Raw genomic sequence first — 288,358 nt, 5'->3', positions numbered from 1 at the left:
TATTGTCATCAGGTCTTTCATTTTTGCCCGGTGTGCTTTTTGCTTATCTTCTCTCGGGAACAGGCCTAACAGGTAAGAAGCTGGCGACCACGCCTGCATTTGGATTCCCCCTTTCAGCGCTCTTTCCTTGATAGTGTCCCAAAAATGTGTTATTCTTGGGCATGACCAGAACATATGCACCATGTCCGCCAGCTCCGCCGTGCAACACGGGCAGCTCCGGGTCTGTCTACTCCCCATGCTCAACATTCTTTTTGTGTGTTAGGTATGCTCTGTGTATAAGGTAGAGCAGCATCTGTCTGAACCTTGCGTTCCTGGACACCTTCTTTGCATACCGGAGGGCCCTATACCATTCCTCCTCTGCGAAGGGTTTCTGAATTTCTTCCTCCCATTTCAAACATGCTTGTAGTTCTCTCTTGTTTTTGGTTCCTAATAGATGTTCATAAAGCCTTGACACTGTGTGCCCCCCTTCAGAAACATCGTACCATGTGTCTAATGCCCCCCCTGTGTCCTCCTCCTCTGGTAGGGTCTCCCATCTCTTCCTTATCGTTCGGACCATATTATTATACAGTATGAATTGGCCCTTGTGTGTGCCCTGTTCTTCTACCAGGGTCAGGAAGTCCACCCGCTGCCCAATTTGCCACAGATCTCCAATTTGGGCTACTCACTTGTCCTCCCACTGCGTTCTAAACATTGCCAGGCCTGCGATGCGGATGTCAACCAATCCCGCAAGAGGGATTTGCCTGGAGCAGTGGTCCTTTAAGTCTTGGATTTTCCATGCTCTTTTCCTTAGGGCTCAGTCCAGCCTGACCATACCAGGGAGTGTTTTGGCTGAGGCCGCGTCTATCCACAGGAGCTCTCTCAGGTAATTTTGCTGCAGCGACGGTTGGAATAGTGTTGAATCTATGGATGTCTCCTCGCACAGCCATTACACCACAAATTGGAGTTGAGCTGCCAAATAATACCGCTCAAAGTCAGGGAGCCTAATGCCCCCCCCACTCATAATCCCTTTGTAGTGTGGTCAGTGCTACCATGTTTTTCCCTCCACCCCACAGGAACTCCCTTGCCATGGCGTGCAGCAGTTTTAAGAACGTCCCCGGAATGTTGTATGGAATGTTAGTGAAATAATACAGAAGGCGGGGAAGAGCCTTCATCTTCAACAGGGCCGCCCTTCCTATCATACCCAAAGGTAGTGTCTTCCAGAAATGCATGGCCTTCCCTATTTTATCCAGGGCCACCTGTGTATTGGCCTTATGTGTCTCTTTGGTGTCGTGATATATGTCCACTCCTAGATATCTGAAAGTGCGTGGGATCCATGTGAGGCCTAAATCCGGTAACCGGTCTGGTCCGCTTCTCAGGCCCGCAAGGGGAACAACAAGGATTTTTCCTTGTTGATAGTAATTCCCTACAGCCTGCCGAATGCTCCCAGGGCTTCAAGCAGGGCTGGCAGGTGAGTCCCTGGGTTCTGGAACTAAAGCTGCATATAGTCTGCTTAAATTGATATTTGATGTACTTCCCCACCTATCACTATTCCTTTATCTTTGTACCAAGCCCTCAGAAAGGCTTTGAATGGTTCCACGGACAGTACATACAACATCAGGGACAGCTGGCATCCCTGCTTCATACCCCGTGCTATGCTCCACTCCTCCGAGACATGCCTGCCTGTCTTCACTCTCGCCTTTGGATCCTTGTATTAAAGCTTGATCCAACATAGGAACCCTTCACCTATCCCAAAGTGGGCGAGCACTCCTGTAACGCTCACCTGGCTCCCACGGAGGCGCTGGTCTGGTCTGGGTTGCTGTGGCCTCTTCAAGCGTGATGCGCAGAATTCGGACCACCGATTGAACAGGACCCTCAAATCTTGCTTGTCTGGCCCGTAGGAATATCCTTCTGCAGATGAGAAAGGGGATTAACTGTCTGCTGAATAGTGTGCTTGCTCCCCCTTTTCCCCCTTCGTTCTCCTCTGACTTCCTCCAAAACCCCCCGGTTTAAGCTCACCTTATGGTTTGGAAGGATGAACTGTCCATCCTGCTTCTGGTGCAGGGGCGCGCGTTCGTCCAGTTACTTCACTGGTTTTCAGAATGGCGCTGGCAAATCCACTTGAGCGATACACCATAAGTATGAAGATGCTAAAGTTCAAGTGTGAGCCTCCTTTTATGTTGTTTCTCCTAACCTGTTATCTGTCCTTTATTTCAGGTGCAGAACCAAGGCGATGCGTTGAGGGGTTAAATTGCCGGTGGTAAAATCAGGTGAATTAGTGATGAGGGCGACCCCTCTAAATGTCTTTATAATTCCCCAGTAATGTCTTTTGTCCTTTCCCCATAGGGGCCGGGGTGCGGTACCTGCCAAAGATGCGGCGCCGACCCGAGATGTGGAATGGTTCACCAAGAAAAGCCGGTAAGTAATATGGCTGAAAATTCGGCCTTCCTCTTGTGTTCCCTTGCTCACCTTTTGTCTCTTCTTCTCTCCCCTAGGTGCGGAGATGTGGCGACTGGTGCTGAGAGCCACGATGGAGCCGGCCGGCATCTTGGGAACAGGTGAGTGAAGCGCGGCGCTGCAGCGAGCAACGCGGTGCTTTTAAATGGAAGTCCTCCTTCAGGAATGCTGGCGTGAAGATTCCGGATGCAGGTATGAAGGTTGAATAAGTTCTTGGTTTTCACCTTTCTCTTCTCTTCTTTCCTTACAGGTGTTCCAGGTTCGAGGCGGGCGTGGCTGGAGTCCAGGTGCAGGAGCTGACACGGTGAGCTTTCAGCTGCTGGGATGCAGAACAACGCGAAGCATGTGTGGCTGTCCAGGCGTGGCTTAAATAGCCTTGGAAGAAGTTCCAGGTGAGTATTCTTCCACAGCCCCACCCAAGTAACAAAATAGTTCCCTCAGAAAAATAGTCAACGGCGCCAGGACAGAGTCCAAAGAGCCCCTATAAAGGGCCGCTGGGCTTTTACCCGGGGGCATGATGCCTGCTCCCGGGGGTGCTGGGCCTGGCCTGGTACTCCGGGGGTAGGCATCATGACAACTCCTTGAAGCCAGCCCCAGTTCACCGAGTGGAATGCTTTTATGGCATCCAACAACGCCATTGTGCTTTTCCCCCTCTTCCTGATTTATGTTGTCTATGACATAATGGAGTCTGCAAAGATTCCACGTTGTATTCCTTGCCGGTACGTACCTCGTTTGGTATGGGTGCACCAGCGTAGGTACAACCCGTTTGAGCCGGTTGGCCAGAGCCGCTGTAAGGCTCTTGGAGTCTTGGTTAAGCAAGGAGATTGGTCTATACCCGCACTCCAGAGGCGACTTCCCTGATTTTAGTGTTGGTACTAACACAGATTCTGACATGCTACTCGGAAGCCTCCCCCTCTCGTATGCCTCCTCCAGTGTCTCTAGCAGTCTCTGGGCCAGGGTATCCTTGTATTTCTTGTAGAATTTGCCTGGTAGCCGGTCAGGCCCCAGGGATTTACCAGTCGGGAGCTGGGCTATGACCACAGATAGTTCTTCCACTGAGAGGGGCGTGTCTAACATTTGAGCCTGTTCCTCTGTTAGTTGGGGAAGTGCGATTTCCGCCAGTGCATCAGCTATATTTCCTCCCTCTGCATCCTAGATCCGTTAATATAGTCTCTCGTAGAATAGTGAGAAGACCTTATTAATGCCTTCCTGGGTCCTAATCATCTCTTCCTGTTAGTCTTTAATTGCATTTATCGGCTCCCGCTTACGCTCCTGTTTGGTTAGCCAAGCCAGGAGCCTGCTGGGCTTGTCTGCCTCTGCATGTAGCCTCTGTATATACTTCCTGTAATCCAGCTTGCCCAGCCTCTCCCAGATTGCCATACACTGTTGCCTCAAGGTAGTGAGATCTCCCAGTTCTTGTACCATCTCGCCCGCTCGTGCTTCCGCCCTTTCAATCTCCTTTTCTACTCCCACTAGTTCAGCCAAAATCTCTCCCCTGAGGCCTCCTGTCTTCCCTATTGCCGCTTCTCTAACCACCACCTTGAATGCCTCACAGACCGTTCCAGTGCTATTCACACTCCCCACGTTGTGCTCAAAATAGTCATCTATCGTGCTCTGTATGTGCTCCTGGAACTCCCCATCCAACAATGCTTCCGACATCAGTCTCCATGTGGGTATGGGGGGCTCTTCTGCATGTGTGTGCCCATGCCACCCCCAGTGGAGCGTGGTCTTATAATGTTTGTGCACATATGTGTGGCCCAGTGAACTCCCCCAGTGTCTCCTTTCCCGTGAAGAGGTAACCTATTTGAGTGAATGTCCCATGCGGGGCACTGTAGTGAGTGAGTTGTAGTACCAAGCATCTAGAGAAAGGTTGCATACTCAAATGTAAAAAGTCTTGAAAGCTATCTCCAGGCTGCCTGAGTGAACTTTGCACTGAAGTACCTGTGTTCTTTCTTTGTAATATTGAAAAAGCAGATCGGATATTTGTAAAAAAATAAATGTGATACAAAGGAGCCACAGCCTGTAAGCGTCCAAGAACTCTGCTCTGACCCAGCAATAGGACATTATTTACAGAAAAAGACATCTTGTTTCCAATTTATTCACATTAGAGTGTCCTAGTCTGGTTTTGCAGATTAATTTTCGCAGGTTGTGTGTGGACAGTACCCTCCTCGTTGCAGTTTATGAATATGTCGCTCAGGGGCACTGCATTTTAGGGTAGGCTCTATAGTTATGATGAAATGAATTTCAATTTTTTCGAAATCAGAAGAAACACCTGCCCTTTGGTCTCGGGCATATGCTGGGTAAAGCACAGGCACTTGAGTTTTAATGGCTAAGAATTTCCCTGCACGCTTGGAAATCCAGGTTCCCTTTGCCTAGTATACACGGCCGACCAGGTGATCAGTAACACTAGAAACAAACTCACCTCACGCGAACGGGCGATAACGTAGAAAGAGGCTCAGCTGCGCTTTGCTGAATAAGAGGACGCCGGAGAGGTGGGGAATGATTGGATGTGGGTACATTCATGAGGGAAGCCAGAAGCTATGACTTATTTTTAAAATCTCACATTTTGCCATGTTAAGAGTGCCATACTGCCATGTTCATATAGTCCTGTTTTATTTTTGCTCATTTCATTGAGCATGCTGGTACATGTAGTATCTGTGAATTTACAACAAGCGAAGTAAAACTACTAGACTACAAAGGAAACAATTGGTCCACGAAATAAAATCATACAATCTGTTTCTTTATGTTATTGCAGTTTATGCGCCCTGCGGGCACGTGCAGACTCTTCATATCCAGGGCACAGGGGCGGGCATTTGGAGGAGTAGCACTCCCTCACTGGGCTGCCTGTGTGGATGTTTGGAGACAGTGCTGAGAATTTCAGAGCGGTTCGGTTGGGGACGTGAATAATCATCCTGCATTCTTCCAAGTTCATATTTGTAAACACTACTTTTTTTCTTGCACACAACAAGAGACCTGCTTTTAAGCCTCACTGGAACATTGTTGGGTTTCCCCCCCAAAAAACCAAGAAAAGGAGGCTGTAGTGACTCACACTTTCACTTACCACTTAAGGGCAAGGATGGTCAGAGGCCCCACCCACAGGTCCGCTCTGCTTGACTGCTTCATCTGGCTCGGCTAAGACTCAGCTAGGCAAACGCAAACCACATCATGCCATGGCTCACAGGGCCTCAGCTGGTCAGAGAATCTGCACGGCCTATCTGCAATGCATCAAGTGAAGGTGGCGCTGGCTCAGCTATGGCTCTCATGCGCCACTGCGCCCACCCGATCCACACTCTGTCAGCCATTACTGCAAACAGCCAATGAAATAAATCTAAGCATTTCTCTGTTGGGACCCAGCATGACTGCTGTTGACACACCACGCTGTTTGCATATATACACTATTTCATCAGCATATCTGGTGTAGTGGTGAATTGCCCAGCCTGCCAACCTGGAGACTGCGAGCCCAGAGGATGGCATGATAAGTCAAATAAGACAGCCAAACATTTCTAATCATACACACAGTCACAGCCCTCTGAAAAAGTGGGTGGACGCCGCCCACCCGCGTGTACCCTCGACTTGAGCCCTGAATGCATGGATACAAGAGCATCTGAGCACAAAGAGATGCAGAACTGATGTTGGCAGCAATCTCTAGTAAAAACAGAGCTGAGATTTGCCTCTTTATAAACCACTCATATCATTCTCAGCAGAAGGTCATACAAATAAACCTAATATCCGAGGATAAATAGTTGACCCATTTTAGAGACCTTTTTAAAATAAAAGGGATGTTATCAGCAGGCCAGACAAAGGGTGTCAAACGTAGAGTGGGTACTTCCTTTTGACCAGGAGGATATTCGAGGAATAATAGCCAAGGCAAGTAACCCTCGAGCACCAGTGCCAGCTGGCTTATCAAATGTAATGTTTAAGACCTACCCATAGGAATGGGCGAGAATACTGCAAACCCTGTTTGAGAGAGTTCTAGAGATTAAATAAGTTCCTGGCTTCATGGAAGAATTCTGTGATTATCCTGATATTCAAAAATGTAGACTGAATAGACCCGCAGAGCTATCGCCCAATAGCACTTTTAGGTGCCCCTGATTTTTCTCTAAACTACTATTGAAACAATTTATGGTGTGGATTAGGGAATCAAGCAGTTTTGACATGTATCAATCTGGGTTTATGGCAGGACAGGGGACCGCTGTTAATCTTTTTTCGTTGCCAATCATAAAAAGTAAAGCCTATCTTATGGGACAACTGTTTCACTTCGCTTTTAAAGATTTTAAACAGGCTTTCAATTGCAATGAACAATCAATACTGTGGAATACATTGAAAAAATGGGGATGTCTTCAGGGATTATTAGACATAATAAAAGACCTATACTCAGGAACCTCGATAAAAGTGAGGCTAAATTCCCAGGGACAACTGACAACTCCTACACCCACCTTTAGAGACTTAAAGCAGGGGTGTATTCTCGCTGATGATTTGTTTAATCTTTTTATAGATAACCAAGGTCTAATCTTAGATGGAGCTTGCTTGTTTCCTCCTAAACTGGGCACATCCCCAACTTCGAGGATCCTATATGCGGATGATCTGGTCTTGATAGACCAGACCCCAGTGGGTCTTCAGAGGAAATTAGCAAAACTAGAACAATATGCAAATGAAAATGGTTTCAAAATAAATATGAAAAAATCAAATGTTTTTTGCCTGGATCCTAAAGCCAGGGGTAAAAAAACATCTTTAGATGATCCATCTATATTCATCCATTACTGAGAGTAAATAATGATAGATACTTGGGGGGTTGGGGAGTGCTTTAATGATAACCCATCAGAGGCACCATATTTATTAGATCTGAAGCACAAAGTGAAAAACACTATCTCTCAGGCTATTGTAATCCATCGAAGAATTGGTACATTCTTCAGTGAGCCACTCATTATATTTCACAAACAAAAGGTGGTTCCAACCCTGCTTTATGGATCTGACACAAAATTGTTGAATGGTGACCTGAATTGGAACTGAATCGAGGGGATGTTTTGGAAGAAAGATCTGAGCATCTCCAGGGTGATTTCATTCCAATTCAGGTCATTTAGTACGAGCTGGGCCTATTGTCGCTCAAGACAGTGATGAAGTGGAAGGCCTTGCGTTTATTTAGGAAAGTTCTCTTAGATTAACCAAATTCTGTTCGACCATTTATTAAAGACTTAAGAATCCGAACCACTGGAAGGGTTGTTTAAATGGAAGGTGGATTGCTTGGAATAGCTATCAGCAGCTGATATATTGCTCGAGACATTGCTATAAATGCCAGAAAAAGCAACGTTGAAATAAGTTACAAATGACTGGTGTCGAATTTTGGCAGAGTGTGATAAATATAAGATTTGTATACATTTTAAATATGAATTAAAGGCACTTGGCACTTTACCAAAGTATCTATGAAAAGTTCCTTGTTACAAAACACACCAACAGTTCTTAAGATTACGCCTGAATTTATGGCCGACCATGGAAGTTGTAGGGTCAAGATTGATCTGGCCAATAAAAGATTGGTGCTGTTGTTTCTGTAATAATCAGCAGGGAGTTGAAACTATGAAACACCTAATAGTCTCTTGCCCACACTTGAAGGATAAAAGAAAGGTGTATTTAGATTTTTTTTTTTAGCCAGTACAGACTTCTAACTGAAGACAGGGTATGGACAATGATTTTTACTGGCCAATCCATTTGGTTGATTTTAGCTAACATTGGTTTTCTTAACACATTTAATATTTTAAGCAATTTAGAGTAAAGCTTGTTTTTTTTGGATAACTGGATGATAGGCTAAACTGGTGTAATAATGAATTGTAATTGATAGCATTGTTGCTTATTTATTCATGATGTTCTTTAGTGAATTATTTTAATATTGTTTATGTTTTGATTGTTTTTGAAAGGTTGATTCAACCATATTAAATAAAAACAATATATCTTCATAAAATACATCAACAAATCAACATACGTAGAAACATACAATGCTTTCTTATATCACACAATATAATTGATATTACTAATAATATACACTGTAAATTAAATGACCTCAACATAAACTCACGCTTAATGAAATTACTAGCGTGTGACATTATATACTCTTGTTTTACTTCAACCATATCTCACACTAAACTACAATTCACATTCAAAGTACAAACAAGCACACACACAAAAGCAATATACAAACAGAACACTAATCAGCAGTGGTGGAAATGTACTTTTCTTTACCAGGTGGTCCCACCTGGAGCAGGGCAACTAGGGGGAGGTTTGAGTGTGTGGCAGGTGCTATTTTAGTCACCCCCATAAACATTTGTTCTCTGCCCCTCAGAAGATGTCTTGAGCCGGATCTTCTAAAGTTGGGGCCTTCTACCTTTCCTCACCTTCCCCCAGAAGCTCTCTCTTAGCTTGACTACTACAACAGCGTCTTCCTCAATCTGCCTCTTTTCTCCCTTCTTCTCCTCCAACTAATCCAGAATAGGACAGCAAGCCCAGGCACTGCATCTCTCCTGTCCTAAAATCTCTACACTTTCTCCTGGTGACCACAAGGTTCAAATTCGAAACCCTCTGCATCATCCACAAGGCCACGTAGGGCCTGGGACCTCTTTACATCTAGCTTTTCCTCCCTAAATCTCTCTCTCTTCCAGAGTCCATGGGTCCTCTAGTTCCAACTCTCAAACATTTCTCCAAGCTGAGAGTGGGAGCTAGATCCCTTTCTGGGACTGGCTCCTCCCTCTGAAATGGCCTTCCTACGCCCCCTCCATCTTAAGGTGGATCTTCTAAAGTTCCGGAAACCGCCCAAGGCTATCCTTTTCTCCTCTTCCTTCCCTCTCCCCCTCCCATGCTAACTCTCCTTCTGCAGCTATGACTGTGGACTGGTCCCCTCAGAGTCATACAGGGAACAGACATCTGCCTCTACCCCCTCGGCCCCCTGCACCTACCACCTTCTCAAGCACTTGCACGGTAGGATTGTCACAAGACCAATATAACCACTTTTTGTTTTGTTGTTATTCCCCTGTTCCCCACCCCATCTTGTCTTGTGGCACCTGGAAATAATTGTGTACAGGTGCCAGACAAATGTCCAATAAATAAATAAAATGTAGTGAGCAAAGTACATGTGCACACCTATTAAACCCCCACAAAAATATGTACATCAATATTGCCTGTATAGTGCAACATTAACATGAGATATCAGAGCACTCCTGCTCGTACTTCAATTGGTCTTGTGGAGAAGGCACTCACCTCGCAACCTAGCAACCCCAGTTCAAATCCCAGCCTGACATGAACACACAGAATATTAGCAGCATTTGAAAATAAATACAAATTACGCAGGGGAGTGCACATGGACTCCCCACTTGGATCACAAGGTTGAGTTAAAGTTTCAGCAATGTTGGTCTTATTTTATGTTACGGTCAGTGTCTAATAATACATTACATTTTAATGTGGGAATTGACAAATTTTTATATGTAGAAACCTTAACTGTTTTCCCCCACTGACATATAGTCACTGCACAGTCAGCAGCAGTGCAGAGCAGGCACACATAGGCAAATTAGATGCTTACATGCTTAAAGAATGTCTGTGTAAAATGAAGCAAATAAAAATGAATCTCACATCATTGTGACATGATTTTATTTTCCAAAGCTGCAATGTAACTTACGTTTTGCTGCATTAACAGCTTAGTTATAGTTCTTACAATCCTGTAAACATAGAATAAAGACTTCATTTTATTGAAATGGGTTAGAATTCCACCCTCTATAAAATAAAATATTTTTGGTTTTTCAACATTTTGTGATTTTTAAATTTTATAATGTGTTTTCAAAACACACAGCAATTTACTAAAATACGTCAGATTACAAAAGATATAAAGAGACCTGTGAAACGTTTGTATAAATGTGCAAATACACACTAAAAATGCTTTGCTAATTGAATTTACTATAGAATTCAGATTATGTCTAGAGTAACAAACCATATCTAATCAGGTAAAATGCATTTGAATGCAGACAATGATATGAATTTGCAACAAATATGTACTCAATGGCCTGGTAATAATAACTTTGCCTTAAATCTTACACATTAGTTTAGCAGATAAAATGGAATATGGACATGTCCAGGGAGAAGACTACCTTCTGTTTCCTAAATTAATCAGTTGTTTGTATTATGTATGGTTCAGTACATATGGCTTGTTAAGAAATTACTTACGTGTGTGCATGAACATTTGTAAAGTGCAACAGCTTGTGCAATAAATATTGTAATTTGTAATAAAACATGATCAATCTTTGTCAATATAGCAACATTGTTTAAATTGAACTTCCCATCTGTTGTTTTTTAGATCACAGTATATGCTGTAGTGCCTTCAGATTACAACCGTAAAATGGACATTTCATAAAGTATTTAAGGATTTTAAACTAACTGCAAATAATTTCATCTGACAATTATATCTAGGAAAACTGTAAATAAAAAGAAAATGCTTTCTGTTAATGCAGGAAAAGATATTTTCCCTTAGTATAGGTGAACATGTCTTTTTGTATTCATTTTTATGTTTGGCTTAGGTCATGGTGTTTAGAAAATCGAATATGAGGCCTCTGATCCACAACAGCTAGAATACAAAGCAGGCATTATTGTTTCTGAACGTGTGTTTCTAAGAGTTTAACTTGCACATAGAACCAAACAAACTCAAAGAAAAGCAGAATAACCTTCAGTGATATTACATTCTTGTGCAACTTTACTGTTAAAAGCGTATTATCAGTCTTGTGTCTAATTTTCTGAGGGTTGATTCTCTATTGCCACCCCTTGTGTGAATTGTAACAGTTCTTAATCTTACCCATTTAAGAATGTCACTATTGTGATTGTAGACTTCCAAAAAGTGTGTGGGGACTGGGTAATTTTTACCTGCTTTCTATATTGCTCTTATATGTTCCAAGATCTGTACCTTTACTTTTCTGATAGTGCTCCCAATATATAATTTCGAGTAGGTACAAATAAGACCCTATACTACATGGTCCAAATTACAGTTAATATGATCTCTAATATAATGAGCCCAATGTGTGTTGCTCATTTCAAATTTCACTGTAGAAATGTTTTTTCTGCATAGTAGGCATGAACTACATGGAAAAGAACATGGGGGTATTTTTAACTAATTGTTGTCAACTGGAGAAGAGTAGTAACTCTTACGTAAAATGTCTCTTATGTTTTTGCCCTGTCGGATGCTAAACAGTAGTGTATCACTTATGATACCTTATATCTCATTGGTTTGTACACCATATCTCATGTTAAACCGTGTGAATTATTTACTGGACTTATTTTGGGACCAAGAAGGTCAGATCTGGATGTATTCATTGTTCTCTGAAAAGCTTTATTTAAAGTCTGCTTGATGTATCCTCTATTCAGAAAATAGGAACTCAGATCCATGCATGTCAAAATAAAATCACTCTTTGGTGCAATTCCTTTCTGCTCTAGAAAACTCATATTATGGGATATGTTGTGAATGTTGTGAGGAGGGTGGCAGGAAGAGGCTTCTACAATTGAATTCCCAGCTGTTACCTTGCAATGCATCGTGGTATGATTGCAATTGTCTTCAACCTTAATTGTAACATATAGGAATTCCACAGATGTGTTGCTATAATTAGGGCAACATTTCAAATTAAGATTGTTGTTGGTAAGAACATTTGAAAATGTCTTCCAAGTAGGTACATCACCTTACCAGAGTATAACCAGGCCGTCGATTGTACCTAAGCCACATGGTTATGTTATTATTCCATACATTCTCCTCTTGTGTAAAATTAAAGTCTCTTCCCAGTAACCCATAATCAGATTAGCACGTGGATGGGCAAATTTGGTCCCCATTGCTGTTCCTGGCATTTTTACCTAAAAGGTCTGATTAAATAAAAAAAATAAGTTGTGGGACAGTACAAAATGCATCATTTCCTACAACATTTCTGTATGCTGCGTGAATGAGGCCGATCGATTTCTTAGAAAGAATTGTGAAGACCTAATACCATCTTCATGACTAATGGAGGTATACAGGAAGGTGACATTAATGTGACTAATATATAGTCAGATTCCCACAGAATAGACATTAAGCTATTTAAGGCAGCTCCTGTGTCTTTAAAATATGACAGCAAACCAGAAACAAAGGGTAAAAGGAAGTGGTCAACAAAGCTAGAAATACATTTGGTTAAAGAACCTATTGAGCTATCAGTCTCTCAGGTGGACACTCTTTGTTTTTATGGACCTTGGGTAACAGGTAGTGAACTGGGACAGTTGCATATTTCACTTAAAGATAATTGAATTAATTCTTACTACTGAGTCCCATATTATACCAGTGAAACAAATTATCTTTAAGATACTTATTAAATGCCTTAGTCGGATCAAACTGAAGTTTAGAACAACAAGGCCCATTCTCAATTGTTTAATTGCCTCTATTACATATTTCTGATGACTCCACAAGACAACATTTCACACTTTGTCAGAGGGTTTAATCAACCATCTTCTACTATTTCCTAATGTTTTAATTATAGATCTTAGACATAATAGCTTGATCATTGTTGTACCAATCTTGCCTGGATAAGTAATTTTTGACTGCTGTTTCAAACAGGGAAATGTAGTGGTCATCCATGGTAGTTAGAACAAACATAGAGTTTGGTCTAAAATGACTGTTGTCTTGTGTGGGCAAACAAATTGAGGATTATTGTGTCTTGGAACAATTGCCTAGCTTCTAGTTCCCTGATACTCATGGCATTGACGTACTCTGGGACATTTTCTCCAGTTATGGTAAACTAAGCAACCATATCTCACTCCACAACGACAACAAAATAAGGAAGTCACACTGAAATAAAGAAGACTATAGGCAAGGCAGAATGTACACTTTCTCCAATAAATATGATACAATATACCAACAAGCACCAGAACAATTGGCTTCTTTGTTTCCTAGATCAGACTATCAAATACTCCAACCAAAGTTTGAATGAAGAAGAAACAACTATGAGTGTACCCAGATGGATTTACCTAAATTAGGCCTCAAGCACACAATTCATTTGTGTACATGTTGATCAATTCTAATGTTATTGTCATTTCCTGGTGATGTTGTTTCTTTCCTCCTAGACAGAGTTTCCCTGTATGCACCTCAGATGTCTATGCATTGAGGTTCTGCATATGTATTGACTGTACTAACAAAAGTATGTAGTAAGTCTTCTATTGCTAGCTATTATTTCCAAGTTTAACATTAGTCAATATTCAAATAGGTTTGTATTTATAACTTTACTGGCCAATATTAGGACATTAAAAATACTGTACTTCTATGGTGCATGCTGCACCCATTGCCTATGTCTATGTATTGTTAGGTTCCTGTATTAACAACATCACTCCAACAAAATGTTTAGTTTAGATGAGTACTTTTTAAATATATTAAGTAGTTCACGAGAGGTCTCCCGAACACCCCTGACATCTTGCTACCAACATTGTAAACATAACCCCTTGTAGTGACTTTTCATCAAAATTAATTGCATATGTGATGTCATCAGTGATGTCATTAATGATATTTGTGATGTCATTTTTGATATCCTGGATGTTCATTTTAGCAGTGCACTGTGGTGGTACGAGATATGGTTGCTTAGCACACCATAATTGACGGATTTCTGGGGTTTTTCCGTTTTACTCGTAACCCTAACATCCCTTTAACCAAACATTTTTTTACTGAATTTCATAGGTTTTCACCAGTGCACCCTAATTTGCTACAACTTCCTAATATCATACTTATCCCCAATCAATTAGCATTTTCATCCAATCTAGAAAGTTTCAAACAAAAGCGGTGCCATTCCCTTCCCCTAGCAACATTGTAAACACTTCTAACAACTTTTTACAGTTTTTTTGTTCGCCGACGTTCGCAAATGTCTGATGTCACTGTGGACTTCCCAAACAGCGTCACATGACCTTGCATGCAGCATGATGACTTGTTCACGAACAGGTCTGCGCTTTGCGAACGGGCCCGTGCTTCGCGAACAGTTGGAAAATGCATTTTCAGGCAATCTAGGAAGTTTTAAATAGAAAATCAACCCTTGCACAGCTCATAGAGCTATTTTTACTGGTTTTCCATCTGCAATCCAGGATAGAGCACATGCTTGGAAGAATATTAGCACAACTGCTAGTTAACTTAAAAAATGGCATCAGCCATAACCATCCCTTTTGCCTCGGGAGCCACCAACACCACCGCCAGCTGTAGGGTCTGGATAACGGAAAATGCGCAATCATGCAGAAAACAATCAAAAGGACCCGGAAGATGAGACAGAAGAAATGCCTACCTTCAGAAAGAATCATGGGTGTGGTGGTTCTTTACCACCGTTGAGGGTGTATGGAAGGCTAAGGCTACCAAGGTAAAATGTGTACTCTGTCGCGGACAACCTGGACAGCACTCCTATGGGACAACCTCCATGCGCCATGACACCAAATCCAATCACTGGGATGCTCTGGGAAAGGCTGTCTTTCTCTACCTCATTATCCTCAACCAATACTGCCACCAGGCAGGCTACAACTGTGGGGCATGAGATACCGCCAGCTACCTTGCAAGCCTCAAAAGAGGCTCTTGATCCATATATTTCCAAGACAACAGTACTCTGTATATACCACAACACACCTCTGTACAGGAGCCAACAGTTGTGAAGTGCTTTTGAGGCTGGATTCAAGGAGCATGAGAAACACCACCCCCTACCTTAGATTTAACGCACATCCAACATCTTCCCCTGTCCACTCTCGCCTCCACATCTGTGGTTGGTGCTGCTTCCCTCATTTCCCTCCCCCACCTTACTTCCTGGCCGCTCCTACAAAGAAGAAGAAAAAAAAGAAAAAAATACAAAATCAAACAATATCAAAAAGAAGTTCCTTTTGGAACCACCTTTCACAGTTAAAAAATAGAATGAAAAAAATAAATATCTTATAGACTCCATCTCCTTTATATTTTTCAGTATAGTAGTTAGAATCAATAAGATTCTCCGACATTTCTATTAGCATTTTGTACTATGCAAATGGAAATAATGGATAATTGTACACTAGAGAAATAATAAAAGGACAGAAACAATTTTCTGTCCGAAATTCTTTTTTCTAGCATACAATAAGACTATCCATGGTTTCTGCAGTCCTCTTTCCAGGACATGCTTCCTTAAAAGACCCGGGTGGCAATTGCACACCACATTAAACTTCTACACACCAACTGCCACTTCACAATGTTCTACAAATCTTTTGCATATGCATTTCCCTTACTTGTATAATGAATTGTACACAGTGCCGCTATAAATTCAGATATGCATTCCGCAGTAATAGAAGTGCATGAATGGAGGGGGGAGTAAGGATGGACAAGTGTTGATGGGAGCCCTGGATGGAAGTGCCAAGGGATGCTAAGGTGGAAGGCCACTGGCTAACTGCTAGGGCGGATGAGTCCCAAGGGTGGTGTGCACAGCTGCCAGGCAATAGACACAAAGAGGCAGTGCACGAGGGGGAGGTACTGGTGTCGACTACATATAGTCTCAGTGGCAGTGCTAGGAGTTAGCAGGGAAGGTTTAGAGGTAAAGAGGAAGAGAAAATCAGACTTTTCAGAGGTTTTTGAAACTTAAGGAATTCTGGCTCAACTCTAAGAGGGGCAGGGAAGCTGTTCCAAAAAGAGGCACCAGCTGAAGAGAGACCCCTACCTCCTGCTCTCTGTTTGGAGATGCGTTTGCCAAGCAAAGAATTGGAGTTAGAGGAGCAGAGGGCTATATCAGAGGAGTATTTAGGGAGAGAAAGTTGGAGATAGCATAGTCCCAGGCCCCAGAAAGCTTTGTCAATGATAGAGACAATCTTGATTTTCATCCTTGCAGCCACTAGGAGCCAATGTAGAGATTTTATGGCTGCAGAGATACGATCCGTGGGCTTGAAGCCAAGGAGAAGTCTTCCAGCCCTATTCTGAATTAGGTGAAGGGGGCGTAGAGAACAAATGGGGAGGTTGATAAAAAAGACTGTTGCAGTATTCCAGCTTACACCAGGGCTCTAGAGATGTTGAGCTTCTGGGGGAAGGTGACGAAAAGTAGAATGCATGGATAAGATGAAAGTGGGCCTTGTTGATAAGGTCCAAAATTTAAGGAGAGAGAGGAGTCAAAGATGACCCCAAGGTTTTTGGCCTCACAGGATGGAGGGGGTAGAGGGCCCAAGGAGGGTAGGAGGGAAACCGGGAACAGGTGTCCCAATAAGAAGGATATCCATTTTACTGTAATTGAGACAGAGATTGTTAGCTACATACAATGCTTGGGTGGTAATTAGACAATTGTGGATGACAGATGGGGAGGCGAAATAGTAGAGGGAAGTTTCAAGGAAAGCTTTGTGTCTAATGAGCATAACCCTGAAAATTAGAAGAAAGATCAGGTGAGCCAGAGTGGCAAGATCTAATTTACGAGCCACAGTGATAGGATACAACCTTGGAGGACTTTGCAGTTAGAGAGTGAGGTGGTGAGGAGAAACGGCCCAGTTGCAGCTGGGAAGGGCGGTTAGTGAGGGAAACAAGTCAGCCAGTTCAGTGCCCGGTCCGTCATGACAAAGGCATCATGTAGCCATTTAATGAGGATAGAATGGTTGACCATATCAAAGGAGGAGCAAAGATCGAGATGCACTATCCTCAATTGTACTATGATCATAAATACCACCCATACTTCAATTATATCATTCCACCATATTACAAATATGGTATACCCCCCCTACATTACCTATAATTACTATACACATATTTCTATAGTGCCTGTTGCCAGTGGCCAGATTCTCACCAGAATCTGGCCACTGGCCACAACCACCAGTATATAATTAAACCATATAACAAGTACATACAATACACCTTCAAATAACAAGACTTACCTAGAACCCCCTGCCATCCAAATGATGTCCGCAGACACTAAAAATGACTGCCGACTCAGCGGCAGCTGCAAAAACCCTTTTTCACCTTTTTGCATGAACACCTTTGGAAGGAGCGGGTGTTTGGGCTAACTTAGGTACTTTGCTTGGTTTGGTGTAAAACTGTCCAGGAGTTTAAAAAACAAATATGAGGAATTTTTGTATATTTGGCAGATAAATCTGCAGATCCACAGTTGTGATCTGAAACACTTCACTTGGATTTGCTAAAGAGAAAATAAATAAATGTTGCCTACTCTGACCAAATCCTCAGGGGTGTCATGACATCACCGTGTATCCCATTACTGCGCATATCAAAATGTCAAATTCCGACAGCCCAATTTCGGCACATATATATGTGGGGGTGGGTAAAGTTGATAATAAATGTGGGAGTCTGCGGGGGGGTTTTCAAGGGGTCTCCCCCGAATATTTATGCAGCAAAATGCGATCAAAAAAGAAATCACCCATTTTCGTATGCACAGTATAAAACTGCGCAGTGATCACAAAGATCCATCCTCAGGTATACACTGGGTTGGTACTAAAATGAAACTGGATTCTGATTGGTTGAGCTCTGCCTGGAAAATATTAAGGATTGGCAAGCTTGGATCCATGGGCTCAGTCAAGTACCAAAAAGCACTGTGAACATTTTCTGAAAAGTGCTATGCAGGGCGCCCCTGATGTTTGTGCTACCCACAGTGAACGTAAGGGGATGCTGCAGAGGGCTGGAATATGGCCTTTTTTTGTAATTAATTGGTAACTTGGCATGCAGAAACGATTAATGCTGAACTCATTCATACATTTTGTTTTGCTGAAACAATTTCTTGAGCTCACCTTTAAAGGGGTGTTTTAACTAAAGTTACGTTAGAGGCAGGATGTGAGAGGGAATGATGATTCACTGTGGAATAGGCTTCTCACAAGTAGAAAAAACGATCTCCACTTGGTATCTGCTGACTTTCTGCATACCCCGAGATCCTTGCCTATGGCTCTCATTGGCCCTGCACAAAGAATGCACATACACATACACATTTTTAAAAGGCCATGTAGAGACGTTCTGAGGCTTGCCCTGCCCCTAATGTGGATGCGAGCCTGGCCTCAGTGAGAGAGGATATGGTGTGGGGTATGTCCAAGATAGAGAGGACATGCCAGGCCATACGAGGAGAGCAAAGCTAGCTTGTGCAACACCCATTGAAATATGCAGATCAATCCAAAGCACTTCTTTTCCAACATGAGGCCTAGTGAATGAGCGAGAATGGGCCTTCCTCCATTTTGTTAGAATGTACAGGCACTCAGCTGAAGAAGAGTGTGACTCAGAACTGTAATATTACTAACATTGTCCAGTGGATTCCAAAAAGATATGTGACATTGCAGATGCTGGCTTTGTGCAAAAAGGGAAAATGCCCACTTTGACCGATTTCAAAACTGCAACAGTGTGCATGGAAAGAAAAGATACATTTTAAACACTGGGCATTTGGAACATAAAAAGGAAGAATGATGCCCGACATTGAAGAAATAAAGTCAAGTGATAGAATGTGGTTATCAGCAATAGAGACCTATTTGCCTCATACAAAATGACAGCTTGTAAAGAGAAGGGCCTATTTCATTTTTAAATAAACAAACACTGGTTCTCTATGTTAACTCTGGCCTATAGGTGTGTATGGAACCAGGAAGGATTCTACCTCTGTTCTGATATAGTAGAAAAGAAAGATTGTCTTTATGAACAACAGGTCTAAGTCCAAAATGCAATATGGTAAACACATCGTGCCAATGCAAAAGGTTATTCTCCTAGAATTATGCAAGTAACTGGCTGCTGTTGTTTTTCTCCCATGTAACTGAACTGGTTGTATCTGGAGCTGTGACCCCCAGACCTGTGGAATGGGTTTATCAGGGAAACAGATCAGAAATGTTGCAGGAGAGATCTAAACTGCACAGATTTACAGATAGCATGACCAACAGAAATGACCCTTAAGGTCCAAGATCCCCATACATTGTGTATTAGCTCTGAGGAAAGACCTTTGAAGCTTAGGAGGGGAGGGCAGAATCATAAAGGCTGTAAATCCAGATGTCTCAGTCATGTGGCTTGAAGGAAATGAAACTGCTTAAATTTGATATGAAGTAAAATTAGGAGTACCTATTATGCACTGCCATTGATTAACATTGGACTCCTTTGTCCCTAATAAAAAGAAAATTGTGTGTCCCAGTGAGCCCAGCCCAGATTCATATTAAAGGATACAAAGAGCCTGTTGGGACCCCGGAATTATGATAATGTCGGAGTGTCATCAGCCCTATAAGAGGTCCATTCTGTATCAGAACAGGGCTTTTTCACTTTATTCCTGGACGTAGTCTACTTCCGGACTCTTACCAGGAACAACTAGCAGAGAAGCCCCAATCCTTGCATTGGAGACAGTGACAGGGAAATCTAGAATATAGCTAGGACCCCCATCAGAAGAGCTAGAGGAAGTCTGGGTGCAGGAGAAAATCCTTGATGGAAGCCCTTGACCAGACCTGTGCTGTCCTCAGAGGAGCCCTGCCGTTTCCCTGAATGCCCCATAATCAAGGCCTCACATGTAAGTAGATATATCCCAAAGCTATCAAAAGTGTGGGGGGAAACTGCCAGCCTTAATCTCCATCTCGCACAGCAGGTTAAAGTGAATTGTGTTGGTGACTAACTGCCTTAATACTTTTCATTAAATTGTGTGTGGGGGGGGGGGCTGTGTAGATCCTAAGCGTATTGAAATAAAGTTAAATCAATTAATTCCCATATAGAAAATCACAGGATGAGTGTTGTTAGCGTTAAGTACTAACAAAGTTCATGCACACTATGTTAGAGTCGGTATAGACAATAAAAGCTTGGGTATCTGTTCTTCTGAAACCCCAGAAGAGGGGGGTCTTGAATCCCAAAAGAAGCAATCCGAAAATGCTGCCTTTCAAGTGAATGCAAAGTGTGCAATACACAATTTCCCATTTATTTATGTGCAGCCCCAAACCAGAATCCCCATAGCACTGCATGTCCTTTGAAGATGTGTTGAAAAACGATTTCCCCATTTGAGTTTCTTTTCTCAACCTTGCCTTTCAAATAAAAGCCTAAAAACGATTTCTCCATTTCAGTTCCTTTTCCAAACCTTCCTTTGCCATCAAAAGCCCTAAATGATTTTCCCATTGAGTTTCTTTCTCAAACATTGCCACACATTTGAGAATGAGCACTGTAGAAATCAATATAGACAGGAAGCTCCACTTATCCAAATTGTTTATTGAAGGTGAATGGGTAGAACAAGAACATGAAATGTGGCAAGCCAGAATGATACAGGAGGTTACCGCTGCAAATGCTGACATGTGGCAGGATAATGGGATGTTACATCAGGCCCTCACACACATTTACATGACACAAACCAGCAAGGATGAGCAAATTAAAATGGCTCAGTTCAAAACGTACATGTATTTCCATATGCTCATCATGGGACACCAGGATAGCGTGGACTCTGTTCAAAACCAGGCTGAGATTTTGAATCAAGCCCAGAAAGACCTGAAACAATTAGAAGCAAAAGCGCAACAGAGCCAAAACTTAGAAAATATTATTGAACAGCTAATAAAGGAGTTGCAAATACAGTAGCAAGAAAATGGAGAGCAAAAGGCTCAATTTTCTGCCCTGCAATGGGGAGTATAAAGAATGTGTTGAAAATATGAGCGCAAGTCAACACAAATTAAATGAGCAGGTTGTTCACAATAGAGCCTGCTTAGAGGACATTTTCATATTGCAAGCACAGGTTAAACAACTGCCAGTTAATTATTAAGGAGGTTAATTATCAGGATGAATTCGTTCAGATACACTGAGATCTGAACACCTTGAAACAGCAGAGAGCAGTTGAGGGAAGAAAATTACAAATGAAGTCAAGAGAATAGTTCACTGTTTCAGAAAGTGCTTCAATTAAGGATTGACATGGAGAAAAGTGAGTTATGTTCTCAGGAACTGATGACATGACGCTAGAAAATGCAAAATTAATGGAACATGTGAGGCAAGTAGGGGTTGACATACAGCAGGCAACACACGCCAGAATTGCACAACGGTGGAGATTAGACTCCTGAAAAATAAACAATCTGAATATCCGCAGAAAAAATAAGCCTCACAGAAGGAAGATAAGTCCCCTTGTGAAGAGAACAAGGGACTAAAAGACTGATTATTGGCACAAAGTAAAGTGCTAGAAGCCACTCAAGAATTGGTGTCAGAATTTAGAACTCAGGTCTCTGCATACCACCAAGAGATAGGGACTGAGAAAAAACAAATGTAAGAGGTTGGAAAGTGAAATAGCCACATATAAACAGGCTTTCAGGCACCCTGACCAGTCATGGTATGGAAAAGTGCCCTCCAATTATGGAGTGATGACCTCCTTACCAGGGACCTCAAGCCAACTCGCCACCTCATATGTACAGAGTGCAGCTGACTTCTACCTGCCAGTTTTCAAGAACAGGGAAACATGAGGCAGCTAGAGTCAACCAGGCCTAGTCTAACTGATCCAGAAGGCCAGTCCTTATCCAACATTGATGAGGGTTCAGGGTTACCAAGTAGAAGGGAAGATGGCAGGACCAGTGGGCTCTGGGAATTTAAAAATACCCTGGCATGTACTTCTGACCAGGAGGGCTCCTATGATGAAAAGATCAGGGAGTTTGACTGGCAGAAAATGAAGTTACAAAGGGACCACCTGGTCTACTTTGTAGAAAGAGAACAACCTGAATTTAGGCCTCAAAAGAGCATCTTAAAAGCCTCCACACATTCAGGGAGGTGGGGGGATTCCCCACCATCCCCAGAAGGAGGGATGAGGAGGCGGAGTACTCCCCAGTGTGAAATGTGGAATACAAGGGAAATGACCCTGAGAGCTCACAGCACCACCGGAGAGAAGAGACCAAACCCTGTAATTCTGGGAGGTTTTCCCAGTCTCATAGAGGTTGGGTGCACCTAGAGGACAGTGAATGGACCACCAATAGCAGCAGCTCTGAGTCAGAAGGTGAGTGGACTCAGGTGCAGCGGAAAAGAAATCTGCCAAACAGAAGCGAGGTCTTGCGAAAGACCCAATTCAGCAGATAAAAGCCATAAAGAGATTTAGGGCTCCCTACCATAAGAACGCCAAATATTCAACATGGGAGCATCTAGAGCTTTATGGCCAAATGATGACTTAATTGGTATTAAAAATGATAGAAACTCCATTGAGTTTGTCAAATGGACAATTTCCCCTGAATACTCCAGCTTCTTTGTAGGGCTGGAGGACCAAGGTCACCAAAAATGGTCCACCTACAAGGCAGCCATTCTGAAACACTTCTCCATTTTCATAGGAACCTGCAGGAGGCCTGAAAGGCAGCATACAACCTGCAGTGTGGGGAAGACCAAGCAGAGAGTTTGCGCAGGAGCTGAAACGGGAAACATCACTAGCTGAGAGTACATCAACACCTATTTTCATGTGCTCCCAAAATACAAAATGACCTAATTAGTAAGGGATTTCTATGAGCGTAGGACCCTGGATTGGGTGCTAGAACAGGCCACCCAGATTTATGAGGGCCAAAAGTCCTACCCTAAAAACCCCAAATCATCAAACACACCTGGTGCTGCAAAGGTAGTGCAGGTGAAAAATACTCCCTGGGAGAAACCTGAAGATGTCTCACCCGCTAGTCCCCAGGGATCTGTCATCCAGGTGGCCAGGACATGGCCATCGCTCTTAGATCCAGTTCCTGGGGGTGGACCAGTGTGGGAGGATCACCTGGATGAGGGGTCTTCGGGGAGTGGACACCGGAGGGTGAGACGCGGTATCCCCTTCCCATAACACCTTTTCCCATCATACGAGGTAGGATACTGAGGAACTCAACCCCCCATTCCTCTTTCCCGACACAAGCCCTTTTTTGTCATGGACAGTTCACCGTGAGTGACAGTGGACTAACACCAGAGCCATATACCTGACATGTCCCAACACCATGGGCTGGCAAGGTCAGGCAATTAGGGATTATTACACACACCTGACTTCCATTACACTTACCAACACGGATAAAAGGCAGACCATGAAAGCACAGTCTGAGCGAGGCAAACCACACGAGGAAACAGCAGTTCCAAGATGGCAGTTTTACACAAGGAAACAAATGGCGAGACCAGAAAGAGTCGCAAGGAGGGAAGTACCTGTGACCTCTAAAGACTGTTACTGAGCCTTGGCAAGTAAGAAATCGAAGACCAGAAACTAAGGCTGATAAAACCTGCACAGTGTGTTGCAGGTACCCGGGACTCTCCCGCATCGATAACCAAGGTAGGGAGAAGCAATTTCCACCATGGTACTGCCCTCGGCTCCTACAAATAAGCGTCATAAGCAGCGTCAGAAAAGACAACACAGCCGGTGAGTCAGAGGGACCGATACCAGACTGGTGTGTGTTTTGAACCAAGGTTGCAAGCGGCAACATTCTACAAAGAGAACAGCGTGTGAGACATTGGCGATGAGTGACATGAATATAATTGGAACCAAAGAAGTAATTGAACTTTGTGATTGAACTTTGGGAGGCAACCCAAGATACCATACACACAGCAGTCCAGCACCACGGGGGCACTCATTTGAAGGTCTCTGTTACGTATCCAACTGATATGGAGTGGGCGAAAAGGGAATACTGAGATCGAAGTGGTCATGCCATGGGTCTTACTAAATCCTGTGCACATTCAAAAGTCTTCAACAGTTTAAAGTACACATCAATTGGTCCGAGCCCGGCTGAGGCCGGCTGAGGGAAACTAATTGACCAAGAGAAAGGGATTTGAGCCCGGCTGAGGGGGATCCGGGGAGAAACGAGAGTCACCCCTGAAAGAACTCTTGGACATTGGTGTGAAAGGGATCTGTGCCCAGCAGAGGGGATCCAACATGGACATTTTGAGTTAAAAGGGATCTGAGCCAAGCCGAGAGGGAACCAGGGTCTTATTATTTTTGTACAACAGGCCCTCTGATTCAACAGACTTACCAGGAGTAAAGATGCTTGGATACAGACGGTCCTGCACTGTGGAAATTAAACTGTATCCTCATACTGCAGTGCCAGAGTGTGTGCTTTGATTGAGTGACCTACCTTGCTCCATGTTGAAAACGTGGAGAAGAGAGGCCAACTGCCCAAACAGCCTGACTTATCATTTTGTGAACAGTTCTTTCGTTTTCAGGAACTTCACCCCACACTATTTGTAAATAAGTAGTAAGGATTGGTAATAGGTTTTTTAGTATAGGCCCTTTTATGTTGACACTCCTCCACTAGGACTGCCTTATTAATTATTTGATAGTCGTAGCTTACTCCCATTTTAGATTTAGGTTTAGATAGGCATTTATCATATCCCTGCAAATGTTCAATAAACACCCTTGAACTGTGGTCTCTTGTGTCTGTCTTACTTGATACCATGCCTTCCTTATGATCAACATTGGACTTGGATATGGAAGGCCTAAAAATACTCATCCCACCAACAAGCAGAATGAGAGGCAGAGGAGACCCTTGGATCCAACCCAATTGGGTGGTAGCCAGGCAGGGTACCAGACCAACACTCCATCTGACCCTGCAACCTATATCAGTCCACGATACAAGGGTAACAGACCCATCCTGGGGTATGCATAGACTCCCCCGGCACAAGGGGGTCCAATCAGGTGAGTACTGCAGCTGTCATAAATCTCCCCCGTCTCACCTGGGATTGCTTCTTGCTCTGTTCCGCGGGAGGATTCCTCTTGTGGACGGATCAGGTCTTGTATAGACTCGCTCGAGTTTCGTCCAGCTGCAGAGCGCGTTCAGAATTCCGGGAAGGCCGCTGTTCCAGGATGTCCAGGAAAGTAGGTAGCGGTCGCTAAGAATGGGGATTCCAGGAGTCGAAAAGAGGGAAAGGGAGAAGGAAGGAGGAAGGGAACCAGGATCTTGGATAGAAGATTCGCCGAACAGCACACACACGTCAAGTCACTACCTAATGATAGTGTTGAGACGTGCGGGGCCGCGGGGGCTTGGCCAATTTATAGGACGTGCTGTGTGCGACGTGAAAGCTGGTGTGAGGCAAGTCGCTTGTTGCGGCCATGTTGGGAGTAACAAGGAATACAAGCCCCGGCGCGATAAGGACCAAGAGGTCCAGAAGGGACAAGTTCTATGGTTCATGACAGCAGCAGGAAACCTCTATCAAAACTTAGCTCCAAAATTCCCCCAGGAGGGAATAAATACTCCACCCCCGACCTAAGTTTCTTTCCCAGATACCCTTCAGACCCCAATTTCCAGGACAATCCTCCTCTCCCTCCCTGCTTTCAGGACAATAGATTCCTGAATCTGGCAGAAGGAAGACTTGGTATGTAAGGTTATCAGGGAAATTCCCAATACCCAAGCTACTCTGGGAGAAGGGACAGCTACCCTTTCTGGGAGCAGCAAAGGTATGAATCAAGACCTCCCTACCAACCAGAGAAAATTTCACAAACAGAGCGACAAGTCGGCCAACTAAATCAAGACCCGGGTGAAATGTTGAAGGCGCAGCAGAACCCTCCACTGGAAACTGCTGCCCAGAATAACTCGACACCCAGGTCTGGTGGCCTGCAACAATGATGGAAAGAAGTCTCTGACAACAGGTTCCAGAGCAGGGGGACCTGATGGAAGTGAGATGTGAAGCCCTAGAGGAAGCTTCCTTTCCAACCGGAACAAAACCCCTGGAAACCTCTGAGCCTGAATATAAAACCTCTACCCCTGAAAAACTGGAACCTAAAGAACAGAGGGTAAGTAGGAGAACTTGAAAGCCAACGACAACTCACTTTGTGGAGGAAGTCTGAATCATCCCTTTTGAAGGAGAAGAATCCCTGGAGGATTCAGGGAAGAAAATCTTCTCTTTCAGGTTTGGAGGGATGCCTCCCAAGGAAAAATGGCTCCCAAAAAGCCCCTGATTTAAACTGAGTTAGTATGGGGACCAACCCAGGGCAACACATTCTTAAACCCCTACAATGTAACCCAGATGACCCTGAAAGCACTGGGGTATCCTCCCCCCAAACAGTTTTGTGAAAGTGGCTCCAGGAAAAGCGAGACATCAAAGAATCGGGGGAAAACAGGGACTTCCCAATCCCACTTGTTTCTGGAGGCAAAATCTTTTTTTTACAGATTCCCGACTCGGACACAGAAATCTGTCCAAGATCACACAGTGTTGGAGTTCAATATAAAAAAAGTTAACTGCCAAGCTGGCACAGAATACACATTTTCTTTGCGCCCTTAAGGTGAGAGAAAGAAGATTTTATGCTTCTTTCAGGGTCAGTGTGCAATTTCAGGCCTGGTGGATACTGAATCGCAAGCCACACTCCTGTCCAAAAAAGCCTTCAACCAACTAAATTCAGGTAGGGGGAGAATCACCAAATTCCCCGCACACCTCTTCCTGGACAACTCCAAAACTTCAATGGGAATGATATTTCTGTGGAAAGGACTGCGGATCTGGAGATAAATGTTTGGCGACATAGTGTGAAACACCCGGTGATAGTCGTCACTCAAAAGAGCACACCGTGACTACTGGAGAAGGACCTCCTTAAGAGGTTATCACCCTTGATTGACTGGGTAAACAAAGTCCTCTGTTCTGAGACTAACCAGCCAATCAAATTAAAACAAAGTACAAATTATGTGAGTTTTAATGACACATGCCATATGATTAAACAACGTTTCAACTAAATAGAATTCCATTTTAGGAACAATCAAGTCCCAGGCATCCCAGTCATCTCTATCACCATCATCTCTGTAGGAGAACAAACTGGTGATGGGAACCCTACTGTTTTTGAAAATCAACCTCCCTCCCAGTTATAAGTGGCATTCCACAGACCAATCCACAATCAGAGGAAAATCCAAATCTCATGACAAAAGATGATGAAAACCCAGCTCAAAGTTTGACCAACGTCCAGATAAAGAGTGAACAGCTGCTTTTCCCCATTCAAGTAAATGAAGGGGAAGAGCCTGTTATTGCTAGAGTATGCCTGAATAATGAAAGCAGCTTCATCAACGAAGCATTATTCAGGAAACTCCCAAAAGATCAGACAATTCCCACATTTAAATTGATTGAGAAGTGGGAAATGGGCCTGGAAATTCCAAATTCCAAACATCTTCTGCCTAGCAGACTACGTATGCTACAAATGTCCATTGGCAACAAATGCATAGGACATAATTGTTGGGGTGTGAGAGATTTCCCCTCTGCCTTGTACTTAGGCAGTGACATTCTCAATCGATTCGCAATTAACTTGGACTTAATTAATAACAAAGCTTCGTCCCGACTGCTGGTTAACCCCATGGGCTTTTACAACACTGAGAAAGCATTCTGATCACCTCAATTGCTGCCGTGTGCAGTTGAAGTTCAGTTGAGAGAAGAGGTTACCATCCCAGGACAGGTACGACAATTTACAATTCCCCTAAAAATTAAGCGAGGACAGAACCTCAAAAACAAGCACGCCTATAGAAATTTGAATGATCATCTCCAACAGCAAGGTTTGTATTTACATCTGACACACCCAGTTATCCCAGAGCATGACACCATTTGAATATTGGTTGATAACAGCAACCCTTGGAGTATCACTTTGGGCGCAGACAACTTTATTGCAATGGCGGTTGATGCCCAACATTATTCTATTGATTTAGGTAATGACAACTTTGGACCAATTCCAAATGACTGCTTCCATATCGACAATGGTATCCCTCTGGAAAAGATTTTCACCAGGCAAGGGTGAATCTCTTGGTTTACTCTTCCTGCCCTTATTGTGTGGAAGAGGTTACCTGTGACATCAGGAAGGTTATGGTGGTATTTCAAGTCAACAGTGACTACCTCCCATCCTTGGAACCTCTAACCAGGCGAACACCGTAACAAGAGATCTCTCCACCCAACTGGAGGATACTGCTGAAATTGCCAAGCCAAAGGTCTTTCCAGGCTTTAAGCAGATGGTCAAATAACACATCAATCTTGCTGATGCCTGTGAGACAGAGGAGCAAAAACAGAAGCTGAAACAAGTGTTTCTGGATTTTCAGGATATCTTTGCAGTGTATTCATATGAATGTGGACACACAGAGATACATTCAACCACCATACCTACAGACCCCAAGATGGCTCTAGTATTTGTGAAGCAGTAGCGGTTACCTCTTGCGTCCATGGAGCCACTCACAGAGATTATTAAAAATTTAGAATTCCATAAGATCATTCGTCCAATCCACAGCACTTTTAAGTATATTGGAGATACTCAAACCCAATGGCCAATGGAGACTTTGCGCAGACCTAATGGAGTTAAATAAATGGGTCCGCATGTCAAGATGGCCCCTTCCCTACATCGATCAAGGACTGGCCCAGATCCAAGGGTCAAAGGTGTATACTGCCATTGACCTGACCAACGGTTACTGGACCGTACCCGTGAGTTAGGGAAGACCAGTACAAGCTTGACTTTACCTTCGGGGGCAGCAGTACATGTGGACCAGAAACCCCCTTTGGGTACATAAACTCTGGCAATTCATTTAATATCTTCCTACACAAGGCCATGCCTGATTTGGGCGAAAGGGGAAACCTGGCCTATGTGGATGATATCTTAATCAAGAGCTCAACTGTGGAGGAACATATTGCGGAAATACGCTATTTTCTGACCCAGTTGCAGAAAGCCGGAGCAAAACTGCCCTTTCAGAAAGCAGAGTGTTGTAAGACCTACGTGAACTTCTTAGGGCACGAAATACCCCCTGAGGGTCTCAGTCCCCAGGCAAAAGGTGGAAGCACTATTGAAATTGAAAGACCCTACTACTCTGCGAGAACTAAGAAGCCTTCTTGGACTAATTATTGCAGAAAGTTAATTGAAGACTAGGCAGAGGTCACTTGACCCTTAATCCATTTATTAAAGGCCGGGGTAAAGTGGGAGTGGGGTCTGGAACACTCTGAGGCAGTAAAACAACTAAAGAGAGCTTTTCACAAGCCCCTTGTTTGGCTTACCCCATAAAGAACGAGGAGTTCTTCTTGCAGACAGGGTTCTCAGATACTTACTTACCAGCGCTATTATACCAAAATCACCACAAGGTCAGCAAAGTAATCTTGTATGCGAGCAAGAATTTGTCCTCTGTGGAGGAAACATTCAACAATTGCAAAAGGCACTCATGGCAACGGTGTGGGTGTTGAAGAATTACCGCCCATTCATCCAGGGGTAGCACATCATAGTGGATACTCCTCACCAATCCTGGCAATATCTCCAAAGTGACGGGATCGAAACTGGGAATGTAAGCAATTCAAGAATTACTTCCTGGATTGTGTCCATGCAAGGCTTACCGGTAGAGGTAAGATATGGCCACAACAAGAGAAGTCCTCTAGTGCAAGGATTGGCTGACTTCCATGACTGTTCTAAGTCTAAGGACCAATGACAATATGGAGGCGTCCGTTACATCCCCTTACAAAGTCTATGAGGAAGACACGTGTCAGGGGATACCCACAGTTTATGTGGATGGGTGCTCCTACCATGTTGATAATCATAGGGAAAATAAACTTGGGAATGCCTGGATGAATGATGCCTCAGAGCTCTCGGCTGGGTACAAGATCAGTCCCCAAAGTAGTCAGTGGCAGAGTTGATGACGGTACATCAAGCCATCCTCACTGCCGTGCAACACCAACTCAAAGAACTGGTCATAATCACTGATTCAGATTATGTCAGGAATGGGTTCGTGGAGCACCTGATTAATTGGAAAAATAGAGGCATGTAGTGTGCAAATAACAAACCGCTCAAGCATGGGAAATTAATCCAAGCATCTAATGTGATGACCATCCATTGGAAAAAGATCAGAGGGCACCCAGAATAGAGGGACCAGACAAAACGGGAAATTACTTGGCTGACAAGTTGGCCAAAACCGGAGCCATCCACAAGGATCTCATAGAAACCGAATTCCTGTTGGGGAAATCCAGGTTGCTGCTTTCATCAGGTTCCAAACCCATGCCAATAATGAACTCTCAACTGCCCAGTGGAGTAAAGAAACCCCAGTGCAGATCTGAATTTTCCTCTGACAGAATCGATTATACCAGGAAAGAGGATCTGTGGGTGATGATGAAGTTTTCAAAAATGTTCTGAATACAAGACGGTTTGTTGGTATGCAGAACCATATCTGGATGTGACCAGTGGGTGGCATCTAACTCATTCCAAAGCATGATATTAAGTCACGCCCATAACGCATTCACAGCCGGTCATAGGGGGTTTCATACAACATTAGAAATCTTTTGTGAGGTTGCATATTGATCACACATAGGCCAAGACCTATGCATCTACTTTAAGACATATACGGAAGAGAAATGGGTCCATATCAATCAGTTGAAGAGCTGTCAGCCCAGACAGGCGCTAAGACTGATGGAAGGGCCCAGTGAGGGTAGAGGCCAGGAACCATCTAAAGATTGAAAGGAAACCCGGATGGAGAATATCACACATTTACAGGGAGTAAAACAATGCATACGTATAAGCAATGTACCAAAATTAGAGAAAGATAATGTTGTTGAATTGTGTGTATCAAGTGAAATCAGTGTTAATATTTGGTTGCAATGTATAAACTGTTGTATGTTGTCAATTTGTATGTCAATAATACCGGGGAAAGAGGTAATGTATACAATACTTAATATCTCTTTTACTCTCAGCAGATTCAATAACTCCTTACCTTCACAGCTTGGAGGTAGGAAAGTCCAGAAAGGGAGGTGTTCCCAGACCAAGACCCCAAATTCCCTCAGGACAGAAAGAAGAGCTGTTGTGCTCCAATGAGAAAGCCATGAGTCAAAGAAAATAAAAATACATTTAAAAAAAACCTCCCTCCCCTTGCTCTGATGGGGTGGATCTTGGGTAAAATCCAGCCCCCAGAATGTCCAAGATAGAGAGGCCATGCCAGGCCATACAAGGAGAGCAAAGCTGGATTCTGCAACACCCATTGGAATATGCAGGCCAGTCCAAAGCATTTTTTATCCAACATGAGGCCTAGTGAATGAGCCTCCATTTTGTTAGAATGTACAGGCACCCAGCAGAAGAAGAGTGCGACTCAGAACAGTAATATTACTAACATTGTCCAATGGAACCCAAAAAGACATGTGGCATTGCAGCTGCTGGCTTTGTGTAAAAAAGGGAAAATGCCCACTTTGAAAGATTCAAAAGTGCAACAGTGAAGATACATTTTAAACACTGGGCATTTGGAAGATAAAAAGGAGAAATGATGCCTGACATTTAAGAAATAAAGTCAAGTGACAGAATGCGGTTATCAGGAATAAAGAGACTTATTTTCCTCATATAAAATGACAGTATGTGAAGAGAAAAGCCTTTTTCGTTTTTGCATAAATGAACACTGTTTCTCTAGGTTAATTGTGGCCTATATGTGTGCATGGAACCAGGAAGGACTATACCCCTGTTCTAATATAGTAGAAAAGAAAGACTGTCTTTATAACAACCGTCCTAAGTGTAATCCAAAATGCAATATGGTAAACACATCGTGCCACCGTAAAAGGTTATTCTTGTAGATTTATGCGTGTAACTGGCTGCTGTTGGTTTTCTCCATGTAACTGAACTGGTTGTTTCTGAACTGTGACACCCAGATCTTTGGGCAGGGTTTATCAAGGAAACAGGCTTGGAGCTTCAGTTAAAAATATAAGAAATGTTGCAAGAGATATCTGAACAGCAGGGATTTACAGATAGCATGACCAACAGAAATGACGCTTAAGGTCAAATCTCCCCATACATTGTGCATTAGCTCTGAGCAAAGACAGTTGAAGCTCAAAAGGGGAGGGTAGAATCACATGGGCTGAAAAGCCAGATATCCCATTCAAGAGGTTTGGAGGAAATGAAACTGTTTGGGTTTGATCTAAAGGGAAATTAGGAGCACCTATTATGCAGTACCATTGAATAACATTGGACTCTATTTCCCTAATAAAAAGAAAATCATGCATCCCAGTGAGCACAGCCCGGATTCACATTAAAGGGCATACAGAGCCCATTGGATCCCTGTAAAAACATAATTTGTGTGACGGATGTAGTTTAAGTTATGATAAAAATTAATATTCTGCCATTTTCACATATCTGAGGAACTGTAAAAATTGATAGAGTGATACACCATGAAATTAATGTTGGAAGTATGTAGTGTCAGAGTTGTAACTATTACAGCACAGCCACAAAGCACAAAAAATGATAGCTCCACAGAGGAAGGGAGTGCTGAAATAAAAATAATATTGTCTGACTCGCCATAAAATGTAGAATTCAAAAATATATATATTCATGTAGTTATCTGAAAAATTTGCATACCTGCCATGTTGTTAGATTTTCAGAACCCAAAAAGGTAAAACCCACCTGTCATTTTGAGATGATGAATCTGTCTCCTCCCTCAGCCTACATCATACATACCTCACAACTCCTTGTCCTCTCATCAGCCAGTGGGCATCTTGGTGGGAGGTGAAGGGAGGGTGCTAGCCAATCCTTCCGTGGAAATTATGATAATGTAGGAGTGCCATTAGCCCTATAAGTGGTCAACTTTGCATCAGAACAGGACTTTTTCACTTCATTCCTGGAGGTAGTCTACTGCCGGATTTGTCTGAGGAACAACTAGCAGAGAGGCCTCAATCCTTGCATTGGAGACAGTGACAGGGAAATCTAGAAGCTAGCTGGGACCCCATCAGAGGAGTTAGAGGAAGTGTGGGTGCAGAAGAAAATCCTTGATGGAAGCCTTTGACCAGACCTGTAGTGTCCTCAGAGGAGCCCTGATGTTTCCCTAGATGGCCCATAATCAAGGCCTCCCATGTAAGTAGATATATCCCAAAGCTATCAAAAGTGTGGAGGGAACTGCCCGCCTTAATCTCCATCTCACATAGCAGGTAGGCGGGTGGTACTGGGAAGACCCATAGCACATTTTATTAAATCCAATTCAAATTCACCCTATCCAGTTAAAGTTAATTGTGTTGGGGACTACCTGTCTCAATCCTTTCCATTAAATTGTGGGGAGGGGGCACGCTGTGTAGTTCTTTAGTGCATTTAATTGAAGTTAAATCAATTATTTCCCATACAGAAAATCACGGGATGAGTATTGTTAGAGTTTGAAACTAACAACGTTCATGCCCAGTGTGTTAGAGCCGGTATAGACAATAAAGACTTGGGTGACTGTCATTCTGAAACCTCTGACTTCTGTCCAGAAGCGGGGGTTCCTGAATCCCAAAAGAAGTAATCCTAAAATGCTGCCATTCAAGTGGATGTAAAGTGTGCAAAACACAATTGCCCATTTATGTGCATCCCCAAACAAGAATCCCCAAAGCACTGTATGTCCTTTGAAGGTGTGTTGAAAAACGATTTCTCCATTTGAGTTCCCTTTCCAAACCTTGCTTTTCAAATAAAAGCCCTAAACGATTTTCCCATTGATTTTCTTTCTCAAACATTGCCTTTCTCAAAAGAAAGCCAAAATGATTGTATTGTGAATATTGTTTCTTGGTTAATTTGCAATTAAATCTGATGTAAGTTTTGACTGTATATTTCAAATTTCTACCTGTGTGTTGTAGTATTTGTAAGTTCATTAGAAATATAAGTCATCAATTGGTGCAAGAACTTTGAATTTGTGATCTTGTTTAGTGACACAGCATTATTGGTTGATCTTTTTGTTGCCATTCCATTTTGTCAAACCTTAAATACATGGAGATATATATATATATATATATATATATATATATATATATATATATATATATATATATATATATATATATTCTTACTATACACTGGCCCGGTTCCGAGCTCCTTGGGGGGATAGAGGGTATTTGTTAGGGTGGTTGGATGCCTCACTAAAGTTTAATCTGTATAGGCGCTTTGAGTGTGACCACCTAATTAATCGTGAAAATTGCTTTCTTTGCAGAAAGGCATGTTTTGGCAGCAGGATACGCAGATCTGGACCAGTTCAGCAGATTTTGTGGATTGTGGTGGATATACACAGATATCATGTTTATTAACATATGTAATACCTTTACGCTATAGGATGATTTCTAACAAAGAGGTTGTTGTACTGGTTAATGGACTTCTGCACTGCAGACTAAAAGTTAATAAGCTGTTCACCTTTCTGAAGAAAAAGTAAGGGGTTGTTTTCTCACAAAGAAAAGTGTTCCTACTGATGATGTTAAAACACTTTTGAAAGACAGCTAACACCCTTTCAAGTTAAATATGGTTTTACCTGTTTATAGAAATTGAATGCATTTTATTTCTTTGGTAGAGGAACTACATTGCTAAAGGTAGTAGGTTTTTCAGTAATTATTGTAACAGTTCAAACAGACCACAGTATACTTATATAGTATATTTACAAAGGTCCTTCATATTACTTTTTCAGTATGTTACAACTATTTAAATGGTTATGGATATGATATGATATGTTTAACACGTGGAAACAAATATTGTATTAAATAGCACCTTGCCTTCCTAGTATTTGTTATGTGTACTAAGTTGTTTTTAGTGTTTATATGGTTTACGTATGATCTTATACAGCAAATACAATGTCTGTTGGAAAATATAGGTAATATTTCATGTTATATATTGCATACTAGTATGGTAGGTTTAATTATGTATAAATATAGTAAAAGGGGTTTGATGTATCCCGTGGAGCAGTTTGATACAGAGTGTATATATCAGGTTAAAATATGAAAAGTTTAATAATTGATAGCAATATATTAATAGTGTGTCTTAATTGAATTTTAGAAGTTAGGTTTAAAACGGTTTAACATCATAAGCACATGGTTGTTTTGGTATGTACAATATCAGTTTTGAACAGGACGTTTGTGTGGTCAACTAGTTTACACTATGGATTTCCATGCCCTTTGCACTTAGACTACCAAAACATCTGTCTTTTAGCACTCAGAAGTACCTTGCTATACAGATGTGCTACCGTACAAAAAACAGTGACAATAAAGTTGAAATATTTTTATTATGAAAGCTTTACTTTTGGTAGTCCTGTAAACAGTAGATTAGTTTCTATGACAAAGAAATATTGTTTTTGTAAATGAAAGGAGAAAGTGAATGAGAATATGTTAACGGTGTAATGTATATTTGATTAAAGGTATGTGAAAAACATGTACCCCTGTGTTCTTTTCAGTTAGAATATTTTTTTTGATTTTGTCCTACTATGTTCAGTGGGATATTGTGTAGAAGCTTCAATGTAAAATATGATACAAAATAAACAAGTATGTATGTGCTTTCAGTTTTTTAACTGATATTTATGTCAGCTTGCATTTTGAAAAACCCAGTGCATTCTGAGGAGGCACCTATGAATAGGCTGTTTCACCCATTGTGTTGATTTTATTTGCCTATTGAGCAGTACACATATGTGCCCCTCAGCGGATTTTCTGCAATGGTCTGGACAGCTGCAGTTGGAGCATCAGCCCAAAGTGGCAAGTGCTGTTTCCTTTCATCTGTTTGTTGGTGCCCTCCATGTTGTCTTCAGTCTCTTTTACATGTGTGAACTGTGCTCTTGTATTGTGCTTGGAGGTGTTTCGACACTGACAATGTTCCAAATGTGCCTGTACTCATGTTTCCACGAGTTAACATAAAATCACACAACTGACAAATCATATGTCGGGCCTGTGTTTTAGGAATTCTATCTTTAGTTTTGAAAATGTTCCATACCCAAGATTCACATAAAGACTCAGCTGCTTGTCGTTGACGTGTTGATGATTTGCGAGCTTTAACTGGTGTCTAATTGCTGCAAACTACATCTTCCTGTACCTCCAGTGGTGTATGTGGTTTTTTCAAATCTGAAATGAACTGATTTTTCTTTGGGCCCATTATACAAGTATTAAACTTTAAAAGCTACATGATATGCAGTTGAAAATGAACACCACTACAGAGCACAAGTATTGTGCAAAATACGAGGGTAAACAAGAATTATTTTATACTTAGTTGAAATCAAATTCATTTTCCTTTTCAGATACATACCAGAGACCAGACTTGTAGTCGATCCTATAATAAACTTGGTGGCAAAAGTCAAGCTTGTGAATGGTAATTTCTCATTTTGAAAAATAAAGATTAAAACACATTTTTGAGCAATGTAAAGAAACAACAGAACAAGAGAGAAATAAAAGACATCAGCAGGCTATTTCACCATGTGGTGTCTGATAAGTGCACATTACTTTTCTTCTATACTTACCTTCTATTTGTCTGTTGCAGTTCTTGAAGTACTCTTACACAGTGGCTATGATTGTATGCAATGTTTTATTAGTAATGCTGCAAAACACACCTCAAACCCAAATACACTTACCTCTCACAGTAAATAGTTTATTACAATTAATGGATCAAGTCACTTTTCAGTTATGTGTTGGCCCTCCAAAAGGCCTCTATTCTTCTCTGTTCAAACTGTGATGCAGAGTAGAAGAGTAGAAGAAGAACCAGACGTGGACTCCCTGCTCACTGCGCTCAGAGAGACACAACTTCACCTCACTGAAGAGGCCCAACAAGGCTGAAACACGTGTATGGGGTTGCTGTTGGTACTCTTGTTCAGAGAGGAATTGCCATAGCATTTGGGTGCTGGACTGCCCATGAGGGCGGGACAAAGACTGATATGCAAATGGATATTTCCCATCTGTGAAAGGTACAGTGAGCAAAACGCGTGTGCTGCAAACTCTCATCCCAGAACAGGTTATCATGCCATGTTCCTTCTGGAGAGGAGCGCCTGCTACCTTTTTTGAAATAATTTAGGCTGTGAGCATTAACTATGGTTGATGATGTTACATTAGAGGTTGTGGTGATTCAGGACGTGGATGCTGTGGTTCTATGTTCATTCACCTTTTTTTGCTGAAAATATTTGGCCAAATTCTTTTTTATTCTCCACACCCCACCCCAACCCTTATATGCCCTTATCCCCCCCCACCCCTAACTCCCTCCATTTTATTTGATGATTTTCTTCAGCAAACATGTTTGGCAAAAAGGTTTGTAAAACAATGTGGTCTTAAAATGATCGGAGGGAAGCTGGCAAGACATTTAAATTGAAGAATCCCCCAATGAGTCAACACAAGCAGGTTTTAGCTCCTATCCAACATCCAATAAGTCAACAGTGTGAGGCGGTGGAGGAGAGGTTGAGGAAACAATGGAGACATTGCCTGAAGTTAATGTAGGCCACCACGCTTCTGCAGATGTGTGGGCGATGTACCAAAAAAGGGCTTGTGCCCTTCAAAATAAAGTAATCAGCTGTTGGAGTTACTTGTGCGGGATGTCTTGAGTTAAAGAATATGCAGTGGCCCAATGATTAAAAGTACAGCACTTATTTTACTAATTCTATGATTATCATAAATTTGTGCTGATAGTGTTCAGTAAACCTGTACAAAAATCAGTACTACAAATGTGTATTCAGCTCCTTAGTTACTGAGACTAAGAAATGGAAACATAAAGCAAGATACTAATAAATGCTGTGTTACTAATACATCTTAATCTTCATAGTTTACATTTATAATCATTGGGTCAACACAGACCCTTAAACTCACAACCTCCCAAACAAGCAATGTGCTCTTCTCGGCTGAGTGAAACTAAAATAGAAAGGAGAGCGCAAGGAGCATAATTGACTAAAGGTTCCATCACCAGGTTATGTCTGGTGGTAACAGGAGTGTTTCAACGTTTCTTACTAACAAGGAACACTATGGGCCTCATTACGACTTTGGAGGTACCAAAATCGGGTCCAGGTTCCCTGAATGGGGAATTACCGGACCATTCCGAGTTCGGAGGGCCCGGTAATTTCTCCTACTGGGAACCCGGGCCTGGACCTTCCCCATTCCCATTTGAGCCCCCATAGGGCTCAATGGGAATGGGAGCGGGAGCTAACAACGGGCCGATTCCGACCAGCCCGTTGTTAGCTCTCTGGTCCCCTCGTGGGACCCGGTAATGACGCCTGGTTTACCGGGTCCCGCCAGGGGACCTCGTAATTTTGCGGAATGGGTTTAACGGGTCTGCCTCCGGGTAGCCGGTCAAGTGGCACAGCGAGTAGAGCGCTCGCTTTGACATCCGTGCAGAGCTTGCCAACGCAGGTTCGAATCCCGGCAGGGCCAAACTCAGCCTTTCATCCTTCCGAGGTCGATAAATGAGCACCACACACCGTGGGTAATAATAAGCAGCGCTCAGACACCTGAGGGTTCGTAGCGCTATATAAATGCGAAATTATTATTATTAGTGGAGCCCGTTAACCCATTCCGCAAAAGTCGTAATGAGGCCCCATGATTCCGTTTGTTCAACTCCCTATTTAACTTCTTCATTTTTTTGTAAATAGTTCTGAAAGTATGATGGTGTAAGAGGCTAAAGAAGGTTTGTTCTGAAAAATAGTCCTGCCAGTTTACGGCAAACTAAATAAATGTATCCATCACCAAAACCAAAGAAATTGACTTTTAAGAACTGCAATTACTGACTAAGAGTGCTTGTTCATTCTTTGCGCAAGCTTATGTTTATGTTTGAGTACTTATAATGCGTCTTATACCCGAAGTGAAGTATAACGTTAATGGCAATGTACAAGTGTTTTAAGAGAACTCAGTACACTTTGTATGATGTAAATAACTTTGCAGGTACTACGTACATCTTGTATGGGAAACATTCCTATAATTTCGTTAGCATTGTCCTTTGTATATCCATAAAAGCAAAAGGTACATTAACTAGTAGTAGATTCAAATGTGTCTAAGCTGTGTGTAAACATTCAATGGGAAAACCTTTATCCGGATTCACATACTTTATTTTGATGGTGTGGAATGCTAAAATGATATAATTTCAAAACCATTGAAATTCAGTGAAAAAACATTGTTAAAGAGATGCTATGGTTAGGATACCTTTGTAAAAATAAAAAAGTTTTTAAAAAAGTTATATAAAAGTGTTATTTTTAATGAGTGATGTCAGTGCAGTAACCTTATGAAACACCTTTAAGTTTTAAACACCTTTGAGTCCTAGAAAATATTTAGTTGTAAGGACTTTATTGTTAAGCTTACACTTTAAAAACTAAGCAAAATCAGTGAAAAAACTTAAAAAGAAGGGACACTATGATTGTAGTGCAAAATCTAAAAGAGACTCATAAACGAGGATATTTAGTTAGCCATTGCCCACAACACAATCTGGTGATTGATCAGTGATCTTGATAGAGTTCCTAGTGCTAGTTGACACATTTTTCCCACCATAGTGTCAATATAGGCTAAAGCTAGCCATCTATGAATGGGAGATGAGAAATTGCAGTGGAGTCTTGAACATCAGGAAACCTCTTGGCCGAGAAGCCATTTCTACATAGTCGACTCTGTAAGTCCTTGCCTGCTTAAATGACATTAAAGGCCAGGCCACCTGCATTGTATATCATATGGATGATCTCATACTGAGAGTTGGAAGGTCTAACTACCAGGGAGGAGGGCCCTGATGCATAATGAGACTGGTACCAAGTGCCCAAGGATTAAGGAATTGGAACTCTAATGCCCACAGAGATGAAGCACCCAGGCTTTGAAGAAGAGCTTGACTCAAACCACCAATTAACCTTCCTGGAGCTTTATGTTGCTGAAGGAGAGAGGAGAGGTACACATTCAGCCCTTTTGCTCACCACTCTGGAAGCAATACAGCACTAAAATGTATGCAGAAAGCAGCCCCAATGAATTCCAACCAGACTCTGGGCAAACATGATATTAACAAATTCTGAAGAAATCAATGTCTTGGCAAGATAAAGAAGCCCATTTCATTGGCTTTAAATGTTCCGGCATGAAAGCCAAATGATTATGCCACTCATCCATGTAAGGATTGACTACAATAACCCGAATGCAATGGCCCCCTGCCAGAGAAGCTACATCTTTGTAATGTCTCAATGATCAGACGTCAGACCAAAGGGAAGAACCACACATTGGTAATGCTGTTTCTTCAGCACTGTGAAAGTCTGGACTTTTTCTTCTTTGCCACTTGTACCACTTAGACCCATTGTTTGACTTGACCCCACATCCCTCTCGTAATCCTTTGCTCTATCCTTTTTTCTGGTAGTCTGAAGTATATGGTAAACACGTTCATGTTTTGCAAAACACAGAAAATAAGATAAATAAAATAAATATTGCTTGTGAGCCGTACATCTCAGAAAGCTTTCAGTCTAATGTACTCGTACATGACAGTATGTATCTTGAAGGCGGAGTGAGTTCACAAATGCCCTTAAAGCCACAAATGTAATATATTCTTATGCAGCTATTTCATCTTGAAAAATATGTTTTTCGCAAATTGTGCTCCATTTTACTACCCAGAACAGGATGGAAGCCTCTGGACACTTTTGTTCAAAGGAAAGTCAATGGCAATATCCAACCCTGTTGTCCTGAGGCGATGCAACAATAACCTGTTTACATAGCAGACCCGAAAACCGTTCAGCAGAGCCTTTATGCTGAGGAATTGGCTTGGCCAAGAGATGGGCATGATTTCAAAACATATGACAAAGAACATGGTCTGAAACCACCAATTTGAAACACATCCTTCACATGTACCAGGAACATGCTTTTTATGTTAATCAGCATTTGTAAAGTGCACCTCTGCTACTAGTGTTGCCTTTTGGTACTTGCTATTGGACGGGATTAACTAAAAGTGTACTTTCAAGCATAATGAGGAAAGGCGGTCAGCTGCTGAGCAGAGTACTTGAGAAAGGCTTTCGAAATTAAGGAAAGGAGGTCACAGGGGGATGCAGGCAAGATGGTGGACAGTGTTTAACGTTCCGTCGCTGTCCTTATCTTCACCGTGTCGGAACGGGGAGAAAGTGAACCTGAAGAACGACAGAAATTATTGTTGTAAGGTTTATGGAGTGAGGTGCATCCAGTCCCACTTTCAATTTGTTTGGTGATCTTAAGTGCCGAAGGTTTAATCATTGATTTCTGAGGCCTGAGGAGTGCAGCGCCACAGTGTGAGTGGCTGCCAGACGCAGTGAGCCCTGAAAGCAACCCGGGCTGTGATCGGATGCAGCAGAGGAAACCGCTCCCCAACAAACATTGAGTGGATGATGGCCTCTGAACCTCCCTCCCTAAAGCGGGGAGATTGCTGGAGGAGGCTCTACCACCAAGTGGAGCCCCCCGTCACCCAAGGCCAACAGCTAATCTATGGCCATCTCGGGGGTGTGGTGTGCAGAGTGACGCAGCGAGGAGAAGGTACCCGATGGGGCGAGGTGGAGCCTCAGCAGATTGAGGCCTGTTCAGGGCTTGGTAGGGTAGAAACATCCACCTTCTCATGAATCAAGGCTGCAGTTAAACCGGGGTGGGCAGTATCAGTGGTACTGTGAAGTGGAGTGGTGACTGCAAAACAGCGGAGTGAGACCCTGGTTTCCCTTTGTCTTAGAATCAGGGGGGGTGCCAGTGGAGACAAGAGGTCTGTGGGCCATACCTGTCCCTGGACGGAGGAGGGTGGATGAGCTGGAAAGAAACAGAGCCTGTAAGTACCAGGAGCAGATGGAGAAGTCGAAAGGAGACCCAGGGGGGAGACCCTCCATGTTGAGGTGGGCACCATCAAAAGTGACATTCAAGCGATTTGAGGAAATCAGGGGTATGAGGTCCAACATTGGCACTAAGGGAGTTGTGCACCAAGATGGAAGGTACGGACGAAAGGCTGGTGGGGCTGGAAACAAAACAGTCCTCTGTAGAGATTCTGGAAACCCAGCTAGACATGAGGATTTTAGAGGTGGAACGGCAGGAAGAGGAGTTGCGTCTTAAGGTCAATGACATCGAGAATCGTGAGAGGCATAATAATTTGAGGTTTTTTGAAATACAAGAAAAGGACATTGAATCCTTGGTGGGTCTCATGAAGGTGATGCAGGACATAATTGTTGTGGTCCTTGTGGAGGGGAGTGGCCCAAGCATTCCCATTGATAGGGCTCAGAGCAGGATGGGGGTAGGGGCCCTTGCTCGATGCTGCTCAGATTCCACTATTATGCCAACAAGACCAGGATCCTGAAAAAAATCAAGGAGTATGGGGTCCCTTGAGTTTCAGGATTCCATGGCGGCAATATATTAGGACATTTCAGCCTATACCTTGATGCGCCGGGAGAGAAATGCGCTCCTCTCCCACAGTGGCGTCACCACAAGAGGGGCGTGGTACAGATGGGGGTTATCATTTTTGTTTGTGCTTTGAATGGGAAGGCATGCAATACCAGCTGGTTACGGAGGATGACATTCAGAGAGTTACTGAGGAATTGACTGGATGACGAGAACACTGAGGTTGTAGAACGAAGGAGTGGGGGGATTACTCTAGGGGAACGGGGAAGTACAAATATCACAGAATCCAGGGAGCATGGAAGTTTACAAGGCTCAACACTTCCTCGCCAAGAAAGGGGCCCACCTGAGAATGTTTAGGCTATTCAGTCCTCTGTTGGGACTCAGTTCTTGTGCATTGAGTGCGTTTTGTAGGGCATCAGGGGGTTAAGGGTTTACACCCTGTACTGAAAGGATTTGGGTAGCATGTGGGAGGAAGGGGGTGAAATGTTGAGGTTCTAGGGTGTGTAGAAGAATTTTCATTTGATGTTTCCAGGATACCCACTCTCGGGTGAGGTGGTGTTGGGAAGGAAGTTGGGGTTATGGGGGGGGGGCAGGTGAGGGGTTGCGAGGGTGCTTATGTTTCAGGGTGTTAAGATATTTTACTGACACGGCGGGGCAGGGTACTGGTGGTTGGTCCCCTTTCGTGTGTGGGTGGGATAGAGGCTGAGCACCTTGTGGGATGAAGAGATGGGCGGGGAGCGCTCATAATTGTATTGGGTGGGGATGTTGGGAAACGTTGAGCACATGGTTTTTATGTTTTGATTTTGTCTTCCAGCATCCTTGTTTTTCTGTGTTCTGCCCTGGGTTTCTGAGCAAGACGGGTATAGGAGACCGAGACCATTTGAGAGACATACGTTAAGCGAGGTGGTGTTTGGGAGAAGGTGACCTGGAGTAGGATGGTAGAGGAGGGAATGTTTTTTAGGATGGGACATTGGACGTAAGAGGCCTACATTTGCCTTTTAAGAGATCCCTGATAAAGAGGGAGTTCAAATACTGGAATCTCGACTCTTTGTGACCAGGAGATCAACTTCGTTAAGGGGGAAGAATTACTCTGCAGGGGAGGTAGGGTCTCTGAGGTTTACTTTTCCTCTGTTCCAGAGAAATGCAGTGTAGTTGCCATACGGGTGGGGTCAAACTGTGGTTTTAGGGTTGAGGCTACGGAGTGAGGTGGAGAAGGGCTCTTCCTCTTCCTCAGGGGCCTATTTCAGGGAGTCAAACTGATGTTGGAATCCGTATATTACCTGAATACAGGGAACAGGCTTTTTTGGGAGGAGGCGAACCTGCACCTACAATGGTTTGTTGAAGGAATGTTAGTGGTGGGTGGAGATTTTAACATGGTCCTGTATCTCCAGAGAGATAGATGGAGAACCAAGAGGGGAGGAGGGGGTGGAATAAGACTGTAGTGAGGACTCTATTAAATGTAGGTAGACCAATGAGAGGTTGGGATTAGTTTATGTATGGGAGGTACAGACACATGAGGGTTGAGGTGGGGCCCCTCCCTCTATCCCGTTCACATATTACTTAGAGGTACACACCTAGTTTTTGAGGATTGACCTATCTGGTGGATTTGGACATTCTCCCTTGGTTAAAGATAGGGATACCAGAGCAATCCTGTGGTCCGACCATGACTGGTCTGAGGTGGGCGTTAGGGAAGTTGTCCAGAGGGGGAGGTTGTTCTACAAGGATTAGCTGCTGAAGGAGGTGGGAGTGGGAGAATACCTCCTTGATAAAAAGGTGAAGGAATATTTCCTGATTAATGATAATGCAGGAGTGAGTGTTGATATTGTATGGGAAGGCTTCAAAGTGACTATTCAGGGTCTACTGATAGGGATAGTCTCCCGAGCTAAACAGGACATGGCCACACAGGAGTTAGCATGGAGGGTAGGATTAAAAAAACTGCAACCAATGAAGTGTAAGGCGGAACTTAATGGCCTTCATGCCCATAAAAAATAATGGCCAGTGAAATTTCTTTAAAAAGGGGGAGAAAGCTGATAAACTCTTTGACTGGAGACTGAGAGCACAGGCATGATCTAGGACCGAGAGCACAGGCGAGATCTAGGACCGCTAGAACGCTGGAAACCGATGAGGGGGTATTGCTGAAAAGCAATGGAGAGATTTCAAAAGAGTTCAGTCATTTCTATGCTATTCTGTATGAGTCAGAATGCTTCGGAGATAGTGCCGAGTGGCGAGAGTTCCTTTGACAAAATGATCTCCCGGGGATATCGACTGGTGATGGGCAGGTGTTGGAGGCACCCATTGCAGCAGAGGAAGTGATCTCTACCATTAAGGGAATGAAGGGAGGATCACAGTGAGATTCTACAAAATGTTCTGTTCCACTCTATCTCCCATTCTGACAGGATTTTTTAATGAGGTGTTAAGTGGGAATCCTTTGCTGAAAACAATCCTAACGGCTGTGATCACAGTGGGCCTCATTACGACGTTGGCAGTAGCCGTGCCGGTAATTATCAGCACGGCTGCCGCCAGAGTCATTATTTTACGAGCACCCGCCAATGGGGATGTACCAGGGCATTCCAGCTCCGGCAGACGCTGTACATCCCCATTGCCGGGTGCTGGTAATCATGACTCCCCATTCCCATTGAGCTCCATAGGGCTCAATGGGAATGGGGAGGTCGGATGCACCGGCACCATTCATGAATGATGCCAGTCCATACGTCATGCTCTGCTTGCGGGTGCCGGTATGGCAGCTAGGTCAGACCTGGTGGGTGGAAAGGCACCCACAAGCAGAACTTGAAGTTTGCCGGTCTGGTAGTAACGGTGCCAGTAGCTTACCAGCGCTGTTATTACCGGACCGGCAAACTTGTAATGAGGCCCAGTGATTCCTAAGAAGGGCAAAGATCCTCCGAAATGTATGTCCTATAGGCCAATCTCACTGTCTAATACTGCTGTGAAGATTCTAGCAAAAATATTGGTGAATAGGTTGGATACATTTCTTCCCTCTCTCATCGATGGAGAACAGGTGGACTTTGTCAGGGAGAGACCGGGCGTGGACAATATTAGGAAAGTATTGAACATAATATACCGGGTGCAAAAATGCTTGGAGGGCGCTAATTTGGTGTTGTTGGACTTCGAGAAGGCCTTTGACAAGTGGAGTGGAACTTCCTTAAGGAAGTGCTGCTGTGGTTCGGGTTGAGTTTCTGGGCGTGGGTGAAGGCTTTGTACAAGGACCCAATGGTGAGAGTGACAGTCGATAGGGTATAGTCAGAGGATTTCATTCTCTATCGAGGTACTATACAGGGCTGCCTCCTATCCCTGCTATCTATGCCCTAGTGATTGAGCCACCAGCAGCAAGTATCAGATCAACCAAATGATTCGAGGGATCTCCTGTGAAGGAGTGGAGGTTAAGGTATCCTTTATTTGTATGACATTCTGTGTTATATCACTGATCCAAGGGCTTTTCTTATGGAACGTATGAAGGTGCTGCAGGAATATGGTTCTCTGTCAGGGCTGAAATTACATTATGCCAAGTGCTCCATCCTCCCTATTGGTGACAGGCTCACTCAAGACTTCTACTGGTCTCACTAGTGGTGGGTTAGCATTGGCACAGGACAAGACAACCTAGCAGGGCGTGGACCTTCCAAATGACCTCTGAGACCTGTATAGGGTTAATTACCCACCTCTGGTTTATGTGTTGAAGCATCATCTGCAAAGGGGGTCGGAACTCAATTTGTCGATTGTGGGTAGGATGGCAGTGATTTAAATGAACGTGCTCCCCCACCTCCTATTTTTGTTTTAGATGCTTCCAACTGTTCTTCCGGAGGGATTCTTTAAGGAGATAGATCATATGTGCCTCAGGTCCATTTGCCAGAATAAGAGAGCACGCATAGCACGCGAGAACCTTGTTCAGTCAAAAGAAGAGGTAGGGTATGGGATTCCTAATTTTGCTTTGTATTCCAAAGCAGCTCAACACAGAGTAATGCTTGAACATGTGTCAGAGGAGCTGAGAATGCTCTGGATGTACTTGGAAGACTGTTACCTACCCGAAGAGAGTTAGGGACTATTTATGGAAGACCTACAGGCTTATCCCCCAAGAGGTCAGAGATCAGCCAACATTGGGAGTCCTGTGGAAAAACAACAAGGTGAACCGGGAGCTGTCCCCCTGGCCTTCTCCTTTGGGCTCTCTGTGGGGACCCCCAATCACACTGGGGAGTAGAGGTTTTAGGCAAGAGCAGAATTGGCCTGACAGGGGGTTGGAAAGGGTGGCACATCTTTACAGGAATGGAAACTTCAAAGAGTTTAAGGAAGGTTCGGATAAAGCTGGGAAGGGACAATGCAGGTATATTTGAACATCTCAGGCTGAAGGGGGTCCTTCTAGCCCCTAAGTGGAGAGAGGAAGTTGTGTTTGACCTCACCCCCTTTGAAAAGATTCTAGATACGTCTCCATCAAGGAAAGTTATCATCTTGAAAATGTATACAACTACGGTGAATTCCTGCAGAACAGGGAAGGGGAAATGTAAGTGTTATTGGGTTCAAGTCTTGGGGATCTAGTACTGGATGAGTTTTGGGCATGAATTTACCAGGTAATGTTTCATGGTTACCTCTTCACGCATGACATTGAGAACAATTGTAAGGTTCTCCATGGATGGCATAGGGACCCGGGGAGAGTATTGCAGATGTTCCCAGGGGTCTTGCTGCTATGTACTAGGGTGTGGATAATTGGGTACCTCAGTGCACAGGTAGTGGTAATTTCCCCTGTATTCGATTTTTATGGACTGTGCTTCTAAACTGGATTAGGGCCATAACGGGATACCCCCTACAGTTAGAACCACTTACACTTCTCCTTATTATCCCCCAAAGGGGTTTTATGCTTATAGACTTCCCAAGATGTGGGAGGCCTTCCTAAGAGCGGGTTGGTTAGTGATTGCCTAGAAGTGGAGATAAACAGCGGTCCCAGAGAGAGGGGATTGGCTGGGAGGTCTATCTGATGGAGAAGTTAACATACATGAGCCATGATGACCTACTTGTCCACATTGACGGAGGACTGGGGATTATTTATATTGAAATATGGTACGATACAGGGAGGGAATCCTACTTTGGAATTTCGGGGGGATGGACAGCTGGGCTTACAAGGGGTGGAGGAGCTTTAGTCAGGTGGGTAGGGACCCTTTAGGAGTCATTCGGGGATCCTGCATAAATGGAATGCTAAGGCTTGGGTTTCTCAGGGTTTCCAGAAACAGTCTTTGGGCAGCGGAAGGGATAGGTGTGCTGGGATCCTTTGGTGGGGCAGTAATCCTATTGTGTCTTGTCTAGTCGCCTCTAGAGCCTACTGTTCTGAGTAAGGAATTTGGGGGACACACTTGTGAGTCTAGTGAGAAACAAAGGCAAGGAGGGCAGGGGGAGTAATAGAGACAGAGTCAGGCCTGCTAGTGACCTAGGTGTATTGAAGGCATAATGATAGACCAGGACATTTAGTATGGTCTGTTAAAGGTATTGTTTCCCATGCCATTTTAATTTTTGTTGAGTGAAAATGTCAGATTTCCTTTCTTACAAAATACAATAAATATGGAGTAAAAAAAAAATGAGGAAAAGGCTAAGCTCGTGTCTCTTGAAGTACCACTTCCCTACAAATGAGGAAAATAAGTGAAGGATTGTTGCGAGGACAGAAAGGTTGCCATGCCAATACATGCTTGAGAGCACCTGGCAAATTCAGGCTGCTCCCTACATGCTAGTTATTCCCCGGTGCAAACCTTTAAGTTCAGAGGAGCCTAAACGTGGAGCGGTCTAACCACTGCTACCAAGGACCCCTGCTCCACCTCCATCAGACAGCATCATCACCAGTTACATCTCTCCCTTCAACCCTATGCTTGCCGCAAAGGAAAGAGAAAATTGGCTCATTTCCGTGGCTGCCATTGTTGTTTCGGTTATTTCCATGAATGGATGCTCGCCCATGAGCATCTTTTCATGAAAGGTCAATATCTTTTTTAATTGCTGGTTATTTGAACCTGTTGGCAGGCTGCCCCTGTCAGTAAGGTCCACCAGGCTAGAGTTCAGCACCCTTGCATCACTCGCGCCCTCAACCTGAGGCAGTGAACCATTCCTAACATGGTCAGTCTATACCTCAGGTTCATAGTGCTCTTAAACTAGCCATTGACCAAAAAAGGAATTACACTGAGGATGCTTGTTTCATGGAGCTTGCAGTCTTCCATTCCTCCAGCCAGTTATGCCTCCTGACTGTCACTGAAGTGCCCGCTGGCAGAGATGTTGCCATCAGCGCTGCCTTTTCGCTGGCTCATCCTGGTTAGCAAGATCCAGGACTGGAAGACAGCACAATTCTGAGCTATTTGCAGAAGGTGTCCTTGTGCAGCTTACCAATTTTCATTGCTCAGAAGGATTTTCAATGCCGTCTTTTACTATCATGTTCACGGCACCACCAGGCGATGCTTCCTCTGACCTAACACATTGAAAACTGAAGGCGTGTTCAGATAAAGCATCAACATGAAGAGTATCCAAAACATGTGCCATTTCAAAACGTACATTTATGACATGAAACTAGGAGTTCCTTTCAAGTTTCTTCCATTATCCTAAAGCAATCTTCAGAATGACCTAGCGTAGGGAGAGCTTTGAGGAAGCAGATGCCAAAACATTCTTTCTACCACACCTGCTGGTGCAGAATGAATCAACAACCTCCAATTCTTACACAGGTAGACTAAGAAATGCCTTTGCACTTATTCCACTGAACCGCATTGACCAGGGGACCAGAATATCCTTCAGGTTTGGAGAAAGGCACCACAACACTTCATGGCCCATATGTGTCACTTGGGGATAGCAATAATCATGGAAAAGTACATGGATGCAAAATTTCAAGGAGAGTCATGCCCTTGACCTCTTGCATTTGTCTAGTTCTGTAAGGAAGCCTGCTTCTTGAAGTAACTCAGAGTTGACAACTTAAACCAGGTTGGCCACCACGTAGTGTCTCATGGCACTGTTTTTACTTTTAAGGTACAGGTAATTCGATCATGCACAACCTCCTTGCTGGGCATAAACATCAATGAGAGCCTGAAGCTCACCTCTTATTCTAGAATGCATCAATCTTCAGCTGCAGTGGATCCACCTACAATGGGAATCAATGGTTAGCCTCCTGGCCACTATTGTTTACTCTTCCAATCCTGCCAGGAGTGTGAATGTCTGCTTATGTGCTGCACGGACATATGTGTTCCTGTCTTGCACTAGCCTGTCCAATTGAACCCGCTCCTTCCACTCAGCACATTGCAAGTTTGGGAAGGGGGAGGAGTAAGCTCATTACATTTACAGGCATTGCTTTAACCAGAGAGATGCCTTATAGCCTCAGTGGCAGCCAACACAGAAGAATATGCCACATGCTTGCCTACCTCGTGAGCAAAGCCTGTAAGAGTGGACAGAGTCATCTAAAATGTAACAATTGGTAAGGGGTATGCAGCATTGAACTACTCAAGACTCCTCCTGTCCATTCCAACCCGTGGGTAGAGAGGTGTGCTCTTACTGCTGGGACCTTGCCCAACCAGGTCCATCGCTAGTGGGAGAATGATCAAGCAGAAGGCCCCGGTTGAGTGGTGGTCCTATTTGTTGAATCCCCTGGAGGAGAATGTTTTTAAAATAAAATAAGGCACAAAGTATTCCCTTTTTGACAAAGAAAACTAAGATGCCTGTCTCCAGGTTGCAATCAAGCCCTCAGCAACGAATACAAGGAAAAACCTGGGACCATGCGTTATGTTCCAATACTAGGGTGCACATATTTCTAAAACTCATTCTGCAACATTATACAACTGACCATTAGACTGGCTGTCATCAACATTTGAAAAGTATGAGGCACTTAGAGAGTAACAGTGGCAAAAGAAACACCCAGAATGACATGCAGCATTTTAGTAGTAGTTTACATTTTAATATAAAAGCTTTAGTACAATAAATTATTTTCACTGCATTTGGAGGGTCGTTTTCTCAATGAGTCCAGTGGGTGCACAGCCTTGTTCTTGGGATATAAATTATAGTGGTGCTGAAAGGAATGACGTCCGATGCAAGAAGGGGTGTGCACAGTGTATTAGCAGTTTTTTTGATCATGGAGTTATTTACAGTGGTATCTGCCAAAATGCACCACATATACATTAGGCTGACCCTATTACAAAGGTCATTGTGAGAGCTGATAAAAGGGGTCTGGAAAGGGAGTAGGATTCTAGTCCTTGCGTGAATTTGTTTTACTTTATACAGCTGAAACGGGGAACTGGCCAAAATTGCTATTTCAAAATAATCTTTGCAAATATAAGACCAAAAGCATCACGGATGGCAAACCAGACATATGACAACCCATATTCCCCCCAACAAACAGACTAGAAATAGTGAATATGCCAGTTGTTCTAATCAATGTTCCATTAGTTGGATAGTGCAGCATTTGCAAGTTGGCTTGTGTTTGACCCTGTGGTGGTAACAGTGCTACACATAATGCCAGGCATTACCAATAAAATGCATGTAATTGGCAGATAAGGTCGATGTAATCAGATCACCAGTTTGAAGTGGTTTTCCTCTGAAAGCTATACAGTCTAATTCCATGGATGTGTATTTTGCATGGCTTCAAGGCACTGTTGTGACCTGTAACTCAAAAGGAATAGCTACTGAATGGTTCTATAGCCTCTGCAAAATGGCCGAAGCCAGGATTTGCCTTACTTTTATAAGGATGTATACATCTTACACATGTGAGACATGACCTATCTTAAACCACCATTGTTGTGACAACTGTAGGCCAAAATGACTCCACATTCCGTTAACTAAGAGAGACATTCTGTTATATGTACAACACAGAAATGCACATGTCCATATACATTAAATAGGGGGGGTGGGGGATTTCCAGTAATAGCAAATGGCTAGCCTTCTGGTGGTGTCCATTTACAGTTTGGGTGTAGTGTGGAATAAAGCAGAAGCGCCACAATGGGCCTCATTACACGGTATGTGGTAACCATGGCGCTATTACCATGTCCGCCTTGGTGGATGGCGGAATTACCACCCTACTCCAAGGTGAGCGGGGGAGGTAATTCCCCATTCACGAAGGCACTTCCCCCATTCCCATTTTTGACCCCATAGGGCTCAATGGGAATGGGGAAGGAGCTATTTACGGTACCACAAATTGCGGTACCGTAATTAGCACCAAGGTCCCTTTGCGGGCCCGTTCCTTAACGGCTGCTAAAACCAGCCGTTGAGGTCGGGTCCGGCAAAGGGACCTCGTAGTAAGGCGGTAAGGATTTACCGGTACCGGTGTAAACCCTTACCCCATACCGTGTAATGAGGCCCAATGCCTTTTATCGACTCAGTATGCAACTTGTGATGGGAATATGTTTATAACTTTGTTATGACATAAATCACTTACAATGTAATTTACAGTGGTAAACAACAAGGTTAATTAATCCGATGAGACATAAACATACAAGAGGAAGTATGTTTTAAGTCGATTACAGCTCATCCCACACCCTGTCGTAAATGTCTGCTTGACCGACACCAAACACTGAAACACTGCCAGCTTGGTCTCCAAATATGAACTATGACTACAAGCTGTTTTATAAATGGAAGAGAAATACCCACTGTATTGTGCTTTAACATGGAACACCCACACAATGCGTGAAGGTACAAAGAGCTTAATGTTGATTAAATAGATGAAGGGTCTTTTCTGTTGCATTATGGTCACTTTAAACATAAGTCACATACTCCCTTAGTCCTACTGTATCCCCTTTGTTATCACACAGAGGAAACACTAGGGGTAGGGGGATACCAATGCCTTCATTACCTGCTGAAAGTCATCTGCCAGATACACAAAAATGTATAGGAGCAAATAGGGAGATGTTAAGGAGCATCTCAGACTTGCACCTGGACCTCCTTCACAAACACCAAAGCTGGAGCAGATAGGGATCAGATGGGGGCCTGTTTTATATGCGCGTGTGCAAAGGGGACTCACACAGATGTGCTTAAGGGCATATCGGAGAGATGATCCAGATTCCCTCAGATTTGTGCCAATCTTATGCTCTGTTAATTGCGTATAAAGTGGGAGGTGCAAATCTTGGATGCTCACTGGCACCCCCCCCCCCCCGATTTCTGCCAGTGGAAATCTTTGTGACTCCGTCCCACCGTCTCCATTCAAGTATTTTTCCGTGTTGTGGCTGCATGGACCCAACGGTTCCTACCATAAGGGGTTACAACGAACAGCCGAAAAAGTCCTAACACAGCAATGCCACAAAAAAAGGAACATATTTAGTCTTTTTGCCGTTTGTTTGCTTCCGAGCAAAGACTTCTGCATTGGCATTGCCCAATCCCATCTTCAAACGGAGGCCCAGATGATTAAATTGCAATGGCCCTTGAAAGCTGCTGGTGCAATTCTGGGGGTGGAGGTGGCAGGGGAACATACCGCTTTCACCTTTGCCCAGCCCAGTGTCTCCAACAGCAAGGAATGAGCAGGTACAAGGCCAAAAACCAATGCCTACACCTGGCACAGGTTTCTTTGTCTCCTGATGCATTTATGTATAATATACCAAAATAAAACAATACCTACACTATCTTTTGTTTCCATAAAAAATATGTCAAGATTTACATGATATCTTTTGGTCAGTCTGGGGTGCTTGGCATCACTGAACGGGCAAGGTGGATAGTGGATTTTCATGTGTCAGTCAGCCATGTCCCATTTCAGTGCCCTGCAGTTCGTACCTCCAGGAGTCTCCATCTCTGTCCCCGAAGCAGCAGCAATAACGTCAAACAAGTGAGTTCCACCAATCACAGCTCTGTCGAACTGTCCCTCGCATCATTGTTCCTCAGAAATAAATAATAACACAGACAAGAAAAATACAACAATGACGTTTTTGGGACTTAAATATTTTCTTCTCTTTCCAAAGGTTTCTTTTCCTCTGTTCTTGGTCTTTTCTCTTGCAGTCTCTGGACCTAGATCCCGCGAGGAAGGAGCGGGGGGGCCAGCTGGAGGAAGGGACATGTTGTCCACGCGAGTCAGACACTCTTGGGGGATTGCCCATTCCTAATCACCGGCAGGTGTGCATTTCTACCACTTTGTGGCACTGTTTACATTTGACGTAGCAGCACCAATGGAATTTGCAACTGCACCTTTCCACTATTTCCACTTCTTCCGTGTGAAACCCTCTACCGCAGCACATCAACTCACAACCATCAATGGCCTTGGAAGTCTTGTTGCATTGCCGGCCTGCTGTTCCTAACACCCCATTCTTTAAGTCATGGTCACAGAAATCTGGGCTTGAGTCCAGGTAGACCAGATCCTCATCTGTGTGTGGCTTAAATTGTGAATTTTTGGGCACAAGAACTTTTGCAGAGCCAACCTTTTTCTGCTCCACCTCGGTGGCTCCGTCAAACTTCTCTTTGAGTACATTGCCAACTTTCCGGAAGGGAGGCATAGCTTTCCAGCAGGTCTTGACCTCGCAGGATCCCGACACACCATGGCACTTGCATTCGACTCGCATATGGCTCATAATTGCCTGAAAATGGTAACAAATATAAGTCAATTCTCAAGGGTTAAGTTTAGCAGCACATGTTAACCTATGCTTTTTAATTGTTTCATACAATGAAAGGTCTCATACAAACTCACTATAATACATTGTATTTGTTTCATTTTACGTTTTCCTGAATGCACTGATAGAGACACAATGAAAAAGCAAGAACAAACGAAAGAGGAAGATGGATTTCAAACAGCCACTGCAGAGAATTATATACTTTCATCTGAACTTGCTAGATGGACCGTGGTACCATTGGTTATAATGTTGTTTCACCTATAGAAATACAATTACCTCCAAAGAATTTTATTCCGTACAATCCAAATATCAAAAGACGTGATCAATATGAATTGGTGAGGGTAGGGCCGAACGAGCACGGAGACAAACGCACTCGCTCCCTGCACCACCTGGCGCTCCTCTACTGGTCTATCCATGCCAATAGATTCATGCGTTTATCAATTATTGGAACGCTTTGTTGGCTGAAGTCTTGCAGATCAGAACAAAATAAAATACATTAAATGTGTGAATTCTGAAGACAGTTCAATCATAAAAGAAAACACACTTTAATGTGTTGAATGTAAACAAAATAAAACATACAAACAAACCGCTCGAATCACAACTTGTCTGCAAAGCGAGGACCTGAAAACAACCCTTTTCTTGTCACACAACCACCATCGGGAACTTAGATCCCGGTATCTGCTCAGAGTGCCCCCAACAATTCTCCAATTTTGCAAATCTCTCAAAACATTGCTTTTCCAGCAACACCTGACCAAGGAGCAATCCCAATAGATCCATATACTGAGGCACAAACCACACCTCAAAGTACTGTGCTACTGTTAAAAGATGCCAACACAAATGGTGGCTACCCACACGCTGCATAGCACTCTCGAGATAGGTCTGTGTCTCAAGCAATTAAAATAATAATAATCATTCTAAGTCTACACAACCCACAACAAGAAATACACCCATCTCAAACCATTGATACACTCACACACTCCTCTACAATGATTCAATTCACGAAGGCATCTAGCCGCTATAAATGATTACGTAAATGGGCATGAAAGAAATAGTTCTCTAAAATCTCAGTCTGTGGACCTGAAAAACGAAGTCATCTCCATGTAACAGCGCCTCGATGCCCCCGGGCTGTGTGCGCGCTTTATAAATACGAATAAATAAAGTCCACCTGTTCATTCTTAGATAAACAAACCAAGATGAGCCATGTCAACGAATTAAAATCATACCACAACATAAAAAACTAATTTAATCCACCTGAAGAAAAGCTTAATCAGTATGTGTAATAACCAGTCGATCATAAGATTTCAAGAAATTCTGGGTAGGTCTAACCACTAATGCACGGTTTACAAATGCAGTTTGGTCATGTGATTGAGTGCTCTATACTCTATACAGGAACTTATTCATTCGTGCCTTTTTTGGCCACCTCTACAGTGTGAAAGATAACCTTTTCAAATGTTCAGTCTGGTAATCATGAAATTGTACATGAATGAAACGCCAATAACCATTTATAATGCATTGTAAGTGGGAGAGAGAAGAACAGTTTGGAATGGTTCACTTTTGAAGAGTGAGAGGGTGAACTCAGTTCAATACTTCTCTTGGTAGCGCTCAAAAGAGGTCTGTAAGAATTGGCGTACTCTGATCGCTTAAGTAGAAGATAATGTTATATTGAAAGAAAAACATCCTGGGTTTTGCCTGTATATGATTTCATAGATTTTACTCACATTTCCAAATGTTTGTGGAAGCAAGGAAAATGCATAGACTTTCCGCCTTACCTTATTATAATGTACGCGGAATTACTGTGAAATCTGGCAAACTAGCCTGCACTTCCAGTCTTCTATCCCCCTTTGATACATGTACCTGTATTGACCCTTTGCTAAGGTTTAAAAAACTAAATTAAAGGTTTTTCTTGGATCACCTTTCTTGCTGGACTCAAGTCTCTAAGCGCAGGACTGGGTAACACACTGTTACCAAGACTAGCGCGTTGCCCCTGAGCTATTTTTCTTTCATACTTGAATCTTCTCCATGCCAGTTATTCTGGTCTAGGAACATGGATGACAAATTATTTTGTTCATTATGAGAATGATAATTTTCATGCAACTCTATTTTGATTTCTTAAATATGATTTTTGAGGTACAAGGTGATCACTGTAACCAATAATCACTCGATTGATGTATCATCAGCCATGTTTCTTATGTGTATCTTCCAAATGTATTATGTGCACACTTGTAATAGGCTGGAATTATGGCAATTCCTTAGAGAGTACAGAGGCATAAATCTACCAAAGATCTGTGAGCTGACCTTGCAGTGCACCAATAGAAAAGTACTAGTAAGATGTTATGAATACCAATATCAGGGAAAAGAAACTCTTCCTCGAGTTTTTGGCATATATGGAAGTATTTCCCAATAACAAAACAGCGCATACAGTACTACATTTTGGCCTTCTAATATTGGGAGGGGGTTGGTTTGGTGAGTATAAACATACACGACGGAACACAAGCTAGTCGACTGTTGAGGAGGTGAATGAGTTCGTAATGTGACCAAACATTAAAAGGGTGTACATTTTGTGTATACTATGCTTATCAATGACATGTTAAAGTAAGGACTTAATGTGAGATGGCATGGTTCCTCCGTACGTGGCCCCGCACAACCGACTAGAGAATTGACGTTACTACGATTTGGGAAGCAAGAAACATTGACATGCTATTTTACTGAAAATCCACCGTTGCAAAAATGTTGCTGGAAAGTTTCCTCAGCAGAGACTATGAATGAAACAGTGTAAACACTGTTATAAATGAAATGCCAACGTAGCTCACATAGGTTTATAAATGGTTATTAGTGGTAATGCTGAATATTCGGAGAGCATACAACAATATACATTGAATACATTTAATATGTTGATATGGTATTCATAAACAGCAAATACCAAATACTACCTCCAAAGTCACTTTAGGAGGCTCAGATCTTTGTTTATTTATATGAGTTTTGAATTAATTACAGCAAAGGCTCAAACTAAATTCTGACCCAGTATATGATGATATACATAACCAAATTCGGGAATATATAAAGAGAATGGGCCTCATTATAAGTTTGACGGTCCAGTAACCACGGTACTGGTAAGCTTGCCGGTACCGTTACTGGACCGGCAAACTACGAGTTCTGCTTAGGAGTGCCTTTCGGCCCGCCTGGTCTTCACGAATAGTGCCGCTGCATCCGACCTCCCCATTCCCATTGAGCCCTATTTCATAACTATGGCATGGTGGATACTGTGTTCAAATAATTATAGCGCATTTGGATGTCATGTTAGTGTCAGCTTGGCAGTCAGACTCAGTCGTGACTGGGCTGGTTTGGTGTGTAGTAGGTGTGTGGCATGGGTATCATCCGAACGGCCATGTGTGACCACACCCAGGAAGCTGCTCCCTCTGATCCCCCTGTGGACAGCTCACATCTTCCTCAATGGCACAGGAACCCTCCCCCGTAGGTCCACTGGGAACTAGTGCTTCAAAGACAATCCTGAGATGTTATGTTCATTTATACTGTGCATCGCTGCCAACCGAGGGAAGTCTTCAGACACGCTCCAGGGTGCCGATTAATGAAATCCTTTTTAGGTAGGCAGACTTGGGAAGGGGTGGAGTAAGAATAGATGAGTGGAGGTTTCAGCCAAGAGAGGGGTTGTACCATCTTGGAGTGTGCTGGGTCCCTTAAAATTTCTGTCCATCACCCGTTCTTGAAGAGATAATAAGCACTCGGTTATGATATCAAAAGGCAATGAACACTTGTTACAACAGCCTGGATTGAACCTCTGACAACAGGCTTGCTTTGGACGAATCCCCTGGAGCATGTTGCCTTTATAAAGGGGAGTGGACTCAGCCTTTGTTGATTCATCTTTGGATTTCAAGACAAGAATGATTCGCCTGGAACTCTGTTGTGGATACAGTCTATTCTAAAGTCCTACGCGATAAAGGTGAAGACAGAAGCTTCCAGGAAAAAGGAATGCTCTTCTCCCTAAACACCTCGGGTCTCATTTGGTGTAACACTACTGTGGACAAGGCCTCTCTGCATCCATGAAATGGAAATCAGGATCTGGCTCAGGATCCTGCTCAGTGGGGGTGATAGACTGCTGCAGGAGCCAGACAATCTTCCCATGGTGGAAGACCTTGTTCCTGGAGACTCTTGATTGGGCTTTCAAGCAACTCAGACATCCAGAAAGAGCTCAGAACCTCTGTTTACCACCACAAGACATCTTTGAACCAGTTAAACCACGCTCAACTTACTTCAAGACGCCACTTACCTGTTCTTTGGACTGTCCAGGCGGTGACGCGATGCATTAAAGCAAACTACCTTGACTGGACCTAATAGCCTGTTCTAATCTGTTGAAGCAACCGACTCCAATGTTAACTCAACCTGTTGGAAGTCATTGACTCACCCATATAGAATGCTGACTCGAGACAGCAGAAGCATTGTCTCGCTTCCGTATCAACCGCCAACTCAAACAGCTGAAAGTCATTAACATTGCACCTAGCATGCTGACTCGACCAATCGGGGGCTCGTACCTCAAACTGACTCGACATCAACCCACCACTGTGCAAGAATGTCTTGACCGTCTCGAGAGTTTCTCAACTGAAGTAAAGTTCCTAGCAGCCTACCTTGATGCTTCGGAGCCCCAAAGACAATTTAATTGAAAAGGCCCTATCAATCTGGTCCAACTTAAAGGACTGTAGTGACTTTTAAGCCCCTCTTCTTTGCCTTTAAAAAACATATCCTTGAACATTGACATTGCAGCAGAAATTATTTGCCTGAGCACTCCTGCCCTTTATTCTCAAAGTCAGCATTATTTGTGTTTCTGAGCTTATGGCCCTTTAGTAACGTGCATGCAATGGATGGGATCGCAGAGTCCAAATAATTGAATCAACTCAGGAAGTACGGTTTTATCCACAATTATCTAAAACAGGGAGGTTACAATGGACATCAACTGGCATTCGCTCAGGTTCGACGATTGTTTCATAAAAACATCCTTCTATGCAGAAAATACATCAGGTGATGGCAAATAATAGAAAACCTATCAAGGGTTGGGATTGGCTAAGGGAAATATCTAAATATACTTTCTATAGGGACTAGGAGTGTGAATGGCTGCCTACTGTCAGGTGGACAACGTATGCCTACTTCTTAAAACATGTAGGGCCTCATTACGACCCAGGCGGTAAATTACCGCCTGGGTCTTACCCTTACCACCATGGTGTAAACTACGTTTACACCATGGTGGATGGCGGATTTACCGCCCCATTCCAAGGTGAGTGGGGCGGTAAATCCCCATTTCCCATTTTACCCTTCCCATTCCCATTTTTGCCCCATAGGGCATAATGGGAGTGGTGAAGGCGCTAATTACGCCACCGTAAATTACGGTGGCGTAATTAGCACCATGGTCCCTTAGCGCCATGGATTTTAACGCCTGCAAAAAGCAGGCGTTAAAATCACCATGGCGCTAACGGACCTGACTCGTAATGAGGCCCGTAATCTTTAACACTATTAATTACACAGTTTATTATTGGTCTTCCCACTATAAGGCCCTTCATTAGACTGCCATCTATAATTGGTTGGCATGCTCGTGCCATGTCTGGAGCATTCGGGTCACTTAGCAGCACATAAGATCAAACCCAGGTGCCAGGAGGTGGACTTGACTTGACTGAGTTCCCCATCCAATTAGCTCATCTCTCATCAACCATGCCTTCTGCCATGAGGATTGTCTTTGAACTTGGCCTTGAAAAGTATCATTGTGTGTGGGAATATATGGGAGTGCAGGCTCTTACTATTGTTGTTCTAGGACTACAAGCTCAACTCTATTTCCATCCGTGGCTCACGTGACAGGAGACCTCGATTTGGTCCATTTTGCAGCATTTACATGTCTTAAATGAATAAAACTTGGCACTCTTGGTGTTCTTTCTTTGCATCTTAACAAGGGTTGATTCATCCTTCGCACACTCACTGCTTTCAAGACTATATAACCGACCTTGGCTGCTTCAGTTTCGATACCATCCCAGACAGCCTCGCCAGGCGCTGCCACGATCTCAGCTTATTCTTGCTGCAATACAATTCTCTGCCTTTTTTTCTCCAAGGGTCCTGGCTTACTAAATTCATGACACTGATGTCCAGCTTCTATACAATGGCTGCTTCAGCTGCAGTCTAGTTACTAGATATAGCCAGCTTCTACGATGACTTAGTTTACTTGCGTTTCAGCATCTGTACAATATTTGAACAGTTGATTTTCTGCAGCACTTCACACACGTGCAATCATCTTTACGCATATGAAAGGTTACTCAATTCTTAACTTCGTCATCAGTTTCTGTAAGATCCATGCATTCTCTTCAGCCAGTATTCTCGGGGCGTCACACATTTTTCTTGTGTCATCACCAGCTTGTCTCTTCGCTCCTTTTCATATTCCTTCAGGGAGTTCCTTCCTTAGATTGTCGTCTCTTTGGGAATACATTCAATAGGGTTATCTCAGTGGCTACCTTCTTTCAAATATCCACTGCGGTATAGGCACAACTGCAGGTGTCAAACATGGCACAATCTCAAGCTTCCAACATATAGGGTGTAGGGGGTGCGTGATTTCCTGCAGAGGCATGTAACTTCTTCTCTACATTTCTTTTACAGGGGCGGGTCTTTTGTGTTTTTAATTAGTTGTGTGCATTGTTTGTTTTTCTTTAAGTTGCTATTTTTATAGATTTTTTTTTTTATATTCATTTATTTATTTTGGTACCACCATTCTATGAATGTTTGTATTGCAAATGTACCAGCTAACACTCCATCTGAAGTAAATAGACTCTCATAGGCCCACATTACCAAATGAGGCGATCGATGGAGCTAAATCTGTTGCGCTGTGCCCGTTTCACCTTCATGATTGTGATCACTGCTGGCTTCGTAGTAGTGTGGGAATGAGTCCGCATTTTTGACACTTCTCATCCCTGTACTCCTGCAGAGCAGCAATCATTTATTTGAAAATTCCTAAAAAGATGAATTTTGTGACGCTAAATGGTCTTGAAGGCGTCCTTATGTTACAGTTTCGTACGTCACTCATCTCAACTGTGCTCGTTTAGCGTGTTCCAATGACCTCACTTTTATTTTTAAAACGGGCTAACCTTTCCAGTTGTGAGTTATGATGCTATTTGCTGAGAGCAAGTTCCTTGCAATCAAAGTTAACTTGTAATGGACAAGCTTCTTGATGATCAAATTAGCATGTCAACAATTATAGAGCAAACAGAGACAAGCTGTTTTTTTTCCAGAATGTCTGTTCATCAGATGCTCACTGTTGGACATGCGATGGAGAGCTAAAGTGAGCCTGTGTGACCCTCAGCACACATCAAGCAGTTTGAGTTTCATATTATCCCTAGACAGAACCCCTTTTCTGCTATCCCAAAGAGGCCAGAAAGATGTTCAGCTCCACCACCAGTAGACCTTGATCAAGATTTATGCTTTTATAGGCTGCAAACATAAACTCAAAATGTCTTGGGGTGGGGGTGGCTATGTTCAAATCAGTTTCCCATGTGGACAACTTCCTTTCATTGCAGAATACCAACACCATGTACTCTAGATCGTGTGTAGATGCGAACATCTTTCAGGGTAGTCCCCCCTGTGCCTGGAGCTAATCACAATGACAGACTGAAGAGCCTTGTGTCAATTCAAGAAAGACTGAAATGTTCCAAAGTTCCAACGATGGAAGGCCACATATTCAAGATCAAATATCGATGGTGACCATCAGTGAACCCTCCCACGCTTGATCTAAAAGATGAATCCCCTTGGAAATCCACCATCGCCAGTGGAATGGCAGTGTGTCTACTCAATTATGTGGATTGTCCCAGATACACATTTTATTTGCAATTTCTCTGAATACCTTCCTAAGCATTTTAGCTGTTTCAAGCAGGGGCTTTCTCAAATAAGCAGCTGGTCTTAGCCTGTAGCTCCACTTCCCATCATCAACCAATCGAGGGATTCAAAGAAGGCCGGGGATGGCATGGCAGAATATTTGATTATACTTCACCAAGGCCCTATTTCATGCATATGTTAGATGCTTTCTCTTTTTCGCGATCAGCATCTGCCAGAACATGAGAAATGTGTTCCGGGAATCACGGCAATCCTATTTTCTCTTAGGTACTTTACATCCAGAGGCTCGCCACAGTCAGCCAATTGACAGAGCCAATAGGTTGCAAAATCACTCAGAAAAAGTCAAGGGCAAGTGTGTGTCTGCCAACTAATAGTCCACTTTATCAAAACACACCTAATGCCATACCAAGTGATAAGAAACTTTATTGACTCCTGCTTCAATTGGAAAAAGATGTTAGTTCTCTCAAACATTGCTATAGATCTGGCCTAGCATTTGTTACTGAGTGTCCTGAACCATTATTAGCAACATCACAGTGTTAACACACAAGAAATCTTGGTACCAAACATTTTAAACAATGTTAATTCCAGCAGCAACGAATTCTGCAAAACTGTTATAAAATGGAACCTGTAAGACTCTCACTGAAAACATGCAGGACCGGAGCCCAATGGCATGGCTAATTATGGCCCAAACTCTAACCTGTCCCCAGCAAGTGTCCAAGAGCAAAATGTAACTTGCCAGGCCCATTTGTTATTGAAACAGAGGGCAGGCTTGAATAATGCCAGACAGCCATCTGAATGATGTGGAGCACCACGTCTGAACCAGCCGATGTTCAGGACGAGATTGTGAAGATCTGAGATCTTTCGTGTACGGTCTTGAGTGCACGGTTGATCAAAAGGTTGTTTTTAGTGGTTTGAAGCATAAGAAGGATCAAACTTATCTAAATAGGATTGTGTGGCATGCTGTGTTGCATCACACCCCGGGAGGGTCTCCGTGTGGGGTAAAAGGAAGGTCAGACAGTTGGCCAGAGAGGAAGGAGAGAGAAGGCAGCCATGAGCACTGTTGGGGCCTTTGCGTAATGTGCTATCTTAATTAAACATTAGCGTGCACTTTTTGTGCCTCCGCTCTCATATGTGAAAGGTCACTGTAGAGATCTTCCTTCTCTCCTTCTAGTTAACAGGGAGGTGCCAAGTACTAAACGTGGCAGTAAAAGGATGTTGTAGTAGTGTTTAAATGTACTCACTTTCTTTTCAAGAACCATCAAGCACTAGATGATGGCACTAACAGCACTAGATATCGTGCCCCTTTGTTGCACACAGTATGCATGCACACGCATATACATCAGTGGTGTGCCATCCTGTGGCCTCCAACTGCCAGGATTCCTCACCCTTGACTATGCTGGCTAGTGCTGATGGGAACTGTAGGCCAAACATCTGGAGGGCCACAGGCTGTCCACCATTGATGTAGATAATGCCAACCCTGGTACAGGCAAGGTGCCAGCAGTACGCTAATGAGGGCATCAAGTTCCGTCAGTGGAGACTTGTAAATATTTCAAACTGGGACAAGTACCGTACAAGCACACTGATACTAAGTCGTGGTTTTGTAATACAATGAACCCTGTGCAGCACGGTATGGGGTCATTAGAGAACATATTTCTTTTTACAGCTTTGGTGATGATGGAAACAACCCCTTCTCAGACGTGCTGCACCAAAAAGATGATGGGAAATCCCAAGCCATCTGGAACTGACAGTACAAGCACTAGATGTTAAAGTCAAAAATCCCCAGCCCTGGTACAGTCTAGGTACAGCACGCACGACACATCTTGACATCTTAGAGATAACTAAGCTCTAGGGCTCAACAATGTATTGAGTGTTTAGTGAAGAAGCAGGGCACGGGATGCCACTGGATACTCAGCCGAGATGGCGGATGCAGCACTGTCAACTCTTCAATCCAGTTACATATCACAATATTTCTATAGTGTGATCTGCAAAGGCTCAGACAATGTTGTTGTAGGCAAGATCATCCTGACAAAAAATACAAATTGACTCTGCTACCAGCCTTTGGTAAGCCTGGTGGACAGCACTGCAGCATGTCCTTCCTGCCTATAGCTGCCCCAAAAGAAACTGGAAGCAAGCGAGATATATAGTCGATATATAGTCTATGGTCGATATATAGTTCATCACTGGCCACAGGTCCATTTGTTTGCTACTCGCCAGAAGGCAAGCTGGTTCCCTTACATCCTGCAAGGACCTATGGCTTGCAACTTGACCCAGTGATATCTGAAAGCCTGCACCCTTATGTGAGGCCCTATGACTGCCCCTTCCTATAAACTAGCACATATAGATGTCAATCCTGCTCATGTCCATTATGAAGGACCGCGAATTGCAGTAGAATTAACATCTCAATGTTACATTGAAGCATATCCTACCGAGTGCCCGAGTAAGGCCTCCCTCTTGTACACAGGGATTTCTTGAGGTATAAAAGGACTGATAGTTCAAGTGAAACTACTGCCATATTGGAGGCCTTAGACCGGTTTCCTCTCTCCATTCATTGTCCTGCTGGTTAAATCCCCTGGCTTGGCTCCCTCGTGCCCCATTGATCACATCCCTGACTCCACTCCCCCGACTGGGTTGCAAGAGAAAAATGTGAATAAAAAACGGCATGCACACAAATGCCAAATTCGGCAGTAGAAAAAATTACGAAAACCCATAATGTCGATGCAGGGGTTGTGGGGGTATACATTATGGGTATTCAGGGGTTCCGGGGGTGTCCCCGCTTCCATACAAAAGGAAAGCACGGGACAAAAAGATTTTTTTTAAAAGAAGAAGAAATGGACCCTGCGGTGGAAGTTCCGCCCTTTAATGTGGAGACAGAACTCACGTTGCAGGGAAAGCACAGGGGGGGCGGAGGAGGACAAAAGGTAAGTTTGGCGGCGGAGGTATGTTTTAGGGGGTGAAAGGAGGGGGGATAGCAGGCTGGGTGAAGTGCGCGATTATAGCGTGCCGGACGTTTGGAATTCAAAATTTTCGGATTCGAAATATCCGGCTACGAAATAATAACATACATCCCCCTGACTGCCCTGCTTGCAGGGTCCACTCCCCATCTTTTTTCACCATTGCTGGTTGACTTACCGGCACTGCTTTAACCGGTGATCTGTTGGAAGAAGCTCTTCGCCCACTACTGTTCCTGCCCTAATGCCACTCTTCCCCAACAACAGCCCCATTTACTACCATACTGACTCACCCCTAGACACGGTCTACTCCTAGTCAAGCTGATCGACCCTTGACACTCTGACCCCCTCACTACTCTATCAGCAGTCTGCACTGCCTCTATTCTTCCCAAGACCAGCAGCCAATGTCAACATTTGGGTTAGACGGTTTGCATTACAATTCGTCTTCATGAAGTAGGGTATCCCACCGTACCTTCAAACAGCGGGTTTACGTGGTGCTAACATGTCGATGCTGTCCCGGCACAACTCACACTCTAAATGCCAAACCTGTTCCTCTTTGCAAATGTAAGGAGCTCAGGATGTAGTGTACAAAGTTGCAACTAGTGGTCATACATGTAGCCGTGTTGCATGGTAAGTGTTTTTGGATGGGCATTTTAATTAGAAATGTTCAAAACACCTCCTTACTTTTGTGAATATATCGATTATGACGTTTTTACACAGACTGTCAGCTCTTATACCCCATGCTCTATTAAAGAATGATCCGATGGCATACATTATAGCTTCACGTGCGGACATACAGGACTCAAATGAAAACTCTACACACAATGATAAAAACAAGTTTATTTTCAATAATAATGGCAAATAAAAGTTTAAGAGATGTTCAAAACAACCATAACAACATATAGCCATTGGAGGGGGTAGGGTGATTAGTCTTGAGGTGCGGGGGATACATCCAGGGGTCCAGGGTGTGAGTGGTGATAAGGTCCGAGCCTATCCTGGTGATCTTCAACTGCACAGAAAAATACAAATGTGTGTCGGTGTTATAGCACATCTTCTTCGTATGAAAGTGCTTCAAACGCATTTAATTAGTTAATGTATAAAGCAAGTACTCTGGGAATTTACAAAGAGAAATTCCTAAGCAAGACATTTCGTGAAATGTGCTGTGCAGTTGAGGCCAAAACATTTCAAGGGTACCATTCTTTACAAAGCCAGGTCATTGAGGGCTGTTGTACACCATCTACTGCCTACCCTGTACAGCAATATGTGCTGGCCTGCTTTTTAATAAACTGTAGTATTAATTTTTTCCATGCATTGTTCTTGAAATTGTTTTAGGCTTCTGCATGAGTCTAACAAAAAATCAAATGTAAAATACATCCACTGGGGGCCCGATAAACTGAGAAATATTATCAGTGCTAGATACTCCTTTGCTGGGCCTTCTAGTGGTATTTCAATCATGCACTTACGCTGCAGCTTTTACCGCACCTCTGTAATTATCATCACACAAAATCATGACTGCATGTGACATTACTGCCTATGGTGAGCCTCCGTGCGGTGATATGGCATGTCAGCACAAAGTCCCCTTGGGCACCAAGATGGGCAGTAACTCATGCAGACCCTTCGCTTTACCGCAATCTTAGCACATGTGGTAACAGTAATTCCGTGTGGTGGAATTTATGGAGCAAATACCGCCAACATTCTAAACAGGCAGGCAGATTGTCCTGCATTTCCAGCAGTTAAAAAAGTACTGATGTGATTACAATCTACAACCAGCGGTAAACAAAATACTCCAGGCCATGAGGTATTTACACAAACCACACCTTCACTATTTTCTGAGTCACAGCACCTGGTCTACACTTAAGGTAGCATCAGCTGGTTGCCATAGTCCCCGTTTTAAAGACTACATTAGAGCTGACTTTATGTTTGGTGCAGCCATTTTTGTGTAATGGGATTCGCTGCTGAGAATGCAATTGACACAGATGGTAAGGCATTTACCGTGCTTTGTATGTATACCACCATGGGTGACCAGGTGGAATGGTTATGACTGCTAGGAATCATTACCACCTTCTGGAAAGGGCACACTTACATCTCTGGTGGTAGATGTCACTTATCTCCGGCGTTAATCATACCGCCATTTCCGTGATGAGGCCCCCTGATTATATTTGTAATTAGAGTCATAGAACTTCTCAGAAGGTCTTGAAACAACCAGTAGTGAGGAATTACCCATCTGAAATACAAATGATATACATCATATCACTATTTTAGAGTAAGGCAAGCAAAGCCAAAACCAATGCTATATGCTGTATTGAACCTAAGAGAGACAGGCACTACCTAGAGGTACTTTGCCCTCAAGGCAATGGTGTACATGAGTGTTGCAATGTACTAACAGTACCTGCGGTAGGAGACTCACCTCCAGAGAAACACTTGTTCATTGACCAGTGCCTCTGATCTCCACAACACATGTCATCTGATGCCCAGCGTAAGAACCTGGCAGGCAGCAACTGAGAGTCTGAAGGTTTAGTGGGCCAGTTCCCCGCTGTACCCGGGCATTTCAGCGAAGCAAGGCGGGGCCACTCTCCATCCATCTGAAACACAGAGAAGAACGATAAGGTGCTACTGTAGTCAGGCAAGGCCGCCCTGCGGTTCAGCAGTGCACTGCAGAGCGGCCGACTGGACGCAAGCAGCACATTTTAGTGGCGCGTTGGAGGGAGGTGGGCTTAAGTAGGGGGCGCAGTGGCGCACAACTTATAAGATAAATTGTTCAAAACATGTGCCAGGGAATACAAGGACATTTACCTCTTCCTGCCTGCTCCAGAAGAAGTGTCGCTCTTCATGTTTGCAGGTGCAACAGGCTGGCAGGAGCAGGTGGCGGGATGGACCTACAAATGTTCAGGGTATTGATGGAGAAATAGCGGAAACCATGGTAGCCAAGCCGCACTGTGCCTCTACAGCAGCGCTGTATGATACATGCAGGCACACGCAGAGATAAACAGAAGAGCAGTGTGGGGCCTTGCCCATTGCATTACTTGCTCAGAAGCAATGTCAACTTATGACAGATTGTGAATTCATGTGATACATTGAGACTGCATGTGAAATGTCTTTGTTTTAAGAATGGCTTTCAAAGATCTGTGTTTTTTAGGGATCAGTATGTAACATGTGATACACTGTTTCACATTGTTTATGTGTGTTTTATTGTTGGAATTGTATTTTATTATTCTGTTAAATTCATTGATGTATCTATGTGTGCATATGTGTGTAAAGCTTCTTTTGTAAACTATACACACTACATTAATTTAAGAAATGTGAACTTACTAGGTGTACAAGGACTTATGCATTATTGCTAAGGGTTGCCTTTTTCAGTGTTTATGTTTCATGAATGTCTTTCAAGCGTTTGCAAAAACATTTCAAATCTGTGTTCATCAAGGTGTATACATTTTTTCATGAGTGAAGAATGCAGACAACAGTGTTTCCCCAGTGTTTACAAAAAGGTGGCTTTCATTATTGCATCCAAAACAGGCACATTTATTTTAAAGAACAAATATCACAGGTTACATATAGGTCTTCAAAAAAAGAATGGCTTTATTAAAAGTTGCTCCGCCAGGTGACTCATTATAATCCCTAGAATCCTCTCCTATGAAGTAAGTAAATATTTGGCAAAAAAAATATATTTTTCTTCTTAAATGTCGCAGGTCACTGGAATAAGATGGTAATAAAGCCCTAGCCGTCAACCTATTGGGTAGCAATGAAAGATCATTCCAGGACTCAGTGCCATTGAGTTTGCATAGGCTTGGTTTTAATGATCAATCACAAGTAAGATGCCCTCTCCTTGATATCATGGTATGGTACCATGATTTCATGGAGAGGGCATCTTACTTGTGATTGATCATTAAAACCAAGCCTAGGCATACTCAATGGCGCTGAGTCCTGGCGTTATCTTTAATTACATATCGTTCATGTTGCATCTGAAAGCTCACATGATGTATTTGAGAGAGAGAAAAGATGAGACAGCAAAACATCAGGAGAGAGGGAAATCAGGTGAAAAAGGCAGCCCAGAAGATTAAGACAAAGAGAGGGAGTTTTGGTGAGAGTAGAGATAAATGATGAAGTAGAGATAGATAACTGAGTTACCACTGCATTACCACAGTTTATTCCGTGCACCGCTATACTCAGAATGATGCCATCATTAGAATGTCAGTGGTATAAATACCAGTGGCAGCATTCCAGTTTATTCCCATACAGGAGTCTAATAGGAATGTGTATAGATGGCTGGGAGGTGTGAGAAACCTGAAGGCACGAGCACTCCACAGGGATCTTCTGCTAAAATGGCCAGGAAAGGGCCATCATTTTTGGATCCAGACCCTGGGGGGCAGACCAGCATGGGAGGATCACCTGGGTGGAGGGTCCTTGGGGGTTGGGGAAAGGGTGCCAGACGGCCAGACGACCAGACATGGTATCCACCCTACCCTAACTTACTCTCCCTTCCCTCAGGCTTCATGAGCTACTTCCATCCATGCCCTATTTTACCCTGTGAGTACCCACCAAGTACAGAGAAGAGGAAGATGCAACTAGGATTAATGCACACTTCTTATTACAAACACCACTCTAGGACTGGGACGAATAAGAGGGGTTGAATGCATCCAATACTGAAGGTCAGACATGTCCCATTGATTGGGTTCCTTATGGTCAGGCAAGACAAGCCAATGACTCACACTTGAGGTTTCTTAATAGGGCTCAGGTGTATTAAGGGAGGAGATCCAAGCAAACAGGAGAGGGAATAACCGCCATGGTGGAACAATACCAGGAGGTTTGAACATCAGCAACAATCCCAGAGGACCTGTAGGACCCACAGCGAATTAGTTGCATGGTGGTTGCTGGACTGGCAGACCTCGAATCAGAAGGCGGGCAGCTGGAGCTGCCAAACATCTGAGAAGCAGAAGGGATGCGGTCCGCATCCATTACAGAACACCGGCATGTGCAGAGAAGTGCCAGGCGAGTAAGCTCAGAACAGGCGGTCTGCTTCCCGGGTACAGAGAAGGTGAGCGGGAGCAGTAGGAACTGCCGCTGTGGATACGCGAAGAGCCTGTGAGTGTCAGAAGACACAGGAAGACCGGAGCGCTGACCGGGGACCATAGGCAAGTAACGGTCCATGAACTTAAATTAATATGAACTATATTGAATACCAAACTGAATGCAAATTGCAGTTTACATGAAACCAGAAACCATGTTATATTGAATAACAAACTGAATGGAAAGTGCTATTTGAGAAGACCTTGGCATATGGAATACCGAACGAACATTTGATGTTAAACCAACATCTTGATTGTCGGACTGTATGTAAGCAGCACTGTGAGCAGAACAAAAGCATATTGAAAAGTGAACAATCACTTGAGTATGTTAACAACCAATGTGAGAAAGACCCATAGTTCTGCAGTAAAGCAAAGGCCTGATACAGAAGAGTGTTACACTAACCAAAGAGAATATAAGTGTGAGAAGTTAGATGCTTGAAGCAAAAGAGAGCCTGTGAATGAGCCAAACAAGGCCAAGGGCAACGTATGGTTGAGCAACCTGTAATGGGTGGACCATGTAGTCTGACAACTGCGCTTAGACCAGGGAACTCCCCACTGTGAATATCACAGACATCACATATCAAGTCAAGGAGAAGCATAAGGTTCCTGGTTGCACGACCTGTGATGGGAGGACTGTGTTGTCTGACAACTGCGCCTAGACCTGGGAGCCCTAAATGGTGACAAGCAAAAGACCTTTTAAATAAACCATGGAGAACTGTGAATTGAATGCTAAAGCAATCAAAAAGGTGGGTCAAGTGGACCTATTATTTTTCTACAGTAAACCTTGAGCAAGTGAAAGCAGTGCAAGTGCTACAGTGAAATCTTGGAAAAGGGAACCCTGAGAACCGAAAGAACTGAGAAACTCTGTCATGGAGAAGGGAACCTCCCGTTTGTGTGAACTGTGCTAAATTGAACTTGGGGAATGGGACCCCAAGACCTGGTGGAACATTGGTAAGAAAAGCAGATATTGGAACTGTATTGAACTTGGGATAGGAAACCCAAGAATAACTTAAGCTGAGAACAGCTGAGACTTTACTTTTGAACACTATTTGGTTGGCTAAAAAGAACCCCACACCATGTGTATTTCTACAAGCATAGGTTTTGACAGACTTTTGATTTCGACTTACAGACACAGACTTCCCTTAGTTTTCTTTAGGACGGAGAGATCCCTACCTCAGTTATAGGGCAAGTTAGGCCTTACACCATCCTGATATGAAATAAAACATTCTTTGAAACTTGAGTTCTGTTGTCTGTGTAATCTCCCTTGATACCATGTCTGTCTCACATAGTGAATATACAACAGGGGCACAAGGGAAAACAAAAAAAAAAGTACAGACTTCAAACTGCAAGATGGCTGGCTTAACTCAGATCACAAGACGTCTGTAGAGTATTGTATCTAATAAAATCATGTATGCATTTTCATCAGCACAAAGTGGGGGTGGTAACCATATCTGTAATAATAAGTCAAGTCCCATTGCAGGGAAAATAAGTGGCCTGTGAATTGTCCCAGGGTTCAGTTGCGGCTCTAGTGAATAGCAGGCACTGCACTAAAGTATCCCTTCACAAAGTAAAGAAACATCACTCACAGTACACAATACAAAGTGGACCCTAAAGAAAAGCACATGATCAAATACCAATACAAAATACGACTTCTGCAGCTCATTGTTAGGCAGAATGAAAAATTGATTGTGTATTTTGAAGAAAAGCATGTCCTTTACAGGCTCAGTAACATACAACAACCAACTTTAGTGTGTAGGCCATCCATAGCCGATTTGCTGCACCCACGATAGTGCCTGGGGGAAGGGCTCGGTGAAGCAGGCGTTTCGGTGGCAACATTGTGAGGATTTTGCTGAATGGAAGTTACTGCTATCAGTACTATACCGCTGTTATTCTGATTGCTGCTCTAACAGAGCACTAAACTGCTCCAGATTATGTGATAAAAGGGAATATCAGCATCATGTAGAACTGGGCCAGATGTTTTTGGGAGCAAGGTCACTGACTTCTTGTTGTGTATAGATTTAGGCCTCTCTTGACTTTATATAAGTACTATGAATTAACTGTTGGTTTTAGGAGAACCCCCTCTTACCTCATAGTTCTAGCTCCCTTGAACTGGTTCAAAAGCAGGGCTTCTAAGTCAAGCAAATCGAACTGGGATGCACATATTGTATCAAAAACTCAGCCTATTAAGGAAAGGAATTAGATTTTTCAGTTAAAGAATTGACTCATCCTTTCCAATTTGATTTTGTTCTGCAGGACACTTAGTTCAACAATCAAATTTTCTAAACAATCAGGCTTCTGGAGAGGCTCAGAAATCAAATGTGACTTGCAGGTGTTAGTGGACAAACGGTGCAGTCACATCAAGTGTTTACAAATACCTATGGCAAGAAGACAATGGCTATGGACTCAAAATATTGCTGACAATGTTTTAGCCATGCCCGATTGATGCCAGAAGGCCTTCTTCGGGATGAGGTTTGGTGAAAGAAACTTTGTTTGGACATCTTGCAAATGGAAATAAACATCCATTCCAAATTGATATCACGAGTTGGGACATATTTTTAATGGCCGAGTTAAATTCACATGAATTCCTTGTTCTTGTCCATAAATGATGTTGCTAGTCCATCTTCTCAACTTGCATTATGAGTACAGAAAATGTAATTTTTTGTTAATTAGAATGGATTTGACTGAAATTTCAATATTGCACAGGCAGTTTATTAGGATCTCTATGCCTTGTTATAAACTGAGCTCATTACATTATTTTATTAAGAGTATTTGTTTCAAGCACATGCATTAATGCTCTTGAAACACCTATTGGTGAGCCTATGCATTGTGAAAAGTATTATACTTAGAGACATCTTTAATAATGAACATTAAATGAAGGTTCTAAGAAAGAATGTGCAGTTGCTTACGTATTTAAGCAATAAACCCCAACAGGCAGGGGCATTACTGGGCCAGGTAATTCCCTGAGACTGAGTTTCAGGTTCGAGTGAAGCCAGGGCCTTAATGTTAGCCCGTGGGCATTACCAGGGCCGGTAATGCCCCTGCCAGAGGAATTTATTGCCATTGGCATCCTAGCATATTTCTTTCTGGGATGCCAATAGGTTTTTTGTACGTTGAGAAACAGCGGAAATAGCTGTTTTTTTTGTAATTAAGTTCTGAAATTGGCAGAGGGGGTGGGGAAAAAAGGGGGAGCCCTTAAATGCTGTCTTGGTGGCAGGAAAGATGGCATCCTCTTGCCTCTGACCAGGCTCAGAACGCAGACTTTACCATGAGGTAAAACCCAATTTCTGAGCTTCCTGATTGGTTGGGAGGCCATCTGACTCTCTTTACCGGGGTGCCAATTTGGGCAAATTCATGGATAAGGAGCTTAGCATCAGGGTAGTCTCGACGAATTTGCACACTGGAGGTACTTTCCAAACCCTAGGATATGTAGAAATTGGCAGTAAAAGTGGTGCCAATGATTACCACTACTTTTACCAGTCTGGGGGATTTATCACGTTGGGTTAGGGAGTGAGACGACTTTACATATCCACCCCTTTTCCCCACTACCCATGACAAATATGACTGGTTCATCACCAGCATAAGACTTTGTGCTGGTGGCAAAGTACTGGATTCTTATGGAATCTGCTTAAATTTACCATCTGATGAAAGTAGATTCAAAAGTAGCCCATTGTAAATGCTCCCGTAATTGTTAATTTCAGGAGGCATTCTCATTTTTCTAAACACACAGTGGAAGAATGAAGATTAAAGTTGATTTCAACTGTGTTTGACTCTACACGTTTCCAATATGTGGTAGAAAGGATTAAACTAGCATGGAAGAGACTATCTGCATCAAGGTGCAAACAGAGTCGGTCTAGTCCGTGCAATTTTCACATTTATTTAATTTATTTATTGCGCATTTGCAAGGCGCCTATACATCAAGTAAATTGTGTTTCAAAGTGCCCACAGGGCAAATGAGAGGGAACATGGGAATGAGAGGCAAATATGCCAATATGAGCAGTGGTTGAAGTGTACGAAAACAAGTAGTGGAACTATGTTCTCTGCTGGCTTGCCCCGCTCCTCTTTTCCCCATCTTTGCACCCCCTCCGACACATAATCCAAACCCCCAAACACACCTGCTCTTTAAGGGAATGTTCAGTGCAGTGCACTGAAGTGCAAGTTTCAACTTCTTCCTACAATTTTATTTTAAAACTAAACCATTCCTGAACGGGATGCCGTATAAGTCAAAGTATAGGTGAAACTTAAAAATAAAAAGTATAGGAGCACCGTTCCCGACCGATCCCGCCCACTTCAACCTCTGAATAGGAGTAAATGGAACAGTCGCCAGGGACAATAAATGGGTGGAAATACAAGATTAAGGACAAGCAACATTAGTCATTTTTAAGTGCAGATAGGCGGTACGGCCAGATGTGTTAGGGATGTGACCATGATGGATGAAGTGCTAGAGTGGAGGCAGTAGAAACTGAGGGACAAAAGAAGGGTACAGTTTTTAGCTAGAAGGCAGTTGAGAGGTAGGGAGAAGCTCCAAGGCGAGGAGGTATGCTTTTAGTTTGGTTTTGAACAAATCTATGTGGACTGCTTCTCGGATGTCCGGGGGAGAGAATTCCATGCAAGTGGAGCAAGAAGAAAGTAAGAGCAGAAGCGAGAGGAAGCACAGGGTGGGCGAGGTCCCACAAGGGTAATCAAGGAGGTAGAGTGGTGATGACGGGAAGGCCTGTAAAGTTGGGTAGATATGGTGGTGCCTTTCCGTGAATACATTTTTGAACTACGAGCAGACATTTTAATATGGCCCTGTTTTGCCTGGTGACGGTACAAGGAAGTAGGTGGGAAGTGGGGGAGTTCAAAGTGAGTCCTGGTAGCAAAGTTAACGATCTTGTCCAGAAAGCATAATCGGGGGGACCAAAGAGAATGCTGGCATAGTAGTCCAATTTAGAGAATACAAGAATGGTTGTTAAGAGATGCTTGCCAATGTTGAAAGGAAGGAGTTGATGGGTTTTCCAACTATTTAGGAGGTTGAGGCAAGCTGCCGTTGCAGTTCTGGAAATGAAAGTAGAGAGGGTGTGAGAAGGGTCATAGATGACACCAAGGTTTCTAGCTGAAGACAAGTAGAAGAGAGTGTCAGGTGGGAACTGGATAGGCAGGGAAAGAGATGAGAGAGTATTTGGCAGGGAAGAAGAACACCTCTGTTTTATTGAGTTAAACGTCAGAGTGTGAAGCCATCCAATATTTAATGGCAGAGAGAGAGAGATTGCAATTTTGATGGAGAGATCAGAGAAAAGTTCAGGAAAAGAGAAGAAGATTTGGGTTTCGTCTGTGAAGAGTGGGTCCGAAAATCCAAAGGAGGAGATTGGTGCCCCAAGAGCAGAGGTGTAGAGGTAAAGAGGAGAGGAACCAAAAAAGAACCCAGTGCAACATCAAAAGTTAGAGGAGTGAGTTGAGAGGTGTTGTTGCTCTTGGAGACAGAATTGGCGAGGTGCCAGGTAGGATTCAGTTCAGGCAAAGGCTCAATCGTGAATCCCAAGAAGAAAGTATTAAGGAAATCAGAGTGATTGACAGAGTCAAAGGCAGCAGACAGGTGGAGAAGAATTAGGATAGAGGATAGGTTGGAGTGCTTAGCAGAGGAGATGAAGTTGGAGACATTCATGAGAACAGTTTCTGTGGAGTGACAGGAGCAGAAACCTGCTTGTAGGGGGTCTCAATGGGGTTCTATGTCATTTCAATGACAGATTTGCTTTTGATTCGTTTTTTTATCGAATATATTTCAACAATTAAACTCATCAACATTGGTACCATTTTTATTTTGGGTGGTCCCCCCAAACCCTCCATCCCCTTGTGGTTTTTTCGTTATTCCCAATCCCCCACCCCTTATATGCACTTTCCCACCCATCTATATTTTTTGATTCGTTTTTTCATTGAAAAATGTTCATAAAAAATTAATTTAAAAAAATCTATTGATGAAAGGATATTGTACCCTCGAAGGTTGTGGATGTCTAAGAAATTGCTAAAATGGTTGAACACAACACTTCAAGCACTTTAGAACAGTGCAGAATGAGAGAGACAGGGCTAAAGTTAGCCAGTAGATTTGAGTCAGCCCCTTGCTTTTTGAGGAGAGGGATGACCATGGCCATTTTGAAAATAGAGGGAATGTAAGTGGAGTCTAAGGACAAGTTGAAGAGTTTAGCAGGTGAGAGGCCACTAAAGAGGCAACAGACTTGACTAGCTCAGGAGCAAGAGGGTCTAATGGGGCCCAAGGGGGATTAGTCTAGGACTTATTGAGTATTAGTGTGACTAAAGTGGGAGATAGAGCCAGAGGATGATGATAGAGCAGGTGGGTTGTAGAATGTAGGAGGAGGGAGTGTGAGGAAGGTCAGGAGAGAGTCTCTAATTTTGGAAAATCTTTGCAGCAAAGTATTCAGCTAAGCCATTAGTTGTGAGAGTGGAGTTGATAGTAAAATGTTTAGAAGGAGTGAGGAGTTTGTTTAGGGTGCCCTGTGGCTGGTGAAGTTGGTTGGAGCGAGTCAGTGAGTCAGTGAGTCAGTGAGTCAGTGAGTGTGCAGTAGAAATCTGTGTTTGCTCTATCCAGAGAGGACTTGAGAGAGTTCGGGGCAGAGAGGTAGATTTTCAGGTCCTCGTGCGGGTGGTATGACTCCATTTGCACAGCAGCTAATGCAGGTCTGTGTGGAGAATAGGGCGACTCATGGGTGAGGATGCCGAGACTTAAGGATGAAATTTATCAGTGGGAAGTGCAAGGAGAATGAGTCATATAGTAGTGATTGGAAGCTGGAGAAGGCAGTGTTAATGGAAGAGGATCAGGTGTGAAGGAGCCAAATGGTAGGGCAGAAAGAAAGGGAGAAATGGCAGTAGGTTTAAATTTCCTTTTAGTAATAGGTGATAATAATAGGTGAGGCAAGTGCTGAGGAGAGGTCAGAGGGTGGAAAGGAGATGGTGGTGGAAACAATGGAGTGATCAGATAGGGATAGTGTGACAGTAAGTATTCATGGATGAGCGAGAGGTGGATATGAATACGGGATCCAAATAGTTACACTCTCTGTGTACACCCCCAGACTGTGGAACCTCATTCCCATCCACATTACACTCACCTGAACCCTTCTGCAATTTAGAAAAGCAATCACAATCCTCCTCTTCAAGGAGCACTTCTCACCCCTTAAGATGCACCCCATGTTATTCAATCATCCAATATCCCTCCTGACAACCTCCCTTTAGAGCCCATCACCTGTTCCACACCAGTCCCATTTCAGTACTGTTCTATGTTCCCCACAAACAGTAATGGTTATCTATTCCCGGTTACTCTAAATAGCATGTCGGTATGAATGTTATCAGTCAGTCAATCACAATTTTTCGACAAAAGATTGTTATAAAAGCGGAACTATAGACATCATGATGTACACAGAGAAAGACATACAAAAACATAATACAAAACATAACTTAACACTCTTCTTAAAATATCATGCGCCATTGAGAGTCTTATAAGATAAAAAAATGCACTGTCCACCCTGAATTACCAAAAATCTACCTATTGAATTATCCCAAATATAAATTGGTATCCCATGATAAAATTCAAATCCGAGATCATGTTAAATATTTGCCCAGCAAACAAAAGGCTTGCCTCAGATATGTTAGTAGTCACCAGTCAACATGTGGGGTCAGCACCTTTAGTGAATAGTATATACAGTTACACAACATTTACAAATGCCAGACTCAATCATGATTGGGATTAGCGTTCTACGTCTAAGAAGAGCATATGCTGGGCAGAAGAGAAAATGCAACTAATCTTCTTCTAAAGCGCCACACAACTATTCATGGTGTTCGAGTCGGACCATGAAATTTGTCCCAGGATGATAGCTCAGTGGCAACTTGTTCGCCTTGGAAGCAAGACGACACGAAGCAACACAGGTTTGATCCCTGGGTCCGCGCTTTGAAACCTTTGGGTATTTAAGCGCATTATAAATATGCAACTACGACAAAAAAAAACAATTACGCGACAAACAAAAAAAGCGCCTTGATGCCCGTGCGCTGTGTGTTTTAGAAATGCAAAAAAATAAAATAAATAAAGCAATAAATGCCCCCAGAGGTAGTTTGTTAAATCTTGCCATCGTAGTAAGGCATCTCTCATTGGACCAATTGGTCCATGTGAGATAATCTTGGAGACCATACGAGGTTAAGATAATATGATTATGATTGGACATTTCTATATCTCTCTTTCTTCTCTTGCATCATCCAAAAAGATCAGAAGATGCTCTTTTTATAACGCTTGTTTTAACAATAAAGGTTGGGGTATTAAATTGGATGAGTACTTTAATCATTAGTAGTTGAATATGTTGGAACAGTGCTTGAAGGTGGGTCGTCTAAGGAAGCACTAATGGTAAAAGGAGATAAAACAGTACCTGGATTATTCCATAGTCTCAACCAATATGAAACAGGCTCTATCGAGAGTTCATCCTCTAAAGATGTAAAATCAAGTACGTTTTTTGTGTACTGCTAAGTTTGGGGCATAGTTAGGTAGGCCCAGAAGTTTCTTCTGAAACAATTTTCAATAACTTGCAGAATTGTTTGATCCATGAGACCCCACAGAAATGATCCGTATCTTGCAACTGCACCGGTTTGGCTTTGTAAACTCTTAGGGCCATCAGTGCTGATTGACTTTTGCATTGCTTCATGAATCTAAAAATGCCGCCCACAGCCTGCTGCATTTTCCCCTCCTGTCTGCAGGCATGGGCCTTGCCAATAAAACCTGAGGAGAATCTCACTCCAAGATAGTCAAATTCATTGACCCAAGGGATTTTCTTATTACTGGTGTATATATTGCTGGCAGTTTTAAAATTCATCTGCCCTTCTGACAAACCATTTTAGCAAATGTGTTGGCGTTAACCTGAGAATTGAGGGAATTAACAAAAGAAGTATATTCTGTAATCAAAAGTAGTAAGGCACTAGGAGTGCGCACCAAAATAACCGAATCGTCGACATATATTTGGGCTGGAAAGGATCTATTGCCCATCTTCGGAGCATCTGCACATACACGAATAAGAAAGTAACGTAAGTCATGTAAGCCATTAACATATAAGAAAAATAAAAGGGGTGACAGAACACAGCTCTGTCGGACATCAGTGTCTACTGGAAAACACTGGGTCCATTTCCCGTTATCTCGCATTTTAACGCATGCACTTTTTTTGCGGAGCTCAATTAGAACCTGCACCAGTGCCTCGGGGCAGTTCATGGTTCTGCGGAACTGCCAACGTTTCGATACATGCTATCTTATAAGGACTGTTACACCTGTAACCATTTCATGTATGCATGTAAACCCTACTGATTTCCAGCACTCTGATACTCCCAAATGTAGGTGTGTACTCAATATATATCCAAAATAAAATTAAATAATTGATTAAAAAAGTAAATAATTGCATGCCTGTAACACATACTTTTAGGCACAGTCATTGCAGCATGAGAAATATTACCTGGAAACACTAAACGTACACGGAATACGAATTGAATTTGTGATTTAGCCATATCAGGAATGGAAACTATACAGACAGTTTACATACTTCACTAGTACTGGTGACATCCACTTGCACACTATTGGGTGCATGGACGTGTGTAATACAAAACACAATCAATTGTCAGTATAACATAAGGTTTTCTCCAGCTAATGACTCAGAACTAGTTTGGGTTCCGTTCCCAAAAAGTGGGATGTGTGTGTTTTTGTGCTGTGAGAAAACATTTGCTCACAATAATTTATGAAATCGATTTTTATAATAGATCCCCCATTAGTAGTGATTTCATACAGTGTGTGTGTTTGCATATTGTCAATATCACAGCATTGACAAACAAAAATCACAGTTAGTGATGCATGTTAGATTTGCAGGCATTGGAAAGTCGAATAAATTACACTACAACTGTAGAGGGAGTTCCTTAGTGTATATACTCAACCTAAAACAAATGCACACGCCCCATGGTGGCAGGTGACAACATATTATTTATAAGTGCTTTCTATAAAATGGTGCGTGTCACCAAAAGCACACTTCATATTTGGTGCAATGCTGCCTCCCAAAGGCCAGCCATGCACAGTGAAACTTGTACTTACATTTACTGTAAAGAAGGATTGTTTACAGTAAATGTCCAATAAAAGTTTCAGACATCACCATTCTCACCAGCAAGAGAGCGTGCCATAAAAAGGATGCTCATCATTTATAAAATCTCCTCACCAATATGAGTGGGCTAGTAGATTTTGCGAGCTCTGTAGACTGTGCCAGAAAATTAGCCACTTGCGTAGTAAAGGGTATGTATTGATATCATTCTGTGCATGTTTACGGATCTAGGTGTATTTAGTTGGTGGGTGTATAGATCTGAGTGTACACCTTTAAGAATGTCTGATCTGTTTTTTCATACAGCTTTGGGAGTTTAGTTTCCTGGCTGCAGGTGACAATGTTTTTATTTTACAAGAGATTGTAAGGCTATCTCTAGGTTATATAATCTATGGGCCTCATTACACGGATGGCGGTAAGGATTTACCGGTACCGGTAAAATACTGGTACCGGTAAATCCTTACCGCCTTACTACGAGGTCCCTTTGCGGGTTGGGGGATTTAACGCCTGCTTTTTGCAGGCGTTAAAAACCAACCCGCAAAGGGGCCCAGGGAGCTAATTACGGTACGGCAATTTGCGGTACCGTAATTAGCGCCGTCCCCATTCCCATTGAGCCCTATGGGGCAAAAATGGGGAAGGGCAATGGTGGAAGGGGAAATTACCGCCCCGCCAACCTTGGAATGGGGCGGTAATTCCCCTTTCCGCCAAGGCGGTGCCGGTAATTTACCGGCATGAACCATGGCGTTAATAGCGCCATGGTTCTCTGCCATCCGTGTAATGAGGCCCTATGTGTACTTGTGGAGCTCTTTGTATGAGTCATATGTAAGTTTATAGTGTGTTATTGTTGTGCGAAATATGTCTTTTTAAGATAATCTGACTTTGAATGTATATCTTTGCGCGTTTGTTTTAACATGGAGTTAACACGTTTGTTTGCATGCTTACGTTTTTAAACTTCACTTACACTACCTGCCTGTTTCTGTTTTTATGGGGCGGGATCTATGTGTGGCAGCAAATTGTGAATGCATTTCTGTGTGTTTTAATCTACGAGCACCTTAATTTTTTTGTATGTGATAACTACATTGACTGTGGCTAGACTTGTGGATATGGGTTATGGTGCATGGAAGAGGGGTGTGAGCAAGCCTTTTTAGATAAGTTCATTATGCGTCTTGCGTTTCTGCATTTGAGAAGCCTATGTTAAAAATAATAAAGATGCACGTCTGTGGGTGTGTCCGTCGCCTACGTCATAGCACTGAGTGTGTTCTTCGTGTGGATTTGTGTGGGAGTGTCCGGTGTGTATGTTGCACGAGTGTGCTGACCGTTAGCTAGGTCGTCATGGCATCTCTAACGATGTGTTGATTTGGTGCTGGATGGTTTAGTCGAGTTCATCCATGCCGCAGGTGTCGGCATGTGCAGGGCAGGCAGGTGGGCATGCGGGTGGGCATGTGAGTGGGCACATCCGTATGTTCTTGTACCAGGGTATTTGGTCGTCTGGGAGATGGGCAAACTCCTCTCGTGGCGGGTGTCTGGGCCGTGATCCTCTAGGCCATGGTTGAGAGGGGATTGGTGGGAGCCTTTTGTTCACTTTTCCCACTTCAGTATGTGATAACTACATTGACTGTGGCTAGACTTGTGGATATGGGTTATGGTGCATGGAAGAGGGGTGTGGGTATCTACGTGCTTGGGCAATTATATTGATCTGTTTGTGCATGGTTCTTTTTTTTCATTTTAGTTTGCATTCTCTTTTTAACAATGTTTATTTGTGAGATATATGCATGTCCCTGAAGTATAGGTGATGATTCGGCACAGTATAAAAGCTCAATAACATAGCATAACATAGGAGTGCATGAAGAGCAATGTTTGTACTTTGAAAATGTTCTTGTCCCGTGCATGAAGGTGTGCACATCTGTCTTTTATGCACCTCTTTCATTGTTTGTTCTGTTAGTGTTGTATACCACGCTTTAAACCAGATTTACTATGCAATAATGTATGTTTGCATTGCCACTGTTGCATTTCAATTTTGTGTACAAATTTAAAATAACCTCTATCCAAGTTTTTGCTACTGAATTTGTATATACACATGTGCCCTTAATTTTACGTCATCTGATTAGTTGTGAAACGTATAGATTCCATTAAAATTCATCACTCCAGGACGATTTAGGGATTCCATTTCAAACAAGGATTGATAAAGCCAATGGTTTGTGCATTCGTATTCTGAATGAAAGATTTTGACTGTTGAGGCAAACATTGAAATTATATATTTGACAAAGTATCAGTGAGACAGAAGAGAAACGACACGACTGCACACTAAAACTAGGAGTCATCAGCTGAAATAAATGTCAAAAGAAAAAAGAAATCATTGAGCCAGCAGACGGTTCTCTAACTCCAGGCTTCGAGGGCCACAAACATGTCAGGTTGCATAGCCCTCATTAATATTCATGAGGTACATTTGCAAGCATTTAGAATCACTGTGACTCATTACTAGTTTGGTGGTGATTTCAGTGGAAACCATTTCTGCCAATCAGTCCCACAGATTTACGACATGATTATGAGTGGGGAAACAGCAGAATGTATCCTCATTTTTGAGGATTTTGTAAGATTTACTGCAAGAGGTTATTCCGCTGCAGTAACTGCAACTTTTTTTTTTTTAAAGAGAATTCTCCTCCAATCCATCACTTTACCTGAACAATCAGAATTCAGCAGTGCAGGACACTGGTGGCAATGAGGTGGCAATGCTGTTACTGCCGTTTTACTGCCATTGTAGTGAGCCCATAGCATGTACATGAATACTAATGAATACTAATGAGGGCTATCCTGAAATTCCTAACAGGTTTCTAAGTCAGACACCAAAAGAATTGTAGGTGTTCTTATCCGTAAAAGACACATCTTCTAACAACACTGAGGCACTTTCTGATGTGGTGGCAGCTGTCATGAGAGTGTATACGTACTTATCAGGAAACAGAATCACAAGACATCATTGTGTATATGTTCCTATCACCACAGAGAGGCACCCCCTTAAGCAGGAAGCCACACTGTTGTGGTGGGTGATGCCCCATGAGCGTTGTAGAGAAGGTCCATATGGTCTATTTGCCAGCCTTATGTAGCATCATACACACCACTTAGTCTTCAGCCGCATCTTTGCACTCACTTTATGCCATTACTTTCCTGCTGGCCCTAGGCACTTTTCACATCTGATGTCGTTTCTAACCTTATCACTCCTTTTGCACATAGGTTTATGAAATTCACACCTTTTAGATTAAAAATAACTTGTTATGTGAATTCTGAGCCTCACATTCCATCCTTAAAACTGAGAGGTGCCTTTTCTCAGCTTTTACTATGTTATTATCAACAAGAAGCATACTTTCAGATTTAAATGCGGTTATTGGCACAAACTGGAATCACACATCAGAGTGTTACATTCCCAGAATCACTGATGGACACCTCAATAATTAATGACATACCATATGACATCACCAATGACATTGACGCCATCAATGCTCCAATGGTCCACATTTCAAGTAGGCCCCTGTCATAATGCCCTAACCACAGTACCCCTGTCCTCAGTAGCAACAGGACATAGAGATGAGCCATGACTTATGGGCACTTCCTGTTCTTGCTTTGATTGGAAGAAGCCTGCCAGCCTTTCCCCCAGACCATTGCCTATGGTCATGTCCTGTGAACTCCACACATAAGGTAATGATTGCAACCATCTCACGCGCACACTATCCTACCCTCAGTACCCCAAAAACAAGACTACGGTGCAGCTATGAGTAGTGCATCTAGATCATGGCCTGTAAACAGAACCAGGAGAACTCTGCCTATTAACAGTACCCGAAGCCATGTGCAACGCCCATGCCATCTGAGACCTGTAGCCCTACCAGGCTGGTACTACACCATTAACTTGGCCTATATCCAAATTCCTTTCACACTACTCCTACACATCAATCAAGACACTGATGATGTCACTGCTGATGTCATCAGTGATGTCATCAATAATATCATTTATGATTGTCTCTGTCATGTGGAGAGAGGCCTTAATCTGTGAATGCGGGTGAGGAGTGCTGAGTTACAGTTGAGTGACTAACCATAACTGGGGAATTTCAGTGGCTTTGTGTTTTGGCTCCCAACCAGAACATCCCTTCAACTGAAGAGTTTCCTGGGAATTTGTCTGTGTTTGTTTTATCTGATCTTATTAGACAGCCATCACTTCCCTTAACAAAAGTTTTTTTCAGTGAATGTTGTGGGTTTTGTAATGATATACTTTTAGACCATCTAGGTCTGGCTGCATTGATTTTTCTGCACCACCCGGGCCCACTTCCTCTGACTCCAGTGCCCGGAGAAGCACAGAGACCAAAGGGCATGGCTTTAGGGATGGCCTGTATGAATTGTGTGTAATGCTCTTGGTCCGTTGCCCCTAGATATAATGGTTTTAGGACATACCCTATTAGCATTTTGCGTGTGGCATGACATTTGGCTATGTCCTCTCTATACTGACTGTGAGATGGCCCTCTAGCTGGTTTTATTGCCTATAGTGATGTCATACTATATACCTTTAATTTGAGGATTAACTCTTTTCTCTACCCAGTCTACAGTAGTACTGGTTCAACATCCTGTGTGTACTCCATCTGTCTCTCAGTTGATGTAAGTCCTATCCATAACTGTTAGTGACATAGTCGTTAGTGTTGCCCCATCATGCTTCTGCAATGTCCATTGAGATGGGCAGTTATATACCTGTTTTTTCAATTGTTTTCTGCATGATCATACAAATACGTTGGAACTGCCTCATAATTGTCCGAGCACACATCTGCACTGTATCACGTGACACAACATGTAGGTCCTGTGTTAAAAGAAATGTAAAAATTGCCTTGCATGTTGTGGTTGCACTTGTGTATTGATTTGCTCTTGATACCCATATATATCGTAGAGAGAGGGCTATTGTTCATGGGTTCTAGATGTTAAAGGGCCCACTCTCTGGAATCCACATGAAGTGATACATTGATCTCTACACCCGCCATTTTCTTGGAGCTGCCATTATGCTATGCAAGAAGTTCCAAAGGGGTCTTGTTAGTCCACCTGCAGGTTACATATAGCACAGGAAATGTATGCACATAGAGATATAAGGACATTGCACTACTCTATGTTAAATACTGCCATTGATGCAGAACACCTTTGGCCAATTACCCTACATGCACTCAATGCGCCAAGACATTCTATACAGAACTTCGTGTAATAATAATAATTGGTTATTTATAATGTGCTTAATACCAAAGAGGTTTCTAAGCGCAGACCTGGGATTTGAACCTGTGTTACTGTTCGTCGTCTTGCTTCCAAGACGGGCGCGCTGCCACTGAGCTATTCTATCTGCACAAACTGTGAGTTTGTCTCCCACAACGCACACCCACAGATGCTTTTTGTGAATCACTGATGTGCACAGGTTGTACATTAGTAATCAGTGGTGTGCGTTCAGAGTAACCCTTTAGCAGAACATGCCCCGCTCACTCTTCCTCCTGCTTCCTGAATCTAGCCACGTCCTTTCTTGAAGTTTCTGCCCAACTAAGCTCCCTCTCGATTGCCATTAGCCTAGCCACAATCTTCCCAGTTACCAAGGAAATAGAAAAAGGAATTCCTTCAGGAGCATGGGTCTTCTACTTCCTTGACAGCCATCCAACCTGTAGTTTTCTTAGGACGTGAAAGTGTTGCATGCACTTCCCCATCTGTCTGTGGTTCCATGTCATTTCATCGCCTGTCTGTTCATCCCCAGGCTTTTTAACATGCACATTCCATCGGATGTGCTCATCGTTCTTTTTTTCTTTTTTTGGGGGGGTACCCTCCCCTCCCCCAGTGCCCCTCGCCCACTTATTTTTTGCTATTGCCCACCCGCCTAAACCCTGATCTGCCCTTTGCCACCCCCCGTAAAATATTCGATGAGCACATTCGATGTAATGTGCACATTAAAAAGCCTGGGGATGAACAGGCAGACGATGGGATTAGCACCCCAGGATACCCTGTCTGTATCCTGGGGTGCTAATGGCAATAATGCCTTCCCAAGGGATGGGGGGTAATGGGTAGGCATGGCACAGCACCCTCATTACCAACCGGTATGACCTGCGTAGACAGGCATTATTGCCAAATTCTTGTGTAAGCACAAATTATATTTGTTAGGTCCCTACATGGTTAAATATATCTGTGGCTGAATTCTACGTTGTACATTACCCAATCCTGTCAAGAAGGTGACTTTTGTATTGCCCATCTAACTATTAGCTGTCGCTAAACCTATAAAGAGCATTATTGACTGATCCATTACCTTGCGTCCAGCTTCGTTGTTGTGAAGATTCATGAGGGCCCGGCTCGACGCTGCTCCTTTGCTTCTTTCCCTCACGTCCACGAAAGACTGGGAGAATGCCACACCATAGGCAATGTTATCGGAGCAACCAGACCACTGGAAACCTAGACCACATTTGAAACATACAAAACTAATTAATTATGTGATCTAATGAAGTATGCCAGTATTCCTTAAGACCACAGTGAATCATTGTGACATTCCATTATGCAAAGATGGTGGCCATAAGCATCCCAAACCTGGTTACGCTCCCTTCGGTAAATGCAGCATTAGAAATATTTTTCAGTAAAGCAACATATACCTACAGTTTCAAGCCTCTTCATAAGCTTCTCCGTGATACAGTGTCATTACCTGGTGTAAGATATGGCGGCTTTAGCTTCTGCCTCGCACTCTATTCATAGCTTTTCAGTTTCATTATCCATCAGTAGTGATGGTTCATCTCATATTTTGAATATTGTGTAAAATATTATTCATTAAAAAAATAAGAGAACAGGTCAATGCCTATCTAATTCATCAGCGACACACTGACTATTTAATCCGGAATCAATTTAGACTATGTGATGGAATGATAGCTACATTTAGATTGAGGGTGAATTACTTGATGCCTTGCATGTGGAGACAAATCCTGCTGACAAAAATATGTAAAAGGCAATTTCTTTGAAATGTATGGGGTTAACAAATCAAAGGGTTTTGGGTTTGTTCTGGCCTGGCCTCCTAACCGTCAAGGTTCAATATCGCAGTGCATTGGGTTTTCATCACTATTTGGGGCCCTGTGAATATAACTGGTGTATGTTCTGCACCCCTTTTGTATTTAAAATAACCTCTATCGCCTACACCTTCATTCTGACCGACAGATTTTGGTCACCATTTACCGCATGTGGGGGTAATCTCAGGGTAACTGCAGAATGATACCTTTACTTTCCTACCGGTGATAACACATGCAGATTCTCAGAAATATTGCATGCTGCATTTCTGAAAGTGTCGCTGTTGGTTCCTTCCCCCTCTATAAAATACATTTCATCACAGCTTGGTGGATGGAAATCCTACTGCTATGGTACTGTGCACATTAATGCGAAGTAGAGTCAGTAATCATCCTTCAGCGCATTACATTGAAAAGGGGTTGAGAAGATGGGCATCCGAGATGCCCACATTCTTAGGGGCACCACCTCATTTTGACTTTTATATGCAGCATGAACTGAATTAAACATGTTTTACATGTTAGGGGCTTTTCCAATTATTACCTCCACTTTTTAAGTAGCAGTAAAAATTGGGGGAATTTTCAAGAGGTATTTGAAATCACAATCATGCAGTGTTTAGTGCATGCAGTATTCCCTCAGAAATATCACAAGAAGGGATACCACATATAATTTTGCAGGCAGTATAAGTAGGCAGCATTTTAAATATTGCCTGTTTTTACCATTGCTGCCAATGGTATGAGGGGCATTGTGTTTTATTGCTTATGCAATGCTTGCCATTTGTGTTCTTCCTTCTAGCAGATGAACCACTTATAGTGGTGTTCGAAGAGCCAGGCCCAATTTTGGAGTATGTTTGCATGAAGTTATTAATTGCTTGAGTCAGATAAATGATATAAATGGCCTGCGGGATAGTGCCTTGGCCACAATCTCCTAAACTGTTAGAATGTTCGAAGCATACATGAGACAATTTCAAGCCTTACATTCATTACACTTCTAAGTAAATAGAACGTTGGTAGTATTATTTTCACCCAGGAACCCCATTTATTGAACAGGAGCATCATTCAGTCAATTTACCATAGTAAGATCACACACCTATACATCTAAAATGTGGGTGACTGAAGTCTACTCAGTAAGTTGTTAAACTCGGAAACATTGAATGGCAGAAGCGACAATGAGGGGTGCTTTGTTTCCAGCTACCCCTCTCCAATACGCAGTTTAGATAACATTGCTGACCAAAGTGCTTTAGGAGGCGGCATTCCTGCCTTTGAAAGAAGAACGATAAGCTTGTGAGCCACAAACAGCATGATATGAATTAACTTGCATTTCAGTAGATCCTCATACCAGTCGTCCTTGCCCTCCCCAAACATTATGGGACCCGGGGATAGTTCGATATCAGATTCGCTTACTCGTGTGATTTGACAGTGTACTTTATCCCAGAAAGGTCTAATTCAGGAGCAAGACCACGGTATATGTCCCATAGTACCCAAGACTCCACACCGTCTCTAGCATGTCAGCAATTGCACTAGTCCCATGGTATACAATTTGGTAGGGGTGTAATATGCCCGCTGAATTATTTTGAATTGAATGTTCCTATTTTTGAAGTTAAAAGACATCTGCCGGAATTCCGTGGAAATATTTATAAATGTCCCCAACATCCATCCAAGGTCACGAGACCACATAGCAGCCAATGTAGTGTTTCTACCAATGTTATTGGGGATGAACGTATCCAGGAATGCGAAATGTGTCACTTCACGTTCTAATTCCATCTCAGATGGAGAGGGTTCGGCATTCTGGGATTGGGTAGAAGTGTGTGTAATGATCACTGAGAGCAGGGTCCCATTTCAAAGCCAACCTGAGTGCCCATGCCAAGGATGCATTGTGCCGCTTGGAACGATTTAGGTTCCAAATCATTGTATAGGTCCATTGACCTAATATGTTGCCATTCCGTGTCTTGTCTGGGATGTAGTTTATGTTTCAGTCCGTATGACAGTATTGCTCTGATGCTAATACAAGCCGGGGCCACGCGTGTGTCTATTCCCACCATGGATCTCATTTTGTGCCATTGTCTAATTGTCGGGCCTAGAATGTGTCTTAATGTGTATGGGAAGTTTTGTCAGTTGCCAGGATCTCTAGCGGAGAATGCGGGTGTAGTAAAGCGAGTTCCATCTTCCACCAACTTGATAAGTCCTCAGGGTTGAGCCATCTCTTAGCCCAACACACCTGTGCTGTTAGATAGTACATTCTCCAAGATGGCAGTGCCAGACCACCATCAGCTTTATTATGCCACTTTGTTTTGAAGTAAGTCAAATGTCGTGATGGTTTCTTTGGTAGGCCAATATATGTGGACCTAGAGCAGCAAAAACAGGGGTGGAGGGGGGTGATGAACATGGTCAGTTGAAGTGGTGGTTAATCTGTAGTAACTGATTGATGTTCCTGGGTCTATAAACTTAAAAATAGGTTTGTCTCAACCATAGATTTGATTTGGTAGTAGAAGAAAATTATGTAGTCAAAAAGTATTACCAGTTTTTTCCCCTTTTGATCTAAGGTTGGGGAGACAGTCTTACCCAACAAGGCAGGCTATGAGATGGTTAAGTGGTCCTCAGGATGACTTCAAAAAGTAGTACTTACATTTAGACAAGACAAATGTTCCTTCATGCAGGGTTATGTAGTCTTGAGGCATGCACCAATGTTACAATGACTCCTCGTTCCGGCCTACAGTAAACCTTATTGCATAAATTTGAAAGAAAAGATGGTTCTGCTTGATTATCTGGCCCAAAGAGAATGAATACAAATTAAACAAGTAGTTGATTTAAAGTTCTTTTCAGTGACTTAAGGGGGTCTGAGAGTTTCAATATGATTGCTAATGCACCCCTCCCTAATCTTCGATTAAACATTCAAGTGTGGTTTGATGTAGTGTTTATTTTAATGTAATACAACTCTCTCTGACCTACATAAGTTAAGTATACTGTAAAGTAATTCTTAAAATAATGTTTCTATTGATAAATATTTTAATTTCCTTGCAGCTTGGCAACAATGGCATGAGACATAAACATGGAACATGTGAGCAAAGGGTGTCTAGTGAAGAACATTGTGTGGAAATTGTGTTTTGCTTACAGGCTGGACTTCAGTGTTAGGTTTGTGGTTCCATTGGATGGCTCCTGGAAAAAGGGACCTATTTCAAGCAATCCTATGAAACTCATCCCTTAAAGAACCATGCCTGGAAGTGAGCATGAGAATTGACAGTGTCAAATGAAATTCTGTGCTTTGGAGAACAGTGCCACTTGGGCAACACATGAGCCCCTTGTAACAGGATGGAGAAAGGTAGCCATATGTTTATGCCCGAGTTATCATCAGGCATAATATAGAGAATGAAGAAAATATACAGTAATTAAGTTACTGCTGCAGAGCCCTGGTTGAATAGGGAGTCACATATAGTATATTGCAGTATAACATATGCAAAGAAATATTAGTCCCCTTAAAATATTTAGGTCTTAGAAATCGGGGTCTTTGTTTATGGGTCAAACAGAGTCAATAGTAAACCAAGTACTGGTTTTATTTTAAGAAGACCACCCGCATCTCCACCATGTAAAAGAAGTAATTTATGAACAATGGCCCAGAACACCTGGGTGCCACTGCATGGATGGGTAGTCAGGGCATTGATTAAGTCTACACCTGGCCCCACCTTTCTTGGATTTATGAAAACAACCACTAATATCGATCACCATCCTCACTACCTCCCCTAACCTCCACATACACCAAAAAGGAAAATGGAACAGGGGATAAAAAGTCCAAGAGAGTGTTGACTTTCTTTTCATAATAATTCAATCGTGTTATTATGTATGGCTTCATGCCGGATTCTTCTTGCTTCAAACAGCTGTTACTAGAACACAATTCAATGATACTCAATTTATCCAACTCAAAAGGATAATGAGCGGGGTCATCCCTGCAGGGATGTGAACGTACCAAGTGCAGGCTTGCCCTAAGTCAAAGGTAACCGCTGAAGCTGTGAGCTATTCATCTGAATATATGTTAGCGAGTACATCATCTGTGAATATAGCACGGTCTGTTTTCATATCATTAATACTTTCTGCTAGTAATAGGTTATAATCAAGCAAAACAGAAGATTTGATCATAGAATAAGAAAGAGGTTTATTCAAAGATAATGGCTGTATGAATGATTGCGTTAGTGAATGAATATAAATCATCATCAAAGCACTTTATTTTGGCAAGAAGAGCCACAAACGTTCATTAAAATACATTAAAATACACAAATACACATTCACAATGCTAGTAGCAAATTATACAAACAGTAGAACAAGTTATAAAAATAAGAGAAAGTCCTAAAGTACCAGTTCCTTTTTAAAATATTATAAATTAAAGCTCATCAAAATTATAGGATACGGTGCAAATGCAATAGTTCTGCCTTAGTCACATAATGCAAAGTAAAACCAAAAGGGTGATCAATAAAATTAAATGCTATGAAAAGTGGTTAAAAACAGTTTTGAGTGTGTCAATTGCTGTGTTTATTTACTTATCTTGCAGCTATGAAGTTAATAATGTAGCCCTACACAGCCAAGCTCTGTGAATGTATTTGTTCACACAACACACTATGCTGAGGTCTGACGTTTGCTTAACAAAGAAAGAGGCTTGGTTTGCACAGCGTATATCAGCAACGTGGAGCAAGGTCTTTTAAATAGCGTTGTCCCAAACCCCTGTAACCATTTCATAAAAATAGAAAATGCAAAACTGTTTCTCTATCCCATCCGCATACTGGACATATGAAATCACCCTGTGCCATCCAACGACTTTTAAAACAAGCAACACTAATAATATTAAGTCACGTCTTATAGTAAAGGGAGCAGGCTATGGGGGAATACCCTATCCAGATATGTTTCATAACCAGGCTCCGTTTTGCATCATAAGTACACCCTGCCTGAGTTAAGCAGCTTACAAGCCTCTACTTCTCTGCTTGTTGAATGGTCAAGGGCCACCTTCTTAACCACAACTGCACAAGATTTACTAATTGTTAGTGGATCTGACCACAGGTTGTCCAGATTTAAATCATGAGGAACTTTTTTTTAACATGCGTCATCCATGGTAATGCTCTTCCACACTCCATGTTCAGGATATGAACTAATGATTTCCTGTAGGTTACCTAGTTGGGAGATGCCCAGATTCTAAGCCTGTATAACACTGGTCTTAACTCCAGTTTGTCCCAGATTGACCAGAGAACAAGCTCCAAATGGATTGGAGCATTTGGGCCACTTGAGCAATAAAAGAAGGTATTTTTTACCCACCTGGAGTTTTTCATTGCTTCTGTTCCCCCAAATGTTTTTCATTATTTGTGTACCCCCCAATGTCTGCCCCATACGGGGCGGGTGCTTTCGCCTGAGCTCTATACAGTTCGAGTGCTGGGGATATTGCATCTCTGCCACTGTTTACAAAAAACGTCTTATTTTCCTTACTATATTTTACAAAGTTATGCAGGATTTGGTCACTTGTTCCTTCCAGCAACCATTGACTGCGAAGCGAGTGCCCAAGTAATCATAGTAGCAAACTTGCTCAAGAGCATTTCCCGTTATAGATACATTCATCTTCTGAGTTTTTGGAAATGGATGCCTAAATTTAAAGAGTTTAGTCTTTTCGATATTTTTTACAAGCTGTAACCGCTCACATTCTTTTAAGAAAATATTGGAAGTTGTTCACAGACCCATAGGGGATATTGACGAAATCACTACGTTGTTCCCAAAAATAAAGGCTGGGATGGCTTCCACCCCCAGCTTTGGTTGATCAAAGCAATTCAGGTGTAATGCTCTTATTATTTCATCGATGTCTATGTAAAACAGGAGAGGGGCAAGTACACAGTCCTGCCTTACCCCTGTCCACAGGGGAAAGAGCTCAGTAGTTTTTCCCCCAAACACCATCGAACCACTACTGTGCTGTCTGAGTTCTCTTGTTGGATTATGTTCAAAAGATGATTGGGGACACCTCTAATGCCTAATACCTTCCACAACAATGGCCTAGAGACACAATCGAATGCAGTCTTGGGGTTGATGAAGATTGCATACAGTTTCGATCTCCTCAAGACAGTCAATTTTTTAACTGGGAGGAACAAGTAAAAACCCTGTTCCAATTTGCTTTTTCCTGCTGTAAATCTGCCTGGAGGGGGTCGATAACATCGTTCTCAGTAGATCAGTATTGGAGATGTGAATGAATTGATTTAGCAAAAACTTTGCCTACACTATCCAGGAGAGGGATGTGTCTAAAATTCCCCAGGTTTTTTTCTTCCCCCTTTTATATAAATATATATAAATGGGATGGATTGTTGCATGCTGCCAGGAGGGTGGAACTAAATTCAGAGGTATTACTGCATTAAACATTTGCTTAATGACTTTTTTTTTCGTATATCTCGTTTCCGAGCAAGTTTACCAGGCCAGTTAAACTATTGTATATTTCAAATTTATGGGAAGGAGTGCTTGGATTAGCCCATTTGATGGCTCAAGGTGCATGTCCAGTTACAACTATTTCTGAAAAATGTTATGAGGTTGATGAATGTGCTTAAAATCAGGGAAAGCTCTAAAGGAGATGGCTATTGGTTTCTGGTCACTTTCCCACTGCTACAGAAATTCCATACCAGGCACAGAAATTAGAATGAAATCTATGAGTGAGGAACTTTCATGCCGATAATAGGTATCTTCCACTGGCTGATTGCTGTCCAGTCAGCCATTACATGCTCTCAATCCTAGCCCAAATAGGATTTTACCGGTCTCCATTGCATTGCGAAGGGTCTCACAGGAGTAGATATCAAATCCGGGACATCCCATATCTCATCAAAATCAACCAAAAGGCCCTCCATCCCCCTCAGTGCCTCAAATTGGAGATTGAAATCGCCTGCCAGAATGATGTGAACTTTCTTTGGGTCAGTCCCTTTGCACCTACCTGTAAGATTTTGCAGAATCTTCAATGTGGTTGTTAGAGCACTGGGTCAATTATATATATATCAAACAACTGGAGATAATGCCCTTCGCTGAGATGTACGTTAAGGTCCTGTAGGTCAACGGAGCCTGATTCACATGCTTCAACCTGCCAGTTTAATGCCACATTTAGCAGTATTGCTAGCCCCTCTAAGGCCTTTGAAGGCTGGCACTGAAAAGATCTGATACCCTTGAAAATCCAATGGGCCCATGGCCCAGGTCTCTTGAATAAAAGTGTGTTCAAACCCCCGAAATTAAATTACACCAAGTTGGATCCATCAAGTGCTTACTGATTCCCACAGCGTTCCACGAGATCAGCCCAATGTCATGTAATATGGGGTGAGAACCCATCAGGCCACCTCACCAAGTAGATGACTTGCGTGGGGTCCCCAGTTCACCCGTGCCTCTCTATGTTTTCCTATAGGGCAGGGATAGATGTTGACGGGAGCTGATCAGGGGATGATATGTGAATTGGGCAGAGGTCCGGCGGAGTTGGCCTTATGGTTATTCTACAGTCTTGTGGGGGATAGGTTCGAGATTCAAGAACAAGTAGTTCATCAACTAGCTGTTTATCTTTTAGGTAGATCTCAATACGATATCCCCCCGAATCTGGCATTCTTCATCTAATGCATTGTGTGATATCATCCGTGATTAATGAAACACAACCCCTGGTGTGTGTCGGAACCAATCAATACATTTGTTAGTTAAGGATTCTGGGTTCTCACAGGCTCTGCATGATAGTCTTGGCACATTGGATAATATGACTGAATGACCCCCATTCATATGAGGGGCACTCTGAAGCCTGCCCCTGTCAGGACCTCTAACAAGGTGTGTGCCTGGCATTGCTTCATCACACATATTTCTGTTGGAGTTTTCGTCATAAAATGGGGTGATAACCGCTTCCCTTGGAACAGTATTTAGCCATCTGATATATATCGATGCTCCTTACTAGGAGAGTTTCTTTTGCGGGCCTCGAGGTGCTCTTCCTGCTTGTTAACCATCTCAGCCCCCACTTCCATCTTCCCACCAATGGGGTTTAAATTAGAGGTTGAATTGGAGCAATGGGATGTCAGGTGTGAGCCAACCTTTGCAACCAGTGTCTTGAAGTCTTCTATTAAGCTTTTAAATCCTTTACAAACGGCAATCAAGCCCTCTTGACAGTTGCCCGTTGGATCAAAGCCCCCATTCTGTGTATCTAACGTCGCCTTACTTGGGGAAGTTGTTTTTTTTTAAGAATTGTTAGATCCAAATACGCTACCTGTTCCATTTTTGAAAGATTTAGGTTTAGTCATTTGGATGGTATCAAGTACTTCAACTACCTCGTCAGGTAACACTTGAATCTATCCACATTGATTCATACAGACTCCAGAAATGGGCACTAACAGCACTGTTAACCCACTTGTGACCTGCCAGTAAATTTGTGGGACTGAGTGGCGGTAACAGTAAACAAGTTTGGTGATAAATGCGTAATGTGGCCATAGTCTTTTAGATCCTTACTAAAATTGAGTGATTGGCTGGTTTTTAAGCGGGGACTGCCAAAGTCCCATGTAAAAAGTAAGATACCATGCTAACGCAGATGACAAAGAAATTAAATGCTTAGGTTAATTTTCAGAAAATATTTGCTTGATTATTTACTAAGTCCTCGTGAAGCTGTTTTGGTGAGGATGTTGAACCCAGAATCAGGTCACCAGCACGAGCTGGGCACCTTTTTCCTTCATCCAACACCCAATCCTCAATGATGCGAACACAAGCAACAAATATATGTTGGTTATACTCTAATTTGAAATGCATGAACAACTCATACTTACACACACAGCTTTCAAATAATGTTGGTCTCAGGTTGTCTTAGCCATGAGCCAATTTGTATCAGGAGAGAAATCAAAACGTATTGACATTTACATTATAAACTATGTTTGCTTGTGAGACCATGCCAGAATGATGGCCTCAGTAAAATAAAAGTGCAGATAATGACAGCACCACTGGCCCTCTAAAAGAGACGGACGGCAATGCAAGCCTTTACGAAATGAAAACCTTTTAAAATACCAAAGTTGTCAGAAAGTACAAAGTGTATAAATCAAGGGAAACGAATGGCAATATCTCAATAATATCGTGCAGATCCTCTCACAAACTTAGGTAGTGCATTACAGTAAAACAGCTACAATAACGTTCAATAGCAAGTAGCACAGTGTTTTAAATGCATAGAAACAATTGTAAAATGTTAGGTTTCCATGGGCAGTGTACATGAAGGCTGATGGTATATTTATGGTATATTTGTGGTACATTGATGCTGCAATGCTGCATTACTGCTGTGAAATACCGATTTTTTGTACTGTTAGATCAAAAATGCCAGATTGCTTATCACCACAGCGCGGCTACTGCACGATCCCCCAGAAACCCTAGATTGACCAATGTTTAAGAAGGAACAAGTTACTTACCTGTAACTGTTGTTCTCCAGCATGGGTCTGGCATGGATTCACATGCTCATGAATATTCCCCGTCGTCAGGCTGGGAATCCTCGGTAAAGAAAAAACCAGTATCAGTTTCGTTTCTGATCTGTCTTTCGTAGTAATAACCAATCACTGGTCTCTGCGTCATACTGACCACAGCCAATGACTGCCCTCTACCTAAGCACCGCCTCTGGCAGCCATCTTCAGATTTGGAAGCACGTGAAGTGGCAGTATGACCAAGTGAAGAGCCGCAGAGGGGTAGGCGGGAGGGTTCGCATGTGAATCCATGCCAGACCCATGCTGGAGAACAACAGTTACAGGTAAGTAACTTGTTCCTTCTCCAGCATGGGGTCTGGCATGGATTCACATGCTCATGAATAAAGAATACATAGCAGTACACACATGCACAACCACGGGAGGTGGTAAAGGCTCAACATTAAGCATCACATAAACTCAACATTAAGCATCTTACCTCCTCACCAGGCTCACCTCAGGCGAACAGGTTGCGCAGCACTGCTTGGCCGACCCTGGACTCCTCCCTGGAATCCCGGTCGACGCAGTAGAATTTCGTGAAGGTGTGCGTCGACCTCCACGTAGCAGCCCTGCATATGTCCAGCAGGGGCACACCAGATAGGAACGCCGTGGTAGCTGCGATCGCTCTGGTGGAATGGGCTCTCGGACGGCCAGGCAGCGGTCGGTTTGCCAACCGATGACAGTACATGATACAGCCGGAGAGCCATCTGGAAATGGAAGCTTTCGAGAGAGCCTTCCCCTGATTGACAGGTCCAAAGTTCACAAAGAGTTGTGACGTCTTCCGAAAACACTTCGTGCGGTCTACGTAGAACTTCAGCGCTCTAGCCACATCCAGCGAGTGCAAAGTCCTCTCAGCCGGCGACGAAGGCGACGGGAAGAACACAGGCAACACCAAGGGTTCGTTGAGATGGAAGTCCGACGGCACCTTGGGCATGAAGGAGGGGTGCGTCCTGAGCACTACCCTCGTGTCGTGGAAAGTCAAGTACGGGGCCTTGCAGGAAAGGGCCTGGATCTCTCCCACTCGTCGTGCGGAGGTGATGGCCACAAGAAAAGCTGTTTTCCACGATAGAAACTTCAACGGGGCCGAGTGCAGAGGCTCGAACGGAGGTCCCATGAGCTTGGTCAGCACCACGTTGAGCTCCCACGCCGGGGCCGGAGCCTTCACCGGCGGGAACGATCTGAACAGTCCCTTCATGAACTCTTTCACCAGACGATGAGACCACAAGGACGTCCGCCCCGTGGTTCTGGTGTATCGGGAGATTGCAGCAAGATGAATCTTGATGGACGCGTGTGCCAGACCAGCTTTGGCCAGCGTCAGCAGGTACGGCAGTACTTGGGGAGCCGTAATCCGTAGAGGGTTAATCTTCTGTGCGTGGCACCAGACAGAGAACCTCTTCCATTTGTGTCCGTAGCATTTAAGAGTCGAGGACGCCCTGGCCTTTGCAAGAACCTCTCTGCAATCGGCCGGTATGTCGTATCCTCCAAACTCTAGCGCTGCAGGAGCCAGGCCTGCAAGTTCAGCGACTTCGGGTCGTGGTGGAGGATGGCGCCTCCTTCCCTGGAGAGTAGATCCGCGTCCGCCGGCAGCTTGATCGGCGGGGACGCTGACAAGTCCAGAAGGTCCGGGAACCATATCTGCCTCGGCCACGCAGGTGCGACGAGGATCATCCTGCACCGTGACCTCTTGAGCTGGTTGACGAGCCGGATTAGCAGAGGCAAGGGAGGGAACGCGTAGAGGAACAGGCCCTCCCAGGGGAACGAGAAAGCATCGCCCATGCTCCTCGTCTGGGGAAACCTGCTGGCGAACCTCCGGCACTTGGTGTTCGTCGCCGTCGCGAACAGGTCGATCTGGGGTGTGCCCCACCGTCGGAAGAGGCGATCCACCAGATCCTGCCGTAGTTCCCACTCGTGGCACGAGCGCAGCTCCCTGCTGAGTGAGTCGGCGATGGTGTTTTTTATCCCTGCCAGATGAAACGGCACCAGAAAAATCCCTTGGGCGACGGCCCAATGCCACAGGTCCTGCGCCTCCTTGGACAGCGCTGGGGACCTGGTTCCGCCCTGTTTCCTGATGTAAAACATGGTGGTGGTGTTGTCGGTGAAGATCCTCACCACCTTGCCCTTGAGGGACGGAAGGAAGGACCTGAGGGCCCAAAACACTGCACGGAGCTCCAGGACGTTGATATGCAGGGACTTCTCCGTCGGGAGCCAGAGTCCCCTTGCGTGCAGATTTTCGGTGTGCGCTCCCCACCCTTCCAGGGAGGCATCCGTGGTCACAGTCTCCTGGTGGGCTGGGGTCTGGAAGTCCATGCCCGCCGTCAGATGCGCGCGGGTGCCCCACCACCGTATCGCTCGTCGGAAACTCTCGTCGAGCTTGATCCTTTCCTCGAAGCTGCCTGTCGTCTGGATCCAGCGCGCATCCAGGAATTCTTGCAACGGGCGCATCCGGAGCCTGCACATGGGAATGAGGTAGATGCAGGAAGACATCATCCCGAGGAGGGACTTGATGGACCTCACCTTGGCCGCGTCGGCCACCAACATCCGTTGCACCTTGCCCAAGATGGTCCTGGTCCTCTCCTCCGACGGGGAGGCCAGAAGGGACACTGTGTCGAGCCTCGCTCCCAGAAACAGTGCGACTTGCGCGGGCACCAGGTGGGATTTGGCATAGTTCACGGAGAATCCCAGGTCCGTGAGGAGTTGGACGGTCCTTGCCGTGTGGACCACGGCGAGCTCCCTCGTCTTGGCGCGGATGAGCCAGTCGTCCAGGTAGGGGTAGACGTGAATCCCCTCGCGGCGCAGCTGCGCCGCCACCGGTGCGAGGCACTTGGTGAATACCCTGGGTGCCGACCGTAGTCCGAAGGGAAGGGCTTTGAACTGGTAATGACGCCCCTGGACCACGAATCTGAGGAATTTTCGGTGCCCCTTTAGGATGGGAATGTGGAAGTAGGCATCCTCCAAATCCAACGACGATAGGAAGTCTCCTTCCTCCAGCTGACCCAGGACGTGCTGGAGGGTGACCATCCGGAACTTCTGCGCCTTGATGAACTTGTTCAGACGTCGCAGGTCTAGGATGGGGCGCCATCCTCCCGTCTTCTTCTTCACGAGGAAGTATCGCGAGTAGACTCCGGAGCCCCGAAGTCTCTTTGGGACGAGTTCGATGGCGCCCTTTCTGAGCATCGCCTTTACCTCCAGGAGAAGTTGAGGGACGTGAAGTTCTTTCCTGGCCACGGGGGGGGCGCGCGGGCACCTTCTTTGAAACTCGAGCGCGTGGCCCCGGGCCAGGGCGTCCAGCACCCAACGGTCGGTGGAGATGGACTCCCACACGCTGACGAAGCCCGCCAGCCGGCCTCCCACCGGGGTGCTTCGGTGGGGGCCCGACCCCACGGCCGGTTCAATCCTGCTTGGACGCGGCCTTGCCGCCTTGACCTCCTTGGCGACGACGGCGGGGTCCGCTAGACTTGCCTCGTCCTCTGTAGGCCTCTTGCGACGACGAGCGGGCCGCTTGACGGTAGGAAGCGAAACCGCCGCCGGAACCTTTGGAGGCGCCCTTGCCTCCGCCGCTCCGAAAGGGCGTTCGTTGTTGCTGCAGGACTCCAAGGGCCCTGGCCGTCTCAGTATCCGCCTTGATGGCCTGAAGGGAATCGTCCACTGTCTTCCCAAACAGGTTGTTCCCGTCGAAGGGCATGTCCAGGACTCTGGTCTGGACGTCCTGCCGAAAGTCTGTAGCTTTGAGCCATCCACGACGTCGAAGGCAAACGCCGTTGCCCAGCTGGCGGAACCCAGTGTCGGCGATGTCCGTCGCCACGGTGATGGCGTGGTCCGACGCCACCTCACCTTCCTGCAGGATCTCAAGGGCCTCCGCCCTCTTGTCGTCCGGCAGAAAATCCAGCAGGGGAGCTATCTTGTACCAGAGCTCCCTGTCGTAGCGGGCCACGATAGCCAAGGCGTTGGCCGCCTTAATCGTCGTCGCTGCCGACGAGATGACTCTACGTCCCATAGCATCCAATTTCTTTCCCTCGCCGTCCGGCGGGGAAGTTGATGTGGAGGCCGCACCCCCCCCGCTTTCTTCCTGGCTGCCGCGGAGACGACGGAGTCCGGGGTAGGCTGCGCCCGGAGGCATAGGGGGGCCGTGTCCGGGACCCGGTACTTTTTCTCGTACCGGTCTCTTCTAGCTGGCGTCGTGGAAGGGTTCTTGAGGAGGGAAAGGCCCTCATCCCAAATGTCGTCCAACAGAGGCACTGCGAGGACCGTCTTCCTCTTGGCCTCGCGCCGCTGATAAAGGAAGCCTTCCTTTTTCTTCTCCTCAGGGCAGAGTTGGAAAAGCTCGGAAGCCCTGGAGATCATGGAGTGGAAAGAACCGATCTCGTCGGGCGGAGAAGCCCTGGTGGGAGGCGACGACGGAAAATCCTCGTCGTATGCCTCGTCGTCCGTACCCGTCGCTGCCGTGTCAGTCCCCGTATCATCCCCTCGGGTGGACGGGGAGGAGGGCTGGACGGGGCGCGACGGTTGAAAAGGAGGTGGTGGATGGATCCTTCTTTTCTTGGTGGGGGGAACACCAGAAGGTCCCGGTTCTGGATCCCCCGACGGGAGAGGTTCCTCCGTCGGTAACGGTAGCCTCGTCCTTATCTCGGAGCATAAGGACTGTATGGCCAACAAAATGGCCGCCGAGTTGTCTTGCGGCGCTGGCAGAGGGGAATCCGACGGGCGAGCAGGGGCCCCGTCGGTATCCTCGACGATGTCGTCGTCGTCACCTGCGTCGGGGTCCATTCCGACGGGCTGGCCTTCTTCCACGTGGCTTAAGACCTCGATCAGCTCCTCTTCTGAGGTTGAGGCCGAATCTACGACGACGCCCTGCCCCCCCTTCTTCTTCCCCACGGAGGGTTTCACGGGGGTCCTATCGATGGGCACAAAGGAAGACTCCCTCCGCGGAGGCAGGGAGATTCTGGGCCCTGAGGTCGCCACCACTGGTGTAGCCACCACAGGCTGAGCCAGGGCCGCCGCGACCGTTTCGATAGAGGGCTTGGTCGGATGGATCAAGGCCTTCACCACCTTAGGTGCGCTCACCGCCTTATCCTTGAGGGAGGGGGCACTGCCACGCTCCTCCTCTGCCTTAGAGCTCGACCGGGGCCTCTCCAGGAGCTTCGCCGGGTGCTCGGCCTTCCTCTTACCCGACCCAGAGCGTTGGCTCGTGGTTGATGGTGCCGGGGAGGGTGCGCCCTGCCTTGCGCCCGTAGAGCCCGACCGTTCGGCGCTCCCGGTGCCAGCGGACTCGCGGTGCTTGGCCTTATGTTGGGCCCCCGTCGCCGGGGCGCCCTCAAAGGTCTTAGAAGACCGCTCGGATTTCTTCTTCTTCTCGCCAGACGGGCTCTTACCCTCCAGCCAGTTGGCGAGACGTTGATGGCGGTCCTTCATGGTCCGTTCCGACATGTTGCCGCAAAACGCACAGTCCTTCTCCACGTGCGTCTTGTCCTCATGAAGGCAGTAAAGGCAGAAAGAGTGTTCGTCCTCCTTGAAGACGTTCTGCAGCTGGCATCCAGGGCAGACCCTGAACAGCTTTCCGGGCGTCGAGCTTCCCTTCTCCTGGGCCATCTCCGAGACCGGGCCTGAGAAGCTTCTGGAGTCCTCCGAAGTGTAGCTCGACGAAATCTTCACCCTTGAGGGGCACAGATGAATCCGACACGGGTCCCCGTTGATCGGATGTAGGATCGGTGGAGCTTGAGGCTCTTTTGACCGAAAGAATCGAAGTTTTTTGTGAAAAAGTGCGAAAAATAGCACTAACGCTCGAGAGCAATAGCACGAGGATCCCAACACATGAACGTGCGGTAAAAATCTGAAGATGGCTGCCAGAGGCGGTGCTTAGGTAGAGGGCAGTCATTGGCTGTGGTCAGTATGACGCAGAGACCAGTGATTGGTTATTACTACGAAAGACAGATCAGAAACGAAACTGATACTGGTTTTTTCTTTACCGAGGATTCCCAGCCTGACGACGGGGAATATTCATGAGCATGTGAATCCATGCCAGACCCCATGCTGGAGAATGGTGCATCATGGGGGCACCCCGAGGATTCTGTCGAACCGCGGTCGTGCCCCCATGCGCAGCCCACACAACTATTATCTTTACTGTACACTCTCACACAATACCTTTTGAGCTTGTATTGTCACGGGTATCTTGCAGCCCTGCCGGCGCTGATATAGACAAACGGCATACATACATCACAAGCGATATGCTTGTTTACACTGGATTGCCATTTTGGTCTCCAGGACAACAACGCTTCGGCGTAGTGCCCATACAAAGATGGCCACCGCCCAGCCCCCCTATGCGCATGCGTGGGGTTGCCGGGACAACATAGAATGCTTTCCTCAGTCGCGCCGCGCTCTCTGCAGCGGTCGGTGCGCCAGAAGAAGCTCTGTTACCAGGTCAGTGTCCCGTCTGTGACTAGCAGTTCGTTTCACAGCGGGTAATATGTAGTCACTGAATTTGCGTTCTAGATGATGGGGAAGCATACTTACTGTAACGGTCCTGTACCACTCCACTCACTGATGACCAAACGTATATCGGACAATTGTCCTTTGCCTCGCGGCCAGCGAATATCACACAACGTGGGAAAGGGTTAATTGACCGACTCAGGGTGACTTAAGTTTTCCCCCTGAGGGATTACTTTAAACAAAATATTGAGTGTACTTACTTTTTCAAGGGTTTTACCGACCGTGCTTTGCCGCTTCCCAGTCTCCAGAGATAACTATCAGAAGACTGGGTGAGTGTATTGGTGCTACTTGAATCACGCTACGCTGTACTGAGTTACTTGTACAGCGATTAGCAGGCACTTACCATGTCTACTTTTTCCCCATATCATTGTTAGGTCAAAACTTGGACCTCACCAGTGCCCTGGGAGAGATCAGTGGCTTTTGCCTTTTTTCCCCGCTATTCAGCTTCGCTTTACTAAAAGCCATGACCTGAAGATGGATCTATGATCCGAAACGCATTGGTCATTTGTAAAATAAACAAAGGGCTTCCCTGGAGGGAGTTGACCACTTCACGAGACAGATGTCTCTAATAAGTCTTGTAAACACTAAAATAATTTTGTATTCACTGATACGCTCATTTTGCATTGTTTATATTTTGTAAATAGACATGATATACTGTACCTGAAGAATATATCGACTTCTTTGGTAGTTTGATGTTGTTCAATGTTGGAAAATTAAAAACTAACTCTCTAAATAAGTTGAATACTGATGTGTATACTTTGTATACTTGGTCTATTGGAATACATAATGTTTATTGAATGTTTTGCTAAAAACTGTATGAAATACTCATTCTAATTTAGAAAAAGAATTTAGGAACTTGCCTGTGCAAGTACATGCCCTTATGGGCCAAAGTCTATATGTGTGGCAACCAATGAACATTGGAACTTAGGTTCCATTAGGAGTGAATTTGGGCTTACTGGGTAGCAATACACAGTTCAGGCTTTGTTCAGGTTTCCATATTTGCCATCAACGGGCAGCACTCTTGTTCACCTGTTGCGCTGTTAGCGCAGCTTTCTCAGTGGCAAACAGTGCAAGGCATGCTCTATTTCCGATTATAACATCAGCCTTGCGCTGCACAAAACCACCCTAAAAAGCCCATGCTGGTCTAAAGTCAGAAGCTCATGTGGCAACTCTGCGTTACATGCAATAGGGCACTTTTAGATTTTCATTAAAGTGCAATCAAGCCCCCTCCATGCAATTTTCATCATTTGCACTATGGAGCTCATACAAAGACAAACTCAGGTGAAATTGCCCTTGCATCTTCTTTTTGCACTTTGTAGTGTACATTCTGTAAACACTACTTACGTATAGCAGGCAGCATTTACAACGGATTCCACCCACTTTTCGCTGGTGTAAAAGGCAGTTGGATTCCAAAGTAGTCCAGTGCATTTGCGCCAGCATTAAAATGTCATATTGGTATAATTGCATGCGGATTTGCATGGCAGAGAGGATGGGGTGGGGGAAATGTCAATTCCGTTCCTTGGCCCCTCTCCGCCAAACCAATCAATGAACATTTTCTGTAGAGTAAAAAAGCATGCGCAAACGTTTTCCACATGCATTCGACACATGCTTTTTATGCTATACCAGGAACACCATGATTCCTTGTGCGTGCAGGGCTGATGCAGTGCAACTGACCTGGAGCGCGCCGGCGCAGCATGAGTTGCAACATTTACGTTTATTGTGGGGCCCTCAGTGAGTGATCCATTTTCACACAATAAACTGGCTACATAAGTATTTATTTGGATCTATGTAATTTGTACCAATCAGGAAATTGAGATTTCATTTTTTTATTTTGAAGCCGCATTTAAAAAAAAACATTTTTTTACACCTACTCCCACTTTTTCTAATGTGTTTCCTTATTCTCTCTTCCATTTTCCCCTTTCCACACCCTCTCCGATAATATCTTCTCTTTTGCTCTCGCTGTTTATTAAGGGTTTTTTTAATTCACGTGATTTAGGGCGATTTTGCCAAATATTAATCTAATTTTTTCATACTAATCTCATAACCAATAGCTTTATATTAGTTACTGATGATTTAAATCTCTGCCCGATCACCATGTGGTACACGATCACTCAACGTAAGGCGAGAGGAAGTCTAACCACCCTATTCACTTTATCAAAATAACAGTGGATAGCAGCCTTAGATTACTTACCCTGGGGGCTAACCCCATGCACCGTCCTGTCACAGCCACACTTGTCCAGCTCACCACTGCTGCAAGCACGGGTCACTGCAAATGCAACACCAGCCGAGGATATGGCGTACACAAACCCAGCCTCCCGGGTCCCTGCAATGACAGAAAACAGATTTTGGTGCCAGTCCCTTACTTCCATGTTCAGACACACCTTCCATTTGGAAATTAATATTTTGATTTCGTTTTTAAATTCCTTTTTTTTATTTGTGTTCTGGTTTCAAACAAAACCTTACAAGTTATACATATAATATTAAAACTTAAAACGTCGTCCATACATGTCAGTTTTGCTAAATTTAACGAAATCTGTTCTCCCTTTAAAATTTGAAATCCAAAATTAATCCACAGATATCAATCTCTGACCCGCCGAAAAATGATTAAAATGTTTACATCTATTTACAAACGTTTTAGGACAATGCAATAAAAGATGTTTCAGCATCTCAATAGAGTCAGTATATCCATAGAGCCTACACATTTTGACATTTCTGTTGATATCAGTTCTAGCTCCCACGACTTCAGTCGGCAGGAGATTCATACGGAACCTTAAGAACGTGGTTCCCCATAGGAGACAGAGGACCTTTTTAACATATGGCTCAGGGAGAGCAACAGCCTTTAATAAATAGGCTGTTTCCTGAAATTCAGCACATTTCATATTACTTTCTCTTGGTATTTTCCAATCTAGTTCCCATAATGCCCTTTTGACCTTGTAAAGGAATACATCCAAAGAAGCCACTGATCTTGACAAATCACACAACCAAGAGTTACACGATTGATCTATTCCAATAAGGTATTAACCTCTATGAATAGGATAATATGTTAGGTTTCAAAATTAAAAGGAAAGCTGTGTTATACTCTACAAAGGCATTCCATATTTAAGTGTAGTATTCGTACTTAACACACGTTAGAAAATAATTGCTGCTGGTGATACCGAGAACAATCTATAAACACACACGATACAGTATCCTAGTTACACAGTAGTAACAATCATCCACATGATTTAATAATAATATGGACCATACTTAAATTGTCATTTTTAATATTCATTATTGTGTTGGTTTCAAAGTTAATGACTGCTTGGAGAGTGATCATTATCTGCTGAGTTGCATTGTAAGTATGAGTAAAGTTAGGGCAGGCAAAAAGTAGAGTATTCTTTTTTTGGAGAACCAAGATGCTACATCTCACTGCTGTATAATTTACTGGATAGGAGTGTATGGCAATAGTGTTGCATCAATTCCAAGGAAAAGGGTTTAAAAAGAATATTGAACATTGTAACACGGCCACAATAGGTCTGGAACTGCTCATGAAATATAAAGAGCTTTCTGGACTATTGGCCGTGGAACCCACTAAACTATTAGAGAACCTAAACGTAGAAAACAGCAGAGATCATGAAGCCAGGTGCGAGGGGGAATGCCACAGAGAGAAATATGAACTTCACAGTAGCCTTTCTTGCAGAAATGTATTGAAGGAAAGGCGAACGTAAAAAAATCTGTAAAAGCTTTCAGAAAACGAAAAAAAAGGCTCCTGAACGCAGTCAACAGACAAGACCTGCAATTAATCTGGAGGATGGAAGCTAGAGGAGCATGGGATTACTCTAGGTATGTGAACAATTTCAGGAGTGGGTTGAACACTTTGTGGGACTTTTGTATGATGCTGAAGTTACAAAAAGTTGCTTGGCCCGAAGGATCCTTTATAGTAGCTCTGCCATTGTATGCAGGAATACTGGAAAGGCGCAGGGCACTTAAAAGAGGAAAAGCTTGTGATCCAGATCACAATGTCTGACATGATTGTATCATCTCAGGAATGGCGGGCTGTGATCGTGACACATGTCATCAAGGCCATTTTCCAGAAATGAACCCTGCCCACTCTAGGGATTATCATTCCAATATTAAAAAAGCAGGTGCCCTGTGATTGCTAATGATCTAGGCCAATTGCGCCGTTTGAATAATTTGGTTAGGATTTTTCACGAGCTGTCTAGCAAATTGATTAAGGGAGTGGGATAACAATGATACGATGTTGCCAAATAATCATGCAGGATTTTACTCTGGGTTTGCAACCATTGATCACTGCGCCACATTGCTGTAGGGTTGATAGGTACAGCAGAGGCTTTGGGGGGTTGTAATATGTGGCCTTTTATGTGGCAATTCTGGATCTGTGACTGTTTTTTTGATTCAGTGGACAGACATATCCTATGAACATGCAATACCAGAGTCTGAGGAGATTAACTTCTGCCCTGTGTCTGAATGTTTCATGGATTTGTAATACAAACAGGAATTGGACAAGGGTGTGAAGGGGACGCATTTTGTGTTTGAGAATTGTGACCAGTTGATGATTTGATGCACTTTGTCTTGTCTTGTACTAAACACACAGAACTAAGGAAAAGGTTTATGAGCTACCTTACATGTGAGATACCTCATAGGCTACTGGCTGGACATAATCTTCCCAGAGTTGTCAGTGTCCCACACAACTAGAATGCCACCAAGTGATTTTGGTGAAACAACAATAAACCGTGAGGTCAAAAGCAAAGTGGCTTTTTAATGTTGCCAGAAATCAAAAACTCAATGTTTGGACCATGATGGACATTGCCCATAATTATATATCAATTGGATTAATATGGTATAACCGGGCATGCAAAGGATGTGGTTCTTTCAAACAGAAAACAATGTTTAGTGAAAGAAGGAAGTTCCATACAATAGTATACTATTTGTTGGTCTATAGTAATATAGGGAACAGTAGTTTATGTTAGTCTCAGGTAATAGGTGAACATGTTTTATTCGTTTTAAAGTTATTTTAAAGCATGCTTTATCTTTAGAATGGAGCTGTTTTTCACAGCTCCCAGATAACAATGGAACAATGGACCTCCAAGTGCACCGAATGGTTTTGTTTCCAATCACTTCATGGGTATAGCTGATTGAAATAAGGGGATGGTTGCTCATTGTTTTGCTTACCAACAATGGTTACCCTTCAGTACTGATCAAATAATTAAGGGATTCAATAGTTGTTTTTGATAGTCCACAGCACACATGAAGCCTAATTTACAAACAAAATCAGTGCTAAGTAGTTAGCATGAGCAAGAACATTGCACCAACCAAATGTACTGTGCTGGAGCCAATGAATGGAATCAAAAGCGCCCAGAAACCTGCAGTGCAAAGAACAATGAGTAGCCCCGGCACGCCCACAACGCACCCCCATGGCAAACACAACATGGAGCTGTGGACTAACTTTTGTGCCAGATGCATGGGAAATAAGTAATCAAGAATTACTTACCAGCAATCACCATTACTTCCACTCCTGTTGTGCAACCAGATCCTCACCCCTGTACCCCCAGTATCCCCATTAAGGCAGCACACATAAGTCCACCCTTGTCGCAGTATCTTCACTAATCTGCACCCCAAATCTGCTTCACTCGACACTCACTCCTCTCTCACACAGTACTTACCACAACAGGGTGCTACATCACAATATTGCACCCAAATAAACAGATGACTGGGTTTCCCCCCATGCCCTTTGCACGTAGGGACACAACCATCAGACTCCCACAGATGTACAAATCCTGTTTGCTGCTGAACAGACAAAACTGTATGCTGGCACACACTCATGATCTGTTGTTAAAAGGGTACAGTCAAATACCCAACATTAATGGATATCCACACCCATTCACTCTGCCTCCAAGGTGACATACAGGCTTGTGGGCCTTGTTCAGTACGATGGTGGTGGTAGCCTTACAATCACTGTAAGAGCAACAACACTTGCCAACTATGCATCTTGAACACCCATGGCCCAGTTCACTGGGGAGCACTTCCCTTCCTCAACTCCTCTGGTCTGTGTCCCCCCATGAACTACACCTGGCAGACATTCTCTTCCAACATGAATACTTGGAAGCAGTGGTGGAGAATCCAGGATCGTCGTCTCTTCCATGGCTTTGGAGCACACTCAGCTGCACAACAGCCAGCTATATTGTCACTGCAGCTATACTTTGGTCCCTTGATGTTCAGGTGACATAGTCCACATGTGAGGTGTGCAGCCCCGTGAATCAGAGTGTGACCACATATCTTCTTGTTATCCTCAATGCCAATAAGCTATACCTATTTTGGATGTGTGAGCACATCCAGATGGACAAGCAACTGCCAAAGGGCCACCTAAACAGCTGTGGTAGCATAAAGTCACGCAACGTACAAGAATCTGAAATCTGGAGAAGTGAATGAACAGAGGTGAATGAGCTGTCACTAGATACTTCAAATATCTCTGCTCTGTGGAACATCTGGTCAGACACTGAAACCAATGAGTACCCATCCGTCTCCCCACCAGCATATACACAATGCAAAACATACGCAACCAACACTGATACACCGACAGCAAACATGCAATGCCCATGAACAAGGAATGGCATCAGGCAACATACCTTGCTACCCCCACCCTTGCGCTGATCCCTTCCCTACTTGTGAAACTCATGTCCACATGGCCATATAGACAAGTCAATGAAAGTAATGCCACCATGCCTACCTCAAACGACCCCCAACATGACTCAACACTCATGAAAACATTTACAAAGGAAGCCCCAAGCCAACCACAGCACACATGTTTGACACACCCATGCACACAATGTACATTAATTACCAACATGCCTGTACTGCAAAGCAAGGAGGTAGCCAAGCAACAGATGAGTATGACAAAGACGTAAAGCATGTGCAACTCCAAACATGTCATATCCTCATATCTACATATCTACCACTATCCACATAAGTACATTGTCCATGAAGGCATCATAGTAAACATCACCCTTACCTGAAGCATGCACACATGTCCCCAGAAACTATGACCCACAGAGTGTTCCCTAAACCAACATGACAGCCATAAGACATACTTAGTTGGAGATCATGTTCAAACAAAAGGTGCATATGGACAAAGAAGCACAAAAGCGCGCATACACCAGCTAGCCAAGATATTCTGCACATGGCACAAACAGACAGCAAACGGTGGTGCTGAAAAATAAAATATAAATGTATTAATGGCAAACTATGTACAATTATGGAAACAAAATAAAAGCCCTTGAAAAAATAAATAAACAAAAGGAAACCTGCAACTACTGAACTATACAAACGAGTCAGCAGGCTAGTCCATGCTAATCTCGGTCAATGCCTCAGCCAAGGCTGATTCCCCATCCACATCTGCCTCTTGCAGGTGGGCCTCTGTTGTTTCCTGGAGGGCTTGCAGGCCCTCGCTTATCATAGACTCAATCTCCTCCGCTGTCTTGCAAGAATCCTCAAGGATGACAACCTGCACAATTACTGCCTCATGTGCCCTTTGCCTCTCTTTGCCCTACTGCCTCACCTGTGAGGACACCAGTGCCTGCAGGCACAGTCAGACCTCCTGCCTCACTTGCAACATGTGCACATCTCCTTGCCTCCTCCTGCTCGCAATGTCATCCAGGATTTGCCTCCTCACCAACATCTCCTGCTGCCTGGCAAGGTGTCTGTGGCACAGGTACTCGTACTCCTTCCAACTGGATGACTGCATCAGGGGGGAGTACAGCAACTGCACTGCCATCAATTGCCTGGTCTTCCACCACAGCCTGTTCCCCTGTGGCCTCCTAGGAAGGCTGAGTGACCACCTAATCTGCCAAGGTACAGATGTCAACCTCCAGCAGGTACACAGGCATATGCAGACTGGCCAATGATGGGACAGAGGCACAGGAAGCCATGGTGGGGAGGAAGAAGAGGGGGCCATTGCAGTGGCCTGTCCATAGATGCCACCAAAAAGCAGTGCTGTTGCCAGTTGGCACGAGAGGTGGCCCATATGCCTGTGGTGCTGTACGAGCAGCTCATGAGTTCCACACATAGCATCACAGAGAGACGCCTGTCGCTGCAAGACACCCACCAGCAGTGGCAGCAGTCAATCCTGCAGGCTCTGTTTGGGTTGAGGCATCAGTGAAGGTGTGAACTGCTGTAGCAGATGGTCCCTGGACAGGGGGTTGTGCTTACCCCTCCATGATGGACTGTACAGCCTCCTGTCTCAGGGTCAGGTGTGCAGCCTGCACATTCCCTAGGTACTCCCACATGACCATGGGCAGGCCCACAATGGCCCCCTCTTCCTTCTCCTCCTCCATCAACCCAGACTCCAATGAGGTCTCTGTGCCTTCGGAACCCTGTGTGGTAAAATCACCTCCACCACCCTGTCCCTCTGCTGCTGAGGTGCCCACCATGACAATGACGATGGGATCCTAGGACAGCTCCTCAGCAGCATTACCATCTGAATGGGTCGCACCTGCAGACACATAGCCTCAGAGGAGGTGGATACAACTGGGTGTGCTTAGGGTCTCCACCTGCGCCTGGGGGCCTTGCCCCTGGAATGCAGCTCCACAGCACAGCTCATACCCTCTTTTGCAGCTGCTGCAACTGTGGAAAGGGGAACAAAGAACGTAGGAATCAATCATAAGTGCCAATGCATATCTTCTCGCTTCAATTGTATCATTAGAAAGCTGTCTGCATTAGTCAACAAGCAACTGCTTCACACGCACATGTCCATGCTCGGAAATCAGAAAGAATCCAGTCTCACAACTGAAAGCAAAATGACAAGTCATAATGAAGAGACATGTACATATCACATTGATGTCTGGCCACATACACATGACAACAACTAATTTCTCATCACAATAACAATGAAGCCGTGACACAAGTGTATCACGCAGGCAGGGCCATTGAAAGGGCACCTGGCTCCATGTGTCTGTAGCACCATAGGCACATCATTATCCAACCACATGCACCAGTTGCTGAGGATCCCGCAGAAATGCTCTTGCTCCCAACACAAACAAATGTCATGATGACATACCACACATGCCCACTCATTCAGTGGCTTCAGAGGTCCCAATATATATCTGGATAGTCAACTGCACTGAATTTCCATGACCACAAATCGATGCACATGTGTCACTCAGCTGCTGAGTAGAGATGATGCAATCATCATAACAATTAAGCAACCTATAAAGAAGCTGCATAAATGAACCTCACATGCCTTCAACATCTCAATCTGGCACCTGTTCCTGTCAGAGGCCTTGCGGTCAGCATCTCACATTGCATGCACACAAGCATAATTTATCACCAAAAGCTGAGTGAGCTCATTCCTACACCTGTCCACTTCACACTTCTGTGCCATTACATACTTGCAGCATCAGCATGAGGCTGCATGCCAGTTAAGGATTGTGCAACACACATTCTGTGAAAAGCAGTAACCTGCTCAATTCATGCTTAGGCAATACGGACATACTAAATCTGGATGAAATGTTCACCCTTTGAGTACTCACCAGCAGCTTGGATACATGCCAGCAGGTCAGAAAGCTGGGCACGGACCGCTGGGTTGATCCTCTCTAGGATCTGGAGGTGAAGGGGTGACACCTGAGGGCGGCCTGCAGAGTGCACATCCATGGATGCACCTGCTTTAAGGGCCACATTCCCCTTGCCCCAGATCCTAAGGTTGTCCCAGTGCTTCTTTGCATTTACCGATGTATGGACTGCTACCCCCTCCACATTGATGGCAGCCGTTATGTCCACCCAGATCTTCTGACGGCCACATGTCCCAAGCTGCTTATGCGGAATGAAGAGGCCATCATAATGGGCCAGGCCCTGTTCATCCGGGAAAGCCAACTTCTGCAGCAGAGAAGTTGGCAGCCCTCAGCCTCGCCCCGGGGATGCTGGCCAATGTTGCTGATATGGTGCACCTGAGGCTGGTGGGATGAAGCTGGGCCTTGTCCACGCATACTGCGGAGCTCTGGTGGTGGTATAGAGGTGTGGAAGTTCTTATATGGCAGATGAGGTGGTCACAGAACCTGACAGGAGAGCCACAGAAGAACAAGCTATGGGGCAATACCAGGCATTGCAAGGCCTTGCTATTTAGTGCTCAGCAGCCAGTGAGACACTACCAGGCAGCAGGAGATGTAGAGGTTTGGAGGCTGGAGGAGGCAAGATATGGCACAAGGCAGGAGTAACGGCAAGGCACAGGTATCTCCACTTCATGCACGAGATAGCAGTGACAAAATCAGAGGAAGAGCCCTATGCGCGTAAATTCCACACTGCACACAGCGTGCATACACGTGTAACTCTGTTTATGACGTGCTCACAAGAGACTCCAACATACATATATCTTCCGTGGCATGCACAGAGGGGACGATGTTTAGGGCGTACCTTGCTGTAAACTAGTCTTATATTTTTTCTTGGTGATAACTCAACCATCCCATTGCACCATGAGTGGAAGGGTTCTACAAAGAGGAAGGGGACAAGGGCAGAAGAAGGCTCCACCTGCAAACGTGGTGGTGAGCCTACTGGTGCACCAGTACCATCAGGTTCCACTAGGGCAAAGAGGTGCCAGCCTGCATAACAGGCACAGGAGCACACCGTAAAGAGGCACAGTTTAAGGAGAAGGGGCCCCCCCAGGAAGAGGAATTTTACAGGTGAGGACATAGCAATCCTCACTGATTCATCGACAAACACCATGTTGACCTGTACCCTTGGGATGGCAGTACCCTTCCTGTGACCCAACAGTGAAGGATGTGGCAGGAGGTCACAGATCTCATCAATGCCTGTGGGGTGGAGAGGTGTACAGAGGAAGAGGTACACAGGAGGATGGCTGACCTCATGAGGAGGAGAAGCTTGGCAGCAATGTCTGCCCAGCCTACTGGAGTTGGACCACCAGATATTGATGAACTGACTCCATTTGAAGAGATTGCCAATGGCCTCATCAGCAGTGAGCAGGAGGTTGGTGTGGGAGGCATGGACACCTATGCAGCCACATCAGGTGAGTGCCATCTGTGCATGATATGTATACTTTCCTGAACACATGATATGTTATCACATGTTGTAGTACAATTAGTCGTGGTCCTTCTCAAGCATCCATGAGTACTACAGAAATGCATCCATGGACAATTCCATTACTTGTTGTGCAACCTAGAAGGTGGATGCTTGAACTATGTTTGCGGTTGACATTGATCTTACAGCACACATTACTGTATATAAGATTCTTTAGAATCAACGGTATATATGTGGCAATGGCCTGAAAGACTCATGTCATTTAAAACACTCACAGTGTTGTGCTTGTGGATAGTGCATTGTGAACACAAATGCTGACTCACATGGAACAACAATAAGCAGTGGATGATCTCAGAGTTATCCATTCACTGGCGGCCAGTGGACATGGATGAGCGACAATGTAAGTAAGAGGTTGCATGAGTGTGTGTTCCAGACAGATGTTGCAATGGTTAGCGAAAATATGTTTGATGAGTGATGTTTATTCTACGTTTGAATTCACATATGCATGTTCCACTGGATAGGTAGGCCTCTGAATATTTCTGTCTGACTTTGTGTAGATGAGGGCACCGGGAAAGAGGATGTGGTGGATGAGGCACAACCATCCAGCAGTGCAGCCTGGTGTGTCGTTCCTGGTGAGAATCCCCTTGTGCTGCAGGCCATCATCAGCAGGCCTGCCGCCTCATCTTCCGATGATGCTGTCAAATCTGATATGGAAGGCATAATAAGGGACCTGGTGGAGGGTCCACCACTGAGTAGTTCGGATGCCATCGAGCTCCTTGAGTTCATTGAGGCCATTGAGTTTGAGGAGGGGGGCCAGGAGACCTGGGGCCTGGCAGTGGAGAGGCCAGCATCTATGGTGGCTTCTTTGTCTGTAACATTGCCTTCTACTATCATAGATGCAGCAGCAGTAGCAGTTAATGTCATTAGGAGGGTTGTAGACTGCCAGCCTATGACTCGGCACTCACTGCTACATACCCAGGCTTCAACTTCCGGCTTGGTAGGCCACGCACATGTGGTGGACGTGTGTCTGCCGGACAGTTGTAGTGGGAGGAGGAGGTGCTGCATGCATGTGCTCAACAGGAAAAAGGTCCTGCAAGAGATGGCCAGGAACATCCATCACCTGGTGAAAAAGCCATCTCCTCAAATGCTGCACAAACTGTGGATTTACGCCTAATGCGGCAGGAGAGGAAGGTGGATATGCTACATCAGAGGCAGGTGACTCACAAGGAAGGCTTTGCTTTGAGGCTATCCCTGTATGATGCGTTTTTCGCCTCAAGGGACGTCCAGTGGCAAGAAATGGCCTCCTTAAGACAACTTGAGTTAATGTCTGCATGAGGAGATATTGGCCACAAGGGACATCAACCACCAAGAGATGGCTACCTTATGGCAAACTCAAGGGTCAGCATGCATACTGACTCGTGATAGCCATCATCAGGACCTTGTTGCAATTGGGTCACACATGCATGTATCTCTCTCACTAGGGGCTGTAGACAATGAGGACCAGGCTTTGGCCATGTGTGGCCAGAGTGCACCATTCCTGGAACCACCATAGGATAGGATGGGGGTTCCAACTGAACCACTCAGGTTATGCCATTGCCATGTCCACACACACACCTCTATCCTCTTGCCGACCCCACCTCTTCTTCATGCACCCTGGTTCCATGAGCCCATAGAGCAAGCATGGACTATTTTCCTTTTATTTACTTTTCCTCTATCCGAGGTGGACTGTATTTTATTTATCCTCACGTCAGGGCCATAGTGCTCTAGAAGGCAATGACTCAACTGCTCATGCCAGGGGACTGGACATGTGGCCATGCTCAGTGGAGTCAACAGACGTGGTCTTGTGGACTGCTACAGCCTCCCACATGCAGGTGAACATTCCATTCAACATTGATGTGTGTATGTGCAGTATGTCAGACTCATGTAGCTGGCCCTAACAAATGTCCAATGTCATTTCAGGTATCTTGCCTTATCCAGTGCCCACACTCCCTGAGAGGACACCCTAAGCAGCCTATTTCCACCCAGGTCCCCATTCCCTCTTCTGGTCACGGACCATCCTAGCACCAATATGGAGGCCCAGTGTTAGCTGGTGGTGGTGAGGGATTCAAAGCACCACTGCACAATACCGCCAGGTAAGATTGTGCACTGTCATGCATTTTCGTGGCTGGTGACATATGCAGCCCAATAGTGGCATGATGTGGCACAAATAGGGTAGAGCATGTATAATTAAATAGGGTGATGATTGTGTGATGGTCACTGCCACTGAAGATATGAGTTGTCCTACATAGTTGTGTGTGTGCCTGTCTGTGTTACTGGTTGCACCTCCACAACTTGCTGCTTGGAGTCATTCTCTTCGGGATGTTCCTTTGCACATGTTTTTGTGAGTGCTGATGCATTAGCTTCTTTTTTGTGTGGGTTTACATTTACACTCCTGTCATGTCAGCCCTGCATGCCATCTCCTGACATTCGTCATGTCAAGTAGCCGCTCGAGTAGACCTCTTTTGTGTGGTATTTCCACATTTTCCACATTTTCTTCTGGGAAAAGGCTTGGCGTGGATCATGCTAAATATTTCCAGTGCGCCTTTTGATTCCGAGTCCACAGATGTCCATGATTTTATATTTTATTTTATTGGGCATTTGTAAGGCGCTTATACGTCAAGAAAATTGTGTTTCAAAGCTCCCACAGGGCAAATGAAATATGCAAAAATACAGGAAAGAAAGCGGTCCTACTAGGCCTTATGAACATTTGGATCATGCAAGTGCAGAGAGAGAGAAGTGACAGGGGGAAGGGGCAAGTGCTACAGGACCCACTGAGGTGAAGTGCCAAGGAGGTAGTTGCAAGGCAACAGGTAAGTGCCAGGCCATGACCACTGGATGGAGGACGGGTCATCAGCCCGTCCAATAAGTGCTATCCTGTGAGGCTGAGTAGTGCCCGAAGGCAAGTGCAGGGGGGAGTGGATGCTGTGGGCAATCAGATAGATGGCTAGAGCCCAGAAGGACACATAAGAGCCCAGGCCACCAATCAAAGCTATTGTGGGGTTTAGCACGGGAGGGAGAGAGGGAAGGAGGAAGAAAAGAGGAAAGTCTTGAGGTGTTTGCAAAACTTGAGGAGATCCGGCTCAAGATGGCGGGAAAGGGGAGGCTGTTCTAGAGAAGGGAGCCAGCTGAGGAGAGGGAACAGCTGCGCACTCTCTGCTTAGATAAGCGCTTGACAAGCAGAGAGTTGGAGCTGGAGGATCGGAGGGATCTGGAAGGAGAGTATTTGGTGAGAGCACTTTGCAGATAGCATGGTCCCTGGCCTCGGACAGCCTTATGGATGATGCATAGGGATTTAAATGTGATCCTTGCAGCAACCGGGAGCCAGTTGAGAGATTTTAGTGCTTGTGAGATACAGTACCTGGGCTTACGCAGGGATAAGTCTCACAGCTCTATTGTGGATTAGCTGGAGGAGGGCGGATAGAAGAAGGTAGATTAAGGAAGAGGTTGTTGCAGTAGTTCAGCCTGGAGAGTACCAGAGCTCTGGTGACATTGAGCTTCACTGGGAAAGTGAGCAAAGGGAGGATGCCCCTGAGGAGGTAGAGTTGGAAATGGGCCTCCAATGAACATGTAACACACCTGATTCTCACAATCCATGTAAGAGGATGATCCAGGTGACAAGTATGTATGTGGATGATGTGTGAAGTATGTATGCAGGGCCTTGCTCGTGAAGTGCGGGTGTCAGAGACCTAAATGTCTTCTCATGTGTCATGTGTCATGTGTTATATTGCTACTGTATTACCATTGATGTGATCAAGAAATGCTGATAGTGAGGGATCTGTAACCTTACTTCATTTTTTATGTTGTGCATTCTGTGAGTGGGTACATTGCTTTCTGGAAGATCTGGAGGGCCACTTCATGAGAGGACAAGGAACATGTTGAGGGTATCAAAGACATGCATGAGGAATGTGTGGGTGGGCAGCTGTTGATTCTCCACATTGCAGGAACACGTACATGGCAGATGGTGAGTGGAGGTGAGCAATACGAGCAGCAATGGTGCAGAGGGATCCATCATCAGGATGACAGTCAGGCGAGACATTTTTGTTGCACTTGATGCATGTGGCTCAGGGAAACACATGGGATGGAGACATTGTGCCAGGGGCTTGCTTTGCAATATTTGGAATGTTGGGCCTGTGACATGGACATTTTTTATTTCCATTTGAAATGACTGTGGCCGTGGGTTGTGCACTTTATGTCGATGGGGTAGCATTGTATTTTTAATGTAATTGGGCACACGCTGTTTGCCAATCCAAGGCACCTGTTCGCAGGGAGTTATGGTCAAGCTGGATTAGCCTGATTGCATCATTGAAGGCCATCAGGGATGTGGCTTTTCTGTGCGTTTTCCACAGGGGTTGCAATTCATGTGAAGTAGGCTTGTACTACCTGTGTGTGTGTGTGTGTCGTCCTGTTCCTGTGCCCTTTGGCCTGCTAAGGGAATGGTTGGTGCTTGTAGATGAGGGTGGAAGCCCTCCTGCAGCTCTACTGCTATGCCACAATGTGTGGCAATATTATGCAGGACACAACATGCCACAATGAGTTCGCATACTACATGGGGTGCATATAGCAATACGCCACCTGAGAGGTCAAGGGAGCGGAAGCTTGACTTGGGCACTCCGAATGTGTGCTCTACTGTGCCCCTGGTGGCTATGGGAGTTGCATTGCAGCTCGCCTCACCTGTGATGCTGCATTTCTGATCAGTGTCAACAGGAATGGTAACAGCGGGTAGACACTGTTGCTTGCAAAGGACAAAATGGATATTAGTAGCATGCATTGTCATTTCTTGTGTTTCTGTGTTTCATGTGGCTGCTTGTGAGTCTGTGATAGTTGATACTCACTCATTAGCCAGCTGTTTCCAAAGGTTCCCGATGCAAGGGACTGGTATATGGGGAATGCCGGAAGATGTAGCTATCATGTGTGCATCCTGGGTCATTGGCGTTCACATGTATGATGTGCCTCTTGGCATCACAGATCACCTGTACATTGATTAATGCCAATGTTCCTGTTTTGATAGATGTGCTCAGTGTCTTTGGGGGGTTGCAGCGGTGCATGGGTGTAGTCGATGGCTCCCAGGACCTGGGAAAAGTGTGCAACTGCATAGGATTCCTGGAACACTCGCTGCCTTGTCCCCAGTGCATGTGGCATGTGAATGTGCCTATGCACAAATGCTAGGATGCAGTGCAAGATCTGGTGGAGGCCCCTTGTTTGTGTGTGCTACGATATACCCCCCCAACAATGGCTATGTCTTTGGTTTGCTGGAATGATCTAGTAGCCATGACGTGTAAGGCTGATAGCAATTTGACCAGAGGTGTCACAGCCTGTGAGAAAATGGTGGGTGATACCAGGTATTTCTCCCACTACATGACCAGGTTTCTGATGACATGGGGAGGGAAGCAGTATCTTCCATGTACCTCCTCATCTGGCATCCCAAATATTGCTGTTCGTGGATGGAGGAATCTGGCCCTCCTCCTCCTCTTTCTATGTAGTAATATCAGTGATTGCAATGCAGGATCCTGCATTGTGGCAACCGAATGTTAATTGGGGTTGCATTATACTTTTGTTCTTTTTGTGTTTTGCAACGGGTGGCAGTGTGATAGATCTCCTTTGTAGTCAAACCCTGTGAATAGGGTTTACTTAGTGCTTGATGGGACGTGTTTGTTGTTTTCACAGTGTCTCCCTCCACATGCCCATGTTCTTCCTAATTTTCCTACTTTAATGAGGACTTTTCATGACACGCCCCTTTTTATTCTTTGAGCTGGCCCTTGCCGCGCGTTGTGTTCAGTGTCATGCAAGTGTCAAGTGCCTCATCACGAGTTGGGCGGTAGCCCTTAAATGCAGCGCTAATGCTATTACCGCTGCATTTAAAGGTCCGCCCAATCACAAGTCTGGCAGCATTTCCTCCCAGCTATAATCTGGGGGTAAATGCGCAACTTAATAACCATTTTCAGGCACAATTGGCACAGCGCTAATAGCGCACGCTAATTGTGCCAAAAAAGCCCTACTGGGTCCAATGGACCCAATGGGGAATGGAGAATACCATTACCCCCCAACCCTTGATCCAATAGCGCTGGACCGCGTGACGGTAATGCTATTAGCCTAGGTGATATCCCGGCGGTAATACCGCTGTGATACCGCCCAACTCATGATGAGGCTCTTAAAATTCATAATTTACAAAGGAAAATAATTCACATGTACGTCTTCATGCCTGTTAATTATGACATGTTTTTTAAACTGCTGTTTGCACAATAACAACAGCCAAACAGGAATTGTGCATTTGCGTGTATGTGTTCATGGGATTATTTTTAATGGACTCTATCTTGAGGCACACACTATGAGACATGAGAGTCAAATAGCGTTAAATAGTGTAGGAGGCAGAACAACAATACCCTATGATCGTGTATTTTTCATTATACATTATGCTAAACTTTACTTCAAAGGAAACTATTTCTTTGTTTATTTAATGAAGTTGTTCTTGCACAAAAAACACACAAATTAAATAATTACTTTTAATGAGAGGTTTATCGACTACAAAGCAGCCAAATGAATCCAGTGTTTTATCTCAGTAGTAACATTAATTAAGCAATATGCCCCGAGCGGCGGGGCATTACCGACTCAGGTAATGCCCCAGGGCCCAGAGTTATAGGCCGGAGCGAAGCAGGGGCCTTAAGGAAGGCCCCGGGGCATTACCTGACTCAGTAATGCCCCTGCCGCGAGGGGCATATTGCTTAATTAGAATTCCGGCCGTGAGTCCGGCATATCAAAAGTAATATCTTGACATTTATTTAAACGTACCTTTTGTTCCAGCCTTGCGCGTGGATTCGGCTCTGCGTGTGCTCGTTCGGATCGTTACAATGCCGTGCATAGTGAAGCGAGAGAATGGAATGCCTTCCTTGCTTTAGTGACGCGGGACAGCAGGTGGCCACGTTGGGAGGGGGAAAGGAGGCCTTTACACTTGCATTGGCCATATTCTCCATTCGTTTACACCGGAGCCAATGCTTTAAAAAATACAGCAAACACACATGATGCTGTGATGGTGATGATTCTTAAATGCACCCATTACTCATAGGAGTTTGATACCAGTTATTCATATACATAAGTGAAATGACATTACACAAATAGGGAGGTTGTCAAACTTGGGAGCAAATACAAAAGAAAGCTTTGTCTAGCCGTAACATCAAATTTGCTCAAAAACAAGAAGGAAATGCATCACTTAGCATTGAATTGGGACATTACCAAGGAAAGTAAATGAGCAGTTTGCAAATTGAGGGAAGGAATTAGAGGAACAAACAGGGTTTTCGAAGGTGACAGATGAGGTGGCAGACCAGTAGGGAATACAATTTGATAGTGGAGGAAAAATGTTTGTGGAGGAATTCATTGCTGATGATGAACAAGAGGATACATTGCTTGATCCATGATGGAGGAGAGCGGACCATTTCAATCTTTGTCCAGATTGGGGTTTCCAATAACTTTCAATTGATGAAGGGTTACGATGGCCAGTGACAGACATCTGCCGTGCTTCAAGTCCGGCATTGGAGAGGAGTTGCACTGCTGTGGCACAGATGGAATGATTGGTGTAGCGACCTTGTAAATTTGCACGTCGACCAATCTTAACCATAAAAGTGCCAAGTGTGTTCTTTCCTAATGATTTGTTAGAGTACCATGTTTGATCAGTGTATAGCTGTTCCTCTATGAGGTTGCAGGGAGCGACGAAGAAACATGGGGCATCTGCTGGAAGCCGGGTCTTTATTGGAGCAAGGAATGAACAGGACAGTCGGGGGCATCAGGAACAGATTACATGCGGCCACAAAATTTACTGCGATCTCGTTCTAGCAGGGGATGGTGGTTTTTGGTGACCTCATTGAACATCAGGCTGGCATATTTGTTTCCGTTTTTGTCTGCGATGACAGTAAAAGTGTTGTGTGGTAGCTGTCTCAGCACTTCGCGCCCGCGCGTGCAAAATGAATTTGGATGTCAAACCAAACTTTAAACTGCAGTGTATCCGGAGACTCAAGGCTAAAAACTACACAGGTACGTAATTGGTGTAGGTCAGCAGGCGAAATAGAAGTTTTGTGGGCAAAGGCGTCTTTTCCGGCACGGCAGAGACGCTTGATGATACTCACAGACATTTTTTGCACTTACGAAATCCTGGTTGTGCATTATGTTCAAGCTTCGTCTAAATGGGGGGTTGTTCACTTGCCGATTGATTCCAGCGTGTAGTGCCATCAAACTTTGTGGTTGGTACTCAGTTCCGGATGCGGTGCGCACTTCAGCATAAAATTGGCGAAGCAGTGCTGCCAAAGAATGCACAGGTTCATATTCAAAGGAAGGATTGAAACCTTTCTGAGAAAGCCAACTTTTCACAGTGTCAAGAGCCCATTTTGTTGCTAGCTGGGTATTTGCCTCAGATCTGCTGAGTTGTATTGTATTGAGGTCCACTGAGCCCACAGTTGAATGTCTTTTGGTAACAGATGCCACGCTAGTAGAAATAGGCAAGGGACCAACGCCAAGTTTACACTGGTGTCTGTCTTCAGTTTCGTTGTCAGTGCTTTCCAGCCACTCCTCTACAGTATGATTGCCAAGGACATTGAAGTTCAGTTGGTTTACCAATACTGGTGTAATGAACTTTTCAGAAGAGGTGCTTTCAAATTGGTCTGCCATGCGAGCAGAGCAGCGGATGACAGGCGCAGCGAGAAGGAAGTATGATGAATTAAAAGTGCTGCATCGGAGAAGGGCAGTATGATAGTTTCGTTCGGTAAGCAACGCAGAAGAAATGGAGGAAACGAAAGCGAGTGAAGTACGCGCGGAGTAGAACATGGGATGGTCTTTCAGGTGTGACCCGTCATTAAACCAATCACGTTCGTGTTAACAAAGGCTGCGCGACTCTCCAGGGTACTAAACATATATAACTGTATATTAATTACTGCATTGTTCTGCTTGTTTTTTCCACTCAAGGGAAGGTTTCCATTTGGTTTGCACCTCATGAAAAGAGAGCAGAGATGAAGGTGCTGGCGTACTCAAACATTATTGTCAAGGGTAACTATTGTCAAGGGTAACTATTGGTTAAAGTTCATAATTCACCTGGATCCTCCCATCATTGGCAAATTTCCAGGCTTTTTATTGCGAGTCATACGAGCCCATATGGCCTGGAAATTGGCCAATGGGGGAGTGTCACGTCTCCCCCTATGCCCGGGTTATAATTCACAGTAAAGCAGATTGCTTGTGGTATTCTTGACAAATACATTACAAAAGAAATGTGTAATTACAAATATTTATTTGTGGGGTCCCCACCACTACGCTGAAGACAGCCATCAACTTCACTGATGAACAGGTTAAATAATGTGGAAGCAAGGGCACAGCCTTTCAGCATGCCTCCATCACTCAAACTCTTCCCATACTTCATCCCCAGAGCCCAATCGGAATTACCTCTTGAGGCCACATGGAGTGGCCGACTTAAACCAATCAGTGCTGAATCCATACTTTCTGAGCGAAGGGCCCCCATCGGCAGTTCCTATCGACCAGATTGAATGGCGCCTTAAGAGCAACACACCCTATATATAAAATGAGCACGTCCAATGCTCCAGATAAGATTTTCAAGTGGAAATAATTGACTGCCTATTTTATAAAATTGGAAAAACATGATTCGTATAGTAATTACAAAATTAAATATTTTGCCCCACCATCAAAGCCCACTGCTTTATTGCATGCAGCACTATGGGCTAACAGCCTTACATACCTTAGGTAGGTAGGTAAGCATTAAGCATCTGAAGCAAGAGAAACAGTACAGTAGCCTGAAGGTATTCCCCTCACATCCCAGAAGGCAGAAGTGCAGAAGGCTAGATTGAGCCTATGCACGCCTTCTTTGGTGACATTTTAGACCAGACATGTGAAGTTATGGTTCTTTAGTATCGTGCATGCAATGGATGAGGTTCGCAGTATAACTCTTGAGTCAAAATAATTTAACCAACTCAGAAAGATGGCAAAGGTTGCTGTTTTATTAACAATTATCTAAAACAGGGAGGTTACAACGGACGTTCACTCAGTTCTTGACAAATTTTCCATAAAAAACATCCTTATATCCAAAATATACGTCAGCAGTGATATCATACTACGTGGCAAATAAGAAAAACCTATGAGGGATTTTGATAGGTTCATGGGGAATATCTAAGTATACTTTCTATAAGGACTAGGATTGTTATTGGCTGTCTACTATCAGGTGGACAACTTATGCCTACCTCTAAAACATTTAATCTTCAACACTGTTAAGTACACAGTATATCATTGGCTCTAAAACTATAAAGCTCTTCATTATACTGCCTTCTACAATTGGTTGGCATGCTCATGCCATGTCTGGAACATTTGGTTCACTTAGCAGCACGTAAGCTCATACCCAGGTGCCAGGAGGTGGACTTGACTTTACCACCCCACCCAATTAGCCCAACATCTCTCATCACCCATACTTTCTGCCATGCAGATTGTCTTTGAACTTGGCCTTGAAAAGTATCCTTGTGTGTGGGAATATATGGGTGTACAGGCTTTCACTATCGTTCTTCTAGGACTTCAAGCTCAACTCTATTTGCATCCTCATCTCATGTGACAGGAGACCATGATTCTGGTCTATTCTGCAGCATTTAAATGTCTCAAATGAATAGAACTTGGCACTCTTGGTGTTCTTTCTTTGCCCCTCGATAAGAGATGATTCATCCTTCTAACTTTTATTGCTTTCAAGAATAGATAACCGATGTTGGCTACTTCTGTTTTGATGCCAGGACAGACAGCCTCGTCAGGCTCTTCCACGATCTCAACGTATTGTTGCTGCAACACAGTTCTCAGCCTTTCCCCTCCATGGGTTTCTGCTTACTAAAATTCTTGACACCGATGTCCAGCTTCTATGCAATGCGGCTTCACCTGCAGTCTATTCACTACGTATAGCCGGCTTCTATGATCACTTAGTCTACATGCGTGTCAGCGTCTATACAGTCAATGAACGGTTTCATTTCTATAGCACTTCATAAGCGTGCAATCTTCTTTTCTGCATATGAAAGTTTACTCGATTCTTAACGTCGTCATCAGTTTCTGTAAAATCCATACATTCTCTTCAACCAGTATTCTCAGTGCGTGACGCTCATCTCTTCTGATGTCACTAGCTTCTCTTTCACACTTTTTCATATTCCTTCAGGGAGATCCTACCTCAGATTGTCGCCTCTTCGGGGATACATTTGATAATGTTTTCTCAGTGGATACCTTTTCTCAAACACTTGCTGCGGAATTGGTACACCTGCTGGTGTCAAACATGGCACAGTCTCTGAATTACAACATATAGGAGGCAGGAGGGCGTGATTTTCTGTAGAGGCATGCTGCTGCTCCTATACACAAGCGTGTGGAAACATCACTGTCCCACATTCCTAACAATGCACTTTTGGAAAAGAATGTAAGACTTGTATCTATTCTTGGCACGGATTTGTACATAATAGCATAAACATACTTTTCTCATAACTAAAGCGAAGCTTTTCTGTGTTTGTTTCTTCCTCCAGTTGTAAAGTATTTTACAGTCACATTAGTTTTGGTATATATTGGTCACTTAATTTGAGATGAGTATTGGTTGTTAAGGCACAGAGTGGAGTTTGGTTCACCCCAGGAAGTCTCCAAAAAATGCCCTTGAGCCAGGACGTTGCTGGGACTCTAGCAAATTACTTCCTGACTTGATTGAGCACAAAAGTAAATCTAAAGAAGGATTGGATCAATACTGACATTCATGCCAAAAGATGTCAGTATCAGAAATGTTTAGAATCCATTTTTTTGTTTTCTAACAAGGGAAGTGTGATATAAGGAATACATCGTTTGGTTTTTGCAACCCAACCTCTTATATTGAAATATTGTAATAAGGATGATCTAACAAAATATATAAGTAGGAATCATGGATTGCTTGAAAAATAAATGAGGGATTGCAAAATGCATTTGCCTGCTTTGTTTTAACTCGATTTTAAATTTAGATATCTCAATTTGAGTCGATTTGTTTGGCTGCACATTAATGTATCATTATAAACTGAGAGAACAGTTCATAAGATAACCAATATGTCACTATGTTGATTTACAATTGATTAAGTGTGTAAATAGTGCCGATTGAAATAGGGCCTCTAAATATTCCACAAGCAGCTAGAGGTCACAATTTCAGACATCACAAAAAGAAGTGCATGGCACCAACCTAACTTTTGCACCTAGTCTTTGAACTTAGTGTGTTTCGAATGGCATACCACCTTGTGGTTGGGATACAGCCTTTTGTTACTATATGAATTCTCTGTACGCTGACCTCTCCTATACCCATACTTGCTTCCGGTGATCAGTGCCAACATTGACCCAGTTCCCTTGCATATTGATCAATAAACTTTGCTTTATTGCTATTCGGCCAACCAAATAGTTTCTCTTTCCTGCTGTTAGATCCTGACTCCTTTGTTACAGTCCTTCCACACAGTCCTTTTTCATTAAAGTCCAAGTTCAAAGTCATCCTTCTTTGTCACAATCTTTCTTCACAGACCTTCTCCCTCATCACAGTTCTTTGTTATAATATATTTATAATATTTCTTCATCAGTCCTTCTCCTTCATCACAGGCCTTCACCTTCATTACAGTCCTTTTTGTTACAATTCTCTTACACCACAGTCCTTCTCCTTCAGCACAGACTTTCTCCTTCATACACCCTTGGGCACAGTTCGTATCCTTTATCGCAGCCCTTGTCCTTAGTCCTTCATGATAGCCTTTCTCCGTTATCAGTCCTTTGTCACAGTCCTTCTTCATCACAGTCCTTCCCTTTCATCATCCCCTTGAGTAGCCCTTCTACATTAGTCCTTGACCACGGACTATCTACATCACTCTCCTTATTCAAAATACTTCTTCAGCATAGTCCTTCTCCTTCATCACAATCCGCATTAGTCACAGCATTACTCATTAATTGCAGTCCTTTGTTACAGTGTCCCTTCGTTAGTAGTCCAATCTTCTTCGCCAAAGTTCATCACACCGCTTCTTCTTCTTCATCAAAGTCCTTCCTCAAAGTACTTCTGCATCATTATAGTCCTTCTCCTTCACCCTAGTCCTTCTCCATAAGAGCCCTTTCCCTTTGCCAAAGTCCTTCTTTTGTCCACAGTCCTCTCCTTCATCACAGTCATCCATCAAAGTTCTCCTTCATTAAAATTGCTCCTCTGTCACAGTATGTCACCTTCATCGCACCCTTCTCATTAGTCACTGAACATACCCTTAAACAGATCTCATTCATTGACAGTCCTCCTCCTTCATCACATTCTTTTTTCAGCACAGTCCTTTATCATAGTCATGCACCTTTGTCATAGTCCTTAGTCACAATTCTTGCCTTTCATCACAACATTTTATCAGAGGCCTTCTCTTTCATCACAATACTTCCTCAGCAATCTTATTTGTCATAGTCCTTATACTTTTTCAGCCCTCCTCCTTCAAAGTTCTTTTCTGTCTCAGTCTCTTTCATCACTCCATTATTATCCTTTTTCATAACTCCTTTACTGCATGTCTTTCTCCTTCATCAAAGTAATTCTCCTTCGGTAACTTTGTTACTGATACATTACCACCGAATTTAGCTGTACCACCCAACTTGTAATGAGACCGATAGTTCTATCTTTTCGGACCTTACACTTGGATTCTCAGTAGCTTTAAAGCAATATCATAGAGCACAAGTTTCCAGCTGTGCCTTCTCCTGCGTTGGCCTCAGCTGGTGCGTCCTCTGCCTCGACTGTGTCTCCCGCATTCAGTCCCGGTGCCACCTCTGCTACTCCATCTCGGTCTACTCCTCTCACCTAAAACTCATTCCTGCATTTAAATGTCCTGCTCCGGGGCTTCAGACTACAACCACTAGGCTGCTCATTAAGCTTCATGGTGCCTTTAATCTTCATCAACTCTGAGTCCATCTTCCTCATCCCAGTACCGCAGGCTTTATGGGTTCTGAAGTCTATAATGTTTTTGGTCTTTTTATATTTAGTTAACTTAAACTGATTTGTGAACTGAGAGTTGTCAAGTTTATGGGAGGTTGTGAAGAGAACTTGTGATTTACCCTTGGTTTAGGACCTTTATATAAGGCAGACTCATAACAATTTATGGTTGTAATATTTACTTCCTGAACCTCCAATGTACCAATGTTACGCTGTTTAGCAGACTTTTCATAATCTGCGTTTTGGGGAGTTCTAGGAGAGAATGGTACATTGAAAGCATGCCATTACGTTTTGGGGTATTATGGGAATCTCTTCCTCACAAGAGGATTCATTAGAATTGTTCTTTTATAACACACTTAATCCCAGAGACTTGCTTCCAAGACAAACACGTTGCCCCTAAGCTATCCTCCCGGCCTAATGAATACTGTGCCTCTCCTAGCGGAGTCACCACTTCACCTTTACAGCCATCTTTTCCCATGTGATATTCCCTCATGTTACCACCCGAGGGTTAGGATCAGGTAGCGCCCGTCTTCCCCTGGCCACATGGGAGGAGACTTTAGGCAGGGGTTTAGGGATGACTCTGCAGGATTCATCACAGTACCAAGATCTTTAATGGCAACCTGAGCACTGGCATCACGCATCAAAATGCTTTTACACCATGGCTTCTATGCATAAAACGCAATAATGGACAATTAGGTAAAGTACACAGGTGCCTCTGCTGCTTTCTTTTCAGGACATCAACGGAGTGTACACTGTGCCCCAAATTGTTTTTGTGATATACATGTGGCATTTTGCAGAATATTGTTTGCGGTTGGTTGAGGGAAGTGGTAGTGAAAAGAGTGCAACAATTCCTCATAATTTCTCAAGGACACTGGACATGAATAATATAGAGAATGATGGATACTGTAAGTAACCGCAAAGGACACAAACCAGAAAACAAAGCTGAATTGAAAAGCTTGCATATATACATATAACATTCACAAAAGATGTCTGCATGGGCTTCCCCTCTCAGCTCCTTACCTTCGAAAGTTATTTTTCATTTGGGCCCCCGGACCTCAATGAAGTGACAGAAGCCAGAGCTAATTGACCCTCACATTCATGTTCGGGATCTGCTCGAATACATAAGGCTCGTGTTTACAAACACTTTAAAAGTTAGAGTGAGTGTTGTGTAAAAGGAAATGAACAATAAGCTCATTGATCATTATGCAAATAGTGAGTTAAACATTTTGAATTTGTATTTTATTAAGCGCCTTAAACCAAAGCACTGAACTTAGGATACAGAACAGTCCAATATAAATGTATAAACAATAAAATGCAAACCTTTTATCACAGGCATAACGATAGAGATCTGTCGTGGTTGTTATGTTTCTAAAAGGCTCTTCGATTGAACAAAGCATTCAGGAACTTCCATTGGTGCAATATGTCCCCTTATGCTTTCATATAGGGATTTGTAGATCTATTATAAACACCTGGAATGATATTCGATTAGACATAATGTCAATGGCTAGTCTACGTAATTAGGATAGATGGTTAGTCAAGACTTTAGTAATGTCCTTTTCTAAGTAAGGTAAGTGTAGTGTTCTTGTCATGACTAATATGTAAGAAGCGGTAATTAGAAATTAACATTGTACGTTTTGGAATCGAGACACTTTGCAATGTTAGAACAAGTAAATAAATAATGTCCTCTTTTGAATAGCTTTTTTGCTACACAAAAAATAGCCCCTTTAATGTATTTGTGATTTTTCTCTGGTTGTGGAGCCGTCGGCAATGGTTGTGGTGGCTCGGGCAAATGTGACATGCCTGTGCGACTCTCGCCTATACAGCGAAAGACAGAGACACAGAGTGAGAAAGAAAGGCGAATGTGTGTGTGCAAAAGAGAGGAAGAGGGAGGGGGGGGGGAGAGAGAGAGAGAGAGAGAGAGAGAGAGAGAGAGAGAGAGAGAGAGAGAGAGAGAGAGAGAGAGAGAGAGAGAGAGAGAGAGAGAGAGAGAGCGCTTCAGAACATTTTCCCAAGTAAACACACAAAGTAAGCGTCCCACTACTAAAATCAAAGGTCGACTGGAAATAAACTACACATAAAAGCCACTAGCCTGGATCTTGTTTCTGAAAGTACAGTAGGGATGGGGGATGAGCCAGTCTTATGCAGCCACTTTTTCAGGGCGCATGGTACTGATAAATATACACATTCAGCGATAGACCTGTCTACCTATAATAGAAGGCACAACAGTCATAAATCTATCCTTGAAAATCCTTGTACATAGATCCAATTTATGTCATCCCTGTCTGATTGTCCTCCCCCGCGTCTTTTCTGCTCTACCTCGTTTACCCTCCTCTCCTCTTCTCAGTGTAGATCAGGAGAGACTGAGTGCTTCTCGGCCAAAATGCTTGTCTTATAGGGTGCTAGTTGGGCAGGCTCTATGTCATTGAGACCGATGGTTGCAGGGAACCTGTGGAACAAGGCAAAAACAACTGGGGCAAGTCTCTAGTAGGGCAGGTTTTTTTGTTGCAGTGCGCTGTGACCACAGGAAATATTTTATATTTTTCCAGGATTTGTTGGGGCTGAGGTTTCCCTTGTGGAGCATGGCTGACATCAATGGGGAAGCTTGCTTTTAGCACTCTGTCCCCATGCTGTATTCAGTTTGTGGAACAAGGGAAGCATCTTTAGGACATCAGCTGTTTCTTTCACTCCTACTAGGCAGGTTGGTTGCAGTAGCAAATTCTTGGAATAAGGGTGAATTAAATTGATGTTAATGCTCGACGGTATACCACAAAATATCAATGCCCCACCCAGAGAAGTCACACACATGTTCATGAGCACGGATATACAAAAATAGGCACACACATAGACAAATATTGGGCAGATGTTGTTCACCAACCTCTAGTGATTCTGCCCACCCACTCAATGCTCACCACACTATTGTCGCACATGTGGGTATATCACCTATGGAAAGCATGCGTCATCCGTATCCGTTCCGGGCTTACTGCATGTTTGTGAAGGGCTCATGTTCACAGAAAGAACACCCTCACATTTGTAGGAAGGCAACCCCTGATGTGCCAAAAAAACAAAACATAACCATGCAAAGTGGATATATACGAGGACACGATACCCATACAAGACGCGGGCCACTGCACCCATTGACAGTGCGCCCCCAAGCAGCCACCACACCCATTCATGTGTCCCTGCAAATACAAAGAACAAGCAAAGAATGCTAAAGCGTACGCACAGAAGAATTATTGCGAAAAAAAGCAGATTCTTAAAGCTGAGAAAATGTTGACAGGAAAGTACCAGAAAACACATTCAAGGAATACATGCTTTAAAACGTAGTGCACCTCTTAACAGATCACCCTGCATATATATATATATATACATATATATATATATTTTTATTTTATTTTTATAACGCGGTACTCGCCCATGGGCCTCAAAGCACACAACAAACGAGACTAGAACATACAGAAGAAAAATTGCAGAAATTCGGAGGAGGCAAGAACAACTGTTCTAGTCTACTCCAGGGGAGTTGCTAGTTCTGGAAAAGACCCGGGGCTAAGATGATGTCAGTACTGTTGGGACTGGGGGCTAGCTAGTCTTTTGGCTGTAGCTCCTGAGATTCTATCCAGGGCTACAACCAAAAGATCAGGGGCTGTAGCCCCCTTTGCCCCCCCCTAGCAACGCCCCTGGTCTACTCTAATCTATGAACTGTGCTGCCTAGTCTGGATGAAGGTTGAACAGATGAGCTTAACACTTTTCTCAAACTCATGGATAGAGTCGGCCTAACTGAGTACACGCATGATTTGGTTCCAGAGTGATGGAGCCTGAACGTCAAATGTTGGGCCACCAAAGGTTTTAAGAATGTACCTTGGATGAGTACATCTTGAAGGGTCATAGGGGCATAGGCAGAGAGGCGGTTCGCCAAATATAGCGGGCCTCACTATTACAGCACTTGTAAGTAAGAGACAGCAACTTGTGCGTAACTCGTTGAATCCAGTTCTCGTCTGGCATTTGTAACATGTTTCCGCCTGGAAAGACCATGGACGGCTCCGACTCCCCTTTTGTGGGAAACTTGCAAGGCCTGAAGGTTAGCATTGGATGTCCCTGCCAGCAGGCTGTTGCAATAATCAAGGCATGAATTAATCAGGGCCATAGCTAGCAGGGATCTATTTTCTAATTTAATGCATGGGTGAATGTGATTCAATCGTTTGGACACATGGCCACAGGAGGCCCGAACAGAGGCAACATGGGGTTTCATGGACAACTCTGCGTCCAGCACTATACCCATTGTTTTCACCTTTTTGGACATTCTGCTTTTATTACCTTCTATAATAAAACTGTCAGAGTCAGGAGGCATACCTTTAAGCGTTTGTCCTGATGCTAAAATCAAGATTTCCGTTTTTTGAGGTTAAGAGCCAGAGAATTAATAATCATCCAATCCTGAATGAATTCGTATACAAGATTAATGGCGTCAGAGTCTGACAGCCAGTTAATTCTATGATGACCTGAGTGCTATCTGCATAGTTGGTATACTGCACACCCAGGTCCTCAAGAAGAGCGAGAAGCGGCATGATAAACATTGAAACAACAATGGAGGGATACAGGATCCCCCTGGAACCCCACAGATGATGTGTGTGGGTGCTGAGCTAGCGTTTTGCACAGCAACTCTGGCACTCCTCTGTCCAAGAAAAGATGTGATCCGCTGAGAAGCCATGCTGGAGCAATGAGCCTGTTCGCTCAACCTGGTAACTAACAGAATGGTCCACCGGGTGAAATGCTGCAGATAGATCAAGCAGCAATTAGAGAGCAGGTTTGCCTTTATCCACAATGCTGCACGGTTAGGTTTGAGATCAAGCAGTGCAGTCTCTGTTGCATGACTATGTCTAAAGCCTGATTGTCTCTGGTTCAATACGTTATTATTCCCTATAAACTACTGTACCTCTATATACGTCACACGATCCAACATTTTCAACAGGAATGGAACATTTGTGATCGGTCGGTAAGGTTTAGCAAAATTGGGATCAAATTTACTTTTCTTTAGGAGCGGAGTGACCCCCGACTCCTTTAGAACTGGGGTTAGCATGGACTCAGCAAAAGACAAGTTAACCAGTTTGGTTACCCGAGGGGCCAGAGTGTCGATGCAAGCCTTAAAGATAGTGGATGGACAGCTGTCTCCTAAGCACAAGGTGGGCTTCATACCAGCTACGATTTTGCAAACCTGGGCCTCTGTGTATGGCTGAAACTGAAATAAGGAATTATAGCAATTTTGAGATTGCTATTAAATAGCGCAAAATTTAACATTTTTAAGTTTTCCGCAAAATGTTTGAATGTCATTAAAAAGGCACAATATAGTATTGTAGCCAACTGCCACTTATTATAAATAATCTGATCGACAAATCCATGTCAATATTTGATATCCAGTACCAGTGACCCAAAGACCCACACATTGCTTAAATGAAGGATCTCTCTTTGTAAGACATTGGGCCTCATTAGGAGTGTGCCAGTCTGGTAACAATGGTGCCGGTAAGCCTACCGGATCGGCACAGTCCAAGTCTGCGGGCGGCTGCCATCCCGCCTGCGAGGTCTGACCTGGAGGATGGGATGGCAGCAGGCTGCATTCTTTCACGGAGGCACCGGCACCATTATTAACGTGCTGGTGCTTTTGCCATCCCCATTCCCATTGAGTCCTATGGGACTTGTCTTTGATAGCCAGGTTTGAACACTCTTCTTACTGTGGGGCATGGGATGATCAAGGCCTGGTTTTGGGAGATATGTGTTTATTAGGAATGTGATATACCGTCTTGGGGTGCGGTGCGTAGGAGGCCCTAGTTCGTCTCTTCATGGGTTTTCCATGAAGTACATTTTGGAATATAATTACTATTCTCTTTTCTGTCTTAAATGCGGTTGAAGGTTAAATTGTATAAAGTTGGAATTATCTTTCTGTACCAGTTTTGCTAAAACAGTTGGTGATTTGCAGGGATGAAGGTTATAGCCATCTGTCACAACTATGACTAGATGTAAAGCATCTTGGTTTCGGACCCTGGTACCGTGCATGCAAGACAAGAAACCTATCCATGAACGGTCCTCTTAGGTTATGTTTTTCCATTTTCGAGCTTCGACTGTTTGGAAGTATTTATAAATCCTGCTGGCTCAGGTCAACCCTCTTTGTTGACATTTTGTTTTGCCCCAGCCTTTATCTTTGCCTTCCTGGACATTGCAAATTTCTAGGGGCTTGTGCAGATGTTTTGCGGTCTGACAATTTTGATACTTGGGTTGTAGGTGAAGGAGTCAACTCTCATCCAAAAGGCCAAGCTGGCAGGCATGGTGGTGGTGGTGGTCCCTCGGATAGCCCTTCGGGTGGAAATTTAGCCCAGGCTTGGGATGGTCCGGTTGGACTTTTGAAGATTTTGCTACTCGGGTTGAGGTGTCCACTCGCGTTCAATATGACAAGCCGGCGGGGACGGTGGCCCCTTGGGTTGCCCATTGGGTGGAAACTTAGCCAAGGCTAGACATTGCCATTTTTATTTTGCAGTTAACCCTTAAATGGCTCAGAAAGCTAGTAGACCAAATGGGCAGCTAGCGGATCAGCTAGGCTGTAAGAAGGGGGGGCTCAGCCCCGCAGCTATGAACATGTCAGTTAAGGAGCTGAACACGAAGTGGCAGAGTTCATTCACGCCTGACGCTACGCAGCTTTGGACATGGATTATTAATACTCTGCACTCCAGATTTTTCCAAAGGGATAGTATGCAGTTCTCAGAAGAAGGCATAGTCTTTTTCATTCCTGAATTTTAGGGGGTATCAAAGGCCTGTAGCCTAGCACGGGGAGGGCTGTCGGACAGTAGCCCAATCAGCCCTGTGATGCTGTGGACTGAGGCCTACACAATGGATTATGTAAATGTTTCGGACCATGACCAAAATGTTGAACTAAGATGAATTATGATTTTGATACCCAGGTTGTGGGTTGAAGGGTCCACTCGCGTCCAATAAACTAAACTAGCGAGGACAGTCGGGGTGGCCCATCGGGTTGCCCATTGGGTTCAAATGTAGCCCAGGCCTGTGTGTTGGATTGTCCGGCTGGACATTGAATTTTTCAAATAATCCTGGGACAGCTCTGAAAGCTAGCTGTCCAAACTCGCAGCTGGCGGCTCAGCAGGGATACTAGGGTCAAGGACATGGTAACCATGTGTGGTTGATGTAAAGACACGTGGGGTCCCTGTCAGGATTTTGTAAAGAAAATTCTGAGTCCTTAAGTTGTGACAAAAACAGCATACATAACAGTATATCATTCCTTCTGATGAACCGCATAAATTAATGCGGGGAAACACGTGTTGAGGACAATAAGGATACCATGAATGTACTTTGAAGATGTCATTTTGAATATGAATGTTAATATTCACAAAAAAATGTTTAAGTTAAACTAATATTTGTTATAACTGGCAAACAGCCAAACATAATTTGAGATTCTACAATTAAAAACAATACGGTGCAACGTAAGGACTCTGAATTTTCTTAACAACGTCCGTTTCTAACCACTTGGCAGCCTCAGGGATCCTATACTGCTGCCTTTGTCCAACCAAGATATCAATTTGCTCAAATCATCAATCTTAACTAAGGATTCGCCCACAGTTGCCTGAAGGCCGCTTTCATTTCGTTATCCCAGTCAGGATTTGCAAGAATTTTTCTGGAATCAAATGTGGCCTGTTTTTACCCCCAAAACGGATGTAGTATCTTTCGACTCATACAATGTGCATTTTCATGCAGACATGGGCATATACGAGTGCACCCCTAATGTAAACTAAATGTTTAAGGTGTGAAGTTCGAGGGATAGGAGTCCGAAGCAGTCACCCGCCTTCTGCCCTTCCTTTTCTCTTGCCTTGTACCTTTCTCTTCCTCCCACCCTCTTCTCCTTGCAGCACCTCTCCTCCAACCATTCTCTTTCTCTCATCTTCCCCTGATTGCTCCCCTTCTCATTCACAATTCTTCTCAACACAGGTCTCTCCCCCTCTAGGATGCTCCTTAATGTATCCTTCTCTTTCTGAACTCCTCTAGTCCTTACTCTTTTCTCCCTACTGTGTACATCCTACTTACTCTTGCCACAGCCTGCTCTCCCCACTACTGTTTTTTCTTTATCGTCCTCACCGCTTCCTTGGACTCCTCATTTCAAGACAACACATTTTATTCAACGTGGATTTTACAATCAAAGTCTGCAGCCAATAGGAAACTAACCGCAAGCATTAAATAGTTGCAATGCCATTCTAACAGGAAGAGACATGCGCACACGTGAGGGAATTTGGCATCTCTTATGTTGCAGAACAGAAGGGGCTGCAGCGTTTCAGCTCCGCTCATTTTTGAACTGTTACTCTGGAACATAGATCCTGGACTGCCTGGCCAGGATCTCCCCTATGCAGTAAGAAAGCCACGATGGAATTCCTCTGCACTGCTGCGCAGCAAATACAGAGTGCACTATGCAATGCACAGAGACTTCACAGTCTGCCTGTCAGTCACACGAGCCTTGTTTACATGAGATGGGTTAACCATGCGTGTGAGATATGGTCAGCTAAAAATATAGTACATGGCCCTGAGAGAGAACCTCCATTGATGGCGAAACACTGTGTTTACTCGTTGGGTTCTGTGTGGTTTCTGAATGGGAAGCTCCAGGCTTATTTTTAGAGGTTGTACAGTGTTGCGTTTGTGCCTTGAATGCAAAATGCTACATTTTCATTAGGCATCAGGGTGTTCATTGTCAGATGTGGAAAGTGCAACCATTGTGCTAGCACTGCGCCTGGCCGGGGGTCTCGGAAGGGCACGGTGGGGGGCAATGCAAAACATATTCTTCGTAGTTCACGCTGATCATTTCTTACATAACAATATCTTTCTCAGTTATCACTTCTCAATTTCACCTTCTTTAATTTCTACTCTCTTCCTGGAGGACTATTTTTTTTAATTTCCTTTAGAGGGAGACCCTAATGCCCCCTGTAAATAACATTCCCTCGTGATTTAGTGAATGAAGATTTGATTTCCCCCAAAATTACATTTTTCAAACAACATGATTCCTCAAAGGCTACAATGTTTACGTTAGGATTGGAGCCTATAAGGTCAGCCAGTAGCGTTCTCGTGGTTGGCATAACCAGAGAACGGGAGGATAGCTGTGTGGCAACGCGTGGGTCTTGGAAGCAAGACCACGCTGAGCAAAAACAGGTTCGAATCACGGATCCCTGCTTGAAGAAACGAGCGCGTTATAAATAATCTGCACTTCCACAATTCATTGAAACTAGCTGCTAGATACCTACGGGTTATGTGCGCTGCAAATTAAAAAAAAAGTGCTACATCTCCTTGTTTTTGAAAAAAAGATAAAATAGAACAGAAACAGATTGGCACGGTACATCTATATTTGCATTTCATATGTTAATGCAATCAAAGGTTATTTTATCGATCAAAGCAGGGGAGCAGACGGGTGGTATTTGAAAAAATAATTGTTGTTTGAAGAAAGCAGAAGTGTGCAGGGTGAGCTCTTATGCCCTTACGGATCTGGGTTATAATTGTGCAATTCCTCTGGGGGACAATCAGTTAGAAAATAATGGGAGGATTCAATAAAATTAGAACCTAAGCGATCAGACAAATGGAGTGGCAAAAGCGAAAGGTTCATGATGCATTGATACTGAACTCTTGTCAAACCGAGTCAACGTTCCACTGTAACCATAATGGAACCTGTAAGCATGCCTGCACCATTGTAACCCTGTTTGGAACTAAAGAATGTATAATCAATAAGCCGTAAAGAATGTAACCAAAGTATGCAATCAACAAGCCTTCTGTAAGAAGCGCTACGATGCCCTTGGGCTGCTCGCCGCTATACAAAACCAAATAAATAAAAATAAAATAAATATATATTTTTGTATCAACATTTTAAAGTAGCTTACGTAAAACTTTTACTTGCCATAGCACATTTCTGCACCATCACTTACAACCAGAAAATTAAACCGCTAGTGGGAAGGGATTTAAAAAAACAAAAAATATCACACACCACACACCACACAAACATCGTCTAGACGGAATATTGTAGACTTCGCAGCATCGCCACTTGACATTGGTTTCATTCTGCTCGCACACACACAACCACTAGACTCCTCTATGCGTCTTTGGAAATTCCCACACATTTTTCAAGGGCTTGAAGGAACATACTCCTCCGACCAGCATGATGTTTATGTGGTGGACAGGCAGACCACAATGCCCTAACACAGGCCGCGCACTGAGATGTCCTTGGGCCGGAGGACACCGTCTTCCGTGCCACACATTTCTGTAGATTCATCAGATCGGCATCTTATGAGGAAAGCATGAGTATTGGGTGCTATGCGGTAGGCAGCAAACCTTGATGCTTGGAAACTGAGTGGGAAGATGTTCATGGAATTCAGAATGGTGTGGCCATTCTAGCAGTCAGGAAAGAAGGACTTTCTGTGGCAGGTAACAGACTTGGGGATTTCAAGGCAGAATACACGGCAAGAAATAGCAATGCAATGTTTAAATGCTTATTTGAAAGCTGCAGGCTGGGACCGAGAGCACGACTTGGAAGCAGGGGTTCAAACTGTTCACAGGCACAGGATACATTTTGTGTCAGTGTCAGGCAGAAGAAATGAACACTGTGTGGCAGCCAATTAGCTAGGCTTTTGGTGGGAGACTTTATTGCTGCCTGTCCAACCACTTCGGATACAGTTAATCATGAGAGAAACAGGATATTTTCAGAAGGAGGGTTTGATTGAAGAGATCAGTGATGGGCAGTGCTCTGCCCTGCTCTATTGGTTGAGGATGGGTTCACCGAAGGATGCAGGTGCACCCCCCGCTACGTGATGCAGGGCCCAGTAGCATTGTGGGATGGATCCCCTGGGCGGCTTCACCTGTAAGCTTGGCAGGAACTTGTCATAAGAGCCGCATAATCAAGATGGCCCCTTGAAGAAGGTGAAGACTGCTAGCAGAGTTACAAGTTCTAGGAATAACCACAGAAACCCCGATTGTACAAACCATATACTCTGAAGGACATGATCACCTGGTGGCATCTTGTGAACCTCGCACCAAAATCACCTTGTTGGCAGGCATGGATTCCTGCACACTTAACAGCTTCATCTGACTGTTGGCTACTGTGTGGGGTTCAGGAGGATGCAGAGAAGTATGCACTGGGAGCGCCAACTGGCCCGACTGTACGCATCTGCAGACCATGGGCATGAGTTGAACCCCCTGGGTGGGGTCGGGGGATTATAAGAGGGGTGTAGGGCAAACAAGTAGGGTGCGAGACTGGCACGAGCAGAGAAGGAGAAGAAGTGCACCAGAGAAGAGTACGAGAGAGATTTGGAGGTGACTGGAGATGAGGAGAGGAGGTGACTGTGAGACAGAAAGAGAAAGAGGAGAAGAGCCGGATGAGAGAATGTGCCTGAGAGAATGAGGTTATGGGGTGATACCTCATGGACTACACCACTTCCAAAAGCACTACACAGAGGAGTAAAGCTCTACCTTGCAGTGGCCATGATCCTGGGACCCAGTGCACACCATGGAGGTAGGTGTTGATATTCAACTTAAAGTTCCTGGTTTAGTTTGGGGGAACTACTTAGCAGTCGCCTGTCAGAATTCAGTAATTGAGCCCCTACTGTTGGTTTGCGGAATACTGGGGGTTGGTGGAATACGCAACCTACCAGATGGTTATGTGCCCTGAGGAAGTCTGGGCCATGACAAATCATTAATTGACCCATAGAGCCGAAACTATAGTTGGCAACTGTTGATTGCAGTATATGTGATACTAAAAGGATGCTATTGATAAATGTTGTGTATTGGTATTCAGTTTACCTAGGTGTTATAATATCGTCTCCACGTAGTACAGAGCAGTGGCATACAGTATTCGCCAAATCGGTGCCGAGTGGGAATTGGTTGTACCACCCGCTCTCATTTGATGGTTTGTTGTAATGTTCCCTTTTTTGTGTATGTGGAGAGAGAGAGAGTGCTGTGTGTTTGACCCCTTGGGTTGGATTGCGGATGCTTTGAGATTGGTTTGTGTGGTGGGTTAGGTATGTGCAATGTGCAGAATGAATTGTATCTGCTGGTTTACTTTATGTGTTTTAACCCCTTAAGTGCCAAGTACGAGTATGCTCGTCCTTTTTGCATAGACTTGCATAACAGCCCGGCCGTTTCGGGGTCAGATCTTCATGTCACCTACCGCTTTAATGGTGAGCTCATTATTGTTTCTTAGACTTTTGTTCTGACACGTGGGCCAGTGACCTATTCTCGAGAAATGCCACTATATTACATCATGGACATTCCATGAGCTAAAATGACACCTAATGCACCACATCACAACATTCAGGAAATATAAAAGATTTCACTGCAGCCAGGGCTTGCACACGTTCCATAACCGCCCTCTGCCCCGTGGGACAAATCCAACGGCATCGCTGCCCGCATCGAATTTTCATGCGTGCCGAGAGGCTTGGAGGCCTGTGTAATCCGCATGTTTTTACACCCGCAAAAACAGGTATATTTCATAGGAATGCATTTAAATGGCGCTTGCCATGCACAAACAGGACAGACAGCATTTACGGTCGTTTGCCTATTTAGGTGTAAACATTTGGGACCGCCTGGATTTCCGTTCATGATTTACACCTACATATGAAGAAAAAAAAAACAACATTGCGCAAAGAGAACTGCTAAACTGTTAGTAGTCTACAAAAGGTGTTCTCCATGTACAATCGTGCACGTTCTTTCAGCAATGAAGGCCGCACACCTCATAGCAAAGCTAATGTTTTTCCGTAGCCTAAAGGCAGTGAGAAGAAATTGAGAAAGCACAATACCAATTACTCCATGCCCTGTAGAACACCAGTTTATAGGCGTCACAGAAATATCCGGCCAAGATCACAATGTGTTAGCAGGGGCCATTTCCCCACACTGACCTTGTGGCAATCACGAAAAAGAACATATTCCATGGGGGCACAGGAGAGCTCGAATATGCTTATGCTGCATTGGCCCCACAAGTCCTGGGAAGATACAACATGGAGTTCTAAAAGGCCAAACCTTGTTAAAATCCTCTACTCTTTTGCTATTTTAACAGTGATCGAAGTGAGCGGGAACGGCCAGGATCGGTGTACCACTACTTTTATTTTTTTCTGTTTACCATTCCTCTACTTTTTGCGACCATATTCACCAGTCTATACAGAGGATTTGTCCATTCATGTCCCTGTAAAGTTTTAATAGGAGCCTTAGTTACTAGTCCCTTAGACTATTGCAAAGACCCGGCCGCAACACCTGGTCACATGTCACACTATGCTTCCGCCCACCCTGCCCCCTGCCGAGACCACAGTTGCACTACTTTGTATTACACATCAACCAGTGTCTTTAAATCTTCTAGTGTGAGGAATTGGTAAACTGCACCTCTGCCATTCACGTGACTTTGCAGTGCTGAATACTTCCCCTGTACTGCTGAAGCGGGGAACTGCTCTGGGAAGTTATGATGTCCATCCGGGGATAGATAAAAGCACGTTAATGGCGGTGGGTTGGGAGCCCTTGTCCTCTGCATCCACTTTCAGACTGAGATTTGTGAGAGTGTTGAGGTGATCAGACGCCTATAGGCTCGCTCGTTCGCGTAGCACGAGGGTGTGATGAGGTGCTGTGCCTCTGTCTATGCTACTCCTATTTGGTGGTGTCAGGCAAGGGTCTAGGTTGCTTTTATGACTACATTGTCATAGTAGTGTGCATCAGTGTAATCAGTGTGTGGCAGTGGAGGACAGGACAGGAAACGTGTGGCACTTCCCAATTCATGCCTGTATGCTGTGGCATAGGTCTGAGTGGTGGGAAGTCAGAAGGTTAGGATGAAATGACACAGTGGTTAGGTGGGTCTGGGGCAATGGATACTGGTTTGGTGTTTGGACAGGAGACAGGTGATGGAAGTGTGGGTACAGAGGGGAGTGGATTGGCAGGGGTTGGCGCTTTGTGGCCTATGAGTTATGTGGAATCTGTGGTGGGGTATCATGTGGTGTGTGCAGTGTTTGGAATGTGCATTAGTTGTGGTGTGTGCTTTGTGTGCGGTGTGCGGCACATGCAGCACGTCTGTTGTTGCTACTTACATTGTGCCTCTTGATTTATACAAACCATGCGATATGTGCTTTGTGCATGACATGCTCTGTGTTTTTATGATATGTGCATTGTATTGTGATTTGGAATGTTGTGATATGTGATGTGTATTCTGAGGTATTTGCATTGGGCATGGATATGCGAGTTGTGTTATGTGTCTTGGTATGTGCCTTGTGTGATATGCATGTTGTGTAGGTTGTGATTTGAGTGGTTTACTTATATGTGTTATGTGGTGTTTTTTCGTGTTTTATGAGCATTGTATAGTATGTGCACTGTGGTATGTGCATTGATTGGTTAGTGAATTGTTTTGTGATATGTACATTGTATGTGATGTGTGTTGCGGAATGTGTAATGTGTGGTATTTGATTTCTGCTATGTATATGCATTGTACATGCACCATTTGCTTGTGCAGTGTTGAGGTCTCTGATCACTGTGGATTAAGCATGTATTGTAAACTGAAGTCTGCAATGCAAAGCAAAATGCAGTGCACACATACGTTGCAAATTACCCTATAGTTCAAAGATTACATTCTTTAATATTGTATGAATTAAGTAAACAACATTGCATGTAGAAAAAGCAACACCTATTTACGAAGACTGAAAGAGGGGTGGATCAGAGGTGGGTAGATTGTGTATGCAAGACCTTGAATGATGAATCTGTACACAAAGGGTCTGCTTGGAAGAACTATGGGGCTGAAGCGCATGAGCGTACATCCGTAAGACAAACAAAAGCCATACTTGATGGAACTATGAGGGTGTAGCTTGGTGATGGAGAGTGCACAGGAAACAGCTGCACATCTCAGGTGGGGCTGGACAGTAGTGCAAAGATGGGTTGGCCAGCCTGCAGTCTTGCATACATTAGTGTTGGGAGAACGCTGCTGACACTAATGTATGTCTGGCTCCCAGCAACTACGGGATTGCGCCTCTCGCATTTCACAGGGATAGGCCCTCAAAGGACCTGTTCCTGAGAAATGCGCTAAAAAAGAAAAACGCCTCTGTCCTTATTTAAAAGGACAGAGGTGCAGGTGCGATTGCTGCACTCATACCCCGAGTCTCTCGGTGAAAAAGGTGCAAAAATGAACCTCTCATTCCTAATGCTATGATGCCCCTGGGCGACCGTGCGCTTTATAAGTAGTCTTAACATAACATAAAAACTTCCCCTGCACCTCTTTGGACTAGTTCTTTGTTTTTTGCACATTTTAAAGTGCATCCTATTTGTGGATTAGGTATGCGAAATGTGCAGAAATGCCCCCTAATTTCCAGAGCACGTGAAAAGGACATCTAAATGTGTGAATCTAAAATGTGCACACTGCGATGCTGCTCGAGGATTGGGTGTACCTTTTTTGCGTAAGGCATGAGATGTGCGAACGCATCTCCTCTGTTGCACCATGAAAGGTTTTGAGAATCTGCCCAAACATAACTATAAAGATGCATAGGAAACACCTCAATTGGGGCACCTGAAAACGATGTGCAGTCTGCGTGCCATTTATATAGGCAATCTTAAAATAATTATGAGTGTGCACCTGTACGAACTATGAGGTTTCATCTGAAAAACGTAGATGGTTTTGCGGGTCCTGAGCAAAGGAATTAGAGAGCGGAACTGATGGAACACGGAGAAGGTATTTCATTCATTCATTTTTGCCATTTGTATAGTGCCTTTCACCAGGATTATGGTCCCGAAGGCACTGTTGGTTGAACGCCCTCGGAGAGACCAAAGTCCAGAGTATGGGAAAAATGTGGCAGTGCTATTATGCATGTGTGCATTTCGGCCATTAAAGTTATGATCAGGTGGTTAAGACCCTGATAGTCACCCATGTCTGAAGGGCATGTGAATGGGTGGAAGAAGGTAACTATGAACTAAGCAAGAGGGGCTGTGTTTAAGTGGATAGAGAATTATGTGCGTAGCTATAGTTCGAATTTATGTTGTGAAAGGTAGCTTCATTCTTATGACCAGGGGGTTGTGCAATAGTGTTTGTGTTGTATCTGAGTGCGGAGGTGTGTGGGAGTGGTGCCCTGCCTTTGGCTAAGTTATAAAGGTGCAGAGTGGGAGAGGATACAATTGGTTAGCTGTACAAACAACAATGTCTATCCCCAGATTTAATCCATGTGCAAAGGGCAGTGCTTAGTCTCACATGCCATCTAAGTGCGATGGTCAAATAAATGTAAAGACTCACCCTGTAAGTGTAGCTTGAAGTCATACATTGCTAACCCCAGGTCGTTCAAGTGCGAAAAATTCCCACCTTACATGTCTATTTGCGGCAGCAATGCCCTCCGTCATATGCTTTAGAGTTGCCTACAGTGCCGACTACAAAAGAAGATTAAATTGTTACTAATTAACCTCCTCCAAATTGATCCAATACCTTGACCTAAGGTACGTTTAAGTGTGATGTATTTCCCACCCTCACAGCCCAGTAGAGTGCAATACCGGGTCCGCTCTCAGGGTTCTTATCAGAAGTTTAACAGAATTATAAGTTTGCATCTCAAATTGAAAAGCACCATACTCTTCTGAAGTTTCCAATTAGTGCATACAAAGGAAGTATGCCATTTTGTCATTAAGGGCTATGTAGATTCTCCAGAAATACCTAACAGGGTGCACCATCAAGAACAACGAGGGTGCACTTTATAGAGCTATGAGGGTGCACCTTAAAAGACAATGTGGGTGCACTGTAAAGAACTACGAGGGTGCACCGTAAAGAACTACGAGGGTGCACCGTAAAGAACAATGTGGTGTATCCAAAAGAAATGCCAGAGTGGATCTTAGAGAACTATGAGGTGGGTGCAAAATAACTGTAAAGATGCTGAACAATGAGCGTGCAATGATAGAACGTTAGTGGGGGCAACCATAGGCTTAAGAAATATGTGGGTGCATTATACATCATCATTTCATCTCAACAATTGAGCGTGCACTTCAAAGATGTGTTATTCTGCACCTATAATAACTGTAAAATGATGCATTTGTAGAAACTATAAAGGCACAAATCAAACAACGATCAGGGTCATCGAAAAACGAATTGTTAATATCCGAACTAAGCCTCATTATAGTATTGTAAGTAAAACGAGTGTCTGTAACGACTATGGCACTTCTTTTGAAAGACTAAGAAACATTCATGGTTAAGAACCATGAGGAGATATTAAAAAGAATGATGAGGCTGAGTCTATACATTTAGTGAAGGAGCATAAGTGGTGCATCTTAAAGAATGTGTGTACCTTTGGAACTAGGACAGTGCAGCTAAAGGAACTGTGATTGTGCACCTGAAAGAACTAGGATTGTGCACCCAAAATACCTATGAATGTGCTACTGACAATAAAATGAGGGTGAAACTGAAGGACTCAAATGGCTGTACATAAAAAGACGAGCAATTGTGCACCATACTAAATGTGAGGCTACAACTAAATGAACCATAAAGATGCACCTCTATTCTATTCTAGAGAATTTTCTAAAGCACCAACATGCCAACTAGCTGAGGGGGCGTTACTGCTTCAGGTAATGCCCCAGGGCGTGCGTTAAGGCCTGTAGCTATGGGCTCCACAGCATTATCTGAAGCAGTAATGCCCCCCTGCTCGGGGCTTTTTGCTTAAGTATGCAACATAAATACCTATATGGTTATAACTTAAATAACAATGAGATTGTACCAAAAAGAAACTTCAGATTGAACCTGAGCTGCCTATGAGAAAGTGCATGAAACGACTATAAAAGTGAATCCAAAGACTCATGGGAGCTCGAACAATGACAATGCAGGGTTCGAAATTGCTGTGGGCTAGGACCTAACTATCTTCTGCTTCTACCCTATGGGAGCCCGGTTCTCCTGAAACCAGCAGCTACTTTCAGCTCCCCAGGTCAACAGGCGCCTTACAAACATGCATATGTGACATCCGCTTTGAGTATTTGAGAATGTTAAAGAAGAATTAGGCCACTGTGCTACGTATTTAAACGTAATGGATCATACATAATGTGCAACAAGTTAAAGTCTGGTATGGGCACATAAGGAGTAGTGGTGGGAGGATAGGGAATAAATAAAAGGGGAGAGGGACTTGGGGGAAGGGAACCCCCCAAATAAAAAAATACAAATCTGATGTGTTTTTTCAGCCAAAAAATGTCAGCAAAAAACGTAGTGGAAAACAAACAGGGATGAATGAACACAGAAGCCCTTCCACCCCCCCACTGGTAGCTCCAGCCTACTGGGGGTTGCCCGACACCTATAAGGTGGTTTTAGCTCCTGCTCATCGAATCTTACAACATGGTGATCAGTGGAAGTTAAAAATGTAGAGACAGATAGAAAACTAATGGAGATGTAGGTTGGCTTTTCTAGTTGTATGAGTGCAAAGACTGTGTTGTTTGGGATACATACATTGCATGCGTGGTATCACGGTTAGTCAGCGTAAGGAATGAACATGGGCTCACTTGAAAACAGCTTTGAGTATCTTATAATGCACCATGCATGTTCTTGGTGCAAGATGCTCCATTACACCAATGCAAAGACGAAGCAGATAAAGTACCAGAATCACCCTTAAAATAGGTTACCCACAGAAGACAGTAAGCCATAGTCACCCAGAACAGACACCGGAACAGACAGTAAGCCATAGTCACTCAGAACAGACACCAGAACAGACAGTAATTCGTAGTCACCCAGAAAAGACAGTAAATCACAAGCTACCGAGACGTGTCTGGAGAATGACTGAGGAGACAGAGAGGAAGGCTTAACTTGATAGCATGCCCCGAAGTCTTGCTGGTCATATCCAATTTTAAACCTATGTGAACAAAGAATCAGACTACAATGATTGAAAAAGGATAACATCATGTTTACTTCATCCAATGCACTATATTGCTGCAAGTGCTTTGTGAGAAAGTGTGATATGGCATGTTTTAGGATGGTTTCTAGGTCCATTGCAGGAGGTTGTGTGATGCCACACATTGCTAAAGCTACATATATACTACATGTTATACCACTTAAGTACCACTGAGTTGGAAAATACATTGTTTGTGTTCACCTTTAGAATGTCAGACCATAACCAATTCGTAGTTGCTTCACAGAACCTCCCTTACTATAGTGCCCCGACCAGCACATTTCTTGCTTGATTATTTTACCTTCTTACTGATCTGTTTGGAAATCTTCCAATATCAGGATAACCTCTTTGCTCTGGAACTCGTGTGTCCATCTTTAATGAGTGCAATCATCAGCACTGGGCTTCATTTGTTACTGCCCTGTTTAGTGACATGTGTGTCAAAAACACACTGTCTTGGACAAGGGCCTGGGAGCAACACATTCCTCCCAATGCTCACACATTTTTTCACTAAACACAGGGGGATGTTATTAGTGGTTTTATTCATTATTTCTTTCTTTTTGTGGCCTAAATCTCACTCCATTTCCCTCTTGGAAAGTCTATCTATCCCTAAATTTAATTCACTAACCCTAGTTGGCGCTGATGTTCCGCCTATCTAGAAGAGGGATAGAGAAGAGTCTGTCCCTTGCCTTACTCACTACCTTCCTATTTATAAAAACACTCTTTCAGAATTTTGTGATTATTTATTACTTCCTTCTAGAGTGATACTTTAAAATCAAAGTCTGTGTGTATATCAACAACTTGTAAAGCAGTGCTAATCCGCTGTTTAAAACAACAATTATTACTTATGCCCAAGCTCTCAATTAGTCTGAGAGTCTTGGGGGTTCAGGATCCCAACCTGAACCCCTAAAACGTGGCCGACCGGTTTCAGCGGGATTGGCCTAAATCTAACCGCTTTCTTCAGGACACTGCCCCAGTCCTAGGGCTGGGATCACTAATATAAGTATGGCATCCTTTTTCTCATTGCCAGGGACTCAATCAATTTCTTTGGAAAGGGTCTCTTCTTATTTTTCGTGGCTGTGGGTCCTGCATGGGAACACAGTATAAACAAAGGGGCAGTCACTGTCTATGGTATCCTAATTAGAATACTATGGTGGGTTATATTTCTCCATCTTTATCATCTTACCCTTGATGACAGCGAGGTGTGGTCGCTGTAGATGACCAACTGTTTGCGATCTGCTTATACAGAAAAAAACACAGGAATGCAATCTGCACTATTTTTAACAAGTGTGTCATGATATCATATTTTACATTTTTTTAGTATACCACTTTTGGTCTCTTACCAGTGGCTTCTCGTCTGTGTCAATATTCAGTGGTTTCTTTTCTTTTTGTCATTCTTGCTCTAGACCTATGGATTACAAGGTCTGATGAGTATAAGCTTCTTGTATCCTTATGATGTATTGTGCCAGGACTTTGACACAGTTCTATTTGGTTAATTCTATCAATACAGTTTGTTTAAGGGGAGTAGCACTAGCAATATCTCCCACTGTCTTTCTATCCGGTTGCCCCCGTGCACTTACAGTTTGCTTTTCCTGTAATTTCTTTCTGTTGTTCCCCATTCTGTCCCGATGCTCCGTTCATGTGAACATTCGCGCAGTGTGCCATTCACTGAACGCCAAGGAGAAACACCTGATATGTTTGCATACTTCCGGGCGGTCGCATCACGTGATCTTAACCGCATTCACACAGTGTATGTGGGCAGACCCGTCCTCTTTTTATTTATTTTTATGTTTACTGTTTGTGCCGTAATGTTATCAAGTCTTTTGTATGTTACCTGTTGTTTAATTTGATTTTGCTTGGTATACATGTCTTATTTATAAACAATTATTTTAATGGTATGTAGTCCAATATTAATGTCTATGTTTTCACCATTTCATTCATGTTTTTACCCGGCCCTTATTTTAATGTAGCAAATGTTTGCCAACAAATCTCTTCATTTAGACACTCTTTGAACTTCTTGAGGCGAAATATCCATAATTGTTCTCTCTTAACAACATGGATATTACATCGCCTCCTGTTTTTGGTGCATTTACTTTTTCCAATATTGACCATTTTATGTCATTCTACGTGTGTTTCATCTTCACAAAGTGTTCTACCAGAGGCACTGACATCTGTTTTGTTTGGATGTTCAAGCGATGGTCACATATTCCCATCTTAATAGCTCTGGTGGTCATTCCGATATATCTTTTCTCACATGGGCATATGATTTGATATATCACATGGGTGGTGTTACAGTTCGTAAGTGTTCTTTGTTCCCACTGTAATGTCCATCCTATGTCTATTTGTGTTGTGCGTGTATGGACATAGTGAGCATTGACCACAAGGGGTATGCCCTACTGCTCGCGGTAGATTCCACAGTGTATTTTGGACTACCTCCTCCTCATGTTTTTCTCGATATCTGCTCACTAGTGAGTCTCACAGGTTTCTTCGTCTTTTAATGGCGAAGCGGGGAGCAGTTAGGTTGATGATGCCAACATTTAGGATCGGCCAATGTTTTTTTATATCTTGTTTTAGCCCATTGAGCACTGGTGAGTGGCTAAATACGGTTGTTATTTGGCTCTGTTCCTGTGGTTGTGTTTTCATGTTGATTCAATGTTATCTCTCTAGCTATGCTTTCTTTCTAGCTTGTCACATGTTTCCCTCTGGATAGTTCCTTTCTCTTAACCTTTGTAACAGTTTTTTCTCCTGCCCACCCACACAATGTGAAAGCAGTTAAAATCACATGATGCGACCACCCCAGAATCTGCAAACATATCAAGTATTTCTCCTTGGCGTTCAGTGAACGGCACACTGTGTGAATCTTCACATGAACAGAACATCAGGACAGAAAGGGGAACCTTTTTTTATGCTGTGTTCCCATGCAGGAGCCACAACCACGAAAAATAAGAAGAGACCCTTTCCAAAGAAATTGATTGAGTCCCTGGCAATGAGAAAAGGGATGCCATACTTATATTAGTGATCCCAGCCCTAGGACTGGGACAGTGCCCTGAAGAAAGCGGTTAGATTTAGGCCAATCCCGCTGAAACCGGTCGGCCACGTTTTAGGGGTTCAGGTTGGGATCCTGAACCCCCAAGACTCTCAGACTAATTGAGAGCTTGGGCATAAGTAATCATTGTTGTTTTAAACAGCGGATTAGCACTGCTTTACAAGTTGTTGATATACACACAGACTTTGATTTTAAAGTATCACTCTAGAAGGAAGTAACAAATAATCACAAACTTCTGAAAGAATGTTTTTAGAAATAGGAAAGTAGTGACTAAAGCAAGGGAAAGACTCTTCTCTATCCCTGTTTTAGATAGGCAGAGCATCAGCACCAACTAGCATTAGTGAATGAAATGTAGGGATAGTTCAGAGGGAAATGAAGTGAGATTGTAGGCCACAAAAAGAAAGAAGTAATGAATAAAACCTAATAACCAGTGACATGTGCGAACATCGTAGAACACCATTATCTGTTGGTCCATAACCCAACTAAAGATCCATTCATTTACTGAACCATACATTCAATGTTTGTGCTCTCGGGCACTGCTTTATAATCACAAATATAGTTCAAAGCCCACAATGGTCTCCCCAAAAAAAAATCCAACATGTGCCCAAATGTTATGATAGGTTATGCATGGAGATCAATATCCCTTTTCATATAACAAAGATATAAATGTGCATGTTTGCTGTTCGGAGCCTGCTACTGGTCACCACCTTAATGGAGGTGTTTCAGCAAATTTGGTATTCTATCATTCCCCAGGATACCTTTTTATTGAAGGGAGTCCATCTTGAATGCTGTTCTTAGAGTGATCTAGGACACCATGTGAGTATAGGCAGGTAGGTACATCTAGTATTCTGAGCCTGCTCCTGGACACCATCTTAGTGAAGGTGTTTGGGTAGATTTGGTCATCCTAGCAGGCTCCTGGAAACCCTTCGAAATAATGGGAGGCAATCTTGACTGCTGTTCTTAGACTGATCACACACACCATCTTAGGGAAGGGAGGTGAGCATGCGTACTCTTTGAAGCCTGTTCTGTTCCTGGATTCCATCTAAATGAAGGCGTTTGAGTAGATTTGATATTACTAGCCTGCTCCCGGATACCCTCTTATTTAAGGGAGGCAATCTTGGATGCTGTTCTTAGACTGATCCTAGACACCATCTTAGTGATGGTAGATGAGCATGTCTGCTGTTTGAAGTCTGCTCCTGGACACCATCTTAGTGATGGTAGATGAGCATGCCTGCGGTTTGAAGTCTGATCCTGGACACCATCTTAGTGATGGTAGATGGGCATGTCTGCGGTTTGAAGTCTGCTCCAGAACACCATCTTAGTGATGGTGTTTGAGTAGATTTGGTAGGGAAGTGACACAATCTAGTATTCTGTGCCTGCTCCTGGAAGCCATGGTAGATGAACATGGCTGCTGTTTGCATCCAGCTCCTGGACACCATCCTAGTGAAGGTATTTGAGTAGATTTGGTATTACTAACGTGCCCCTAGATACGTTCTTATAGGGTGGTTTTGCAGTCACATGTGAAAGCTCTAGCTTACCTTGTGTTACCACCTTGCCAAAAACAGGCAGAGTGTCCAACGTGGAGCAGTTCCAGCGCCGGTTCCTGAACTGGTATTGACACTCCTCTATCGCCAGCTGTGCCCCTCGCCGTACTGAATCCATCACCTCGAGGTTCCTCTTACACATCTGCACTTGCCGCTGGATTAACCCCTTAAGCTTTTCACAGGTCTCTTCTTCTGAAATGCTTCCCACAGATGACAGCTTTGCAAGATATCTGCAAGAGAAAAATCAAAGCACGAGGGGTCACTCCAATGTGTCCTATTTCATATGATCTCTGTTGGAGCCTATGTGAAAAGAATCATGCAGATTATGGAGATAAATGTGCTTAGCAGGGAATAGTCCATAACTCCACTAAATCATTTCTAACATGTTTATCAGTTACATTGATATCACAGTATGTATAGAGGAGTGCTTTCAGGGTCTTAAACCATCCAGAGATTGTTTGGGAAACATAACAACACCAAAGAGATAACAGGAGGCCTAGAGCTAGGCGTTTCTAAATGATAAGGGCCTCATTACACATATGGCTGTATTAGGCCGGCTAATACCGCCAAACTGAATTACTGGTACTGCTCGTAGTAACTACGATTTGTCGCAAAATGCTGAGTTTCTGTCACTTCCCATTACAGAGACCCACAGGATTTCCATTGCATATATGCAGCGCTTAGTCCATTGCCAGTGGCTTTTGTGGAGGCATCACCTCCATGTAAAAGCATGCAATTTCTGGGTTAATGATTTTCTAAATCCATAACCACGAAGAGTGTTACAGTAGGTGGTATTCAGAAATACTATGGTTCTACAGTTAGCGCCTAATTTATAATGAGGCCCAAAGCAAGTAATGTACAGTGGATATTGAAAAAAATAGTAGTCATGCCACTTTCAGATAAAATAATATAGATTTGCGCTTAGCCTCTTTAAATCCCATTCGCCCTCCTCTATGAGCTTAGAGCCCTTTGGATAGCACGCATGCAATGGATGTGGATGCAGAATAACTCTGGAACCAAATAATCGAACCAACTCAGGAAGATGGCAAAGTTTACTGTTTTAATGTCAATTGTCTAAAACAGTGAGTTACAGCGAACATCAACAGACGTTCGCTCGGGCTCTTGTACATTTCACCCAAAAAATCACATCTTTATACAAAAAAATGGTCATAATTGACGTCATACTACATGCCGAATGAAAAAAACTTACGAGGAGTTGTGATAGGCTCAAAGGAAACATCGAAGTATACTTTCTATAAGGGGTTGGGCTGTGATTGGATGTCTCCTGTCAGGTGGACAAATCATGCCTACCTCTAGTGGAACTTCATTTCATGCCCAACTCTATTTCCATCCTTGACTTTGATTTGTAATATTTTGCAGAATGTAAATGTCTTAATTGAATAGAACTTGGCACGCTTGGTGTTCTTTCTTTGCACCTTAACAAGGGATGATCCAGCTTCATGACGCGCTGCCTTGAGAATAGATGACTGGCATTGACTTGCTCCAATTTTGATACCCGGCCAGACAGTTTCACCATTCAAGTCTGGGATCTCAGCTAATTCTTGCATGCAACACATTTTCCGGTCCTTCTTCTACATGGGTCCAAACTTACTAAATTCATGAAACCGATGTCTAGCTTCTATACAATGGCAGCTCCGCCTGCAGTCTATTTACTACGTAAAGCCAGCTTCTATGATCACTTATTGCGTTGTTGCATCTGTACAGTTATTGAACCGCTTGCATTTTCTGCAGTGCGTCACACACATGCAATCTTCTTCTTCGCATATGAAAGTTTACCCGATTCTTACCTTCGTCATCAGTCTCTACATGGTCTATGCATTCTCTTCCGCCAGTCTTCTCAGGGTGTCACATTTGTCTTTTGTGGCGTCACCAGCTCTTTTTATATTTCTTCGGGGAGTTCCTCCCTCAGATTATCGTACCTTCAGGAATACATCTGGTAGGGTTTTTCTCAGAGGGTACCTTCTTTCGAATATTCTCCGGGGTATGGTCACAACTTCTGCTTTCAAGCATGGCACAGTCTCAGACTTCCAACATACAGGAGGTAGGGGGCGGGACTTCCTGCAGAGGCATTCAGATGCTCCTCTACATCTACAAGTAACAATACTGCAGTCAAAGTTGTCTGTTTATGCCTCATACCCGTCAGAAGGATGGGCGCCCTATGCCACTTCTGTGGTCCCCACTCCTTCTCGGAGGGTTCCGTCATTCACTGCATTGTGGTCTAAGCCATGAAAACCTGGGCGTTCCCCTAGTTTCCGTGCCTTACTCTGCATTATACAGTGAATGCACAATGACCACTACCATGCGTGTAAGTACACAGAGCATTGATAGATCATGACAGCTGTCATGTGAAGAAACGTTGGCCAACATTACAATGGATTCCGATGGACTACACCTGCCCTTTTGCATCACAAATGAGCAGGCGGATTCGGGATCCCGACCTCTCTGCCTGCACCAAATTGTGATGTGGGTGGAGATGCTGTAGGATTCTTTGCATTGGGAGATAAAACAAATGAAGCAGTTTTCACACTGGGCATCTTGCTCTATGCAGGACATTCTTACCAAATGGAAAGGATGTATAAAACCCAAATGGAAAGGATGTATAAAACACTGAGTGAGTGGTTTTCTGTGGGTTTACTCATCCGTGTGATTTAGCTTTAGGAACAAAATGGGCGTTTAAGAGAGAGAATGTGCATTTCCATCTGACATCTGATTGGCCATTATTGTAATTAATGGAATGGAGATGTCCTCACTTACATAGACATTCTGTTGGCTTGTGACATGAACAAAAAATAGAAAATCTATTAGCACCTGGGGCCGGGAGGTGTCGGAGGGGGCAGTGCTTTATGTGGGCCGGGGCCAGCCGGGGACGGACCTTGGCAGTCTCCAAAAGGTGGGGCTGCGCCGGGGCCCTGCCAGGGCCCCCAGTCCCACCAGCACATTGGCAGGACACATGCGACGGGAGATGCAGCTGCAATGGGAGATGCGCCCACCATTAAGTCAATCATTCTGACAGCGAGTTGTGACTGGGTGGCACTTCTGTCAGTCACGGTAAATTCCTCTGGTGACCCCTCGCACCAGAGGAAGTTACTGTCCTTTGTTTCCCCACCCCCTCCCCAGGTCACCGAGGTTGTCTTTAACCCTTGGCAAACCTGGGGATTCCTTGACATATTTCGAGGTTTATAAAAGATGGCTTGAAAAGTACACAATTCAAACCATCTTTTTTAAAGGCTTTGCCGACGGACAGAGATGCCTCAGTCTTTGCCCGTCGTCAAAGCTTTATAAAAGATGGATTGAATTGTGTACTTTTCAAGCCATCTTTTCTAAAGATAGAAATGTTTAAGAAAGATGGCTTGAAAAGTAGGCAAACCGTAAGGTATGCACACAAATATATAAATGTTATATATTTGTGTGTGTACCTTACTATCGTTTGTGTACTTTTCAAGCCATCTTTTATAAACCCAGAAATATGTTACATATGTTTATAAAAGATGGCTTGCATAATACACAAACCATAGTAAGGTATGCATACACATATACATGCATTTATATATTTGCGTACCTTATTATGGTTAGTGTACTTTTTTAGGCCACACCCATCCCACAAGCCATGCCCCCAAATGAGGGCCCCCTCGATTTCTTACCCCCACTTAAAGCCCTTGGGGGCCGGGGGGTGCGTGTGAAGCAGAGGGTTTGGGATGTGAAGGGTCTGAGGGGAGGAGGGAGCTCCAGAGTTGGCGAAGTAGTGTTGAGAATAGCAGTCAGGGATTGGTAAAAGTGTCTACATAAATGTATTTTGTTCTGCAACAGGATCCGCCAGTGGAAATCGGTTTACAACTGATTGTAATGCTACAGACTGATACCACTGATGGAGTGGCTGTTACCACCGTCAGTATTTCCCCCGTTCTGTAACCGACAGCCTTTAGAGCCGGTGGTCATGCCCGTCGCCCTTTTCGTAATGAGGTACTTTAAGTCATGGATTCTCATAACGAAAACAGACGGAGCACATTCAGGAAATAACAGTCACTTTATCATTCACAATTTGTTCTAGATGTATGTCTCCAATCCCTAGAAGGTGTCTTCTGTTCGGGCAAGATTATTTTGAACCATCAACCTCCCCCCTGCCCCGCGCGTTCATATTGCTATGTTACTACTTACAAGTTCACCTTCATTGGATTTCATAGAGTGCTGGGCACACCACTGGGGGCGTCAGTTTGCTTTAGAAAGAAGATCTGAACATTGGGGACATTCTGTAATGGGTGTTGTGGCAGTGTCACACTGACAGCTGCTGCTGTCCTCACCTGTCAAGATGAGCTCTCTGCCCTGTAGGGCTGCCAGGCTCTCAGTCTTTAGGCATACTTGCTATGCATGGCCATTATGCCATATGAGGTGAGTACAAAGCTCGCCCAGCCATGCATGACCTTTTGCAGTTAGGTCTGTCTGTAGCAAACTGTGGTAATGCATGAGCTATACTATGGGAGGTCTTGTGGGTGGTGGAAAGGCCAGCACTGCACATGCCGAGACCAGTCACTGAGCCTTTTCCCCAGGGGCTGCTAGTGGAGACAAAGGAGGAGGAATGATTAGGGAGAAAAGTGATTGACAACACTCTCACTCTTTCTTGTTTCCTGAGCACTTCACCAGAGGAGGTCCAGGCCGGTCAGCAAAATGAAAGACTGGTGCATTGCCACAACGTTCATATGAACAGGACTGGGCTCCAGAGTCTGCAAAGGTAAGATCTGTCTGCATGCTTATGTGCCTGATAACATACCACACATTATTTGCCATGTATGTGTGAGTGGGATACTCGACTCTCAGGTACTTCCCCATCATGCAGAGTGTCTTTGTGTGTTGATTGGCAGCATCACATTGTGGACCTATCAGCAGAATCCAACCTGGCTGACCACCGAATGCTTTGCCAACACCCAACATCTTCAGTTCATTTCTCACTAGATGCGGCAAAGTGGATTGCATCCTTCCTAGTGGACAGAACCTCTCAGGTTTTCACAGTGAAGCTTCTGCATGCCCTACTCCCACGCCTTGTGGGGTGCCAAAGGGCTCATGCGTCTCATCCACCCTGTACAACACATATACTAAACCACTTTTTGACCACCTGGACCCGTTAGGCATCTCTTACACCAACTATGCCGACGACACACAGATCCTCATCCTCTATTCTGGAAACTAAATGCAAGACTCACTCAGGGTGAATTCTCCCTACCAAACTATACAATCCTGGATGGCCACACATAGCCTTTGCCTCAATGACGAAAAGACAGAGCTCCTCTTCATCGGCCCGCCTAGCAAAACCTCACCAGGTCTACAAAGCCATCACCATCGACTGCCATGTCATCCCTGTGGCAACCTCAGTGGAATCCCTTGGTGTGTATCTGGACTCCTCACTAAACATGACTCGCCAAGTCAATCATATTACCTCCAAATCGGGAAACGCTTATCACCGCCAGTAGGCCTTTCCGAATCATAAAGAATCGTCTCAAAGTAGCACGTGCTCTGGTCTATTTAAAACTCGACTACTGTAACTCACTGCTCGGCGGCACATCTAGCAAAAACCTGAACAAACTCCAAACGGTACAGAACAATGCACTATGGGCAGCTTTAAGACATTGGCAAGCATGAACACATCTCTGAGTGGGGTCGAACTGGGACAAGAAATAGGCCCGGACACCTAAGAAAAAGTGGCCCACCCCTTGTCTCAAAAAAGTGACCCACCTCACGACTTTGACCTCTGATGACATCACCGGAAGTGATGTCATTTGACCCCACTCGAAAGTAACATCCTGAGAAGTGATGAAACACGACCTTTCACCCCTTGACAAGACAGGAAGTAGCATGAAATAGCATTGTTCCTAAGTGCACGACGAAAAATATGGTTAATATTTCACTAATGTGATATACATTTCATACAAGAATCGATCACCATATGTATAATTAATATCTGTGTGTATGGATCCATATTGTCAAATTACTATGAATGCAAGCAGACGTCCAGGCCAAATGATAATGTTATTGTACAGCGCTTTCGCTTAAGCTCTTTTTTTATTGAACAAATATGCACACAATACCACCCATCCTGTGTTGGTACTCATTTATCAACCTCAGAAGAATGAGATGCTGAGATGGCCTTTCGAACCTGCAACCTGTAGATCACCCAAGCATTGCAGCAGTGAGTGCTCAACCCACTGAGCTATCATATCGGCTATAGTAAAATGAGCAATTACTCTGTAGCGGATACCATTAAACTGGTAACTGAGATTTAACAGCAGGCCAGTCAAGTTCATCTGTAGGTCTGGTGCAAAGTTGGCTGCATGCTGCAGCAGCATGTGAATGATGCATGCATCATAATGTATGATGCACACAACATGCATGCACATCAATCATCAAAGCAAGGTAACATTTGTTACCTTGCTTTGATGAATTATGCAGTTGCGGGTGCTTTTTGTTGGTTTAAAAAAAACAGCAGTACCTAAAATGGATCAGGAGGCAGGTGGTGTCAGATGTTGTCAAAGGGAAGCATTTCATTTCTGCTCTGGGGAGAATGAACGAGGGACCATTACATAAATCAAAGGAGACATAGTTCAATTGTCTTGGACACAGCCGGGAAATGTTGTTTGACATTTTTTTATAGGATTTCTATGTGAAGTTCATGCTTGCTTCAAACTCTCAGTTGTCTGCACAGGTGAGTTTGTCAGCTACAGTAAGAAATTGGGAGTTCTGAAATGGATAGCTTTGCAGGTACTAAAGGGGGTTTTGAACATGAAACAAGCTTCTATTTATATCCAATGGAACATAAAAATAAGGATCTAGTCTGGGACAACCAAAGCACTATATATCCCAAACGGTACTGCCATACAATCCATATAAAAGACCAGAAAAGGGATAATGATTCTACATAATTATAAGCACTTCCAGTACCTCTTTAAGCAATAATCCACGAGCCAGGGGGGCATTGCCTGACTCTTTAATGCCCCCACAGTGAAGGGATTATTGCTATTAGTACCCCGGCATTTCAGAAAGGATGAAAAAAAAGAAAGAAATGGCTGCCAGGGAAGGGAAAACGAATCCCTTTCCATGGCGACCATTGAAAATAATTTTCAAAAGTAAACAAAAAAATGGCTGCCATGGAAAGGAGAGAAGGGACTACGTGTAGTCCCTTCTTCCTTTTCCATGGTGGCCTGTTGGAGCCTGGCAGCGGACGCGCTGGAAACAGAATTGTTTCCAGCGATTCGCTCCTGGTGAGGAGCAAAAAAGCAATTAAGTGGAGGGAAGGGGCAGGGGAGCGAAGCCCTTAAATTCCCAGTGGGGGAAGATGGTGGCCTGCAGCCATGAGGAGGTTTGGAGCGGAGCGGGGGGATTACCATGTGGTAATTCCCCCGTTCCAAGCCTCCTTATTGGCTAGGGGGCTGCCACACACCCTTCCCTCGCTTGGTACTAATATTCTGTAGTTTGACAGAATAGTCTTAAACTGTTTGCTGTTAAATTAGGTATGCAGGGAGGAGACAGATCAACAGAAAGTGAAAGCAGACTTCATATTTTTTCTTATGTGGATGATGGATTTGGAAGACGACACTTGCATCCCCTTCAAATTTATACTGTAGTATCAACCGGAGCTCTGCCAATCTGAATTTAAGTTAGAGTAAAGCAGAGTCACGTATGTCTCGACACACTGAACATAAGCCTCCCCTCACTCAACAACCCACCAGCTACGAGCTTTCGCCCACCCTGAATGCAGGTGCTGAACAGCATTGGAATGATTGAGCTTTAGCCCCCCACCTTGCCGCATGCATTACTTTAATATTTTTTTCCAACTTGTATTTTATTTGTCAATGACTGCCACTGTTAGTGTGGCTAAAGAATAGGATAAATGGCTCCATATCATAAACATGTGCCACTTCATAGTGCAGAGAAAGACATTCATAGGCCATTTGCATCTTAACAAAAACAACATTTTCACTAGGGACATCTTTGAATGGTATGGTATGCCCGACAACATTATCATAACTTCTATGTGTTAGCTGCCTGAGAAGGTTTCTATTGAGTGTGCATTCATTCTATGCGTGAAAACGTTGAGCTGTGCATTATAATGTAACAATACATGAATGGATCGCTGATTTATTTTCTAGGAGAACAAGTTTGCTTATGGATTTGTGTTGCAAGTAAGTGTAATTGTTTAATTAAGTTTTACAAAGCTGCTGTGAGGGGAAGGGATGCTAGGTGTGCATTCCTATTTTACAAGCAGCTTGTAATATTTCTTGCCAGACTATTGAAGTTAACACGTTTCCAAAGTAGAACAAATCTATATAAGCACTATTCTTTCAATAAAAAACTGTTTAGTCCCATGTTTATTTTCACACCAGTGTCCCTCCACTGAACTCTCCCCATGCAACCCTTTGTAAACCATCATGTGAGAACATCTTACATTGTCAGGAAGCATTAACAGGAAGATAAGAGAAGCGTCCAATCCAAACAGCAGGGCTTCATGGGTATGCAAATGAGACATAGCTGATTTCTGGAGCATGAATGATATGTGATGGTCAGAGAAATGTAAACACCAATAAAGCCGCAGTGCCAAGTGGGATCTTGCTGACCTAGCAGACATCAGGACGGGAAGCATTGACAATAACAAGCATAGGCAAAGCCAATATGTTTTGCTTTGGAAACAGAGAGGACCATTCGTTTTTGGCCTTTAGTGGATTAACAAATCTTACCCTTTACATTTTAAAACCAGGCCTATTGGTTTTGACAATGCTTTTTTTACTTGGCACTGTATAAATGGACATGTGGGAGAGCGCTGCCTGGATGTGTCGGTCAGAGAAAACTGTTCCCGTCACTGAAATTGACATGTACTCTAGTGTCAGCAAGAGGACTCTGATGACGTTCTGATGCACAATTCACTCCTTTTTTAGTTGTGGCTTTTAGGTGGCCATAAGCCAAAATTATTGAATTAGAGTACAGCTAGGGAAAAATGGCATACGAGAAGGGACACAAAGCTTGGAGGAGTAGTTTGGTTAATTACTGACCCATTGACTGCCCATGGCCATGCGAATCCCTATGGCCATTTCCACCCACTTCTTGCTCCTTCCCAAACAAAACACACCCTCCTGTGATCTCTTTGAGCTAGCTTGATCAATCCTTACCATCAAGCTTTGTGCTTGAAGTCTGTCAGTGTTTTTTCAAGCAGTCTTCTGAGTGTTAATGACTTAATTGGAGCTATAAACATCCTACTGGTGTAATAAAAATAGCTTAACCAGGTCCACCTTCAAGCACTCGATTTATAAATCAATATGTGCGTCTTTCAGCCCTGTTAAAGACTAGCATTGTCGAAGGCAAGAGTTTTGGCTTGCGTATAAGTATTAGGCATTTGCCAAGCACGGCTATTATATGCCAAGGTGCTCGCACCATTTTTCACCCGCTACCATTAATGGCCAGTTAATACCACTAAAGCAGTGCCTGGGAAATGCATTTCCCATGCCAACGGAAAAGCCAAAACTGTTGGCATTGATAATGCTGGTTTCCTTTCAGATCATGTTTGTCGCAGTTGCTCAGTGTTCAAGTTGTTTCATTAACTACAAGGGGTCATTTTCTATCTTGATACCACAAATCTAGAAAATCATCCACTAAAAACAAGCAGAGCCGCAAACTAATGGAGGTTTTCAAAAAGCTATGGGCTGATCTACTCCAATTGTTCAACAGCTTCATCTACACACATTTGGGAACTTGGTTATAAATTTCGCGTAAACCCAAACCCGATAAAGAAAGCCTTACACTAACCTGCCAAGACAGTCCCATCCTTTGGATGTAGAGATGAACCCCCTAGTGGCTGACCATGGCAAAGCCTTAATCAATCGCCCATTTATAGGAAACCCTTCCTGCATGAATGTATTATTTAGAATGTCTCATTGAGTCATCGTAAGATTCTTTTTTGATATAAAAACAATTCTATATGTGTAAATCTGAATCAGTGCTGGCTGAAGAGGCTCTGGCAGCCAATTTCAACATGATAGTTGGTGACCCCCCCTTACTTAGACGGGTGAACAAAAGTCTGAGCCATACCGGGTCTGCATACATTATAATGGAGACAAGGGGGTTAATAGCGGTCATATTATCATGAGACGGCCATCCAGCAGGGAGCTGAAACACTAAACTCCGGCTGAAAAGGACGCTTAGTTTTGCAGCTCACTGCTCTCTGGCCATATTGCCATATTATTAGTCTTTTGTGAAAAAGGGGCTAATGTAGAGAAAAAAGGTACTATATCGGCATGAGGCGACCCCGTGAAGGACTTGAACAAATGCAGCTTGTAATGTGCGTGCTGACATTAAAAGTCCCAAATGATAGGCAAAGATTGCTGTGTCATAAGACTACTGACAGTCAAAATTGGGTCAGTTGCTCAGGGGCCCCAAAGGGGCCCGAGGCTCCTTTCAACTGAAATGATTGAAAAGCCCCGCTACCGTCCCTGATCAGAATCTAGATGTAAAGTGTGTGGAAAGAATGAAAAGCTGTCACTCAAAGCCTCTTAAGGATAACATTCTTGTATTAGTGGGTTTCATACTCAAATTATTGTTTTGATAATCCAGGGCCAAACACAAGTGATTGGTTACATTTTTGTAGGTCTCTACGTCGCCCATAGGCCTCAAAGCACTTGAACATGACAAGACAAACAAAGCAACAAAACAAGGAGGAGATTGAATCCGCACAAACATCAAGGGGGAGAATATCAAGCTATTTAGAATGACTAGTCAGGAGTCTTATTGAACAAGAGTGTTTTAATGCCCTTCTGGAAGTCTCTGAGGGAGGTTTTTTGCCAGAGGTCAAGTGAGAGTTTATTCCATAAGGTTTGCGCCTGACAGTCAAACATGGTACCTCCAAAAGGTTTTTAATTTAAATCTTGGCTGAAATAGATGTGAAGGATCCGGTAATGCAATTTGACAAATACTGTGGTGCCACTCCGTTGTGACATTTGAAAGTAATAGATAGTACTTTATGCGTGACCCGTTGATTGACGTGGAGCCAGTGCATACCTCTTCTGGTCTCTGTGACATGATCTTTTCTAGAAAGGACTCATTTCGAGTAACTTGCAGGCTCTGGATATTGGTGTTTGCTGAACTCAATAGTAGACTTTTACAATGGTCTAGCTGTGAATTAATCAAGGCGGAGGCAAGTAGAGAGCATTTTTTTTTAGAGATATAGGGACGAATATGGTAGAGACGTGTCGTGACATATCCACATGATGCACGAACCTGGGCTACATGCGATTTAATTGACAATTCTGCATCTAGGATAATACCCAAGGTTTTTACCTTCTCAGAAACAATGATTTTATTCCCTGCTATGAGGAAACTTTCATATTCTGATGACAATTTACTAGGTTTTTTACATGAGGCTATAATCACGAAGTCTGTTTTGTCCACATTTATCGCTAAAGAATTCATGTACATCCACTCTTGAATTGGTTCATATACCATATTGATAGCTGAGATATCTTTGGTATGGCAGCCTGATAATTCAAAGACGACCTGGGTGTCGTCAGCCTAGTTTGTATACTGGACACCCAGGTCATCTATAAGTTTAAGGAAAGACATTGCATAAATGTTAAAAAGCAGCAGCAAAATACAGGCGTCCGTCCATACAATCAAACGATACAGTCCACAACACAACGCTTAGCAATTAGCATTATCGAGATACATGTCTGCCAAGTGGCCACATGTTACAATGTTCGCTTTTTGTAGCCAACAGTACTTTGCATGCTGGTACTTGTAGCGCAACCTTTTCTTTTATAAATATGGCTCTACAAATCTAAGTACATGCACTAAAAACTAAGAATTGGACCACAAGGACTTTCTTGGTACAGGATAATTTAGTAGCTTTTTAGACATACTCTTCAGTTGGTTAAGGGTCTTACTTTGCTCTACATTTTCATCCAGGCAGTTGTTTCCCCACACCACACCAAGTGGTATACTGGGCGGTGCCAAATACTAAGTGAAGCAGAACTAGATTCAATGAGCCTTACTATACAGTATTTACAGCTTCAGGCACTGCATGTATTCCTAACAAGCCATAATGCACAATTAAAGTGGCATTGCGGGTATGCTGAAATCAGGGTTTGGTTATAAGGCATGTAAACCAAATTTCAGACCTGAGGAGTATTTAGACATTATCAGCCCACTGTATGCAAGACACCTGTATATTAGCTTTATAATGGGGTTCCTTACATGTCGCAAGTGTCACAAAGCCCTGGACCCTGTGCCTGGTCAAGGGCGTGCCCTCTCCATGGCATGGGGGAGGAGTCACCTGTACATTTTTTTACTGTTATGCAATGTGTTGAAACCGTTAAGAGTACGGAATCTGAGATTGCGCCTGAGCGATGGAGGCATTTGCTCTTTGCAGGCTGCATTCAAATTTTGTAAAAGCAGTGCATATAATTAAGAGTAACCCGTAATGCCGAAGTCAATTGTGTATTAGACAAACTGATGACACAGTGTAGCTATGAGGTATGACGAAGCACAAAGAACGATATTAATGGCTGCGAGTGTACCCCATCTACGTTTCTTTTACATCCCCGGTTTTAAACGTTGGTTTGTTTTAGTATTTATACTGAATGTATGATCATGTTTACCAGTCCTGGTTATGCTGAAGGAAACTGCATGTCAGGGCAATTGATTGAACAATGTATTTATGCTTCCAGGGCCGAAGAAGATCAAATAATGGTACTAGGACTGTGAGTACCCTCTCCCTATCTTTCTTTTATAGCTTTTTTATGGATTGGACTGTTTCAACATCTTTTCTATGATTATGTCTGCAACTCGTATTTATGTCTATTTTCAATTTATATGATTGTATGATGAACTTTGATGGCTTTTTATTGCCGAATAAAGCTGCTTTGATTTGATTGAAATGTAAGCCCGTTTAAACTGAGCAGGGAAATATATGTGTCTGTCCACCTGGTGGATTAAGCCAGGACACCCTCAGGACCACTGAGGGCAAAATTGGGCAGAGAGGCTCCGTGATTCTTGCTTCTCTTCCACAGTCCCCACTGGAAAGGTGGCATAGTGTCCGCTGCCTCTGGGGTAGGTAGGCAAGACCTCTTGGGATCTTCCATGGCCTGTGGGTTTCAGGTGTCTTTTACCCAAGTTGTGCTTGCCGGATTGTGGTTATTTGGTACTTGATGTTTGCGGATGCATGGGAACAACAGTATTTCCATGCGCCAAATCATCCAAATGTGGCTCAGTCGTACATGGGGCACCAGCAGTGCTAGGTGGAGATTCTGCAAACAGCCTTTTCATGCTGGTGGATGCCTTTGTGGTGATATGATATATGATACGGCATTTATAACGCGCCTGTACACATGGTCATCTCAATGGTAGGCTTGCCTAATGCCGTTGGGTAAGGCCTGTCATTGTTAGCAATCTAACTGACCATATACAGCATTATTACAAACAATAGCCAAGTGAAGCAGGATTACCAACATTGACCATAAGAGAAAAGATTGGAAATGATAACCCTATAAGGTAGGACTACAAATAACAACCACTTAGGCAGAATTATCAGGAATGACACTATTAGACAGGATTAGTAATAATCTCAATATAAGGCGTGACTACCAATAGTTAACATAGCAGACAGGCAGTACTACAGATACGATCGCACTATAGGCACCCTTTTCTCAATTCTCACTTGATTTTCAAGAAAATTTTAACTAAATTTCATTTTGTTCGAAACTCTTAGAACTATCTTCAATCTATCTTTATCCTTCTGGATATGCAGCCCGAACAATTGGAGACAGCACTCAAGTCAAGACATTATTTCTGCTAGTTATAGCTTACTTCATCCAACCTCATGTTTTTTTTATTTTTTTAACGCCCACTTCACCAGATGTTACTTAGCCACTTTGGGGTAATCAGATGCGTAAGTTCAAGAGGCATCTCCTGGTTGGTATCACCTTATGACTTCACCTTCCATGCTGTAGTTCTGCGAGGGTTACATTCCATCACCGTTTGCTATCTGTCACAAGTCCTTGCTCCTGGCCCTGCAAGGTTACCGGATGTTCATAGAAAGATGGAGGAGACCAGGTGAGGGGAAACCCTGTGGGACATCTACAGCTGCCAGGTGCATACTTCTTGGCTAGCTTTGGAAACCGAGACAGACAAGGAGGCGTGTCTGAGTTTACTTATACGGAGTGGTCTGGGGCAGAAATCCCCTCGTTGGGAAACAGAATCTTCCCTCTATTAATCTTTGGCGGTCCATCGCTGGCCATCGTTATGGGAGCCTGGGTGGTTAAGCACAATTATTTGATCCTGTGGGACAGAGCTGGAGGGGCGATGGACACAGGTGGGTCATGCAAGATCCATGTGTGCAAAGGTGATTCTGTACACCAGATAACTAGATCAAAATCAGGCTCACTGGCCTGCAAAGGTATGAAGCTGTGATGAACCATCATGTTTTTGCATCCAATGGGATTTCTCCATGAGAGGACTTCACAGTCTATTGATCTCAATGTATTATTTTTTCCCTTTCAAGCAACAGGGTACCTTGATGCATCGCCCTTGTTTGGCTTTCCTGCTGTGCCAGCAACCAATACTGTAGCACTTGCCCACTGTGCCAAACTTGTGTAAGTTATCCTCTCTCATAATGGCTTGGTCTACTAAGCACCTACTTGTGATACACATGCAACTGTCTGTGGGCCACAAGATTATCCTTTCAACAATTCCAGCCTCCCGCTATCCAACGTTGGTTGGGGAGGGGAGGTTACTGAACAACAGCTGAAGCAACTAGTCGCATAACACTGCCCCACAGGTCCTCTTCATTAACCCCGTCCCCAACACATTTTTAAAAAGGCACGTCTGTTGATCGCAGCCTATCTTTGCACAGAGGCATAGCCAGGATTGTCTAACAAGTGGGGCCTGAGGCTAATGTAGCTGGACACACCGTAGTGGCATTAACATCTGTAAATGCCTACACAGTGCTGCTGAGTGGGCATTTACAGATTTTGGGTGGGCCTTGCAAGTTCAGACCCTATCCTGTCTACGCCTCTGTCTATGCACCGTTTCAAATGTGTCTTTTTCTACTGGACTTGTTCCCACTAAGTACCAGACAGCAGTAGTCCCCCCCCACCCCTTGCTAATTAAAACCTTCTTAAAGTTTAACAACTTGTCTAAGGTGTGCCCCATCCCTCGGGTGCCATACCAGGCTAAATTAGAGTGTGTGGTTATTTCTTGGCTCCAGTCTTTTTTGAACGTTTTTCACTTCTGGATGACTTTCAGCCAGGCTTCAGTCCTGGCCAGAACACTAAATTAGTGGCGGGGTTTATCCAAGTAGAACTTTGAATAATTGTGAAAGGTGGTGATGCTGGGGCTCTTACACTTATAGATCCAGCTGCAGCCTTTGACACTGTCGACCATTCCACAAGTCTGAGGCACCATTTTAGATTTGGCATCAGAGGCAAAGCACTGGCATGGCTTTAGTCTTTTCTACCTGGCCGACTCCAAATTGTGGCCATCTGTCCTTTTGAAATGAGCTCTGTGATGGTTATTTGTGGTGTACCTCAGAGGTGCTCATTCAGTCTCCTTCACTTTAACTTTTACCTAAGGTCTTTGGACAATCTGCGCACTTACTACATGTATGTGGATGATAGTTAGATTGCCTACAGGCTGGATTGTGCAAGAAATAAACTGGCCAGAGTCAAAGTATCAGGACTCACTAAATTTCAAGGAATTTACAGAGATGATGTCCAACACATGGCCTATGAAACCAAAGTAATAAGGAGAGAAATTGGGCCAAAAAACTTCCAGATGCTAAATGTTTCTAACTGCTGTGCATGAAGGAAGCAAAACCCACGTGGGCCCAACGTGTTAATAGATCTATGGAGTGCTGCACATACATTCTAAGTGAAATGCCAGAATTTTGTGTTTCAAGCTGCCATAGTGAAACTAAGCATTTTGCATGGAAAAGAAATAAAATGTCATTTTCCTTTTCACTAAAAGTGACAATCTGCAAAAGTAAAATGTTCAAAGCCACTAAAAGTGCAATGATGATGCTCTTATGTAACAGCTGTATGCAAGTGATGACTTTGTAGTGATATTTACATATGCTGAAGCTGTGTGCCTTCTAAGAGTTTATTTAAAAGTGAAATGTGAGTTAAAAGGCAATTTGTGGCCGAGTTTGAAAGGCCTTGTGTTGCTTGCCATTTCTTAAAGATGTGAAACTGCATTCCAGGGTTCACATTGTTCTGGAGATCTAAGCCTGCAACTTTAAACCTCAGTGCCTTCCCTTAAAAATGCAACCTTAAATACGTTTGAGATGGGAGATACGGGGTGGACCAGATAAGAGTGGGTCTGTTCTCCAGCCTTTGTGACCCCAGGTCACAAGTCTCAATAAAAAGTGCATTATCTTAATCATTAGCCCTTGGAATGGGTAGACTAATCAAAACACAGACCCTCTGCTGACGTCATGTGCTCCAGGAGGGTGGAAGGCCTAGCCAGATGAGGAGTGAGATTGCATATTGACTACAATGGGAGAAATATATTTTATCATGACAATATTCATCACACAATAGTTGTCATATGATTTTTGGAAAGATGATAGTAAACTCCTTCTGATCATCCCAAAACTAATTTTGTGAGATAAACACAACTGAAGTTATTCATGAAAATGTGATGTGGCCCTTTAGTGATGCCATTTGCCCTATAACTAAGCCAGCTTGCCTCAGAGCAGGATTGTTGCCACTAATCCCATGAGGTGATCTGCTGTCCAAGTCTGGTGTGAACATCCCAGCAGAGAAAGGCCTAACTTGCAGTGGATCCAGGATACATAGAAGCTGACCTGGGACCCTTTGGAGGACTCAGCAGAGATCTTGACTGACCCCCTTTTGCTGTCCCAGCAGTGCCCTGACGCTCCCTGATGTTCAGTCCAGACCTCTCCTGTAAGTAAAACAAAACCCTGAAAGCCATAGAGTGCATAGGCCGTGTATTCTTTCAGCATTGTCTTTGCCATTTCCCCATTGAAAAATCCCCTGTTTGCCCGTGTAGGTCCTTAGCATATTTATCAAAATAAATCAATTAATTCCCACATTTATTTCATGGGATCAGTATGGTTGGCATTCAAACCCAACCATATTTTCCCAGTGTATTGTGAGCATTGTCATAAAGAGTTGTCCAAAATAATGAATCACATTGTGATCTGCAAAATTAATTTGTCTCTGTGTTTCCATTGTGCTCAGCAAAACAAATTCCCATTTGCATTTCCTTTTCCGATTGTATCTGTCATCCCAACCCAAAACTGATTTTTCCATAGTGTGCTGACTAGTATTCCCCAAAGCCCTTCCTGTCCTTTTGGTGTAACAAAACACATTTCCCCATGTCTTTCTATGTTTTTGTTAGGTAACTGAAAGTCGATTTTCCCATTCTGTTCTGGCCATGATCCTAAAAGCCCTGTGTGTTATTATCAGGTGTAGTAAAACAAATGTGTCCCATTGCCTTTCTCTCTTCCCTATTGGTTCTGTGACCCACAATTCCTAAATCCGATTTTTCCCTTGTGTTCCTCACTCCCTGCAACTGCATTCCATTCAAAGAAATCAAGCAATGTTGATGTTTGGAGGGTGACGGTTGCTGGGACAAAAGTATCACTTTCCAGTCTGTTTGCATTCATTTTCCTGGTGTGCTTTGAACTGTTCTCTGCTTGTATTGGGGGCGGGGTGTGATGTAAAAGGTAGCTATTGTAACTGCATAGTCTGGTGTCAGCTCTGTGGTTGTACACTACTAAAAAGGATATTCTGTCTTTGTGTTGCCACAACATTTGTGGCTGCTGTAATCTATTGGTTCTAATTAGCTTAAATAAATAAATAAATCTTACGAATACACACCGGTCTGGTTCCTAGTGCATTGTGACACTGGGTGTTTGTTGAGGTTGTGTGCGAGACGGGTTGGAGGCCTCACCACGGTGAACCAAATAAAAACTCAGATTTGTTGTGTGCCACATTCATTGTAGGCGAAGGAGCTTCCTGACTTCATAGTGACCGTACAATAAACCGCGACAGGATGACAGCCTGGGGGCTCCTCTTGATTAAATATGCAGTTGCAGTTGCATGGAGACAGTGGAACCTTGGATAAGTCAGAATCTACTAACATTTAATGCTACTAAAACGGAGGTATCATCATTTAGCGTCTTTAAGCCAAATCCTGTGTAGATTAGTACCTGTAAACCAGTATGTCTGACTCTTGGTCACTGGCATTGGGCATGTGCCCATGTGTGGTAACCGGTATGCACAATGTAGGAGTACTGATTGACCCCAGACTCACCCTTGACACATAGTTCAGTCCGTTTTCCTACTCTTATTTTTTCTATCTATGAAGTCGTGCAGATGTTTTCATTGTTTAATTATCTCCTAAACTACAGATTAGAATGCCTTTATTTGTAGTTAGATGGATTTTTGCAACTCAGCGTTTCTAGGTCTATCAGCATTTAAAATGCACAAATTACAGATTATCAAGAATGCAGCTGTTCGACATTTGTGGGGTAACATATTCTACCGGTTATTTGCTTTGCACAAATTACAGAATATCAAGAATGCATGGTTCTTTGCTATGTGCAAATTACACATTTTCAAGAATGCAGCTGCTTGACCTTTGTGGGGAATCATATCACACTGGTTCTTTGCTCTCTTAGCTGGCTGTCGGTAAGGGAGAGCGTAAAGTCAAAGGGACTTGTACTGCTTCATGAAGCCCTTCACAAGACTAGTTATTTCTAATAGAAACCTTTGCATTTTATATCCCTATGAGACCCTACAGATGGCTCTGCATAGGCAAGGATATAGTGTCCACATTGTGTTATGTATCCTATGGTAGATCCTTCTTTGTGATGGCCTCAAGACTATGGACCCTGCCCCAAAAGCTCTCTGTAATGTCAGACCGTTCAGCATTTCAAAGAGAAGTAAAAACTGCTCTCTTTGCACTAGAGTAGGCATGGATTACAACCAATGATTAATTGGCTTAAACTTGCAGCTCCAGCGCGAAAATACTGCCTGGGGTAAAGTTGCTCATTTTGAATGTCCATTCATATCATGTATCATGAGCGATTTGAGAGCCACTCTCTCTGGTGTCCCACTTGCTATCTTCTTCACTATGTAACAGTCTCCATTTACTGTAACTTCTATGTACGTATTACTTGTCCATTTCCTACTCTGAGGTGGGCTTAATATCAAGGCTGCTCAACTATTTCACACATTTGGAAAGGTACTGAATATTTCACTGACGTCTAATTTAATCTCATCCTTGACTCCCTAATGGATCATTTCATTATTGTTTTCTTCACTAAAGTCAGCCGGACTGATCTTACGTGGCTATTTTCGTCCATTCACCTGTTTTTCTTGACAAGGACTACAAATGCCTTTCTCTAGTCCTTCCAGGCTATCCATGTCTATACACTAAGAGATCAAACAATGCTATTAACAATGCCCCTACCACACTCCCAAGGTTGTAATACACTGAGATGCCACCTATTTGGTCCCATCGCGCGAACACATTGTATGCTTTGTACACGACAAGGGGACACCTTCTTTTATAACTGAGCAGGTAACTGGGCTAAATCTAGCAACTGGGCCAAAATCTATATCCATGTCTTCTTATCGCTGAACACTTCATTGGTTGCCGGTGCAGCAGAGATCCTCTGTCTCGTTTTTAAGTGTCTCCTTGGCTTGGTCCCTTCATATATTGCAACTAAACTCACACTCTTTCATCGGGTATGATCTTTACGATCTTCCAATCAACATCTTTGAGATGCACCGACATCTAATTTTGTGCCCAGAGGTAACAGATGCTTCTCTGTGTTGGGTCCCTGTGTCTGGAACTCACATCCTTCTGATCTTCGTAAAACTGATAACTATTTTTCATTTTGAAAGAAGCTCACAAACCAACTTTTTTCGATAATTTTCATAATGGTATCGCCTACTTTAAAAAATCCCCTACGCCCAGATACAGTTTATAGCCAGCTTTCCGCGTAAATGAGGACATATTTGTGTTCTAAATCAACAAATCAAACCAAATCTACTTCTGCCCCTTTATTTTTACTCCAGCGGTTTTTCATTCCTATTGTGAAAAATGAACAAGTATTCTTTTAATAATTCTGACATGTTCTGACCCTATTTTACATGTTTACAATCTTTTGTATTAAGTTTCGAAATCAAGTGAAAATAAATGTACTGAGATACCCATGCGAAATTAATTGTATTAATGGAGAATGCAAATTAATTTACAATCTTCACTTTCACATTAATACTCCCACGTCAACATTGTAAATGTAAAGACATGTTGTGCAGTTGGTGCAGTTGCATCATGTAAAAATGTGTTTTAGCCTGTTTTTAAGCACCCCCAATTTCTGCAAATAAGGTAACTGGGGTACAGTGAGATTATGGGCCTCATCGTTTGTTCATTTGGGATAGCCAGGATGAGAAATGTGACCTCCTGTTTCCAAAGGAAACAAAATACCCACCAGAACACCTCTTTGATCACGGTAATAGTCGGGTGCAGGCTGGGTGACTTCTTCCAAACAGTTGCCCTGCACCAGGCAATGTGGAGTAAGACAGGCCACTGTCTCTGCTACTGATCAATATATATGTTATCATCTTGGAAAATTGAAACTGAAATCTCAGAGGCCTTTAGAATAAACTGCTTTTTAAAAAACCATGGTACCCACTTTCGTCTCATCCCTCTTTCACATCACATGTGGCGTCCATCAAGGTTCCTTCTTATCTCAATGTAGTGCCTCTCGCTCAGGCACTCCACATCATGTAATTGCTGCATTGGCTGCCTCTGTCTCAAATGCACATATGTCCTGTTATGTTAACTTGACATTTGTATATCGCCGTGCTGCCATTGTTATGGCTTTGAAGAGCTGTGGGGTGAATAGCTGCTCAGCAGACTGTAGTCTGAGCGGACATTAAACAAAACAGTACTACATTGCAACAAATAGTATTTGTAATTTTAAGCAACTGTTCAATTATAAGTAGAGATGACTAGTATAGTGACATTATAATTATAATAGCCGTAGTATAAAGAGTTTTCCGGCATGGCACGAATTACTATGTCAGCAACTATGTGACAGCTGGATGTTTGCTTATGGGACTCATATGGGGCACAGCTGTACAGGTGGCTAATATATCACTCCCAAGGACAAATGTCAACAGTTGAGGGCTCTGCTGTCCTTTTCACGCAGAACAGATGCAAAATGAATAACATGCAATTACATGCACATTTGTCAGATGTGTCCAAGATACATTCAATGCATGTCCACCTGTTAGGCTGGATTTGGGGGCTTTATGACATTTAGAGGCCAGATAACTGGTGCAGGCTATGTGTAGCTACATCCATTCATTCATGTTTGAGCACAGAGGTCACACATCGCCTGTGCTGGTCCAAGCACTATGGCGTATTGTGTCCCTGCCCCACAATCACCAGATCTTAGTCTGCAGGAGGAACATAAAAATAAGGGAAAGAAGATAGAAGTGAAAGCATAGGAAGAGAAAGGAGGAAACGAAAAATGAAATGAAGCTTGAAATGTGTGAACACATGACTAGATAGGAATTCAAAAATGATGACGTGTGGACGCATGCGCTGCTCAAGGGGTGATCGAGCTATCCAACGTATAATGAAAGGCATGAGTGACCGGGTCATCAATTGGATAGATTGTGTCCTTTCAAGCTCTAGGGAAGTAGTCTGCCAAAGACAACATATTTCAAAACATATGTGTTGCTTATGTACAAAAGAAGAGGACGAGGATTGCAGGAATTACTCTGCTTTGTAATAAATATTTAGTGTTACGGATGTACAACACGAAAGCGATCATGGATGAGCATTAGTGTCAGTGACATGGTTTCCTAGTTTAGGAAAATAGGGTTCATCTGGTACGATGGTACAGCAAATATACTTTTACTGTAATATCAAAGTGTATCAAATGTCCACCCCAAACACCCGCCACTATATCACAGAAAATAACATCTCAAGCGTTTGTTGCAATGTAACACCATATTTGGCAGGCCTATTGCATCCCGCGAAACACATAGGGCCTCATTACGACCCAGGCGGTAACCATGGGGCTGGTAGCGCCATGGTTGCCGTCGGTATTTTACCAACTCCGCCATGGTGAATGGCGGAACTACCGCGCCATTCCAAGGTTGGCGGGGCGGTAATTCCCCATTCACCATTGGCCCTTCCCCATTCCCATTTTTGCCCCCATAGGGGTCATTGGGAATGGGGAAGGCGGTAATTATGGTACCGCAAATTGCGGTACCGTAATTACCTCGAAAGTCCCTTTGCGGGTTCCTTCCTTAACGGCTGGTAAGACCAGCCGTTAAGGTCGGGACCCGCAAAGGGACCTCGTAATTAGGCGGTAAGGGGGTAACAGCGCCGCCACCTTTTACGGCGCCGTTAACCCCTTACCGCCTGGGTTGTAATGAGGCCCATAGTAATATTAAAAAAACAGATCCTAATTGGTTGAAAGTACTGTGCTTCATTTTAAAGATAGGTAACTTTTCTCCAGCCATCGTCTTCCTAGCCATTGCTTATAAAAAAACATCCTTTCTCCAAGAATGTTTCGTTACAAACATAAGCAATGCTACGGCTGCATCTATAAAGTCTCTTATTTGGAACCATGATCAACGCTCTTGGAGAAGAGGTGTCCATTATAAGGCCTGTACGCAGAGACTGCCTGGTCCGTTAGGTGCATTGAAGCAATGCCCAAAAGATCAGGAAACACAAACTCTTCCCCTTTCTCCTTTGGCCTCAAATGCCCACAAAAGGGCCGGGTTCTATAAACAGGAAAACTGAGGATGGCTTTTGGCATGTGGCTCCACTTGGAGGAGCCGGGTCCTCTTGCGGGATACCTGGACATGCTTGAGGCCTGCTTGGAGGCTTTATGGAGATGGTGGTGTGGAAGTTTGGATTCCACTTGGCCTCAGGTTGGGCTCTTCTGGGAGTTTGTCTTGCAACCTGGGCTTCAGTGACCTAGTGCCGTAAATAGAAGGCAGCAGGGTCCTCTTGCGGGATGCCTGGACATGCTTGAGGCCTGCTTGGAGGCTTTATTGAGATGGTGATGGTGGTGTGGAAGTTTGGATTCCTCTTGGCCTCAGGTTGGGCTCTTCTGGGAGTTTGCCTTGCAACCTGGGCTTCAGTGACCTAGTGCCGTAAATAGAAGACAGCAGGGTCCTCTTGCGGGATGCCTGGAAATGCTTGAGGCCTGCTTGGAGGCTTTATGGAGATGGTGATGGTGGTGTGGAAGTTTGGATTCCTCTTGGCCTCAGGTTGGGTTCTTCTGGGAGTTTGCCTTGCAACCTGGGCTTCAGTGACCTAGTGCCGTAAATCGAAGGCAGCAGGGTCCTCTTGCGGGATGCCTGGACATGCTTGAGGCCTGCTTGGAGGCTTTATGGAGATGGTGATGGTGGTGTGGAAGTTTGGATTCCTCTTGGCCTCAGGTTGGGCTCTTCTGGGAGTTGATCAATAATCCAGCCTTGCTTTTGCAACCTGGGCTTCAGTGACCTAGTGCCGTAAATCGAAGGCAACAGGGTCCTCTTGCGGGATGCCTGGACATGCTTGAGGCCTGCTTGGAGGCTTTATGGAGATGGTGATGGTGGTGTGGAAGTTTGGATTCCGCTTGGCCTCAGGTTGGGCTCTTCTGGGAGTTTGCCTTGCAACCTGGGCTTCAGTGACCTAGTGCCGTAAATCGAAGGCAGTAGGGTCCTCTTGCGGGATGCCTGGACATGCTTGAGGCCTGCTTGGAGGCTTTATGGAGATGGTGATGGTGGTGTGGAAGTTTGGATTCCTCTTGGCCTCAGGTTGGGTTCTTCTGGGAGTTGGTCAATAATCCAGCCTTGCTTTTGCAACCTGGGCTTCAGTGACCTGCTCCTGTAAATAGAAGGCAGCAGGGTGATCTTCGGTTCAGAAAAGTTGCAGAGTCTGCCTTAGCAGGTTTACAATGTGCAATATGGCCCAATTCCTGAAGTGAGAGCCACTATTTATGTGGGGATTGTGAAGTGCTGCATGTCACATGTCCACTGCTTTAATGCCCGTGTCAGTCTTATTAAAAAGTGAGATGACATTGCAAGTACGACATAACAAAACAAGATATAATAATAATCATACATTGCACAATGTATCATGTTGTGATTGCATAACTAAAATGATGTTATGTCCAAAAATTGAAGGGGGCATGGTTGGGATGAGTTAATATACAAATAGATAAAATGAAAAATTTGTGCTATACCTAAAAAGTGAAAAATGGCATTTAGTATAACAATCGAAATTTGCAAGAAAGAATTAAAATAAAACACATGGCTGGAAAGAAGTGGATGTCCAAATGGAGTGGGTGTACCGGGTTGGAGGGCAACACCTCCATCGAGGCAAACAGGTGTACAACCCACCCATAAAAAAAAAGAAAAAATGGGGGTAAAAATGCAGGGTTCTCACTCTTTTTTCAAATGTATGAGCAAGCTAGCGGGATTACCTTTAAACCGGTCAAAACACAAATTAAGTTATCCTGGATAACCGTACATATGATAATGGGCGATTCTTGTCTAATATTTGAGCAATGTAGTAAGAAAGATTTTATTTTGACACATAGTCCCAATAAAAAGAAAACATAAAAATATATATTTTTGTTAAGAGAGCTGTGATTTGGAATATTTGAGATGAAATACATGGGTAAAGATGAATACCTGTAGAAGAAGAATCGTTAACTAGCGTTAAGGCAGATCCGAGAATAGCATGATATTATTTTGTGGTGTAAAGCCGGGTAGTACTCTGTCTATTAAAGACCGGCTTCCCTTTCCGGTCAGTTCCATAGCACAGCAAAGCATATGACACAGTGCGGTTTGTTGGCTAACTTCAAACTGAAGATTGCAAGGCAGATAGTCGCAGCAGGTTTGTACTGTGGTGGAGTGCGAGAAGAACCAGCACAGCTCTGTGCAACTCTACATGCTGGGGCTCGTTGTTCCTCGATTTCCACGATAGAAGCAGGCCTACATGACCTGGCTTGCAAAGTGCAGCTATGTGAGAAGCCAGGACTGGATACAACCGACACTGATTATACGGTGACACTGATTATACGGTGCCAGCTATACGGAGGTAGAAACCTCCAAACTTCCAAAGGGGAGTATAAAACACAGCACATGAGGCTTAAAGTCACTCGGCCTAGTAAGATCGTTGTTTTGTCCTCCCTTGTTCCCCTCCCTTGCCTCGTCGCACTCTGAAACACTTGTGTATGAGGGCGCTACAAATAAAATATCCATGTCAATATCAATGAAACAAAATAGATATTCACGGGTATAGTTTGGTGGTTGTAGTAAACATTACCACACTTTTTATTACCAGATGTTTTACCACTCTGCTAAACTACGAGTTTCAAACATGAACCGTGTCTTTTCGAACAGTTGTGGGGCAGTAATTACCACCACACAAGAGGAATTGCTGCATGTGGTAATGACCTCATGATACGATACGTCTTTTATAATGCGTCTATACACAAGTGTTTCAAGTTTAAGCACAGTATGCAATAAATACAGTATGCAGTAATAACCCCCTCCCCCCAGGCCCTCATGGAGTCCAATGAGACTCCAAAATATGGAATACATTTTGGGTCTGCATGACTTGTAATCATGGGCACCCATAAAGTTACTGCATGCGGTAAAGATATGACCGTTTTGCAGTATTTCTCCTAATTGTGCCCTGTGAGATTAAAAACCAAGATATATTGTGTACCTTCCTTTACTCTGTGCCTAAATGCTTTGTTCATGCAAAAAATCCACTCTATTTCCATGGCCTTACATTTGAATATGCTGGTCTGTGATGAATTTCTTTCATTTCAGGGAACAATACAATGCACATTTTTACCTCAGCAGAAGAATGCACATTATTTTATTTCGTGGATCTGCTTAGTATTTCCCTGGCAAATCATTGCCTCAGACAAAGATAGGATTATCCTCCTCCTGAAGTGGCGTGCGGCCCCTCTGGGTTCAAACTAACTACACGTCTGTGGAAGTGGGAATACAGTAGACTGCGGTCTGACAGCAATGGAAGCTCCAAGCAAGGGATATAGCAGGTTCATCTCCTGGATTCTTGCGCAAGCAGCGCCGCCCTCCCTCGTGAAATCAATCACAGCCCCCATGGCCGCGCCTCCCAGGACATCTGTATCAAGGCGCATGTTTCCAGCTCACCCACCGACACTGCAGGGATGTTGTGTGTGTTTAATGCGCAGAGAGTGTGTCTTGTCAGGAAGCCTTATTATTGCTGCGTCCAAGACCCACAAGGAAACGCCAGAGGTCTCCAGAGTCAGCCAAAGTAAGCAGAGCGCGGCTGCGCGTGCCAGCTCCCAGCTGCCTGCCTCCATGTTCGCGCGGCGTGTACGGCGTGGTTCTAAACCCTGGAACACATGCGCGTCTAAACAGCTTCCCCCCCCCCCCCCTCCAGCCCTTGCAGTGGCCTCCCCGAGCTGTGTCCCTGGACGAAGCTCACGTGCGTGGGTCCGAGACGCAAGCAGAGCACGTGCTGGCGGGGTCATGTTTTTCTCCAAAAATAACGCAAAGGAACAAACTCTTCCCTGATCACGACAAAGTACTGAGTGATCAAAACACAAATCTAAATTATAAAACATTGAAAGGGGTGACGGGGTGCATGTAGCTTCGTGTAGGTTGCCAGGGGTGGAACATGATAGTCAATGGAGGGGGGTTGGTGGCAGAAACCCCAGCAATAGAAAAACAGAGGAAAATTGAAATTGCATAATTTGCGTATCATAACTTCGGGGTCAAGCGTTTCTTTGAAGGGGCATCCATACATGCAATGTCAGCTGGAGTTCAGTAGCGTTTGCAAGTGGGGAAAAAACTGACCTGTCCAAAGGAGCTGTGACTGTTTTTCTTCTTATTTTTAACAGCACAAGACTGGATTAGTACTAAGAAAGATTGACTTAACACTTTCATATACTTTTGCCACCTGTTAAGTTATTGCAACCCTAAACTGGAACAGAGCAGAGGATGGTAGGACACTAGAAGCTGCAGATCACAGCGCTAGATCATTTGAAAGTATGGGAGACCTTGCTGCCGATGACTAGGTTCTTGTGAGGCGGTGGCCTTCCGTCTCGATTAGTGGTTTAGTCAGGGTGGGTTCGAGGACTTTATGCACAGTGGAGCTAGGTCGGTGAACAGTTTTCTTTATGTCCCAGACGCTTGTTTTTGTTTTATATCTTGGTGTTTAATTGTTTACTTTATCCATAGCCACGTAACTTAAAGGTCATTTGTACCTTGGAGTAGACATACTTCCTAAAAGAAGAAATGTTTTCTCCCTCACGCCCTTCAACACCACCCGAAGACTACATTGTCATCAGGAATATTCTCCAGTCATCTAAATGCGGCGCGGCTAGACTAGACCGCGCCTTCATTCTAGATATCGCAATAGGCTATCAACAACTCCACTCACTATCGTGGCTGTGAAACTCATCACCTACTGATACACACAGTGTCCGACTTCTATATTCACAGTACTCCGCAACCTGACCCATGCCTGTACTCCGTCCATATACAACTGGGATAAACCCCCCTGCCGCCAGCATCTTCTCAGCATCAGGATGCTGAATCCCACCTCACTTTTATTCAGTATTAGGCTCCTTTCTCTGGTCCGCTCATTTTTGGGATACCCTCACCCCAAGACTACAGCACTCTCTTAAATACGTATCCCTCATTGCTGATTGTTTAACGCGCAATTACTTTGCAGCACAATTAGAATGCCACGCTTTTTCAGCCAGAGATATTATCCAACCTTCTGAGTCAATCAGAACCACGCACCACGATAGCCACTCACGTGAGATCTTATTCATTATTTAAATCACAAAGATGGCGGCCGGCATCGAAAGATCGCCAAGAAAGCTCATCTGTTTCCTGAGGCCTCCTGGCCTTTCAGGTAAGTCGCTTGGGCTCATATGCCACGGGCACTCTCCTTTATGATGTACTAACCAACAGTCACACAGCCCTTATGGCTCGCCCTTGCCCTCTATCCATCGTCTGATTCAATGGCTTAACAAGCCTTTTTAATGTCAGCCCATTTGACACTCCCGTTATGGAGCACACAATGGCAAGCATTGCCGCACTTTGAATTTGAATGGGCACTCGGCTTAATTTAATGCCTCCCCCTTATTTTCTTGCAGCCACATCCTGAACAACAGCCATGTTAATAACTGATGAAGAACAGTGCGATTACACTAGCACATCCCTCGCCTTTTTGCACCATGTCCACGGTACACATGGGCACCCGGGCATCTGCCGCGCACGCCACAGGAAATACAACTGTATTTTAAATGAGATCCTAGCGCTCATCACAACCATGCATTTACGCACATGGCTTCCACTAATTCAACATTGATGTTTGGCACTGCAGCTCGCGGGCAACCCTTCCTACCACAACACCCGCCCGTCTACATGGGGCCACTCAGCCTTCACATTTAGTTAATGTCTGACTCACACAGTATTTCCAACCATCTCTATCAACTAGAGGCAACAACCTCTCTCCCCCATGTGATAAATGGGGATCCTCACGACCTGGTTAACTTGCTTGCATCAACCTGCCACAACCTCTTATCCGTTCCGTGCCCCTGCGGCCCTTTTCCATCTCTATACTGCACGCCCACTCCAACGACTACCATGGCCTCTGTTCACGACGTGCCATGACCACAAGCGGATCTAGTACCCCTCTGCAATTCTTTGCCCCCATACATGCTCACATGCCCGTTCGGCTTCAAGAACATTTCCACTTGTCCCACTCGGGCCGTTGCCACTTTACTCGGACGACAAGCCCCTGCCATCAGTTACCTAACCTCACATGCCTACCCCTCAGGTGGTTTTGCATTTGGAGGCTCTACGCAAGAGCACCATACCAGTTGTTACTTACCATCTTCACTCTTCCCCATTGTAAGGATTCTATCCGCGTATTATATACTTTTCCATGACCTCAAGTACTATCCATACCAGTAATGTCTAATAACTCTTTGCTTTCCTTCCTTTTTCTAATACCTCACCCCCTTTTTTTCCTTGGTACTTCCGATCTCTGACAATGAATGGTTTGCTCTATTATAAACACTGTGTCTATACCTGTACCAGACAAACCTGTAATAATCATGTGATTTATAACATTGATGCACTCTGCCAATCACCATAACTTTCACAGGTGTCCGGTCAAAGGGTCAACCACAAAGGGTCGAATGGTCAAAGGATCGACACCAAAGGACCGAAAACAAAAGGATCACATTTTTTTTTTAAATTACATTTTTTTAAATGGGTTTTCGTTTATGGAAAAAATGTTTTTTTACCACAAAAAAACAGGGGTCGGGGGGACCCCCCCCCCCCAAAAAAAATATGTAAAAAAATAAATAAAAAATAATTCGATCCTTTTAATTTCGGTCCTTTGGTGTCGACCCTTTGACCATTCGATCCTTTGGTCGTCGATCCTTTGACCTACAACCACATATCATTGTAATGCATACTTCATGTATTTTACACTGGTATTAATTATCGATACCAAAACATTGCTACATGTCACAATGTTAATGTCACCAAACCACCCAAATTGACACTACACTCGCCCATTTTCACACTATCTGGTTCGGGTGCCTAACTCATTGTGCACTCCCGCACTTATTGAATGTCCACCGCAGCCTTGAAATGGACCCCTGTCGGGTCGAAACACGTCTCAGCCAAACTGTGCAATTAAAAATCACCAAGATATCAAATAAAAACAAACGTCTGGAATGATTACAACGATCTTCAAAACAAATACTTAAAGAAAACTGTTCACCGACCTAGCGCCACTGTGACAAAGGTTCTCAACCCAACCTGTCTAAACTGGAACAGATGGTTATGAAAAATGGGCTCAATGTGGGGCTTGCCCGCCTCGCTACTCACCCTGCCTGTTCAGAACTAATCTCTTGCCAATTGCTTTCAGGGGGCCAGAAGCTGGGGAAAGAAAGGATGGGCCAGCTGGCCATGGTAACCAGAAGCCAAAGACAGCGATGTGAGCATTTAAATATTCTTGGGAATAAGCCATTCATTAGATCATAGTCTAGATGTTTTACAACTATATTAAAAATAAAAACCACAGTTTAGATTTAAAAACAAGCAACCAGATTTGCTCTGAGACTCCTGGCCAGTAGAACACTTGCTTCTAAGAGGCTGGAAGGTGGTGGCATATGGCTGCAGGGAAAGTAGCAGCATGCTGAAGGCTCGTTTGAGGAAGCCATACACTAAAGCAGATACAAATGGTAACTTTGATCTCGAGACTGTTACCAATATTATCAATAAGTATTAGTGTGTCTTTTGTAACCCTTGAATCTCCTAAGATCACTTGGCCTGGAAAAATGAATGTGCGCGTAGGAAAGCTCTGCCAGTGTTGGAAATGGAGAAAGAAAAATGCAATCGCAACCCACCTCTTGGGGGTTTGGCTGGAGTGAAGGGGGTGGAGTCATGTTGAATAAAAAGTGTAAAAAGACATGCCTGACGAAAATTACACTCCATTTTATAGTGATGACGTGAAATACGCACAAATCACATAATCAAAGCAGGTTACAAAAATTATAATATTAATATGTTCAGAATGCAAGCATACAATTGCAGGCATGCAAAGTAATGCGCGCAAAAAAACATTTCCCTTGGCTTTTACGATTCTGCTATCAAGACACAAAGAAATACAATGAATGCACGATAGAGTCATCTGATTGTAGTCATTGATTCACACAGTATGCAGATGTGGGCACCCGCCCATTACTAACCATCCAACATTGGCATCTCTTATGAGGCATTTCACAGACAATAAGCCCACCCGTTTACACTCTCACTGTTGTGTCTGCCGCCATCTACCTTCATTACACTTTAATGTGCTTAAATAAAAAATAGACACGCCGTAACATACCTCTTTTGAGCTCAAAAGTTAGTTTACGAGTGCTGGGCAAGGCTGATCACTGCAGGTGAAGTGTTGTATGGTGGCTCTGGTTTGGGAGTTTGCTTTCCCCGGGTTCCAGGATCTGGACTACTTTTCTGGAATCCAGAGAAATATGATCTGGGAAGTGCATCTTTTGTTAATATCACTGGACTAGAGTTTGAGACCATAGACCTATGTTTTGGCTGTCAAAAGGGCCCATGGACAATATATGTTGATGGATTTTTGTTCCATCGTTTTGCAAATGGAGTTGGGTTTGGCTGCAACTAGCAGGATCAGTAAAAAAAATAAAAACAAAAAGAACAAGGTCAACACCTCACTTAGATAGTCATTTAAACTGATCTGATGAAACCATAGACACGAGCCTCCATACTATTCAACAGAAAGATTGCCCAGCGAGTTCTGCACTTCTCAGGCATATGTGTTCAGTCAGCACAGCACAGGATAGAACCGGGGCAGGACCAATTTAGGCCCATCATCCTTCTGAGGGCTATAATTTGAGTAGCATCACATTGTGTAATAATAACAACTATTATTAAAGCTCCTAGATGGGTGTGTAATATAGCATTAAACGCTATATGCATATTATTAGTCACATAAATCACATATGAAGGAGAAAATATTGAAAGCAGAGATAATGAAGAGCCTTTTGTGCTTTCAACATATTAGGGGGTATGTTAGTGTCCACACTTGAGAAATACCTCAGGCCAACATTATTCCAGTTTTGGTTAATGCATGTCTCATGTGTTGGGGGAGGGTCTTAGAATGCTTTCATTTTAGCTAGCTGTGCAGCTTGGTGTGGGAGAAAGTGCTTAATGTAACTTTAATTCTCTTCAGCTCTTATCCTACAAGCACAACTATTTTGTTCAATTTAGGATGCTGATGTACTAGCGTTTAGCTATTTGCAAAATCGCCTAGAAATGGACACACTCTCGTTTCTAAGAGAATCTGAGGTTAATCTAGTACCCGAAACTTCAAATCAAATAAAGCATCTCTTAAGTCAGAAATGTGGGCTATTATTCTGCATTCCGATTTGGGCAAAATACTTTTATTTCAGCTTGTGCATTTTAGCATTCTAAAACCCATCCTGGAAATATGGACAACATCGGTACTTTGGTTCCTGTTGCCCAGGTTCATAGAAGTATGTGTTTACTTAGTAGTGTTTGGGGCTGCATGAACAACAGCCTGGCTTCAGAGCGCCCAGGTCTGTTAGGGCTCACCTGGAGCTTGGGATGTTGGGGAGCCGCCATGTTTAAGCTGCTACATGATTGAAAACATGAAATAATCACCAATTGGAATGTCCCCTTCGTTGGTACCATTTGTTATTTATCTGCTGCATCCATTTTAAGGCAATTGCAAAAATAAAAGTATATCTGACAAATTCACATTTTTTATCATGGTCCTTTAGTTTTGATATTAGACAACTGAGCAGTGGGACAGCCTTGGCGATGGACAATGCATAGAAAGCCTTTTTGGGACCGGTCTTTTTAGACCACACTAGAAAACATGCAGCGATGAACCAAGTGCTCCATTAGAACTAAACTATTTGATCAAATGGACGCCTGCGGTTTCCCGGCGCGGTATACATAAAATAAATTAAAATTAATAAAAAGCATAACGGTCGGGCCAAATAAATAAACACATATACAGCCAAGAAGAACAGCTATTGCAAAGGGTAGGCAGCATTACATCAGAATGAAAGAAAAGAATTTGGCTTCAAAGTAATCACAGCCTTTGACCTGAAAATATTGCATAAAGAAAGCATGAAGAACCCTTAAATGAGAATGTTACTGTACCAAGATAAATAGGTAAAGCATTTAGGAAACATTACATATTTCTATATGAAGTAGAAATATCAGAAAGCAGATAATTGGACAAATGTTCCTCATACATTTAGCTTCCGGGGATGCGGCTTGGTGATAAACCAAGATGGCTACCTTCCTGTATTGGTCCATACAGGAGGAAGACTTCACCCCTGGCAGGATTCTCCGAACGCAGCTAGAACTCCTGAGAAGACAGACGGCTGCTACCCTGTATCTGCAAGGGGAAAGTTGGTCGGCCCGACTGCTGATGAGAACATTGTGCCGAGTGATTCCCTTCCCTTGCGTGCCTGCCAGCACAGCGGGCATAGTAACAACTGTGGCTGGTGTTGAGGAAAGGAAATGTTGCCCCACTTCTTGCCAGGGCCCTGCCGCCTGATCCTCTGGTGAATGAGGGAGGGAAAAGACTGCAGAGGTTACCTGCTGCCATAGTTATAATGTTTAGTGCAGGATGGTGAGTGGCCCTAGCACTCATTTAAAAGAGGTTTGCTCTCAATGAGCAGATGGCAGAGAGGGCCAGATGGTGGGCAGGCCACACACATTGAGTGAATTAAGCTCTAACAGAGGGGATGACTTCAGGAGGAAAGCATCACAATCGGGTGGCGAAATGAGGATAGGTGGGGTAGACCACTGTTGCTGGCAAGGATGCTGAGGCATTTCTGATGCATTTCCTGTTGCAGATAGTACACTCCTGCACTGAAGCCAATCAGAGGGCAGACATCTTGCTTGGGACCAAGGATATTTAACCCTTCAGCCGGATATATACGTGAAGGGATAATGAAAGGGAATATGCAGTAAATTCAGACAATCAGCATTGGCAGGGTAATGCGGGAGGCCAATTCATATGGCGACTATCACACTTGAAAGTGCCCACTTCGTGGATCTGGCTGTCCCTAATGATGATGGAAGATTTGTGTTCTAATGTTCCTGGCATGTATTTTGATGCTTGACCATTGAAAGGAGACCAGTTCAGTACAGCTAAGTGCCCACTGAAATGTTGAAATATTGAAAAATGTAAATATTAAAAAAAATCTAAAGATAGTGCCCATGCATCACAGGTGCTACCGTAAGGGCCCGCCTCATGAACGATCCAGAAATATTCACCTCACTGCATAGCTTTGATGAGACATCGTGTCTTCTGCACTCCCCAGTTATTGGATCGCTGGTCTTCAGTACGCCTGTTTCCATGTCCTAAGGTGTGCAAGTAAGAATAACAATGACAACTTCGGAGAACAAGAGAAAGATCAAATTTGCTGATGTAGACACAGTATACGCCTAGTCAAGCAGCATCCGATACTTCCTCGCCTTTGATTGCTGCATTGGAACACATTGAAAAAAAATCAATGCCATGCAGAAGGTCCAGTTAATAAATTGAATATGAAGGTAACTCAGCTGGCATCCAGAACATCTGGCGCAGAGAACCACTTAAATGGACAATCAATGTGACCAGACGAACAGTGAAGCAGATTGGACACAGGATGAAAGTGGTAATAAAGGTGAATGGCACCAAGGGAAACAGGTTTCAATACCTAGAGGATGCCATGTTAGTGAAGGGTGATGGGTCTCCATCTGGTGGAAAACAGAAAGATCTGATTTCTTTTTATTGCAAATGGCTTCCAGATATGCTTGACTTAGAAGTAGAAGATGACCCGATATACGTGGATAAGTATTAAAAGGATCAACATGTGTGTTTCTGAAAGGCTGCCGGATTCAAACGTGGGACCAACACTTAAGGTGCCAGACACCTAGGAAAAAGAGAGGATCTTCCAAGCAGGACATGCGATGGTGAGGACTCTGGAATACCAACAACATAAGATTCTCTTCTTCTTCTACTTTTCCCAGACATGGTATCTGTGACCGAGAATAGAAGAAGAAGACTGAACATTCTTATAGGTATTCTTCCTCGCCCGAGGAGTAGAGGCAGGAATGCAATGACCTACTCAGTCAAGGGTTACTTGGAAGGATAAGGAATACATCTTCTGGGACACAGAGAGCCCAGAGTTTGAACTTCAGGTTTCCACTGCTGACATAAATAACTCTTGGAGAAGCATGAATTTTGGCTATTGTCGGTTTTCAACACAACAGTGGAATGGAGTCTCATGCTTTGTTATTGGAGGCATGTGGGAAATCATTACTCAATTTTACTAGTCGGAGACAGGCATACAAAGGGTTGAATTCTACCAAAGATTGATACCTTGGAGGTGGTTGACTGAGCCACCACACCTACAGGATTCCCAAAAGCTATAAAGCCATAATGGGGAGTTGGGTTGGCGATTGGTCTTTCCATTTTCAAATTTTAGCTAGATCAGGCTTCTTTTGTATAATGTTCATCATTGTTCTCTCGGGAATGTATAGTATGGCCTGTGAGGATACTCTAGGAGATCTGGCTATTGATGGATCAGCCTTTAGTTGGCAGTAAAAACTTTGTTGTGCATTTGAAATGGTGAGCTGGGTTCTCGGTATGTTCTCAGTTTAACAAAGTGTTATTCCTTTTTATTGATATCGTCAACATATATCCATAAGTGACGTCTCCACTGCTCAGGCTTATGTCCTTAATACATTTGCTCCCTCATGATTAGAAGGACTATGAGAGACGTTGCAAGATCATTTTGAAATGTCAGTGAGTCTTTGTATGTATATGGTGTTGATGCTGCTCATGTAAAGGGCTCTGCTCTCGTTTTGGTCTGAGCTGAAAACTGCAATAAAAAAGATAAATAGGAAAAAAGTTACGTTTCCAAAGCTATGAATGTAAGAGAGGGGGAGCTCAGAAGCGGACATAATAAAGACTATTAATTCATTGAAACTAGGAAGAACTTCCATCTCCATCGGGCTCCCTTGTGATTTGTAAAATGATATTTGTTAAGTAATGAATCCCAATGTAACATTTATTTTACCAGGGTAAAAAGTAAAAAGACAAGAAAGTTGAAACTAAGAACACATGGCAATGATTTCCTCAGAAAGCAACAACAGCCATAGCAGCTGATACCTTTCAACTGCGAGGATAGCTCAGGGGCAACGCGCTCGTCTTGGAAGCAAGAGGACAGAGCAACACAGCTTCAATCCCCGGGTCCGCACTTAGAAACCTCTTTGTATTAAGCGCGTTATAAATAACAATATAATTACAATTAGAGCTAACAGGGGGGAAAAGGTGAAGAGTAACACATCGCAGTCTAGTAGGGAAGACCCTAATTAAGAAACGTAGTCCAACGACTTGTGAGGTCTATGGTCTTAACCCAGCTGCTTCCTTTGTTCCCTTCCACACCTTTCTTCTCACCTCCTGTCACCTGTCTCCCTCTTCATTCCTCCATTTCACCCCTTTCCCTACCTATCTGTGAGTTATAATGAGGGACAGTCCCTAAATTATCTTGGTAGTTGCTACACTGACAGGATCTACATTCATCCAATGAAAGTTTGGTACGTATTTCTTAACCCAAACCAATGCAGCACCTAGAATGCATGACAGTGCCATTATGGACATTCACTGTTTTTTGCAGGCCTAGCAGCACAATTTGTTCATAAATGAAACAGGACAAGTGTGCTGCCTGGTACGCTTATACTTTTTCTTAGGTGTCCTTTCAAAAGGTCCATACAACAGCTGGCATCTGGGATTAAACTGGTACACCCGACCCCACACAGTCTTGTGGTTCCCTGTATAGATAGTTTTATCGAGATCTGTTTGATTAACTCTTTATCATAATGCGTGTTTTTTTGTGTGGCACCAGTAACTGTGTTCACATGTAAATGCATTACATATTAATGATCTCAATATATCACTTCTGTGAATGTATTCATGGGTCAGTATTTAAATGGTGTATATTCAACTAGTAGTAAATCATAAATGAGTAGTACTAATGCCAATACTAGGACTAGTATTATCAGTATTGGTAGCATCAACATTAGTAATGATTCCAATACTAATCTAAAGACTAGTAGTAGTATTCATTGTTATAACATTAATAGGACTCGAAGGACTAGTTATACTACCTGTAATGCTACTACTCATGATTTAATACTAGCAGAGTAAAAATGATATGATGAGAAGTAGAAATGCTAGTGGTAGTAGAATCCTTACTACAAGTAATGTTAGCACTATCACTGCAACTATAACAACCATTACTACTATTACATCTACACCCGTTAGAAGCAGTAGTACTATTTTTACTACTGGTAGCATTGCTAGTACAAGTACTTCTATTTCAGCTCTTGGAAGCTGTAGAATTGCTACCCTAGTCGTGCTTGTACTACTACTTAAACATACTTTTTACTAGGACAACAGCTACTGGTATCACTACTGCTTCTATTGGCATAAATGCTAGTGCTACTTCTGGACAGGTCCACTGTCTATGTAAACTATCAGGGCAAATGAAAAGAAAATGCAACCTGTTGCCTTGCAGATTTGCTGGAGAGTGCACTTCCTCTCCTACTATGATGCTACGCCCAGAGTCAGGAATTGAATGCAATTAACAGAATGAAGAACAACCTCAGTGTGAAAATGAGATATTACAATGTTAATCATTAGGCCGAAGGAAAGACCATTTGGTTGAGAAATACGCCAACACATGAATAAATACCCTTAGGGACAACATATTTAATTTTAGAAAAACATTTGATGTCACCTATAACAAGCTAAGAGTAAATATTATTTTAGAGATGATTATGACGAAACATTTTGAAAAAAATATATAATTCCCAAAGGCAGGTCCTTTCCATCATTCAAGTTAAGTGTTTCACAAACTAAATAAAGCAATATGAAAACATGAAGTTTCCAGACAGAAAAGAAAATTGAGGCACTACACAAAATGTAGTTTTGTAAAAGACAGGTTATTTTTATAGTTAATTCTTTGAATCTCAACATGTACACGTATTTCCTGGGATTTGTGTAATAATCTAATGATTTGGTAGAATACTAGTTTTTGCATTTAGTAGTCTTTTATTTATACAAAATGCATCATGGTTGCAAACATATGAATAACAATAAATTCTTAGATAAATCAAATATGGTTTTAGATATATTTCCACTGAGAATGAGTAACCGTGGTAACATAAATATCCCCAACATGTTGTGATACCAGCAAATTTAAAAACAATACAATACCTTGCAATGTCACTTATAAAGAATAGGAAAAGTTAAAAGTGGAGCTTCAACACTCTAATTAGAGGCTCGGGCATTGACTCATATTATGCCATGTGGTCCTATGTTGTTTCACTTCTAATTTTTAATAATATTAGTAAAGAGCTGGGGAAACAATTGTAGCTGGAATTGGAGGCCCCATTTCTAGGAGCTGTATCCCTGGCAATGATAAGACATTCCTCTGCAGTACAATCTCAGTGGCATAGACACATTGGGCCTCATTACGAGGTTGCCGGAAAACCCACCGGTGGGCGGCGGGTTTCCAGCAACACCTTAACAGCCGTACTGCCACCTGATATCCCGGTGCCACAGGGATATCAAAAGTGGCGGCAGTATCGGTTACTCCCAATTTCCATGGAGTCCAATTGGACTCCACGGAAATGGTGTCACTGAAGCACCGGCACCATTGCTAACGGTGCCGGTGCTTCAGTGAAAACAATGCCGGTAGGGGCCTAAATTCCCAGGTGGTCAGCCGGGAGTTCCGTGCCCCTGCTGGCATTGTTGTAGTATGGCAGTCCGGAAATTGTGCTGGTACATTGCTACCGGCACCCTTATTTCCAGACGGCCATTGTCTTATGGAATTAGAAGGAAGGATACAAAAGCACCTTACTATTTATTAAGGTGTCAGGAATTGATGCAGAATGCAGCCATGAGGAAGGCACTATGATCTCAAATGATAGTACTAAAATAATCAAATGCATTTAAAAAAAAAAGTGAGCTCTATTTAACTTGGAGTCTGAATTGCGTGGTTGAGCATCAGCAACGATTACCCTGCTGTGGGGTCATGTTAGGGGCTTGTGGAACTCAGAACTAACTGCAATGATATCACAGCAGGGAATTTGTTTTCATTTTTGGCTTGCTGTACGGTCAGGTGAGAAAGAAATTGTTACGTTTGAATGTTTTTATAGTTCCCTCCTGCCTCCCCTCTCTGCCTCTGCAATGCAGGGACAGCACAGAGGGTGCAGAACCCCGCAGTGTAAAATATCCCAAAAGTTGTTACAATTCTATGTGTGTCAGGATGACAAAGGGATGTTACAAAAACGTGAAACAGCAAATTGTGCACATTTTATCAGTTCCTTGCATTAAAATTAACAACAGTATTGTCTACAGCAGACTAATTGTGTTAAAAACCCAGTTAATTTATTGTTGTATTGGTGTGTTCAGCTTACACGTGTTTCACTCTGTTATGCAGCAATCATCAGGGCTGGTAAAGGTCAAAACAGAACAATAATGCTATTTACAATGAGCAGAATGTGGCGTAAACACCCAATCCAGCGGGCCGGATCGGGTGTTAACGTCATTAGCACCCCGGTTTACCATAGCGGCAACCTGGGGTGCTAACAAAATGAGGGTTTTCATTCCTACAATGGGACGCTTGTGGCTTCCCATTGAATGAGGGAACATCCTTTAAAACATGGCTGCCATGGAAAGGAAAGGTAGGGCTCCATACGGAGCCCCTCTTCCCTTTCCATGGAGGCCATTGTGGACCTGAATTGGGAGGAGCAGGAAGGTGCTGACGAGCATTCCCACTATATTAAAACTTGTATTTATTGGTTTTGCATAAATAAACAAAAGAAAAAACATTGAACATTATAACATTCCCTTCACCCTCCACCCTCCCTCCCCTCGGGTCGAATGATATCATATTGTCCAGGATTCCATTTATGCGTTGAAGATGTCTGAGACTTTGATATTATGGGGGCACCATTGTTCCATAAAGTCTGACTGGAGGTATTGCAGGGTCCCTTCCCATTCCTTTACGAATTTGTCTCCAGTTCCTTGAATTTTGTGGGTGATTTTCTCCATTGTAATATGGGCCCATACTTTCTGTAGCCAAGTATAGGTCAGTGGGGTATTTTTATTCTTCCAATTCTGTGCTATCGTGGTCCATGCCGCTATGAGAAGTCCCATAAAGCTTCTCCATTGTGATTTACTGTATAGCCTTGCTGTGTCTTCTCTAATTCCGCAAAGCCACACCCCCTACCCCATCAAACCCACATCCGGGAATACTTTACCCATTTCACTTCTAACTTCTTTCCAAAAGGGTTTAATGCCTTTACAGTCCCACCATATGTGTCTCCATGTTCCCACCTCATCACATCCTCTCCAGCAGTGATTTGATGTGTTTGGGTACATCGAATGGAACCTCTCTGGAGTGTAATGCCACTGTGTCATATATTTAATCCACATCTCCCTGGTTTGTGCCGAGCGGGTCATCTTGGGGATCTGCTTCCATAGGTCCTCCCACTGTCTATCCGTTGGTTCCTCCCCCAGCGTTCTGCCCCACTTTATTCTGTATGACCATTTAATATCTTCCCCTTGTGTGTTTATGTATTTATACAGAGTTGATACCCACTTTTTCGCCCCCCTGTTGGAGATGATGTATGTCTGGAACCCTGTAAGATCCCTGGTTGCTGCCTCGGTGATTGTCGGGGAATTTAGCCAATGTTTTAACTGCTCATATCTATATCTATCACCTTTGGGGATATTTGTGCCTGTAAAGCAGGATTCTAGTGATCTAATTTCCTTGTCTGCGAACATCTCGCCTATTTTAGTTATGCCTGCTTCCTCCCAGTTGTCGTATGCCCCTTGTTCCATCCCTGGTGGGAATTGTGGATTTCTGCAGATGGGTATAAAGGGTCCCAGCGTTGTGGTCATTATACCTTTTCGTGTTTGGCTATCCCATGCTTCCAGCGTGGTCCTCATTATTTCACTTATCCCTAAGTTCTCATGTCTGTGCTGCCTCTGTTTCCAAAGAAGCTCTACCAGTGGGGTTCTTGCTACTGCTCTGTCTTGTTTGGCCCATATCTGCTGCGGATTCTCCCCCACCCATTCCCTCAGAACTTTAAGCTGCACCGCCTGAAAGAATTTTTTAAAATGGGGAAGCGCCATCTCCCCTTCTCTGGTTGGGGCCGTGAGGACCATCCTAGCTACTCTAGGCGTTTTCCCTTTCCATACAAAGGATGATACCACTTTTGTTAGGGTTTTGAAGAACGTGTCGGGGACACCCACCGGGAGAGCCTGAAAATAGTATAGTACCCTTGGGATGATGGGCACCTTGACTGATTGAATTCTGCCCCACCAGGATATCTGTAGTGGATTCCATCTGCCAATTTCCCTTCGAATGCTAGTGAGTATCGGCGGGTAGTTTTCCCCATAGAATTGCTCAATTTTTTGAGGTACAATTATTCCCAAATATTTTATACCTTTTTCTACGATCTTAAGGTCCAGTATCTTTGCTTCCCTTTCTATGTTTTATCTGTCCCCTGCCAGGATTAGGATCTCTGATTTTTTTCTATTAATCTTTAGGCCTGAGATGTCCCCATAGTTTTCTAATTCCCTCACCGCAGCTGATAAGAGTGGATTCGGGGTCCTGTAGGGTTATTAGCATATCATCCGCGTATGCTATCACTTTATGTTGCTGTCCAGCCATATCTATCCCTTTAATGTGTAATGATTCCCTTATTTTTATTAGGAGAGGTTCTAAGAACAGAGCGTACAGTATGGTGAAAGGGGGCATCCCCGTTTCATTCCTCTCGTTATTATTACCTTGTCCGTAACCTCGCCATTAATGACTATTCTACTGGATGGGGAATTATAGTTCGCTGTAATGCTCGCAATATACTGTTCCCCGAACCCCATGCACTTCAGAATTTTGAATATTGTCCATTCCACCCGATCAAAAGCCTTCTCGGTGTCCACCGACAGTAGTATCGCTGGGGTGTGGGATATACCTATTTTTTCCACTAGATGGGTGAGCCTCCTCGTGTTGTAGTGGGTTTGCCTGCCGGGAATAAAGCCAGATTGGTCCTCACTAATCAGTTTTGGGAGGAGCGGGGATAATCTTGTTGCCAGAATCTTCGTATATATTTTCGCATCTAGATTAATCAGGGAGATTGGTCTATATGATGCGGGGTTTGTTGGATCTTTACCTGGTTTGTGAAACACCAGCACCTTCGCTTCATTCATTGTGGGGGTCACGTTACCACTATCTTTAAATGAGTTCAAGAGCCTGGTTAGGATCGGGGTCAGTATGTCTGAGTATTTTTTATAAAATGGAGCCGTAAAACCATCTGGGCCTGGAGCTTTGTTACCTGGGAGTCCCTTTATTGCTTTGCTGACTTCCTCTTCCCTAATAGGGGTCTCTAGTGACTGTTTATCCTCTTCTGATATTTTTGGGATCTGTAGGGCCCCTAAGTATGCGTCTTGGGCGTCTGTATTAGGGTGTTCAGTGGAGTAGAGAGTTTGATAGTATTCTCTCAGTGCTTCCCCCATGTCGTATGTGTGTGTTTGGATGTCACCCTTCGCATCGCATAATGCCTTAATCGTTGTTTCTTTCTGTTTTGCCCTGAGTTGTCTCGCCAGGAGTCTATCTGCTTTGTTCGCTCTTATGTAGTATCTCTGTTTCAGATAAAGTAGATTCCTTTCTGCGCACTTCGTACGTAGCATCTCTAATTGGCCCTGTGTATGTTTCAGTGATTTTTTCAATATCTTAGTGGGGTGTGTCAGCATTTTCTCTTGGATATCTTCAATTGTTTTTTCCAGCTCCGTTTCCCACAAAAACCTTCCTTTATCTCTCGTGATTTTCAACGCTATCATCTTCCCCCGCGTCCCAGACTACGCTCATTGCGACCTCCCCGGTGTCATTTTGTATAAAGTATTCTTCTATCATTATGGACTCCCCGGTAGCTGGGTCCTGGATCAGTTCCTGCGGTAGCCTCCACATCCAGAGCCCATTCTTTCTCTCTGGGAGAGTCATGTCTAACCATAGTGGGGCATGGTCCGAGAGGGCTATTGCACCCTTATCTAGCCCTTGTATCTTTCCCAGAAGTCCCACCGATACCCAGAAATAGTCTATCCTAGACATGGTATTGTGAACATGTGAGAAATATGTGTACCCCCTCTGTTCACCCTTCAGTTCCCTCCAAACGTCATGCAGGGCCATGTGGTCCATTTGTTGTCTCAGACGCTTTGAAGGCGCCCCCTGGCCATGTATGTTCCCCGTGCTTCTATCTAAATGTGGGTTCCACGCCATATTAAGACCCCCCCCATGATCACCTCCCCTTTTGCAAAGTCTTCCAAATTCGCCAGGACGTCTCTGAGAAAACTATCCTGTCCCTGATTGGGTGCATATATTGAGGCAAGTGTAATGCGATGTCCCTCAAGTTCCGCATTGACGAAGGCGTATCTTCCTTCTTTATCTGTGGTTATGTCTAGCAGTTTAGTGTCCTTCCCTTCTTTCACCGCTATCAGCACCCCAGCTTTTTTTTCTGTTGTCATTGCCTGTGCCCATATTTTGTATCCTTTTATACGTGTTTTCTGCTTGTCCCTTGTTCTAATATGGGTTTCTTGGAGGAGTAGTATATCTGCCTTCCCCCTTTTGAACTGTTTCTCCAGTTTCGCTCGTTTTAGTGGGTGATTCATGCCCCTAATGTTGTAGGTCCAAATGCGTATCATCCCCATTCTGTTATGTTCGTAGGCCGTTTCATCGGGTCCCCTTCTGTGCTTGTTTCTTTTCTTTGATACTTCCGACCCCCTCCCCTCCCTCGAAGTCCCCCCCCAACATGAACTTTAAACCAAACAAACTGTCCCCCGAGTAGGGCAAGGGTTCCTATTGACGCTAGGGCGTTGCACCCTTCGCTCCCTGCCCTCCCTACCCTCGGGGGGTATGTTATGGGGAATCCTAAACCCCATTTATCCATTTGTCTTTACCGAGTTCCAAACCGTCGGGTCTCGACCAGACCGCCGGCTGTGTGTTGTCCGTTCTGCTCCGCTCTCATCCCTCCCCCCGACAGGGTTTCAATTTCAGCAGTTCCGTGTCAGACACCCTAGTATATGCCTTTCCTGGGATCCTTGCGGTACTTTTCTCCGGGTCTCCCTCCTTGCATTTGCCTTTTATTTCTTGCTTGTTTCCCAGCCCATTGGTTTCCTCGTTCGTTCTCTCCTGTTTGAGGCTTCCCCCGTTCCATCTCTTCATCTTCTAGTCCCATAGTGCTGAGGCCTTCCTCCCACGTGGTCACTCTTCTCTGTTTTCCTTCCCATGTAAATAGCAGCCCAAATGGGAAGGTCCATTTGTAGCGGATTTGTTTATCTGTTAACACTTTCACCAGTGGGGCCATTGCTCTTATTTTTTGGAGGGTTACTAGAGCCAAGTCCTGATACAATTGGATGTCTTGCCCATTCATTTTAATATGCTCCATTTCCCTGGCCCTCCTGAGAATCTGTTCTTTCTGCGGGTAAGAGGAGAGAGCCACCAAGACATCGCGTGGTCTTTCCCCTGGAGCCCCCGTTCTTTTTGGTCCTACCCTGTGTACTCTATCGACTCCGATATCTTCAGTTTCTTGCGTCCCCAGGATGTCTCTAAACACCTCCTTCACCGCCTCTTTCAGATCTTTGTCTAGCACTGATTCCGCCATGTTCTTAATTCGGATGTTAGAGCGTCTAGACCGGTTCTCCAAATCCTCACATAGTATTTCCAAGTTGTGAGTGAGTGTCACCAAATGTTCTTGTGTTTCGCTTGTTTGTCTCGTATCTTCTTCCAGACTTTGCACTGTCCTTTCCACTATATCAGTTCTCTCTTCAAGGTTGTGCATATCGATTCTCATGACTTGTACCGCTTGTTTCATTTCATTCTTCATGGTTGCAAATTGTTCTTGAACAGTAGACAAACTTTTCTTGCAAGTCCATGAACCAGTGTTTCTGTCTCCCCCATGGGCTATCCCTGGGTTCTCCCTCTCAATTGCGATGAACCCTCTGCTGACCACATTTGTAGTATGTATGCGCCTTGTTTCGCTGATTGTGGCGTCTGTTGGGTGGGGTTACCCTTCCCTTTTGCTCTTGACATGGTAGAGTGCTTCGTTAGAGTGTCTATGGGGCTTCTGTGCCCTCGTGCAGCCCTCCGGTAGGCCTTCCACCAGTTAGGTTCCGCTATTATGCCTGTGTGTGCAGGGTTCTTGCCTTAACTAGACGTGGTGTCTAAAATTCCGCACCTTCCCCCTTCGCCTCGCAGTGCCTATACGCTTATGGCGGCTTCTTCTCTCCTTTAGTGTATTCCCCTCTGCACTTTCACTCTCTAGCTTGTGGGGGGAGAGTCTCCTCTAGTGCCCCCTCCACGTTCCTGGGGTCGGCCTTGCGTGGGGGGTCTTTGCGTAGTGTAGACTTTGGGGTAGAGGGGACCCCCTATCAATGTGTTGCCGTTAAATTGGTGCCTTGCGGGGACTTTGCTTTCAAAGTCACTCTGTTTTGTTTGCGTGGGTGCTTTCTTTGCTCCCCCCCGGGTTGGCTCACCTTTTCCACTTTGGACGATATGTCTCAGGGCGGCCCCCGCTGCTCCTCTCTAGCGGTCTGCCCTGATCTCACCGCCCTCTCCCGGCGCCGTTCCTGTCCCAGTCCGCAGCCGCGGTCGCGGCGTCTCCGCTCTCCGCCGAGAGCCCTGCTCGTCGGTGCATTGCAGGGGAGGACGGTCTTCCCAGGGGGGGGGGACCTTCAGCAGTCGGGGGGTGGGAGGGTTAGAGATTCGGGCCGGCACGGCTTCATTTGTGCTCATTTTTCTCGGCGGCCCGGGCGGAGCGCGGCTTCGATGCGACTCCTCACCCCGGCGGCCATCTTGGCCAAGATCCATTCCCACTATATATAGGGAATGGCTGACATCTTGTGAAACCAAAGAGTTTAAAAAGGAGATAGAGATTCTTCTCATTAATGACTAGACTGTGTGAGGAAGAAAAATGGTTTTAAGCTATATTGGAAGTACAAATGGTGGAAGGATACATCAATGGTGTACTTAACTGTGAAACAATTGCAATAATGGCCATTTGGGAAGATACAGGCAGTTGGCCATTTTGAAAGTAAAAATTATTGATTAAGAGCCGAAGGTGCAGACACCATAGAAAACAGTTAAGTATTGGCCATTTTGAATGAGAAAAGTTGATTGAACACATCTTGCTTGATTGAGTTCACAATTATGTAATAAAGAGAGAACAGGAATAAGAGACAGGAGTGTAACATGAATGGTATACCCTCATTTACTTGGGGAATTCCTAGTCTTGCAGAAAAGATAGATATAGCAAGCATTCATTTTTATGGACTGGAACAATACATATTTAAAGTGCTAAAGAAGGAGCTAGAATAGTGTCCCTTGTGTAATGTAAACAAAAGTAATAGTGAATATGTTTGAGACAAATAATATGGAGAACAACGGATGATAAACCTTATGGAAGAAAGAAGAAGAGAAAGGTGATAAAGACCACAAAAGAATGCACCTTTTAGTATTGTATGTAACAAAAAAAAAAAAAAAGTAGGATTGAGTCCTGTAATGGATCGGATTGTACTTTCGACATAAAATGAAGGGCAATGACACTTAATGTAAACAATATATGTTTTTTGCCGATTGATGAATCACTGAATACCAAAAGGTTTGTGTGTCTGGAAGCTGAAACCTTTGATATTGTTTTTGGCAACTTTGGACGAGTTTCATTGCCCACATTTGATAAAGCCTAAAAGTTCAAAGTTGAGCCATGTTCTTCCAGGTTGATGTTCTTTTAGAAACCTTGGCTAGAGGACATTTCAGAGACTAGGAGCCTTCTTGAAAGCTACTACTTCCTATATTGCTTGCAAGTTCCTTAACTAGCTGTAATACTTTTCATTTATTTTTCATTATTCGAAAGATGTGAGGACTGCAATTATCATATTTTGTAAAGTATCCAATAGATGGTTGACTTTTAATTGCATGCTCTTTCTTAGAATATCCTCTGTGTGCATTTTGTGTGTACGATCCATAGCAATATTCTGTATTTGCTCATTGTATCCTCTTTTTTAATCTGAAAATTGTCTTTCTTGCCTGTTCCCAAAAGATGTGGCTCAATCATTGTGGATCTACACTATCCACGTCCAACACTGCATTGCTTGCTGTGCTTTCTCTGTGAATTTAGTTGTGCTTTATGTGGTTTTCAATATAAACCTAAAAGGTTTATGCCTATTTCGCTTTTGAATATGAAATTGTAGTCATTACAGTTGAGCATCTGTGTAAACATCATCCAGTTGTTCTTGGTCACCATTCCAAGTTAGTATGATATCATCAATAGTATTATCATTACTATAACTGCTAATTGTGACACGGTCAGTAGGCTAGCCTCATCAAGAGGGAGCAATCCAGAGCCAGTCCTACCATTGAGGTGGGTGGTGGCAGCACAGGGAGCCCCCAAATTCTGCCCACCCACCCTTTTATCAGTATGCTTGCTTACATGCCTTGCCTCATGTCTCAGATACTGGCCAGTGTATTTTTAATTCCAGAGAGCATCAGCCTGGAGCAAATAGTGAACAGCAAATCAGCTTCAGCAAACCAAACACAGAGCAGAAGAAATGATACACAGAGAAGAGCAGCAAAGCGAAACCACAAACCTGCAGAGACTTAACCACATCAATGAACCACTGATGGAGAGAGAGAGAGAGAGAGAGAGAAAGAGAGAGAGAGAGAGAAAGAGAGACACCCGCTGCAGCCTTGCACACAACAGCATGGAGGCCCATGTCTGTCATGGGACCAGCTGCACAACCGTCATGGGACCAGCTGAGCCCGCAGGTGTACTCGCATATATATATTAACATCCACCCTATACCACCATGGACAATTAAAGAGGGCTCAGACCCTGCTTACCAATGAACATAGCTATGGGGGCCTTGAGACCCAACCTCAAGACACAAACCTGCACATTGGCCCTCCTAAACGAACATGATAGTTCCGTGGCTCAAATGCATAGATAAAGTGGACATGGCTTAACCCACTGTTTATGCTCTTACAATGCACATACATGCCATGCGAGGAGGAGAAAGGACAGGATTGGGCAGGGAAATCCTGTCTGCTTGTTTGACTGTCATAACATTGCAGTTGTCCTCTTGGTTCCTTTGTCTAAATCCCAATAAAACAGAAATCCTTTTCTTTCCTGCTTCTTCAACAATGTATCCACCGTTCATATCTTTTGCTCCACTACAACTCACCTTTTCAAGGCAAGCTCGAAATCTAAGTATTATTTTTGATTCTTCTTTTTCTTAACAGACCCAGATCATTATGGTGGTCAAATTCTGTCGGTTTTTGAAATATCTGTCATTTACTTATCTTTTCTGCCACTAAAATTCTGCTTCAGTTTCTGGTTCTTTCTCGTTTACATTAGTGTTGCTCTCTTTATGTTGGACTTCTTAAATATGCTGTTTTTCATTTATTCTCCATCCTGCACTCTGCGGTTCCTATTCTTCTTCGTCTCCCTAGGTCTGCTCACATTACTTCTTATCTGGCTGGTTTACGTTGGTTACCAATTCAGCACCGTTTTGAATATCAGTTTCTTCGTCTTGTCTTTAAATGAACTTTCTCATAATCTATGTTTTGCAACACATTTCTTCTTGACTATCCCCAGTCTCCGATGCGCCGCCTCACGATATAGATAATTTCAACTTCTAGGGTTTACACTTTGGAGTACACTTCCACTTACCACCTGCTCCTGTTCTGTAATAGAAGCTTAGTGCGCTGGTAGAAATAAAACATATTTCATAACTGTTCTACAAAAAAAACTGCCGACAACAAGACACATATCTTAACCAATTAACATGACACAATGAATAATCACCAAAGACATACTTTGCTGATGGTGTTTGTAGATGGTAAGAACTGACAGGGGGTGAATTTGAAATTACTTTTTCAAACATTAGGCGTGGTTGGTTTCCTGAGAAATATGGCGGTATTACTGTATACCGCCGCATTACCCCACTGCCCAACTATGACTTTGGAGGAAAGTTGGAGGATTCATCTCCAGCTATGAGCTGGAGGTAAACCGCCAGTTTTCCGCCAAATTCAGCAAAAATCCCTCATGGAATCCAATGGACTCCAATTAATGGGGACTAACACTCGCCTACCCCCACCTGTAATCCGGCGGTAATATGCTGGGCCAAGTGGCAGTAACAATAATACAGTTTGGTGCTATCTTGGCAGATTTACTACCAATATACCACCACACTTGTAATGAGCCCAAGTGTCCAGAATTTCATCCTGCTTCTATCCATACAGTACCAGATTGCTGGCCCAACAGAGGACTTACTTTCAAGCCGTGGACACCCGGCACCATTCAAAAACATGCACATATTTTTTTTAAAGTAAAGTCAAAACTATGCATGTAAAAAGGGTGCAGTATTACTCCCTTTGCTACACATAAAGACTGGCAGAGTTTCAGTTTATCTAGAAGATTTGTTTGCCAAGATCAACCCTGCATTAATGGCAATGACAAGCCTGTTTTTAACACATCAATAAATCATGAAGCCTGCAGAATTTCTTTCCATTGACTTTTAACACATGCGCTGCTCATCCAGTCAATTCAGGATTTGAATGCATTTGCTCACAAACATTAGGAAGGTTGCTGTGCTATTGAAGACACATTTACTAGTTTTCTAATGGTCTCCATGCTATGGTTTTATACCCCCACCCTTCACACTTGGACTTAAATTGTTATTCTAAAAGTCAGAATGTAACAAACAACATTTTAATGTGTACGCACAACGGCCTCATTATTAATGAGATTTGCAATCAGTGGAGGGTTTAGCGGATACATGAAGGACTTAAGCATTAAAAAGCACAGGAAATAAACGTTCAAGAATAAAATTGTATGCTTTGATGTTTCAGTGTCAATTTAATATACATTACCTTGTCGACCCAAAGAACTGTACATTCCAGTCACCTTTGCCACCAGTTCATAATACCTACATATGACATACATGTACACACGACGAATTTTAGTAGATGCTTATTGCATATTGTTAGATAATATTCAAAACGTGACTGGATTTTAGCATTTAATAAATTCACAGTCCCGCAATCAAAACTCACAATAGTCATAACGTGGCAGCTGATATGTTGGAGTCCGACCACAATGCATTGCTGAAGTCACCACAAATGACAGAGGCAATACATAAATACAACACGATTATATCACATATGACATCACCTATTGCACACAGTGGAAGGAAGCTTTGAAACATTGTCACACTCTAATGTCAAAACATTAATTGCACTGAGAGGACCACAAACCGGGAAGATAGCTCAGCGGCAACGTGTTTGCCTTGGAAGCAAGATGACACGAAGCAACGCAGGTTTGATCCCCGGGTCTGCGCTTAGAAACCTCTGGGTATTTAAGCAAGTTATAAATACGCAACTAAAACAAAAAAAAAACGATTACACATCTAAAAAACAAACAATTCCCAATTCCTGTAACAGCGCCTCGATGCCCGCGGGCTGTGTGAGTGCTTTAGAAATGCAAATAAATAAATAAATAAATAACCCCTAACGCATGTGTGTTTCAGTAGATTTAGCAAAAAAATGCAAAAGAAATTGGAAAGTGTTGCGTGCGTGTCAGGCATGGACATCTGGGCAGTCACTGTTTCTGTGTCCATTTATAGCCCTTCTCAAAAACAATTGTAAATGCTGTCCACCATGTATGTGCATGGAGTCTGTTAGGGAGAATTCTCTGTTTAGGCTGAATTTCCTAACCTAGTGAGTCCCCCAGCAGCTTTGCTGGATTTCTGGAGTTTGTTTTTTCCATCCTGGCAAGAGTGAGACTCTTTTTCTCCCACTCTTGGACATGAATGTGTGTAATTCCTTTGAATGTCAATGTGTTCTATGGGCTATGGGGTCTTTTACTCCATAGGGTCTCATATGTTTTGCTATGTGTGTTACACCGCACCCTCCGTGCCGTAGCACTGGGGCGTCCTAGCGGACCTCCGTCACAGACTCCATACCCGGGGACTGACTACTGTCTACCCGGGCATGTAAAGTCACCATTGGCTTTACTAGACCTAAATTTACTAACAGAACTAGTACAAACCATCCTATTGTGGACGTACTAGTAGGGGTAATTCGATTACTCCTGGGTCTGTTATTCGAGGGGGCACTGTCCCGTCCCCCCTCGTCGAGTTTTGGCTGGTGGCAGTGGAAACTACTTGTTATATTCGACCCCGAATATAACCCTATGGGATTCTTCCCATTGTTGGAGATTAATACTTTTTCTTGTTAATCTATAACATACCACCGGTTTACTTATCTTAAATAAGTCTATCGGATGGTATTTTCTGCCAGAACTCGGTTTTTAAAATGGCGTCTGTGTTCGTCTCTGTGACTCCAAAACCAAAGGTTGAGCCCTTTGTTCCACTTTTGGTGGGCTTCTGTACAGAGACCCTCCAAAGTGGTGCCATTCTGTCTGGGTTACCATAGGGGTGTGGGAGGGGGTTTAGGCACCCTGGACTGAGTTGCCTTGCCAACTCCGGTCGCACTCTGGTGTGATTGGCCCAAGTGGTGAGCCTCCCCGCTCACCACTTAGCGTGTTTTGATTGACAGCTAGGCTGAATGAATGGGGGTTTTCTGCATAAAAGCAGGGATTTTGGGACTGGATCTTCAGAAGTCGCCACAGGACCTAAGAATCCGACGAGGGTAAAGCTGAGCCGACCTGCAACGACGACACCTTCGGTGGAGCCCTGCTGAACCGACTCACCACTTCCCGACGACAGAGGAGATCTCCCTGCCGGAGAGTCTCTTCCCCTGACTAGTGGGAACAACCAGTCACCTTTACTTTTTCTTCGCTCCAGGACGCAGTGGTCGAATTGCCCGTGCAGAGCACCTCGGCAACCGGATAGCCACTACCCCTGTACCACGACCAAAAGGTGGTGCCTTGTGACGGAGCACTCCGCGGCTGGCCTCTTCCCTGGTGGTGCAACGATCTTCAACTTTCCTTCGACGACGAGATCATCTCTTCTCTTGGCAAAGACCCGACGTGCATCCACCACCAGGAACAACTGCCCCCGCCGGAGCTGTCTCTTCAAAAACAATGTACCGTGTCCGCCTGGCTTCCCTTTCTGCCGGATAGAGTGAGGTGTCTGAATCCTCGCCTTTCCATTGGATCGCCTCCAAGCGTTCTTTAACTTTCTGTTCTGAACTGGTCCAAACTTTCCATAACATTTGCGATAAAGACTCGAAGCGCATTTCCACTGAGACACTTTTGGGACATATCGCCTGTCTCTCTCCGAGTGGGCCTGGCCTCTGAACTTTGTGATCTGCAGTAGACCCTGCCTTACTTGCCTTGCATTTGTCCGTAAAGTATTGGTACCGAGTTGATTTCATAACCTGCCTTATTTTTCTCTCCCGACCTAACGAATACTAGAGTGCCATCTAGGTTAAAGCATACACCTCTGTCTGCAAATAAGTGATACCGGTAAACCTAGACTCGTCGAACTATTGTTAGGGGGATTGATCTGTTTCTTCGTATAGTAATTGCGATTGAAGTTGTTTGCCGTATTAGTGCCAGAGTGTTTTCTATAGATGTGTTGTTATAAATAAATACCCTTATATCTTTACACCAAAGCCTTGTTGCGTGTTTGCTTGTCTTACTGTGTAGAATTGCCCTATATTGTATACTCCACATACTGCCTAACTCTTCTTGAGGGAAGTCTGACTGCTCAGCCACAGCTACCAAGTGAATCTGTGTGGTACAGACTGCTACCAAGTGGGTTTACTGCCAAACACCTGTAGTCCTAAATCTTTTGCAGTGGTCCCAGAGGGAACTGCACAGGTTTCCGCCTAACAGAGTCCGCCTGGTTTGCAGGAGCAAGAAACAGGTTGAGTCCTTAGGGATTCAAGAATCCACACCCACGGGAAAATGCAATGCTGGTGCATTTGCAGCACAAAGCTGTGGAGCCGTCCCTGCACTCCCCGGCTCTTTGCTGCAAATGCATAGAAATGGCATCGGTCATAATTTTTTAGCAGAGAGCGTGTGTCCACCAGCAAACTCAAATCTGGTAATTTTACTGGGGCATTTATAATGAGTAGGGTGTACACAGTAGAAGAAGCCACCCTAGTGTGTCCTAAGTCATAGATAGAAGAGAAAGCACAAGAGGGGAAACAATGTGTGACACCTACACACCCCACTTAGTAAATAACTATGAGCAGCTACCGGAAGAAGGCTAATGCTGCCCCTCTTAAATCAAAGCCGTTCTGCTTCAAATGGTGGGACTCACTGTAAATAGTGAATATCAATTTCACTAGGACAAGGAAGGACATGAGCATGAGTTCACCTCATGCAGGATAACAAGCATTGGCAAAACCAATAGGTTTTGGCTGTCATATGCAAAGTGCAGCCTCAAATGCCCCAATAAGCTCACACCATTACAAGTGATATTAAATAAAGTTTTTAAAAAAACAGGAACACAAACCTGGACATCTGGGACTCTTTCCACTAAACTGACAGTAGAGCAATCGATTGAAACTAAGTTGCACACAGACCATACACAAAGCTAGAAACATACAAAATGAGGGAATAATGACACATTGCTAAGATGGAAGTGTCCATCTATACATATTTATACCATTTGGAATTATACCAGTAGGTTTTGGTCTACCAGGTGTCACTAAAGTAGAGGTCGACACATTTGAGCCAAAACCTAAAAAGGGAACTCATTAAAAACTGACACTGGTTGTAATCTGGTTGTTTCCAACACAGTAAAAGTGTCAGAGTAGATTGTTAATGCCCATTTTTCAAAGAAGAGCAGCCAAAAATAAAAAATAAAACATGAAGTTTATGTGGATGTAATGGGTGTCGCTGGAAATTGAATGTTCAAAGGGAACGTATGTACCTCAGCTCACATGCAGAACATTTGTCCGGTTCTAGCTCATGTACTTCAGCTCGCATGCACAGTATTTGTCCAGCTCTAGCTCATGTTCTTTTGTCCAGCTCTAGCTCATGTTCTTCAGCTCTCATGCAGAACATTTGTCCAGTTCTAGCTCATGTACTTGAACTCACATGCACATTTGTCCCGTTGTAGCTCATGTTCTTCAGCTCGCATTCAGAACAATTGGCCAGTTTAGCTCATGTTCTTCAGCTCGCATGCAGAACATTTGGCCAGTTCTAGCTCATGTTCTTCAGCTCGCATGCTGAACATTTGGACAGTCCTAGCTCATGCTCTTCAGCTCGCATGCAGAACAGTTGGCCAGTTCTAGCTCATGCTCTTGAGCTCGCAGGCAGAACATTTGCCCAGTTCTAGCTCATGTACTTCAGCTCGCATGCGGAACATCTGGCCAGTTTTAGCTCAAGGATGAGGTTTGTTCCATTGATTTCAGTTGTAACTTGGGGTAAAGTCAACTTGGAATATGATCCGCCAGGTTAAATGAATGAAGCACCACTCATGCATCTATTACAGTTCTATAAGTAAGCTAGGTCAGGCTCAATGAAGCATGTGGCACCCTACCAGTTGACCTGCTAACCTTATGCAGTAATGTGACAGAGTGGGGACAATTCACAAAGACATGCTCGGGCCTGCACATTTCTGCAACCTAGGTTTTTCCCTGCAAGTCCTAGATTCTTGAAATGGACTTGCAAGAAGCGTCAGCTGCGGGTTTAATGTGCCCACAGCCAGCCCCTCCAAGGACACTCAAGTGTCTGGTGCATTCCCAACACATAGGGCCTCATTACAGGTTTGACGGTCCGGTAACTACAGTATCGGTAAGATTGCTGGTATCGTAGTTACCGGACTGGCAAACTACGAGTTCTGCTCGCGGGTGCCTTTGTACCCGCCAGGTCTGACCTGCCGGGCGTACCGGCACCCACGAGCAGAGCATGTCGGATGCACCGGCACCATTCACGAATGGTGCCGGTGCATCAGGCTTCCCCATTCCCATTTGAGCCCTATGTGGCTCAAATGGGAATGGGGAAGAATATTTTCCGGCGATTACTGGGTCTGGCAAGGCTGTAATGACCCGGTAATTGCCCATTCCTGAACGCCAGAAAAAAAAAATAATAAATCGCAAGTTTGGCGGCAGCCTGCCAGTTTTACCGGCAAGGCTACCGCCAAACTTGTACTGAGGCGCAAAGTGTTGCAATGTTTAATTGAACACAGACAGGTCGATGGCTGGGGTACCCCCCCCACCCCCAACACATTTTTAGTGGCATACTATAAGGAGAAAATAAAGATAAACGTTCATGCCCAGCATGAGCGCTTCAATTTGGGGCAGAACAATACTGCCAGGGGTCCAAAAACACAGCGCAGAACAGGGGTAGGGAAACATCCACTAGGAATTCAGTAGAGCGAAAGACAGCCCGTACAAAACCGGGATTCGGTTTGATTAGCGGCAGTCACTCCTGCAGGATATCCCCCAACCATATTATGCAGGAGATGTGATGTCAAAAAGTGAATCACACTAAAATGCAGGTGTTGTCTCCATTTGCTTGTGTAGAGAAAGTGATCAGGTGAGAACCTACTGAAGGCATTGATCTATGTCACGACGCAGAACCGCGGGGGTCACAAACTCAACATACATCTGTGTTGTTGCAAGAGGTTTCGTAGTTGTCTCTTCGAGGTTCTGCATGTCTTGGGAAGTTATTCATGCCACCAAGTCATCATCCCTGTGTGTTAACAGTTACAAACAAAAAAGCTATTTTTGTAGGGGGGGGACGAAAGTCATCACAACATGTGATCATGTGCAAATCTAAAAGACCTTTTAGTTACTTATTGCTTTTGCTATTTGTCATGGTAATGGCATTAGTTGAAAATATCTGCCAGTGGATTTGGGCAAGACACTTTTTTTTTATTTGGACCTGCAAACATTGCAGCGAAGAAAAAGGCTGAAGTGTTTTGTGCCTCCTAATTGACTGAATTGTTTGCACGCCCATGGCAAAAAGTTCCAAAAAGCAAAGTAGCATACTCCAAAATAGCCAGATTTCCCGTAAGTCTGCTATTTTGTCAACAAAAAGAAAATCGCCCATTTCAACAATGTCTGAAAGGGATACCTCTGAAGGCATCTCTTTTTTGGTGCTACAGTTACAAAGAGATATGACAGGCTATTTACAAGGCGCTTAATACCCAGAGGTTTCTAAGTGCGGACCCAGGGATCGAACCTGTATTGCTCTGTGTCGTCTTGCTTCCAAGGTGGGCACCTTGCCACTGTGCTATCCTCCCTGAGGAGTGATGTTGAATTCTTTTACTTCAGTATCTTAACAACCCTTTGTATTGTGGGAAATTCACTACTGCTAGTTTTAAAAACCATACACAGAATAAAAGATCCTGTTTCCAGAATCGTACAAGCAGATGGTCAGTATAGTCAATATCAGCCTACAAAAGGCACAAGCTGAGTAAAATCAGATATACATAGTAATGGGTCCAAGAATAATATATCACTCTGCAATGGGAACCAAACTAGCCTGCAAGGTTCTCTGGGTACATAGATAGTTTATTCTAGACAACCTTGGCAGTAGCTGTCTGTGATCATTCCTTAGGATTGATATGCAGTGGGAAAGCAGGCACTTTGCTGATATGATAGCGAGTGCTAAAACCTCTCTCTACGGAACAGGCAAGGCATAAACTAGTTTAAATAATGTATTTTATCGAGTTGCTAATTAAAATGTTCTTGATTAGCAAACAAACCTATTTGATAAGCAATGTTGTACACATATTTTAATGTTACCCAACGCTATTTGTACCCAACACCTAAAATGAGCAAAAATACAGCATTTTTGTTTACCGCTGAAGACAGACATTAGTGAGATGAAATTCTGTAGAATGTAAAGGTTAGCTGCATGAATGGACCCAAATAGCTATCATCAACACTCTCTTAAAGCAGTTTTCAGTGCAAGGGTCTGTGCAGTCAGTATTGCACAAGGCAGTGTGCCATATATTGTTTGCTTGACCAATCATTTGCCAGGTAACAAATAGGTCAGACGTTTCATAAGTCCAAAACCAAAGTCATAGTCTGAGACTAAGTACATAGTATAGTGTTGCAGCAGGCGGAGTAGTAGTTAACTTCAGGTGGACAAGATGGCCTTTGCCTGTCATTGGTATCAACTGTTTTCATTATGGTGTTAAATGCCACTTCCGGTGGACAGCAGGGCCACCAACGGCTTTCAAGCACAAGCCAGGTAGACCTAAGCACAGCATTCCAGCTCTGTGTGGCCATGAATGTGGTATTTATGCTATTACCACTCAGAGGCACATTCTGTTGTGCAGATCATTTTTGTTTTTCTTTTTAAGAGAACCAGGCTTTGCGCAATTCATGCTTCCATTATAAAGAAATTACACATATGTCTGTAATTGGAAACAACTATTTCCAGGAACTAAAGGTAAGGAAGGTGGGGGGCAGGTAAGTGGGCAGGGGGAGTCGGGCTAGGTGCAGCACACCAGTGGAGATTTGGACTAGGGCACTGCCTCCAGGAACAGGGCAAAGCAACCTCTGGAGGCTAAGTACAGTTTATGGTAGTGCAGTAGATCTGTAGATGTACACACTGGATACAAGTTTTAATCACCACTTTGCGTAAACATCTGGTCAGCTTTGTGTATTCATTATGTAAGAGTAGATGGCACAGCAGGCAGAGAACTGAGCAAACTAAGTGGAATATTGTAGTTTGTGGCCATCTCACTTTCAGGATAGCTGGTAAAAAGCAACAGGGCGATAAGATAGAATGTCAAGGATTTTAGCATCAGCTCATGGGTTTAACACCAGTTGTACAGATGCATGAAGCCAGCAGGTGACAAAACTAGGTTTGCCATCAAAAGCATTTGACAGTGTGATCATGTACATTTTAAAAAGTGTTCACTCATCAATATGATGCATCTTCCCCAACAAAACGAAATATAATTGATACTATGAGAATTAGATACACTAACCTAAACCTTACTGAGAAACATGGCGCAGAGAGAATTCAGTGTTTTACAGTTGCAATACTGTAAATATGCATTATGTAACAACTTACATGTTTAAGAATGGATTGAAGGACTGTCTTTTAAAAAATGTAATTGAACACATACTGTTTTTTGCCAAACAGGATATAGTTAGCTGAATAAAAGTATCATCCCGATTACTTCTGGCTTGCAATTATTTAAAAAAGAAAGAACTTGTCTTGTCTAGCACTCTCACATAGGTCTTTGGCCGTTATAAGATTGGAGGAGATGTTACTGCTGCACTCCCTCTTCCCATTAACCCCTTTGAACTTCCAGTGAACAGAGAAAAAGAGGGTGGAGAGAGCCCTGAGGTCAAGAGAGGAATGCAAGGTGAGATGTGCTTTCATTGAACATGATCATTTAAAGAGGTAGCTGTGCTAACAAGCATCAATTTAAGTAGCAACCCTATAGAATTGCATAGTAAATTGCTATGTGATATTGCTTATTTTACGCCTTGACAGGTATACATTTTGAGGGCCACATTTCTGACCAATGTCTAAACATGAGAAGGCAAATTATGAGCCGGCTCAGGTCCAGTATTTTAAAAATGCCACTTTATGGTAGGATAAAGCCTCTTCTTCAATTGTTTCTTTTCAAGGCATTCAGCCAGGGAGCCATCCTCCCACTCCTGGTCTACGTCTTCTCCCACCATTTTAGAATTGTAAAGATTGTGACATGCAGATATCAGGGGGTAATTATAGGGGTGAGTGTTATTCCAGCCTCTAGATGACCAACTACCACTCAAGGCATTAGTGTGCATGCGAATGCGGCAACACCATGTTGGCATCTGCATGCAATGACATCACTGATCATGAGACTGGCTGAAACCAATTTCAACTGCTAGTGTTGGCGTATTTAACCTAGAGTCCATCCTTGATAATACTGATGCCTCTTGGTGCATTAAATCAATTGTCTATGTACTTCTCAAACAGGGATATTTAAGTAAGCACTTTGCAATCCGGTTGCCGTGAGCTCGCACATGGGCAACCAAACCAACTCCTTAATTAAATAAAGGCCTCCTACACACTCCTCATGGACAATTAGCCCTTCAAAAATGTTAAACAATAATTCTCAATTAGTAACAATCTTATGTTTAAGTGTATATTTCAGACAATATTTTCCTTAAAATGTTATATATTTTTTCCTCACACTGTTTTTAACGGTTTTATTTTTTGCACAAAATATAACACCCTCTACAACATCTGGTCATTCTCAAAATCAGTTTCTAAACCACATATTCCCACCCATTGTTTTCTTATAAATAACATAACAGTAGTTTATCATAACATAATGTTGTTCTCACACAGATTATGACAACTCAATGTGTACAAAAGGACACACAATTAGAGAATTCAATTTCTCAGACTCCCACTCAATATTCTTAAAGTTCAACAAATGTCCAGACAATGTTTTAAGAATGTCTTTAGAATCACTCTACGTGTTTCGTGATGGAGATGCTTTCTTCTGGAGTGTCTGTACTGTCTTCCTGATGAATACATAGAAAATAATGTTACTACTTTAGGCTGTCAATTAATCACAATTTATAATAGGAGATCTCACTAACCTCAAGTAGTTCTGTTTTAGAATCTTCTTCACCAACAATAAGAAATGCTTTCCTGAAAATCATAACAAACTATGGTCTTCAAGTTATCTATTCTTCATTAAAATATATATAATCTTAATGTTACCTACATAGGAATGTCCGCAAGTGTCAAGTCAATCCACATTTAAATGATTGATCATTCACCTTTCCAGTAACCAAATTTCACCAAACAAGCAACTCTATATGCCAAGTATATTGGTTATACTTAATTTTATCAAGTAGGAGTAACTAGCTCCATTAATCATTGTTGATCCTGGAAATATTGCTTTGCTCCATGGTTAACTGTTGACCATTAAATCTAAGTAGCAGGGACATTCTTGACAGAAAGAAGAATGAGTTACCTAGTAAAAAGGCCAGCGTATGACCAGAAAAAGGTTTACAGATGTGTTGGTCCTTTGTAATAAAATCTTTTGAGGGGGTTAGTCATTTGTTTGGTGGTGATAAACATGAGGCCTGAGGCCAGTATCCAGTGGTTAAGTGTTTTTCCAGGTCATCAGAGGCTGTATGTGGCCGCATAAATTAGAAGGTCTTTTAGAGGCGCCAGGAGTCTGGGGAATTGAGATCGCAATCAGAATTTAAAAGAAAATCCTGTTTATTCAGACCTTCCTCTGTTTGCTCAAATACGTAAGCGGACCGTGTGCAATCACACTTAAAGTTAAAGGCTTTAGGCTAGTTATTGATAGCAATGAATTATGTTTTCAATACCAATGTGTAACCATGTACTGACATCATGACCTACTACAGAGGAATCTCAAGAAGGTGTGTTTTGAATATGATCTGAAGATGATAATCAAGATAAGACTTGCCAATGAAAATGGAAGAAAAGATGGTATTTCTTTGAGGAGGTTTTGCCCAATTCTATTTGGGGGATGGATTGCAATAAAGTATCTGGGAGTGTTTTAAATTGTTGCACTAAGTATATGAGATGCCAACTGATGTTGTTTTGTTGAGACTTGGGTTAGTTTGGTCTTGCAACACCAACTAACTGCTCCCTGGAGCTTTGCACAATAAACTTGCTTGTACTTGCTCCTTAAGTGGTCGGCCTTTTTTTTGGTTAAGGTGGTTAAAGGCCCATCCCCACACTCCCCCTGCCAGTAAAAGTACCACTCCTGACCTTCCCACACCTTGCACCTTGCTCCCTCAAACAGAAAAAGGTAGGTCTGTGTCCCTCAAAAGGTTGACCCTTTCTTCTGAAACCGATCCACTCATCACAATGCATTCATAAGCTACGACCTGAGTTAATAGGCTAAGTATAAATGTTTCTGTTATGAATTACTGTTATCAGGTTGTAGCTGCCGCTTGAGTTCTACTTTTTATTTAATAGATGAAATACAGTAGTACCAAGTCTCCATTTGTATTCTTTTCTAGCAGGTTGTTTCAATTCAGTAGAATTCACATTTCTATATAATCACCAGTAATGTTTCCAAATTTTAATAGCCCCAGTATAGTCAATGAGTTCGAGATTCCTGTAGAAGAGATGATAACTCTTTTGAGGTACACACTTAAATGCAGCATTCTCATGATTAATGCAGGAAAACACATGGGCCTCATAACTGGGACAGCCTCTAGGGCACAATAAACAGTCTACAATTTGAGGCATCTTTGTGGCATAATCCGGCACCAACAATTGTAAATTAAAAGTTGCACTGGCAGTCTAGGCAAAGAGTGGGCAGAACAAGGTTAAGGATGCCTATGTTAACAACTTCATGTTGAGCTTTGATTTTCTTTAATTTAAGTATATACATTTGGAGGGAGAAAGAGGAAAGTATCTGCTGCTCACTAGGCTGTTTCAGCAGGGGATAGATAGGGTAGAGCCTGAACAGCCGAAGCCCACCCAAAATCTGCAAATGGCCACTCAGCAGCTCTGTATGGGCATTTACAGATGTTAATGTCACTGCGGTGGGCCAACCACATTAGCTTCAGGCCCCACTTGTTGGACAATCCTGGCTACGCCTCTGTGTTTAAGACAATTGCATCTGGACTGTTCCTTGCCTTCCCAGACAATACAACCTTGTTTAGGTTTTTCTGACCAGTTTCAGCCACATTTATTTACAAACTGCTCTCCCTAATGGTTAAATTAGCGTATACTAATAGCTGCTAAAGCTGCAACTTTGAATTCGGACAGGATATACCAGCAACCCAATGGAATTAGTTCCCTCTCACAAATGTTTTGGGGAAGTATGAGAATTATGGGAGGACGAGTTACAAAGAGTGGAAGTTGTGTTGTGCTACTGCCACCTAGAAATCCACTGTCAATGAGCTTGGGATTCTTCCCACAGGTGAAAGGTCAGACATTTCAAATTAAATGCTGGTTGTATTCTGTCCCTTGAGCAGCCTCAGTTATTTTTGGTACATTCGAACATAAATGTTAATGTGAAAACTATTTTTCTTTTCAATACACAGGTTTACTTTTTTGCTACATAATATAATATTAATGTCAGCATGTTATCTATGAGCAAATATGTCTTCCAGGATATTAGTTTAGGCAATAACCTGATATACTTGTTGGCCATTCTCAGCCCCATCAGTGTCTAATCATGAATTGGCTTTGCATTTAGACATGTTTACTGTGATATATAAATTCCCTGTAGGCCATATGTAATTTCTCATACATTCTAAAAGTAATCCTTCTTTTAACAGGGTGTTTCAACACCCACTGTTGTCACATCCCTAAATGAACCTTTATGTAGCCCATCTCCGCGTCTGCCTGGTCTTGATCCCACTCGGCTCCATGACATGTCAATTTATGACTCACTTTGGATATATGCAAATGGTTCAATTTATGCTGTTTTATAGTCTGATATTGTCATATATAGAATTAGTTCGGATGTCTGGTATACTTTTTTTACTAATTCTATTGTGAACTGTTTTTCTTGTTTTAGTTTTGTATAAATGTGACCTTTTTGCGACCATAAAGATAATTTTCAATTTTCCCCCACTACTTTTTTCAACTAAATGTATCAATTTGAATAGTCTCATTATCAGATGCTTCAATATGTGCAAATATAAACTCGATATTCAAAAATGTGAAGAAAACAGTATGTATTGAAAACATTGAGGCTAAATGCAGGAACAGTATATTTTGTCAAAGGATCCAGTTTAAACTGCTCACTGTTGCCTGTCCATTGGTGGCTTTCAACCTCTCTGTGCAACCCTCTGTCTTTCCCTTTGAAGTCTGTGGTGTCTCTGCACTTAAGCTGCTCATACTTAAGGCAGGCGTGAAAGGTGCGAATACGCATGGTTAACAAACAAGGATGGGCTTGCATCCCATTGAGTTGGCAGAATGTGATTTCAAGGTCTTTCTGTATCCACCCTTTGCTGTTAATCCCGCATGAGGTCATCGCTGGTGCTTTCTTTTTTTTTGTCCCCGTGGCTCAGAGTCAGGATCAAACACACTTGACAGGTAATATTTGTCAATGACAGTTTAAAGTGCTGACTTTTAACATGTTTTCACACCTCGGCATTTCGAAATCTGACTTGCCCCAGAGGCAAGATTAAAAATTGACAATAATTACAGTATTTTGGCTGGAAAGTATAATGAGCTGCCAATGCTATTTGAAAAGTGTTTTCTCGTAGTCACAGGGCGTGTTCATACCTTTCTGATTGATACAGATAGATGCCGTGTAGAAAAGTGATTTGCTGTACTTTTATTAAGGGGAAAGTGAATCTGTAAAGCCGTATGAGGATTTTTATTTCTATCCTATTATTCAACACAATAACTGCAACAAGGCTCAGACTGACCTATAGGACAACAGGTCAATGCCTGAAGTGCGGGCCATTATTTGGGGTCATAGTGGGCAACCTTTTGGCCAAAGTGAGCGAGTTTGCTAAGCTACTTCACTGTGCAGCTAGTGGCTTTGATCAATGTCGCTAAAAAAAGTATTCTTTGAAATGCATAATTTGCAACACATTTGACCCCCCCAAATAAACCTTGGGTACTACTAAACAGTCTTTTGGATGAATATGTGTCAACCAATTTATGCCATGCAAAACACTGCACATTACAGTGCATTATGCTGATGACACCACTTTAGTTTGGGCCGTTCATGTGCTGTACCACTTCTCTGTTTGACATCTGACAACAATATGTCATGCCACGGGGCCTGGGTCAACTTGCAAAGGCTGGGAACCTGGACTTGCGATGGTCTAGTATAACAGCTATCTCTGTGTAAGAACTGGGTCTGATTCACCGATCGTTTTTCAATGGGATTGCACCATTATAAAACACTTATGTGAATCTGGCCCTCTGAGTTGAAAGGTTCTATGACATGAGAGTAGCACAAAGTGATGGATCTGTCATAATAATTTTACTCGGGATTGAGTAGGATCAGGGGCAGGACCCAAAGAGTTCACCCTTTGAAAAGGAACTCGAGGTAATCATGTCCTTCCTGTCAATATCTTGTACCAAAGAAAGAAAAAAAAAACACTCTGTAAGCTATTCTAAGCAGACATCATCAACAACCTTCTTCCTGATAGTCAATGGCTCTATTATTAGCATTATACATGACAATTAAAGTAAGAAATGATCTGGTAAAATACAATGTAACTTACTATTTGTTAGCCCGTGTTCATTGCAGGGAGGACCATTTTGGTGTGCACCCAAGTGCCAGGCTATTATGGAAGTCTATGCAAAAAGGACAAGCATACTCGTCCTTGGCACTTAAGGGTTAACATGCCATGCAGCTACATATGTGGTACATATGTGGCTGAAGGTAAGCTTAATGTAAGTATGTGTCTTTGCTGTTACCGGTGGTCTAACAAAGCGTTATGGTCCACTTACTACACACATGGGTGTGGCTCAGGAGGATGTGGTGTGTCTACATCAGAGATTGAAGTGATGTAAGTTAATGACTATGTCAGTCTAGAAAATTAGACACCCCTCGAACAGAAGGCAATGCAGGATAATTGGTTGGCCGAAGACCAACCGTCTCATTTAAAGTGTTAAGAATATATGCTCATTAGTCATTACATAGTTACTAGCTTAACTCGAGTGCGGCCATTTTAAGAGGACCAGAATCGTCATTTTGTTTTTTCTCTCAGACTCTCTAACGCTGCTAATTTGCCTCATGTAAAACTGCTTTGCTGAAGATATTATTCTGCTTCAATGGTCTAAGGCTACTAAAGACATGTTAAAACATTACGCTGGAGAGCCAGACAAAAATGCCCAGTTCCCTCCCGCACATATCCTTGAAGGCAAGGAGCATGACATTTTAAATCAGTACACGGATGCCAATGAGTCTCCTTAAAAGAATAGCAATGTACAAAACTAATATTAAAGGGTTTGAATTATGTTCTTCTTTACGGCCCCCCTTCTGAGCACTGTGAGGCCCCGGAGAGCAAGCTGACCTCTAAAGCGTGAATCGAAACCAGAAGATAGTAAGGCCTGGAATGTGCCAGTCCCCCTACGCGCAGCTTGTCCATGAAAACAGAAGCGCTGTGTTCTCACAAATAGTGTCTGTAAATTTGAGATTGCAAACTGTTACTAAATATGGTGATCTAAAGTGTCATGTTCGTCACCATGGTCAATCATCGCCTCCACTTCAAAGGGAATGAATTAGGTGCAGCATCGAATGTGTCAAATGTGTCATTACTGATTGTAAGATGCTAATTTTTTATATATGTAACTGATGTACGATTTTCGCTCTCTTGCGTCCCTTGAGGTCTGTTAGACACACGTCGCGGGGCGTGGGACCATTTGGCCAACTGGGACTATTTGTTTTGCAATAAACCCTAGATTTTGGGAATACAACCTCATGTCTGGCGTATCAGTTTGCGTGTGGTGATTGTGCCTTGTTTCCACATCTGAGAGTCCCTCAGGGGCCCCTTCAAGATGGCGCCCGAATAGGGACACTCCCCCACTTGTTGCATCGTGTATGTTGCAAAATAAGGAAGGCGGTAAGAACGGCGAGGACGGGAGCGATCGAGCCATGATCAAGAGGTGTTCGGGGCGCTCTGCGTAAGTGATGAGATTCCCTGCTGCAGTTCTGCACACAGCTGATCCCTGATCGACGTCCCCGGCCAGCGAACAAGGGGGCGAGGGCCCCGAAATGAGGCTGAGCCAAGATACGCAGACACGACGTCATTGGTTGCGTCAGTATACGGACGAATTGTGTCTTGAAAAGACAAATTGACTAATCAGGTGAGTCGTGCCCCGATTCGTAAGTGATCCTGATATTTGTTGAGAGTTGATTTTGCAAAATCAAACACCCAGAGTTAGTTTGATTAGCCAAGGGTAAGGTTAAAACATGCCTGGGGTATTGTCCACCTTAGCGGGATTTTTCCGCTGCGGCAAACAATCTTTGTAAAATGGCCAAGTCGCGCCTCCGGGGGGGGGGGGGAAACGCAGGCTTATGATAATGTATGTAAAGTAATGTGTGGGAGCAATAATGTTTTGTGAAATTTGGCATAAGCAAACCAGAAAGCAGGAAGATCTTCAGTGGCCGAGTAATGGTAGTTTTGAGATGGATCGGATAAGTAACCTGGAGAAGGTGTTGATAAGTAAGAAAGCATGCCCTGCGGTACTTCATATCCTTAGGGACTGGAGGAGGTAAGCAATGCTCCTCTCTAGAGAGAAACATGCGCGCAGGCATAAGTCAAAAGCGGAGAAAGCTGAGGAAAAGGAGGAGGAGGAGTGGAGTAATTGTTTGAGGAAGGCAAATAGACGCGATCAATTGAATATTGAAAAAATATATCCACAGAGAGAGTTACACTCATCAGACAAATTAATAAACAAAATATTAACCAAAACAAAACAAGGCCTGAGGGGAGAGAATAAAAAGACTACGTCAGTAGTTGTCGTCCAACCCCCTCCCGTTGCTCAGCCCCTCCCAACCCCAGCACGGCGACAGGCTGCATCAGTAATTGCACTGCCCACTAGTCAGCCAGCCCCGAGTGTTTCGCAATTATCACAGCCCCAACAGACATCTCTCACTCTCACTGCCCCCTCCCGGCCAAGAGGGTACCTCTGTCCCGAATGCCCCCCCAATGAGCGAAATTGAGCAAAGTGAATGTATGAGAGTGACCCGCAGCGCGATCAGCAAGGAGAGAAAGCACACGCTGCAAGAATAGGCGGAAATGTATATAGACGAGAATGATGGGGCATCCACGCTAGCGTTACTGTATGACTTCAGAAGGAACAATGAAAGACAGGTATTGTTGGAATGCATGGGGGAATATTTGTCGGCACAATGGAAAAAGTTAATTGGGAAGTTACCACCGCAACGATTGTTAGATTTGAATGCATTAGCCCGTTGTAGATGGAGAGATGAAGAAATAAAAGAGCATGTGAGCAGACTGTTTGAGCTTAGGAATGAACTTGATGAAGAATATTCAGAAGTATTTGCCACACCCGGGTATGGGAGGAAGGATATTGGTAGGAAGGAAGCGGCGGGACCTTATATGCAGCAGAAATCCTTGCCGCCACCGGGGCAGACAGGTGATAGACATAGACTGCGAGTGTGTATGCGGGAAACAATGAGATGGATGTCAAGACCTAGGACTTCTGTGGGGGAAATAAATGAGATATGTAATGAGCACCCTTTGCAAATAAGAATAGAAGCCCTGCGAACGATAGTAGGGGTGTTACTCCAGCAAGTATCAGGACACAACAGGGGAAGGGGAAATGCAAAGGGCAGGAATAATTCGAACATGCATGGAGGGCCTTTGGGATTAAATCAATGTGCGTATTGCAGAGAGGAAGGACACTGGCGAGCGCAATGTCCACACTTGCAAAATAGAGGCAGGTATGGTCAGAGAAGGCATCACAGAGGGCACCCAGGAACAAATGGCCACAACAGAAACCATATGCAGCTGCACCAGAATAATCAACAGAATGGTGCACAGAATCAAGGTCAGGCTCCGAATCAAACTACTTTTACCCAGAGCCAAAATCAGCAGGGTATACAAAATGGAAATAGAGGAAGAGGCGGGAACATTTTTGATACTCAATCGGGTGCATATTACAATAATAGCAGTGAATACACTTCGGATGATGTGTTGTTACCGCAATAGGACAGCCCACGACAGGGGTCGGAACCGGTGCCCATTCCCGTGAATCAGAAAGGACCCTACGTAGAGATGAAAGTCGGGAATGAAGAGCATAGATTCCTCGTAGATACGGGGGCACAGAAGTGCTCGATAGACCATCACTTGGTTCCAGATATACCTCTGTCAGGGCGACAAAATATCTCAGTAGGGTTCGCAGGTACCCCGGTAATAAATCCTGAGTCCAAATAAGTAGCAGTGACAATAGGGCCTTTTACTGAACATTGTCCATTTCTTTTAACAGAGAATTGTGGGGAAAATCTCCTGGGATTAAATTTATTGAAAAAACTAAGCGCAGTTATCCACTGTACACCAGATGGGGTATTCTTGACCATTTCTCCTGGAAATATGCCAACATCTGAATTTGTGACTAAACCGTTAACAAGGGAATTGAGTGAGGTGCCAACTTGTATTTGGGCAGTAAATGACAATGATGTGGGATGCTTGAAGATAGAGCCAGTGAAAATTGTTTTAAAAGAAGGAGTAACGTTACCGCGCATCCCGCAGTATAAAATTTCAGCAGAAGGAGAGAAAGGATTGAAAAGTATTGTTTCTGATTTGGTGAAATTGGGAGTGATTGAAGAGATTACAGGCAGCACAAGCAACAGCCCCATTCTTCCAGTGTATAAGAAAGGGGGTAATGAGGTACCATACTGTTTTATAATTGATTTGCGTGCATTAAACAAAGTAGTAGATCCCCAATTCCTGTTAGTTCCAGATGTTACCACAATTTTGACAATAATTCCTGCTTCAGCAGAACACTTTAGTGTTATTGATTTGAAGAATGCTTTCTTCAGCATTCCAGTACACAAGGAAAGCAGATATTTGTTTGCCTTCACATTAGGAGGGCGATCATTCACATTCACACGCATTCCACAAGGCTACACTGAAAGTCCGAGTATATACAGTAGAGCATTAAAAGAGCAGCTAGACATGTTAGAACTTCCGTCAGGCTGTGTATTGCTCCAGTACATTGACGACTTGTTAATTGCTGCTGACACAGAAGAGATTTGTAAAAAAATGTACTGTCTTGTTATTGACTCATCTAGCTGCGCATGGGCATAAAGCGAGCTTAAAGAAATGTCTGTATTGTCAGAAGGAGGTAGCTTATTTGGGTTACCTACTCTCAAAAGAAGGGAGAAGACTAACGCCGGAGAGAATAGAGAGCATTTCTGGTATGCCTATTCCGAAGACACAGAAAGGAGTCAGAGCTATAATTGGCATGGCTTCTTATTGTCGTCAGTGGATTGTGAATTTTGCGTTACTTGTGAAGCCAATGGTGTAGTTGACAAAAACGGATGTAGTGATGCCATTGCAATGGAATGAAGAATGTCAGAAAGCATTTGATTTGCTCAAGACTGCACTGTGTTCTGCTCCAGTTTTGGGCACGCCAAATTATGAAAAAGTTTTTAGGTTGTTTGTGCATAAGAATGAAGGCTGCACATTATCTGTCTTAACGCAGGAACAAGGTGGAAGAAAGAGGCTGTGTGTTTTTTTTTCTTTGCGCTGGTCCCTGTAGCGCGCACACTACCACGATGTTTGCGAGCTGTTGCAGCAGCTGCTGCATCAGTGAAATGGTATTGGGGCACACTTTAATTTTGATGGTGCCACATGCCATAAACGTTCCACTCAATTGAACGCAGACGCAACACCTCACCTCTGCTAGATTAACTAGATATGAAATAAGTGTTGTTCGCACCCCACATTCAAATTATGAGGTGTAGCGCTTTGAATCCAGCAGAATTGATGCCAATGCCCGAGGAAGACCTTGGTGGAAAAGAATCACCCCCCATGATTGCTTAAAGGTTACTGAGGAGGAAACGAAAGGGAGAATCGATTTGAGTGATACTCCACTAAAAGAACCAGATGGAGAACTGTTTTGTGACGGTTACTGCTTTAAATTATCTGACGGCACATCAACTGCCGCATATGCCATCACCACGTTAAAAAAGCATTGTAGAGAGTAAAAGAATTCTCTACAACTCCGCCCAAGCTGCGGAAATACTTGCCTTAATGAGAGCCTGTGAAATTTCTGAAAATCTAAGTGTGAACATATACACTGACAGCCAATACGCCTTTGGCGTGGTTCATAATTTTGGCCGACTGTGGGCCGAGAGAGGTTTTCTAACATCACACGGGGCTAGAATCCAACATGGCCCTTTGATTGTACGATTGCTGTCTGCACTTACGTGTCAAAGCATGTGGCAATAGTAAAATGTGAAGCACATAAAAAGGTGACATGCAAGGTGGGAGAGGGAAACGCATTTGCAGACAGAATTGTGAAACAAACTGCCACTGATTTGAATACAAAAATGTTAACAGTACAGTCAGAGGAAGTACCCTGTATGATAGAAAATGGAATTGTCACTGTCAAAGAGATGCAGGAAGAAGCCACTGTCGATGAAATACAAGGGTGGGCTGAGGGCTCTGCAGAATTGGATCTGGAGGGTTGTTGGGTGGACAAGAAGAGCGGGAATTGGATGTTTCCAAATGCCTATGTAAATGCATTGGTTACAATGGCTCACAGTCCCACATATATTTGTGCAAAGAATATAATTCAACATCTATCCACAGTCTGGGAAAATCCACTCATAAAAAAGAATGCAGAGAGGTTTGTACAGAATTGTATCACGTGCTTACAACACAATGTGGGGAAGGGAACGGTGACTCCAACAGGCAGTTTTGGCCCTCCCTCTATGCCATTTGAGGTGATCCATTTTGATTTCATAGAGATGGAGAGATGCCAAAACTTGAAGTATGTTCTGGTGGTCATATGTGCATTCAGCAAGTGGGTGGAAGATTATCCATTGAAAGACTGCACTGCCATGAGCACGGCGAAAGTAATGCTAAAGGAGTATTTCTCTCGCTTTGGTCTGCCCCGTGTCATATGGTCGGACAATGGTCCGCATTTTGTAGGTGCAGTAATACTGCAAATTTGCGCAGGTTTGCAGATTGATAAACAATTCCATTGTTTGAGACATCTGATGTCGGCCGGTCTTATTGAACGCCACAACGGAATCTTGAAGTCCAAGATTAGTAAGATCTGTGCAGGTAGCAAGCTAGGTTGGGTAGATGCATTGCCAATAGCGTTACTGTGTATGCGAACATCTATACAGGCGAGAACTGGGCTCTCCCCGTACGAAATTATCATGGGGAGACCAGCGAATGTTTGCTGTGCACCTCAACGAAAAGGCTGAGGGAAGTGGAACATCCTGTACTCAGCATCTATTGTAATCTGTTAAGAATAAACTGCGTTTGATTCATCAGCAGGTGCAGGAGGCGCTGCCCATAAGATACACTGGCCCAGGACACGCATTGGAGCCAGGAAACTGGGTGCTAGTGAACATTTTTGAACGGAAAACATCATTAGCACCCAGGTAGCGTGGGCCCTACCAGATCCTCCTGACTACGTAGACGGCGAAATGGGTGAATGGACAAAAGGTGTGGATGCATGCCACGCACGCCAAGAAAGTCCGACCACCACTTGACACTTTGACTGATTGGGAGAACGACCAGAAAGCGACAGCGGTTCCAGAAATGAAAAATACAATTGCCAGTTCTTTGCCAGAGAAACCGCCTGATCCTGAAACAAAGCCTCATTAGATTGCCATAAAAGAGGAAGGGCAAAGAGTGTCCCAACGTTGTCCAGCAGATTCTGCATCACTGCTGGCCAACATCAAGCATATACCTCTGTGGCGCCCCCATCTTCTGTTGCGCCACAGCCTGCATCGTCGCCTCAGCGCCCATCATCTGCCATTGCGCCCCAGGCTGACTCCAAGCTTGAGACCGGAAGTGCACCCGCACTATTTGTCGACCACACGATACCGGGAGCAAATCAGTATAACCTACGGAGCAGAAAAAAGGAGTGATCACACCTTCATCTTTTTGTGATTTTATTGCCTCTGTTTCCTATTCTCGGATGAAGTAGGAACCGGAGGCCTAGAGGAGGGTGGCGTGAGGGTTGAGCAAGCCAGACAGCTCAACAAACACAACTCCTCGGTGCTAAATCCATGTGTCCGGAACCCGAGCGGACAAGCGGGGCGCACATGGTACAAAGGCAACTGCTCTGAAACTCTAGAGCAATGTGCGAATGCACGGAGATCTTGCCAAGCGACAAAGCAATCCAGGCTGATAAGAACTGGCATGGAAAGACTGTAGACATTTATCGAACTCTCTAACATTCCAAGAAGCGCATCAACAGGAGATATTCACGACGATCACGTCGGAAGAAGAAGGACGAGAGAAGATGCCGGAACCAGCAAACGGTCCCCTCCTGCACCAATGCTGATAATGAGTTAAACGCAGTACATAGAAAGATGAAAAAAGGACATGGTCGGAAGAATTGTATGCTGGGTCTAACAATAATAATGTGTATAATGAGTATATTAGCCCCAATACTAACCGTATCAGTATTGTGGTACTTGGAGGAAATGCACCCTTTGGAGGTACTTTTGCCTGTTGTGAACATTTTCACGACGGAAAGCCCAGTACATGTGATTTCCTATACCCTGTCCTCAATGGAAGAGAGACATAGGGAAGGGTATGGGAACAACACATTACTATTGATAATGAACATGACACACTCAATACTAAGAAAAAACAACTGTTGGGTTTGTGCCCACTTACATGGTGGTAAGGGAATAGGATGGTATGTACAGAGCCTGCCATTGACCTCTGCATGCTATACTTCTCGGAGTGCCTTAGATTATGGGAAATGGAACGAAAGTGAAACTGGTCAACTAGACAAAACAAACATGAATGAATTTGAGGAAGTGATTATGAAACCGGTGGGTTGCTCCATATTCCATAAAAGACGATTCATTATGCCAGCAATAATGCCACAGGATAGATTGCCTGTGCCTTATACATCATCTATGATCACGTTTCATATGAACCCAGAAGGAAACAAGGATGCAAAGCCCCCTTCCTATACAGTAGATTATAATCCACGTTCGGTCCCTTTTTGTTTACAGGAAAAGGGCTCTTTTCAGGTGGGGACATTCACTGGTTGCAAAAACATAGCATTCCTTGATAAAGAAGCAGAACCAATATAGGTGGGAGGTCCTGTGTACTTCATATCTGGAGAAAAAGCATATCCTTGGTTACCTAGAAACTGGGGAGGTACTTGCTATTTAGGCTTTTTGTTTCCTGGGGTGTTTCTTTCAAAAACAGCAGATATAGCCAAATTGACTAGGTCACGACCTCGCCAGAACATTGAGGACGGGTTGATTGTAGAAGATATAGCAAAATCATTTATACCATTTTGGGGCCAGGCAATAAACTCTTATAATATAAGACGACTGTCCAGAATATTAGAAGAAACAAATGGAATCACCGACATATTATATAACATGACTCTTGAGGAAAAAGGAATTAGATTGATGTCACACAGAATAGAATGGCCCTTGATATAATCTTAGTTGATCGCGGCGGTGTTTGCAAAATTGTGGGATCAGCGTGTTGCGTATTTGTAAGTGACTCCTCCCCCCACGATTTTCAAAGCAATAAGAAAATTGCATGTATGAAGCTCTGATCTTCACCCCCCTGAAGGAGGCTGGGAATTGAACATAAGCTCCTGGTTCTGGGAAGTGTTGCGGTCCTGGGGAAGGAAGCTATTTGCAATCTTAGTAGCAATTTTAGGAATATTCGTGACGTGTTGTTGTTGCATACATTGTCTCCCCATAGTATGCACTGAAATTAGTGAGGAATGTGTACAAATGGTAGAACGAAAAAAACACTACTAAATCAAACATTCACAATAGTAATGAATCCAAAACCATTAAAGAATTCATGGCGATCGATATTGATAATAATAAGGAGGAGGAGACAACGAGTGTATATGTGTCAGAATTCAAATCAAATTCCAAATCCGATCCAAACACCTGGTCAGAGGAAGATGCAATGTTTGGATGAGGCGTTTGGCATACGGCCAAGAGGAGGGTTTGTCACTCTAGAAAATTAGACACCCCTCGAACAGAAGGCAATGCAGGATAATTGGTTGGCCGAAGACTAACCGCCTCATTTAAAGAGTTAAGGATATATGCTCATTATTCATTACACAGGTATTAGCTTAACTAAAGTGCGGCCATTTTAAGATGACCAGAATCGCCATTTTGTTTTCTCTCTCTGTTCTCTCTAACGCTGCTACTTTGCCTCATGTAAAACTGCTTTGCTGAAGATATAATTCCGCTTCAATGGTCCAAGGTTACTAAAGACATGTTGAAACATTACCCTGGAGAGCCAAACAGAAATGCCTAGTTCCCTCCCGCACATATCTCTGAAGGCAAGGAGCAAGGCATTTTAATCAGTACACGGATGCCAGTGAGTCTCCTTAAAAGAATAGCAATGTACGAAAATAATATTAAAGGGTTTGAATTATGTTCTTCTTTAAGGCCCCCCTTCTGAGCACTGTGAGGCCCCGGAGAGCAAGCTGACCTCTAGAGCGTGAATCGAAACCAGAAGATAGTAAGGCCTGGAATGTGCCAGTCCACCTACGCGCAGCTTGTCCATGAAAACAGAAGCGCTGTGTTCTCACAAATAAAGAATAGTGTCTGTAAATTGGAGATTGCAAACTGTTACTAAATATTGTGATCTAAAGTGTCATATTCGTCACCATGGTCAATCATCGCCTCCACTTCAAAGGGAATGAATTAGGGGCGGCATCAAATGTGTCAAATGTGTCATTACTGATTGTAAGATCCTCATTTTACGATTTTCGCTCTCTTGCGTCCCCCGAGGTCTGTTAGACACACGTCGCGAGGCGTGGGACCATTTGGCCAACTGGGACTATTTGTTTTGCAATAAACCCTAGATTTTGGGAATACAACCTTGTGCCTGGCGTACCAGTTCGTGTGTGGTGATTGTGCCTTGTTTCCACATCCGAGGGTCCCTCAGGGGCCCCTTCAACTAAGTGATTGGTCAATTAACAAGGTCCAGAGACTCCACTTTAGTGTGATTGTTAGATCACCTCTGTAGGGCATGGGAAGATGTGTGTCTCTGCAACTGTGTTAAATGCTCTTAAGCACTGAGTGGGTGGTGCATTTATTATGCATTCATTTTTAATACTGTTCTTGTAAAAAGCCTATACTGCTTGCTCTTTTTCCTTGCGGTTTTGCTACGGATGTGCATTTTCAAAGGGTGTTCTGGAATTCGTTCATAGCTAATGTGCAGGTTCTTTCAGATGACTGATGTACTGTAATAGTCAACTACTTTAGAAGTCTTGTTTGTGAAAACAACACTTTTAAACTGTTTACTATCGCGGATCCACAAATGAGCCTTGGCATCCCGCGTTTTCTTTTACCCCTCTAGAATGATTGGCATCAATTATAATAAGGGCAGCCCGTTTTCCATTTTTACACATAAATACAGGTGGAAATCACTGTTTCCTTTCAGTATTTATTTGTAAAAATGGAACAAAACTGGAAATACAGGTCTTTTGGTTGGACTTTAAGTATTCAATCATGTATTGCAGGTCGATGGCTGTGAGACTCCAACCCGGGATATAGGCCAGTAGTAGAGAAACTCCCAGAACCCCTCATGTTTTTGCATATTAATTAGCTCCACTGAAGATATCCAAAGACAGACAATAGTGAAGCAAGCACCACTTGCCTCAAATGCCTAGCAAATAATTCACTGATAATAACCAAGCAATATTTGCACATTGGCAACGATCAACAAACATTACAAAGATAACCACAAAACATCTTACAAATGATTAAAAACAGTTTTACAGCCTAGATAAAACATCATTACTCTAGTATGTGTGTGGAGGGCTCAATAGGACCCATTTTTAAATACTGATGGCTCATTAAATCAGACTAATGTACTTCTACATTCATTTGAAAACATTGTCGAAAACATGATTATTTTGTGCGCACCATATGGTTTTGCGATATCTAAGATATTGGTAGGACTATTCCCAGCATTTTTTTGTCACACTTAAAAACATACAGATATCACAAATGTGTGGATCAAAGAAAGTTAACAACAGCAGAAATAGGTATCACCTACTAAATAAATTGACTTAATGTTTGCCCAATGCGAATTTCTGGAGGTTAAAATGATTGATTATTTCAAAATAGAATTAATGTAAAGTTTTGATGGCACTATATAAATTACACGAGTAGATAGGCAAACCTCACTTGTAGTGGTGGATTTTGTTCATGGACCACGCAGAGTAACTGCATCCAATAATTTCCCCATCCGTACTCCACAAAGGCGAATGACAGTAACCATGCATCATGCAATAATTATCAGTCACTGCATGCATTAACAGTGATTCAGTTTGGTGGTCAAGCTTGTAATGAGGTCCCGTCAGTGGCAAATCAGTGAATTAATTATGTGGCAATGACGTAGCATAGCCAATGGAATGCACAGTGCTGCGGTTGCAAACATTTCCTCTGGGGCTAGATTTGCTGCATGTAGGGAAGTAGATTATGTTTTTTGCATTGTAGGCCAAAACACCAGCTTTTACAGCCATAGAGATGACTGTACTTTATAGATATGGCTCCTACATGAACTTGTTGATGAGAATCTGTTGAAAAGACAATCAAAACAACTAACCACTTATATGTTATGACTGTTCGCCAGGGTAAATCCCCTTGGAGTTCAATGTGCATCTTTCACTAGCTCCTTAGACATCGGGATATCAATCCTCAAAGCCTCTTTTTTGCCAACATTACATGGATTAGAGTTACAGAGCTTTTGTCAACTACACAACCTAGATTGTGGCACCTGCAAAAAGTGCAATATGATTCATTGAATTGCCTAATTTAGACTTCGTGCCCCCGGGAGCGGTCCTCATGCCGACAAGGTACCCAGAAGCCCGACTTAATGGTCCCAAGAGATGCAAGAGCCATTAAGGAGGACTTCGACACTGAACTAGCATGTGTCCTGCCCACCCAGGATATATGCCAAGGATGTTATCACTCATCATAGGTGGGGCGGGTCTTTGCATATTTTCTTTTTAAAGGCACAGAAAATGGTGTTCAGTTCCTTGTTGACATGTAGAGAGGGCATTGTGCACTGCGGGAGTCATGGAGGCAGGGGTGGGACAAAACACCAACGTATTGCAGGTATCAGGAACCATTTGTGTTCTCCTTATGTAGGTTTTCATAGCATCACTTTGAAACAAAGCAAAGATAACCCAAATGACCTGTTGAAATATTGCAAATAACAAGGGGGGTCCTGGGAGTCTCTCTGCCAGACATCAGTCCTGGTTACGAGAGCCTTACCCAGAGTCTTTAGCTCACTATCTTTCACACAGGAGAAATATCCAAAACACATCAGTCTTTGACCTGCCCTGGGGCAGTCCAGCACCGAATGCTAGGCAATTCTCCTCTGAACAAGAGCACCATGCGTTTCGGTCTGGTTGGACCTCATCAGTAGGGTGGAGCTGTGCCTCTCTAGGAATAGTGAGGAAGGGGTCCACGTGGCAGGCAAAGAACGATGGGGGTGGGAAAAAGCCTGATTTGCATAGGGTCTTTCCCCTTTCGTAATGGCTTGGCAGGCGAAGACCGATGGTCTGGAGGGTTGCCCAGAGCAATGCCAGAGGTTAAGATTTATTCTTAACCTTCCAGCCATCACCTCTTGTTTTGCTGTTGAAATATTGACCAGTTTCTAACCTGCCCTTTCAGCAACACTCCTGGAGCAATGGTTCAACATTTGTGGAAGTTCAGAACATCCTCAACCCAAACAAGGTAGGTTGTACAGTACGACGTCCTTTATTCGCGGTATGTAATATCGCTGAGTTTTTCTCCGCGGATATCTTAATGAAAAAAACTAATCAAATTCTTTAGGGGGTTAGAAATATATATATATTGGGTGTGGGTGTTCAGGAAAAGATGAAACATTAAAGGGGAATTGGGGTGGGAATCCCCCCAAAAATTAAAAAAAACAAAATTTAAATGAGTTTTTTTGTTTAAATTTCTGCGGAGAAAAACCCTGCGAAATTTTATCCCACGATGAAATGGCATGGAACCATTTGTACAACTATGAGAGGGACTGAGCTACTGTTAACACATGTTTGAGGTGCTCTGAGAAGCGGGGCTGATGATGGCGGTGTCGGAGCACTGATGCTATTAGATCTATCAGCAGCATTGAGCACCATCAGTCACCACATTTGAATACATTGCTTGTGACAAGTTGGCATTTCTCCCATTACCTGTCAACGCCAAGAGTATTTCTCGGCCAATAGAGAGTATACCATCTCTATCTCTCAGTTTACTTCAGGCTTTCACAAGGTCAAACGCTAGATCTCACAGGATCAGCTATCTCATCGCCTTGACATGCATCTCCTTGCACTGCTCCAATTGCTACGTTCCCTTGACATCCTGTTCTATATGTAAACACATGCTAGCACCCTATAATCCTTATGCTATCTTTTCAAGATGTCTCCAGGAAATTTGCTTTTGGACGGCATGGATATGCCTGAAGATAAATGCATTCAAAATCAAAATCTTAAATGATTATATTGATGCCACTATCTGACCGAAAGCGATACAGCCTTCTACACTAGAATGGCTGCCCGCTTCCCCGCCTAGTCATGACAGATCTTAAATTTGCAATCCACGGAGACCTCTCACCAGGGTGAATAAGATGAGTGTGTTCTCAGAAGCCCCTTTGTAGTCCTTTAGGACTTCCCCCTTTTGCCCCCACAGTTCAGTTTTCACTGGAAGCCCAGAGCCTCCCACCCGCATTGAGCCTAAATGAAGCCTCCTGTTCCGGATAGTAAACTAAATACGAAATATATCTTAATATATAAATATACTAAGACATCCATAATGTTTAAGAGCCTAGCTGCCCTTGGAGACTGGATACCCTCAAATTGTTTGTAAATAAGACCCCCTAAATGCAATTCCCTGTTGGATTAAAAGTAACAACCATCCTGCCCAATCCCTGATCTGTTTATCTACAGCCAATGCTGCTGTATTGCAAATGTCCTAATCCCAACCTCTCAACGCGTGCATATGTGTGTCTGACAAAAGTGTCTTCCATCTGAGATAATATTGTATCTTCCTTTACTCCAGGTAGACCTCTTGTTTCAATCTGTGCACGAATCCGTGAAATTCCACCCTGTATGGTCCACTGATCACTCGCTATTTCTTTAGTCCACCGGACCAACCTGTTTGCTGCTGATCCAATTGTCTGCACTGACTATTAAAGTGTTATCTCCTCTGGGTTATCTTTGCTGAGTCATTTAAAACAGCATCTGCGAAGCCTTCGCTGAATACTGCCCGGGTTATCTTTGCTGAGTCATGTAAAACCATGCAGGTGAAGCATTCTCTTGATAAGAACTGCCCAGACAATCAGTGCTATATTGCTGCTCCAGCTCTTCTTAGGAAAGCCATTGATACAGCAGTGTATGTGCAGCTCAACTCATTCATTTCGATATTCTTCTTTTGGGCCCTTTTCCATTTAGTTGATGCTATGGCTGTTGAACACTTTTGGTCCTACATAATGTATCGCATGCTAAACCTGGGGGCGATGGTCTTCTGATGTGGCTCCATCCCCTGTAGGCCTTCGACACACTCGACCACAAGGCATGGGGTGCTTGCTGACACTTTCCCCATTGAAAGGGCTTGGGAGGTTGGGTCCCAGACTGGCTTCTCTCGTTTGACAAATCCCCATCATCTGGTCTTGATGGTGTATGTGCCGGTCCACCCACTCTACATTCTACCATGTTCTTTAAACTCTACATGAGCCACAAAGATTGCCCGACAAGTCTGGGTGTCTCGATGCATGGGTATTCTGATAACTTCTGTTTTTCCTGCATTCGTCGTCTCCAGGCAACATGATTTATTTAAGGACTGCCACCATTGGATCAAATCATTAAGAATCTCCAAGTTACTTAAACACATTTTTCACAAACACATTTTGTATTATTAAAAGCTGAGATTCTACTGTTTGCCCATGCCAACCTTTGCACGTTTACTGGTTGCACTTGCCTTTATCCCTAGTGACCCCCTCCTTGCTATTCTCTTCTGCAAGGTCTTTAGGCTTTATCCTTGACCTCACTCTGTCTTTGCTCCATAACTGTTGCAATCTTCTGACTTGCACCTTTCTTCTCTGTGGGATTTTAGCCTTGTATCTGATTTACATCTTCTTTCAGGAACGCGTTACCCCTTATCTGGACTTGTCAAAGCCCTACATACATCCAGTCAGCCTGCTACATTCCAGGTTGCCCACTGGGGCCAAGGCATTTGAGTGCATCACTCCATGCTCTGGGCGTCACTAGCTGATTGATTGACAGTGGCAGAGACAGTTTGTTGTATGAGGGACAAGGCCCATCTTCATTGTCCCAGGGCCCCGCCTGCCATTCTGGCCAGCCACAGTTCAGCTGTGTTCAGAGATGTTTCTGATAGCTGACGAGGATGCCCATTTGCTTGCCTAATCAGCAAAAAGCAAGTTCATTCTTTCTGTTGAACTGCACATAATATGCATTAAAAAAAGCATTCCCGTGTCAAACATAATTACAAGCATGTGCGTTTACTACACAGGCTCTTTTGGGATATGTCATGTTACCTCATGCTGGCTGTGAAATAATCAACCGAGTTTGGCTTTTAGGCTCACATTAGATGGCATTCTGGTACTTGTACTATAATTGTAAACTGTACATGAATGTACAATGATCTGCTATCAATGCCAGGGCCCACAGAATATGGTTGGGGGGGGGCTCGTTTTTAGCATACGTTTACGAAACAAGATTGTGAATGAACTAACTGGGGGGGCAAAGTTGGAAAGGCTTTATGCGTTTACTCACTTTGCAATGATTACTCTTCACAGTTGTTTTGCATACAGATTGCTGCATTGTGGTAAAAGTGAAAATGCATACTTATGTATGTATGTTATTTATATATCGTGACCCTAGCCACCAAGCAAGAGAGGGCTCTACAGAGAAGGAGTTGAATACACTGAGAGAACACCGGGGAAATCCAGGGGATTGAGGCCTGTTAAGAGGGATCACCCCATGTGGTCAGACTCACATATATGATCTTTGTGAAATATGCTGCATCCATATGTTCTGGGAGGATAGCTCAGTGGCAACGTGCTCGCCTTGGAAGCAAAACACGCAGTAACACAGGTTCAATCCCCGGGTCTGCGCTTAGAAACCTAAGGGTATTTAAGCGTGTTATAAATAGGCAACTAAGACAACAACACACAAATCTGTAACAGCGCCTCAATGCTCCCCAGCTGTGTGAGTGCTTTAAAAATGCAAATAAATAAAATAAATATCTGCCACGGTGGTGAGATGGAGGGCATAAAAGATGGCCCCTTGTTCACCCCCTTACAATGCCCCCATTGTAAATGCGTATTTTCCATACAGAAGGAAGGAATTGAACATCCATACTGCACAGGAAAATCAGTTAAAAACATCTGCAGACTTTTTGTAATTTTTAGATCGACCTCTAGGGTCAAGGTTACAAAACTGGCAGGTTTTCAATGTGGATTGTCACATTGTAATGAAACGCTGTTTATCTCATATATACGCAGAACTTGGTGCCCCACCCCCAAGGACAGTAATGCGGTTTCCACTTACACAGTTGGTATAACCAGAATGCCACCCATTTTACATTTATCATTGCAGCTTTGTTGAGGCTCTTAGTTGGGTAACTAACCTCTGTTATTGACAGTTCACTGAAAATAGCGTATAAAAGTTCAGATTTCATCCTGGTCATGAAGCACGCATCGACTTACATACCACTGCCCCATGGCACCATGGCACCATGGCCACCCGAGGCTCCCATCTGCACACAAATGCCTCTATGCCCTGGACACAGACCCCTCCCCACTCCCCAGATACAGGCCCGCACACCGTACCCAGGTATGTCAAAACTACATACATCAACACAGCAGCAAACCTATCTTGCATTTCCCTCTCTCGCCACTAACCAGCCCTCTCCAACCCCCCCGCAACCCCTTTCAGACTAGCCAGAGTGCCGGGAGAGCGTGCAAATGACACGTGCATCAGTTTCTACTGATTTTTACACGTAAATACAGACGGAAAAATCAATGCTTTCTGTTTCTATTTATAAAAATGTAAAAAAAATAGAAAAACAGGTAAACAGGTATTTGGTTCTCTATGACGTCACGTATACATTGCAGGCCAATATGCGTGGCAGCATGAAGAGTGTAAACGTTGTATAAAAATAGTATTAAAGTACTTAGTTGCTGACAGCATATATCGTAAGAAAGCCGCAGTCGCAGCAGCAACCGTTGGTACGACGTCCTTTCATCGCCTGCATTTTCATCCCCTGGCATTTTAACGTGTATATTACAACGAATATGCTGATCACATTTTTTAGTGGTGGGTGGGAAAGGGTAGATAAGGGCTTGGGGGGTAGGCAATAGCCAAAAATAAGTGTGGGAGGGAGGGGTTTGTGGGGGGGAGGGACCACCCAAAAAACAACAAAAAAACCATGAGCATTTTTGTTAGAATGTACACATTAAAATGACATTGCAGGTGATGAAATGACATAGAACCCAACCGTTAGTTGTTATGGAAAAAATGGAGCAAGCATTTCTTTCCTATATGGTTACATGTGTGATTTAATAAATGCATTTTTGTATTACAATATATACAGAAAAATACTATTTGCGAATGAACTTTTTATGTGAGAAAAAAATAAATGTGGATAAACAGAAAAAAAGTCCAAAAAGTTAAAATTGAGAGATACAGTCGGAAATGGCAGAAAAATAAATACCATAAAACCAGAAGCCTTAGTTAACATCACAGTAATTTAACAGCCAAAAACGAACACTGTGCTTCAGTATATATTTCCCGCTTCATGTATGGAGACTGCTGCCCTAGACCCACGTGCTTACAAGTGCAGGCTCACCCTGCAGTGAACTTCTGGCTCCACCGCTGTTGCTTGCCTTATCTATACAGCTGTGCATGTCAAGTCAGGATCAGGTTTCAGGTGTGCTCTGCGTGTTTTAGAGGGTTGGGATCAATTTCGTCTCGAGCCATCAAGGTTTCCACATTCCTCCACTTACAAACATCTTCTACTGATGCTGCTCTGTCGTGCTGGGATGCCCACCTATGTCCCTCCATCACGTGGTTGATGTGCTGCCTTTTTCACAGACTGTTTAAGACCTGGTTGTGGTCCCAGGCGTTCCCAGTTGTTTTTTTTTGTGCTTCCTGTTTGGACCATCTGCACACACTTTTGTTGAACTTTGAGTCATTGTGGGGGTGGGGGGGGGGGTCATTACACGTTTGGTGGTATCCCGCTGGTATTACAGAAGAATAATCGAAAAACAAAATCAGGTGCATTTATCCTCCCGATGAGCCATAAAAACGACGAAACTCATGTAGAGGATGAGGATTTTTAATCGTCAAAGAGGATGAGGATTTTGCATGCATTTAAACATGAATATTCTGGGGTTACATTCTGCTCAATGGAGTTTGTTTTATATTTCTTCTTGAAGCCTCAGGTCTAATGTGAGAAATAACACAGTTATCCCCCTCTGGCCGCCCGAGGTTCAATATTTATTCAAAAGGTTACTGTGTTTCATAGTAGTGACGCTAACCGCATAGTTTGCGTTATTGACTTTGTACGGTGTGTGCAGAGTTCCTATGCTTCAGTGAACAATGCATTTCTTGTTTATGCCTTTCATCGCATATGTGCCCTGCCCTCGGGTGCCTATTGTCCTTACTGTACTTCACGTGTTGGAATTTAGTTTGCTATTTTGTGTTCCATGATTGACATATTTTGTCAATCTTTGCCTGCGGTTATAGTATAATTAGTTTAAACCTGAAGTTCACGAATAAATTAGCTTTTGCTGCTCGTTTCCGCTCCACTAGCCCAGTTCGTAGGAAACTGTTGTGCAAATGCAAATGTACAAACGTGAAAATGTGCAAAATGGGAGTGGTTCTGCTTCAATGGCAATGCATCCAGGATTCATGTAGAATAGGACTGACATTGTGTGTGTGCTTTCTCTCTCTCTCTCGCATGCATTCACATGTCTCAAGGAAAAACATGGCACATTTGAAACCACGAGGCATACAAGGCTCCTGTGCACTGGAAGACTCCCTTCCGTAAGGGCAGTGGTGCATTTTTGGTCAAACAGAGGATGAATGCCTTTTAAGACCCTCCGCTCAAGCATGTCTTGAGTAATTGTTTGCCAATTGCCCCACGTATGCCACCAAGCCCAAAAAGATGCCAACATTGGGGCGCGTGTATATTTATGGGTGGAAAGGGGGCATCGAGGGGACCAATGACCAGCAACGCTCTAGTTGACCTGTCCAACCAAAACGTGTAGGTCACGATTAGGTTTTTAAAAATTGTGCTGCGTCCCTTGACTGTTTGCATGTAGATGACATCAAAGACATATCCGTCGGTATAGACACTTATGTCCAATTTTCATGTAGTCGTGGGCGCTCGTGAAAACCAATCCCAGAGTGACCTCTCCATATACCTTGAAATGATCATGGGAAATATGGATTCTCTAGCAAGTTCAAGTTAAGGAATCACTTTCATTGGAGGGCACACTGCTCTCCAACTTGATTGTCTGGGACAGATTGTTTGAAATGCAGACATCATGTAGTCTGATCCCGATGGGGCCACCTTGGCACAGTAATGTAACTCAGTGCAGTTCATTTATACGAGCCAATGTTTAATGTTAGTTCTGGAGCATGATTCTTATTGATTGACAGCTGATCTATATCTAGGTTATCTGATTTCCAAGAAGGTGAACTAGTGAGAGTTCGAACTTGCCATTACTGGAGATTGTGTGAAGCAATGGCAGCGGAGCAAAAGCGATCTTTCCTGCAGTCACCTTTTCTACATCTGCATTTTTTCCCCTTCTACCCCCAAAATTATATGGAGGCGTATCAGATACTTACCTGACTTGAATTGAGCACAAAACACTTAGAATACAGCAGTTTGCAAAACACGTGAAATACAGCTAGGTGCTGCAGACCGAATCACAAACTCTACACCTATGAGAGAGTAGCAGTAGCCTGTGTCGGACCCGAAAGGCATCACACGAGGGTCTGGATACCAAAGCGGAGCATTCCAGGGTTAGTAATTGCTTGCAGCTGGGACCCATTTAGCTCCCACAACAGAAAATGGGACCCAAGAGGGGCCGCAAAAACTCAACCAAAGGCCCACAGTGTTATCACACAGTGGAGTTCAGATCTCTAAATCTTACTTGTAGAGTTTCAAACGTACTGCTCTCTCCCGCCATCCTCCGCTGTCTGACCCTAACATGCGCTGCTGCACCGCCACTTATCAAGGGCGGGGAGTGAGGGGATAGAAAAATAGATTGACCCTCAATTTATTCAGAAGCCAGTCATTCGGGACAGATTCATTGGCCGCATTGGCAGTTTCTGCAAAAACGCTAACATTTCTGGAAGACACCGGAGTGAGAGCACAGCAGGAAGTTAGACTAAATGTATTTCTTCCCACTCATCTGCTCACTGGAACTATTAAAAACAAAATTTTTCTCTTGGTGTCTGGGTCCCTAGTTAGATATCCCTTTGGTTATAGTCGACTGTTTTCAATGGGTGTTCTTATTCCTTCTATCCCACTTTCGTCAGGGCCCAGTACATATAACAATGTGTTAAACCTTGAGTCACTTGCAGGCTTCCATGGAGCCAAAACACACACCACAACGCGGGGTGGGTGAAAAGTCTGGCAACCCCAGTTCTCTCAGCATCAAATGTATTTATTTGCGATGTGATATACTCTACCGCTTGTGGGCGTTTGTTAGACCTCCCTGGATCCTATCTCAACCGACCTCAGAAATGGCCGAAGGAAGCATGATCCTTTATATGCTGAGGTCTTGAATGTATGCAAGGTGTAGAAGCAAACATTAGGTAGTATTAATGGTGGAAGTGTAGCTCAAAATGTCATTTCAATGTAAAGTTGCTGCAAAGACTTAGGCTCAGGAGACCTGGATTGCTGGTATTACAGCTTGTTTCCAAAGCTGGTGGCCTTGGGATAAATATGGACCACTTTACCTGTTTGCATGGGGTAACGTGTTTGTCTTGGGAGCAAAACAACACGGCGCAACACAGGTTCGAATCCCGATCCCGTGCTTAGAAATCACTCGCTAGTATTAAGCGTGTTATAAATGAACTACAAAAAAATACAAATACTGTTTTCATCTGCAGGAACCATGCTATGAATGTGGAAAAATGAATACCCCACAGTGTTAATGCTATCAAGTATTCCAGGACCATTCGATTCACCTGAAATTGTAACACACTTTGTGGGGATTCCCAATAACCATGAATCGTGTTGTCTGCATATTTTTTTAGAGAGATTTCTGTTCAAAGTACAGAACGACCATAAGAATGAGTTGAAGGGACCAAGATAAAAGTGCCCTACACAAATCATAGAAATAAATGGACCTTGCCTCCCACACTGGAAACATCCCAACAATACAGCCGGTTACAGGAGACATTCATAATATTGACAAAAAGCATAAAGTACAAGCTGCTGGGCTCAGTACAAAGGTTACTGACTCATAATGCAACTTCTACTGTCAATCTGGACCTGACTCTGAATTCTGCAAAGTGTGGTGCTGGTTTGCCAAGAGGGAACAAAATTAGAGGGGGGTCTGAAAGGCTTATAAATGTGGTGCCATTTGATGAATCTGCACAAACCTTTACAAAAAGATTTAAGAATAGATATGAATGTTTTTGCAAAGTTTTGTGGGATTGTGTCAAGAGGGAACAAAATTAGAGGGGGGGGGTCGCAAAATAATTTAAAGGGTTACAAAGGTTGTGCAATTTGATGAATCTGCACAAACCTTTACAAAAAAATGTAAGACCTAGATATGAATGTTTTTGCAAAGTTTGGTGGGATTTTGTCAAGTGGGGCAAAATTAGAGGGGGGTCTCAACATTTTTAGATGGCTTATAACTTTGTTGCCATTTGACGAATGTGGACAAATGTTTTCAGAAAGATTATTGACCCAACCTTGAATGTTTGTGCAAAGTCTGAATGGATTTTGTCAAGTGGGGGCTAAGATATGTGACTATTTTATGTGCACACATTTTGACACTTTTTAAAAAATAAAACATGATTTGCAGCAAAGTCGTGTAAGGAGCATTGGCAAGGACCTGAAAGAATGGTTTTGCAAATGTGTCCGTGTTTTATTTTTTAAAAAGTGTTATAATATGGTACAAAAAAATAGTGATATACCTTTGGTGACTGAGGTATAGCCCGAGGCTATGGGGAGTGGCCAGATAGTCCGGGATGACCTGGATCTGGCTACTGGCTATGACCACGAGGGACCAGCAATGGGGGTTAAAGTGGGCATGGCCACCAGGACCGGCTATGTGGTTAGGTTTTTCAAAATTGGAATAAGTTTGAACGGGAACAAAAATCTGCTTGTGGGTACAGGTTGAGGTGCTGGATGGGATTGCAGCAAATATGCACAAGAAGGGTCAGCAAGAACTTGAAAATGGTCTTGCAAATGTGTCCTTTGTTTTATTTTTTGAAAATGTAAGTACACAACATAGTGATATAACTGGTGTCTGGGGGCCTGGCCGTCAGCAAGAAGAAATGTGTACGATAATTCGCTTATTGGGGCATGCGGCATGGCAGAAGCGGTAGGTTTGAATGGGAAAAAGTATTTTGCTTGCGGTTACAGCCTGAAGTTGTGGACTAGATTACAAAAAACCTGCGCAATGAGCATTAGCAAGGACCTGAAAGCATGTTTTTAGAAATATGTCTTGTGTTTTATTTTTCCAAAGTGTAAGAATGTAAGTAGAAAAACTAGTGATATACATTTGGTGTCTGGGTAGTGGGCCAGGCCCTCGGCAAAACGCAAATGTGTACTCTGATCTGCTTATTGGGGAATGCTGCATGGCCAATGCCCATACCCCATGACTTTGGAGACTGGCCATGGCTGCAAGCCATGAGCACTGGCCATTGGTTACATTATTAGGGTAGTGGACACTGAGCTAGGATGCGGGTAGGTGCAGTGAAGAATACGGGTGGTTTGGTTCTATCAGGGGTTTTGACCCATGTTCGAGTTATTAAGCTGCAACTTTTGGTGCTGTGGGCTTAGGAAATCCAAGATGGTGGAAAAGCCCACATCTGCGCCAGGATCCAGGAAAACCGCGCAGTTTTTGCGCACACCAAAATGGTCGCCTGACCTACCACCCACCAGTGCGAGCGTGATGGGCCAGGAGTGCCATGAGTAGAATGCGTGCCAAAGGAAAAACAGCAGTGCCTGATAGCTCAAAAAGCACTTTGAAATCACCTTTGAATCTCTGAAATACAAGCTACAAATGCCTATTTTAACATTGCAAGATATTCAAAAATCTCAATGAACACCAGCAGACATTTGACAGAATGTAGTCTTGCGTGCATACAAAATCTGGAAAGACAAAAAGCCTAAAATAATGTTCATAATGAAACTGGCTGAGCTGTGGATGTCAGCAGCCTAAGCTAAATTGGACTGAAAGACATTAAAATCTAAATGTTTAAAATAAATGAGTGATCTACTGTTGAGTGTCACACAGTTTGCAACTGTTAAATGTCATAGTTTTGAACTTAGAATCAGCGTTCTAGCTGCATGTGTAAAAATTGTAAGTTTGATTTGGATGAAGAAAAACTGGGAACAAAAGTGACATTTGGCTGAAGCCTGGCTTGAAGAGAGTGAATTCTGCCCGGCAACTACCCCCGACAGGAGTTGAAATTTGCTCAGGCACTCTTCCCAGGCCTGGCTGCATTCTGCTGCCCCCACCAAAAGGAGATGACACCTCCCTGATTGAATCAGGGGAGGAGCACATAGGACTGGAGGGAAACAGAACAATGAGCCTTCCTAGGCTCAGGCAAATGTTAAATTAGGGGGGGGTCGTAAATGCCTTCCTCTTGAGAGAAACGGAGAGGGGCAGTGCCTCTGTGAGCAACTTCAGTTGGAGGAATTGAACAAACCAGAAATTCCACCATGTGCTTTGGGAAACCGCACCCCTCCGGGCCAGAGCATAATTTTAAAAAAGATGGATAATTCATAGTACGGACTTGTCAAAATTATATAATTAATATCATTATTCTTGTGATTTTTCTGTGCACATTTTAAGAGGTTTTAGGACTCTGTACCATGTTCTGAGGCAAAACCCCATGAATTATGGAGATTGCAGACACAGGGTTCACGCTAGAAAAATGAAAATTTACTGGAATATGTGTAGAGAGATGGTGTACATCTGTGTAATTTCTGGTAAAAATCCAATATTGGTAAACCAACTAAAAACGAAAATAAGTTGCCATTTTTGAACCCTGGCTCTTAGAAACATCAGAGTTGGAACAGAGACCTACCCGAAGTAATATATGATATGTACATGTAATGTCAACCACTTGTGTATTTGGGAAATATGTTTAGTTATGAAAATGATTTTCTAAGGTAAAAGCAAAGGGAGTGTTCTTTCTTTGGAGCCATAAACATGACACCTGATGACATAGGATGACTCACTGCTCCCTTCTCAAATCAGGTAAAAGAGAAATCCTTGACCTATCAAATCAGGAGTGGGTTGGGCATAGAAAGTTAGCATCCACACCCATTTTCAAAAGACATATAAAGAGCCACTGGGAAGCCAGACAGGGAGATTCATTTTCCAACCTCCAAATGAATACCTGCGCAGCACGCTGACGGAGAACTCCAGAATCCAGAACTCCAGAGATCCAGACTAACTCCAGAACAAAAACTCCAAAGAGCTGAACTCTTCAGCAGGCCTCAAAATCCTTTGCAAACTATTCAACTGCCGGGCTGTGCGGTTTGCTGCTTGCTAAGAGTCCTGTGTATCCAGAAGAGAACCAGTACCCAGAAAGCAGTGCGGTATCCAGAATCCACTTGATCCAGACCAGCAGAACCAGAGACCCAGACCAGACCGCTGTGAACAGAACCGGTGCCTGATTGACCCGCCGAGACGAGAGAACCGCAGCTAAACTTGTTGACCAGATCCGTGACGAGGCCATTCCTTTCAAATTTATAGGGTGAGTACCCAGCTAGAACTATGCAGAACCCATCTCTTAGCTTAAAATAATCTGATTCAAAACATTTCAACCTGTCCAAAACTGCATCATAGAATCATGTGTCCCTTCTACGATTTTAAACCTGTAAAAGTGTAATTTGCCATTTTGAATCATTATTTCATTTCTGAAAAACCGCCTTCACGAAATCGTCCGTATCTCTTGAACCATTTGTGCTAGGAGCGAGTTCATCATACTTTTTCCATAACCGCGCTCGACGCACTCGGAAGAAGTGCTGTGATTTGCGATTTGGCTCAAATTTCTTCACTTGTCAAAATAGAAGCTTCTAGCTTTCCTTTTCTGAAATTCGTTTGCAACCTGACAATCATTCATAGAGCATTGCTAAAGTGATCCTGAACTAATTTAAAGTTGTTATCACTCACCCTGAACCTCTAGAGGGATTTAAAATCAATTTTAGCATATTTCACTCCCTTGAAAATCACCTAAAAGTCTCTCGCCTGTGTTTCAAAATCATCCCTGGTGCTATAAGCTTGCTAGGGGGGAACTGAATTCGTATTGTACTGTCATTGTATTCCTGAAGACTGTGTGTGGTACTTCCATCTCCTTACATTGCATAGGGGGGGGGGAGTGAATTGACAGAGAAAAAATGATCATATTATCTTTTGCTGAAATCATAACAAGTTTATTTCTGTACTGCCTTTTATTCATCTTTGCATCTCCTTGTAACCATAAAGCATTCCCAGCTACCTTGTACTTTCTGTACCAACTCCTAAGTAATAAAATAAGTGTGCTAGTATAACATTATCCATTGTTGTTCGACATTATACTCATAAGTGTGATATCAAATATTAATTTATTATAAAGTGTGATATATATCTATTGTTTAATTTTTCAAATAAACCTTTTTAATTTGCAAAACAAACCTACTTCTTCGCTCAGTGAGGTCAGGGGGATTCTAAGAGAGGGGCGTTATACAAGGGTTCATCATCCAGATTATAACTTGTCATAAAAATATATAAATAAGGGCTTCCCTTGAGCAATCCCAGACAAGGCACTGACTTAGTGGGAATGCTTGATTGGAGTCATTAACAGTTCAGCTGGGGTCATGGTGGAGAATTATGCTGTGGGCAATTGAACAATGATTTGCATCCCTAGCGTGCGCAGCTGATAACGACAGACATAAGTATGTATTGCAAAAAAAATGTTTCTTAAAGGAGGTCTATATTTCTTTCATATATATGAAAAGAGTAATTATTAATAACTTATATACAGTGATTTAATACCATGAAACATTTTCACTTATATAAACCTATTAAATTGACAGAATAATATTTTGTTAAAGGGTTGTTATAGTTAAGATGCATCCCACCCTTGGGACTCCTCTGCTCCAGCAGTTAGCCAGTGGTGTCCCACTTTGGCATGCTTTTGGCATTACCATTCTGGGTTCTCATGAGCACTTGCCCATTTGTACTGCCACTTCTATTTATGCACTTGTCTCACTGCACAATACATATGTGCATTTATATGAGCAGTGTGTACCATTAATTTGTATAAGTAAGGGAAATGCAGATGCAAAAGATTTGTAGAAGATTGTTAAGTGGTAGTTGGTGTGTGGAAGATTAATATGGTCATAGGGTTATATGTACAGTTTTTGGAAGTGATTGGTGGATGGATTTGTGACTGCTTGAAAGCATTGAGAGAGTGTTACAAATATACAATTAAAAATGGTAGAAGGATTGCCCTGTGCAATTGTGCGCACGTGCCATCTGGGTCATTTAATGATTCATGGCCTGCAAAGGGGACTTTGGAAACCGCACATAGTTATAAAAGGTCCATTGATTATGGTCCTTATTGTATGCTAGAGAAAAGTATTTGAGACAGAAAATAGTTTCTGTCCTTTTATATTTTTCTCTAGTGTACAGTTGTCCAATAACACAAAATGCTAATGGAAATGTTGGCAAATCTTATTGAGTCTTTCTAATTTACTGAGAAATGTAAAATAGATGTTGTCTATATGATTATTTTTTTTGTTCTATTTTTTAACTGTGAAAGGTAGTTCCTAAAGGAACCTTTTTTTGTTTTTTGTTTTTTTTGTTGAAGAAGAGGTCAGAAAGTAAGGTGGGGAGGGAAACGAGGGACGAGGTACCACCCACAAATATGGAGGGGCAGGTGGCTAGGGGAAGATGTTGCACATGTTTCATCTGTGGTGATATTGTGAGTCCATGAGCAGTGCCCTGCAGGATGCAGTAAACATTGATTTGTGGACCCTCATTACAGTTTCTGGGGTTTTGAGATTTTAATCGCAGCCTTGCATCACCTTTTCAATGGATCTGCAAGATTTATATAATTCTACAACATACTCTTTTTTTGCAGCACATAACATTGACAGCACCGTAACCAAGTTTTCAGTTAATGAATTTATATTTCATGTAGTTGATATAGCTGTGCTTCTCCAATTATTAATATAATCTGCAACAGATTATCATAAATGTGAATAATGCCCGTCTTCATGTGAAAAGCTGCAGATTACCATGACTCTGTTTTAAAATACTATTTTCTCCTCCATTTAACCTTCTATGTGACTTTTTAGGTGTGCAATTGAGAAATAGATGTGGTAGTCAAGAAAGATGCAATATCATGGCATGGCCACTAGATGCCCCTTGCTGTATTTGCTTACAGGTATTAACATAATTGTTATTTCATAATGCGCTTAGTACCAACAGGCGGCTTCTAAATGCGGGATCGGGATGCAAACCTGTGCTGCGCTGCGTTGTCTTGCTTCCAAGGTGAACGCGTTGCCTCCGAGCTATCCTTCTTCCCCTAATTCCTAACACTGGCTGGGAGCTTGCATGCTCCTCCCTAAGTCCCTCGCTGTGCTGCTGTGGTTCACATAGCATAGGCACTGAGTACAGCAGTCCAAAGAGTTCAACTGCACCATTACTTCTATAGCAACAGGGGCAAGAAGCACACTTTGCCCCGTAGAGATGTTTACACATTTCAGCAACTCTACTTCTCGTATGAGACTACACACACACATACACACACGACCAATGCTGCAGGGGATAAAACACAATTGGCTTTAAAGCCATATACATGAACTGCCCTGTAGTAATGCAGTGACTTTGATCATATCATAAATCAACCTGGATTGTTGAATTCTTGAAATTTGAGTGACAGTGCCCAAAGCAGAAACCTGCAAGGTAGCAGAGCAGGTTAGGTTACCGTTGCTTAATTATTATATGCTGGGATCAACCTATAAATCCTTTAATTTTTTACGAATTCCTTCTGTAAAATGTGCTCTAAAATGCACCATCCCTACCTGGGAAACGGTTGAACTTGATTACTTACTCATATTCATGGGGGGGAGTTTTGCCCTTGTAGTGGAAATCAAAAGTAGGCACTGATGCGCATATGTACAGTTAGGGTCCGACTCATGGAATTTTGTGCACGGTTTGCACTGCTGAAAAGTGACTTTGCACTGCCGACACAAACCCTGATTCATGGAACTGTGAAAAGTGTATTTTTTCAGTGCAAAGTCATTTTTGCAGTACAAAATTACTTTGTATGGACTTTGCACTGCAAAAATACACTTTGCACAGTTCCATGAATCAGGGTTTGTGTCAGCAGTGCAAAGTCATTTTTCAACAGTGCACTCACTTTGAACTGTGCAATAAATTCCAAGAATCGGGCCCTTAGTCTCTTGCCTTAGACTTGGCTGTGGAGTTATGAGCCGGGGGAAGGGTGTAAGTGCTGGGAGGTGGGTGAGCACCACTAGGAATCCGAGAGAAAGAGGTGCAGGGCTCAAGTCGAGGGCGCACACATGTGGACGCAGTCCACCCATTTTTTCAGAGGGTGCACTCCGCCCCACCCAGCTAAAATGAGAAACATTTAATGTCCTCTTTGAATTTATGAATTAAAGCAGACCATAGGTTTGCGGGCCAGACACTTCACCAGTGCACTATATAAACTGGTGAAGAACAGCCAACAACTAGAGGTGAAATGTCCCATTTCGGTACTGCAAGTTCCAGGAAAACATTTGTATTGGTTCTTGGAGTTTAAAACATGCACACCTTTTAACGTTTTCAAAAACACCATTAGAAGAAAATATCCTCTCTTAATTTTGTGTGTGTGCTAATTTTATGAAGGGCAAATGCCATTCGTCCTGTGCAATTTGGGTGGTTATTCAATGGCAATTTAATGAAATGAGTATATTTCACCTTGATAATCTAATTTCTGGCGACACATCCCATTGCATTTGTTGATGAGTCCCCCGCTTACATTTTTAGGACTTGACCCCTGCAGAGGTGTTCATTTTGCTTTGGGCATAATGTGAATATAAGGTGTAAAAGGCTTTTCCACCTTTCATTCACGCCAGACCACATTTTCATTCCCTTGTGTGGCAGAGAGGAGGGGCGGAGAGCAACTTGCAGTCCTGCCGCACCCTTCCTCATACAAATAACTCCAACATTTGCACCCGCCCGCAATTTCATGCGGGCACAAATGCTGGGGATCCCTAGGGAGCCCGCCAGCTTTTGGCACCAGCAAAAGGTGGGTGTGCTCCATGGGGATTCATTGTAAACCTGGCCTACCATGCGCGGATGGCAGGTGGCGTTTATTTCAGTTGGATGGCAGTGTGCAAAAGTGCAGAGCAAAAAGCGGCGTTTTGTCCTGCACTTTTGCACTTCGCCGTGAAAATGACGAATATTTGGCGGCGGAGACCTGGCTACGTTGAAGTGCAGACGTACCAGGTCCATGACGCCAAATGCTGCAGAGTACAATAATGAGCTCCAGAGTGGGCAGGGCACAGTGAGGGGTGGAAAGAGATACTAAGAGAGGTTTGTATGTTTTCAGAATCAAATCTATACGTATATAGCAATCCAGGTGGGCAATATCCACGAGGCTATGTAGTTTACAAATCCCAAATTTCAATAAAAGGTGCTGCTGTGAGTAAGCTGTGAGTAAGCTGACAGACTCTCAAAAGCATGTCTCTCTCAATGTGTGAAAAGCAGGCGAGATTTCCTCAGCATTTGCTGACAGCTTCCTATGTGCTTTCGCTTTTTAGGACTCAACTTGATTGCCTATATTGCATAATAAATGTATGCATGCACAAACATACATACAAAACACACATATGTATTTCAGAATGTGGCAAGTAACCGCATGTGTATATGTTGGGTATAATGGGTCACGCCTCTTGAATGCACAGAACATGCAGAACTGCATATCGCAATGTCACGTAGATGACCATGAAAGGAATGTCGCAGCATACACTGCTATAGAAAAAATAAAATTGCTGAGAAAACTAGAAATGCCTCATCTAAACACAATGCAATGGAAAACACAGTGTAAACTACCTGCAAGTAAAGACCAGAGTCAATTTCAGTATATTGGAAAGGAGTAATAATTGGGCCCGGTCCTGCACACCTGAATCATGAATTGACAGCACCCTAACAGGCTATTTTGGTGGACACATGAAGCACACATTACTTATAGCGGCTGGAAGCCCTTCCATAGAGGTGATTCGGTCTCCTGCATGTACTACAGTCTTTACAATTAAGCATTCAATCAGATATATGTGTATATTAAGAGCCCAATTCATGGATTTTTTTTGCACGGTTCAAAGTGACTTTGCACTGCCGACACAAACCCTGATTCATGGAACTGTGCAAAGTGTATTTTTTCTGTGCAAAGTCAGTGCAAAGTCATTTTGTACTGCAAAAATGACTTTGTACTGACTTTGCACAGCAGAAATACACTGTGCACAGTTCCATGAATCAGGGTTTGTGTCGGCAGTGCAAAGTCACTTATCAGCAGTGCAAAGTCACTTTGAATCGTGCAAAAACATTCCGTGAATCGGGCCCTAAATGTGCCCTAAATGTGATAGATCTCTAGAACCGAAAGACCGATACAGGTTTCCTTAAACATCCTTTCCCTAGCAGATGAGAAATCCCTTGTAATGTTTCAGAACGGATACCCCGCCTTCCCCCAACCCCAATCACTCTCCATTAGCACTCAGGTTTAAGACGGTTCCTGCCACTGAACACCAGGTTATTGGTTTACCACCTGCTAACAAGGTCCAAAATAGGAGGCTTGCCACCGCCAAACAGTATTGATCAAGTTACCCTCTGCAGCCCGGTGGCCTGGGTCATGAGATGCCCTGCAACTAAAACTAGATTATTGATGACATTACAGTGACACTTTCTTAATGGAACCTGCTAATTAGCCTGGGCAAAATGTTTCCTTCCTTCCGCCCCATGATGGAATGAGCTTTAGGTCAAATCCTCTCCTGGCAGCTAGCGTAAGGTTATTTTTAACCTTTTTGAGCCTGTCTGGCACCAGGCATATCAGACTCATATCTTTTATGTTGTCAATGAGCATTTATGAAATGCCAGGCACCTAGGAGCTCTAGAGCGAAGCCTTCCCAATCAGTTTCGAAAATGTGTATTGTTTTCTTTATTCACTGGTGAATATGACCCATCTCCCCACCCACTCTTTTTGTACAACTTGTGCTTGTATTCTCCAATACAAGCATACATTAGTGAGTAGTCAGAGAAACCATCAGGACGACTTCAGGAAATAGCCGCTCATCACACTTTGGTTTCTATTCATTGTATGTGTCTTTCTTTCCTGTAACACCATATATACCAGGAGTGGTTTCAATGCTAAAATATAACTGCTTGTTTTAATTTCAGAATAGCAGTGTATAATGAATGCATATTCTCATGTTCCAGGCCTTGCGCTGCCGTTGTCTGTATACCCATCTATGGTAAATTAGAGCATGTTTGCTTCACTTTAGACATTCAGAAATTGTAGCATCCAAGCTCTATACACCATTCACACCTGGGAAGGGTGCTCAGCCAAACAGGTGGCTGGAACAGCAGGTGAGAATACACATTCTCTGCCCGCTGTTTCCAGCATACCGAGGCCCTTCCACAGGTGGCGGCATCTTTTTTTATATGCGGAAACAATAGGGAGTCTATTTCCTTGTTGCCTCTCCACCCCCCACAACAAACCCCTTACTTCCCTCCCCAATTTCCTGCTGGACCGAAGGTTTGTGCTCCGGTCCTTGCGCACCTCCCGCTCTTGGCCTCTGCCATAGAAATGGAACAGGGACGCCCGGTTCCCTAAAGCAGCAGCCATCTTTGTTTCCCCTCAGGAGTTTGGCTGCGCTTATTGTGCGACACCAATCATCTGAGAAAAAAAAAAGAAACCATTTGCATCCTGGACAAACTCTGGTCTGTGGTGCGAATGGTCTTCACCCCTGCGGCAGGGGCAGACATGGCCGGTAACGGCCGGTGCTTTGCTGGGGCCTACCTAAGCTTGGGCTGGCGGTCCGTTACTGGCCAAATCCATCCGCCGCTATGGGGGTGAAAGCCATATAAGCACCCTGGAAGGGGCTGCTGGCCATTCAGGAAGCTCGGAACGCATGCGCTATTCTCTGGTATAAGCCTGTGTTTGAGCAGCCCGAGTGCTGCTGGACAGTGCCTCCTTCCTTCCCACTCCTACTTCCCTTATCCACTCCCTCCACTTACCTTGAGGTGCTGCACAGCGCTCTAGTCTCCCAAATCCATTAACTTGTTGATGACATCACTGTTGAAAATTTGAAAATGGACTTCAGAAACTACAGAGCTGTGCAGCGCCTCTCGGTACGTTTTTATATTTTTTAAATGCAAAACCCCCAAGCACCCGTGTAGGAAACTTTTTTTGTCTTCTTGCATCATACGAAAAGTGCAGGAAGTGGAGGAGACAGGACGGAAGCCCACAGAAAACAAGTTGCAGGAATGCTTCCCTCCAGACCCTTCTGCTCTGTTGGATCATTCCAACTCCACCCTTTCCAAGCCTGCAGCTTCAAAGGCCCTTTGGTAAGCAACATTCTGATGTCAGGCTGGCCCTTTTGTTATGAAAGTGCGTCTTCAAAGCATGGTTTCCAGGAGCTCTCCTGCTGAGAGTTTCATGGACTGGAGAGAGGCGTTACCTAACCTAACCGGGGGGAGGGGGGATCAAAGAGAGACAGCTTTACAGCCATTTGTGATTCTTGCCAAAGCCAAGACAGGCAATCTGGCTATTAACCAACATAGCCTTTCCATACCTGATCTGGGCTCATGGGGTAAAAACATGAGTATGATACAAAGGTGATGTGTCTTTAATAATTGAGTGTACTATTGATCATCATACCAAAATCCAGATATGGCTTATTATTATAGATTGCTCCACCATCACGTTGCTACACTCAAAATTATTATGCTTTTGGGTCAGAGGTGCAGATTTGAATGTGACTTTGGTGTCACAGCAGCTGTCAAAGAGGACAAATGCGGACTTTTGAACTTTCTCTGTGCTTTTGGCGAGGATCTTTCTGAAGTCTCCGATTAGCGGGTCACTTTTCTGACACAGGTGACCTGCATCATTATATTGTTTTATAAAAATCAAAAAAGCTACTGCTTTCAGACCCTCACCAGGTGGCAATTCTTCATAGCTGCATTGCAAATTGAATACTGTATCAAAGCACAAATTTGGGATTCAAGAGGGAGGTCAGGTGATGTCCACAGCAAACCCAAAGACTGCAATTCTTATCCTGACGAGGGAAGGAGGGGAAAAGAGTAGAAAATAGGGAAGTGAGATGATGAGAAGGGTCAGGCTAGAATGTACATGGCAAAGACTGAAGACCGTATTCCAGGTCCTGACTAGGAAGGACGAGGAAAAAGGCATGGTGGGTGGGATCAAGGGAAGGAGAAAGGCCAGCATACGTTCACAGCAAGCCCTAAGGCTGCATTCTGGAGCCGTCTAGGGCGAGAGAGGAAAGCAGCTCGAAAAATAAGGAAGTGTAGTGAGGGCGAGGTACGGGCTGAGACATTCACATCTAAGCCTGAAGGCTGTATTCCAGATCCTCGCTAGGATGGGCGAGGAAAAAAAAAACACCAGAAAAATGAGCACGAGCCTGCCTCCATCTATATTTCCATTATCCAATTCTTCACATGTCCCACTTTGAAAATGGTGTCATATTGGACTCTGACGATTTTCCAAAACGGAAATTGCAACTGTAGTTGGTACAATGAATTTCCAAATAAGGCACCCTAGTGGGAGTCTTCTGTATATCCTCAGCAGCGCTACCATATTAGTACCCAGGTAACTGCTACATGCTACTTTGCAAACATCCAACACCCGCGTTTAGGCGTCTGCAACCAGTGGCTCTCCTGATGTTTATGCTATGGCTCCCACAAACTCTCGTCACTAACGAGACCTGCTTGGTTTGAGGGGATTTGTAGAATCAAACATTTGTAGCACTAAAGGTTGCCGACCCCCTGGGATAAACCATAAGTAGAAAGTCTACACCATGCCCTGGGTCTTGTGCAGGAGATGCCAACACATTTCATAGCTAGCTAGAGATTCCATTCAAACAACTGTCATCTTCTTGTCAACCCTCAAGTGGAATGGTTTCCCTCAGATTGCGCACCCATTCCCAGTCATTGGGACTTCCTGTGAAACACCCCACCTCGCCCCTGTAACATAGATTCCTGCCATACTTTTTAGCACACTTTTTGTAGCCAGTAATTTAGCATTCCTCCTGTAATGTCTGATGGCTTCAGTTTTTGAGTAGCTAGAAAAGATTATGGATCAACACATTCTGCAAGGTCTGCTCTGGAATAGTCTGAAATTGAATCATCGGCTGTGTTCTGTCTCAAAGCAGGCCCACAGGTAAATGGAGCCATTCTAACGTGAAGCACATGTGGCCAAATAATCTATGGGGAAAGAAAGGGTTTAAGTGAGGTACAATCCTAGCCAACAATACACATAGCTTTGCAGATGTGGTGGCACTGCTCATCATTGTCTCGGGAGGATAGCTCAGAGGCAATGCTTTAGCCTTGGAAGCAAGACGCTGCAGAGCAACACAGGTACGATCCCCGGGACTGCGCTTAGAAACCTCTCGGTATTAACCACGTTATAAATAATCTTTTATAATCAAACATTAGACTTAGCAACATTAAACTGAGATGGCATAGTACGGCCGGCACTGGGTATGGATTCATTTTCGTGTGCAAGTTCTGTTATTCCCCACATCCCTAAAAACAAGTTTTCTTTCATCGGGTAGGACCTGGAAATCATCCTAAATCTTTTCAAGGATGACCTTCATCCATGTCCAACTCCCATCTTTGTTAAGGAAGTTATCATTTACCAGATAAACACACATGCCTATTTCACTTTAATGAAATAGAATATTAGAATAGTTCAATCGTAGACGGATTTCGAATGAGAACTCAGAAGTTGGGAAATCTTTCTATCAGATTGAATCATGGGTCTGCAACGATGGCTCCCCATCAGGTATAGCCAGCGTAGCCAATGCTGAGTGATCATGGGAGTTGGTGTCCATAACATCTAGAGAGCCACAGGTTGCAGACCCCTGGATGAGAGTATATTAATAAACAAGGATATAGGCAGGAGAACAGAGGATTGCGGCGGAAATAGGACAATGCACAGGAAAACTGGACCGTGATGACAGGGATAGGCTTGTTACTACAGTAATTTTGGGAGATGTTCTCAGCATGCGGTCACTCAGAGAGCATTAGGCCTCAATAAGGAGTTAGCTACATGACAGGAGGCACTAAGCTGCTGTGAAATGGAGGCCCCCTTTCCCAAATGCCAATTCCCCTTTTTCTGTGATGGTTAATATGCAGTTCATTAAGGATAAACTGATGTTCTGATGCAAGCAGTTTCACATTACGATTGTGCTGTGCACTGGGAACGGGGAAGCATAAGGATTGTTCATGGTAGGATGTTGAGGGTAATGGAGGAAATGCAGAGTGGAGGAAGAACAATAAACAGGGATAATTGAGGCACAACTGCATCACTTTTGCTAGAGCGATTACAGGATCGAGATTAGACTACTGCTACGCTCCGTTTCTGGGTACCTCCACCAAAAACATGGCCAAACTGCAAACAATACAGAACAGTCACTGGAATCCTGAATAAAGAGCACATCGCAGCCGCCAGGAAACAGGCGCACTGGCTCCCAGTAAGAGGGAGAGTCCTCTTTAAAACCCTTGCTTTTAAAGTGTATCCACCACACTGCTCCATCCTACCTTTCCAAAATAATTCACCCCACAATCTCCACAAGACCGACCAGAACACCCTATGCAAACATGCTCGTAATTCCCAAAGTCAAGAGAGGCCGAGCCGGAGGTGTTAGCTTCCCATACCTACCAGCTCTGCATGGAACGCCCTATCACCACCCCTGCGAGGAGAAGTCTCCCACCTAGCATTCTGCAAAGCTGTGAAAACACTGCTCCTCACTTAAGACCCATCCAAAGACTGACCAAAAACTGATACCGACCACATGCTTAGGATTGTCATAATGTATGTCTCGTATGCCTGCATTTCTTCTGTAACTAAGCCTGCCACAAGTAACAGTGCTGCGATGCCTTTGGGCTGTATGTGCGCTATACAAATGTAAAAATAAAATAAATAAATACAGTTAGTGGGCTCTTCAATGACTGACGTGATGCTGAGTGGGGAGCTGGTAGATGGTGCTCTAAATGTATCCTTTTTCATTTGTTTATGAAAATGTCATTATATAATTTAAAAAACATTTGCATACAAATAATTAAAAATTGAACGTGCGCATCCAGAAAAAAATGAAGCATTCAAATGTACATTTTTGCGCATATGTCGAGAAATGGTCCAGACCAATGGCACAATTGCACCAAAATCATAACTTAAACAGAAGTGACATTACATTTTTTCACACTTTATTTTAACCAATGTCATGGAAAAAATGAGACTACAACACACCTATGTATAAGTAGAAGCCAAGTCTTAAAACGTTATTATCCATCATCAATAGGGTAATGATGTACTGTGAAGCAATGACGGAGGCAGGGTAATGTTCAAGTAAGTCCTTTCATTATATGGACAGACCCCCGTGGCCACACCGCCAGTCAGCCCCCTTCCAACCATTAACACCAGCACCTGGAATACTGACCGCGTAACATGCAAACCAGCATTCCAGAGTGCATTACGACACTTCTCCCCCACCCCCTTAGCACATACCAAATTAACCAAAAGCAACAGAGTAGAAGATAGCAACTATTAACTGAGATAACACACATCTGTGACTGTGATAACGGAAGAAATTGAAAAAACATTAGATAAAAACACATACTCAGTACGATGCTGAACGGATTACACCAACATACTTCCTGGTGATAGGAAGCAACTCTAAGCAAAACACAAAGAATGTAATACTAAACTCAGACCCACGCAGTGGCAATGAACTCACGCGCACATGTACCTCACACACACGCACTACTCACTACCACCCTCCCAAACATAATCCTTCATCCCGACAGGCGGTACCTGCACCCTCAATGGATGCCCCCCATAAATGCCACGTGATGCCTGGGGAACACGCTCCTCGGACACCACCCTCACTCCATCCTCACGACCTGTTACTAGTAGGCACGTCTTTACATCCCACTTCCAGCTGTCCCGTGGACCCACCCACATGCTGTTCCACAGAAAAATCACTTAAATGAGATTCCAAAGCGGAACCATTCTGAACTGATGGTGCCACAGTAGTACCCCTCAACACAACAACCCTTCTCTTGCTCCACCTTGTCCCATCATCCAGAACCACATATTCTGTCCTCACCCTCACCACCACACGGGGACATGAATGCACTCCTCCACTTTGGGACAAACCTAGGATTTTTCACGCAAACACAATCCCCACCTTGACTTTAATGGGTCTTTTCCCACTCTGCTGTGCTCTCAAACGATCCTGGTGCAACACCTCTGACATGTTCACCTCTGTGATCACACCCCCACCAAGGGCAGCTGTCCTCAATCTTGACCGAGCCTTCCTACCCTCATGAGTTCAAACTGTGATTTGCCCGTAAACATCAAAGGTGTCCACCTATACGCTGTCAAAGCCTCTGAAAGCACCTGCCAACTGAATAGCCCCCTTCACAAAACCATTAATTCTTTCCACCAACCCATTGGCACACGGATTATACAAAGCTGTCCTATGGTGCCTGATACCATTGTTTCTCAAGAAATCCAGCATTTGATGGGGCACTTGTACCCCGTTGTCGGTTACCACACTTTAGGGTACACCTTCCCAGTCAAATTTCCTTTTAAGGAAACCACCACCTTATCCGTGGTTACTGTCTCAAAAGCAGCAGCCTAAGCTTTGATGCCCAGGAAGCAGCAAACGCCTCCCTCTCAATGACTGCCGTCCATTTCTCAGCATCCCCAAGCGCCCCAGACGCAAATGCAATCGGCTTGCACACACCATCCTGTCACTGCTCCAAAACTGCCCCTAAGCCGAATCACTAGCATCCACAGTGAGCACCGTCTTGTTCTTCGGGTCAAACGACTTCAAAGATGGTGCTCTATCTACATCCTCCTTCAATTGAACAAATTCAGCCTGACACTCCTGAGACCATTCAAACCTGGCATTCTTCTTCAACAAAGCACAAATGCACACAGTCTTCTCTGCATACAAAAGGTATAAACTTGACGTAATACTTCGTCATTGCCAAAACCGACCTGAGTTTGTCCTTATTCACTGGAGAATGGGCCTCCCTCATAACTCTAACTAACCCCTCTCTAGGCTTTATACCACTGGCATCGAGTATGTGCCTTAAATACGTCACACTGGACACCCCCACCTGACATTTTGATAATTTCACTGTGAAGCCACTCTGCATGACTCGATGCACCCTCTCGTCATGTTCCCTTTTGTTCTTGCCCCACACTAAAATGTCAACTTGAAAGTAGCTCACACCAGGGACACTCCCAAACAATTCCTGCATCAAACGTTGGAAAACTGCAGACGCAGATGCCAAACCGAATGGCATACAACGAAACCTGTATCTCCCAAAAGGTGTCACAAATGAAGTCAACCGTCGCAATTCCACATGTAGATTAATCTGATAAGCCGATAACAGACCAAAAGGGGAAAACCACTCTGCGTATCCCGTTGTCAACAGTAATTCATTGATGTTGGGGAGCGGATGACGATCAACCCAAATATTAGAATTCACCTCCCTTAGCTCTACACACATCCTAAATCTACCGTCCTGAATCAGCGCGAACACCACAGGAGACAACCACTCGGCACTCTCAATTTCCTTTATGATCCCTGCCCCCTTCAACTTTTCTAATTCCAACTTTAACCCTTCCCTGGCCAATACAGGAAGACCTTTGACCTTGTGTACCTTTGGCACTGCCCCCCTTTTTAAAACAATTCTGTGTGAAAATCCATGCAACATACCCAGTCACTCTGCAAATACTCTGGGATACTTGTTGCACAAATATTGCGCTGACATGACCTCGCCCGACACTTCCTCCACACTCAGCACAGTCTTTCCAGGATGTATCTCTATATTAAGGGCCGCTTGCTCATTCTACCCCAAAACGCTTGCACCTTTATGTGCTACATACAATTTTCCTTCAATCCTGCGTCCTTTGAATTCAATTTGCACCCGTTCATACCCCAATACTTTAGGTACTTGACCATATGCACTGGGATTAATGTCTGGGATTACCTCCTTTACCAAATTCTCTTTGTACACTTCTGGAGAGATCATGGTATAAGGGGAACCAGAATCCACCAACATGTCCCATGGCCCGTTCTTGCCCCCCCCCCCCGACATGCAATATCACCCCTTCCCTCATCACACTGCTGTCAAAAGTTCCAGCATTCCCTGGAACACTGTCAGCTTCAATCATCCTGACATTCTGTCTTCCTTGAAAATTGCTCCCCTCCGTGTTCTTTCTGCACATCCTTGCATAGTGTCATTAAGTCTTACAATGCCTGCACTCTGCTGCCCATGCAGGACATTCCTTTGCCTTGTGGGAGGACTTGACAAATCACATTTTTTACATGCCTCCCTCGCCCCACCCGCAAAGTTCACTCTACTCGGTCTGTTAGATTCCCCTCAAACTTCTCTGACTTCTTCCTGACATCACTGCTACCCTTCTTGAATGGTGGCAACACCACTTGGATCGACTCCCTTTGGCCATGCCTGTCCGTTTTCTCAGTGACAACTTGAACACTGGCACGTGACTCCTCTATGGCCCTCGCAATATCTATCACTTTGTCCAAAGGTGGGTCTCTCTATCCATAGCCTTTCCCTGACCTTGCATTTGCTTGTTTTCATCATGATCTGGTCCTTGATGTACTCCTCATGCACACCTGTAAATGTGCATGTATCCATAAGAGTCTGAAGTGCCGTGACATAGGCATCAAAGCCTTCCGACTCCTTGTGCCCTGGAGAAGAAATGGTATTGCTCGAGTACCTCATTAGGGCTCTTCCCAAACCGGCCTTCTAATTTACTGAGAGCGGTTTCATATGCACTCAGTACTCTCTCCCCTTCTCCACCGCCTGGCACGTACACTTACTTCACCCGGAAGATGCCTGAAGATTCTGAGTCCCTCGGTCTGAAGACAATTTAATAGCGCTGCTTCCTTTTCATCATTGCTGTACTGCATTCCTCCAGCTGCTCATGTATAATTTGAACGCATCCACCCATAAATCACACGAAACGGAGGGTTCGCCTAGGGACATTAGAAATGCTAGAGGAGGCCTGGCGTTGCTATGTTGCATGATGGCTGGGGACCCGTCCAGTTACTATGCACCTGCAACTCGCCCACAGGTGCACTGTATGTCAGTGCTGCTCACGGACCCCTTACAGTGCAGTTTATGCATCATAAATTATGTTTCTGTTGTCACAGTGCCTTCACTTGCCAATAAATATGGCACATTCCAGAGCTGGTTACTCACAGATTCCTGAAGTCATTACAGGCTATTGTGCCTGTTTGCCTTCCTGTGCCACCTGGTGAAGCAGCTATGGATTAAAAGAAAATGCTTCTCTCGTAACAGTACTTGCACTTGCCACTGTGTATGGCAAACTCCAAGGCTGGCTACTCATAAATTCCAAAATAGTTTCTCTTCCTGTGCCACCTTGCAGTACAGCTAAGGGTTAAAACTTCACTTCTAACAGTACCTGCACTTGCAACAAGATATGGCAAATTCCCAAGGTTCCAAAGTAGCTCGTTTTGCCTTCTCCTGCGTTCCGTGTAACTGCCGTTGAAATCCTAACAAAATGTAGCTAAGCAACCAAAAATGGCTGCCGGGAGCGTCAACGTCGCTAGGTCCTTTCCTCTAGCGTGGTCACATCGGTTTGTCAGCTCCGATGATTGGGGCTGCTTGGTGTGGCCCAGAATTTCACCCCTGTGCCTGGTTGTTGCCTGTGGGCCGCCGTACCTACTCCCCCTTCCACTACCATCTCCAAGGAACAGAGGGACCCACCAGGATCTGGCTGTGACCAATCGACATGCTGGTTGTTACGGTCAAGGATGTGCCCCAGGCCGCCCCACACAACACGCACGCACACACACGGAAGACTCGTGGACACGTCTGTTGGCTGTGGGGTCCCGGCAGAAACTGCCGCCTGGAACGTGTCTATTACAAACGCGCATGCATGAGCCAGAACGAGGCTCGCACATGCGTAAACATAATCTTACTTCGTAACATCCCTCCTTTTCTTTAAACAAGAAAATGAAACATTGCATAACATAAACAAAACTCAACATGAGTCAACCAATATTGTTCGCCTCTGCTTCAGCCGTCGGGGTCCATGACATAGTCTCTAAATCTTACAGGGGTTTGTCGTCCTTGCCTGCTCGGATACCTACTGCTACTCCCCGAGGTCGGCAGTGGTACTTCCATTTGTGGGCCGTCATCTCCGTGGGAGCTTTCTTCTCGCCGGTTTTCCACTGCGCCCGGCGGATCCGTCCCTTCCGGTGGTTCGGACGCTGTGCTTGCTTCGATCTTCTTGGAGAAGAATCTGTTTCTGGTCACCGTCCCTCGCTCATTGGCAGCAGTCACCATTGACCCTCTCAAATGTGTTACACTAAGGGGTTGTGGCTCGTAGGTGAGGGACATCTTCCCTTTGGGATGTCGGCTCTTGACTAGCACTGTGTCACCCACTGCAATGTCTTTATCTTGGAGGTGTCTCTGCTTGTTCTCTCTCTCATTCCTGGCCTGTCTCTCTTGTCGGACGCATTCGTCATCAATAACTCCCGGTGTTTTGCCTTCCGGAATTAATCCTCTCGGACACTGCTTGAACAGGGCCTCCACTGGTGGGACGCCTGTGGACTGGTGTGGAGTCATCCGGTATTCCCGCAGGAGCTCAAATAAGTTCGGTCGTAACTCTCCACCCGCATTTACAGAGATACAAAAGGTCTTGTTCAAAGTTTGCATGAACCTCTCTGCTTCTCCGTTGGCCCTGGGCCAGAGTGGCTTCACCTTCCGGTGTTTGATCCCTCTGTCTTCCATGTATTTCGTGTATCGACTGCCTTGAAACGGCAGGCCATTGTCTGAGCACAGGACCACCGGGAACCCATGAGTGGCGAATATCTTTTCCAGCGCCAGGATGGTGTGGTCGTAGGCTGTTGACTCCACCAGTTCTACCTCTGGATATCTTGACCACTGGTCTACGACCGCTAAGAAATACATTCCTCTTCCTGTGGACCCAAAATCTGTGTGAACAGTCCCCCACGGTTGCTCACTCCTCTCCATCGACTTGATTGTGGGCGCTCTCTCAGGCGGGCTTGCCACTTGACATGGTACACACCTGCGTACATAATCGTCCACTCTGCCCTCCGGGTCGGGAAACCAAACTTTAGGCCTTAGGTGGGCTTTTGTTTTGGCTGTCCCCTGGTGCGCAGTAAGTGCCAGTTCCAGTACCTTGGCAACCGGCGATCTCGGAACCACAATTTATTGGCCGCGTAGGATGAGGCCGTCCTCAGACACAGACAGCTCATTTCTCGCTTTCCATAGCGCTTGCATATCTCGTTGAGCTCCTGTCTTCCGCCTTGCATTGTTGCCAAGCACCTCCTTCAATTTCCCGCTTCTGATGGCCGCTCTTATGACCCGGAACACTTCGTTGTTGTGGGATGCATCAACAATGTCTTGACAAGCCAACGCTACCGGCATGGCAACCTCTACGACGTTGCGTACCATTTCCAGGCTCTCTACGACTTCCAACTGGTCCAGTGCACGACCCGTGCTGGGATGGCGTGACAGATAGTTTGTGGGGTTGTTGGTGCCCGGCCTGTGCAGCTTCACCCCGTACTCAATTAGCGACAGCATCCATCGCTCTATGGGCGGGGGCGGTTTTGATGATGCGCCAGCCATGATTGAAATGAGGGGCTTATGGTCAGTGATAACTACCACTGGTTTTCCAAGAATGTACAAGCAGAATTGGCGACCATCCCACCAAATCACCAGCGCCTCCCTCTCTATTTGAGAGTACCTCTTTCCAGTTTCGGAGAGGGCTTTGCTGGCTTAGGCAATGGGGCACGTGTTTCCTTGCATATTGGCCTGCAGCAGTACTGCACCTAAGCCATCTGGGCTTGCATCTACCACAATTTCGGATTCCCTCACTGGATTGAAGTACGCCATGGTCTCCTGGTCTGACAGTGCAGACTTAATATCTTGGAATGCTTCCTTTTCTTTCTTGTCCCATGTCCACGCTACATCATTTTTTGTTAATTCCCTGAGCGGTTCTGACAGCGAAGCTAGTCCTTTTATGAATCTGCTGCAGTAATTCACCATGCCTAGGAAGCTATGGACTTCCACTGGGGATTCTGGGGCTGCTGCGTCACGAATGTCACAAACTTTCTCAGGGTCAGGAGAGATTCCACACGCATGGAAAACAAATCCAAAAAATTTGATGCGGTCCTTAAAGAAATCACACTTGGTTTTGTGAAGGGTGAGGGCCAGGTTACTCGGCTTTTCCAGTGCCTGCTCCAGCCTCTTCATATGCTCCGCCTCTGATGTAGCGAAAACAAGGATGTCGTCGCTCATATTGATGACTCCTTTCAGACCGGCAAGTGCTCCCCTGATGGTGTTTTGGAACACTTCCGCTGCTGACGAGACTCCGAAACTCAGCCTCTTAAATTGGTACAACCCTTCGTGGGTGGTGAAGGTTGTAATATAGCGTGAGTCCGGATGCAGTTCAAGTTGGTAGGATCCTGAACGCAAATCTAACTTTGAGAACACCTTGGCTCCCTGTAATTCACTGATGTTGTCATCCAACGTTGGCGTGAGGTGACGTTCCCTTTTTATGGCGGCATTTGGAGCCGCATGTCGACACAAATGCGTACAGCACCTGGCTGCTTAGGTTTTGGTGCAACCGCAATCGGGGATACCCACAGGGTTGGACCTTCTATCCTCTCGATGATGTCCATATCTATCAGTGTTTGGAGTTCTTTTTCCACCTGTGCTCTTAGATGGAACGGTATCCTCCGATGTTTGAGAGCGGTGGGTCTCACTGTCTCATCGATGTGGAGACATATTGGCTCTGCTTTCAGTTTCCCTACGCCCTGGAAGAGGCCCTCGTATCTTTCCAGGAGCCGGTCAACGTCTGACTGGTACACCGACATGGTGAAGTGCATGATGTTCAGGGCCTCTGAGGCTGCACAACTCAGGAGGGAAAAAGGGCTGACGTTGGTCACAAAGAATTGGGCTTTGATTGCATTGTGTCAATGGGTGACCGGTGCAACAAAGACCCCTTGTATAGGTAACGGTGTGCTGCCTCCAAAGGTGTAAATCTTCGCCCGGGATTCTTCGAGCATAGGTGGGCCAGGGAGAGCTTTGTAATGTTCTGTTGCTAGGATACACACTGACGCCCCGGTATTAATCAAGAATGGCGTTGGGGTGTCCCCAATGTCCACTATGCATGTAGGTTGTCTCCTCTGTCTGGCTCCAGTAGCTATATTGGAGATAAAGAACACTTCCTCATCGTCTTCTTCCTACTCTATATTGAGTTCTTGAATGCCTTGTTCTACGGTAGCCACACTTCTAGGTCTCCTGAAGTTACCTTCACCAACTCTCGCAGGCCCTCTGGAGGTTGTCACCGGCATTGCTGCTCTAGATTCCCTGGCGTAGTGTCCTGGCGTGCTGCAGCTTCTGCATACTCTAGATTTTGCTGGGCATTCACCCACATGCGGCAGATCATACCCGCAATACCAGCATGACGGTGGAGGGCCGTGGACAGGGGATTTATCCGCTCGCTTTTGGCTCCATCGTGACTTTGGTGTGGCGGACCATCCCAGGGCAAAAGAATCTTCACTTTTACCAGGGCGAACAGCCACATCCATCTTTGACCCTCTGCCTTCTGCGAGTTCGTAGGCTCGACCAGTGTCCAGAATTTGTGGCAATGTCATTCCCGGTTCTCGAAGCACTTGCCTCCTTAACGTGCCAGAACTGCACCCTTGAATAATCTGGTTTTACACCATGCCCTCTTCGTTCTCCCATCAGCACGTGCTTGACAGTTGGCGCAAACTAGTGAAAAATTGATCTAGGGATTCGTCATCGTGCTGCTTTCCCCCGCACATAATGAATCTGTCGTAGTCCATGTTGGCCATAGGGATAAAGTGCTTTTGAAGAGCTGCTTTAACTGCTGCATACATGACAACTTGAAGGTTTAACAAATCAAAAATACTGTGCACTTCAGTCCCAGCAGAATACAGTAGGGTCGCTACTTTTGCATCATCATCAATCTCCTCAGTAGCTCTGAAAAACATTTCAAGTTTCTTGACCCACACTAACCACTTGGACCCAAGCTTGGATGGAGGTCCTGATGTGTCAAATTCTGGCATTGGTGCCAGTGTGCCTTGCTGTCTGTGTGGCATCTGTGCTGGGGCAACTGCTGCTCCGTCCTGATCACTCATTTCAACAGGTCGCACAGGCACCCCACTCTAATGTGTGAGGCCGCAAACCCAGAACACGTGGGCAGCACGCATTACCTCTCTATCTGGTCAAGACTGTTGTGGCTTTGTGGCATCACTGCTGCTCAAATGACCACTGACCTTCTTATGATAAATCCAACTGCTGCCAGAAGTCTCTCGTCTGACTTTTCTCCTTCAATAGGGCTAACATGTGCTGTATGATGAGCCCATGTCTTCCTAGCACAAATTCACGGCTCCCCGACGTGGGAAACCATGAGGGTTCCAAAAATGGATTTATTTGAATTGCACAGACAGCGCACAAGCACCCTTGCGGGCCGCAACTGTCACGTGTGAAATTTAAAGATGCCCGTTCCTTGCCGCGTCAGATTGTGAACTGCGTAGTAAGAGAGGATGCCACGTTCAACACACAGCATGCGTTGAATCACCCACACTCTTACCCAGCGCTTCCTCCTCGTCGCCAATGTTATGGTCAAGGGAGCGCCCCAGGCTGCCCACACAACACGCACGCACACACACAGAAGACTCGTGGACGCGTCTGTTGGGTGTGGGGTCCCGGCGGCAACTGCCGTCTGGACCGCGTTTATTACAAATGCGAGCCAGAACGAGGCTTGTGCATGCGTAAACATAATCTTACTTCATAACATTGGTGTGCTGAATCCCTGCACAGGCGGGCCGCACAGGGTCTGTCCCTCGCCATTGTGAGCCTCGTCACCAGTCAAGCAATGACGGAGGCGTGGTAATGTTCAGGTAAATCATTTTATTATACGGAAAGACCCCGTGGCCACACTGCCACTCAGCCCCCTTCCAAACATTAACACCAGCACCTGAAATGCTGACCGCGTAACACGCGAGCCAGCATTCCAGAGAGCATTACGACATAATGTGTACAGGTAATATACATTTCAAAAGAGTGAGTGTAAAAAGACAAAAGGATTTTATTCTACGTAAAACAATTAAATCAATATCTTTGGGAATATTTATATGCTAATGCCTAATGGGGCCATTAAGACACGCAAAACAATGACCGCACTCTGGTGGTACTGCTGCTTTAAGGGCACTTCCCTGCATACAAGACATGCCAAAGTAGACAGGTGGCAACAGCCTTAATATTTAAGCCTGCTGTTCTGTCCTTCCACTCACGGGTCATTCCAGGTAACCACACCACCACAGGGTACTAATGCTGCACGTCTAATGAACGGGAATTGAGTTTAGCATTCAAAGTCTTAGCCGGGGAAAGTATTCTACTTCATGAGAAAGGCAAATGTTCATGTGCTAATGTAAAACAACTCCTCTCCTGACCCTCCCGCACCACTCACAGCACTGCTAGTCCCAAAACATAGCAGTAAAGTGAAGAGTAGGCCTTCTCGATCACACATTTACATTCCATCACATTACACAAGAAGGACAAAGGGCACAACTCTCCTGCTCGAGAGAAAATACACAGAAGAAAGTTAGGTGGACTGACTCAAAGGAGCGATACAGACCCAAGGACTCAACACTTGAGTTAGGAAGGTCAAATTGCGTGAAACTCACATGAATACAGCCTTAACCGAAACACGACTGCGGATCTACCCACAAATGAACACTATGGGCCTTATTTACAAAAATGCTTTCAACGGGACTTTCCCCATGTTAAAGACATGTTTGTAAATCAGGCCCTTCGTCTGCCATTCCCTCCCTAACAGGTGTCCAGTGCCTGTAACCCTCCGTACCCCTCTCTCCACGTCATTCCAAGTGTACTCTTAATAGTCTATCCTGGTCACCGTACCCGCATTATTGCACCCCATTACTGCATCCTCTTGGTGTACAGCAGTCTGCTGCTTCACTGCTAGGTTTGAGATATATAAATACCAACACATATGCAAACCAATCAAACTTTTAAGACGAGGTAAATCAACTTTCACCCCGAAGATGCACCACTCGGCACAATGCACGTGTGATTTTGTACTCTATGCATTTTATCATCACGTGCTTTTGAGTGATTCCATGTGTTCCTATTACGTTTCGAATAAACAATGATTCTGTGTCTCATGAGAGGTTCCCAGCACAATCTGTGTTTTAAGTGGCGGCCATTTTACTTCTCCTTGTAAGACCCAAACCTTTGGAACAATGGCCTGATATTCTCTCCCTCAAGCGCCCGGTCCTGAAGGACGCAGTGTAAACCCATGCTCTTCCCCCACTCCCTCCACTTTCTCACCTACTGCCCCAACTCCAGGATAAAACCTCACTACTCTTGTGCCCCCATAAGTGCCTGTACTTAAACATTAACATGGACATATATGAACCTTGAACTATGTGAAAGGCCCTAAATGTGTATGTGCAGCCCTTCCTGTGCATCTATCATCCACATGCATAAATCGATCCACTGGCCCTCGGGACCGGATGAACACAGGAAAATATATAATATATTTATATATATAGGAAAGTCCATTTGAGCCGAGTCACACATTCCACAACGCCCCTAGTGTATATATATTTTTTAAAAATGTTAAAAAAAAGAGTCTAAGGATACAGCGTACACATGTTATAAGCTTCCTTCAGTTGGAAGATGTTGCTGTTGTAACATGTGTGCATTGTCACATTTTAATATCCAGGTACATTTTAAACAAGGTAAATATTGTGCTATACCAAATACTGCTGCATTCAGGTGTGAGGAATTATCCTAGAGTGTGTATGTAATTGATAAAGGCGTCAGGCTATGTCATGCATGCTAAGAATGGCACTGAAGGGCAGCAGCTGCTGATAGAAAAGGGCAATGCTGAGCCCTAAAAGCCCCTCACTCTACGGAAGGGGTGGCATGTTGCCCACGGTGGCATAAGCTATTGCACCACCCCCGAATGATCCGGCGAGGAGCTGACGGGATTGAGTGCATGTGCCTGCAAGGGGTGCGCCTTCACTTGGCAAGTTTGAATCCCTTTAACCTCACAAGGTCGATGCACTGAGTACTATTAGATCGGGTACTAATAACAAAACAAAGGGGGGTCTGGGAATCTCTCTACCAGCACGAACACAGCCCAATGACCTGTTCTTGGGTCAATAACCCCTGGGAGAGACTATACCAAGTCTTTAGCTCACTGTCCCTTTCACAGAGAAGAAATGTCCCCGCATATCAGCCTTTGCCCTGCCCAGGGGCAGTCCAGCGCCGAAATGCTAGGCAATTCTCCTCTGAACAAGAGTACCATCAGTAACCCCCATACACATGTTTTAGCCTTGTTGGGCATCATCAGTGAGGTGAAACTGTTGCCTCTCTAAGAACAGTGAGCAAGGGGTCCACGCAGGGGAGTTGCTAGGTCTGGAAAAGACCCGGGGCTAAGCTGATGTTGGAACTGTTGGGACTGGGGGCTAGCTAGTCTTTTGGCTGTAGCTCCTGAGATTCTATCCGGGGCTACAACCAAAAGATCAGGGGCTATAGCCCCCTTAGCCCCCCCCTAGCAACGCCCCTGGACCGTCCACGTCTGGATCGCCCTGTTAACTTAGGGTGAAACCCAAAGTTAATTTATTCAAAACAAAGGGGGGTCTGGGAATCTCTCTACCAGCACGAACACAGCCCAATGACCTGTTCTTGGGTGAATAACCCCTGGGAGAGACTCTACCAAGTCTTTAGCTCACTGTCCCTTTCACAGAGAAGAAATTTCCCCGCAGGTACTAATAACACCTATTCTCACAGCGCTTAGAAGCAGAAGGAATCTAGCACGAGGTGCTATGTAAACGCCTGATATTATGCTTATTAATAAATGTATTATGAATAATTCGCACGTTTAGAAAACTCTGCGGCCTTTGCATTCATACAGCAAAGATCAGAAAGTGATATTTAGGCCTGGGCTCGTGCGGCGAGGCCTACACATCTTCACCAAAAGGGAGTTCTTGAAGAGCAGACCGCCTCTGGAGTCACCAGGGGGTATATGAAAAACGCAGAGCCCGCCTGCTCCTGCTGCCAGTGGCGTGTGCCTTTGCTGGAGACTTATGGAAATACGAGTTTCAACATGTTTAAGCCATTTCTTGAGAAAGCTGTTCTCTCGGGGGAAAAACACCAGGGGTTGTCTGAAGGGGGAGGGGGGACGGCAGTGAGAAAGAAGGAAACCCTGGCCGGAGGATGGGGGGGGGCGTTATGGTCGGTGCCCGCGCACACACCTACCACAAGTGTGCGCACACGTATCGGTGTGTGCGCACGAAGAAAGCGAGCCGATTCCGAGCCCTCACGTGACGCGAACGCTGATAACATCAGGGATTAATTCCGCGCCGAGACCAGAGGTCCTGGATAGTTCTAGATGTTTCCATTTGAAGTGCCTGCAGCCGCGTTGGGCACAGCGGCCACCACGGAAGCTGGAGTGGAATTAAATGCGGAGAAGCCGGACTGGGATGTCTGCGCATCTGCTGTCCGACCGGCGCATGGAAAGTGTAACAACATATCCAAAGTTTCTTATTAGTAATGCTGGCCGTGTGCCCCGTGCCTGCTACACGCGGGACTTTTTACCACCCGTTCTTTTTTTCCTGTATCCATTTTTCAGTGTCAAGTCTTTAATACTTAAACGTTTGGCCTCTAAGGTTAAATTCCCCCCTCCTCCCTCCCACAAATGGCACTGGGGAAGCGCCGATTTAAGGAACTGACCCTCCACCCCCCTCCAATCCCCAAATAAACACTTCACCGCAATCAGCAAAGACCTGACCCTTCACTTCCCACCCCCAAAAGATATAACCAGAAAATCTTGTTTTGAAAAACGTCGCCGGGAATAACGTTTTCTGAATGGGTTTGTTTTTCCAAGGTAGAGTTTTCCTTTGTTTTTGGGGGCGATATTGTCCTATGTCCCACTGATGAACATCCGCCTGCCTCCCACCTGCTGCCATTTTACCCTTAGTCAAAACGTTTAGATCGACCTTAGTTCATTCGATATTACTGCCAAAGAAGTTTTTAAAATGATCTTTTCACACGTAAACCAAAAAAATGGGCGAACACACTTACATATCACACATGTAAACTGGAAAGGAATCAAATCCGTGTTATTGCAATACTTTCCCTAACAACAATCAGCGGAGCTAAGCAACGTGTTAATAATAAACTCGAAAAACAAAATGTTTCTGTGAAGACTCAAGGCACGCCGGGTTTCTGTCGTAAAATACATCGAAGGCTTTGTGACAGAACGCATCCAGCAAGCAACCTTGTGTGTTCACCATTATGCCCCATGCACCCCGATACTCACACGCTGCTTTCGTGAGCATCCATCCTTCTGGTGTGCCATGTCTCGTCCTCACTCGGCTAACACCGCCGCGCTCCCTTTCGAAGATCTGTCCACATTCTCCTAATCCTGGCTGCGCCACTAGAAAGACGCGCCGTGTGATTCTGGGCAAGTGCCTTCGCCTGCCCTTGCCTCGCACACCAGCTCTGTCAGCGTTTAGTCAGGCAATGTAAATAAGTGGACACGTTCAGGGTCAGCAACTGCAGGCTCTTGGCGTGTCGTTTCCTGGAGGTTGACGGCCTCGGGTGCGTTGACACCTGCTAGGCAACCAAGCACCTTTTAACCGAGAGGGGAGTAGGGAATGCGGTCAAGCGGAAAAACAAAGTCGCATCCTTTTGCAGCCCAGAGGGCGGGTGGGTGTTGAAGTGGAGGGGTTCATTCATTCAAACGTTAGGCATCATCTTGGGACACGTTCATCTCTGCGGGCAGGAAGTGAACACAACCTCTAACCGCAGGGAAAAGCGTGTAGTTCAAATGTGGCCAGATACAGTAGGGTCGGGTGTCAGTGCGCGTCCTGGAAAACATGGGCGCATAGGGCCGGTGGATAACGAGGGGGCAGACAAGGTAAAGGCGAATGTTGCTTGTCACTTCTTTCGAGTGTCGCGCCCTGTCGCAAAGCACACAGTGTAAGTAGTAAGTACCCCGCCCCAGCAAGTGCGCCTCGCGAAGCAAAGGCGAGCTAAGCGAACCCGAAACGCGCGTCGCGCACTATGACGCCATCAGGAACTGTCGGCTCATTTGACGCAACGCTTGTCCTGTCATTTTATGCAGCAGTGAAGCCAACGGCACTGAACAGTGAGGGGAAATACACAAAACGCAATGCCACTCTTCCTTCGTGAGGAAGAAGGAGGACGAATGCATATTTAAGAGTGGGACCTGCCACTGCAAACATTCGACCAACAATTAATATGTTTTTGGATGCAGGACAATGGGTAGAGACTGGGCTTCAATGGGTATCTTTATGTCGCGCAGCCCAGTCAACACCCACCCAAACCTCTGCTTCCATTTAACTAACGAATGCATTCGTGGGGGTCGCAGTCACGGTTAACTTTAATTGGCCACACTGGGCGTCATCACCTGATTCATAAAAGCAAAACCCATGACTGGAAAAGTGGTGCAGGCGACCTAGAGTCACCTGACACTGAGCAGGGTGCGATCCCTTCCACCCCATTTACCCGGCGTATGTGTAAGAAACACCCCAAGAGCACCCTGCACACAACTGGACACACTCAATTGTTTCCTTCCTATATATTCCGCGGTTCGTATTTTGCAGAATCCATCATTCACAAGGACACATTTAGTGACCGGTCACTAGCGCCAACAGTCCCATTGTACGTTGTGTGCGCTACATAAATATACACACATAAAAACAATCTGCACGAATATTTTTTGTCATTAGCCGGTTATGACTTTTTAAGGCCCGTGTCCCAATTAGTCACCATTCCTTCAGTTCACTAGTTCCTCTCAGACTCATAGTTTCAGAAGAGTAGAGTGTGAAATACGGCCATGTGCCTGTTAGTAACAGTGCAGGACAGCGAGCTCCATAACATCGCAAAAGAAACTACACAGTCAGAAAAGATATCCGCATATATTGAATCAAAATGCATTCCAAAAATCAAGTTTTGTAAATGAAGATGAAAAGTATTTAGACCGTGCTTCGGTTGCAATTCCAACCTCGGCGTACTGTGTCGCAAGGGAAGCTAAACGCATGTTTTCAACAGAAATACCGAGCGTGTGTGTATTGTAATAAATAATTACCCAAAACATCTGCACGAATGTTATCCGCGTTTGCAATGGGGCGGACGCCGCTCTCACGTCAAGCGGGGAAAGGAAGCACGGAAGGCTGACTGGGCCAGCATGAATTATAAAGAGTTACTGCCACCTAGGGACCAAGAAGGGAAGCTCGGGCCATCTCCTATAGGCTTGTCTCCAGAAATATTCGATGACATTTTGACCTCGAGTGGGTCCCAGCACCAAATTACTATTGCATCCCAGTACGGGAAGGATTTCTTCTTGCTTCTCGACAGCCGCTCCAAAAAAGCAATAACTATAGTAATTACAGTAATAAATATCAAAAACACACCATAGCACATATTCCTCTGCAGAAATAAGACTAACACCACACATTAACACATCATTCCTCTTCCAATTTGTTCAACACTCGCTCCAGAGTATCTAAGATTTCTACAAAGCCAGCAACAGACTATTGCAGTCTGTAAAATGTCAACAAACTATAGTAGAATGTTAAATGTCAAACTAAAAACCTACTTCCTTGCCTTCCAGTTACCCTCTTAACCTACCTCTCATCTGCATTCTAGCCAACAGGTTTCCCTCTCCTGTAACCGGCCTCTGTCCCTCCCTTTCCCTGCCTCCACTCTGGCACATCAACCATCATGGTCACATCCAGGACACAGCTGGCCATACCTTCTACCTGCACTTAAACACGTGCAGTGTTCATTGTCCTTAATCTATGCATGTCCACTTATGTATTGTTCTGGTGACTGTTCCATTTACTCCCCTCCACACCCTGGAATGTCCCTCAAACTCACCCCATTGTAAGAAGCACACTGCTTCCCGTCAAATCTGATTTCTTATCTATTGTACGTCTTTTTATGGTCAAAAGAACATGGTTGCTCAAGTATATAAATGAATAAATTAGATAAATGATGCCTGGAATAAGCAGTCAACAAAACAACACTGTAAAACGAGCATATGCATAACTTGTAAGTGCATAATGAAGATAGCATCTCTCTCTCTCTCCAACCCACTCAAGGGTGCAACAGGACATCCCCTCACAAGTACCTTACCATGGATGGCATCCTCATTGAGACATCACCCAAGGGGCACCCCTATAGAGACGTACCATCACCACAACAGATAGATGGGGCAAGTGGTCCACGAGGCGCTCTGCTTATCTCGCCACACTAACGTTCTCAACCTCTACGCTCAAACACACTGTACCCATGCCAACATACAACTTAGCCACTCATACACAGACATTGAATGGCCCTCCCACCAGACATCCAAGGCCACGAAAAGTGGCAGAAGGACGCAATAAAAGATCACTTGCATCAAAGAACTAACTTTTCGGTCAATCCGTATCGTACCAAAACAGCAAAGCCAATTTTTTCAATTCCCATAACAACACGCTTTTTTGACGCATTTCGGCAAAATTTAGATGGTGGATTGGGTAAGGGGATTAAGTAGGGTGGGGGATGTAGTGGGGCTGCAGGGCTCTCCCCCAATAAATTACGGCAAAATCAATTTAAAAGAAAAAACAATCGATGTTTTGGGATTCAAAAAGAAGAAATGTGATGTTATAACGTAGAGCCCACGTATCAGAGACCCGGCCAATGTATCCTACCTCTGTGGGCACACAAGGCTTTCCTTTGGACACCCAATCCTCTATGCTCTCGGCACAGTTCCACAGACAGAGCTCAGGACCAGAGGCGTTGCTAAGGGGGTGGGGCTTAAGGGGGTTATAGCCCCGTGTCTTTTGGTTATAGCCCCAGATAGAAGCTCAGGTGCTACAACCAAAAGGCTATAGCTAGCCCCGAATCCCGCCAGTCCCGACATCAGCTTAGCCCCTGATCTTTTCCAGACGTAGCAACAGCCCTGCTCAGGACACATTCGGTCTGCATCCATCAACAAAACAGCAATGCTTATCTTGGCTTTTCCCCCTCTCCCCACTATCCTCACCCACCCCATGCAAATGGCTGTGGGAGATGGTATAATCCTCAGGACCATAACCCACAAACCTGTAGTTGGTTTCTGCCTGTGGTTGGCAAATTCAGGGTCATGCCTCTGAAGAAAGTTTCTCGCTGTGTCCCAGTTTCACATGTCCAGCAGGACCAACACACAAGGCACCATATCACCACTGTGGGCAGGTTGCAGCAAAACCAACACAACACTGCCCGTATTGGCTCCAAACGCATTGCAATCTTAACACCAACGTATCTTCCGTTGAAAAAACACCAGGCAAACACAAACCTGTATTGTTCACGAGTGCAAATGAATGAGATTTTAAAAGTGAAACGTCGACCGCAATTTTCTTGTATATCGTCTACGTGGACCCTCGGAATGTGGCAGAAAGCGCGCAGCTTCCGGCCATTGGTCATTAAGGGCAGTCTATATATCGCCTCTTCAATAAAACGTGTTACCAGGGGCTCGGCGCCGCCTCGCTCGCGCTGGAGTCACCGTGATGTTGCGTTTTGTCTCTAAACATGAACATACAAGACACGTCGAGCTACTTTTGAAAGCAGGGCATTCCTATACGTGTGTGTGGGGGGCGGGGGGGTTGGCAGCACTGTTACTGATTTGCAGGAGGTCTGAGTCCATTTCACAGAAGAGGATGGACGCCCTCTGTAAACCTCACGAGGTCACTGGCACGGGGGGTTGGGGGCGCCCGGCTACCCCCCCCACCCCAGTCAGGATGCGCCTGCACGGGGACGGCTCACACGCGGACTCGTTCCCGGCGAGCTGCGCGCTCGGCGGCTGCGATGCGTGCGAACAGGCCCCTACACGCCGGCCTCCTCCTGCACCGCACCTTAATATTCACAGCGCAGCTCCCTCGCTCGCTCGCTCTGCCCGGATTAAGCCGGCAGCACGTCTCGCAGACTTTCACAGGGACTGGCTCTCAAAACAGAGCTGTCAGAAAGTGAACCAGGAGGGAACGCCGCCCGGGCAGCGTCGCGGGGAAGGAAGGAGAGGCGCAGCTGGAATGTGGGTGCGAATTCTACAGTGTGGAGAGTGGACGGGTGGTGCGGGGAGGCATTTCAATTCAGAGGCACTTGGGCAGCTACATAAGCACTTGGGCAGCTTTTAAATGCCACTTCCACGCCTTGTATATATATATATATTTATTTCATTTAACTTCCAGCTGTCCCCATTTATCGAAACATCTTACTATTGCTGGTTTCACTTTTTTCTAAAAAAAAAAAAATGCATCCTTCTAAAATCACACATTTACCCCTTAAACGAGTCAATTGGCACAGCACGCCCACTTCTCCCGCTAAAATGTGCTACCAGTGTTGGCATGTGCGAGCGCGGTTCATTTCAGGAGACTAGACAGCGCGAGCTTCCTGTGTTTCTCGTCGTCATTTCAGCGTGCGTCCCCGGAGGAATTAGGAAGGACCTCCCCTCAATTTTCGACACATCTATTGGCATGTCCGGCTGGACAGTGGTTGTGTCTGTGCCTGGCCCAGGCTGCGCGCGTTGGGGGCAGAGGACGGACATCTTTTCAAGAGCGGTTGGGTATTGCCCCGCATAAGGTATTATTGGAGCGACACATATTAAATACAACAAGCGGAGAGACACATGGGTGACCTCCGCCTCTTAGGTGTCTGTGCACTGGCAGACTTCCGACCCCACCTGCTATAAACACACAACCCAACTCTGAAGCCTGTCGCCCTATCTGCAATCCAAGTTAACACCAGACACCTCCAAATAGACGCGCATAGCCATGTGCGTCCGCGTGTCATCAGCACTGGAAGCCTGCACCACGCACAGGACAATAGCACACCCTCATTGCCCTTAATGGGATCAGTCCTTTTACCATGAACGGGTGACCTCCGGTGACTTCCACTGGACCGCCCTCTTGGCAAACAGGCATCAATCAGCGGCTTCTCTTCGCATGCGTGTGACCTTTGCCACTTTACAAACCTACGCGGGCCGTCTCAACTTGGTGCGGCTCCATTGACTTCAATGGGTTCACCGGGTCGGTACCCCCAATCACCCGTGGAGTTCCACTGCGGTGATATCAACGCGTTCGCTCTTATCAACCTCTTAAATGCTAATAGTGGCCGCATCCGGCGTGTACATGCTGCTCCTTCAGAGTTCTCTCTCACTCGCCAAACCTCCCCAGACACCAGCGACCACCCCGCCGGGGGGATACCGAACGGTTTCTTAGGATGAGGGCAGTCTGATAACCCTTAGCGCCCCGGGAGCAGACACTGGAAGGGACGGGAAAGGCGCGCAGAGTCCGCGCTCGGCGCAAGGCGGCCCGTGTGTGGCACGCGTGAGTATCCATTCCCCCACACCAGGCTCGAGCACGAAACCAAATCAGAGACAGTGCAAGGGACGTCAGACACCTCCATTCTCGATCGCTGTTTGTGAGCTGCACAGCTTGGCGGAGCACAGTCTCACCCTCGTCCGGTCTCAGGGGACACTGGTGGCACTCCCATACACTGCCCCCCACCCCCACTGGACTGTCGTACTTGGGATCGCCGCCACAAATAGTTCCCTAAACTTTACATTGAAAGCACACTTTACCAAAACAGCTGTGCGGCAGCAAAGGGGGGGGGGGGGGGGGGGTGAGGGGGGGCTGTGCACCGGAGATAAGACATGGGGATACACGTTTGTAAGAAAACACCTGCTGCTGTGGCAGTTCCATTGGAAGGACAACTTCAGTGAAAACGGGCACATCCTGACACTTGGGGAGGTGGCGGTGGTTGGGGCTGCAGGTAAAAATATAACTCGCTGTTAATAAGTGAGCAGAATTATGTAGACACTCTTTAAACTCGATGCCCCGCTGCTATGTTTCCGTGTTAAAGGGCACCCGGGTCTTTTAGGTCACAGTTTGATTCCTGACAGTCTAGCACCCCGGAAAGGCCGGTGGGGATGGGGCAGAGCCAGTCCCGTGTCAGGCTGCCCCTCGCGTGCGGCTGGCTTGTGTCTCAGCCCCCTGCGAGCCATTCTCGGGCACCTGCCCGCCTGTTGCCCGGCGTGCCAGCAGTCCGTGTGTGATTATGGAGATATGAGTGAGTGACGGTGACATGAAAGGCAGGCGGGCGCCCAGGCAGCAGCAGCAGGTTGCGCAATCCGTGCTCAGAGCCCCAGCCGGGCTGCGCTGCTGTCACAGGAGAAGGAAACGAGTAGAAAACTTACAGCCAGTTGCTGGCGTTGGCCGAGAAGACAGCCAGGATGAGCATGAGCAGGGAGCGCAGGCAGTACTCCGGGGTCATCCTGAGAGCTCACAGCGGCCCGCCGCGGCTCCTCGGCGCCGGCTGCAGAGGTCTCTCCACGGGCAGCGCTGGGATCCCCATAATATGCCGCATTCTCCAGCGCTTCGCTCTTTCTCCGCAGCCCCGCCTGCCAGGGCAGGGGCCCCTCCCCCTCAGAGGTTGGCTTGGCCCTCCTCTCCGGCGGTCGGGACCTCCCCCAGGGCGGCGCGAGCCAATGTAGCCGCGGTGGCTCTGAGGTTCTCCCGCGGTGCAGCCTCTGCTGCCGTCTGCCGCCCCGATTGACCTCCCACGCCTTTTGAATGCCCTCTCCCGCCCAACAGCGCCCCCTGACGCCCCAACTACCGGGCGGCTGCTTAAGAGGACCCTGTGTCCCCTCTATCGCCCCCTGGCTGCCTGAAGAGCACACCACCAGGGAACCATTCAAGAGTAAGATTTTGAGGGTGATTTTCATTTGCACATTGACTTGCCTGTGAGTTAGGAATACCTTTTCAGGGGAGAATGAAGAAAAGTTGAAACATCAACATAGTGTGGTGTTGTCCCTGTTAAGATGTTGTGTCATGACTCCGTCACAAGGCGCTCCAACTAAAAGGAGGTCATCCCGGCACGTGAATTTAGTGCCCCAGCAGACTCTCTGCGTGGCAACTCTAGTGTCCGAATCATCATTTGTAACATCGTGTGACCACGGCCATATGTGCATCTGATCCATGTGATGACGGATCCATAAACCAGGCCCGGGCGATCCCGGCACCTGTTCCCGTGGTATGACCACGGCTTCATCATCAGATGTTGTGTGATCACAGCAGCACTCCGGCCAGCCTGTGTGATGTATAGGTGGCCAGGGCGATCCCTGCAACAGTCGTGCTGCGTGAACGCAGCAATGCCATTCCCACTGTGTGCTCACAGCACCCATCTGGCCAGCCTGTGTGACCACAGGTCCCGCCACAATAATGACTAGTAATAAAGAGGGCATTTAACTCCTGAATAGAGTGATCTGGCATGTTTGAGCTTCCCTTGAACTGCAACCCCATCATCCCTCACTGCTCCTGCCTGTGCATATACAGTCTTCTTTCTCCTACTCCATGACCACACAGACTGACTGCCTTGCCAACCGCCCTCTCCTATTCCCTGGATACCTACTGCTGGCCACATGGCTGCACTCTCTTGTTGTTCAGTTGCAGTGGTATAACCAGGATAATCATGACAGGGTGAGCTTCTACCATTTCTTCCTGACCCTAGGGAACAACCTCTTGTGCTCTGTTTGCCCCTAGGGAAAAGAGGGTGGGCCATATATATATATATATATACATATATATATATATATTACTGCCAGTTGCACGCTAGCACCCTGCCTGCCCTCTTGCTCCTGTCTATGTCTACCACCCCTGGCTAGCTTCTATTTCTCAGCCTCTGACTGCCCTGACACACCACGGCAGCGCTCTCTTGAGATCCAATGCCATCCACTTCACTGACCATCATCTTGTCCTCCCTGGGGGAATCCTATTGCTTTCCTTGGTGTTCATTCTAAAATGCAATGGATGGAGATACTTTAATTAATCATAACCTCAGGAAATTGGTCAGAAGAAAAAAACATGCAAATCAGTCTTTGTCCCCCGCAGGAAAGAGACAGTCTACCCATAACTGCTAAGCCACATCTCTTCTTGTTGATAGCGCAAGTAACCCTTGACGTGTGTTTTACCTCACTGGACACATAAGAGGTTTTAATCGGGTGACAACTAGCTTGGGGGAATTTTCCATCCACCCCAATTCCGGCTCACATACTTTTCATTTATTTAATAAAGTTATTTTTATGAACCTGGGACACCCAATTTAACAATATTGATTCCATACACAACCCCCTCTCCTTTTGGGACAAGAAACACACAGGTTTGCAAAGAAGTCTATTAATAAATACAAATATTTGAATCCATTTAAATATAAACAAATTATGCATCTATACATTTCCAAGTTCAATTAAGACTTGACAATATACTGGTCACGTCACTTTTCTAGTTTACACTTACTTGAATAAAGTTCTGTAAACACACAAATCACCATCTGTACATTTGTTTGCTCTGAGCACCCATTCACTATGGTTTGAAAAATGAATGGGGACTCTGGATAAAAAAAGCTTTCATTTGATAAAACACAATTGAATCAGAACTTCCCTTGCTAGCTAAGTCTCTCTACTCACCCTTTTTTTGAAAACACATACCTGCCCCCTTACTTAAAGGACATGTCAAAATTGCAAACATCATTCTAGAAAACTCAATTGAAATACCTGCTACTTGACATTTCTGCATGTAAATTGCTCATAAAGAGAAACATTTCCGTTTAACACGCCCCGTTCACTAGAATCCCTTCAATAGTTCTTCTTTCACATTATTCTGTAAAAGTCTACCTTTCTCATTTTCAATGGACTATTTAAAGGCGGGAACATGGTTAGTGGTTACCCTTTCCCCTTTATCTAGAATAGTTCAGTGTCAGTAACAGAATTCTTCTTGGTGATGAAACCAGGAAATGACTTACATTTACATCATATTTCTAGTTATGTACACAGTGAGATATCTGTTTGAGTCCCAGAATATTTCTTCTGTATGTGATCATTACACTGAGAAGGAGGCAGGAGATCCCTGAGTGTACACACCATAAGGCCTAGTCTGTGAAATCTAAAATTCCAGAATCACCCACACTTCTATAATATTCATTCATTTTTCAGTATGTCTAGTTAATGATCATACCCTGCCCCCTTTGGGGTATTTTTTCCCTCCAAATTTTATATTCCATTGAAAGTATATTTACATATGAATTTCTTTTGGCTGTTTCCCAATCAGATGAGCCCCTTCTTGAGGACTGGCTCAACCCTCCCCTTATAGGAACGGGTGGGCATTAGTCAGCAAGATGGAATCAGCTGCCCCCCACAGCCCGGTTACTTTCTTTCTGTTTTGGGCATGTCTGTTGTCTCTTCCACTGAAGTAGACCTGTATCTTTAACTCCAGCTAGTCCTCTTTTTACAGTGTGCTAGTAATCCAAAAGTGGGTCCAAAAGGAAAGCAATACATTCCATTCACTTATCAGTTGCTGGCAATTCTCCTTTCTCTCCTTCCAGTCAGTCCATCCCAGTCAGTGTGCAAGAAAGTGATTCTCCCTGAATCTATTGGTTTGAACATTTATAGATCAGAAACCACTCCCTTTAGTGGTGTGTATCATTCCTCTAATATAATTGGTCAGTGTATGTGATTGGACAGTGTTCTGAAAGTGACATCACACTAAACTACCCCCTCCATACTCATTGGGCATATTAACAAAGAGGGCAGTCTAATGGGAGTGACTTCTAAACACAGTTTCCCTCCCATTTGATGTGTTGTGAGCTTGGAGTTTGTACATTGTAATTTTCAGAAAAAACATGTTCCTAACATGTGATCGTGTTATTAATCAGTTCATCAGATTGCTCTCACTCAGGCAAATCAAATAATGGCAGCCTGATTTTGGCATAATATGTGATGTATGCATTGCCAACGTTGGCTTTTTACACACTGATACTTTTATACAACATTGATTTTCCATCTTAGAAAAACAGGCTCACCAACACAGACACTAGGATATATGAATCATTGGCAGTCACTATTTCTGTGAGAAAATATCCACATTCGCCCAATTTACATAATTACCATTATGTGAAAAAATATTGTATTACATTTAGCTGATAGAGCATTTCACCCTGAACAATTAAAAACGTGCTTAATTTTCAATGACATTGCCTTCAAAAGTTACAATATGGTGATTCCAAATATAAAATTCACATAGGCATTTTTTTCTTATTAACAAAATATTAAATGGCAACTACAGTTCCTCTGCCCGGTAACAGAACATTTGGTATCATATAATGTTAGTTCCTTTGCATCTGAGAACTGGGCAATTTATGATTCCTGATAATACTGGTCATCATGGTATAAGTTCTTTGAAGTTAGACTGCTGACGAGGGCCATTTGTGACCCAGGCATGTCCCTTAAGTGATTCCAGCATCTGCCTGTCCCTGTGACAGACATCGCGTCCCTAAAGGTATAAAGTATTTCCCTTTGAAAAGGCCTGGCATATTAAAAGATCAGATTATTTCATAGGAGACTGCTACAAACCACTCCCGGGAGCAAATTATTTTTATTTTTAGAGTTCTTAGCACAAGCTCAGAGACAGATGGCAGTTGTGAATGAGGAGCATGTGTTTTGTTTAGGAGGCCTAAATCATGAGAACCAATTACAGGCAAAGTAATAAGGTATTATGGTTAACTTCAAAGCCAGTGTTCACACTGTTCTCACTGGAAAGCAGGCCATCCCGATTTTCTTGCTGTGGCTGGGGAACAGGGGGAGGGGGATGCAATTTTGATGTCCAGGCCATGCTGCTGACCTAATTCACAAATGCAGCTTTTCTTTCGGCACTGTGCAGAAACTAGATCCATACTAACATCATGGACAAAAGCCACGATTATACCAATATACAAAAAAGGTGACCTTTCGGACCCATCGAACTTTCGTCCGATAGCCCTATTCGACGTTATGGGCATGGTATAAATCCACACTATTATTGAAAACATTCCAATCGTGGGCTGCAACCGCAAAATGCAATGATGAGCTTGAAGCAGGCTTAAAAAAAATGCAGGCACCACTTGTAACATCTTGGTCTACAGCATTCTAAAAAGCAAAGTCCTGCAAAGCAACCAACGCCTGTTCGCAAGGTTTATAGACTTCACACAAGCATTTGACCGCGTCGAAAGATCTCGCTTCTGGTGCAAACTAAAAAACTGGAACTGTCCGGAAGACATCCTAGACCCAATCCAAGCCCTTCACTGTAACAACATGCTGAGAGTGCGCTTGAGTCGTGAAGGCGAATTGTCAGCAGAAATTCCCAGTACATGTTGTGTAAAGCAGGGGTGTCCGTTAGCCTCAGCCCTCTTTCTCGCTTATATTGGAGACATCCAAGAAATCGAGAAGACGACAAGAGCATTTCCTCCGAAGATCGGAAACACAACAATTGGGTGCCTTCTCTATGCGGACGACCTCACGTTATTTGATCAGACGCAAATAGGGCTGCAACGCCAACTAAACGGCCTCTCACAGTATCCAATCAAAAATCACCTAGAAATCAAGAAAGACAAAACCAAAATCATGATCCTACAAAAACACAAACAGAAAAATACTGATTTCCACTGGCGCTTGGGTCTAACAAAAATTGAGATCGTCAAAGCATTCAAATACCAAGGAGTCCATTTGTACAGCTCACGTCAGGAAACCACCATGCAAACCGAACTGTATGCAAAGATCAACAAACTAGCAACCCAAGCTGGGGCCATAGACAGCAAATTCGGGAAATTCTCACTTATTCCAACCATTAACTTCTATAAAATGAAAGTCGTGCCCGCTGTCACATATGGCACGGAAGCAATGCCTACCATACCCAAGCCTTTACGGGCCAAACTTGAAGTCTCGTTTTGGCGACATGTGCTCAAATTGCCCAACTCAACATCAGGAGTGGCTATTAGATGTGAACTAAGTCTCCAGTCTCTAGAATGTTACGGTTTGCTGTAACACCATCATGCTGTTCAGAAAATGCAGAATGGAAAACAGCAACAAAATATTTAGAATGATCAAACTTGAGATGGACAAACAAAAATCCGACATGTTGACAGATTGGCAAATAGAAAATCAAGCCTTGCTGCACACAATTGCATCTGATGAAGAAGAACACATCTTTAACCCATGTAGAGTCCTACGCAAAATTAAAGACGTGGATTGGGCAAAGACAATAGACACTGCAGCAAAACTACAGCTTACCTCACATCTTCCAAGCAGTACATTGAAACGAAATGAGCCGCAGCAACCAATAACGCAATTTCCAAATAGACAAGCCCGCAACCTAATATTATGTGCCCGTCTAAATTTATTAAAAACAAATGAAATATTACATATCAGAGGTCTTACCCAATCGGACAACTGTCGATTTTGCCATGAATCCGTACCGCCGCCAAAAGAAACAGTACGACATCTGCTGATGGTCTGTCCAGCAACCAAGGTAATCAGCAGCGTTACCTGTCACCCATGGTAGGATTCTACATCTTACAAGGAGAGGGCACATGGTGGTGCAGGCTTATCCGTGGTAACAGAACAACTTGGCAAATCGCCACAGCCAAAATCTTGGAATATATCTACAACAAGTTACTCAACTCCGTCATGTGATTCAAGCTGACAGTTCCGCACGAATAACTAATAAGGCAAAAGATTTGCATATGACAAAACGTACAATACAAGCAGACGGTGAAAATTGCGAATGATCAACAAGTATTTTAAAAAAATAAAAAAAACGAATAAATGCAGCTTTTACAGTAATGTTCTTTTCCCCCTGATTTAACATTTCCACTAAACATGGCAATATTATGTATTTCTTTGCAATAAAACCTGTTAACATTTATATTTTTGATTATATGTAGCTCTTAAAATGCTGATTCTTAATCCTGTAAGGAAATAAAAACAAACACCAGCAGGCTTCTTGATTTTGGCTCTGCTATGAAATTCAGTGCTTTTCATCCTGGATTAGACTTTTCCCCATTTAAATCAAAGTTGCTGGATACTTTCTGTTAACTGGAAATATGTTTTTTTGTGGCTTGCCATTTATTTTGAACATATACTCTTGTTGCACATTTCCTCACAAGTGCGTTTTTCATATGCTATGTGCAGGCTGCAGCTCACATGTTCATTTTTAAATGTAAAGTATTGCTTTGAATCTTTTCTCTTACATAGATTTCCCTACAACCCCCCCACCCACCACCCCTTGCTCTTAAGTCTCATGCCAGCAAAGTGGGGAGGACTAGGGAATTTTTCGTTTTCTTTTTGTTTCTTTCTAAATAACTATGGACAAGCCTTTCTTCCATCACCACATTCCATTTGGGAAACAATGGACATGCTCTTTTTCTGGATCTTTTTCCCATTCAATTTTTTTGGGGAAGGATCGGTCCCCACCCCTCAGGCACTGGAAATAATTCCCAATTAGTTCACTAAAGAGATGGGTATAAAGGCTGGTTTAGTGACACGTAGATATACAGATTAATTTATTTAGGAAAAACATATATCCTATCATGCCATTTTCACATTTTGTCATCAATTTGTATTAATACTAATAATTTCATCCAGTCATTCTCTTGCACTCTAATTCTATTACTTACCAGTTAAAAGTTTTTGTTCTTCCTTTTCTTTTTCTGTTCTCCAGGTTTCATTCTTCAGAATTTTCTTCAGCCCTAACTTCGGATGGCTCCTCAATCATTCTCCAAGCTGTTCGAGCGTGACATATTTTGAACTGATTGATATGGACCAATTGTTCCTCAATCAGAACTCCTTTTGGAATGCAGATATTATAGACACAGGAAAAATACTATCAATGATCTCAAAATCATCTTGCCAAGAAGGTAAAAAACCTCTGCTGCTTGCCTTGGTTTCTTTGAAAATGATAGTGATAAATCCTGTCACCTACCTCGTGTTCCCATTTGGTTGTTTTGACGTCCTCATCCCTTCAGCAGACTTCTCACGATTGTATGGAGCATATACAAAAGCATGCTGTAGGTGATTCCTCAAATTCTCAATATATTGAGTAGTTGAGGCATTTATCAATCAGCGTCTGATCCTGAGTTCCATAAAGCAGATGTTGAGGTAATACAATTTTTCGTACAGTCATTAACTCAAATGGAGACATCTTGGTAGCAGAAGAAGGTGTAGATCTGAGGTCCATCAGGTCAAGCAACAATTGGATGTCCCAACTTGGTTCAGAATCAACCCCAAACGTCTTCAGGATACTCACAATTGTTTTGTTGTTTCTCTCCATACCCTGGCTTGATGCTGGGTGGTAGGCGATGTGACATTTTCTTTTCATGCCTAAAATTTCCCACATCTTAGTTTTCACCTCACTGGTAAAATTACCACCTCTGTTGAACTCAATCCTTTGAGGAAGACTGAAATGAGAAATTATATGGTTGATCGTCAAAGTTATGGTTGTCTCTGCCTAACAATTTGGCGCTAGAAGGCACTCAGTCCAGTTAGGTATGACACCATCAACATGTATTTGTTTAATCTGGAAGAATGAGTTGCTGGACCAATGAAGTCCACTTGCAAATCAGACCATGGTAATGGCATTCCTCTTTCTGTAGACAAGCTCTGAAGAGGCACCCTTTTAAATATGTATTGAGATCTTAGCCGATGACTTCTCGCAGTGTCTCTAGCATCTTTTGAAATCCCCTATGACCGATGGCTGCTGCATCATGGGCAAGGTTTAACATCAGAAGGAGGTAGGTACCACGCAATAGCCATACCCAGATTGGGATTTCTTCACCGACACTGCATCTGGAATCTTGAACATCTTCTGAAATTTCATCAGAATGCAGAGGTCTTCCTTTCCATGATACTCTGATTCTGTCAGAGAAAAGCTGATTGGATCCTGTAAATATTGATAGAATCTGCCAATGATGGGAACCCCTTTTTGAGCAGTGCAGTGGTGAAGTCTGCATCAGGAGCATCTTTTCTATACAGAGCAACTGAGAGTTTACTGTCTGTGCAAATCCGTGATCTGGTCACAGCCGTGACCTATATTTCTCGTAGGAGGTGCTCCATATCTATGAAGTCCAATGCCAGAGCTCCCTTTTTGGCCAACGAGTCAGCCAAATAATTTCCAGTATAATCAGGACCCTATATCTTGCAATGACCTTTGATCTTTTTCTAATAGATGGACAATTCATTAGACGTCAGCATATCATCAATAGTCTGGAACAATCTACTATGTTTTAACAGTTTATTATTTTCACAAAGCATGCCTCTGTTTTTCCAACTAATCAGGTGTTTTACAAACCCATTTTGCACATATTCAGAATCAGTGATAATCACCAGTACTGTAAGTTAGTGATATATGGCAGTGAGGACAGTTTGATAAATTGCCATCAGCTCTGCAATCTGACTACTTTGGGGACCTATATTATAACTAGCAGAGAGTCCAGGAAGATCATTCACCGAGGCGTTCCCAATGCCAGAAACACATTTTTTCTCCCCGTCTATATAAATAGGGTAGGAACACCCATCGACATAAACTGTCGGTATCACCTGAAAAGTGTTTCTTCAAATATCTTGTGTGGGGACACCTGGTATGCCTACATATTGTCAGATGTTATTAGACTTTGGTCCTCAATGTTCTTTAGCACAGTCATGCAAGTCTGCCAATACTTGAGGAATTGGGCTTTTCTTATTTTGGCCAGAACTGACCTCAGCAGGAGAGCCATTTATTGTCAAGATCCAAGAAGTAATACTTTAATTAGAGACATTCCCAGCCCATATTCTACCACTTTGTAGATTTTGTAACGGTTGTTGTGAGGTTTTTACTATTATGTAGTCCCCGTGGATAAACAGGCAGTAATTTCTCTTCTATGGAGGATAATGTTTTTCCCAATTAGGAGATTACCTTGTTGACATTGTCATATTTTTGATATAACGCAGACATCAAGCAGGTGTCTGAGAAACCAGTCTATAAAACAATCTCCTTATTCTTGATGGGGTAAGCCAAAAAAGGAGCTTGTGACTTGTTTCTCTTTAAATTCTTTACTGTCTCGGAAGGTGCTTCACCCAACTCCAACTTAACTCCTGCCTTCAATAAGTGGACCAAAGGTCGAGTGATCTCTGCATAATTCTCAAATAATTATTGACTATAATTAGCTAGTCCATGGAATCTTTGCAATACATGCAGTGTGGTGGGGTTCTTCAACTCGAGTAAGGCCTCAACCTTTTTTTCTGGGGATGGAGACCGGCAGATGTGGTTTTATGTCCTAGAAAATTCATTCTGGTTTTGTACCATTGCGCTTTCTAGAAAGATTATTTCACACAAGCTTTTTGCAACTGGGCAAGAACATATCTGATGTCTTCCAGATGCTCTTACAGAGTTAACTCAATAGATCATCCACATAAGCCAAATGTCCTCTTTTGCTCAAATCAGAGATGGCCTTGTGATGGAAAAAATTGAACTAATTCCCTGAATTGATGTACCAGAAGGGCGTATGTGTCTAAATACACTGTTGCCCTGTGAAGGTAAAGTTAAGCTTATGGTGGTCTTCCCTCTTCACAGGTACTGTCTAATAACTGTCAGGTCAAGGGCAGAACACACCTTTGATCCTTGGATCTCAGCAAGTCCTTCATCAATATAGGGAAGAGGCGACCTTGACATGTGGACCTGTTTATTCAAGTCCCTTAGATCAGTCCAAAAGTCTCCTTTGTCCATTTAATTTTAGGATCCCCATTTCTGGGCTGTTAAAGGTATTGTGAATCTGACGACACATCCCACAGGATTCGAGATTTTTGATAATCTCTGTGAGTGATTCCATGGACACAAGAGGCAGCCAGTATTGTCTTATAAACATGGGAGCAATTTCAGGGTCTGTAGATATTGTTGAATTAATGCCCACAATCATAGGAGTCAACTGAGAAGATACTCTGGAAATCTAGGAACACCTGTCTCAGTTGTCGTCGTTGTTCATTGGGCTCACGGGCATCAGCCAGACTCATCTGTTCTTTGATCATCTTTTGGAAAACTGGAAATACCTCTGGTTTTGATATTTCAGAAGTATCCTCCAGTTCAGTGGGAGATAATTTTTAATGGGGTTTACCTGGACAGGGGTTTCTATTGGTTTGAGATAGTTATTACTAACTCTAAATACTACCTCATCTTCCAAGATATCACAGGTAACATCTTCTACACATGAAGGCATGACGAATAAATAAAAAAATTCCACCCTTGTTGGGTGGCAATCTTTTCTGGTTGGATACTGTCGGTCTTGTCATATCAAACTTCAGGAATTGGACCTATAATTTAATATACTTTCTAAATCAATAGAATAGTATTGGGAATAGACCACCATGCCAATATAGGTGCCTGCACCCAAAGTAACACCTTGAGAATTGCTGTTATCCACCTATATTCGAATGTATATACATAAAGATCAAGTAGCAGTTTTGGATGCAGGCGCAATCCATGTGTTTGGATGGTGTGATTGAAATATAGAAATGCTTCCTAGTTTAGTATGGTTTGTCCTCTCTTAGCTTTGATTGGTTCAGTAAATTGTGACACCTGCCTAGGGATACTAACCTCTTCTTTTGCTTAGACTTTAACAACATAGAGCAATAGTTGAGCTGTCCGAAAAGCTTTCTCAATATTACCAAAGCCTATTGCTTTAGACCCCAGTCTTGACCAAACTTTATTATGAATAAAATTCAAATTAATTGAAAAACGATGGAGAATGTCACTACCCAGATAAAATTCAAAAGTGACGTCTCTAACAATCCAACCATTATGGTAAAACATTTTGTTGCCAATTGACATTTTTAACATGCTCCAGCTAGTTAGTGTATGTTTTAGATCATGATTTTCCAGGCCAACTTCCAATTTATTCGTCAAATTAAATGAGGGAATGGGCTGGTCTTGTTGTAGTCGCCGAAACAATGCTTTACTTATAATTCTTTTTCCATTGTCTAGACTGACTCTTGTGAGACCAGGATCTTTCTCTCTGTTTATCTGAATGAGGAAGAATGTGTGTCTGTTCTTTTTCTGGATGTTGGGCAAATTATTAATATATTTTTCAGGATACTTTTCATGAGAACTTTGGACTTCTTTGAAGTCTTCCAAAGTGTAGAACTTCAAGGTATCCCCTTCCAACGTGGAAGAATGGAAGAATACTTGTTGTTGGGAGGGAGATATAAGTTTAGGTGCTGGGTCGAGATCCTCTCACCACACTGTTCCCCATCTGAGATAATAGTGATCTCGGAAACCTGATTATTCTGAAAATGACATGCAATTTGGTTGGGGTATCATTCAATCAATTGACAAGTGCCGTTCAGGCTGACATAATTGGCAATCGTCTTCAGCTTGATGGAGCGGTTTGTTTGGGTCCATAGGACCTAGTTCAGATAATAAATCATAGGGATAGCTTCAGAAGGAAATTGTTCCCCTGTAAACACGGTGTGCCCTGGCACCACCATGATCACCGGGTGTTTTTAATCACTGTCACCGAACTTTGAGTTCCAGATCTGCAATTCCATTGATGGAAACATCCTTTCCTTCAAAGTTTTGGAGTTCTCCTAGAATAGGTTCAAAAGGGATTTTATGACTCTCTCCCCTTCCTAAGTTGAGTTGGTGAAAAGTTTGTTTCGAATTCAAGGTCACCTGTGACACTGATTCTACCAGAGCTGAAAAAGCACACTGACCTTGTATGAACTGAAGCATAGAATCTATTGTATTTAGACTGTAGTTTACACATTTTCTTTTGAGCTATCGGACAGCTCAGTATGAATTTTCTTGGTGTCATTTATTTCTTGAACTTGACCTTGGGCCACCACCATGTATGCACTTCCTTCTTGAGATTGTGTTCACGTGAGTTGTTTTGGAAACCTGCCAGAATAAACACGCATTTGGAGATAAAATTTGGAGTAGGCGTATACTCTCTTTCCACAGTATCTTCGCTGTTGTCTCTTTTCACATGACAATCTTTAGAATGCTTTAGGAGGGATAGTACCCCTACCGTTTCTGCACTTTCTTGGTTTATAATTAGTCTTTTATCGGATTGGCTTTCGTGCTTAGTGGTTTCTTCTCACTTCCTGCTCTCCTTTTTATATTTTCAAATTCATAGTCTTCTATTTTGTCCCACTTTTCTTTAGGACGTATCACACCATCTCTGAAAGAGAAGCATTTCTGGGTTCTGCTCTCTCTCAATGGTGCCTATTTTATTTTTATTTCTTTGAATTTCACTATTTTTCTGTTCTTTTGGTCCTAGGCCCTAGTGGAAAGAGTTGTTGCTGCTAGTTTCTTGTGTTTCTGGGGTATTTTATGGGTTAGAAAGGAAGCCTCCTCCCTCGCTTTGCATATATTTTCCTCCATAGCCCCTTTTTCTTCTTCCACTGGTACACTGTCACTTGGATTGTTTGCTTCTTGTCATTGTCCCACCGGGATACCTATCACAGATGTTGGGGTATTTTGGGGAACACTGGCAGTCTGAGGGTTCTGTTGGGCCTTCAACATCTGCCCAATGTTTTCTGTCAATTGCTTCACCTGTCACTGAAGTTGAGAGTGCTTTTCTCCTCCCTCCGAACCTTTGTTGCTCCATAGAAGGTGAAATATCCCTCCTAACAAAGTAGCTTCGGTATTGTTGAAAACTACTGTGACCTTGTTTTCTTGGTCTCCACTCCCCTTGATTTGGGGCTCTATTGTCCTGGAATCCTGGAGGAGAAGGAAGGAAATTATTTTGAAAATGTGGATTATGAGGGTATGCATTTTGTACATTTTGATTTGGTGGGTGTGTTAGATTTCTTCCCCACGAGAAATTCGGATTCTGATTTTCTGGTGGAACTGTTCCTTGATTGTGATTTCACCCTGTTGTGGGGGAGTGTATCTGTAGTCCACAATGGGTCTATAACCCATGTACAGTGGTCTTATGTGCAGGGTCGGACTGGGACAAATAAAAGTGTCCCACCCCTCGCCTCAAAAAAGTGGCCCACCCCTCACCTCATGACCCTTGACCTCTGATGGCATCACCGGAAGTGATGTCATTTGACCACACCCTAAAGTGACATCCCATGAAGCGATGAAACACACCTTTCACACCTTGATAAAACAGGAGGGCATCAAATAGCATTGTTCCTAAGTACATTAAATTACTCTGAATCCAAGTAGACGTCCAAGGCCAAATGATAATATGTTATTGTATAGCACTTACGTCTAGGCTCTTTTTTTATACAACAAATATGCATACAATATCACCCAACCTGTGTTGGTACTCATTTATCGACCTAAGAAGGATGAACGGCTTTTTGAAAAAATAAAAAACATTGAAAAAAATATATATTTCTTTTCAACATTTTTTTTTTTTCAAAACGGCCCAGGCATGGCCAGAAACCACAAAAACACAAAGAGGTGAAAGGAGATAAAGGCCTCTATCCGACAATCCTTTATTGAGGTTCAACAACCTTTAAATGCAAAGATACAGTGTCCAGGGGCCATGAGTTCCAAAGGAGCATTGGGCCACGCTGAACCAAAACCAGAAACTCCAACAACCAAGGGTTTCAATTAACCACATGAAGCGAAATGTATACAAAAATATATCAGTTTATTAATATCACAAAAGGAGATACAAGTCTAAATATACAAACTCAATTTAATTCTCAATCTTAGTATTGTTCTTAACGAAACTCAATTCCTTAAATAGGAAGTAGATTTGCACAATGCACAGAAAAATATCTGTATATGAGGCAGACAGGAATTACAATCACAGGGGCTACTGGTTTACAACCCTCAAAATGTTTGTGTACATAAAGTGTCAGGTGTCATACATTTTCACCATTCAATCACATCAATACTACAGACTCACTGAAGCTCATTCTTTCATCCTCATTCTTTCATTCCAACATGTTTCTTTCTGAAAAGTGTGTGTATATAAATCGGAAATTCATCTGGGAACTGTCTGCAATCAGAAAATAGCACTGCAATTCATAAAAACAGGTACAAACCGCGAAGCAATTATAGCAGCATCAGATTCAATCATAATACAATTGACACCAGAAGTGTGTCTATATTTCTTGAGTTGCACTATTGAAAATAGTGCTAAAGGTAGTAGTGTATCTCAAGGTTCTGTTTCTGGTTGGTGGTCGTGAGTATCACCAAACAATTCGTGATTGGTGGCTCAAGTGCTCAATCGGTTGATCGGTACATCCTGCGGCTCCATATCAGTGGAAGCTGGATTCTGTATAAACTGTTGACTTGTGCAGCAACAATTGCCATAGTCATTTTCTAAAGTATTTCAGTTCTGTTTATATTTCCCAGTCTGTGCTTCCTCGCCAAAGAGTGGCTGTTTGAGGTGTTGCAACTCAGCAAAACCGTGTC

At 43.9% G+C, this 288,358-nt stretch overlaps 1 protein-coding gene across 2 annotated transcripts; it reads right to left on the bottom strand.

Moving 5' to 3' along the window:
- Positions 1–50,152: 50,152 nt before the first annotated feature.
- Positions 50,153–273,596, bottom strand: WNT4 (Wnt family member 4). 2 transcript variants are annotated; one of them, XM_069610882.1, is made up of 5 exons: positions 273,343–273,596; positions 151,205–151,440; positions 104,940–105,071; positions 86,081–86,223; positions 50,153–53,766 (listed from the first exon to the last, which is right to left on the bottom strand). In XM_069610882.1, exons 1-5 carry the CDS (start codon positions 273,417–273,419, stop codon positions 53,299–53,301), a joined length of 1,056 nt encoding a protein of 351 aa, XP_069466983.1. In that variant the 5' UTR covers positions 273,420–273,596; the 3' UTR covers positions 50,153–53,298. The 2 variants fall into 2 exon arrangements, with proteins under 2 accessions (XP_069466983.1, XP_069466984.1); XM_069610883.1 differs by lacking the exon at positions 273,343–273,596 and adding an exon at positions 266,422–266,562.
- Between the last annotated feature and the right edge of the window lie 14,762 nt (positions 273,597–288,358).

This window comes from Ambystoma mexicanum, chromosome 8, assembly GCF_040938575.1.
Source record: "Ambystoma mexicanum isolate Mex_15411 chromosome 8, UKY_AmexF1_1, whole genome shotgun sequence".
In the NCBI taxonomy this organism is placed as follows: Eukaryota; Metazoa; Chordata; class Amphibia; order Caudata; family Ambystomatidae; genus Ambystoma; species Ambystoma mexicanum.
Note: the sequence above shows the minus strand (reverse complement) of the source record. Positions and strands in the feature narration are given on the sequence as shown.

Coding starts and splice junctions, on each gene's coding strand:
- WNT4 (XM_069610882.1), bottom strand. CDS start 273,419: ATGACCCCGGAGTACTGCCTGCGCTCCCTGCTCATGCTCATCCTGGCT. Junction 151,441..273,342: donor GCCAACGCCAGCAACTGGCT/GTAAGTTTTCTA, acceptor TTTCTCTTGCAG/ATATCTTGCAAAGCTGTCAT. Junction 53,767..86,080: donor ACAACGAAGCTGGACGCAAG/GTAATGGATCAG, acceptor TACCATTTTCAG/GCAATTATGAGCCATATGCG.